The sequence below is a fragment of the Meleagris gallopavo genome, chromosome 5 (assembly GCF_905368555.1).
Source record: "Meleagris gallopavo chromosome 5, MGAL_WU_HG_1.1, whole genome shotgun sequence".
NCBI classification, from domain to species: domain Eukaryota; kingdom Metazoa; phylum Chordata; class Aves; order Galliformes; family Phasianidae; genus Meleagris; species Meleagris gallopavo.
The window spans coordinates 33820867-34087585 of NC_139408.1; the positions used below are offsets into that span (position 1 = coordinate 33820867).

Here is a 266719-nt window from a genome sequence, read left to right on the forward strand (position 1 = left end):
TTTCTAATTTTAATACTATATAAGTTCTCCATCATGTGAAACTTTAGACATGCAAGATATGAGTCCCAGCTCAAGAGAATATTTCAAAACACAGATTAATAAAAAAGTGACTCAATGAGTATACAAAAAAAGAAAATCAAAAACAGAACTTCTTTCTTTCTAGTCAATTTTCTGATTCGGAAACAGGAAAAAAAACACCAATGTAACAAAGAAAACCATTCAGTTGAGATCTTAAGTATTTAAACACACCCATAAACTTGTATTACTTTTTAACAGACATCTGCTTTATTTGTATACTCAATTCAGAAGTGAACTCTGTGGGAATTTATGGCAGAATATCCTTAATTGATCATTTTTTATCTCAGATTTCTGATTATACATGAGAATATGCAATCAGCACAAACAATCCAGTACATAAATATGGAAAAGCGTAGTTCACATAAGATAATTATAGAATTATTAATTAGGAAAGATACTGCAAAGCATTCTCCAACCAAAAAAAAGCTAACAATCAACCAACCTTTGCAATTTAGTGAGTCAGTGTGAGGGAAGGACCACCTTTTCAGTTTTCCTGATCAGTGTCAAGAAGCCCATTGCCTTCGGCATGATTAGATCAAAATCATACTTGCAAAGGTGTTAATGACAGCAGAGCCTATCCTACTTCTGGACTACTGGCACAGGACCACACCACATTGGCTTCACCTGCTCTCCCACCTCCGGCTGTGTGGTGCTGCTCTTCCGCTGCAGCTTCCGCCCTTCAGTTGTGCCACAACAACTGTTTGTGGGAGCACAGCGTTAGGCCGATCACTGAAAATAACCTTTCTGGAGAGTTATTTTTAACCTGGATCACTTCAGATCATGTCAGCATGGCCTCACAAACCATTGTGTGTGGGTGGTGGCGAACAGTAGTACAGGATAACAAAATGCCAGCTGCATGTTAGGGGAAAACACAGCATCCTTTAATCTGGCTTCGTCCCTAAAGGCAGAATATTGTGAAACTACATCCTTGTCTAACAATTATGTGTAAAATACATGATACAGAGTGAATGCAGGTCTTTCTGTCATACTCAATTAGAAAAACGGCATTTCAAAATGCTTAAAAGCCATAAAAATACTTTTCCTTTCTGCATCCCTGAAGCTGAATATACACACAGAGAAGATATTTTGTAATTTTAGGCAATCATTCTCCTCACTTTATCTTCTCGGTGCAGTTCACTGAATCAGACATCTAAATAATAAGTCAAACCCAACTGAGTTTCAGCAGCATTCATGAGAGGAATCTCCCCTAAGACACTCTTTGCGTGGCAGCTATCAACAGCAGAAGCACTTCCTTCCAGTGCTAGCAACACAGTAAATTCAAGATCATTTTTCTAATAATAAGCAGCACTGCTTGAATTAAAGAAAGGAAATGACAGTACATTTAAGATAAGAGTTAGAACATGCATACATATATACACAGAAAAGAAGCCCCTTTCACTTAGGAACAAAGAGGCATAGCTCGTAAAAATAGGAAAGTGAAGCTCTACTTGAGACTTGTTGATGTACATCCACCCACAGAGACTGAAGAAGTGTGCATGCACTTGCGTAAATGTATATGCACTGAATAACACTGAAGAAGGGAGATAAAACATTTTCCTAAGGAGCTCTCTCCATTACTTGACAGATGTGTGCTATTCCTCTTTCTCAGAAACAATTCCCTTCCCCAGACTCCTGGGAAATAGATGCCACGAGGAATGATTTTTAATAAGGAGAGTTTCATATAGGCCAGGGAACAGCAGTGGGGCAAAACCCTTGTCCTAGGAGCAGATTTTCTTTCATCTCTTCCATGCATTTTTCAATAGTCATAAGGCCTCTGAGTGTCTGTTTGAAGAATGACAGGCTGCAAAAACCAGCAGCAAGAACAAGTAGTTCAAATGGTGTTTCTGTACCCAAACAGAATGTCAGTATTAGCTACTATAATTTCTGATTTTATATTTCTTGTGTTGCTTTCACAACTCACCCTCTGAGACTGATGTGTGATTGACATTCCAGCCATCAATGACTTGGGATTTTTTTTTTTAATCCTGATTCGTTGCCATGTAGCTAAAAAACTAACAGTACTACATTTCAGTTAAGCCAATAAATACTGATCACATCTGCCTACTCCTTTTCATTACTCCTGGTTGAGCAAAAGTCTCAAGGCAGTTCAGGAGAACAGAGTAAGTTCAACATTTCAAATGATAAGTGTGCAGAAGAAAGAATAAATATCCTATGCACTCAGTCTTCTTTCACCTGCCTTTGATTTACCTCTGTATCTCACTTGCCATCTTTTTTCAACAGCATATTCTCTGCCTTTTTTCTGTTCTCTCTTCACAAGGTCTCACCTTCATGGCCAGCAGTTCTTCTGTTTTTCTTTCCAATCTCTTGGTAACATCTTGTTACCACAGCTATATCAGACACATAATACATACATAATACAATACATAAAAAATTGTATCTGCAACCAGATGGGGTTCTGGCAAAATTTTACAGTAACTAATTTATAATGCTAATATTTTCAAAAATTTGTTTGCCTTTGTTTCCATTGCATGCTGTTTGGTCTGCTATACTTAAAATTAATACACTGAAATCCTTCTGATAATATATTACATATTTGCCCTTACAGTTTCCAGATTTTATAAATTCATGTATATATGATGTATACAATTATCTATATACTTATATAAGTACATTCAGAGATTTCTTAAACACCTTCACAAAAAAAAGCGATGCATACGTATGCCTTTACATACTGTAATCTGCTGTTACTTGTATATCACCTGAACATCTGTAGATTCATCTTTCATTTTCCTGCCTGCTCCTTAACCCTCTATCAGATGATCTATTCATAGCATATGAAAACTGTCATCTGGATGATGCTATACCACCACCCTGACTTCAGATTTCACTGCAACAAGTTATCTCACACACTGAGCTGCCTTTTCCACAACTCCTATCTACAGTGGTGTGTGGAAGTAGTATTTACAAAAGTGGAAATCCATGCTTTGCTTCTCACCAGTTCAGGAGCCAGGTTATTCACGTTAGTCCAGAACACCAGGGTTACCTACAAGGGTGGTAGGAAACAACAGATGGTGTCATAGACCAGTAGCAGGACTTACTTATGGAGAGAATCACTTTCTTCCTCTGTCAGGTATCAGCCACAGTGGGGAGCGGTTCCCAAGTTAAAAGAAAGATTGTTTTTCCCATTTTCACTGAAGCACTTTTGAATAAGATTGTCATATTATAAGTTCATCTTCTGTATTAACTGAAGAGACTGCCAAAGGTGATTAGATTACAAATTATCAGATAAACTTGCAGTCCAAAATAAGGTGGTGATGAATATTCCTTGGAAAATATTAGCCATTAATTCCATTTCAATCATCAAAACTTCTATCTGCCAACAGTACGCATTCACATCACAACTAGCAAAGTTTTCTTTGACAGACTTTACAGAATTGGGCTTTTTTATTGCATTTGAAATATGTGGCAAAACTTAAGAGCATGAGATAAACTACATAAATATTCTATTTTGTTCAACAGCATGCAAAACAATCTCAGAAACAGTGATAGTTTCCTAGTGAGAAAACTAGCTAACTCTGCATTACATACATATCTACGAAATCATCCCAGTTTGGATTCTTACTTTCTTACGACAGTTGAACTACAAGATCACAAATAAAATTAAATTGAGAATTTCAACTAAATTAACAGTTGGTCTTAAATATAAACAAATCTTTAGCAATGTAGCTAATAATTATTCAAAATGAAAAGAAAGTGTTATCTCTAAGAATAAAGGACTAAACAAAGAACTTGGCAAATGAGGGACAACTGTAGCACAACATATTTTTTGGAGCTGCGGTTCTGAGGAGAGATTGTTTGTCAGGTTTTTTGGTTGATTTTTTTTTTTTTTTTTTCATGTGGGCTTCTTTCTCCTGGAAGCACGGAAAAAAACAGTTACACGTGTCTTTGCATATGCCAGATGTGACAATGAGATCAAACCCCACTTTGGAGAAAGAATTGCTTCACAGAGTGTTTGATTTTAGAAGAGCAAAAACTCACTGTCTCCAAACTCTGCCAGATACCAATAAATCCCGGCATTAGCATTACATTTCTGTTTGAAAGTTGGAATACAGTATTAATCCTAATAAACAGTCAAATCTACGACCCTTGCTAACAGAGCAGTGCTTACTGTCACGAACTTCAGATTATGGGTCTTTTACTGACACTTTCATTTTCTACCTACAAGGCGGAAGGTTTTTTTTCTTATATTTGAGATGTATTTCATCACCTTATGCATTATTAAAATCTGCTGATGAAGCAGAGCATTCACAGCGGTAGCTTTAATACATTTCATCAGTTCAGCTTACAGCATTTGCAAAATGATTAAACATTCCTTCAGAGATGTATCACAAAGTTAAACTGTAAATTTGGATATATATTTCTTGTGTTCTAATAACGTGTGTTTCAACAACAGCTTCCCTTAGGAAAACCTGTTTGTTTCTTTTTAAGTAATATGTATGTTTCTATTTACCACAATAGTTTATTCTTTACGTTTCTGCCAGACTGGAGAGTGGCAACAAAACACCGTTTTCTCTCCTGTCGTTAAATAAATAACAATCTACAAATAAAATTATCCAAATATCTTTGCAATTATACTCTCTCAAATACACAGAAGAAATGTTCATGTGTGATCTGTTTCATGGTGGTCTTTTTGAAACTGTTCTCCCTAGATTTTTCATGAACATACATTACATAGATGCATTTATATTGGCCTTAAGCTCTACACATGTATCAGACGATTTGTTTTCGGTCTACGCTGGCCTTAACCCAGGTCTAGAGGGTCTTACGAGGTGAAAAAATGTTTATAAAACTGAGGAACGGACCTCCTACTAATGTTCTTTTAAGAAATTGTAGGCATTTGATTCCTTTCAAATCAGAAACACTAAAAAAGCACATTTAAAAAAATCCTTCAGCATTGTTTTCCGGAAGACATTTAACTTGAATTTAGCAAATTAATGTTAATCAAACAGCTGTACTACAAATTAAAAGAAAAGAGAATGTAAAGTCATCTTCCTTTGTAAAAGCTAGAAGAATTTTATATTCACAAAAAATAAAAACAATCTCAGCAAGAAACACTTGCAATAAATCAACTTCTAAGGAATGTAGCAGCTCTTTGTGTGATACTGGGTGATATAAACAGAAAATCTGAACATGAAGTACCGCTCTTGGGAAGAAATTTGACAAAGCCATAATGCACTCACCTCGTTACAGGGAGATCAACTGTTGCTAATAAAAGCAGATGTCTTGGCAAGCCAAATCCATGTAGAAAAATGTGGGACTGCCATGCTTGTTACAGACAGCTGAAAAACAAAGAGTAGTTGGCTTTGTGGATGTTTGAGTCCCACGAGTGTTAACTACAGATTAATGTATTTGCATTGATTGTTAATCTCCTTGCTAACAATGCTTCAGTTTCCAAACTTATTCAAAGTTGCCAGTGGCTTAGGGCTGGCATCAGCTAGAGACCAGGGCTCAGTCAAGAACCATGGTGCTGACACCTGCCCAGAATGACACGCTCTCTCTCCACCTTTCAAACATGGCTGATCAAAGCCTTTCTTTCCAATTTCACTCGCCAGCACAGAAGCAGAGTGGTTTCCCCAGCATCAGCACAGTGCTGACCTGCCTCGCAGATGGAGTACGAAAGTCCCCAAATCACAAACCCTGCAGCCTCTGTCTGCATGGGGACACACAGGAGAAGTTCAGATTTTGACAGCAGAGCCCAAGCTTGCTTCCAAAAGAAGAGTGAAGGGACACGCACCAGGGAACATTAAGCCTTCCTCAGGGACTGCTTACTGAGTCGTGTCCTACGTCCTTCACACTGCATCCACATTTTTCTCTCCACTGCACATTTGTTCTCCTTTCATATTCATAGTTACATGTCCCTTTTGATATACATAAAGCTTTAGACAATTTTTATGTTCATGCTAACTCTCCACACTTTTGAAAAACAAAGTATTCCTCACTGATTTCCTTTTTCCACCTTAAGAAATACTGACTGCTTCCCACACGCTGAGTTTTTAGGCAGTACCTGCATTACTTTGGATTAGAGTCAGCTACTGTGCTGTATGTAAACATTTCTTACTAAACATCACAGATACAAGCAAACGTATCAAACTACAGAAACAGCTGAGGAACTTCAATTTTAAACAGAAGTGAGTTGTTCAGAAAACGAAACTGTAAAGAGATATTCTGCAAAGTAAGCTTAAATCCAGTGAGAAAAATCAGATTTTCTGACTTTCACTAAAAGTAGTATCTATAATTAAAAATCCAAGTATGTCAAGATCAGATGTTTCATTTCAGAAAAAACAGCTTGAACTGAAATTGACAGTTTCAAAATAAAATTATATATTTTCAACTCAAAATTCTGTTTATTTTTTCATTAAATATTTGATGTGAAAAAAAAAATAACTTGGGACTAAATGCAAATAAAATACTTCAAATTTTATTTCAAGTATGAACCAAGAATCCACCATTTACTCTAACTATAATACACTGATGTCAGAATTGTTACTATAAAGAGAAATTACATATCTCACAGTAGCACAAGTCATAATATATAGAAATAAATGTGTAATTCAGAGACTGCAAATACTGATCAAACTTGAGGTAATGAAAAAAGAACTTCAAATCCCACGCCACATCCACATTTGAAGAATTAGCTGGTCCTCCTGCCAAGCTGGAAGACACAAGAAAATATTTCCTCTCTTTTGATATCATGATCTGAATAAGATTCTAAGAGCCAACATAGACAACAGTGTCAAAAGGGAAATAAATCTCAATGAAACCAGAAGGAATTAAAACAAAAATCTGAGAACAAAGCGTACAAAGTTTAAGGCCTTGAAATACTTCTTTAAAGGGGACGGGTTGAAAAGATATTGAGGTAAACATTGTCATAACCCATATTAAAATTAAGATTCCTCAAACGTTCTGAACTCAGCAGTCAGATTGTAGTCTGATGTACATTTAATTCCTGTGGCAAAGAGTTACGGTAACACCTGTTTCTAAGAACCTCCCTAATTTCTGCAGTGCTTTTTATCTTCAGATAATTTATATTTCTTTCAAACTATTAATAGCTGACAGGAAAAAAAAAAAAGTTTTCACTTTTTGTGAAAATGAAAATATGTATTCATCATTCAGTACGCCTTTTATCAAATAAAAGAGGCACTGTTTATTCTACCCTTCAGTCTGATTTTTTGGAGGATAAAGTATTTCCTCTCTTTTGATTTCGTGATCTGAATGAGTTTGTAAGACCCACTTAGCAAGAGAGAATACAGTGTTAAGAGAAGGAGATAGAAGCCCTTGAAAACAGAAGGGACTAACCCAGACATCTCTGGTGGCTCACAGCTACCACTCACTCAGATGAGTTTTAAAGAAATTAATTCTTTACTCCAACCCTGTACTGAATACTCTTCATACAAGAAACCACTTCACTTAGTTGACCAAAAGTGGCATGAGTAGAAGCCATCTATCGTTTTCCTTCTCCTTGCAAAGTTTTGTTCTTTGCAAAGGAAGTCAGAGAGTCCAACCTTGCAGCAATGCATACGCTCTGCCACTCGGTCCTCACGTGCCCTTCTCGACAAAGAGCAGCCTCACAGACAGCAAACCAATGTCTGTTAGCCCAGCACAACACTGATCACAGAGCGTACAACCTGGAAAGCCTGCAATATTACCTGAGAGGACCTCAGAGTTTATATAGCTTTTCTATCAAACATTCCCCCGAATGTTTTTGCTGCCAAAGGCAGCCACGTATTTCGGCAACACAATCAGGCTGTGTCTATTTACAGCTTTAAGACACTACATTTCAAGGAAACCATCTCTCTACACATCCTTGTCAGCTGGTCTCTTTGTGCTTTGCCCTCCTATTTGTGGCTGCCCTGCAGTCACCTGCCCAAGCAGAGTGAGTGACAAACCTGAGGATGAGATACAGGTATGGAAGTGACTGTGTTTGTCTCCACATGTGAGATATGGCACATCAGTGCTGTGGCAGGGATTTCCCACGGTAAGAAAATGAACTCATATAACTCTATGGAAGAGAGAAAAGAAAAACCTTAAGCACTAGAAAAGCTATGTGGGAGAAAGATACAGCTTTTGCTGAAGACAAGTTGTAATTCAACTATAAAAAAACAGCAGACACTTCTACTTGTTTACTTGTTACTAGAATACTTAAATATTCTAAACAAAAGGTTCTAATAAGTGTTTTAACAACTGTTAAAATGTATTAAAACACATCTTATAGAAATTGATAAGTGCCTCTCTTAGCCAACTTTATGGATGATGAAGTATCATCCCAGTAATAACGTGGGTTTTTGTTTTTTGTTTTTTCTCTCAAAGAATAAAATATAGCTAGATTAGACTTTCATTAGTTTGCTATATTTAAAATCCCAAATGAAATACAAAAAAGTTACAAGCGATTTTTTATGACTCTGACTCCAGGCAATCCATTGATAATACACTTCTGCCTGTCAATATAGCCAGGCATTGTTCAGGCTTGGCAATGTGTACCTTTCTGGTACGGCAATAAGTGTATGCTACAGAGGTTCCTTGCATGCTACGCTACTTACAAATATTCCTTCTTTCTTTCTTTTTTTTTTTTTTTCATTTATCACGGCAATTAAGAGAAAAGGCAACAATTCAAAAGGTAGCAATTCAAATTCTAACCCATTTTTTCCATTCTGCCTCAAATATAAAGGGTTAAAGTGAACAAACTGAATTCACTGTACCTTCATTTTTCTTGATCAGTAAATATCTTTTTCCATTTAAGGATCATTACTGACAATGTGTGCCTACATAAATGTGCACGAAGGAAAGACAAAGAATGCATTTTTTAAGAATGGCTCCGGAGGGGGTGTGTGCAGTGCCCTGGATTACCCTCAAAATGTGCAGATGACCATTACCAAAGGAAGTGGAAGGAACAGCATGTTCACCAATTGCAGAGCCAGAAATAACAGAAGCCACACGTTCAACAACAGCCATATGACTACAGGCAGGCTCTGACTGGGCACTTCCCATTCAGGATTAACATAACGTTTATGTGAAGCAGAAAAATGCATCTCACTTACCCTAAGCTGTGCATTTCTCTAAGAAGAAATTTCCAAAATGGGAAGCAATACCTCTGGCTTCCTGATTGAACAGACAGACAAAACCCCAGACTAGAAGCACTAGCTGTTAAAGCGGGATTTGAAATGCATGGAGGTATGCCTTGGGTCTGATCCCAAAGATCAGCATCCTCAGCTCACAGCACAAGGAAAAGATCTGACTGGCAGTGCGCTCCTATTCACAACATCTTTGCTGCCCAAAGTGAAACAGAAGAGCAAAAGTGCAGCAGATGGTTGCGAGGCCCAACACTTATGGGTCCTCAGTGTTTGCACACACAAAAAAAATGTCTGCAAAATGCTAATCAAATACACCTCTTGGATAACAAAGGTCTTCAAGATATCTCAAGCAACACACGTAAGTATGAGCCGAGAGTCACCTACTACTTCCAAAACAAGCCTTGCAGTTTTATATGTTTTTAAAATTTATATATGAAATTCATTTAATCTTTTCTATTACTCTTATTTCGTCCCAAAGTAACTACAATACTAAAATCCACAGGAAAAACCTGCATTTTAACTTTATCTTATAAACTTGGGTCTCTTCAAAAGATAGAAAAGCATAGAGCAGGGGCTGGGCAGAGGGGAGTCCCAGACTGATTGCAGCAAGAGGTGGCTGACTGTTGCTCTGTCCCTGGTGAAAGAAGCTCCAAAAAGAGGGCACTTCAATTACTGCATGAAATTAAATGCCAATCTAAAGTGTATAAACTGTGAGTAGATGAGGGCTTGCTCCCTATCAGGAACTGCTGGCTAACTGCCCTGCTTGAGCCCTTCAAGGAGAGACTCGCATGCCAGGTGAGAGCACCAGAGAACAGCTCTGTGCTACTTCAAGATACGATTGCAGGCCGTTGCAGCAAGCCCTCCCGGCAGGACTAGGACTGTGCAATTCCAGGCAAGGTGCCCATCTCTGCACCCTGCTGCAGCCCTGTGGGCCTTGGCCCCCTGCTGTGCTCTGGCATGTGTCCACAGGTGTGAATAAAGACATTCTGACTCCAAAAAGAGGATGCAAAGTTTCTAGAATAGACCGACTCCTCAGCTGGATGGGTGATCTGGGCCAGGAGGCTGCCAAGGAGCAGTTCAGCAGCCTGACAGGAAAGCTGACACTGCCAGTGCTGAGTCCTGCCTCTAGTATCAAAGTTCTGCTGTGACAGAGATGCCTCTCTTTGCATCGGTCCCACCACTCAGTTATTTTCTTCATCTTGTTGCATCATTTTCATTTTCATTTTCATGCAGTTTTCCAGTGGACATGCTTCTATTCAGACTTACTGACAAAGCCATTAATTCAGGGGAAAAAAAAAAAATACAAATATGAAAGTAATATAAAGCAGCCTAACTAAGGTGATGGCGTGTATGAACAAATCAAGGCCAAGCAGGTCAGGAGAAAGGGCCCCAGGATGCAGTGTTTGCCAAAAGCCATGCACTGAGGTGCCCCAGAATGGTTGCTCTGCTGAGGCAGTCCATGCTCCTGCCACTGGCAGCCACCCCCAGCTGGGCAGACACCTGCACTGTGCCATGGCAGCGCTTTGCTTTTCCCCTGTCGGCACTCCTGCCAGCATCTCAGGGACCTTCCTGAGGCAGCACAGCTTGAAACCTCTTTACAGGAAAGACAGAGTTTCTCTGTGGTGCTGCACGACGGATAGCACAACAGATAGCACAGGCATCTCCCGTATTCCCCAGGTTAAAAGGAAGCCTCTCCCAGTTCCTCCTGCCTTTCCCTCACATCAAGTACAATGTGATGCAGCTACCTGCCCAAAGGCCAGGCTCCTGCTCCCGCGTTCCCCCAGCTTCGCTAAGCCTGGGGAGAAGATTGCAGTGCAGTGCTGAGTGAACGGAGGGGGCTGGGGAACAGGTGGCATCGGGAAGGGAACCAGAGGGTCATCGGGCGACCGCCACTGCTTTGAGGATGACGGGCCACTGGCCGTGCAACAGGCATCTTCTGTGAGGTGCCGATTGGCTTCCAAGAATATCTCTTAAATAACAGTAATAATTAAGCAACCCCCCTTCTTCGGAAAGCACCGATCACTGCTGTGCATGCAGACAGGGCTCCCGTCCCGAGGCAGTATTCGCGGCCCTTGGCAGCTCTCTAGTTCCCCACCGAAACAGGGAAAGGCCGACAGAAGCTCTGGACAGCCGGCCCTGCTGCTCGGATAACGCAGCTCTGAGATACACGCAGGAGGGGGGCACGGCAAGAGGGCAGCAACGACCGCGCTCCTGGGACACGGAGCTGTGGGCGGCGGGAGGGGGATCGTGTTCTCACTTCTTTTGAAATAAACTCCGAAAAACGTTTACCACTAACGTACCCGGTCACGCGTCCTATTTAGGTACGCGCAGGATATCCCTGAGCGGATGGAGGACATCTCGCCTATTGCTTTGGAAGCGCAGGAAGAAGCCCACCCGACGCGCGCGCTCCCACGCGAGCAGCTGCTGCAGAGCCGCGCGGCGCGGCCCGAGGAAGGCTGCAGCCGCCCCGCCCCGTCGCAGCGCCCGCGTGGAGCCCGCTGCCCGCCGCGCGCCCATCGCTGGGAAGTCTGCAAGCTTACTTCCATCTGAAGGCTTGTACCTAGGAGCAGCCGTCCCAGCAGAGTTAGACAGCGAATGCCGGCAACTAGCAAGGAACGCGATTGCAGGCATTTGTTGAAATAAGCGCGTTCCTTCCACTCTTTCCGATGCGCTCAGAGCAATCTGCCCATGTCACGCTCACGCCAGTTAACACTTTACAGCATATAAGCAGGTACGCATCGAATCCTACGACTAAGCGGGCTCTGAAATGTCTTTTTTGCCCGTTTGCTTTTTAATTTAAGCAACGTTTTGTTTAAACCCAAGGTGAACTGTACGCTGTCACTGCAGACCGAACACACCCCGTTCGGTACCGGCGGTCAGGGCGCTCCACCCGTTCGGGAGACGAAAGGGTCCGCAGCCCGCAGCTCCAGCCCGCAGCGACCAGCGCCGACGGGGCATCGCGCTGTGCCGGGCCGCTCCTCGACACCGGCCGAGCCCGGCTCAGTCTGGCTGCCCGCCGGGGGCTTCTGTTCCCCGCTAATTCCCGACGCTGTAACCGACAGCCGAGTCACTTCGTGAAACGTCAGAGTGACTCCATCTGAAATAAGGTGTTCAAAACACGCATGTGACAGGGACACGGAGAATTACGAGGGCCGGTTTTGAGGGGCAAACGGCGAAGGCAGGCTGGCGGTGGGCGAAGCAGGGAGCCGGGCAGAGGGGCGAGTCGCCCCGGCCGGGGCTTCGCGGCCGGCAGCAGCACCGGAGCGGCTTCCCGGCGGCTCCGAGGAGCGCGGTCACCAGTGCCGTCTGAGCGGACGGAGGCGGAATGGGACACGCGGCGGGGGCGGAACGGCAGCACCTGCCGGACCGGCGCGGGCTGCGCCCAGCGCTGGGGCCGCCCCGCCGGTGCCTGCTCCCTCCCTCGCTCCCACCCCGGCCGCCCTCGCCTGCCCAGTGCCCATGCGCCCCGGGAGAGGTTTAAGGCGTGCGCGGTGGCGGCTGCGACACAGCGCTGCCGAGGTGCCGCCCGGTGAGGACGTCGGCTGGGTTGCGCTGTGCCTCTTCGCGCCCGGGAGCGTGCTCTACCGCCATGCAGCTCGCCCCCCTTCTCTTCGGTGCGTACCGCGTCTGACGGGGCGACCCGGCCCGGCCCGGTGCGACCCGGCCCGACCCGCTCTCTATCTCTCCGTAGGCGTCTTTCTGCTCTGCGGCCCCGCGCGCGGGAGCGACAGCTCAGGTGAGCGTGCGGTCCTCTGCCCCGCACGGCGGCAGGACGCGTCTGCGGGGCTGGCTTTAAGAGCCGGCGTGTCCTTTAGGGTATGAGAGGCGCGAAGGCCGGGGGAGGAGAGTGCGAATGCAGAGGGGCACGGGAGGTGTCTGGAAGCGTTTCCGCTCTTGTCCCTTCTGGTCTGAATGTAGCGGTAACAAACGTGTTTGCCCGGGGGAGTGCCGTGTGTGTGTGTGTATGTGCGTGCCGCTGTGTGCAGCGGGGTGCCCGAGCACCGACAGCGCGAGGATCCGCAGCGCATCTCTGCCTGTGAAATCGATACGACTTTTGTGCGCCCGCACCGCCGTCAACGCGACCTGGAAAGCAAAGATCGAACTGAACGCACCTAGCGGTGCGGGAGCTGCTACGTGACCTGAGGGACTGCATCCCCGCCTCTGGAGAGCGGGTGTCCGAAGCCTGTCAAACCGAGGGAACCGCGAGCCGCAGGAAACGCCGCAAGAAGTGTCCGCGGTGCGAGCCGCGCGGTGGGCCCTTCTAGCGCTGACCGTCCAAGGGAGGGCGGGCAGGAGGCCCGGCAGCGCCCGCCCGGTCATCGCCCTGCCCGCGGCCGGTGAGTGACCTGCGACCCTCGCTCGGGGTTCCTTCAGCAGGAAGCGGTTATTATCGAGATAACAGCCGTTCGTCACAGGACTGCTGTGACTGAAGAATAAAACAACAAAACAGCGACAGAAAACCTACAGCAAGAAACCCCGGTTCCTTTTCTTGTTTTACAGGTGCATCACAGGTGAAATGTCAACGGGAAACAAATGAAAAGTTTTTTATAATGCTTTCTCCCATGGCTGGAGAAGAAACCTCTAATTAGAAGGTATCTGGGACCAACTAAAGTAATGTTAAGGGGACGATGGCAAATGTGACTGAGCGAGAAGCATGCATAGACTTTTATGGGGGGGAAAAAAAAGGTTAAAATTCTGACATTACTATGAATGTGAGAACATTGAGCTTCCTTGAATATCTGCCTTACTTAGGCTCGTAGCTACTCAGGGAGATCCTTTTTCATAGTCCGCTTTTAAGAAATACGCACAAATACAGCCAAGTACGACGACTGTGGCTGTCATACATGAGATGACTGTATAGGTGGGTGCACACTGACATATGGTAGTAAGTGAACTTAATTTGAACAGAAAAGTGCAAACCTCAGATTGAAATAAGTAATACAGCCCTGATGCTTTTTTAAATTGCATTGCTCCTTGTACCGAGATATGTACTGAACATTACACAAATCAGTATATAACCTATGAACACGCTTTCCAAAATGTAAGCAGGTGTATTTCTACCAACACGGTTTTCTTCTGCTACGGACAGGGCTGGTAGGAATATTCAATGCATGACATATAAATCCAGGTTTGTCTGAAGCCTCAAGACAAAAAAAAATCAAACAAACCTCCAAACCTTCCTGTTCTGAAGAGGAAATTCAGTCCTATATAAAACATACTTTAAAAAAAAAAAAAAAAAAGCCCCTATTTTATGGCCTGTAAAGATATCTTGGTCTTAGGAATCCCTGACACTTATAATAACCTACACAGATTATTTTTTCTCTTGCATGAAGTCTTATTTTCCAAAACAGTACATGGAAATTTCAAGGTTAGAACTCAAATCTCAGCACTGATTTCATTTTTCTAGAGTCTTAATGATTCCTGTCAAAAATGAAGTGAGAACTTCTTATAGGTGGGCATAAGACACTGCTATTCAGAGCAAATCAAAGTATGTGGGATGAGGCATAAAAACATCGACCTGATGGAAAGATTGAAAGCATGGTTACCAGTGTGTCAGCACAGAAGTGAGCCTTCACTTTTTCTTTTTCTTTTTTTTTTTTTAGGTCTACAGTGAAGGAAGACATTCATCCCTGCCTTTAAATATGGCTTGAAACGGGAAGAAATGCAGTTTTTGTTGTTTGGCTTTTTCTTTTCCTTTTTTTTTCTTGTGTGTACAGATTTTCTGTAGTACCTTAATGTAGTGTGTTTCCATAAGGCTTATGGGATGTGTCTTGACAGAGTGGGATTATGGTCAATTTTTACAGACTAACGTGTTATTTTCACGTGTACAGAGGTCTCTGCTTTCCATCGAAGCCCAGACTGGGTAGAGGTCTTGGACTGAGTCCTTTCTTGTTAACTGCAAGCTTATCCTTCCTCCTTCTAAAAAATGCATGGCTTTAGACCTTAAGCATTCATGAAATTGATTAGAGTATTGGGTCACATAAGTATCCAGAAAAATATTTCAAACACTGCTGCTCTTGCATTCTTAAATCACAGTGATTATGACACTTGGGTTTTATCTGTTACTGGTTCTACAAAGATAAATTACCTTGAATATGCTAACAAAAACAACCACTTTCTTAAATTTGAGTAGCAGTGCCTCACAAAACTTGGCAAGAATGATTACCGTGTAAGCTAGTAGAGAACTATTCTGTATGATCCAGTATTCAGGTATGATTAATGCACTCTAAGCTCATATTGGACTGCTTGTGATTTTACAAGATTCATTAAATAACAGGGAGAAACAAAATCACTGCAAAGCTGGTACCATTAATTTTAACTTTGGTACCGTCTACTTACTATCTTGATAGTGTTCTTGATAGTGTTCCTGACATTGCTAATGTTAGTTCCAAAATTATAGCTTAGGAAGCTGTATCTACACAGCAAAACAAAATAAACTGCTTTTTAATTAACAGCGTAAGCACTTAAAGTCAAAGTGTGTGTTACAAAACTTTCTTTGTTGATCCAACTGAGCTATTAGCTGTTAAAGGTCCTAGCTGCAGTATGTCAGCTCTTCACACAGCAGCAATTTGGTGTCTTCCCTCTGGAGTGCCTCTTACAAGGTACAGATGAGGATCTTTAGGCAGCCAGTACATAGAAAAAGTATTGGGCTTTAGTGTACATCTGTGTTTTCATAGCTAGAAAAACATAGCCAGATTTCTCCATGATCACCACCATCTTCAGAGCTATCAAAAATGTAAAATGTTAGTTTGACATGACTGTATTTACAGAGTGTCTGCTAGTGAGAGAAATGCAGATCTCCAAGCAATAAGGCATGTATTAATTAGACATATCCAATCGTATTCATATGTGCAGCCTGCCAAGGAACTCAGTCAGGGTAAGTACATTAGAAGTGGCAGGTATTATAAACTTCCTGTGGTGCTTAGCACTTTTGGAGGCTGGAAAAATGTTCCAGGGTACACAGCACAAGTTGTACTGCAAGACTGGATTACCTTTAATGCCCATCGCAGTGACTCCTCTAAGAGTATCCAGCTTTCTGGCTGCTGTTTGATGGCCTCGCTAGTTGTCACTTGATGGATATTATTCCATTATGAAATGATAAGGGAACTCAAATGCAGAGTAAATTGACTTCTTTCAGCCTAATACCAAATATCTTAGCACTTCTAACACTGGAAATGATGAGCTCCTAGGTATAAGCATGGTCATTCTGCTTGTTTTGCAGACTTTTGTTTTTAAGGCAAAGATGTGAGACTAAACGTGAGAGGATGTGGGTAGGCAAGACTGTGTAAGTCCTAAAAAAAATTTCTTTATTTTTAGAAAACTTGATAATAAGACTAAAGCACTTTAGTGGCTCATACTAAGTAGACATCTTCTATTAGTTTGAAAGGAGGAAATGAAAAAGCATTTCCTGCATTTATTTCCCCCTTCACCTGGACTACAAAGACATATTCAGCATATTTAAGTAACATCTTAGTGCTGACAAATAGCTGCTAAGGGTTTTTAGGAAGATGTGATTAGATAGCTTACTGTAATTTACATATAGAATTAATGAGGAGTAGGCATACTTAAAAAGCAAAACTACACATATGTTCTGTAAACACATTTGTTAAATTTATGCAGCAGAAGTGAACAGACACGCTTCACTGTGTACACTTCCAGCTGTAGATGTTCTGATTGTCAGCTTTAAAGTCAGTGAGATTAGCAGGAGGCACCACAGCACTGTGATCTTTTCCATCTGCTGATTAGGAACAGCACATGCTCCAGAAGCATTCTTTCAAATAACAGCAGCTTATTTTGGGGTCAGTAAACACCTTGGGTTAAGAGTGGAAAGGGTGGGCAGGGAAGCAGGCATGAGATGGAACACTAATCCATGAAACACACGTTCATGGTGTGTGCACCTAATTGTTAGCTAGGCTCTGTCAGCTCTCAATATCATAGAAAGGCTACAGAAGAGGTTCTTGCACCTACTAGTTCTTAGTGGTGGCAAGATGTGCTCTTGGGAATTTCAGAATATCCAGTCACGAGTTGAACTTGTGATGATGAACTGCTGTTGATCTAAGCTAAAACCCTAACTTGCTATGCTACCAGATTGTACCATTTAGCAGCAAGATGGTAGTTAAGCATACGAGATCATGACCTCTAAGTTTTCAAACGAAAAAGCTTCAATCCAGCAGGGAAAACTTAACACTGGTGTACACCTGTCTGCGTGTGTAGGTGTACGAACATGTAAGCACAGTAAAAGCCAAAGGATGATAATTTGGGGAGCAACTTTCAAGAAAAAAATAAGGCAGAATTCTTATATGAAAAATTCATGTGCTGAAAATCGATAAATAATTTCAGTCTCACTGGCTGAATCTTAGAATTATCTGCACAAATGTAATGATTTAATATTCATTGCAGTGAGCCGATAAGAATGTCTGAGATGCAGCTACTCTTGCTGGAGCAGAAAGATTGGTACTCCCTTTTTGCTTTTCTACTGGCTTCAGCAGGACTAATTGCAGAAGCTCAGGGAGATGCTACTTTCAACCTGTTCCATGAATGATACTGGACAGAGCTTCCCAGGCAGTTGACAGGTTGCCCACAGCTGGAGAGCACGATAAGGATGTCTGGGTTCTTTGGTTCCCGTCCTGGAGAGTGCCATTCCCTTCTGTGCCCACCAGCCCTCTAGGTTTTTTCCCTGGCCTTTGTCTCTGCAGTAAACTTGCACATGCTGTGAATTGCTGCTGTTTTCCTCTGTACTGTTCCCTGGATATTATTTTAATGTTTGGTGTTTCCTCTTCTTTTTTTTTTTTTTTTTAAAAAAAAGCTTTTCTGTACTTTTCTGCCTCTTCTTTTTCATAAATTAAGAACTGCATTATAGTTGTCACAGCTGCACTCTACTAAGTGCCCAAGAGACCTTTACAAACATACAGAAGCACAAGATGAGAGGCTGTACCTAATTTCAAATTCAAACAGTGCTCCATATTTGGCAACTGAGGGACTTGCTTCAGAACAATAACAACAAAAAAATAAGACTTTTCAGGTCACAAGTTTTTCTTTTTCTTTAGCCTCCACTGCTATCACATGCTTTACAAGAGGACTTGACCTTAGAAAGGAGACAGAAGATGTCCTTTGCCCAGCAAACTGTCCTCTGTGGCAATTCTACGTCTTTGGGGATGGAGTTTATGCCTCTCTTTCCAGTGTCTGTGGAGCTGCCATACACAGGTAAGTCAGATGACTGACTGTTAATCCATGCATTAAGTGAGTTTATATGCAATCTTGCTACATTTGTAAATGCTATCCTTTTGATGCCATCAGAATGAAGATTCTTATGGACTTTAGAAAGCTTCCTAATATTACTGGAATGTCATTAGAAAAACAGAGCATACCTGTGGGGGTAAAACTGGGTGGTTTGCAAGTGTTCTTGAAAACAACAAAACTAGCGACGCTGAAAAGCAGCAGTCAGGCTTTCCCTGTAAGGTAACGTGTGTTACTAGCAGACATAGATGGATACAATCTAAAAAAGTAACTAACAGGAGAATAAAAGCAAATTAAGTTTTTTACTTTAGTTTCTATGACATCTCTCCTGAAACTGTTAAAATCTGGTTAAGCAAACAGACCTAGGCATGATTTGGGTGAATGTGATCCATGTGGACTGTTTTTAGCATTTCATTTCTTTGCTGGTCACTGGAGAAACCTTTCCTGTTTGCTAGGCAGCAGCCTTAAACCTCTCCTTCCAGTGGCTGTGGTTTGACTGCTAAGGAAGCTCCATCTGCAAAATCTGGGGGTGTTTATTTCCCCCCCCCCTTCCCTGCAGCCCAAAGTTGGCTGCACTAGCTGCAGGAAAACAGCAAGTGCTGTGGCTCAGCTGCGGCATCTGCTTTACTCAAGTTTTTCACTTATTGTGCCTTAGTGGAATCTCTCATTAATTTAAGCAAGAGTTAGTAAAAGTGATTCTAATTCTAATAACTTTTTTTAGATCAGCACTAGGAAAATCAACATTTTTACAAAAGGAGGCACAAGAAATAAAAAATTCAGATTTTTTTCGTGTGCAATAACACAGAGACATCTGTACAGCATGTAGTTCTCTGCTGAAGTTTGTATCTTATAAACTGTGTGTTAACTTTCTCCAACTCAGAAGCAAAGGATTATGCGATATTTTTTTTTTCACAGCATACATCAACATATATTATACTCTCTGTGAAATATGCACTGTTTTAAAAAGAAAACAAAAAACTGTTTCTAACCACCCAAGTGTTCCAGCAGCAACAAAGGGATTAAAATGTATCTTCTAATCTGACTCTTTACATGCCAGTGTAAATGAACTAAGTCCAAGTCTTCTGAATTAATTGTAGTTTAGCACTCTAGAGGAGAGGAAAAAAAAAAAAAAAAAGGAATATAGGTGAAATATTCTTTAGAATATTTTCTATTCTCTTTTTCCTGAAGGACCTGCTTTAAGCTAGGTGCCATTAGTGCCATCAACCTTTCTCATTCAGCATAGAATTTTCTATCTATGAGCGTTTCCCTAAGTTATGAGAAGTGATAAATGCTGGTCCTAGTCAAAATGAATTGCTGGATGGAGGAGAAGAAATTGTTGTTCAGGTCTCTGCTAACTTCACCGCAGCCTACAAAAGCCAGTTAAAACATACCGAAGACTTGTTCCTTCCAGTTCTGTGTTGCAGTGGCTAAACTCCATCCTGGTGTCAAAGTAACTCAACAATATGTTGCTAATAGGTAATTACTTCTATCGCTGTATAATCATATATGTGTTTTGAGAATTTCAGAAATCTCTTCCAAATGATTGAAACAATCACATCTAGTTTAAACCTATGTGTGCCAAACACTGTGCTGTATGGCGAGTGCAACATGGCTCTGTGTGCCTGAAGTAATGTTGAGGACTGTGTATGTTTCGTGACTGCTGCTGATTTTGACAGAAAGCACAATCACACAGTTATCTTCTGTTCCCAGAAGCATCATTTTGGGGAGAAGTGCTTATTTAATTTTTTAAAACTGAAGAATGACTGTGAGAATGTGTTAGTTCCTCTTCCCAAACACACATGCCAGTTTGCATGTGCTGGGTCCTAACTGAGGCTCAATTCCTAAACTTTTACATGCACCAAATAATGCTTATTCCTATGAGTAGTTCTACTGTGACGTGACCATTACTGCAAGAAAAATACTACATTGTGCATTTTAAAGAATCCATCAGAATGTAGCTGTGAAGAATTCTGAATGCTAGATATGAATGAGCTTTCTGCTAGCTTTAGTTTGTTACATTTGGCTTTTTATCTTTTTTTCTCTCCTTATTTTACATGTAATTACTCTCAGGAAACAGAATATTTATTTAATCCTGTTCTTTTTCTGGGCAGAAGAATTTCTTTTTGTTGTCAGGGGGGAAGAATGGAGAACCTCCTACTAAGCTGACGCTATACAAGCATAAAGAACTGAGTTAAATCTACCACTGGGTGATTAATTGGATTAATAATCAGAAGGTCGAATTAAGGACTCGGTTCTCAGTTTGTGCAGCTCTGTTCTACTGCCAATTCTGCTAAATGGAGACCTAAATTAATGCAGTCTTTAGATGCTAAATAGGCATGCACATTTTTTATAACTAGCCACAGGCTGAGAGCACCTCTAAATAAACATCAAGTTCCCTCAATTCAAGTGAACAAAACCAAATTGGGTATTAGCAATATGGCTGTAAATCAACTACAAGCACTGAGGACCCTGAGCAGCTGTAGCATTTGCTACAAGGCTACTGATAGAAGGGTTATCTGGCTTCTGAGCACCAGTAGATCCCCTGGAAAACTTTGCTGTATAGGCTGCTTCTGCTGCTGAGCCTTCTTTCTTGCCAAAAGCAATATATGTGCAGAGCAGACAGAGTAAGCAGAACCTAGAGGGCCAGAGAATGCTGACATGAAACCCAAAACAGCTCCCTGTTGCTGAATTGATTGTAGTCAGGCAGCAGTAGGTGGCCGCAGCTTGGAGAAGGGAGTGGGGGAAGATGAACAATGTGGAAAGAGCTTGAGTTTCTGCTGGTAAAAGGGAGGAAAGATGATTTGGCTGTCTTGTCTGGTTTTTTTGCCTCCTGAAAATAACTCCTTTCATCCAAGGACCCTACAGGAAATGCAGCTGCTTATCACAGTTAGCGATGGTAATGGGAACTTCAGATCAAAATGCTTTGTGCGGCAGCTCTTTCTACCCTCCCTTGAGGTAGAAAAGCAGGTTGTGGACCCATAGACATTTATGATTAATGTGATTATTAGCATAAAACCATACTGTGAGATTCTGAGCAAACACTTAGCTTCTGGTCTGTAAGACTGAGTCTGCTCAGTATGTACTACTTCTAACAGTCCACTTCAGAGAATCATAGAATGACCTGGGTTGAAAAGGACCACCTGCTATGTGCAGGGTTGCCAACCACTAGACCAGGCTGCCCAGGACCATATGCAGCCTGGCCTTGAATGCCTCTTGCAGCATTTGCACCACTTGCAGCACTGCTACCCTTGTGCTCAGTGCCTTTCCTTAGAGTAGAACACCTCGTTAATGCTCAAATCTCTCTTATCACTATTAGACAGTAAGGAGAAATCTGAAGTGCTGTTTGCATTTGCCAATTTTTGAACCTGACTTTAAACTCAAGCATTCAGGAGAACTTTAATAAAGATCCTCTGTCTATATGATGTACATATAAAAGATAAAAAGGTATCTGAAACCACCATCGTAATTCTTTCACCGTACAAGAATAAAAATATATATAACCACAATTCCATATAGAAATGCAAATCATGTCTGAATGTATTTTAAGTAGGCCACAAGGAGATTTATGTGGAAATTCTGATACTGATACCCAGAGCTCATATTACCACAAATACATACAAGATTTTCTAAACTCCAGTCTTGATTATTTCACAGTGTTTTAAATCAGATCAGGTTGGGACCTCTCTTCAAGCAGGAAAGCAAACAGATAAGAAAAGTAAACACAAAGGCACACATTGCAGCATTTCAGTAGTCTTGAAACAGTTGTTTGTATTCCACAAGTGTACCTGCCCAAATGCTACAGATCATTAACTTTTTCCTTCTATTTAAACAAGCTCCACATTGAATTTGGCCCTGAAAAATAGAATCCATTCTCCCAGTAGCATATAAAAAAAATCTGAAAAAAAGTTCCAAAGCCTCCGACTGTCCCAACAATGCAACCTCTCTGCCTGCAATAACAAAGGAAGTTCTCTTTGGGCTTTTAACCCTGAAGTTTCTTAAGCACATAAATCTATTGTTCTCTTGGATGTTCATACATCCTATAAGTCTCAGTAGTGCTGACAGTCTCAGCACGTAAGTATCAGCAAGATTTTCAAACTAGTCTTGCATAACCACAGATCTGGCAGGCAATCTCAGAACGTGTTCATTAAGCCATGAAATGAAGCTCGATGAAAGAATAATGATAGTGGCCTTCTCTAAGGAGGTTTTGGGCTCAAATGTCTACTCAGTTTTAGAAAACTTCCTCAATGTTTTCTTTTCACTTCTACATTTATGTACTGACTGTTCTAGGGTGGCAGAGGGGGTATAATAGTCTTATAATACCAAAAGTGATTTTGTAAGATATTTTTAATCAGTAAGCCTTCTGGCCTTTTTAAATTAACCCATCATAACTGTGTATTTAAATGTGTCGTGGTATGCTTAAACTGACAAAGACAGGAAATAGCAAATCATATCTAAGTATTCCAGATTTTGAAGTTTCTACTTTATGTTTCTATCAGTGAAAATTACTCACTGTATAGCTTTTACTGTCAATATGCTATTTCCAAGTGTACAGAGAAAGGAACAGGAATATTACATTGACTGATTATGTATTCTATTTATTTTATTAAGTTCAAATGTCATATCTTAATTTTTACTACAGGTGAAAGTGAAGAAGAAGATACTTTAGGCTCCCTTCTTGTATATATCAGTAATCTGATGGTTGCCATCAATAATGTCTACAATTTCTGACTGCAGTCTGTGTGGATGCATAACACAGGATCTACCATAACAATTACTACTGCAAGCAGTGTTTTCCTCCAGTTTTTTTTAAATCATTTTGCAGTAAGCATGCCTCATTTTGTTTTGGATACCAATATTTAGGAGCCATAAAGAATGTAAATATATTTTTTGCTGTAGCTCTTTCATTAAGAATTAGTGCGTTCTGCTGCAGTGAGAACAGCTGGAATTTTAGAACTTCTTGGTATTTTTTTCTAAGCCTGTGTGATGGCCTGCAGAATAGCTTGCCTTAACATTCTTTTCAGTCCCTCGTAGTTAGTTTCAGCATGAACACAACCACTTGCCTAAATGGTATCTTTTTCAGGAGGCTACTGTTCAATATATAGTGTCCAATGATTATAAAGCTGTATTTTCTTGTAATTAAAATGTCTGATTTGTATTAACTTTTTTTCCTCTCTCAGAGGGGTGATCACCAATGCAGGAGGAGCTGTAAGAGTACAGACTCTCCCAGGACAGGAAAACTACCCAGCTGTAAATGCCAATGGGATCCAGTCTCAGGTGCTCTCCAGATGGGCTTCATCTTTCTCAGTGACTCGTAGGTGGATCACACTTACTACTTTGCAGTATTCCAGATATTAACAGAAGTCTAGGAAACTTTTTCAGTGTGCTTATATATACAAATAATGTGATTGGTATATGAAATGTAGCAAAAATTTTCACTTCTGACTAATTTCGTCTTCATTTTTTGACTATTTGCTTGAAATAAATCTGTTCCAGTTAGATTAGTCCCTCTAGATTATACAGAAAGTCTCTAGACTACTTCTAGTAAAATGCTGAAAATTCAGTATTCTTAAAGCACACAATTTCATCTAAATATGTTGAAATAGTGTTAATCTGTTCTTCTAATATTTTAGCAGGTACCAACAACCTGGTGCTTGAAGCAGTGGGACGATCAGTGTCAACAGCACGGCCTGCTACAGGTACCAGCCAAATCTCTCCAACACTGGAGGTCCCGTGTGTTAAGATGTGCTACAGGGCTTGAGTCCCTGACTAACGCGCTGAATTTTATAGGATGTATTTATAAAGAAGAAAGCATATGTGAAATTCATTTCTGTGTATATCTCAGCAGGAAAAGGAAGAATTGCTTATAATCAGACTGATTCTGATTTCAGTAGTGATTCATGTAAACGAAGAAACGCTTGAATGAATTTGGAAGTGATACAGGTGACATAAAGGAAGGAAAGAGTCTGTGAGCTCATGGGATATTCATTCCTATTAAATGACAGAGAAGATGGATTATGCATTCCTTTTTACAGAAATGCTTAACTACTAAGTGCTGTCAGAATTTATGAAGCAGAAATTTAGATGGTATGTGAATTTCTCTACAGAAAATACCACCAGTAAAAGGCTAGATCAGTTTTTATGAAGGCTAGTGGTATGTACATATTGGACTTGGATCTCATTTGTGAATAGCACATCTGCTTTACAGTTTAAGTCCCAGCTTGCTTCCAAAGCACAAAAACTGTCCCTATAGAGCAGATAGCTAACTGAGAAATAGTAGGACTTGGGATGCTGAGTGGTTTCTGTATAAGCGTTTCTGTATACATTTCAGTAATCAGCTAGGCAGGTGTAGAAAGGAAGGTTAAATTGTTTCATTTGAAAAATAATATTCTCAAAGGTGCAAAGAAATAGCACTGCAACTGTAACTATTGAACTGACTGAAGAATGATGCAGTCCCATGCCAATTTTCACTAAGGACAGACTGCAATGCAATTCTTAGAGTCTAAGCTTCTTCCCTACGTCTTGTTGTTCCTAAATGATCCATGCTGTATCCTTTATTAAAGGCAAAAGACCTAAGAAGCCCCTTGAGAAAAAGGCTGGAAACAAAGGTAGGAATTCACAGGTTTAACTTTTGAAAAACACAATCCTAACAGTTATTTGGTGCTAAGTAAGTCTAATTATTTTGAATGCTCACAGACTGTAAAGCTGACATTGCATTTCTCATTGATGGAAGTTACAACATCGGCCAACGTAGATTTAATCTGCAGAAAAACTTTGTTGGAAAAGTAGCAGTAATGTTGGGAATTGGAACGGAAGGGCCTCATGTTGGAGTTGTACAAGCCAGGTAATAGCAGACCTATACAAAATATAACCAAGAGACAATTAAGAGAAGTCAAGTAATGTATGTTTTGCAGAACAGTATTTGCTCAATAATGGCAAAAGAAAACAAGAGAAGATAAACTCAGCTTGGAGCGTTGTTTGTTGTGCTACACTGAGAGATGTCCATGTGAAGACATAACAAACCTGATCATCTTCTGCTTCTGTGTCACTTAGCTGTGTCAGTTTCAAATACACAAATTCATTTAGTTTAACACCTGGCATGATCACTTTTTTTTCTGCATACATTTTAAACCTAGTATTTTCTGCCGCTCAATAAGCTTAAGAAATGTGCTGTTCTTAATTTGTCCACTCTGATAAATAACTTCTCTGGCTACAGATTCAGTACATTATTATGTAAGGATTATTCTCTACATTTTTAATTACTATATATGAACAAGAACAAAATGATTCAAACTAAAATTTAGCTTGCTAATACCATGGAGGTATGAAAAGTTGACTACATAGTTCATTAATGTTTTATTTTTCTGCAGTGAGCATCCAAAAATTGAGTTCTATCTGAAAAACTTCACCGCTGCAAAAGAGGTTTTGTTTGCCATAAAGGAATTAGGGTTCAGAGGAGGCAATTCCAACACAGGTGAGTTCGTACCTCAGTGAAAATAAATGTTATTACTTTGCATAAGTGAAACATATTTCTATCTATACATATTTAAGAAAGTATTCTAAATGCTCCGTTTTCAATTCCATTTTCAGAAGTTCAGGTTGCTTACTGTATATTTTATTAGTGCAAATATGTGCTTAAACAGTAATCAGCTTTTCACTTCTAACAGAATGGTGGTGTGAGACAAATTCTTATCTAAAAGACTTTACATTTCTTTCCTATTGAATGGCAGTGGCTAATTAAGTAGTAAGTAGTTGTGGGTATTTGCCAAATAAGGAAGCTAAGCTTTCCAGATATGTTGTATTTTACAAGCTAAATTTAAGTAGCTTCTCAACTTTGTTCCTTGCAATTCATTTAGCAGGCACTAATATATCTGCTTACCATAAAACAAGACCTGTAGGGAGGGAAATTTGCTTTAACTTTTTATTTTAAATAGGCCATAGCTTACTCAAGCTTCATAATTACTCAAATATTTTGAGATGCTGTTTCCTTGGTTTGCTGAGTTACACCTGTAGTCATAGTTAAAATTCAGCATAGTTTTATCTAACTGGTACCAAAATGTTACTGTATTATTTCTTCACATTCTTTTTCTGTTCAAAACTAGGGAAAGCTCTGAAACACGCAGCTCAGAAATTCTTCTCTATGGAAAATGGAGCACGTAAAGGAATACCCAAAATCATTGTAGTGTTTCTAGATGGCTGGCCCTCAGATGATTTGGAAGAAGCTGGTATAGTGGCCAGAGAATTTGGAGTCAATGTGTTCATTGTGTCTGTAGCAAAACCCACAACAGAAGAATTGGGAATGGTCCAAGACATTGGTTTTATTGACAAAGTAAGAGAATATAATTATTCATTTTTCATTCATGGGTATGACTAGATAATGTACTTCATGCTGGAGTTCTAATGAGCTAAGTCTTACACATATAGTAAGAGATATTCTTCCAAATAATACAAGAGGAAAAAAAACTAAGAAATCACTAGGAAGCCTAAAGTAATCAGTAGTAGAGATTTGAATAAGACTATTAGTTTCTTCTTACTAAATTACATGCAACTGCTGGGTTATTTTCTTGTAAAGGGGCTGCACAAAGGTACCAAAATGCTGTTGCCAGCCTCCCATCTCAGAGCCTTGGCAAAGCTGTAGCTCTTGGACTTTGCACTGCACGAAGATTTTCACAGCAAAGGATTCTCCTATCTCAACCATAACTAAACTTGTTGAAGCAAAGAAGTACAGATATATCTCCTATCTTGAAATGACAGGGAGACCTATATTTCAGTGTGTGATCTGAGGAATTGTTTTGTTACTTTGGCTACAACAAGGACAGAAAAGATTGACAAATGCGTCCTACCAAGTTCGTATGCAAGACATTCATCTTGGATAAACAGTTTTCAATCTTGCTCTGTAGGAGTCAACAACAGAACTCAAACTCAGTTCTCACAAGAGCTTTCTAAGCACTAGTTCACTACTTCATGTTTCATAGGGAGGTTTTAAATATTTTATTTCAGCAGAAAGTTCATAACTTAACATGAACGAACAAAGCACTATGGCTCTGCAGCTTCCATGCACAAGACAGTTTGCTTCCGATCTCAGACAGGTCCAACTTGTGTGGACTTACAGACACAGACCAGAATGACTTTATGTGGCAGAGGCTTGTCCCCTTGCCTTCTGCATTTTGATTTGAGCAAGATTACTCATCACATTTGGAGAGCTGATTTTAAATGTAATCCCTTTCTCAATTGCCTTGCACTTGACATGTATATTATAGAAACCAAAGGAAAAACAAATTTTACTTCAAAATAACCTGGGCATTATATTTCTACTCAGATATGTGTCTGTACTTATGATGTATTACAGGCTTTTTTTTTTTTTTTTTAAGATTATGATGTTAAAATGGAAAATACAGAAACCTAATTTTCAGTGGGTAAGGAAAAAGGCAAAACTTCCACTCCTTTGGATAGTTAGCAGCCAGAGCTTAGTTCACTTCCCAAGAACATAATTAAAATTTCAAGTTTTTAATGTTCTCAGTAATAAAATGAAATTTTCTGAAATTTCTGATGGGAGCTGGGGGCAAGCTTGATTGTCTGTTTACTATCTACGGAACCTATTTTGGTATTTGCCTTTTGACTTTTTGTTTTCAAATAGGCTGTCTGTCGCAATAATGGCTTCTTCTCTTACCAAATGCCCAGCTGGTTTGGCACCACCAAATACGTAAAACCTCTTGTCCAAAAACTGTGTTCACATGAGCAAATGTTGTGTAGCAAGACATGCTATAACTCTGTCAACATAGGCTTCTTGATAGACGGTTCTAGCAGTGTTGGAGAGAGCAACTTCCGGCTCATGCTTGAATTCATCAGCAACGTTGCAAAGGCTTTTGAGATCTCTGATATTGGTTCCAAGATTGCAACTGTGCAGTTCACATATGATCAGCGTACTGAGTTCAGCTTCACAGACTACACCACAAAAGAAAAGGTCCTCTCTGCTATCCGGAACATTCGTTACATGAGCGGTGGCACCGCTACTGGTGATGCCATTTCTTTCACAACCAGAAACGTATTTGGGCCAGTGAAGGATGGAGCAAACAAAAATTTCCTTGTAATTCTGACTGACGGTCAGTCTTACGATGATGTTAGAGGACCTGCTGTTGCTGCACAAAAAGCAGGTAAGCAATCTTCATAGGCAGTGGGAATTGATTCATCCCATTTCTGCTGTATTGTCTGTGTCAACATTTTAAATGATGATCTAGAGAGTAAATAAAGTATCATACTTGTCTTAAGTTTATCAGAACAGGAGCTGTAAGGAACTGTTTTCCGATAGGATGAAAAGTGAGATTATCAAGCCAGGTGTAAGTAGACTCACTCATGGCAACTTTGTTTAAAATTTTTTTAAAAGTGCAGTCTTTTCTTCCTAATTAAGAGAGAAATGAAGAGATGAAAAATAAAGAGCCATATAGTGAAGCTCAAACCAGTGATAGCATCTAATATAGCATTACTTTTGTTCTCCATCGTATATGGGAGAAAAAAAAAAGTAATTTTGACCAAAAAGTCTCTTGGGCTTCTGATGCTTGAAAACACTAAGCATTACGTATGTGAAGGATCCAAATGTATTTTCAAAATTCTTCTAAACAGCAAGTCTTGAAACACAAGAATTCCTGTGTCACTGCTATGTTCGTATTGATCACTGAAAAACATCTATGATGCTTACTGGTAAGACACACTGGTATTTCTATCAGGATTCTTACTTAGACAAGTACTTAATTTCTGATATTCAGTGGCAAAAATCTAATCATCTTTGACAGACTACAGATATTGAAGCACTATTTCCTGTTCTAGATTATTTAATAGATGTAGAAATTGCTCGTTTTTCTGGCACCACAGACAAAATGATCTTATGTATTTTCTCTCTTTGCTACACTGTTACATTTTAGGAATAACGGTCTTCTCTGTCGGTGTTGCCTGGGCACCTCTGGATGATCTGAAAGACATGGCTTCTGAACCAAGGGAATCTCATACCTTCTTCACTAGGGAGTTCACTGGATTGGAGCAGATGGTTCCTGATGTTATTCGAGGCATCTGTAAAGATTTTTTGGACTCTAAGCAATAACACAAATCTGCTGTTGGATAGTTTCTGAAACTAGAAATTATGAGACTGGAATGGTCCCTCTTAAATACACAAACTTTATTACATATACTATCATCGTGTAAGGGATGGAGAAGGGCTACTTTCTGTAGTCAGCTGAGAGTCTTGTGAGCTTGTTAGAAGTTGTACTTGATATGGGAAAGCAGAATTTGGCCAACAGCTATTATTACTTCCAGTACATTTATAGTAGCCTGAGTTTTGAAGCTATGCATATTGTGCACTTATGACTATCAGTTATCAGCAGCAGAAACAATAGAGTTCTGATATTTTTGCTGTCACTTCCTAGGTGCCTTTTTGCAAGCTAAAAATAATATAATTTTAAATACACAATAACATCTTCTGTGAACCTTCCATAGCTTATGATTCTGTATCTTTTTAAGCCGTAAGTATTTTCAGTGCTTCAGTTGTGCAATACCCATGAGTGCCAGGCAGCTTAAAAAGATATACGGCGGATATTTCTCTACTTAAGATATAATCATAATGATTTACAGAGTCATTAAGACTGGAAATGGCTTCTGAGATCACCAAGTCCAACCCTAACCCATTCCCACCATGCCAACCATCCATCTTGGTATGGAGAACGATACTGCCATCTGGTTGGCAAAATTTACACCAAAAGGCATTTATTTACACCCATAGAACAGCATGGTTCTATGACATCTTCTGGCACAGAAGCGTTGAGAAGCATTTACAGCACAGCAGTTCTCTTTGTAGGTTTGAATCCTAAATATTACCATTTCCTACACCACTGAAGTCAACTGGGATATTCCCCATATATCTGCTTACCTGGATTTTCTCTAATACCTTATACTCTCTTGATTATTGGCTACAAAGTTCCAGATGGGAACCTTGGGCAAAGGGATTAAATTAGAATATACACTGGGGAATGAAATATCTTTGGATTTCAACTTGGGTGTTTTCAAACCTTGAAACATAACTGGTTTATATAGGATTACATGGTTAGAAAAGAAGAGAGTAGATGCAAGTGGGATGTGGTAGCTCGCAGAATAACAAGTTCCTAATGCTAGTAAAAAATGTTTTTGGAGATGTGTTTCTCTAAAGATGAAAGAAAAGTCTTCCTGAAAAATGGCCTTTATTTTATTATGAATTTAGAAATATATTGATATTTTTATACCTACATTCACATGGTTAAAAGTATGAAATGGCTTCCTGAGTTCTTCCAGATGCCAGGAGTGAATAAGAGACTTCAAGCATTCTTTAGAAAATAAAGGTTTTTTGCAAGTAAAATACAACGAAGAAGCAAACCAGCACTTTTCCCATCAATGCAGAATTTCCTTTTTTTTTTTTTCTTTTTCTTTTTTCTTCTTTTTTGGGGGGCTATTGATCGTTAAATTCTTGGTATGGAGTGGCACTGAAGGGATTATATTCATCAGGCTTTTGTCGTGTATTTTTAATATAACTTATGACTGACTATATATTACACTAAACATGAATGGCAAGGATGCTATGTATTTTTCTATTAATTGTTATCCTTAATGTTGTTATGTGTTTATAGAAGAAAGTATTCAGCTATTGCTGTATAAATTTATATCAACTTTGTGAAAAAGTTTAATTCATTTAGCTTAAATTTTTATAGAAATATATGTAATGCAAAGAACTGGGACTACAGGTATTTCAGTATCCTGTAATATAAAGGTCTTTTTACAATGAACCTCATGTAGTACAGCTTGAATAAGTTGTATGTCACATTTCCTGTCTAAATTATTTTAAATCCCCCAGTGAGGTGAAAAAGGAAAAAAAAAAAATCCTAAATCATCCTCAGACGCCAAGGATGTTTCTTACACAGATTATTTTGGGTTTTGTTACTGTTTTTTTAATTTGGATCAGGCAGTACCAAATTTTTAGTAGTTCTTTATATTAAATATGGTGCTAGTTGAATGATCTAAATATAAATCATGCAAACTGGCCAGCACAATCACATTTTTCCTCCCAATTTACTTCTACTGTTGCAAAGAAGATGGCAGCTTTACTGATGTCATTCCTTCATAGAGGAAAAAGATGGTCTGGATTTCCAGAAACCGCAGCACTAAACTGCCCAAATATTTCCATTTTACCATAATGGTGATGACATTATTTGTACCCTCACAGAGCCCAATTACACTGAGATAAGAAACAGCAGGTACAGAGAATACTACTTTAAACATGTAAAGTTTATACAGAAGCAAGTATTTGTAAGAACAACTCTGATCTGGAAGTAAGGTCTGTGAGACACAGTAAGGACTGAGAGCTAGTGCGATACAGAGACAGGGTGAAAAGGATGTGAACTGTGCTGTGAATAGGTCAGCTTGGAGGAATAACATGGTACAGAGTAACAGATACGGATTTGAAGCTTTCTTTTGGGTGAGAGGGAAAGTAAAGCCCTTGAGAGTTCAGCCTCATGCTGCTGGACCAAGCAGTAAAACAGAGTTGCAGCCACCATCACTCTTGCAAACTCTATTTGGGAACACTCCTGCAGGTATTAGGACTGCCATTCAGGAATGTGGCCTGCTAAAGAACAACTCTGTCCTCTGCTGAGAATGATCACAATCATAGAATGGCTTGTGTTGGAAGGGACCCCAAGGATCATGAGTTTCCAAGCCACCCTATCACAGGCAGGGCGACCAACCTCCAGATCTGGTACTAGACCAAGCTGGGAGGATATGAGACCATAGGATGAAAACTTATATGCCCTTTTCCCCCAGAGAGTACTGGGAATGCTCATTACTGTAAATGGCCTCAGACTGGCAACCCCACTGCTGAAAGCAGTATATTTGACAGCTACCCATCAAAAGTTAAGTTTCTGTCACTCAGAAAAGAGTAGAGGACTATAAGCTTATTGGCTTGGGTACCTATTGCAACTGAATTTTATATTACACAGTAGTTAACACATCCAAAATCACCTTTCCCAGCAGAGAGCCCAAAGCAACCTAAACGTATAAAATATTCACTTACTGTCCTGAAGGAACTGAAACTACTTCTAGTATCACAAAAACTTCCAGTAAGAGCTATAGCTCTCACACTCAGGAGCACAGGAATCTTTCACTACCAGAACACTAGGAAGTAGCATAATCTGTTCCTTATATTTCCTGGGTGTTTTTTTTTGTTTGTTTGTTTTCCACTCATAGTAAAAATAACTGAAAGAAGAACAGAACTTCCCCTGCTGTCAACAGAACCTTCCATCCTTCAAGGAAATGCTGAAAGCATTAACCCCAGGCTGAGATCCCAAACCAAGGGTTACATACACGGAGAATACGTTAGACATTCCACCTCTCACTATTCCCCGCATGCTATTTCAGCAGGGAAGCATACAGACTGTATCCATACCAAGCAGGTCCCCACTCAACATGCAGATCATTAACCATTGTTATCCCAAGCTTCTAGCACAGCCCTTGGCTCAGGATCTCTGAATCTCTGATTCCACTCCCAGAACAAGACATTGCAGATTTTATACCTCACACACCTTCTAAGCATTTAGATCCTCCCTTACTATGAACTGCCTTGTAGATACATCTTTTGACAGTGCAATGCTTTCTAGTCAGTACTCTCATCTGACAGAGGTTGTATATAGGAAAAAAGGAAGTAACTGAAGGTCAGCAGGCTGCAGAAGTCTTCATGCTATCAGGCACTTCTGATATTTATCCTCATGTCTAAAAGGACCACCTCGGAAGCTAACTTTTATTACTTTTGGTGAATCTATTAATACTTAAACAAAAGAACAAAAAAGACAAGAAAACAAAACAAAATACAAAAGGGAGATTGTCCTAACATTCTTAAGAAAGAACAATCACTTTGGAGGAATTTACTTTGGCTCTCAAACTCAATGCCAAGAAAGAGCTACACAGCAACTATCTAAAAACCATTTACATCAAAACTCAGTGACTACACCTCTCCGTATTTTCTGAAGTAACTGGAAGAGAGGGAATAGTTGAGGGCTCCTTTCTTTGCTTTGATTTTCAACCTATGAACTGGAGTAGTTTCAGCAGAACAGTATTTTCTCCCATAACTGTTTGTAGTCCTATTTGCATTTCACATTAGCGTTGCCACATGTCTTCTCTTCTATGAAGCATAGCTCCACACAACACAAATACTCTGTTTTCATCTCCTCTGTTCTGAAGAACATAAGTGATGACAACTTTTGATGTCTTGATTTTGGGCCACATTTTTAATGGGGCATCTTCTCAAGCTCTCTCAGTCACTGCTTTTAAATGCAGAGATTCTGGTTTGCTCAGCACTTCATTTCATTAGGCTTGTGGGTAAGCTAGCTCCAATAAGCAGCAAAGCCACAAAAATCACAGAAAATTTTTCTGTTGCACGCAAGTGCCATTGGAGGCCTGAGAACTCTGTCATAGAAGATCAGCTTATATCTTTAACAAACTGTCTGGAAGCTGGAGACTTTAGATCCCCAGCCTACTAACAGCAGTCCAAAGAAAATCATGCTGACTGGCTTTGGTTTGGACCTAGGACAGGAAACAAAGGATTTTCTTGAGAAACTGGAGTGTGTTTGAAAAGCTTGTGATCAGCTGTCATCCAAAAATAGACACCAAATAAACAGAAACCTTGACTGAATAGTTTGTAATCTAAGCAAGAGCATCTTCCAGTTATGTATGTATGTCAACTGCAGCACAAATTCTTTTACTCTTTGGCTTCCAGCAGGGATTCTGCCTGTGATTTCAGCTGAAGGAAGAATAGGTCCTGAAAATTTGTGGTCTATGATAAAATCCAGAAGTTTGATTTCTGCTTTGAAGCAAACTATCTGTTTTAAATTTAATCTCATTAGGATCATAATTTATTTTCCTTTCAAGTAATCAAGTTCAGTTAGTGAAGTATCTTCAATCATAAGTCATTTTTATTACTTAAAATATATGTATTGTTTTATTACTCTAACATTTATTTACATTTATCTGTGCCTGCATACAAACTAGTACAGCATCCTTCCTCTTTTCCGGGACAAGAGAAAGCTCTAGCCATCCCTAGATAGGGAATGATAACACAATGAAGGAAACAGCACTGCTTCAGCAGTCCACTTACGAATGGGTGGACAGTGCTGCTCCCTTGCTGTGGAGCAGCCTACCCTCAGACCCAGGGCACCCTCCTGGAAGCCGGCTGCTGTTGGCCTGAACCTCCCCAGCCTCAGGGTAGCAGTGAACTCACAGCTAAACCTTGCCCTGGACCAACCCCTAAGACAAAGCCATGAGAATTCTGCACAGTTGTTTTCACTAGCAAATACTAACTAAACTTTTTCAGCCTCTGCTGATGTCAGATACAGCCTTTATGACCTAGCAGCAATCAGAATATGGCAGAATATAAGCAGAGGGATAACAACTATTTTTCTGCCCTGGTGTACGTGATCAGATTACAATACGATAAACAATTCTCTGCCAAGGAATACAAGTAAAAGAAAGACAACATCAAGTCAAAAAATTGGCAAAGTTTGGGAAAGTAAAAATGAGAAAAAATACAATACTCATTTACCAATAACTTAAAAGTGAATACAGTTTTGACTTAAAATAAGCTTTTTAATGGTACAGTTTGATTGGGAACTTATCGTTATTTCTAAGTAATTTCAGCATTTCTCTGACACTTGCTCTTACGTATTTTAACAACATCGTACTTCTTCAGAAACGTAAGGGACAATAGCTTTATCTCATCTAAAGATTCTGACTGCAATGAACCACACAGTGCTGCCACACTGACTATGCAATTTGGGCTAATTAAGCCATGAGCTGGTTTAGAAGCAAGGCAGAACTCTTGCACTGCACACAGCAAAGACGCATTAGCAAAGGCTTTACTTAAAGTGAACTGATCTGCTCAGGTATAAATGTGGACCAGAGGGAGGTGCATATAAAACTAAAAGAAAACAGCCACAATTAGTTGCCTTTTCAAGCAAAAACAGCCACCAAAAAAGTTTCCAGCAGAATGTAGATATGCACCGTGGAAACAATCAGATGTCAGACAGATCACTGAATTATGAAAACTCATTCAGCCCTCTAAGAAAATCTTCTGCACAGCTACTGTTAGCATATCATCGTAACAGAATGCAACGCTTTTGTTTTGAATGGCAGTCACCTGGGCTATCAAAAGCAAAAGAGTAAAAGAACTAATGCACAAAACTCAAGTACAGCTCCTGTTTCATAAACAACTGCAAAAACAAAGTGATACCGAAAGCATTTGACAGGACTTGCTATCACTAAGATGCCATATCTTTCCCATTGGAAAGGAATAAACAAATCCAACACCTGCACATTAATCAAACAGCATCTCAACAAGAAAATCACCCATTCCAGGGTGCAAAGTAACAGCTGTAAAGACACCTGAAATTACAGGAAAAGAACTCTAAACCAACAGCAAAGCAGGACAGCCACATGGAAGCTGCCAGTAGCAAGCGTTATCCACACCACCCCTGAGGGAAAATGGCTCCGGATGCCAACGAAAGAAAGAGCACGAGGCCCGCAGCCAACCACCGGCCTTGACCAAACCCTCTTCAGAAGCTCACTGGGCAGCACCGGCTGCAGTCGCAGAAACACGGGGTGCGCACGCGGCGCTAGGGACCCCAAACCAGCAAGGCGGGCACCACCTCCCCTCCGTCCAGCCTCCCACTCCGCGCCGGCCTGCCCGGGCCAACTCACGGCTTGCTGCCGGCACCTAGCATCCCAGGCCCCGCTCAACGGTCGTCGCCATCGCCTACGGGCCGCCTCCGCCTCACGGCCGCTGCTCCGCTCTCACGAAGAGCACGTGAACGCGGTCGCTGCCGCCGGACCGGCTCGCGCGTGAAGTCGAGTAGCGCTTCCCGCCACGGCCCTGAAGCGCCGCTCCACACGGGCCCGGGCCCCCGTCTCGTTCCTTCATTTCTGATTTATTTATGCAGCACTGAAACGTAAACCCTATCCCAAGCGCCTCCAGCAACCGCAGGGCAGAAGCGCGCTTTGCAGATTATATACTCCCACCGACCCCTCGCGTTTCAGCACTACCCCCAGGCAGAGGAGCCCCGCTATCGCGGCGCCGACTGACACAGCCCGCGCACGGGTCTGGCTGGCACACAGCATGCACTGCGCTTCAGAATCAAGCCATACAGCTGGACGCTATCGGTTACCTCCTAGCTGTCATCAGTATCAAAATTAAGATGAACGGGAATTGGTAATAAGTTACAAGTTCTAGATCACATAGAAAACACACCTCACGGTGACAACTATTTAGTTTGATGTGCATGCAAAGCAAGGAAACCGAAACTACTGCTGAAGTACACCACAACTGTCACTGCAGCGACCGCAGCCAAGTCTCCCACAGCACTGAGGTTCAGAGATTCCTGGAAACGAGAGTCCTATAATTTAGGCTTCCTCGTACTGCTTTCTTGTGTATCATTAGGGAATTCTCCAGAGATATTAATTCCCATAAAAACAATAAATATTTAAAAACAAATACTTTGTTACTCTATGCACACTTAAGAGACTGGATGTCTTCTACGGGGGGTGGCAGGCATTCAAACATCAGATAAGAGGAGGACTAAAAAGAAAGGCATTATTTCTCACCAAGTCAGTTAGTATTTAGTTCTGTATTTGGTTTGTATTTGTAGTATTTGGTTAAAATCAGAAAACAAAGCAATGCATTTTGATGATTTTTTTTACTTTTACATTTTTAACTTGAACTTTAAAAAAAATACACTATTAATCTCTTACTAGTCTCTCACTCAGTTTCAGTAGAACTCGAAAATGTGTATTCTCCAAATAGAGAACATATTAAATATGGAACTCATACCATCATGCATGCTCACCTGATTTAAAAACAATCCCAGGGCCTCCTTTTCTTTTGATCTGAAATCTTAAGCCAGGACAGCACTCTGTCAGTTTTAAAATAAATCAGTTAGTGTGCAGTGAAAGACATACAGCCTGACAATGTGCCCTCAAGTCCAGAATTCCACACACACACACAAAAAAAATCTACCAATTACTAGCCAGTTAGAAAAATACTTTCATATCATTTCAAATTAGGGAAGGTTCTTAATCAGGGCTTGTTACAACTTTTTCAGATGTATTTCATACATACTTTTTATAAGCTGCAGAAAGCTCAGTGCTTAAAGGAGTTCCTACAATACAAAGCAAGATAGAGAGTAGGATTGTTCCAACAACTCCGTCCTAGATACCAAGCCCTAAATATTTTGGTATTTTTCCATCAGGTTTTTGAGTGTGCATCACTTGGGTCTCATTTCCAAAATAGAAGGAAATTTGTCCTTGCAGAGAAGCTGAGGCGTTTTTCCTAAATGGAAACATTTATTTCAGAACTATCAGTGTTTCCACCACCAATACAATAGTTATTCTATTCTAAAAATAAAAATAAAGGCTTTAGAACATTATACCCCACAGTAAATAAACTAAGACTGTATTAGAGATTATTGCCAATATTCACTAAAAGAAGCTTCACTACAGCATTTGACCTGCTATGCATTAGTGAATTAAGATGACTAAGATTTCAATTAAAGAAAATAAGCAAATTTTTGTTTTTACCATTTCAATTTTAATACAACTCAAAAAAAGTAACTGTTATGCATGGCAATGTTTATTAAACAATCACATTTCATTTAAGCATTAAAATGCAGCGGTCTGGAAAAGCTGCCAGAAACAATGTTTGGCTTCAGAAAAGGCAATTATGAAATTACTTCCAATAAAATTCAAATACTCTCTTGTCTGTTGATTAGTTGAATGCTTTAGACTGAAAGGAAAAAAAAGTGCAAATCAGCTGAATGTTACTTTCAAAAGTAAAGTCTTAGTGTCCTACAAGCAGTTACTGAAAGGCCTCACCTCAATCTTCATGATAATGGACAAAATTATCCAATTCCTATACAATTATTATTTACTGTAACACATTTCAAACAACATAACAGTATTACTAAAACAAAATTAATTTCAGAATATTACTGCAGTATTGTGTCTACCACGGGCACCTTTTCCCCTTGTTTTTAAAAAACTAATTTGTTTGACAGGAGATGGCATGAGATACATTCTTACTGCTGAACTGGAAACTTACATGGAACAATACAGCTAGAACCACTTATAGGAACATGTTCCAGCAAAAGGTGTTTTATTCCTAAACATACTACTTTTGCATGAAAATCTAAGTTTCATATTGCAGTTTTCTTTTCTACTGATAAACTATCAGGAAAGCAGCTCATCACAGAGATGCAAACTGATGACCTGTTGGACCAACCTTTTACAAAAACAACTGCCCTTTTGGGCATAATCTTTATTGAAGGACTTGTAAAGAAATAGCAAAGGTTAATGGGTAACATTTGACATACGGACAAATTGTGAGCATTTAGAAATGAATGAGTGTTTTATTTCCTTTAAATTCAACACAATCATTTCATGGCAGTTTGAAGTAAAAACAGTACCTCCCTGGTTGCTAAATCGCTTGAGAATCACTTCATGAGCAAAGATAGGCAAAAGCAGCATGATCATCTTATAAGGGCTCTAAAAATACATTAACAATTTTCAGCTTGTTCTTGTAAAAAGTTTTAAGAATACTGTGGAAACATGTTCTTATAGGTGGATGGTGCTGCTTGAAACAGTGTTGACATCCAGACAACTATTACAGTTTTCAAAAAGCAAAGGAGATTATAAGCATAACAAACAAGTGATCATTTTGCTAAAATTTAGACCTAATTTAGTAACTTGTAGAATGACACTTTCAAATTGTGCAACACAAAATAATGTAGCCAACAGTAACATACAGGTACACCATTTAATATTTATTATATGCATTTTATATACATTATTTTTCAACAGCTGTACTTCTGCTATGTGGTACAATCTTAAAAATTTGCTGATTCATAGTTTGTAAAACAAAAACCTTACAAAACTCATCAAAACTCGCAAACTGATCAGAAAAGTTTTGTGGAAGACTAGAAAAAATACTTTATTGTATTAATCATGCATTACACAAACAAAATGTTTAGTTACACCATAAACTGAAGCACATCCAAAAATAAAATAAAAGCAGGGAATAACTAGCCAAAACACAGCAGATTTATGAATCTTGAATCAACTACTTTTGTATTCTATTTGAAACGCAAAAAAAATTTTTCACTCCAAAAGTTCTGAAACAAGATTGGTTTTTGGAATCCACTCCACTTCAAATACTTAACCAAAGGAAAAAAAAATCTTGGTTTGCAACTTTAGAATCATGAAATGTCCCATTTTCTTATCTATTTTAGACTGTTCAAAGAGTGCCATAATAGATATACAGGGCCCTTTAACACACTACATAAAAGGATATAAAGACCAACAAAAAGTGAAATAAATAACAATAGGCCATTAGCAAGATGGGTAATCCTTGATAAATAAACTCGTAAATACAGTAAGATGTACAAAATATCACATAGTGATAGGATGCCAAGATTAATATTTTTTTTTTTTTTTAAGAGTTCATCGGGGGGTGTTAACCCCTCTGTGTTTCATTTAAACACATTTTACAGTCCTTTATTTATGAAGACAGTTATGCGATGATGAAGAATTAGCATCCTTATGCAAGGACTTAGCTGAGCTGTATTAGGCAAAAGAAGGGAAGAGTGTGGTTACACGGCAGCGGGTCAGTGAGTTCTCTGTGTTTTAGGGTTCTATAATGCAGAAAAACATTATCAATACAATCTTGAGCACTGTTGTGACAGGCTAAATATATAAAAAGACTTATAAAAACTAGAATTTTATCCAAACATTTTGTGCAACTAATGCTAAAATATTTTAAGTTAAATTTCCTTTTCTTTAAAGCAAAATAAAAGTTTAAAAGGGGAATCTGTGGCATTCAACTGATAAACAGAAGATTACTAAGAGATGAAAAGAAAGCTACTCTTGGAGCTCACTTCCCCCCACAAGAGCACCACATTCCTAACCCTAAGGCAGCACACAGAGTCCAAAATAAAAGTCTTTTGTAAGATCAGACTCCACGTTTGCTTAAAGACACCTAAAGAACAGACATACGCTCAGTTCATATCCAGTCAAGGCTACAAATACTGGTTTTCCTTTTTTACTTCTCCCCACCCCCCCAAATACAGTAATTACAGTTAAATGAATGAGCCTGACATTGTTCGAGATGTGGTGACTTTTCACCAACTGAAACCTGCCCCACTTAAGAGCCTTCACTCAGGCAGATCAGATGTAGTGTCTTATTGGTAACCTTATTGATGGCAGTGACGCGTTCCCTCTTTTTTGTCCAAACAGACCTGCTGTTATGATGCAGGTTTGTTCTGCTGTGTCACACAAATACTTTGGCAAGGGCATCAGCTCCTGCACTGGCAATATATGCTTTTGATGGATGAAATGCTACATCATAAATTGATTCATCCAGCTTTTTCCTATGAGCTGTTATTTCTTGCACACATGTCTTGCTGTCCAAATTCCATAATCTAATGGAACAATCATGGCCTGTTTGGAGAAAAAACAAAAAATGAGAAAAGACAAAATTAGATTTTTGTCAGATGCTTAAAAGCAACAGAAATACAAAATCCATAAAACATAAGAGGATTAAAAAAACCTTACTTCCAGACATTAAATAGATTCCATTAGGATCTACAGCTAAACTCGTGACAGCATCCAAGTGAGCAACCATAGAATGGATCATTTTACCTAAAAGCAAAATAAACAGTCAATTTCCTGAGAAGTACCATTTCTTTTAAAAAATATTCCCATTAGATGCAATACAGAATAACACTGATTTGAATATCTGAAAACTACAGTTCTATTAGAAATTATTAAGTTTCAACCACAGACTTGTACAAACATACGGGTAAATGGCAATTCTCAAAGGCATTCATATCCTAAGTACTGATGTATCTGGCATCTTCTCAAATAGCATAACAATAGTTTAGCTCCAGCAAACGTCCCTCACTTTGACAAAGTGTTGACAAAGCTTTGAAAAGAGACTCACTGAGTCATACCAAAGATCCATCTACCAGGACAACTAAGTGGTACTTTAGATGCAAGATACTCTCCAACTTCTAAAATTAACTGTTCAGTTACATTACAAACCAAAGCAGTTACCTGCACATCCAACTACACTTTGTGCCATTTCCCCTGAACTCTAACACTATATTTACCATTTCATGACAAGGAGTTGCAAAAATTTTAACTTCAAACAAAATGAAGAGTCATCTCTTTGTGATCTGAACACATCACCTTTTGGGGTTGTCAGTTGAACCTTAGTTCTTGTTTTGGAAAAGAGTAAGCTACCAAGTCCATTGTAAGACTGTAACCAACATGAAAGTATTCTGTCATCTTTGTCCAGTTCTCTTTTCCTGAAGAATCTTAGCCCAATTTGTCATTTCTCCTTGAAAAGCTACTGAAGATATCTAATCATACGCTCAACGATCCTCTGAAACACTCTTTTATATATATATCCTTTTTGAGCAATAGGAGACTAACACAAGGTACAAGTGTGTATGCATCAAGAATTCATACAATATACAAACTGATTTTTTTTGGTTATTTCTTTCCCTCACATTTATCCACACAGAATTTAATGTGCGTGTTCTCAAGCCTACAGAGATCTACATTTCTTCCTGGTCACCTTCCATTTCCAATCTTTAACCCAGTTATTTGACATGCCATATCTTCCTTGTTATTCTACAGTTTTGTTTCTTTTAAAGACTTGGCAATACATATGAATTTCAGAACAATCATTTCAACATATTTAACAACCATAAGTGAGAAGTGGGGGGGAAAAAAAAAGCCTTAACTTTCGGCCTGTAAAAGGAAAACAATAACAAAAAATAACACCTGCTCTCTATCTCCCAAGCAGACATTTTAAACAGGGGTTTTTGCACACATGTTTAGAAAAGTCAGTTTATGCTGATTTTTTTCTCCCAACTTAGTAGGATAACACAGAAAATGACTGCTGATTCAAAAACTGAAGTAGAATAGAACTTAAGCAGCAACTTAAGTATAACAAAAACTTCCACTGCTACAATGAATTAAGGGCTATTTCTTGCCATTGGTACAAAGTAATGACTTTTACAACAGGGAACTGAAAACATAACTGATACATGTCTGGACTTATAAGCATGGAAATGATGAAAACAGGAATAAAATAGTGAAAATATGCTATAAATCAACATCTTGTTAATTTAAAAGGATATTCTTGTCTGCCATAACCATCTCAGCATAAGAGAGTATTTCTGACTGCGGAAGTCCCAGCTGCAAGGGATGGCATAATTTCAAATAAAAATGCTAAAGTTTATCTTAGAACTACAGGAAGTCTTGGTCACTAGTATATTCTCTACAAATGGATTCTTCCTATATCCATTCAGATTTGCTTGGAACATGTTCATACATACAGATGAGGGTCTCTTTACCCTTACCCGTTTTGTTGTCAAAAAATTTGATGTGTCTATCTTCATGAGCTGTAATAGTAACAGGAAGTGTGGGATGACTTACTACCTTGTTAATGTGATTATTTGATTGTACACCTGAAAATAAGAAAAACATGAACATATATTCATTTGCCTTAAAGAAATGGCTAAAGCTAAAATGAGAATATTTAGCATTTTACCCTAGCTTATTGTATTAACTAATATTATGTAAAGAGCACCTTCAGAACAACATCAGTACATCTAATAACAACCAGCATCTTGTTTTATAGGAGATAGATTAAGCCAGGTATACTCCTGTCAACGTACTTTAAGGTTAAAGCTGCACAACTGGTTTATACATAAGAAAGATCCTTGAGATGGATGGCAAACAAATCAGGGGAAGTACTCTGGGGCAGCGTTAATGAAGTAGAAACAAATTACCCATATATTTAGAACACACTTCTTACACCTCCGTATAAAAAAAGATACATCTTGAAAACAAACAAACTAAAGTCAATCTAACCTACAAGATTCCAGCAGACATATTTTTATGTATTTCAGCTTAAAGAACCACTGAGTAGTTTAGAACCTCTTCAGAAGTTCTTAGAATACTCTCCATAATGCGCTTCCTGCCTTAAGGATCATCTCCTTCATTCTTGTTTTGTTAATTCCATTTGAGATTCTCTTGAAAATAGGAAAGGAATATCTCCAATTTGTGATAGTACCTCTCACTTTCAACATCAGCTTTGCACAAGCTACCCAGATTATAGCTTTGGCAGATTTTTATAATCTGTGCTGAAACCTTTCGATAAGCTACTTACTTTAAGTATAATTAAAGTATTATATTAGGAAAAGCAAATTCTTCCCTTGCGATACTTTTAGATGCGAATAATCAGAAACTGAATGTTTTCTTTATGAAACACTTCCATAGGTTCAAGAAAATAAAGTCAGAAAGCTCCTCTATTCAGAGTCTCATCAGCTATATACAATTATCAACAATGAGCTATGTCTTCCTAACACCTTATTTGTAGCAACAGAATTTCTAATATTACATGTTCCACTGACGCACAATCTGGAAAGATTCTACACTGAATCTTTTGCTTAAATCCCTTCTTAATTATCGTAAGCTTGTCTTTTTACTTCCCACAAGATAAAACTTTCATACAGGTACCTCATTCAAGTTAGACACTAAATAGAAAAGAGCTTTATTTACCAGATTCTACTTGGGATGAAAGCATTACCACTGACTGAGATGTTTCTAAATCATAGATGACTGTGCTGCCAGTGTTAAAAGATGCCACCATATGAGCAGGATCACAACCTATGAAGTCAACCGATGTAGGTATTCCATGCTCTAAAAAGTGAGGGAAAAAATGCCTTTAGAAACAACAGAACATCTTAAAATTCTTAATAATTTAAGTATTAAGCTTACTTTATACTCATACTTAATTTCCTCCCTTCAGAATAACACCACAGCATCAGGATTACCTTAATAAAAGAATTTCTCTTTAGTCCTGTTAACTAGCTTTGAAAAATGGACAAGCCAAGAACTCCATCAGATGTCTCATAACAAATTTTCAAAACCAAAATTTCCCAGCAAAAAACCTACCTTTCTCTCCATTGTAAGTGCAAATACAGGGCATTTTTTCTGGTGGGTTCCATAATCTAATAGTGCCATCTGCTGAACAAGATAGTAAGTGATTCTTTACACCACTGTAAGCAAGACCCCAGACTGCATCTGTGTGAGCAACTAGTGTGCCAGCTAGAACGTTTGGCTCTGGAAAGACAAAAGTTTAGGAACAGAATAAGCATTTATTGCATTGCAATATAATTCAGATTTCAAGTAAAACAGCTGTATGTCACATTTACTAAAATACTGATCATTTATCACATCTGTGTTCTTACAGATCTGTTAGTTATACTAATTTATTCTGTGAATATCAGTAGTAGGAAATCCTAGAAGTGTCAATTTATTCAATGCAAGTGCAAATTCTGAGCTAACTTGACTGCAGATAGAAAACTAAAGTCAAGACATGCGCTTCTGCCCTTTTTTATTCAAGTAATTTTCTAGCCTGTAGATAACTTATATTAGATTCTTAAGCAAAATGGTCCACTACACTGCACATGAATAATAAACACAATAGATAACACCCCACTGTCTAAAAGGATCATTTCAGAGAAATTTTAAACAGCCTGACATCCATGCTGCTAGCTAAAAGGACTAAGGCTTTCATGTTTAAGTAGCTTGTTAGCAAATCAAACTTGCAGGCTATTAACTCATTCAGTCATTTGTTGAAATTACATTAAAGAACAACCTACAACTGAATTTAAATTAGAGCATTTCATTTAAAAAAAAATGTTAGAATAATTGTTATTAACTATCAAGGAAAGCAAGAAAAGGGAAAAATCAGAACTAAGAAATTGTATTGTTTAAGTTGCAGGTACATTACACAGTAGATCATCCTACACAACCTCTGGCAGCTTTCTCAAAAAAATATCCATGTCCCCTTTTTCCAGAATGAAACACTTGTTATAACCTCCTCTCTGAGCGGTTTGCTTCCTTCATCTAGATTTACGATCTTAAAGATACTTTATTGCAGCCTTTTCTTTGTGCAAGATGTAAAAACATCTAAAAAAGATCAGCTTCTTATTCCTCAGTTATTTAAACTCTGATGAGTTATTCAAACTTTGATGCTTTTACAGTAACACTGCTTTTTTTTTTTCCCCCAATTTACTATACTCTGCTGACTCATACATGCTCTAAAAAAAAAAAACAAAACAAAACAAACTTCGGTACCCAAATATTGAAAAAAAGATTACTCCTGTTGCAAAACAAAGAAACATATCCGTATTTTACAGCTGCTTTTCATAGAGGGTTTTTTAATAAACCAGGTTTTGAGTAGAATAGAAATTAAAAGATAGGTGGAAAAGACTAAGTAAAAAATCTCTAAAACTTAATTTTGCATGAAATTTAAAACAAGTTGGTCTTGCAAACAAAAGCCTTACTAACAACCTTTAGGGAGGAAAAATAACAAGAGTGCTCTGGCTTTTAAAAATAATTTTGTTACTTCAGTAGACTATCTGAGGCCCACATAAATTATAAGATCACTTTATTGGTCTTTCTAAATTGACACAAGACAGCACTGCTTCCTCTCCACCTCACTGATACAGATTATGCAACCTGAGCGGTGTACCAGATCACTTACTACAGTGACACAAGGAAAAGAGCAAGAATAGAGAACAGTCTTGCCTTCATACCAATTCAAACTTCAGTAACACATGATACTGTTAATCCACACCAGCATCAAGGAGACAAATTAGTTTTCCATACACTTAACAGCAATTTAAGTCATTAGCTATGGGAAGCGAAATGCAAATACAAACAATATGCCTACGTGGCATTAAAATACCAAATTTTGGAAAACCAAAGTGAAATGTATGTCTCTTAGAAAGGGATATGACTGATTTCTTCATTATTTAAACTTTAAGATTTGCCACTCATTCTCTTGCATTTCTATAGAAAGCATGTCACTAATGCAAATGGAAATAAGCAATGAACATTAATTGCACACAAACAAGTTGAAAACACAATTCATTTGATAAATGGTATTGACATTGCACAAAAGGCTTAGAAAACATGTTACTGAGCAGAAAATTTATGTCCAAGACAACAGCTATCAGTTGTTTTTCTTTTAAAAGGTATTTACCATAGGTGTCATATGGGTCCACGTTAGGGCTAGGCATGTTCCACCACTGGATGGTTGCATCAATACCACCACTGAAACATTGTTCTCCATTAGAACTAATTGCCAATGACAATACAGGTCCACTATTGGGAGACAGAGAATAAGTAGTTTACTGATACTGCCAACAGTATAGTTAGAATTTTGCAATCTATTTAAAAAAAAAAAAAAAAAGGCAAAAAACAAAAAAATAGCCTGGATTAAATAAACAATTCTGTTAAAAATCTTAAGTCTCAGCAAGTTATACAAACCTATATTAAAATATTTACAACAACTTAACTATCAAAGCTTAAGCAATGCAGGAACACAATCTTACTTCAATAGAAACTAAACCTGCAAAGCATGAAGGATTTTTTTAATTATTATTTTCTAAAAGAACAGACAATCTATGCCTATCTAAAAACTAGCTGTGCTGAAAGAGGTTGTTCTAGCTCTCTGCCATTAATACTATAAACTTTCTCAGATGGACAGAAACCTATGCTCCAGAAAACTGGTTCAGAAAAATAACCCTAGGAGGGGTACTTCTTGGTTAAGGCTAGACTACTACTGGTTTAACTTCTTGAATCTGTTTGCAGTGACACTAGACAAGCTGTGTCCCAAAGGAAGCAGCACCTTTGGACATACCACTAAGTCAGGTTTAACTGTCTTGTAAAGCAATATCCCAAAGTTAGATGGCTGGTTCACAACAGGTCATGCTTAAGAAATGAAGTCTACTGGTCTTAAGTGCAGATAATTCCAAACTGGAATTGTATATTTAAAGCTGGTGAAAACAGATACTACTAGTTGAATCCACCTACATACTTGACACAAGGAACAGTGAACCTTGAGTCTGCATTAAGTCCTTTTTTTTCTTGATGACTGCAACTGTTTTTTTTCACCTCTCAAAATTATCTGGGGACTACTATGTTAGACTACTAGTATTCCATCATATATATATTTTCTTTAGATCTTACATATTAAAAGCCACAACCCAAGACACTGCTCAGGCAATTTCAGTGTCATCTTCTATATCTTCTTTCTTTTTGTTTTATCATGGACTCTGCCATAGGTGACAGGGATTCAGTATTTACCTGGTTTTAAAGAGTATAATCTTGTCTACACGATGTTTTATGAATCCAGGATAAAAAAAATTATCAGATAATTCTAATAAACACTTACATGTGGGCCCTAAATGTGTAGATAGGTTCTACATCTAAAGAGGCACTCCTGAAAGACGAAGAGGAAAAATTATTACACAAAATGAAGTCTCTACTGAAAAACTCCAAAAACGTTTAAGAGTTTTAAGAGAATCAATTTCAAAGACTTTTAAAACAAAACTGATACTTCATAAAAACCCATATACTTACTTTTTGGCAGGAACTGTTTTCTGCAAATTCCAAAGTTTTAGAGTATGGTCCTCAGAGGCTGTAACCAGCACAGGCTCTACAGGATGAAAAGCTAATGCCCGCACTCCATCAAAATGACTGCGTAGCGTATACTTAGGGTTCCATGTCTTTCGGAAGGCATCTTTATTAGCTGGCAGCTTAAAAAAGGAAAAGGCATAATTTACATTGCGTTTAAAAATATGTATAACAAGTATTTGTACTTTAGGAAAAGCTTGCTTTTCTCAATCCAGTTAATACATATTCAACCTTAAACATGCATTTCTCTATTGATCTATAGGCATTTGTAATTTCCTCTCCGGCAGGCAACTTAGTCTGCAATGTATTTTTTTCCTACTGTAGAAGTTTCTTTTGTTCTAGTGTGGAAAAGAGCATAATACTGAATATGCAAACAAGCTTTGATTTTCAAATTTTGGTTTTAATCCTTTTGTACGATACCTTAATTCTTCTTCCCTGAAAAAAAGATATCATTGCTTATCATACTCTCTGTAGCCAACGAAGAGATTACAACTTTCAAAAGCTCATTATCACTTAAAGACAATTAAAATAAACTTCAGGTCCCCAGATTTCTTCCTTAGATTAACATCTTGACTTAGAATGACAGGAACCATATGCACATCTTGAATAATCTTCATGATAAGGCACGTACAGAGAAATAGTTAAAGTATGAGGACTGCTCTGAATGTTACTTTTTACTGTATTGGCCGACTACATCAGAAGATGCTGGTTGTATGACAGCAGAGATTAAAACTTCCTGCCAATATTCCATTATATTTTGTTGCTGTGCAACAAACTGCAACAGAGGAGTCGTTTGATAAAATGACAACTGACACAGAAGTGTATATGAAACAAAGGTGGGTCACTGAATTCTTCCATGCAGAAAAAAATGCACTAACTGTTCATCACCAGTGAAAATGCATAGCTAATGGTGGTGACTATGTTGAAAAATATTGTTTTGCAGCTAATAATTTGCTCTATCATACAGTGTTACTGTGCTTTTTGTGTCTGTATAGTTCTCATGGAAGTATATGGAAGGCATTACTTTTGGAGTGATCTATGTACTTAAGAAGTGTATTAAACACCACTATATAAAGTGTTATGTGCAAGGCTCTAATGGATTTTAAGTATATTTGTGAGGCAACTTATTTATTGTGTGAAACAGGAGAAAAGCTACCTTATGTATCAGTGAGCACCCAATTCATTCTCTTCACAAAGAAAAATTAAAACCCACAAATTGTAAATGCTTAATATTAACCCTAGATACCTCAGAAAAGTTACCAGAAAACTTCTTCTAGTGAATGTAACAGACTAATTTAAAGCTCCAAATATAATTCATATTACTCAAAGTCAAGAGGACCTATAAAAAACTACATACCACTTATCCTGAAATGTCTACCCAAGGAGAAATAGACATGCACATACTTCTCACTTCCTCTCCAGTAATTATAAAGAGACTTTAGAAAATTAATTTTAGTTAGATAATTAAAATTAGCGAATGAAGAATCAATAGATACTCATTCTATACTCTCCCTTACACACTATCTACCCATGTACTTGTTAAGACAGTTCTCAACTACAGGCCTGAATCCCTTAGTACCCCCAAGATACTTCTAGAAACATTATGGAGAGATTAAACACTCTCATATCTAATAAAAATTTTAGTATCTGCCAGCAACGAAAACAAAAAAATCAAATAATAATGTAACAGTACACCACAATATCTCTATCCTGGACTGAATTATCAGTAGTCACTCAAACTATATTTGATTATATCCAAACAAAATAAATAGAAATGCTCAGACAATATAATTTACTGTTCTAAGTTATAGATGTGTAGACATCTGTTTTCCCTCAAAAAGGTATTTGAGTTTTTTTTGGCCTAAATGCAAATTATTCCAATATCAGACCAAGCAACATAAATCTCTTTTACTAGATGTGCAACATAACCTTTTTTTCAATATATCATGTAACAAATAAGTTTCATTACAAAGTATTTTACTTTCAATCTTCCTTCTCTGCAATGCACTGAGTATCTCAATATTTTTTGTTGATATTTAAGTTATTCAGAACTATACTTCAGTATACAACCTTTATACAAAGAATAATATCTTTGTATGAGGGAGCAGAGTGGAATTCTGGAGCTCTGTTTAATTACTGAAGTAATTTTCTAGCTAACAGAGTCACTTAATGTTGGAGGCTTGCAGAAATTAAAGCCCAGCATCTGAAACATCTGTGCTTAATTTTAGCACATCACACCCCAGATGAAAGAGAAGACCTTGATTCTTTCAATGTGGTGTGCATCCACACTACAATGATTTTTGTTACACTTGTGATTTTTCTTCACTTGATTTGTTTTCAAGAAAACTGGGAGGACTGAGAAAAACAACAAAAAGTTTATTAATTGTTGTTGTTAAAATGTCTATTGCAACAGTGATATCATTCTCAGTTCAGATACACTCACTAAAACACAAGGTACCAAACTGACAGAAATTTGGAAAAAGAAGCACTATTTAAGGCTTTTAAGGCTTCACTTTTTTAGAACAGATGTCAACATCTTGTTCTAAGAGAAGACCATGTACACTTTTTTATTTAACTACATTTCAAGGAAAACAGATTTTTGTTTAATTCTCTCTGTCCATCTTTCTAATGAACCTGGCCAAGAGAAAAAACTAACATACCTTTAAAAAGATCACTGTAACCTTCAAGGAAAAAACAAACAGTAACCTATTTCAAAAAAAGTGCACATCATAAAAACATTGTCAAGGAACTTGGAACGTATTTGCTGACTACAAAAGGACAAACGTGAGATACAAAACAGGACAGGGGCAAAATAAAAAAGTAAAAAATAAAACGTAGTGGCATGTATCAATATTTTGAAGTGGACAAGTCAGAAACCTCTCCAAAGAAAGGCATAGACACACAGATCCATTAAGTCTTAAATGCTCTACTGGTAAAAGCCAGATTCAGAATCATAGAATTGCTCGGGTTGGAAAAGATCTTAAAGATCATCGATTCCAACCATAACCTAACCATACTACCCTAACTAACAACTCTCTACTAAATCATGTCCCTGAGCACCACATCCAAACAGTTTTCAAACACATTTTAAACACATGGGGAGCCTATTCCAGTACTTCACAATCTTTTCAGTAAAGAAGTTTTTCCTAATATCCAAACTAAATTTACCCTGGTGCAACTTAAGGCCATTTCCCCTCTTCCTGTCACCTGCCAGTGAAAAGAGACCAGCCCTGCTCTTGCTGTAAGTACTTTTCAGATATTGGCAGAGAGCTAGGCTACAGTACCAAATATCTTCCGTAGCTTATTTATCTCTCCCATTAGCCCTCTCCCTATACCTTCAGTGGATGTTAATTAAAAAGATCAGCTAAGTTCTTAATCCCAGTCCCTGGATCAAAAAAAGTCACAGAGCATATGGTTAGAATAGTAGGTTCTACCACAAACAAAACTGCCATCCGAAATGCCAATCATTTGAAAAACAAAAGCAAGAAAAAAGACCTTTACCATAATCTCTTAAACCAAAAATTGAAAACAAGAACCCACAGAATCTTACGATGGTGGGAGGGCAGAGAAGGAAATGTTGAATAGATAAGAATAACAATTAGAATTAGAAACGCCTACTTTATAGCACATGGCAAGCAACTCAGTCATTCTGCCTTACAAACCACCAGAAAAATCGTACTGAAACAAATTTCACTGAGGATAATAAAAAAAGGCAAAAAACCCAAACAACCCACACCCAAACTAAACAAAATCAAGCATCAGGTAGAAAAGCTCTTCCTGGCCCCTGCATTCAAGAGAACCTCCTTATACCACAGTAAGGAGACCTGCATCCTTCTCTGTCTTCCCAATTTGCTATATACTTACAGCAAACAAAATTCAAAAAGCAGTAATTAATAACTGTAGTTGGAGTATTTTAATCCTTCATTTTTTTCTTGATAATATTGTGATTTCCAGATTAGATGCTCTGATAAATCAGGACTTCTGGACTTGCAGCCAAAAAACACCAAGATCCTGTGCAACTATCAAAAATATCCCAAGTGTAGTATTTAATAATATTACTTTCTCAGAGTACAAACACGCACTAAATATGAAGTACTAGATCCTAGAAGAGACATTACTTGAGATGACTGCTGTTGTAATCAATTCATGCACTAAATGTTTATCATACAGAAAAAATATTCAGCTACAATGAAAACTATTTAGATTTAAAATTTAATTCCCATCCTCTCTATACATAGCCTCCATTTGAAAAATAAGAATTTCAGGTAGGGACTTACTGGAAAAACAAGTGGCTTGCAGGGACAAGAGATTAAGTTGTCCTACAAGCACAATATCACAAGTACAGGCTAAGACACAGCCCTACTGTACTGCACACACACACTTATGGAAACAACTTCAGAAATAAAGAACTATCAAGGAACTTTTATCCTGGAGGAGCATCATGATGCAAGAGAACTATATACTATCTGAATTTCAGTCTCTTCAGATCCACAGCAGGACAGATTCCCTTTTTCTTACACAAAAACATTAAGAAAACCTTTCTACTTGTGTAACTTGATATTAAAGGTTTATCTTTTCAGGTACAGGAAGAAGTCAATGCACATTTTTCAGATATACTCATAAAGTCCCTAACAGCACTAGGAAAGGAAAACTAGAGAGGAAGCAGGGAAACTGAATGACATTTATAGTCAATCACGTCTCATTTTTATTCGTAAATAATCCAGTTGAAACAAACAAAAAATTCACATCCTTTGTCTCCTTGAACAGCCAGATATTTATGCATTGATAACACCACCCCAGACATCCCCCAAATTCAAGGGCCTTTAGCGAAAAAGTCTTGTTGAGAAAGTTTTGAAAATTCAACAACACTGAAGCACCTGTCAGTAAAATGAGAACAATACAAAAACAAACAAAAAACTAGTACCTTGATTTTGAGATTCTGAACTGCTTTGTTTTTATTCTTCCATGCAAATTAGCATTCAGTGAATATACAAGCAAGAACATTTAGAGGTTAACCAAGTCAGTAGAAGACTATGAAAGAAAGAACCCCAAGCTATTCAATTTCATAATCCACAGTGGAATCAGGTTAGGGGTGTTGTTTTAATACCAGTTCGGGATGTCTCAAATTTAAGCTGACTTAATCATATACACCTGTGAAGTTATTAAAAAGCCTCTTCTTCCATGTCCGCTTATTCACAGATTTAATTGTAAATTAAAAAAGAAAAAAGTGTTATGCACATGATTCTTAAGTCTGTCTGCCATACTTTTACATACAGTGATAAGGCAGATTCAGCTCAGTAGAAGGTAAAATTCATAGACAGAAAATGCAAAGAGCTGAAACTGAACTCTAATTTCAAGTTATCCGATTTCTCAGAAGCGCTACATCATTTGAAATGAAGCAGACAATCTGAACATTAACCTTTTCCATGAACAGAACAGGACAATGTATTATGTAAGTGTATGAAATTGGGCAAATATTTTAAGAAATATTTCCATTGAGTTTTTCCACTGCTTTCTATAAGGATGGACAAATAAAGTTTTCAATTTTCTATCAGGAAATCTAACTATGCAACCTAACACCTTGTAGTAAAGAATGTACTGGCATTTACTTTATGACAGCATTTAGTATTTACAAATACTTAAGGACAAGTATGACTACATAATTGGTGTGCAGCTTAAGTACTTTTAGACCCCATAAAAAAAATAAAACACCAAAAACTAACAAGATACTTTAAACACAGTACAATATGTAAGACTTACCTGGACTTTTCCATAACTACTCAAATATTACCAGCCAATTAAAAAAAATAAAGAAAGAGAAACCCTAGTGACAGTAGCTTAATTAACATGGTAAGTGACAATCTCAAATCTCCAGGTAACACTAGAAATACTCCCTAAAAGTTTACATCAGAAATAAACAGTAATATATAGTATATGCTATTAAAACCATGTAAAAAGAAAGAGTGGAGCAGAGCAATATGTTTCTGCAAATATTTGTGTTTTATACCATGTCTTCTCAATACTCCATTTCAGTGTAAAATTGCCATTTCAAGAAATTCATGTTAAGACGACAAACTGTATTCTAGGTCATTACACACACCCCCAGTTACAAAATGTGAATGAAATTACATTAGAAGAAAATAAACAAGTAATCTTAATTATGATTATCCAAAACACTTAGCACATTCAAAAGGTGCCCTCTCCTCCCACCAAATAATATTTGCTACTAAAAGCTCTGTTCTCTGCATCTGTAACATTGAGGGTAGAGGGACATGGTAGAGGAAAACTATCACTGATTAAATTAAACTCTATAAAGAATTTTAAATAAAATTGCACTTACATCATAACTATAGTCTGCATCATTTGTTACTGTCAAGTCTGCAAGGTCTCCAAGGCCCAGTACACTTAACAAAACATCATCAGAACCCATAATAAATGACTTGCCTCCTCCAGATGGAAACGTTATTGGCTCAGCTACAAAGAATAAAAGTTTCTTTAAGTATCAATACAATAATTTAAACGTTGATGAAAAACTGCATTATTCATCACTTACAAACAAAGCAGAATTTAAAACTGAACTAGTACACACCACGTACTACAAGTAAAATAAAAAGAGAACACATGCAACACATTAAAAACACAATTCTTCATCATGATTTCAATAATTTCATTTCAACTTAGTCTACAAAAATTTTACAATTTACAAATTACTATATGTGAGAAGGTAACAAGAACGAAGTGACTTGAATGATCATTTTTCAATATCAAATTTATGTCCTACATCTCCAAATAATACTTCACTCACTACACCATGTTGCTTGCCTTCTTGCCATTTGCAAATACGTCTCTATGCTCTGTACTAATCAAGTGTCTCTACCTGCACAATTAAGTATTTTTATCTCAGATCAAGGTCTCCTGCAAAACTTCTCTTCTACACCAAGTTACCAGATAATTTAAGAAAAGAAATAACATATTTGTGAATCTTCTCTACATGAATGTAATTTTAAATTCCTAAAATCAAAAATCAGCTACTATTTATCTCAATGAGCTGTGCCTTCTTCAAGTTAATATTCAACATTTTTGTTAATTGCCATTTAGAATAAATAAATACAAATAACCTATAAACCATTCATTCTGAACAAACATCTGAACAATAAAGTTTCAAACATTCACCCACATTCTTTATAATCAACAATACTGTTTACCTCCTTCTACAATATCCCCGAATACCAACTTGGTGGTGAGGAATATGACTGAAGGCTTAAAACTAATACTTGAGCATGCTATTAGAAGCTGCTTTTACTTATCAGTATTCTCTTTTGTGAAAAATATATAAATAAATAAATAAATGGGATGCTTGATAGGTAGAGTATTTTAGATCAACTTCAGGAAAATGGGAACTTCAGCTAAGTGTAAGCATTTCCAAAGCATATTAAATCTTATTTGACATCTTCAGAAATTAAATCTGCTTGAGTTTTAGATTTCACTGAGTTACAGTATCACTGAAATGGCACTTCTAATCTCAGAAATAAAGCTTTAACACACGCAATTTCTTTTTTATTGTCTAAACACCTGACTAAAATTAAAGGGAGATGCAATATTTCTATATAAAGCAAGAAATAACATCACAAACATTCTTTGGATTAACTTAAGACAGTGAAATCCCCAAACAATAATTAGTTTGTTTTGTTTTTGAGATATTCACGATTTCCTTGGTTTTCTTCTGACAGAAAAAAGGGAAAAAAAAAACCTAATACTTTATTTGGAATTTCCAAACCTGGCTCACCTTCAATGTTCTGACAGCCCAGACTAACAAATACCACTGTCCATTAAGGAGTCCAGATCTCCCAGGTTGTAGTAACAGAAATAAAGGTTCCCTGACCACAGGGGAAAGACAATGACATCCTCATTTTACACCTGAGGACGCTTTCCATCCTTGTTGTGATGCTGTGAGTCCTATTTGATCTAAGACATGCTCACATAGTTTAAGTGAGCTCTCAAGTCTATCCTCCTAATAGTGCACGAGATTAATGCTATCTGTGCTTGGTAGATAACCTTGCATGAGCTAAGCTCTACCACAGAAAATTGCACAGGAGAAGTCTATACATAAACCTATCAATTTCAACATTTCTTTATTTAAAACTTCCAAGTTAACATTATCCAAAATTTAGAAGCACATTTCTAATCACTAAAGCTATCAATATGTATATGTAGCATAACTACATTTTCATGAATTCTAAAAATAAGTTTGTGCAAATGTTTTTTTAAACATTTAATAGAAGACTGAAGAATGTTTGCAAGTTCTGCAGGTTTTCAATGTTGGTTGTTTTTTTTTTTTTTTTGTCTCTTTCTGATATATGCAGAGAAGTAATGCAATTAAATATGCATGAAGTTACAGCTACCAAAAATAAAGATTCACACCATGTATCAATAGGCATATGGAAAAAAAAATTGATTTTTTTTTTTTTTAATTAAAAAAAGGAGATCATTCCCACAGCTGTGGATTAGGTGTTCAAAAAAAAAACCAAACATAACTTTACACAATATACTGGATGTAGAATCAAGTTGTAGCTCAGAGTTATGCCGTACTTTCTACTTCTGAAGATCATGCACTACAGCAAAACGGAAAATTATTTTTTAAATGGCCGAGATTACAAAATGCTATTACAACATAACAATTTTCTCATATTTAAACCTGCACTTGAGTAGAAATAAAAACTTTAGAAATGTAGAATATATAGTCCCAGCCAATTGGAACCATAGTTAAAATTAGAACCACAGTTCTTACAGAACTATAGTTTCTTTTTGGATCCCCAAGCCCTCGCCAAGTTTAAAAAAGTGAGCTTAAAAACCACTTTGTTCTCTACATGAAAATAGCATTTCCAACCACTCAATTTATAACAGAACTGGAACACTTAATAGCAGAGTGTAGCATGAAGCTTAAGTACAGCCCCAAGAACATTACAGCTTGGTAACATTCATCAGCCTAGCATGCCCTAGCAAGAAAGACATACAATTGTTCCCTAAAACTGTCTTCAAAAGACATTAGCTTTGAAATCACAGCTGAGTAAAAAAAACTGAGCAAAGTTGACATATTATGATAATTAAGTATTTGAAATTTACAAAGGGCAGACCTAAAATAAATACAAAGTAAGCTTGTGTGCTTGTAACTACACCTTTTTATAATGGGTTGTGCAAAGATTTAGAAAGCTGCACAGTATTCTGCATAGAATTTGACCAAAACAGCAAAGCTTACACTACTATTCCAGTTTAAAAGTTTTGGAGAAACCACAGTTAACAGATTGTGATAATAATAAAAATGTAATAAAGATATTCATACTACTGCTTTTAATGAATAAAGTCCAGCAAACTGAACTGATAAACTACAATCATACAAGCACATAAATGGACAGAAATACAATTCTGAAGGCAGTTTACTTGAAAACAATTTGGACAATCTTTATTTGAAGTGTAGCACAATGTCTGTTCTACAGGAACCACACAAGTCAGCCCTTATCAAATTCAAATCTACAATCTATTTCTTCAGAAGGATTGCTTCGTACTATATTACTTGAGATACAATGCCTTTAAAACAGACATGAGATAACATGCCATTTAAAATACCTAGCACAAAACATTGCAGCAGTTACACAGTTACTGGAGAGATGCCAGACACCTCTATACCATCACACCACATTTATAGTTGATAGTACAAGGTACATGCACACTGATTTCTGCAACAGAAACTTCACCATTAGTTTTTTCAATTGCATTCTAGAAGTTAATTTGATACTTGTGGATCTTCAAATTGTAAATAAATAAATAAATAAATAAAAATGAAAAGGAAGGCTGGAAAACAAGGTGAAGTAATAGTTCAGGATAGAAACAAAAACAAACTTTACCCCCCACAAACTTTACACTTCTCTGCTTAGAACAAGACAGAAATTTACGGGTGGAGGAGGACAGACAACAGTAAGGATTAAGGAAAAACAAAAGAACCAATAAGCAGCATCAGTAATAATGCAAATTGTTTTGACTTCTGGGATAGCTAATACCATGCCAGGGCTTATGGTTCAAAGATCATCCTAGAAGAGCCAAATGTGAATTTAGTTGGGTACTTGGATTTTATTTTATTCTTTTTAAAGTAGACAATTTATATCACAGTATTGTATAAACTTGAGAAGTACTCCTTTAAAAGCCAAACCTTAAAACTGTAGATGGCAACAAGTTGAATAACAAAACTTTGGGCTATGTAGGTAATATTATACCACTAACCTCCATTGCATAAGATAATTCTGAAACTGGACCTAATACTTTGTACAGAAATGCTTACGACTACACATAAAATAGGAGAAGAGAATTTAAAAACAGTAGATCAACATTAAGCGTAAGGAAAAAGAGACAAGTTAGTCTCTTAAGTTAAATATTCACTTACAAATTTCACTCAAAAACACAAACTGTTGTCAAATACTAATACTCACCTTTTAACCCTCAATCAGTAACACCCTATTCATACAACATTTTGCTACACGGGGTCTGCAAACAGTGATTTAATACTGAATACTCTCGGAACACACAGCTGTACATGAAGTTGTTTAAAAATACTTAGGAAATAAATGTCCATTACAATAAGCCACAGCTACAGTCTCACAAAACCATTTGAGAAAACCTGCAAATAGTAATGATGTGGCAACCTGCAACTGCATTAAGCTTTATAGAGGGGAGAGTAAATGACAGTGTGTGCCTTCTACAAGAAATCTCCTGAAATACAATAAGTAGCTGAATTTTTTGTACCTTCCTCTGCTCTTGCACCTTCATGATCAGTCATTCTAGAAGAGGGTGACCTAGATTGATTAATGATTCCTGAAGGGATGTGGGGTATCTCATCATCGCCCAGATCTGCTATCATGTCTTGAAGTTTTGTCCTGTTGACTCCTGTAAATTAACGTCAGCAGCAAAAATTCATTTGATTGCTACCGCTTGACTTGACAGAAGTCTAAAAATCCATTAAACTAAGTAAACAAGAATAATTACTAATGGGACCTCCTTAAAATAAATACAGTGCTTTGCTTTTGTCTTTGTATATAAATACAATTGATCTTTTGGAAATCAAGGAGTTAACGCATTAAATCTAAAACTACATGCAAACAGTCTGAATTCACCAGATCAAAGAACAAATGTTTTGTATTCTGTTGATCTGTTTTATAATTTCCTGTAGGAAAGAAAAAAAATCATCATACAGCCCTTGTGAGAAGCCAAACATCAAAAGAACACAATTATAAAAATACACATGAATCGAACACTTTCTAATACAAAGCTAGCTATACTAAACAATTAAACATTGAAAAGATTGCAAATAAAAGATAAGCTCACAAATGAGGGGAATAAGTATAAATAAATCATAATTGCGAGGGGAAGGGGGTGCAACAAACAATTAACTTTCCCTGGTTTTGAATGGTATTTGACTTGTATAAAATATTTATTAAACACAAGATCACCACTGAATGAAATAGTAAATGCACATTATATTTATTAGATAAGACTGCTCCTAGAAGAATACTAAATTATATAGTAATAATAAGTAAAAGTAGAAGTAAAATATACTAAATTATGTGCATTAATTTCATAATATGGATACTAGCTAACAAAAATAGTAGGTTCTAATTAAAAGTATTTTAATTAAATTAACTTCTGCTTTCAACTTCCAGCTTCCATTTAAAAAAAAATCTTTAACAACAAAATTAAATCACAGCAATAGACTCCTACTAAAGAAAATTATCTACAATGACACTTTACTAGCTTTAATCAAAAGGAAGTCCTCACAGGTAGTGTTGGCAACTATATTTTAAGCAAACAAATATACTTATGCTATGTATTTCTCTTTAAAATCCACTACGAAGTTTTACTACTTTTAAATGGATATAGTACAGCATAAGTAATTTTCAAGCATATACGTTTTTGGTGAAGTATGCACTAGGCAGCATTTTATTACACTCTGAGTTGACGTGCCACTTTTAATAAAAGATACAAACCAAAACAAGGCCTTCATTTTATGAAGTTGTAAGAGGTAAACACTAGATTTACAGATCACTTCTCAAAAGCAAAACTGTTTAAGTAGTTAAATTCCAAAATACATTCATTGAAATCATGATAGATCAATTTTAAGATCTGTCTCTGACAAAAAATAGTTAAAAATCAACGTGACCAAAAATAAGCATCCATCAATTATTAAATTTTCTTGATGTAATGCAGAGAGGGACCATTTTCACACTAATAATTGCAAAGCATGTTCATTTTGACAAATATAAATTAGAATCCATATACTTTATTGTGGTTTCAATCTTTCATTCTTTCATGGAAGCCATAGTATTTCTATCATACATATGAAAGCTCCTACCCATAAGTTGTTGGAGAATAAAACTGGCTTCATAAAGTTTCCCATATGTAACATGCTTCTTGAGTGGCTAAGTCTCATTGCACTCATGTACTGATGAGTCTAGAAACGTATTATCTCAGCTGAAGAAGTGTGAAATACTTAAAATTTTCTTTCCTGGTTACAGTTCTAATCTTTATGTAGAATCATTTTCCAATAAACCCAGAAGTAAAGCAATATTATTATTACTTTAAGACGCGGATGGATAACAAGCAAGGATTAATACAGAGACCTACTTGAGTTTTGAAGGAGACAGTGAAAGCAGATAAACATTTCTTTCAAACAGAATTACTAATGGGAACACACAACATTCCTTTAAAAGCGTGAACAGAAAGGACTTCATTCCAGCTAGATAGGAAAGCATAGGAAGCAGCTATCAGTAGATTGGAGGGAAACAAAGTACGTCTTATAAACACTTATCACATACAAATGTTAAAATAACGTCCTTTATTGGGCAACTGAAATGAACTTCCAACTACAGTTTTAACTACGAACTACAGTTACACTGCATAACTACTATGTTCTACTGGATGACCTATTCCATCATGTCATCTAATCACTTTCTGGAGAGATCTGCAGACTGAGATGAACTGCACTTGGCTTGAAGAGGAAATGTCTAAAAAGATACTCCAAAGAGGTGAAGGATGTTGTTCCTCAGTAGTATGAGGAACGTCTCCTTTCCAACAACACTTTTTAGTAGTTTTTAGACAGCTGCTAGACTAACAAGGATAATATCTCATTTGAAACTAATTGCACTAATGCAGTTAGTTATTTGTTAATTGCAGTCAGCCAGTGAAATCTCATTTTTAAAAAAAAAAAGTAGTAAAATGGTTGGGTCTCAACTGCACAGACCACAAATCTGTTTTTGCATCTTTTCCAGCTGGTTGTCAGCCGGTCACCTATCTAAAGTGATCAGCAGAAGATATATTCTTGAAGATATTAAGAAGCAATCACTAGATCACATGATAAAAGTCATGACTGGTACCCTGAGATGTCTACTTGAAACCACTCTTCATTCTCCAGAAGACTCATTAGTCTTCTTGACATTGATAAAAATTTTATCCTCATCCAAACAGAAAGCACCTTCTGTAAATGCCTTCACCTCAAACATATGGGAATAAGAAGTCTGTCTCAGAGCATACTCAGAGGAAACTGACAGTAATCCAGGTCACTCTGCTACCCATTGCGACCTTGAACTAGCCAGTCGTTTTGTATATCATTAATAACAGGATAATCAGTCTTGTCTTGCAGTGCTTTTCAGCAAGTTTACTTACTTGTCCTGCAGGCATCAGCTCAGAACAGCCCTCAATCCAACATAAAAGAGGGAGAAACACTGATGTTTACAAAGAAGCAGCTGCTATTTCCAACAACTTTCCTGTAATTCATTCTAAAAAAATGTCGTTATTCTGTGATGGTCTTACAGACATAAGCAGTGTACAGATTTCTGCTTTTTAATTATTGTGCATTCATATCATTGTTGAAGTTCTCTAAATGTTAAAGATTTTTAAGGGTTAAAATGCACTGACTCTGCATAAGCAGCTACGTTTCAAGGCATCATCTGGCTTTGTTGTAGTCTTCAGAAAGAAAGAACACAATCAGTAAACACAGATCTATTAAGAACAAAACTTAGAACCTCATTTCATTCTCCAGAAGTCAAAAGTTAAAAAGGTCAACAAATACTCAGCACAGAGAAGCTGCAGTCTAAGAACTCAAACAGATTTCTACTAGCTCCAAGAAGTTGTAGTCTGAACTTTCTGTCTGCATCAACGCGTGACACACTGAAGATAGTAAAATCCAAATCGCTCCATAAGTACAGAGCAATTCATTTGAGGCACAAGAAAAGGAAAAGCAAAAATGAGTAAAGTGTCGGGGGAAAAAAAAAAAAAAGATCAGTAAAAGGATCTCAATTTTAACATACAACTTCAGATGTGAAGATTATATTCCTAACTGCTGAGAACGATTATTCTGAGTGGATTCTATCAAGAGACATTCATCTTCTCCACAATCATGCTGTGAAGAGTTGACAAATTATATCTAAAAAACAGTCAGTCTCTGATTTGCTTAAGCTTACTGATTTTCTTGAACCTGGGCAAGACATCTATGTCTTAAATTCAACCTATTAGTGGAAAAGATAAGCTTTCAAAAAAACAGTTTTGTGGAAATTACACATAACTCCTTATCTTTCACAATTAAGTCTAGAATATAACGAGACTGGTTTTAATGTTACAGATAGAAACAAAGCAAACCCAACTCCAGCACACATAACCAGCCAGACTTCGGGTTATTTTACTATTATTATTTTACTATTGTTGATACTATAAAGGCAATTAAAGCATTGGATATTTTTTGTTTGGTTTTGTTCCATTTTAAATTCCCTTAATAAGAAAGAATTCAACATAATATTTTAACATAGTATTTTGACTATTCTGACAGATTTAAAAACAATAAAGGAAAAAGAAAATCCTTATCAAGATGTGTCAGTGAAGAGAAGATTACCTAAGTTTAGGTGTTCCACTGTAAGATAACATGAAGAAACAACAGAAGTATCAAAATGAATAAAATGAACTTCAGTTTTGTTATTAACCCCTATGACAGGAATAACAGTTACCACACCTGCGTCAGGGTCATGAAGATCCTGACATGAGTTAAGCAGTCTAACTACAGATTATGATACAGTTACTGGATACATGTACACTGTATAATGTACAATGTACAATAAAGGAATCGATTAGAATGTCTGCCCTATTACTGTGCCCCCAAAAACACAGCAAGAGGTGATAATCAAAATATTTATTTGATCATAATGATCATATATAGTGCCACACATCTCAGATAATTCTGACACAAATCTGACAATGCACTTAAAAATGTTGAAGAGCAAAATAAGATGAATATGCAGTGTGAAGACTGTGAAAGATCTGGCATTTAAAGGAGAAACAAAGAGAATCTTCTACTTTTAGTCTCAATGTTAAAAAAGCTGACAAAAGAAGTCTACAGACAGAATAAAAATGATTTAAATAAACTTGTCCCACCATAACTGCATACTTTCACTGTGTGCATTTAGGCTACTCAATTAGGTCAGCAATTTAGGTGTCAATTTTTAACTAGAAACCGTGAATTTGAAAGTGTGAAATGCTTACTGACATATTAAATGATGCTTACTGACATCCAGATTACTACCATAAATTCTAAAAATTAATCCAAAATCTGGGCAAGAATCTTTGTACTCTTGTTGAAAATATTTGTCTATGTGCGTGAATGCATCTGTGCATAACAGTCATGCAAAACTGCTGAAAAACAACGTGCATCAAATGAATATTAGTTCATTATAACTAGCAAAATAATTTTAAACCTTAATGATTATAGAATCCTTTAATGAAGTGCTATATCTTAATTATCATCTGATTTAGTGCAAATTCACATAATTACCCAAATCCTAGATATTTTTTTACTTTTACTAAATATATCTAGAAACTTCAGCAGACAACTTAAATAAAAATTAAAAAGAAAAACACCTGCAATTAAAAGAGCTTCTCCAGAGACTAATTCAATGACATCATGTCCACTAAAAAACTCGCATAGCTGATATAAATCACAAAGGCATTTTGAGCAGGTACATAATGTTGAAAATTCAGTTTAACTTGCATAGTTCATGTAAGGGCAACAGGTCTGAAAACTGTTCAATAGTAAGGCATTAGCCAAAACCTAGAAACTGCACAGAAAAGCAAAAAGCACCACAAAATAAACGAAGCGGCAAAAAAGTTCATAATCACATTACAGGTCTTCTTTTCTTCCACTCTCACGTTGCCTTAGATTGCCAAAAGAAAAAAAAAACTGAAACCCATGAATGGCAATTATAGCTTGATTCAAGCTCATAATGCAAAAACAAAAAACCAAACAGCCAAAAAGAACAAAAAAAAATATCAAAAACACACCCCCAAAACACCCAAACAACAAAACAAACACTAAAACAACCAGCAGTCAAAACAGTACTATAGTATTTTAATTTAAGGACTGGAGAAAGCGTAAATCTTCTTTCAGAAAATCTTCTGGAGTAGAAATAACCCCCTAATGCCAATTGTTCATTATTTTTGCACTCCCATTAAAAAGCAAGTTACTTTTCTTCACCTATTTCACTTTCAACACATCTCATCGAGATAAGACTGGCTGTAGATAAAGGCTTTGATACATTCACATTCAGCAGGTAGAAAGTTAAAGTTGGTTGCCCCCATTACAGAAACGTTTAATGAAAAACCAAAACAAATAGAACTCATGAGGAAAAAAAAGTCTTCTATACAGATAGGCAAAAAAGCGTTGTATTACAAGATTCAGAATCTGCACTTACTCTTTACCCCTTTCTTCCCCTTTCGTTCCTTCTTGTACTGTTCCTTCAGTTTACTTATTAGTCCCTGGTCTACATCCCAAACCTCAGCAGTTGGGGACAGGTCATCTTTGTCTACATGCAGCATATTATTAAAAGAAAAAAAATCAGCAATTGGCAATGCAAGCTGTTGGCTATTTACTATAATAGCTGTATAAGAGCATCAATACAAGTTCTTAATAAATCTTTAAAAGGTGCAGTCTCAGTTTAAAGTTTACAAAATACAAAATCTTGTTTCATAGTTTTCCAATACACTGTTTAATATCAGTTACACATTTGAAAATTGTGTATTAATTTGTTACTAAAGAGCAAACAAATTAAGTTTCATAAGTAACTTTTCATGTTGCACACTTCAAAATACAGAAGAAGTCATTGGAGTTCAGAAAGTTTACTGCATCTTTAGAAAGACAGTGTTAAGAAATTATTCAGCCAGTTTTAAACAAGCAAATAAAAGTTTTCATGCTGTATTACTCATGAAAGTGCAAGCTGAGTAAGTCAGTGCCAGTTTATTCATGAAGTCCACCATGCATTCTCTCACACTCGTTCTACATGCATAAGAAAGAAGTCTTGGTCCTATGCATAACCAGAGAAACAAGTCATTTTAAATGAAGATTGATAAAAGTAATTCACGTAAGTGAATTGACATCCCACTGCATTTCAGGAGTTACAGCGGAAGAAACAAAAATGCCACATTCTACAGCCATTTCAGAAGCCAACTTTTTCCATCTGACAAATATTGGAAAATTATTTAATGTTCATGAGGAGTCTCAAAATTTCTCAACTGTCTCAAATCTTTCTGGAAAAGCTACAGTAGGAAATGGATAAACTAGTTTCCAAGACAAGGTAAAGGTAGCATTTGCAGAAGAACCTTGTCTGAGAAACAACTAAACATCAATCAAACTTGGTTTATGCACACAATGTTTTCAGATATAGAAATAATAAGTTATTCAGTTCCCAACTTATAACTATACCTACAATATCAGTGTCTCCATAAAACAGTAACTTCTGATATTACAGCCATTTGATTCATAGAAGTGCACAAGAGGAGCCATATACAGCAGAGAAAGAAACAAAAGCATTTAGGTAGCAGAACAGTATAACCAGTAGGAGTCAGTCTACACACAGATGTTTCATGATAAAACACAACAAAGAATGGGAATACGTTCTAGAATACAGACCAATCTGTAAAGAGATCATCATTCAGATAGGGCAGAAAATGAAAAAGAGAAAATTGATAGAGGCGACATACAGAAATGGTAATGGTGGGGGAAGGTAGGAGATAAAACGTAATGGGAAAATTTCAAGAATTGTCTGTAAGGACCCACGGAAAAGGAAACTGAAGAATTACATCTTACACAAAACTACTGTCACTAGCTACCAAATTGCAAACAGAAAAATCTCAACCTTTATGAATACAGGGTCAAAACAGTAACAGAAAATTACCATTTATTCAGGATACACAAGAGGCACAAAAAGATGACAGAAGGTTTGTGCAAAGAAATTAGGAAGGAAATTGATAAACAAGTAAACAACCCCTTGCCCCCCGACACACACACAAAAAGGAAATTCAGTGAGGAACAACAAATAACAGCCCAAAAAACATTAACAGAATGAAAATAAAGAAGTAGGTTGCAGCAGTACAAAGAAGGATTTGACAAAAATCAACTAAAAAGCAGAACATATGTAACAAAAATGTAATGCTGTTGCAAAAAAAAAAAAAAAAAAAAAAAGAAAAAAAAAAAGAAGCCAGAACATTCTTGCATGTAATTCTGGGATGCTTTAAGAGTTGCAAAGCATGAAATCAGGAGCACATAATTCAGTGACAACAAAATAGGAGTAACATATCCAGTCTGCAGGATACACTGAAATTTCAGGAGGCAATGAATTGGAAGAAACTGGGCTAATTCAGAAAACAGGATAAATAAGCCTGCAAACAAATATCCAGGAACAGTGAGTGGTATTGGCTACCGAAATGTAGTCAGAAATAAAAAACTGATTAAAATTATATCTCAGATGAAATAGGAAGGCTCTGAAATGAATTTCAAAGACTACTGGAAAACCTAACAATATTTTCCTCACTATGCCTACACTTACTTATCCTTCTTGGAACAAAGTCACATAACTGAAAGACTTCTAGAAGTCTCCCGTAGTAGTAAGCTTCCTCAAGTCACTCATAGTAGTTATAATCCACACTAAATTGGCACCAGGACCAGAGTGCCCAACAGCCAATATCACTCAGTAGAGGCTTTTTTTTTTCCCCTCTTAAGTTTCATTTTTTAAAAAATAACCCAAGAGAATTTCAATTCCAGTCCGTCTCCCGTATGGAATTCTGTGCATAGTCTGACTCGCATTGTTACATAAAAAGAATTTGTGTTTCACACAGAGGAAAAATTCAGTGATTAACATGTTAGACATGAAAATCATAACCAAAATAAGTAGACTACTTGATGTGCAACATCTGTAATGTGTAGCACATACTATGTAAGAGGTAATATTTGCTTTATTCCCTTTTGCCTAAGCAAAGAGACTTACATAAGCATCCTTTTCTTGATACTGTTTCACTACAAAGCATAAAATTCTAATTTGAAAATAACATTCATTTTTCAATGAAAAATGGCATACCTTGTTTAAAATGGCTTGAATTTGCTCCTCTTTCACTATTTTGAAGATAAACTGTTCTAGTGAAATCTCGTATAACAGAGACTTTATATCATAATATCTCAAAATAATTTAAGACTCAAAGCACATTAAATGAGGTATTTATAAATAGGAGGAATGCCTTCATAAGAACTATATTATAGAGAAAAAGGAAAATGTCCACATTCAGTGGCTGGCTGATTTGCAGAAATTTCTAATAGCACAAATGTAACCATCAAATTTAGTAATGAAAAGTTTTAGTGTATCTGGAGTAAGACCTACTGATACTACTTTGATGATTAACTATTGAAAGCAAAAATATGTGACACTTGATTCGATTATAAAGATGTATAAAGAAATATACGTAAAAAACATTGGTTCTTTGCATTTTTGTCAGAGTCTGAATTCTCACTAGAACAAGGAATGATAGGGATGCTAGGACAGGGAAGACTGAAGCAGGAAAAAAAACACTGAAAAGAAAATGGAGCTGAGCAATTATTTACATTATGAAAGAAAAGCAGCAATATGCATGTCTTTCCATATATCATACTGGTAAGACTGATTCAGAAACCAGAATTCTCTGCACTCGATATTTGAAAGGAAGATGCAAATTTAAAATCAGAACCTTGGCTTCAGGCTCTAAGAGAATTCTCATACTGAGAGCTCTGCCTGCTTGGCTATATAAAAAGACAACCAATAAATTAGTCAAATAACATTGTCTTTAAAGGTGAACAGCACTAGGCAACTAAAATGCTTCTAAAAGCAAGTAAATACTACTAAAATAAAGGTTACAACTTGTCTGCCTTCATCTTCCAACTAGAAACAAAACTGAGCTTGGAAATTAAAAAAAAAAAAAAAAAAAAAGAGTGATCAACTTTTTGATACTAATTCCAAACAAACAATTCCTAATCCTTGGTACCTTCAAAATTAATTTTTACAAGTGCACCAAAGAAATTAATTTAAGCTGAACACAAGTCTAAAGTTCCCTATCAGAAAAACAGAACAAAAATCAAAATTCAAAAGCCTATTGAATTCAAATACAAAAACATTCAGAATCCTGGTCCTATTCAAGCAATATATTCCTTGTATTGGATATTTTTTTTTTTTAATCAAAAGTAAAACATTTGGAAGTATAATTATATTTCTTTCAACTAAAATAGCATATAAATATGGATGTTTCAGCATTCTATACATTAATAGCTAACCACCAGCATCACAACCATCCGCACATCCACACAACCTGTGAAGGTACTGTACTGTCATGAACAAGTATTTCTCTATTTCTAAATTGTTTTATTAGCATCTTACCCCACTCTGTTCCATCTCCGGAACTTCGGGCTTCTCCAGCTCCCTCACCATCTTCAGCTGTCACTAAAAAATCAAATTCTTTCAAGGCTTCTTCAGTATCGGGATCATCTGTAAGGTCAGCAGCTAAACCTTCATTACCAATCTGCAATCAAGCAAAGAACATTTCTGCATTTTAACCACCAACCTTTATCTTCTCAAATGTTTGATTATAAGCATAATTGCTATCATTTATCAATGACTTTATTTTCAACATGAAGCATTTTCAAATCCACACGGAACTAGAGCTGCTTACAACAAGTAAAAATGAAAAGAGAGCAGCCCAGTCAACTAATCATTCCAAAGGAAAAGAATACTGACATATGAGGTTTAGCAACAAAAATAAACCCATATAGCCTAATTTTCAGTTTTAATAGGTATAAACTGGAAAATTTTACTGATTTTCTTGCAATATCAACAACTTTACTTTAGAGAAGCTTTAGAAACTGTTTTCTGCTGGTCTATAATTATTTTTTCCTTTTTGCTTTCCATGTATATTTCTGTGCTGAACATAAGTTTGGAAAACGTTCAGAAGTGTTTGAAACTAATCTTTTTAGTAGTTCTACCACGTCTTCACCTTAAGGAAAGAAACAATTCCCTACCAAGGAATCACCAAGTTTTCTTTCATTCTGCAAGTGAATAAAAATTTGATGTGGGGCTGGGTTTCTATGTGAGTTCCTCAATATTCTTATACTTCTGCAGAAAGACTTTTTTTAACTGAAGTAAATAATGCTTCAATTATTTATTTTTTTCTTATAAAATCTTTGTCAAGAGTCAAACAAGTGTGATCTCTTAGTTAGTGCTTAAAGATTTACTTATTATATAAGACTTTCTACTCCCTAGAACAAAGATTCAAAGAACATTTCGATCAACCTATTTACTAGATGTACAAGTTAATAACTAAAGATACAGTGTAAAACCCCTCCTAACAAGTCAAGCCGGACATTCAAACTTGCATACAGCTGAGCTAATGTTGAATGACAGCTGAGCTACTTATGAATATTAGAAAAGCAGCCATAGGCACTTCCATGCTACAGAATAGTATGGAAAATTGTCAGGATGACTGTCCTAAATCAACCTCTCTGCATAAAGAAATCACAGTGACAGAATTTTCTAGTGTGGAATAAAAGAAATGACATGATTTTGACTATCTAGGGAAAAAGGAAAAGATATTTCCCTTTTAAGATGGGGTTTGCACATGCAAAACAATATCTTAATTTTTTTTTTTACTTTGTGTTTCTTATTTATCCGGTGTTTCTCTTTTCCCTCTGCAATATCTTCTATCATGTCACTCTCCTCTTCCTCATCACTATCATCCGCATTTTCTAAGAAGTTAAATGTTTCAAGAACATCACCAGAGTTCCTACAAAAATAAAAACATTAACAAGGAGAGAGTTTTACTTACTCATGAGATTTTTTTGGAAGATTAATTAACATTAAATACAGTGGCTGTCTGACTTAACAGTTCAACAATTTTAAAACTAGCAAAAAAAAAACCAAGAAATGACTGTATGAAGTTTCTACAGCAGTATAATTCTTCATGTTGCACCAATCAGCAGAAACTTTCCTTAAAATAGCAATTCCAAAGCGGCATTGAAGCTGAATTTATGTCATATAACCCTATTATTTCTATGTGAGACTTATAATCAATTTCACTGAAGTTCATAATCATTTGTAGTCCACTATGCTCACAGTGTTCAGAGACTCAAGAGTTTGTGAACTGACCAGTACATTAAAATGACTATATAAACTTAAACTTCATGCATGTCTGACCTCTTCACTTACCTTTTGATTTCCTGTCCCTTTTGTTTTGATGAAGGAGATTCGCCCCCATTGAGGATCTGTTCTAAATTCTTTGTCTCTACTGAACCATTTGGTTCTGAATTGGAGAGCCCAAGCAAAGACCTTACCCGCTGGGAACGTACATCCAGTATCGTATCTGTATAACCTACTTCCTGAAGGTACCTGGTATAGATTAAGAGAAGAAAGAAGAAAGCACATTTGACAGAAAAAGGAAAGAAATCTATATTGACTCTTACAAATTAATGCTGCTATAATATACATTACAAAAGATAAGCTTCACCTCTAACCATCTTACATGGAAAAGCTCCATGTACACTGTTTAAAGATCAAGACTACAAACTCCTGCATCATGGTCCACTGTGTGCCCACCTCAGTTACTTTGAATCAAGAAGTATGCAAACACACAGATCCTGAAACCTCAGGAAAAAGCATGAATATACCAACATTCCAACAATGTTACTTACTGTCTTAGTAACTGCCTGCCTTGCTTCCAGGTCAGTTGGCTATTTTGAGGTACTGCAGGAACCTCCGTATCTTTGGTTTCTTCTGAAAGATAGCATCATCAGTGGTTACTGGTTTTTGGAAGGTTTTATTTGTGGCTTTGTTTGATTTTTAACATCAACTTTTCACAATGCACCAATGATATGAAAAGCAAATATTTACAAAGAACAATCTTTAAATTACTTGCAGCCTTATGCAGTAGTTTCTTTTAATTAAAGAGGGTTGTTTTTTTTTTTTTTCCCCTCTTATGCTTCAATTATCTGCTGGAGCACAAAGCAAATAGTTTAATAGAACAAAATCAGTTCTCCGCTTGGATAAAAGCAGCTGGAAAAAGTATTTATTTGGAGAAAACAAAGATGTCAAGTTTAACACAGAGTCCATGTGTTTACTGTCAATAACTAAAATCTTGAGCCCACTACATCTTTAATGCAGAGACTATAAAACAGAAATTTAGAGCTTAAGGATTAAACCCGCTAACTTCCATTGCTTTTAAACATATATTAGAAATCCCATCAAAAACATGAATCATGATCTCTAGTTTCAGCTCAGGGTAGAAGTACTCAAAATGTGGCAATTCTGAAGTAGAAATAAATGAAACGAGAGTGATCTGTGGACCATAATTTTAAGGCACATTGCAAAAATACTGCAAGCCAACACTGCAACTTTCCAAAGACCTTCATTACAGTAGAAGCCACATTTAGTTCTGCTTATTAAACAGTCCTTCCTCTATCTGCAATATTGTGAAAAGTGAACCATCACAATAAGCTTCATATCTACACTGCAAAATCCAATGCACTTTAGAGGCAATAAGGATAGACTTAAAAAAAAAAAAAAACACCACACTCTTAGGACATTTTTCCTTCATTTAAGATAAATTAAAACTCAGTATTTTTTTCCAAGCCAATTCAGTAGCTTTTTTTCTCCCGGCTCATTCTTCAAAAACTAGCACATTATAGCAGCAAACAACAGTATTTCTGATGCATTTTGTATACTTAAACTTTCCTTCTAGATGGACGTCAAAATGACATGAAACGTTGAATCTTTTATAACACTGATTTTAAAAGCAGTAAGAGAAGCAACAACTTAATAAGGAACTGTGCAACTACTTCAAACTTTCATTGATGTTCAGAGCTGTTTCAGAAGAAAAAAGGTCAATTCATTATGATTTAGAGATCAAAAATATTTACCCAGTATCAAATTTTTCCTAGATTTTTTTCCTCTGCAATGTAGTCAAGAGGGAAAAAAGAGAAAGTTGCAATAAACTGAGCAAATGTAGAACAGTACAAGGAAATTGTTCTAGAACAGGTACTATCATAAAAGTTACCTGATTCAAAAGTTGGCATTTTCAAGTCACCTTGGTTCAATTCTGTGCCATACTTCAATTTATGATACTTTGCCCTGAAAAAAATATGCAAAGATTTAACAAATTAGCACAGAATGCTTTTATCAGCTCAAATATTTTCCTACTCCCATTTAAAACAAGCATATTAACGGAACACCCCTTATTCCAAATACAACGTACAATAATTACAGTATCATACAATTAATTCTAATTTTTCCAAGAACACTATTTTGAGAAAGCCTTCTTATAATTATCAAACAACACAAAGGTGAGAATTGAGTATTTGCTCTGTTCTCCAAGATTTTTTATTTTTATTTTTTTTTAAAACACTTCAATTATTTATCATGGATCATTTCTTCAGCTGCACTACTGTCACAGCCTAAACAATCAAACTATGATTAATGAATGTCATATTCGGGATCCCTACTTATCTGCCACCTTCAACTCCCACTCTGCCTTTGCATGTTAGAGATTTTCTCCCTCTAAGGAACTACACTGTAATGCTATCTGCTCCCATCACATGTAATCTTACTGATTTTATCTCCCCCACTGACTTAAGGCTTAGCTTCCAATCCCTCCTCAATCCACCTATGCAAGTGTGCCCTCCTGCTTATCTCCCAGTCTCTCAATGCCTATCCTCTCCTTTTACATCAGTTTTTAAAAATCAGTCATAGTGAAACTTTTCCACAAAGGCACACATGAACTACCCCAATCACCTTCTCAACTAAGGATGCTTACCAAGAACCTTCAAAGTTCCCTTTATATCCAGGAAAATCATATGCACTATCCGCACCTATATCCTTTAATTCTCTAACCTTATCCTACATCACTAACAACTGCTTTTCCCTCTGCATAAATCCCCTGAAAATAAATTCTCAAGATTTCAGTAAAAAGAACTCTAGATGTTCCATGGTAGAGAAAGAATGCCAAAAGAAAGTCAACAGTCAGTCACATTTTAAAGAAGTCTCTAAAACACAGCAAACTTTACACTTCTAAGTTAAATATTTGACTGAATCACATCCAGTTTCTACCAATTTTAAAGACAGTCCCCACATATGAAGATATTAGAACTTCTTGGGAAAAGGTACATAATGAAACAAGCTGGACAAAAACAAGGATACATATAAAAAATTCCCTTTCGAATAGCCAATCCAATGCTAGAAGTTTTTTCAAAATTCAAGACAAAAATATCATCCCAAACGCTGCCTGACATGAGCGATGGTATAGAAAACTTCTAAATTACAAAAGTTTCCACCAAAATTGCAGGCAGTTAGGTGCAGTCTCATTAACAAACTGTCAGTAGATGGCACTATTGACCCTTTGTAACAAGAAAATTCTGCATTTTGTAGCAATTACACTGTAGCTGAATAATCTGGCTGAATGACAATTAAATACAAACACAAGTTTTTAAGTTACTTGAATGTATTTCACCCATCTACTAGTAAGACTGTATACACCAGGTACTCACTTCAACCTGAGACAAAGCTTTGTTACACCCTGTAAAAGGGCAGAGGCATTACAGATAAAAGTATACAGACTACAATTTATGAAGTACTGTAGTACACCTTGGGTAAAAAAAAATAATTAGAAAATGACACTAAGTAAGAAACTAAGTCAAATAAATTCATAAGTGAAGCTAAGAAAGCACTCTAGTTAAAAAGCCAACCTATTTTTTTTTTTCCAATTCACAGCCATTGCAAGTGATATTTGAGTTCCATTTTGTAACTATAATTTCAAAGCATAATCAAATTTCTGTTTTGACTGTTCCTTACAGAGTATAATGAAGTATTTGATCTAAAAAATATACCAATGACAAGCCACTACAAATAACATAAAATACTGCTGCATGTAATTTTATCTATTTGGTCTTTCACATCACATTTGATTCTCAGCTTCATTTTTTACAGGAAGAAATACTCCTCCATATTTTCCACATAACCTAGGCAAAATTATTATGTATTTTAAAAATCACTAAAAAGCTGCATTGTTGTTCATGAGTCAGTGACATTAATTCCCATCCCATACCACACAGTAATTTAATTTTGCAAGAGGAATCTTTTGAGTACTGACTTGCTATTCTTCTGAAGCTAGGTTTCCATGAATGGAGGAATTAAGAGAAGACAGAATGCCTCTAAGTGCATTCAATTGTTTGCTGCCACTTATCCATTGAATTCTACCACCAAATTGCAAGAACTGGAAGTAGCTCCAACCCAAAAAACACAAAGTGAAAATACAGGCATAGTTTTATCATCTCAGAAAGTATTATTAATTTATCACTACATGAATTACGATTGGAGTGGCTCAAAGCATGCATCAGAATAAGTCTGGCTATGTCTGCAGAGTGCCATAAAGACATATCTGCTAGCAACAAACAAAAAAATCCCAACTCATATACATAGCCTTTTAAGGTACCATACTGTTACAAAAATTCATAAGCTGACCCAAAACACTCAAAGACATTGAAGTAACAAAAATTTTCTTCTGCAAAATATTACACTTATTACATACTTGGAGAGAAATACCAGAAATACTAAACTACTCCACAGCTACTACCGCATTTTATTTAATCTTACAAACCAATGTCCTACTTCATGTTCTTCGTCTGAAAAACCATGATTTCATCATAATGAGCTTTTTTTTACTCCCTATAATTTAACATTTCTGCATGAAACTATTTGACAGCATGAGGAATTTAGCAATAGAAGGAAAAAGGTGAGGGAAGAAGTCAGGTATAATACTGAAAACTTCTCAACATTGAGATCAGAAATCCTCTTTTTTTTTTTGTCTTCAGGCTAGTTTCTTATCATTTGCTAGTCTCGCCTGCAGAACACCAAAGGCAAGAAAAAATTAACTCCTATCACCTTGAATTCTTCGTTCAGAGCAACAACAAAAGCTAACATATCATTCTTAGATGACATACTAAGAAATCAGTAGCTGCTTGCTCTCCTTAATCAAATCACAATACTTGCACAATTAGATCCCCTCAAACTACTGGGTGTTAGCAGCAAAAAGTATGAACTGCTTCCTCATTGCCTCCCACTCACTCACCAATCAAAGCCAGAGTTTCAGTTCGTGTTTTTAGCAATCTTCATGACAATTTTGCCTGGGGACTTAAGCAAAGATTTACCTTCTGAAAACTAAGCAGCATTGGGTTGTATCCAGCAGCTAAAATAAACTGTGTGTTTCTTCTGCTGTACATATGATTATGAATTTCTTCCTCATTAGATGAATTCTGGAATTTCATGGGAAGTCAAACTACAGAGGTAGTTTAATTTCAAGGGAAAGCATCAACGAGTCTTCAACAAAACCATTAGCTTCACATTCTGCCTTCACACTGCAGCTATAATTAACTATCTTTGATCTATCGAAGTAAATAGGCAATCCCCACAGCCTTACAGCGTATATTTGCAGCAAGTATATGTGCAGCACACAAAGAGTTTATCATTGCTAAAAAAAAAACAACAAACTGCTTTCCTTCTTCTGTTCAATGTTCCTTTAAATGAGAAGGACACCACCTGCTCATCACAGCTCTCATCTGACTGGAATTCAGAGTCATTTGCACACTGCTAGTATGATCCAACAATGTAACTCTTAGTCTTACACCAGTAGGAAACTTGAATTACTTTCCACCCCAACACCTCCCCAACAGAAGTGAATGAAGCAGCTCCTTGCAGACTATTACCTCACCAGAAAACACATGAGGTGATGCTATGATCTGCAATATAAACATACACCGTGTTCTGAAGTACACCTTTATACAAGATGTTTCACACACAGATATGCAGTTATCCTTGCCAACACACTAGTTTTTTGTAAGAAACTGACTAATCAGTTGTTTCTGTACTTCTTAGCTACTTACAATACTATTTATAATGTGAACTATGTTCTGTCTTGGACAACTAAGCAAAACTGTCATAGTAATACATAGTTAGGTCTCACCTGGACTCGTTTTCATTTACACTGGAAGGAACATTCCCCACAAATCTAAGTAAACAAAGGCTGACTACTCTTTTGCCAGACCCTTAAAAAGCTCACACAGTTGGATTTGGCTTCATTTTGAGAACAAGATAAAATTAAATTTAAGAATGTAGTCCATTACTGAAAATACAGGCATATGACAAGTCTGTCTGCCTAGCGCTTTTACAAAATACAGGCAAGTGACAAGACTGTCTGCCTAGTGCTTTTACAAAATAAAGCACTATCTTTGGTCAACTGAAACTGACAGCCAACAAGGTAGTATGAAGTTTTGAAGGTCATTAGCCTGCATGGAGTGAAATATATATTTAATATGAGCAGAAGGGGGATCATGTTTTTATACTATCTGATAGTGATGAGACAAGCAGTAATGACTTTAAACCACAAGAGGGGAAATTTAAGTTAGATGTTAGGCAGAAATTCTTTACTCAGAGGGCAGTGAGGCACTGGAACAAGTTACCTACAGAAGTGGTGGATGCCCCATCCCTGAAGGCATTCAAGGCAGGTCAGATTAGACTTTGAACAATCTGGTCTAGTCCCTGTTAGAGGATAGCAACTCTTTCCAACCCAAGTCATTCATGATCTGACAAATTTTTTATAACATCATGTTAATACTACAGAAAATACACTTACTGAGACTAGAAATTCTAGTGTTCACCACATGAAATAACAGTACTTATTCTTCAAACCAGAAAAGACAATCTATTTAATTTGAACTTTCCATGTTTAAGACATGAGACCAATTTGGAAACTGAGCAACTTCGTATGATAGCACCCACAAAAGATCATCAGAAAAAGTGAGACAAGAACACCACTGTTTAATTATCAGTAATTTTTTTTTCAGTAATTGTGACCAAAAACTCAGGCAGTTGGCACAATGTGATGATGATCCACCACAAAAACAGTGCATAAACAGTGCATATAAAGCAACTGTAGAATCACCTAGAAAAACCATTCACACAAAGTGGAAAAAGTGAAGAAACCTTTCTTCCTAGTCTGTTAAGTCTTACATATAAAAGTTTAAGAAATACATATACGTACCTTTCTTGTTTTAATGCATATTCTAACATTTTTATTCTTCTCACTAAATCTTTCTTCAAGTTTTCTTGACCCTTTCTTTCCCCTTGTAAAAATGCTATCCGAGCCTGAAAACACACACACAAAAAAAGAAAAAAACAATCATTTTATTTTATTCTGTTCCCAAAACAAAGCATTACAAGTCTGGCACAGAAGAAAAAAATAAAACAAAAGAGAAACTGTTTTGTAAGAATCACTTTAGTCAATTATTAATAACAGAGATATTTCTGCCCAGGAGACTGTATGTTGGTTTTGGCACATAAGAGTACTCCTTGTTTGCCTGTTTTCTTTTTTTTTTTTTTTTTTTTTTTTTTTTTTTTTTTTTGGTTGTTTTTTCTCTCTCATTGAAATACAGGTATAATGTAGTAAGAGACGGTACAAACAGGAATCATAATAAATGCATGTCATTGTCTTATGACATTGTTAGCACACGTTCTTTTATACATTTTCTTCTGAATAAGAAGCCATATTAAAAGATACATACTTTAAAGCCATTTAGTTTTAAATGTTATTATCTTGAACAAAACAAGAAAAAGAAATTAGCATAAGAACTCAAATACAGACTTAATAAATTAACTATACAAGAAGCAGATTTATTTCACAGATTCACCATAAACTGGCAATTGAAGATTGTCAAAAATTAGAATAACAGGGTTTATTCTTTTTTTAATGCCATCCTATATGAAGCCAAAGATCTTCCCACTGATAAGGAATGGAGGGATTCGAGCAAACCCAACAACTGTACATAACTGCAACTACGATAACCAAGTTTAAAAAAAATATGTAGAAGTGATTCTAATCCAATAGAAAGCAAACAGTCTTCTGAAGACAATTCTAACTAAACATAATTTGCATTCCACTAGCAGCAAATGACCAGACTGTTCCACAAACCCAACTTGTTAGGCTTGACTAATGAAAATGAGGATAAGACAACAGAATTCTTAGTAAATAATGCCCTAATATTAAAAAAAAAAAAAAAATTGAAATTAGTAATAAAAGCGATTAGAAAAATAAAAACTAGTATGTTACAAGCACATATGCTCAGCACCACTCTTCAAAGTTTGGAAACTACTGTATCCACGCAGACTCTACTAATAAAAATAATATCAGAAATAAATACTTCAAAAATCATCACCTAAGTATGGTCACTAAAGTTCTTATGCTCTTTAACTCAAGAGTATGTGATTCTTTTCCTAATTCAGATCTTCTGTAAGTGACAGTCTTCACACCTACCAATCTCCCTCCTTTGGATAGCATCCTTTTACAACCATGTGCCACACCTTAGTCACCAGGTGCAAATGCTGGGCCTTATTTCACCCTCTGCCGGCAAATAACTGAGAAGAAAATGCTATAGCTGCATCTGCCTCTTAAATGCTCACAAAGTATTTCCTTCTTCTGAAAATAATTCTGGATACATGGTCACACACAATCAAATGTTCATACTTACTTAAATTCTTACTTAAAATCACCTTTAAAAAGCCAAGAAAAAAGTCCTTAATAAACAACTGTATTTATACCACTCTTCACAAGGTCCAAAAGGTTTAACAGAAAGGTTGCCAGGAAAGAATACACTTTTTAGACAGTTTGTCACTTATGTCAGAAGTAGCGGATATCTTCTGGCAGACACAATTCTAGCTGTAGGGAACTTTCCTTTTTCCTCTCTCCACTGTAACTGTCACATGGTTAAAAAGTAATTGAAGTTATCTGTACAAAAGACCTTCAGAATACTGCTAGACATCAAGGCCCTCCATACAAAATAAAAATAAGATTAACTTACACAGATTTGCTATTAAGCTAGGCTAATTAACTTCTTTCCTCAAGTCCTCAATTGAGCAGTGAGGATTGCCAAAACTATCAGTTGACATTTTTGTGTAACATTAAGCCACAAGAATTAACATATGATTTCCCAACAGTGATTTTTTGGAGAATCAGTAAATCTCAGGTTAAATACAAAAGATGAAGTAAACAGATGTCTCCCACAGTTGTTAAGTTCCATACAAAAACAAACACTGAGAAAATGTTCTTTATGTAATACTGTTTTCAACCCTAAGGTATTCCTTTCCTTTGAAAGAATTCTCTGTAGAGTAGGAGCTGGTAAGATTTATGACTGTTAATGACTCATTAGCACCAAAACTGGGAAACAAAATGACCCAAAGGGTTTACTACTCACCTTCCCCCTTACAAGACAATTGTCTACATTGCTTTCAATCAATTTGTAAACCTCTAGGTTTACAAATCCACCTCCTCCAATTTCTGCTTCTCTTCTAGGGTGACATTACTGCTTTTGCAGACACACACTAAGCCTAATGAGGAGATCTTTATTTATTTTTTACTCAGTTCTGAATTACATCAGTTTCCTGACCCTACTCTGTAGGGCCATGGGAGTACTTAAGGCTGGCACAAGGGATACAAACAGGATACCAAAGTAACTGACCATCAAATAACAACAGGACCAGCTCACAGAAGTCCCAAACAAGTACAGAGACCAGGAAACTCAGAAGACAAGCCTCTCGCCTCTTGACCTACAGATTCAAATCAAAATCTAGAATAACATCATAATATCTATAAAACAATATTTCTGTATGCAAAAATATAATTTCCCTTGGCTTAAAAAAAAAAAAAAAACCAAACAGCTGAATTTAGTTACGTATCATTGCTAGATATCGTTGCTATCCTTCCCCCACATCCCCCATCCAGACAGGACTATGCTTCAAATTCTTCAATTATAAACCAAGTCAGAAGCTTATTTTTCAGGGCAGATTCTTCCTCTTTCACTAGACTGCCCATTTTCATATTTATTTTTCCATCTCTCTGGATCTGCTATTTTTCTACAAAAATCAGTAACACTTGCTAACTCTGAGATTCCTCTACACCTTGGTCCTCACCCATAAATAAGAGTACTATCACATGAATTTGCTGAGTTTTCTTATGAAAGTGAATTCAAAGAGCACGCTCCTAGAATACTCCATATCCCTTCCTCTGCTTAATCAAAACATAACACAACATTTTAAGCACCTTGCCAGCAAACTTCCGTGCAACTTGAATAAGTTAAAGTACCAGAATTTCACATTGAAGTTGATACATTAAAAATTTGAAGAAACATTTTCTGGGAGTAAAATTAAATTTTGTTTTGCTTTGTTTTTAAAGAAACTTGAATGGTCCTAAAAATTTTAAGAATTGTTGCTCTGCATTTCATATGCTACCCTTTAACCTGCATTTTATTGCTCTGGTCACACAGAAAAGCCTGACTGCAAGAGAATCTTCACCTCAACTAAACTTATTAAGAGGAAAGTTATTATACTGTTCTAGGCAGGTAAAATCACATATGCAAACTAAAGGTTATTTAATAAGTTATACATAGGCTTTCAATCTTACTATATTAATAAATTCAGATATACAATAATCAACCAAGAACTCAAACCTAATAAGACCTATCAAAGAAAAAAAGCAGCATGGAGTCTGAATTAAATGGCAAAGCAAGTAAGATTGATTAAAGAATTTATCTTATGTTTTCGAAATACTAACACTTCCGTACAATTCAGGCAAATGATTCTGGATTCAAATGATTTGGATTCTAATGGATTTGCCAATACAATGACACATTCTTATTTCAGCTGCAAACACTGATAACTCCCCCAAAGAGTATTTTGTTTTAAAAAATAAAAAAAACAACTGTATGTAAAGCAATAAGAAGAATTTCAGTATATCCATAGAAATCTGATGATGCTATCTTTGCGTTTTAACTATAATTAATACTTAAGCTGTTAAATAGACTTGGGCAAGGAAAAAAAAAGAGCTAAACTACTCTAAATAATTGTACAGCATTTATTTATTTGAATCAAGCTTTAAATTGCAAGTTAAAGTCTCTAGTAAGATTCTCACTCTAAAAAGCTGAGCAGTGAGACAGGCACCGCTGTTCATATCAGGACTGTGCATGTTTCAGTGGCATAGCACTTTAAAGTAAGTTTGTGCCCAGAAATTTTTAAAAAACACCTGTCATCTTCCCGAAAAAATATTGCATCTCACTTCACCCTACTGGCATTATATACTGCTCGGCAAAAGTTATCCATTCCACTTGAAGGAGTGGCAGCCCAGAGAAGGCTGCAATGGGAAAGTAGGCAGTATGCACTCCCAGAAGCACAGAAACAGTGAGAGATACAGGGTTAGGAAGAGATAAAAAGTAAATCACACAAACTCTCCATAGTTTACTTTTCTTCATGTTGCAGCTACTGACACACTGAGACAATATTTAAATCAATTTCAGGAGAGGTGAAGTCAATCTGATTGTTACCATCTACATACTTGTAACAGAATAACTCAAATGCTTGGTGCCACAGTGACAGCATCTGTGTCTGTGCATGCCAGCACTGCTCCCCACACCTGATAATTTTGGCAGGCACTTTATTTTAGCATCATAACTCCTGCACTAACCAATCTGCACTTTGCTTTGTACCTAAAATGTAAATCAACAAGAACATAAACAATCCGGGCAGAACCAAGGCCCAGTAATTTTTAGTTGACAGGTGTTAACAGTCAGAATTAATTCTTTCTTTAATTAATGGACAGTTAACAGAAATGCCTTCAGGCACTGGATTATCTAACTTAACAACAAACTCATTTTCACCTTCAAAAAATACCTTTCATTTTTAACCTTACAGTTACTCAATCTTCAACAATATCCATCCAGTTTTACCAAGAAACAACCACCTTTGCATACAAGCATCAATTCAAATGCCATCACTCAAATCTCTGTTAGCTATTGGACTATCCAAGAAGTAATATTTCTTACTACTCATGAACCCCTACTACTCCATGAAGAGTCTGAATATCACACGTGCTAAAAGAAGTGCAATGATCCATCAAACTTGTTTGAATAGAAGCTCCCAAGACTCTGAAGCAGGCATGTTTCTAAAAAGGGTTTGAGTGAGCAAACAAATGCAAACCAAATATATAAATGAAGCTCTCTTTACAATTAGGGCTGTTTGAATACATATGCATTCTTCCTTTGGTATGCATTTCCTGAAGATCAAGTCATGCAAAATAAACCCTATGTCTATTTTCATATCTTCAATTCATTTTGCATCACCTTTAGAAGAAATAGTACTTCTGATGTGACTTTTACAAACAAAAGTTAATAGTAAGATGCTAAGCAGTTTGACATATCAACACATGGTCTCTCTCAGTGAGACTACAGATAGCTTCAAGAATCTGTTACACATTTTAATCTGTCAAAATGAAGGTTATTAATGCCAACATTCAAACACAAAATACTTCCTACATTAGTCAGTGTTTCTTCGTCAAACTAACAAGGTTTCTCCACAATATTCACAACAGAAAATCAAAAATTACCAAAAAAAGCATAACCTGGCCAAAGCTGTGACATTACTGTACAGCAAGTATTTTGAAGACATTTACCAAAGACATCAATTTATTGATATGCCCTATGCAAAGTAATGCTAAAGTAATCCCTAACGATTTCTTTCACTCAACATCAGTCTCCCAGGTATTTTTCTGCCCAGACCTCAAAGCTCACTTGAATATATGCATTTATATTTATACACACGCAAGTCCACAACTTAGAATGCAGTGTGCAGCAGGTTAGACAATTACAAACAGATGGCCAAGCACAAACTGAAGCGCAAAGCAATCAGAGCAACTGTAAGAGAACTTCAAGGAAGTCTTAGAATTTACACAGCAAGGGTTCTTGCTGGTTTTCTTCTTGTTTTTTAATTTTTCAAAACCAGCTACCGAGAGGTGTATTCAACAACACCTCAAAAAACAAGCAGGCTGCTGTGCTTTGATACAGGCCACCAGTACTTTGGGTTTCTATTTTAGTTAATAAATAGAAAAGATACTGCCTTTCTGAGCAGAAACTACAGCAGTATTGAGTACATTTCACCTATTAGAGCACACACAGCACTTACTTTACTTCTAAGATTGCAATTTAATACTGTGAACACGCAAGATTTTACACAAAAATTAAGGAGTCAACAAAAAATCTATAAATTCTGTCTTCCAACAGGAAAGTAAAATCTTGGGGCTTCTCTGATAGGAAAACTGGAGCACCTAAAAAAGATTATTTTCAAACCAACACTGATACAAGCAGCATTACTTTAAAACTGAAGTCACTTAAAGCAATTCAGCATTTAGACAGTCCATATTTCAATCAGCTGCATTTGTACTGGATCACAACTCTGACAAAAGCATTTTTATTTTTAAATAAAAAGAAAGAAATCCCATAGTTCTATTGGTAGCTTAATCTAAGGGTCCAGTTCTGCATCTAAGTATGATGATTAAGTTTGTGTGTTCTTTCCATCAAAATTAATAACACTAGTTTAGATTACAGAGGAACGCATTTCTCAACTCATTTATACTTCTGTGATTACATATAGAAAAGATTCCTCAATAGATAGGTGTTAGCTTTCTCTTTTTCAAGTGGAGCACCAGGCTGTGTCACACCCCTTAAACTAAACAATTTTCTACTTCAAAATCAAAAAGCTTCTGAATATTTCTAACCCCCAGGGAGAGAAGAATTAGGCTACCCTTCAAGACTTCATTTTGACTAACCACCAAGACTGAATTCTAAATAGATCATTTGAAATGTTATTACATCAGCTTTTTTTTTTTTTTTGGTCAAATTTTCAGCATTCTTCTTGAAATTACTACAAAAGAATGGGACATTATATCGCAGTGTTGCCCTTGCCCATTCTGTACAGATCACAAGTCAGGAATCACTTCCCAATTTCCATATTTACATCTTCCATTTGTAAAGTAATAGATTATTCAGATATCTCTGAATTTTTTTTAGAAAAAGAACTCAATTGTTTTCGCGCAATTTCATCCTAGGATGCAGTTTCTCATTCTGTCACTATTATTTGTACTTTCCACGTATCTCCTAAAAGCATAAGTCCCATCTTACAAAAAAAAAAAAAAAAAAAAAAAAGGTACAAATCTCTGATCATTGCTGGCTAAAAAAAAAAAAAAAAATCTCATCCTGTTGAAAAACTCCAGGGCATTTTTTTTAATATATATCTAAGATAGAAACAGTGTTCTCTTTCCATGAAAGCTACCACTACAACTAGTAAGACTAATTATACACCGATGGTAACATCAAAAAAAAATATTTGCTAAAGTTAAAGACATCTATGCTGTCAACATCATTATACTGGTAGATTTTTAAAATGAAGTTACATTGTTAAGTTATGCTGTTAGTAATTAACTGCCACATTTAGAGATTCATTAGACAGCTAACACTAAATAAAACTAGGATTATGCTCTCTCTAACTCTCAGTTGTAGTACAAGAGTAAAACAAAGCTGCACATCTTGTAGTGTAGCAGGCACTTACTATCACCAGAGAGTGGAAAAGTGAGGGAAAATGCCAAGGTGGCAAGCATCCTCAAGGACACACACCTCCTTTTCCAAAACCAGGAATATCCACTTTTTACATTTAGAAATATGGAATGGGAAATTATCATCTACAACAGATCAAACACAGTGAGCTAAACTAACTTGTTCTAGCCATTAGCACTTACGCCACTGCTTATGAATGTATCCAGTAACACATTCCCTGGGAAGACTGAAAACAAAAAAACTCCGCAACTTCAGGTGTTAGAATACGAGAAGCCATCTACACATACACAAAAGGATACAATACTACCGAGACTGAAGAGCTTCGTAAAGTCAATAGCAATGTTGATTACATTTAAATCTTTTGCTGTCAAGTTAACGGGGAAAAATATTATGAAACAAAAAGTTAAAACGCTTCTATACAATATATATGTAGTGTAACACATTTTATGAGAGGTACCATAGAAAGTTGAGGAGGAATAGGTATTTTGCAGCTCATAAATGTTAATCCTACCTCATGGCACAAAACAGTGCCAATGCTTACTAATTTACACCACTTATCAGAGAGGGAGCAGCCAGTAGCTCTGCCTTCTGCCAACTCAACTGTATAAACCTCGCTAAAGCTATGAAACAGAACCAGTCTTGTAAAACTTGCAGATGTGTTTACATTTTCTCCTTGAATGCTTCCAAATGTTGAGTATGACTCATGAGTTTGGTCACTACAATTTCATTTATTTGAGATCACTGAACAAAACACGCATGTACCAAAAACCCAAACAAATAAATCACTCTTATCTTGGAAGTAAGCTTTTTCAGTTTAGCTACTCCTGAAGCATTAACAGTTCAAAAGAGTCTAGTCTGACTTACTAGGGCTTATTCTTTACTTTCTCATAGTGCATTATATGAAATATAAGCAAAAGCTGTGTGGTGGCAACCATAGCATCAAGCAACAGACTGTAGTATTACCCTGGGAAGATTTAATTTTGAGATTGTTTTACAGACAAAAATCACAGCTTTGAGTTGAGTACTGAAACTGAGCATTCTCTACCACATAACACTGACAAAGCTTTTTTTTTTTTTTTTTTTTTTTAAATAGTGCTGCATGACCATCAGTGTCAAATGTGCTACCAGTCAAGGAGCGAGCATAGTTCGGGAAAATACAAAACAACTTAGGGGAATGAAAGAAACTTTATCTCTCTTTTTTAAAATCTGTCACTTGCAGTAATCAGGAAGCACTTCATGTGTCTGAAATTCCTTAAGTTCATTCTCTACTTCAGAATCATTTGAATTAGCACTGGAGAACCACAGTGTAACAGATACAGCACAAACACAGACATAAACATGCACAAGTCCTTCAAAAAGGACAGGAATACACATATCCCTCAGTAACATTAAGTAGAATTTAACCCAGAAATATAATTTTATCCTCAATTTCTAACAACAGATTAATGCTAATCAGCTATTTCATAAAATATTACAATGGTAAACAAACAAAGGCCCTACAGACTGCCCAAACTCAAGGTGGAGATCCAGGAATGGTCCCAAAGAACAGCCAACTTCATAACTGGCTCTTAATACATGTTGGAGTTGCACAGATGCAGCAGGAGGTATCATTAAACAGCAAATGCCATTGAGCTACTACTTAGAATAATTCAAGAACAGCCGGAGTGCCAGAATCTAACCGATATGCAAACAAAGTTGTACACGTATCCTGAAGATTTGTTAAATCCCTTCTCATCAATTAGAAAAGACATCGTTATCACTTCCACTAGCTTCTTAAATGACAAAATTATGAAAATACAACCCTACCTCAACACATACTTTCAGCATGTAAGAAATAACTAGGTACCAGGTACTTCACAAATAAAATAAAAATCCTCAAGGTAAGATTTCTTACATGGCCATTAAATATGCAATGGCAGTGAAATTTTAATTCTCCCCCAAGAAGTCTTCTGTGCCTTGTCTAGAGCAAGGCTGTGTGTAAAAGAAAAAAAATCATCAGAGCAACTTAATGAAATTACAGTTACGTGCTCCACTGCCAAAGAAGTGTGATTTTAATCCAAATAGTTATAAAAGAGTAATGATCACATAGTAAAATAATTTCAGTATCCAGTGCTGACAGAATTACTTGGAAGCAGTATTCCAGGAAAAAAAACCTACTCAACTCCTATGCAGATTGACACCTTCAAGACCGCACAGCTATCCAGGTATTTCTTATTCTACTTCTGTATGGTTGCATAGATAGCTTAGTGTCCTAATTCTTCCGCTATGTTCACCTGTCTGTAAGTGGTGAATCTTGCAATAAGAATTATACAGAAAGTTATAGATTAATTCCTTAAAAAATATTATGGGAAGGATTAGACAAACAGAAAAGTAAAAACATTAGCATTTAAGCCTAAAAGAAAAAAAACAAACCAGAAGTACTTTAGAGCTACAAATGATATTCCAATTTCTTAATGAACAAAATGGAATATTAATAATATATCTATATTGGCAGGACAAAACCTTAATCCTGCTTATCTTGAACTATTTCAAGAGATCTCCTCATTTCAAACTTGTCTAAGTATCCTTCTCATGCTATATAGCAGTTACCTTTTAATTAAAAATCACACCATCTCTGTATAGCTAATTTATACACAAAAGGAAGCAGCTCTGAATGCTTTTCCTTTCGAAGTCTTGCCAAGGAGCCTATGAAGAAGGCAGGATGTACCCCCAGACACAGGCTTTCAGCTTCACACAAAGGGCACCTCAAGTTCTCCCAGGGGCTATCTGCCTCTAACTCTGAACAGCTTCCGGAAAGCCACACTTCTCTCTACCCAAAATACACAGAATTCTCAAGTCAATGGGTTAAAATGCAAAAGGGACTAGAACTCCACAACATACATGGCTGCTCTCACTATCAGCTTAGAGAAACGATTGACAAATGAAAGTTTCTAGTTTTTGAACTTATCTACACTACAGTGAAAAAATTGCATTATAAAACAAAGTTTAACTATTTGTACAGTAAAATGTATGAGTAAACAACCTGTATTTACATAAAGAGGTACTTCAGCACTTATGCTTCAGCAAATGCCTTAATGACTGGCACAAATAGAAGCCAGACATTTCCAAAGCACGTGTTACTTGCATACCTCACAGCATTTACAAGTACTCCCAAGTCAGAACGTGGATCGACTTTTTGCAACTTACTTCACTGCACTTTCCACTAGTGTTGTTTAAATATTTTTAAGGCGTGTTTTAATAGGTGAGTTTTACTTCAGATTTACTTCAGATCTGCTGGGATACAGCTGATAAACACACATGCAATTGAAATACACTGTGCATTTTGCTACAGTAGCATCTGTGTTTCCTATCATCTGCAACCTTTGTGCATTCAATCTCATTTAATGCTCTCAAATCTCCATCCGGACTGTTACTTAAGAAAAAAAAATTAAAACTGCACTGCAGGTGTATTTTAAAAACAATAAAAACAAAGCATATCAAGAGAGATTTTAGAGGTCAAAAGAATATAACAATGGCTCTCTCTGGTCATACCAACAGACCAGGATACCACTTTTAATCACAGCCAAACAGGCAGCTCCATGGGAATAGAAGAAAAACAGAAGCATCAGAAAATATTCCCAATCTCCAGTAACTTGTAATCCCAGAGCAGCTCATGCCAGCAGCAGCACCTTCAAGTACAGGCACCCTAGGACTTCTCTTCCACGACCTCATCTAAACACTTTTTGACCAAAGAACACTTCAGCAGCTACAAACTCACTCTGCACAAAGTGCTACTGATTCCAAAAAGCTGTCTTTTTTTTTTTTTAATACTTTTTTTTGATTTTGTACCACGCTTCCTTGATGTCAGCTGAGATGCAATGATTCTTTCTTCACAACGTGAAAATGATTATCATTCTGCAACCCTCATCACTTATTTCACTTCCAATTTACCATTAAGGAAAGGTGCTTGCAAAAAGCAAGGTGATGTCTACGCTATCTGAATAACCACTCCCTCAAGAACAAAATACTCCTAACATTTCCATTCTGTTGCTCAACTAAGTAATAAAAACAAAACCAAGTTCAATGCAGACAAGTGTTTCAGCAATTGCTCACTGCTATACTTTGTAAATGCTTTGAAAATTGCAGAAACACAGCACATACTCTGAAAACTCTCTCATCTAGTTCACCACATTTACACATTTATGTATGCTTACTTGTCTCCAATCATATCTAAAGGGCCTAATCATAAAACTCCGTTAATGATCTGAATTCTACATCCCAGAAAAAAGAAAAAAATCCACATTCAAGGATAACCTTTTCATTAAATGTATGTTAAAAATGCAAAACGTTAAATAATAGAATGCTCCTGTAATATCACTAAATAGTTGGGGAAAAAAAGCGTTTGTAAAATTAGATGAACTAGGAACCAATGTTACTGATGGTGTCATTTTATATTATGGAAAATGTAGTAACAAACATATCAATCTTTACACACTTGTGTTAGAAGAATAGAAGGATGCATGTTGAGCATACTGAAACTGGAATTGATTTTCTGAGATTTTCTGATATTCTGAGAATTGATGTTTCTTATTCTTGCTGTTAAAAACCACCTGGAAGTAGCATCTGCTAAGTTTCCCTCAATGCATCTTAGCATGATTTTAAAGTACAGATAGTACCATCTTCTAGTTCAGAAGATTGAAGAAAGTGCTCTTCCTAATTAACAACTAAGATCTGAATTCCATTTAAATGTCTCAGCCTTCAAGCTTACAAAGAAAGTGAAATTGACTGGTTTTCCTGGGTACCTGAAAAGTTGCAGGATGATCCTATGAAACTCCTCCTTGGCACAATATTATGCTACTCCCCATAAGTTTCTGTAGTGCAACTCCAAAGTGCTTTCCCTACAATTTTTGATTTTATCTTTTTTTATGCAACTATGAAGCCACCTACATATTCAGTACAAAACTCATTTTCTTTAGGAGGTAACACCCAATCACAATGGTTTGCTTTAACTCCTCTAAGCATGTTAGACATAAACATATTAGACAACATGAACTGCTTGTATCTCAGTATAACAGCAACCAACATGAAGGTCATTACACTCACAGATTGAAATTTCAGCTGTGATTGCACAATACTGTTATACTGAGAATCATCCTCTTTAGTTTGTAGAACAGATTCAGCTTATTCAAGAGCTCAACATATTAAGTGAGGCCAGATATTTCCTTGCTATGCAACAGTGAGGAAACACTAATAAAGTTACTGCGGCAGTCAGTACTGTAAGTGAAGGGAAAGTACACTACAGTTTAAATACTAAAATCCAAGTATTTGACTTCTCTATACTTGATGCTGACTGGGACGCAGATTTGGCAATAATTAGTGTTTGTCACTGACAAAGGTAGAATAGCCACATACCTAAACAGTTTGAGAAGACAGTGAAAAATTATTAACGTGTGAGATTCAGAATCTGACACACACGTGGACTAAAGTACGCTGGTACAGAACTTTTTCAGATCCAAAGGACTGAAGCTCAGTTATTATAGCTGCAGTATAAACCTCAAGATGATGAAGCAACTTGCAATTGCAATTAATTCTAAAGATGTGTCCCATACGCAAGTATTACAAGGGATCAAAAAGTTCACAAAAAGATCCAAGAACAAAAAACAAACAAAAGCTTATGGCAGACCTTATGCCTATCTGCCCTGCCCCCACTTGTAAAGAGGGGGCTCTTACTTGTCACCTGAACCATGCAAGAAAAACAAGGAGAGGTGGGAAAAATCACTCAGTGGTTCCCATAGGTTTCTATACTCTGGATAAAAATCTCATTCTTTGGAAAAATCTTAAGCTCAGAACAAGGAAATAAAATGACAAAATTTTGCTAAGTCATTTGGTTTTCCCCATACTTTTCATAAAGTATCATTTGCAAAGTTATCAAGTTAACTTAAGAAGGAACCTTTAATTACTAAAGAAAGAAGAAACTACCTGCACGGGCAAGAGCTACACCTAAGAAACGTAATTCTCATGCTTCTTGCTTCCATATTAATTACTACTATAGTGCTACCAAATTTTTTTTCCTATTCAACTCAGGAGGCTGCACTCAGATGAACAACAATCACAGTGGCTTCAAAGGGCAAAACAGTTGTTTGGGGTTCAAGATGTCAGGGCTCTATTAGTCACAGAATAAACTGGGACTTTATTACTTGAGTTGCAAGACCAAAAAGTAATTATATGCTATAAACATACATACACACACACACGAAAACCATAGGACTGGTTTCCATACACATCTTCCAAAAAATATTCTCAACACAGTTCCGTGTTGAACTTAATCACTATAAAAGTAGACATCTAACATGCAAAGGGAACACACTCTCCCTGCCTCATGCATCACTCCTAATCACATTTCTATCCTGGGCTTCTGAAGTTAGCCAAAAAAACAAACCAAAAAATTCTCCTCATGCAAACAAACTTGGCAGTGAGCATGCCTCCTGCTTCCCATGACCTAACACACACACACACACACACACACACACACACACACACACACAGAGTGCAGCAACACACACAAAGCCAGGGTCAGAACTAGGATGGCAGATTAAAAAATAAGCAAATGAAACATTGTGGCTGTGGATGACAAATGACAGTTACAAAAAAAAAAAAAAAAGCAGCAGACTTGGCAGAAACACATCACAGTATCTAGAGGCCACATGAGTTCACACCAGCACTTTCCAGTCAGATAGAGTTTTCAACATCTCAGAACTGAGCTTTACATTTATAGAATGAGGTACTTCACTGTGAAGTCACAAGCCTATACATAAAACAAGTACTTCAAGATGGCCTTGCTTGCTAATGAACACCACTAAGTGATCTATTTACCTATGAATACAGTACTACACTACTTTGACACTACAGAAAATATGAGAACCAGTCCATTACTTTTTACTGAAAATGCCCACCTATGTTCACCACACCGATTTTAGGAACAGCTGTTCTGTAAGGTTTAAAATAGTAAAACACACAGTAGGTGAAATAAATAGCAAAATCTTTGTCTTACTTCTTTTTTGGGGAAAAGAGTGTGATGTTTTGTTTTGCTTTGTTTTCTTTTATTCTATCTTAATTACAGCTGTAACAACAAGAACCCTGCAAATTAAACATTTAGTTTACAAGTTTAGTATAAGAGAGTTGAGAAATCCTGAATCATCCAGGCTTAGGTAGAGTTCTCTCTTCTTCAGTCTAAAGGTGTGTATATGTATACATATATCACAAACATTGGCTGCTGCTAAAGCATGTTATCACAACCTGCAGTTACAGTGCAATTTGATGGAATGCTGCTTCCAGACTGCAAGCATTCACCCAGTACATAAATCATAACAAGTAGTATTCTTTTTAAACAATTAGGCTGTTATGTTTTCATAGGATAAAAAAAACACGCACAACTCATGCACAAATGGCTCAGATTCGGCAGATTTCTGAATCTCAACGTAAGTTTGTGATGCATGGCTTTATTTTTACGTTCACACAATTACGAGAGATCTTTTCCATTATGAAAAGCAAGCATTTATGGTGAAAGACCTATACAGGAACTCAAACACTTGCTCCCTGCCCTCTAGAGTTGTTCGATTTTTGCTCCTGACACAAAGTTTGTGCTTGTAGGACAAGGATCATACTGCAGACCCATCAGCTCCTCACTATTCTTCAGCAGTTGCTTCTCCCACGTGAGGTCTCCCAAGAAACGAAAAAGAAGGAAAGAGAGCATGTGCTGGACCCGTCTCCAACGTGAATACCCGGTCAACTCCGTCGCTTGAAGATTTTCCCGATCCCGATCTTAGCTTTCTCCCACCTCGGCCGGCACCGCCGCCTCCCCGCTACCCCGAAGTGGCCGATCGCTCAGCTCCGGAGAAGTCGCAGCCTCCCATGCCCGCGGGCCGCGGCTTTCCCAAAGCAGCACCCAGGGCTGAGCAGGGCCCGGCTCGGAGAGCCCCCGAGTCATTGTGCGCGGGGAGAGTACCGCAGACGTCAGGGCGCTCCGGGCCCTGCCCCGCGCGACCGGACAGCGCGGTCAGCAGCCGCCCGCCCTCCTCCGGCGTTCCGCGGCCCCCGCGACGCAAACGCGGCCCCCGAAGCCCGCGGAGCCGGGTTGGCTCCGGAGCCAGCAGCCCAGGCGGGCGCCATGCTAAAAACCAAAATGGCTGCCCCAGGGAAGGGAGCCCAGCTCAGGCCGTGAGGGGCTGCGCCTCTGCCAGCCCCGCCGCCCGGCGACGTCGCTTTGCCCGCCGGACCTCGCGCAGGTACCGTCCCCGTCCCCGGCGACCGGCCCGGCATCAGAGACCCGCCGGCCCCACTTTCCCGGGCAGCCCCGCTCCCGCCGCCCGCGCGCGGCCCTGAGCCCCCCGAGCCGATCTCGGCCCCGCGCGGAGTCCGCCCCGGGCCCGTACCTGCAGCTCGGCCCGTTCCACCTCCCAGTGCGCCCGCTCCATCTCGAAGCGAGCCCACTCGTGCTGGATGTAGTGCAGGATCCCCGGGATGGTGTAGTGCTGCGGCCGGGACAGCTCGGCGGGGCCCGCCGCCTCCTGCCCACCCGGGGCCGCGGGGCCCTGCGGCTGCTGCTGCCCTCCGCCGCCGGCTCCGGCCCCCGCGCAGCTCCCGCCCGGCTGCAGGTTCACGTTACCCCCGCTCTGCGGCGGGGGCTGCTGCGGCCTCGGCGCGGCCGCCATCCCGCCGCCTCCTCCGGCTCCGGGGTGCTCGTCCATTGTCTGCGGGGAGCCCTCCTTCTCGTCCCGCGGCGGGGGCCTGGAACAGGGACCGGGGAGGGGGCGAGCGGCGCCGGCTGGGACGGGCGGGAGGAGGCGGGCCGGCTACGGGGAGGCGGGGGGCCGCGCCGAGCGGTATCCGGGTGTCAGAGCAGCGCCGAGCCGCCACCAGCCGCCATTACAGCCTCCCGGCCGTCGGCCCACCCACCCGCTGCCGGGCGGGGAGGGAAGGGGGAGCGGCGCGGCGCGCGAGGCCTGCCGGGAAGTCGCTCCCCTCTCCCCTCCGCTTCTTCGTCCCGGCCCGTCGAGACGGCGGAGCGCGCATGCGCTTGTGGGAGGTGAGCGCCGTACGCGGGGGCGGGGGAGCGGGGCTGCGCGGGGGGGGAATGCGTCCTTCCCGCCGTCGCTGCCGGTGCGGGCGCGTGGCGAGGCGGCGGGCGCTCTCGGGGGGGTTTGTAAGGCCTCTCCGGTTGCGCCTCGCGGGGCTGTGCTCAGGGCTGCCCGGGGGCGTTCGGTTTGCCTCACAAGTAGGCGATTCTAGACTTGGTTGGCTAAGCGTACTCTGGCGGTGCCCAATGTTAATTGTATTGTAACGAAGGTCGTCATCGTGGTGTTGTCTTTGAGGGATTTGTGCAATACTTTTCCTCCGTGATGGGAAGAACGAGCTCAGCAGTTACCTCACGAGGGTGCTTTCGCGGGTTACGGGCGCGTTGTTAGCAGCTGAGGCTCGGTGTGCCACGGCCGCCGAACCCGGGTTGGTGGCACAGCATGCATGTGGCAACACATCCTCTGCTGTACAGCACAGCTCCGAAGTGCAGCGCTTCCAAGTGACCACCACGTCCTGTTGGATCCGTAGGCCGCCTCTTCTCGAGTAACGGGGGGATTTGGTTTTGCTTCCCTAAAAATACGTGTATGCTGTATATATGGGCAGGAACATGGACAGTGTCCTTAATGGGCTCATTCTTGACAGTGCAGTCTTAAGAGCTGAAAAATAAATCCTGCTTGTCCCAGTGCTGGCGTTTCCTCTCTGCTGACCTCTCTTCAGGTGCATGTTGCTGTTTCAGTTGTTTTACCAGTTCCTATCCGACTTTTCTCCATTAAGTCATTTCCTATCATCATTTCCTCGATCTTCCCTTTTCCACACTGACCAGCCTGACTGAATCCAACTCTTCCACCTCAACAGATATTTTCATTGTCCCCTGATAGTATCAAATCAGTACCAAAAATTGCACCTTACCTCACAGCCAGCTTAGCCCTTTGTTTTATTCCAGCCCTTGAGATGTTCCTCACTGCTGAATATCTTGGAGCTGCTGCAGTTTAGCTTCATTACTATATTCAGAAAGCATTCTGACAACCACACTGCAAAGGAAAACTTTTTTACAGCTTCCTTCCTCCTTGGCTTCCCTGGGTTAGTAAGGTTGCTTTTCTTAAAATTCCTGATCTTGCAGTTAAATATGGTGATTTATTTCAAAGCCACATTGACAAAGTTGTTTCATTTCTAGGTGGATAATAATTTGAACACTAAGACCCAGAGTACAAAAATGGTTATTCTTATTGATATGACTTTTACTAAAGCCTTGTCCACAGTCAGAACAAAAATAGAACACAGATATCGATTGTATGAACTGTCTTCATTTGCTACATGGCTTTTCACAATGAATTCGTAGCTGGGAAGTTGAGCAGACCAGTGTGTACCTCAAAAATGTTTGCCCACCTGCTGTCCCCTACTTGCACTTCTACTGCTTGGCCATTTTTAATTCCAGATTAACCTATTTTGTTCTACATTTAGTACAGATAAAACACAATTAAAACCCGTGTCCAGAAAATCAACTCATTTATAGAGTTAGAGCAGTGAATTACTGACTTGCAGTTCTGTTTAATTCTTGTCAAAACAAATATATAAAAATACAGCCACGTGTTTCTTGTTTGCTAGATTCGATCTCTTAATTATGCTTTAACTCAGAGCTCTAAAGTGTTGGAGAACTTTGATGTAGCACAATAACTTCTACATCTGTGAATGTTGACTAGAGAGGTTTTAATTTGACAGACAGAAATCTAATTTGAATGAGAACTCTATTGCCTGAGGTCTCAAGCTGGGATTCTATTTCTTTTTTATAATCTGTGTGTCAGAGTACGTATGTACAGATATTGGTGAAATCTTGGACAAAATAAGCTACTGGAGATGCAGTTAAAATTGTTTAAGTGGGTTTTCTATTACTGCATATGAGATCTGCTAGGCTGGCCACACTGGAGATGCAAGACCTCCTTTTATCCACAGAACAGGTATTGCAGGCTTGGCCTCTCTAAGAGGTCTCAGCAAGTATCTGAAAAGACGCGTACAGGGTTGTGACTCACCAACAGGGACAGTCTGCACTACAGTGCCTCACGAGGTTACGCTGCTTAGTGAGCTGTCGTCCTGGAAGCACATCCTTCACAGCTTCCATTATGGTGTTTTGAAGCAAACTGGGTGGATTTGAGTTTGAGTACAAAGCTGGAGTTACCTATACAAACAGGCGAGGGAAATGAGCCTGCTTAGGGGCAGAAAAATCCAGAAGCATCTCACTTTGTGAGCGGGGGTTGTTAAATGTTCAGCTTGTCTATTGGTGTAGAATGAGTTAAAGATAGGGTGTAGGTCATCAACAGCTACATACTGCATCAGTCTGCTGCAGTGAGTCACCTACACCAATCATGATTCCAGTTTTTTCTCACAGATATTTATCTGCAAGAGATACTTTAATGAGGGTGAGATCTAATACAGTGTAACAATGCGTGTATATCACAGGAGTTACACTGTGTGGTTTATGTGTATGCCAAATTAGCCATACAGAAGAAATCTCTTGTGGAAGAAATAGACAAGCTGCTCTGCAGCCCACACTTTGGTACTTTGGAAGGAAAGACCACAATTTCAAAATGTTTTATGTCTTCTCTGTATGGTATTTTTGTGGGTTTGAGTTTTGTTTCTCAGAGTCTCCACGATGTTACAGAGCATTACAGGTACTCATAGATACAGAAGCAGATACTGTAGGCTATTCTGGACACGATTTCAAATGCATGGCTAACTGTGACAGGGAATGCTGGTCTTGACAGGCCATCGGGGATCTGGGTAGTCCCCTCCAGTCTTCTATTCTTGAGCCCATTTGTGATGCAGATAGTTGTCCACTGACCTGGAATGAGGCTGCCTATTCATTCCTGACAAACAGCCTTCAGATAGCAACATCTTTTCATTACTAAAATGAGCAAAATAATGGCAGCAGTATGAAAGGCTCACATCTTGTCACCAATTCTCTTGAAGCATTCGATTCTGTAAGCAGAAAGGCATAGTAATTCATGTTGGATTTGAGCATATATGCACGCACACATGCAGGCACGCACGTGAGAATGCACAGAAAAGCATGTAGGAGTTGCATTGGAAGAAACAGAACTATCTTTTTAAGTAGAGTGCTTGTCGGACATAAAAACTAGTTCCTGAAATATGTGGAACTTGATGGAGCAATGGGACATTCTCCACTCATCAACATGCACAGCTGTGCATTTGGTTATATATATATACATATATATATATAAAAGATAGATATATATATAATTTCACATGTAAATCAGATAGAAAATGTATTCCAGGATTTCTGCAGAAGATTGTGTGCTTTTACTGCCATTTGTGTGAGGAAAAAATGTTAGAAGCTGTGCTTGAGGCTGGCAACAAAATACTTAGAGAAATAACAGGTGATACTGCAGGCCTCTCCTCTGAAGATGTTGATCACCTACTCTAATACTGTGAATGATGTCTGTCTTTTAAGACAGGTGACACATTTGACTACTACTGTGGCTCTGCCTCTGTTACAGCATAATTCATATTTCTATAATGATTCTGGGTAAGAGCATTTGTAAGGATTAAAAAAAAATAATAATTTGAGTCTGAAGTATTTTTGCAGGTAAAATAGTACAGGCCTTATGAAAGAATAAGCATATACATTAGTCATAACACCAGGAAGGGATTAAGCACGTAGGAAGATTAGGTTAACAAGGATTAGGGGCAATCCTGCAATAGGATACATGTATATCAATTCATAAGGTTGTTTTTTTTTTTCTTTTTTTTTCTGTTAGATATTCCTTAGTCATAATTCAGAATACACCAGCTCTCTTCAAGGACAGGACAGATTCATCTCACTGGCACACTTTTCTTTTTTCATTCCTCTGAGTATTAAGGCATCTCTTCTTACTGCCCCTCTTTAATTAAGGCAGCAATACAAAATAGGAAAAAATAGAGCCATACACGAAATGCAGAAAAGATTATATAGGAGTTGCCTTCTAATTTTATCATAAATGTCAGACTGAAATGCCACCTGACAGTGAAGATTCCTTAATACACTTCCATCTGGGCCTTTTGTGTCTCAGTTGCCTCATTTGTTCTTTCTCAGAAACCGTTTCCACTCCCTGAAGAGTGCAAAGCTGGACAAGCAGCGTGCACTTCAGCAGTGCTTACTGACATTCCTGACTCATCCATCTGAGGAAACCAGAGAGTACTTCTCTTCTTGACATAAAGAGACTTCACTCTGTCTAGGAGGTGAGAAAACAGACCGCCAGTGTTGCAAGCAGACTCTATTGTCATCTGTATTGATTCTGGACTCTTGTTCCCTGTAGGTGCCCTACACAAGAGCAGATAAAAAAGAAATTTTCAGAGTAAGAGGGATAAAAGCTTTCTTGCAGATGTACGGTAGTGCAAAGGAAGAGCTCTCCCTGATAGCTGATGCATCCTCTGGTATTTTCTCTTATCTACTCTTCCATTTCAAATATATTACCTCTGTAAAGAGTTGTGTGTAGAGGACAGTAAAGGGAAGAAGATGATTAAAGTTGTCATCTCTAACTGTAAGTCACAATTAAAGCAATTTTTTTTTTTCCCCTAAGGGCAGTATGTCTGATAGAAAAGAATCCAGTCAAAGAATTTTTTTCAAAATATTTTTGGTGAAGATTTCTTTAAAGCAATATTGCTCCTCCCAGGCTGCTTTTCTGAAGTAGGTCTGTATGAAGCTGCGTATCAGTGACAGGATTTTTTCCTTTTATTGTTGACTGACTTTTGTGGATTTGGTGTATGATTTTTTTTTCAACATATGTCGTTTTAAAACATTTCTAACCAAATGGTAGTTTCTCAAGGATAAGAAATGCCCGTACAACATCTTCTAATCACTTTTGGTAAGAGTGATACATATTTCAGAATAAGTTTTATTTATTTAATTAGCTCTTACAGTTACAATCCTAGTGTTTCCTATGGTTTCATTTTCCTTACTGGCAATGCTTTTGAAATTGTAGATAACTCTATTCATAAGTTATCACTGTTCACTTCTTTAAGAAACAAATTCTCATTATCAAGTCCAATTAACGTAGATGCATTTAATATAGAAATCTAAACTTCTTTGTTTAGGGAGTAAACTACAGTATGATGTGATCATTTTCTTCAAATAGCAGCGATGTTAACAGAGATGGCTTTTCTTTCAGAAAATAACTATGTGGCCAATATTAATCAGAAGTAAGCAGTAATTGACATCAGCACAATATGTTGGGACTTTTCATATCTCTACCATATAAGATTTAGATTTTCTATTTTTTCCCTTTTCTCTAAGATACATGTTTTTTTACACAGATAGCTGCATTGTACTCTTCTCTTAGGAGTTCTGAGATATTAGGAAAGGGTATTTGCATTATAACTTCTAAAGCACCAGGCAAGAAGCAAGTCTTTAAAACCGGAATGAAGAAATAACTTCTGCAGCAGCTGCTGTTTTGCCAATGTGTGTGCTTCAAGAACACAAGGGCCAATAAGTCCTTGATCCAAGCAGGATCAGACGGAAAACATTACAATGACCATTTTCTAGTAGTGAAGAAAATAATCAAAAACCTCATTAAAAAAAAATAAAATATATATATATATATATGCAGCTTACCTTTTTCTGCCTGCTTTCAATAATATGAAAAAAATGCCTGCTTTTGTATGGTAAGCATATTCTGTGCTCTTTTTGATAGTCTTTTTCATTGTACTTTGTATTTGGCATATTTATACTCCATTTCTGTACTTCAGTAACATTGTATGGATTAATACTTATTTAGAGATTAAGCTATTTTGAGTGATTAACACTAACAGATTTCTCCTTAGAAATTTCTCCTAAGCCCCATGTGTAGTTTTTGTCAATTACAGAGCCTACACTTCCTTCCAGTGCCAGTCTGGGCTGGACACTTTCTCAGAAATCTTTTTTAACTCCCATGTTTTCTAATTTTTTTTTTTCCTTCTCTCTCCTCACAGAAGTACTCTTATAAATTCCTACATCAGTAATTCAAATTGACTGCTGAAATCAACAAAAAAAAAAATGATAAAATTTTTTCTTATGGTGAACAAACAAGGTCAAACTAGGCTCTCCAGGTATTATGAGCATATAGAAATTCATAAGCGGACAATGTTGGAAGCTGAAGTAATCAAAAACTGTCTCTCTCGTTCAAAGGATCAAGTAAGTTTTTTAATTCCCTAGTTGTTGTATTGCACATAAGTAATTCCAGAAACATATCAGTTTTCTTTGTAGGTCATAATTTCAATTTGAACCCACGAAGAACAAAAATGTTTCTGCATAGTGTTCATGTAGATGAACTGTTATTCTGTATTGAATAAATGTTTCTCTGGAGCTTATAATGATTTTGGAGTTTTCTGTATCACTGTCATAGAAGAGACTTCCTTTGCTTGAAAGAGTTCAGAAGTCCAGGAATAATTTATTTTTTCCTGTTATTGCTTCTCTACTAGTGATCTATAGATAGACCTTAGTCTTCTGCCAAGAAGGGTGGAGGTATAGCATGGACAGCTCCAATTTTAAACAAAAAACTTGTTAGAGAAGATTCCAAATCATGTACTACCTAAAACATGTTTTTTTTTTTTTTTTTTTAAACATATTTGTCAGCCATCTTGGGCCAAAAATTCATTTTTAAGCTTTTTTTTTTCTTTTTTCTTTTTCTTGTGCACAAAACTCAGAAAACTCAGCTTTTGGAATTTCTATTAGATTGCACTTGACACTTTCATGGCTCACATAACTGAGCTGTTGGTTAAGAAAAGTACCAAACTTAGCAAAAAAATTCAAGATCACTGACTTCCATTTAGTGAGAAATGTGACTATGAGTGCATTTTTTTTTTTTAATTTGTGTTCTGAATTCAGCTTATTTTTCATTAATTGTGTGTCCTGGAACAGTGGTCTTAACACATTTAATTCTAGAAAAAAAATCATACAAAAAAAACACATAAACTGCATATTCACAGAATTAACAGCAACTGAAGAAATTAACTTCCTCCATATGCTTGCAAGAGCACGTCTAAATAGAAACTTTACCAGAAGAATTAAAAGCATGCTGCCATTTCAAGGACTGAGCAGAATCTTACTTAGGGAAAGGTTATTTGTAAAGCTGTGTGTAACAGCACCATCTACTGGCTCCTGACTGACGATGAACACTGCAAGTGGATTTTTCCCTTGTGTTTGACTATCTAATACACTTAATATTTATAAGATTGACCATTCTTAAACATGAAAATGATCTTCAGTTCCCTCCTTTGTAAGTGCTTCTAATTGAAAATTTAGAAGAAATATTGACTGCCCTTGAATTACAACCCTGAACAAATGGTTTCAGTTCTACATGTTCCAGTTGATCCATATAAGAAGTGGTACTAAGTTTTCTGTCAATAGATGAAAGGTTTAATGTAAAAGTTACTCTCCTAAACTTCTATTAAATCAAAATTCCCTGTTGGACACTGGGAAAACCATTGGTTTTTATGTGCTTTACATGAAGGAAAGATTAATAATGTTTCAAGCTTAACTGGCAGCTACTAAGTTTGACAAGTTCTGCTTTTGCCTAGTGCTCTTTCGTTGAGTATAAGGACTTTAAGTTGGTATACCGACAGTATGCAGCCCTTTTCGTAGTCGTTGGAATCAATGAGACAGAGGTAAGAAATTATACGCAGTCTTTAAATGTAAGCTTGTAGTAATCATAGGCAAGAACTCAAGCTTTTTTTCCAGTATGGAATTTGCAGTATATTTTAGAGAGCTTCAATTAGACACGACAAAAAATATGTATTTCTTGTAAATAGAAGAGAAGGCTCCAAGGAGTCCTTATAGTGCCCTTCCAGTACCTGAAGGGGGCCTACAGGAAAGCTGGGGAGGGACTTTGTATAAGGGCAGGTAGCAACAAGACAAGGGGAAATGGCTTTAAACTGGAAGCCTAAACCGATAGATTTAGACTAAACATTAGGAAGAAATTCTTTTCTGTGATGGTGAAACACTGGAGAGAGGCTGTGGATGTCCCCTTCCTGGAAGCATTCAAAGCCAGGCTGGATGGATCTTTGAGCAGCCCAGTCTAGCAGGAGGAGTCTCTGCCTATAGCAGGGGAGTTGGAACTGGATGATCTTAAAGAACCTTCCAATCTGTTCTGTGATTCTATACATTTAAAATTGTGCGGTGAGGTTTGTTAACAAATATCAGCATTGCAGTCACTTCAGGTGTCTCTTGTGTAATGAATTCCCAGCTGCTCCCTGTTTTAAGCTTCCTTGGACAAAGGAAAAAAATCCATACTATTACCTAGAAAGATGCTATTTTATTTTTAAAACAAAAGGAAAAAAAAAAGTATCTGACTAAAAATTACTAAGTACTGTTACTTAATAAGCCTTGAAGACTGAGTCTGAGCTGAAGTGTTTACACTGATTTACAGTTCTTAGAAATTAATTTTAAGCTTACTCCTGAAGACATTAATTTGTTTTTAACTTATTTTCAGAATGAGATGGCAGTATATGAACTAATTCATAATTTTGTGGAGGTTCTGGACAAATACTTCAGCAGAGTGGTGAGTGAGACTTTGAATCTACTGTGATATATTTCTTCAAAGCTCCAGTGAATGTCTTTTCAGGGGAAAAAAAGAAATCTAGTTTTTTGTTTTTTTTTATATTCACATACCACTTTGAAAACAGCAGCATGATGTTACTACTGTTAAAAAAAAAAAAGAAAAAAATATTAAGAGTATTAGTTGATTTTTCAGAGAAGTAAAAGCATGGTAGAAAAGCATGTTCTTATAGGTTATACTCAAGAATTTCTTTAGGTCATTGCTCTCAAAATAGCCACTGATATTTTATATTTCAAAAGTGGGTTTTTTTTTGTTTTTTTGTTGTTTTTTTTTTCAAAGCAGTTTAGGACTATGTTCCTTCAATACTGAATTCGTGATGAGGACAGTATAAGCATTAAGCAGGGAGCTGGCATTACTCTCCCTGAAGAAAATCAGAGGGATAGAGCAAATGAAATCTCAAGAGCCAGAATGTTCTTGTGCACCCCATACTGTCATCATTCTACAGTGGCTATCTGGTACAACTACTTTTGTAACGATGTTTGGGGTTTTTTTGAAGATTCAAAGACAGAAATAGCTCCAGTTAAAATGACGCTTTCTCTTCTAGTGTTTTGTTTTCAGAAAGCTGGAAAAGGAGCATAATAACGATGGTTAGAACATGTGCTATTAATTACAGTTCCAGCACTATTTAATACAGAATTTATAATAATCTCATTTTAAACAAATTTGGGTTGAATAATACTTAAGCATAATTTTAGATTGGCTACATTAAAGTGTGGTGGATACAATTTCCTCTATCAGTCTGAGAGTATTACATTGCTAATTACAAGAGATCATCACACAGTGTTTATGGTGCTTATGTAGTAGATCCAAAGTAGACATGGCAGATCTTACTGTATGAATTCCAGGGCATGACTGAAAAAGTCTTCTAAACTCTTCACCATTTAAAGAGATTCCATGCCATTCCATTGTTCTATTTTCAACTGCATATAACATAATAAACGGTAGAACACTGAAGAAGGTGGCCATAATTCTAGTTAGGATTTCTCTGTAACCACAGAGCAAAAAATATTTTAAGTTTGTACTATTATGGATTAATGTTTAGGATTTGCATGATTTAAAAGGACCAAATTATGACGACAACAATGGAAAAGGAAATAACATCTGTTCTCTAGAGTGACACTTCATCTATTATTTTTTAAGTTTGTGAGCTTTAAATATTTTCACACTGTTTTTGTCTGATGCAGTTTACAGAGTTTGAATTAAAATATAAGAACAAATATTAACAGAATTAACTGCGAATACTATGATACATAATTCTGAATCACCTTCACTTCCATTATAGCTGCTCAGGAAGAACCATGCATACTGTTTAGAATACACACTCCAGTGTTTTCAACTGCTTTTTAATACTAAGTTCAAACTGATGAGACTTCTTAAAATACAGTTTTGTGATGAATAAAAATTTCTAACCGAAGGATGACAAGGTCACTCAGTGGAGACCTGCAGACCAGTCTGATTTAGAGCATCCTTGGACCACAGAAAAAGTTGTACTTCTGTCAGTGAAAACTGACTACAATTCCAGGGCTAGTCTGTGAATGGTGGAATCCGTATCAACAAATATAGTGAATTCCCTTAGTAGCAGACAAAGATATTCTGTGGGAACATTTTTCTTTCAGCAAAGACTGGGGAAGTTCAACTCTTAAGTGTGTGGGATCTGAGGCTGTGACTAATTGTTTCTAAATTTAAACATTTAGCTGAAGCACCCAAGTTAGATGTCTGGTCATCCTATGTTCCCTTACAGGGAGCAGAGACAAACAAGTATCTCTAGAAAGTGAGTCATGTCTCAAGTTTGCTGAGGCAACTGCTGAAGATACCCATCTCATCTGCTGACTGTAGAGAGACCACAAGGGCTGTTAGCTCAGACACCTCACTTAAATGAAGTTGGTTGGGCTGAAGCAATAGCTGTAAGTGGTACGGATCCAGTGCATAGAGTTGCTGTCTGTCCTAATATATCCTGCCACAGCTGCCACCACCATGGGTATACACTCATGTCTTTATAGAAATTATAAACTTTGCATTGCCATCTTGTTTTTGCAGAGGAAGAGAGAATATAGGGCTGAAGATGCCATAAGCAGAGGTGCTGTTTTTCTGTCTATTCTCTGGGACAGCACTGCATCTATTCTATTTATTACTTGTGAGTGACTTTAATGGGTTGTTTTTTTTCTTTTTTTTTTTCTTTTTTTTTCTTTTCTTTTTTTTTTTTTTTAAGTAAAATTTTCAGAAATTTAGCTTTTGTTAGAGGCAGGTAGCACATCAAATGCAAAGGAGCAGCACACTAAAGAACACAGAACTGTGCAGTCCATAGAATATTAATCAGCCTAATTTTTTTTAATCTCTATTTTGAAGACTTTATCATCTGAAGGGATATGTAATGTTCAATGACTATGAGATGAAAATCAGACTATAATTAATGTTTATCTCTCTTTCTTTCAGAGTGAATTAGATGTATCCTTTTTGCTATCAGAAAGCCATTTGTATATCTCTTTTTGGTGTATATTCCAGCTCATAATGGAACTAATAGCAGTCAATCATACACTTGAGTTTACCTTTGATGGAAATAGGTAACATTTGTGCTTTTTTTGTTTTGTGTGTGTTTGTTTTTTGGTTTTATTTTTAATTAAGTAGTGTTGTTAGGACAGTTGAATAAACAAGTTGTCTCAGTGATGCTTCTTCCTAATGTGTTAATATCACTATATAAGCCTCTCTTTCATGTATTAAATAAGTGGGTGGAATTTCAAGTAGCTCTAAAACCACAGCTTAGGTAGCATAGGAGCTACTTTCCTGGTGCGATTATCACAGATGATAAAAATGCAAGTGTTATCACAGTAGCTTTGTGGGGAACAACATGCTGCCAAGCATGAAAGTTTTACAAAATTACAAAAAGCTGACTTTTGTGTTGCTTGAACTGGTGAAGCAGTGCTTACTTTAAGACATAAGTAATATATAGAAGAAACATTTACATTCTCCTTGTGGGAGAAAGAAGGAGCATTCTCTAGAACCAAGTATTTGAAGAACGTTGCCTGGATCCAAAAAAGAACATTACATTCCATTGCAACTAGCTGCTGCTTCTAGGATAGTAAAAAAAGCTTTGATACAGTGAATACTTTATGTGAGTCAAGTGTATTCTTCTGTCCACCTTTAGAACACGGCACACATATATAATTAAAAAATTGAATTATGAATTTATATTGACAATTTTTAAGGAAACAAGTTAGTAAACAAAATAAGTGGATGAAATGGAAACTCACATGGGTTAGCTTAAAATTGTTCATTAAGTTTCTCTCTAGGGTCATGGTGTAAGGGAATGTGCTCACAGAAGATCAGCCACCTTGCAAACTTTCAGAGAATTTATCCCGGCGTATCAACTGCTGTAAGATAGGCTAGAAATTACCTGAAACAAACATCTGAAAAGATAAAATGACAATACATGGTATTTCCTGAATCTAGATTAAAAGAAGGAGGGAAAAAAAAAAAAAAAAAAAGCAGCAGCTTCAACTAACCTTTAGTTGAAGATGAATGATCCAGACAGAAATCAAAGTTCTTTAATACTGTATATTCAGTAGCAAAGCACATACGTACTCACGCTATAATCTACAAAGATTTTGTTTGTGCTCCTGGGTGTGTTACCTGATCACAAGGTGTTGGTTGTACTTTATAATGTCTTAAGCTTGTACACACCCTAAATTACTTGCCTGGAATATCCTGAGATATCTTAAAATGTCTCTATATGACTTGAATGTGCATTTTTCCCCTCCCTTTTTCCCCACTTTACTATTTGCCTCTGTTTCAGGGAAGGGGACACAGGATTATGTCACATTTATCTCCTTTTAGTATGCATGCCACATAAAAACTCCTAGTGAGACTAAAAAGTACTGTTAAGGTCTTTTGTAAGGGCAGCTCTTAGAGTTACCAATAGGCAGCAGAACATTTAAATACCAATTTTAGTAGGTGCCATTACCTTTACTGCCATGTTATCTAATGGCCAAAACTGTACTTACTATTCTTACAGGAAGCAGGACTATAAATGAAAGCTCTGGGTGATGTACATGTCAGTACAAACCATTTATAGCTTTTCCTGTTGCCAGCTGCTCAAACTGGCTTGCTCTGGTGTTTTTCAGCTGGGTGTGGATCTATGACTTCAGGGCTTTAAACCCTGAAATTTGGGGTGAATTGCCAAACAAGTGACAGGTGGAGAGGATGAATGTTGCTGAAAATCAGAGACATCTCTCACTGGGCAGGGCAGACAGACTTGAATGGCTAAGCAGTATTTTATGTCAAGATGTAACAGCAGAGAAGAGTCATAAGACTTACAGGAAGGGGAAAAACGCCAAGATTATTCACCGTGCAAGTCTGACTGTTTGCCAAGAACAGCATGATTAAGTGAGGTGTGAACACAACTGAAGAAGGAAGCCTATGTTTGGTTGAGAGGAGGGGGTGAGTGATGCCACTCTGAGGGAACTGTAGTGTTGTTATCACTGAAGTTAGTAGACTGCAAAAATTAAAAGCCAGCAGGAGTTGGCTTTATTGCTTGTTGAAACTTGAATGGAATGTTATCTAGCTTTGTGAACAGATCCTCCCTGCCATATGTGGGTCAGTGTCACAGTTGATCAAAACAGGAATAGAACAACTCTCCCTAATAATTCTCACATCACAGTAATAAGGAAGCTATAACTTCTCAGAATAAAACATTTGTGAGAAGATCAATCTGCCTGAAAAGTAGAATATAGGAAGAAAAATTTTTAAGTCTTTACTCTGCCAAGGAAAGCAAAAAAAGACCACAAAAACCTTAGGCTCTGGAACTGAAATTGTTCATGTTTTAAGGACAGTACTGTTCCTCAGTATTGAAAGGCTTGAGTCTGATATTTAGAAGCAACTTTGCCTACAGTCAAATTCAGAAAGAGGTCTGGAATTTAAATACAACCACCTAATTTAATTTTAGGTTAAGTTTGCCAAATTGGAAACTATTTGATGAAACAGGGACATAGTTAAAGCACGATCACTTTTTGAGACAGATGTTAAGTAACATTAAGGAAAGAGACACTGTTATGGATAAATTTCAGATAACATGAAGATATGCATTCAGTTTCAGATTATCTTCCTTTACTTGAATGTTAGATTGTAAATATCTTTCAGAAAGTGTGTAAATTAAATGCAAACCATTTACTTTTAGCCTTCTTCAAGATTTATTACTAGATTAATGCATTAACTTTTTGTATCACACTGCTCTTAAAAAGCTATTTTCAAGAAAACCAAATAATGTCAGCAATTCAGGGCAAGGAAAATTATACTTGAGAATCAGATTTTAAGAATTTAAGAATTCAAAAACTAGTTTGATTAGAAGAAATACAGAACATTGGCATCTTCACATTCAAATCATTATCGCTTGATAACATTTCATACTTATGCAATAAGTGGTTCTCAGGCCAACAGTAAAATTAATCACCAGCATCTACATTCAAGTTTATTTTTCTTTTACTTCTGTGTTGTAATACTGCAAGATGTAATTTCTCTAGTACCAACTTCTGATATCTCCAATACTGGCCCATGAAAAGCATTGGCTGACCTGTGTCCTTATAAATAGACACATAACTAGCACACTTTAATACCTACTTTTTATAGTTTTTCTTTTTTTAGATTTTTCTCTGAATTTATTTTAATGTAGTTCAAAATACACTTAACTTGTAACGTTTCTAGATCATGTTCAATTTGGATAGAGTGCACATCATATTGGATGAAATGGTGCTAAATGGCTGCATTGTGGAAACAAACCCCAACAGAATTCTTGCGCCGCTGTTTGTGCTTGACAAAGTGGCGGAGAGCTAGGAAGAAGCAAGACTGACTGAGGCATTTAACAAAAGATGGTGAAATCCTCAAAAGCATACCAACAAGCAATCCTCTGATTTTGCAAGACCGACTCATGCAATATTTAAATCAGCTGAAAAATATTTCCTGCTTCTCCTGTACCCTAAAAAAGACACAGAACCACAAAGTGGAAACTTTATTTTCAGACTTGTTAAGGACACAGCAGAAGCCTTTCTAGAACAAAGAAACGTTCCTCAAGAATTGTTTTTTCTTCCAAACAAAGAATAAAGCAATGGAAACTTACTTGTGACTGTGTAGGTATCGCTATGAATCATGTAGCATTCTGCCAGACCTAGAAAGACAGAAAATATGGAAAAACAATTTCAAACTAACTTTCAATGGCACTTCTTAAAACAACAATATGATTTTTTATTTTCATTCGTATGTACACTGCGTGTAAAAGCTCGGTAACTTCTATGACCATCTTTAAACTAGATTCAGCCTTAGTCAAAAAGCTGGTTGTCTTGACCACAGAGATCCTCTGATTTCGGTTACAAAATACGTGTAAATAACACAAGTGTAGATGTATGTAAGATTCCTGCATGCTGTGTTAAGTTATAACTAGAAGTTACACTTAAATATTGTAACATTAATAAACTAAGTAAAATCAAAAGGTTTGATATTTTATAATACACATTTGCTTCATAAATCACACAGTATCTTTTTTATTTTGGAACACCACTGTTAAGTGTTTTGTTTTCTCCCCTGTTATTCCCATCCATCATGATTAAAGTCTATAGAAGATGATCAAGAAGAATCATGTACATCTCTCAAAACACTTATGTAACAAATCAAGTCTGCAGTAGGAAGTAGCTTACAGTAACTTCTATTGACAAGGCATACAAAATATCCATTTGCATCCAAATGCTACATTCCTTAATTCACTGAATTCAGCAATCAGCAATTACTTTAATTTACCTTTCTTGAATGAAGTTATCAGGCTCCTTCTTCGTGACACCCAAGCTAGCGCTAGGTGCAACAGAAAGAGTACTGTGAGAGCACTGTGTTTGAACAGTGTTTGACAGCTGCAGAACTGTAAGCTGCAGAACTAAATTGTACAGAAAGCAAGGCATAGTGAAGTGTTGTGGAGAAGAAGCATTTACAGCTTACAACTTCCTACCAGCCAGGAAACTTCAGCATCCTGAGAAACAGGTGGCATTCGAATTCCTCAAACAGAAGACACACAGAGCATAGGCATTTCTTGCAAACTACCACACAAACTTCCAATTAAGGTTAGTATGTTGATCTGTAATTATACATGCAGTGCCAGCAGACCGCAGCCTAGTCCTGTATCGCAGCAGGTTGCCAATATAAATATTCCTTCCCAATTCAAGATAATGCTACAGTTAAATACATCTAAAACATACATACAGAACTATTTCCTTTAATTGACGATGAACATACTTAACAGTGATGAAAGCAGAAAACCCACAAAGTATCCATCCATAAAGAACTAACTATATGGGGAAAACTTGCCAGGTTCAGCATGAAATCCAAATTATAACACCTGATCCTTAGGGCTACTATTTGAGGCAGAATCTTTCAGCAAGCCTTTCCTCAGGGGTCCAAGCAAGAACAATTACCAAAGAGAGCTGGCACAGAACAAAACGTACCATGCAGACAGATAAAACTAAATTTTTCTTTTTTCTTTTCTGAAAAGTGAGCATTAAAATATGTTTAAAAGACACATTACCTTAAATGATATCTTATTTGCTTTGCCTTGCCATGAGCTGCTTTCCGCCAATAAACACCTCATGACAAAACCAAGAGAGGCGCTCCACCTCAAGTAAAGCAGAACCTGCCACACCATGGGACCCAGTTTTCATTCCAAAGTAATAAGGAATTAAAATCTCAGGCCATGGACCCACTGAAAAGCACCAAACCCTGCCATATGCAAAGTTATCACTGCCAGTTGCACTGTGTAATGTTAAGAGTTGAGTACAGAGATGAGTTAATGACATTAACTATTGCCATGTATTTCTTTTAAACCTTGACAAAAGTATGGCCTCTTGTTCAAAACACATACATGGATTTAGTAACAAGTAATATTAAGAAGGTATTCAGAGGAGACAGCTGTATATGTTGCAAACATTTTAATGATTACTGTTGAGCTTACACATTGGGTGTTTTGTTGTTTTTAAACTTCAAACTGCAACAAGTTAAATAAATGTTTATAATATACAAAGAAAATACAACCCAAAGTAAAACTTGCTTTAAGTGTGCCTTGCACTAGAAACCAGTGTTGTTTTTTTTTTTTTTTAATAGCTTTATTGTTGAACTGCACAAATACACTTAAGGATTTGATCTTCATAGCAGGGCATTTGAGAAATCAAAATATATTCCCACTTGAAAGAAAACAAAAGGTTGTGCATGATTATATGCAAAAACCCACTAAAATACTCCAATAGTGCAGGCACCATTAAAAAAGAAAAAGCTGGAGATGCCCATTAACTCTAAGTTTTAAGGAAGCAAGTTTCTGACCAGTTAGCTTAAAGCCAGCAAAACAGGGATCAGTGATGGCAACTGTAGTGTACAAGGTATTAAATGACAAACTTTACACAAATACACTGTTAGAAATTTGTATCAGTGAACACTGAAAATCTGATGATCTGTTCTTTGGAACAGTCAAACAGAACCACCTTAATTTCCAGTTGTGCAAGCCCTTGAAGCATCACACAGTGTTCTGTGCCAATTTCTTGCTGGCTGTGTAGTTACAAGGATTTATTCTGTCATTAGCAGCTAACAAAATTATTCCACATGTTCCTCACGAGTGAAAAAAGGCAAGTCTCGTCAGAGCACAGCGTGGAGATCATATTTTTCTGCACACAAACACAAGAGGCTTTGCTAGTATCAAAAAACACTTTCTCATGTCCAATATTGCAGTCAACAACTCAGTTGAGATGGAAGCCTTTCTCCATTGTAGCAGCTAGCAGACGCTCTCTCATAATCTCCTCAGAAGAATACTCAGGCAACTTCAGGTAATGCACACATGTATTCACAGATGGGTAACTGGCATCTGTAGCATCAACCTGAGGAAAACAAAGAACGTTCGCTACTGCAGTTGTTCACTTCATGTGCTTATGTAATATAAGAATACCAAAAAACAATGGCATCAGGAAAGCTACAGACCTAAAAATGTATCTACTTTGTATGTACATTAAATCCTTTCTAAGCAAACGAGATGTCAGAGAATGGACCTGAAACACAGAGTAGTACTGAAAGCTTGGCATAGCGACATGAATTAGAAAAGGAAAGAGAATTTAAAAAACAGCCAAACACAAAAAAAAAACCACCAATGATTTTTGTTAATGCAGCAAGGCCTACATTCAAATGCCAAACTAGCTGATTTGGAACGGTAACCTGAAGAAACCATACCTTGCGTACAACAGTAAGTCGGGGATGTAGGTTTGCCAGTCCTCCTGGTGGGAGTGTTGAGCAACCGGTGGTGAATTGGAGAAAAGCCTTTCTTTCATCTGAAGACATACCACACAGAACTCTCACAAATCGAAGGAATCCAGGGCTTAAAATAAATTAAAATGATCAGTTACGATAACGTTCTATGACAGATGTTCTGCTACCCTCCCCAATTTTTTCTTCAGACATGAATATCAGCATCTTTAGCAGTGCCTAAGTAGTCACTGCAAGATTCCAGTTTCTGTTCAGTAGTCAGTTAAGAATAAAACATCATAAATCATAAAAAAACTTTTTTACTCTTCCTGCTGAATACTACAAGGAAAACTGCAGGAGATTAATAACCAATTCTCCATACTTATCCTAGAGCATTATTTGGCCATCTTCTGTAGGAACAGCTAGAGAAGACAACAATTCAAATCTATTCTACAAAGAATCTGACTAAGCTTAAAACCTTTCACATACCACCTCTGCAGTATGAATCCACTTCCATTCATATATGAGTTTGTTTCTAATTTGCTGAAGACTTCATGCAAAAAAAAAAAAAAAAGAAAAAAAAAGTAACAGACTACAACAGATCTTCAGAGAATTCTCTGGATCCCACCACTTTTATCTGTGTCAGCCCAAAAAACAAGGACCAGAGGGCATGTATGAAGAAAGTATTACTTTCTGCAACATGCCCTCAGGTATCAGGCACTGCATTTCAGCTGTATCTTTGTATGCAGGGCAGGCTGCACTCAGCATCTCTGGCTTATACTAACATAGTTTCACACCTTGTTTCTATGTTACAGCTACTAAAAAAGATGAATAGCCAAAAACAAACAAACCACTAAGACCACCTCCCAGTAGCCAATCAGTGTATATTCTGACTGCACAGTACTTTTTGTTTCAACTACACTTGAAGAGGAAGAAATAAGAAATAAATGACAAATATCAACTATAGCCAACTGAAGTTGTAGCCACCAACAACAAAGACAGAAGTAAAAATTCTCAAGTGATACATTTTAATAGTGTGTATAAGTAAGCTGCTCCTATACTTCCACAAGTTTGACACTTAAATATTTTCTTTTTTATTTATTCTCATCATGAAAACACCAAGTGCCTTCTAATCTGTCTGTTGTGACACAATTATTTCATATAGGTTAAGGCAATTAGTTGCTCTTCAATCGCTGCCAATTCCCATTTTGCATCTTTACTTAAGGAACATTCTAGGTATTTTGTCAACCATGCATCTAAGTGATTTTTAAATCACTTTGAACTGGAGTACCTGTCCCGTGTATATCCCAGTTTAGGTTCTGTATAATTGATGATATCCTCTGCTGCCCAGGAAGGCGACTGATTTCCACAAAGAATCATCTGAACTTCTTCATGGCTGAAAGAACTCAGCTTCTCCATTGGGAAGACTCTATTGAAGCCATCTTTAATATATACAAGTTTTTGTTATGAACACACACCAAAAGAATGTTTAACGAAATTGCATCAGCACTTCACTTGTATTTCAATCAAGTAAACATCTACCACAACATTTTCTAAATTAACAAAACTGAATCTCTCCAAGGCTTGTAACGGTATACCTAATGCAAAGTGTTATGAAACAAATCTCTTATTTACCTGCTACATCCTCAAGTGTTTGTTTCTGAAAGCCATTCTACACCACTAATCCAAACCAAGACACCCTGAACATCACTAAGTCCACTTAAATATATATTCTGCCATAATTCAAATTACCTCTGAATGCCTCCATCTGTTTCTGTATACCAGTATGCATACAGAAGTCAAACATGAGATCCACATACTCCTCTGCATTATCCATTGTTACAGTCTGTAAAAACAATATATAAATACTCTGAGAATTCACAGTGCATTAGAATTACTGCTGAGATTTCTGAAAGTTGGTTGATTCCTTACCTCATCTTCACCACCTGGCTTGAGATCTACAGCTGTAAATCCATACACTTTGGATGACGGGCAAAACTGAAAATTTAAACTTCAAGACAGAAAAATTGTTAGTTGCTAACTGGAAACAAGTTTGCTATTACTTTTGTAAATACTCAAGATTAATGAACCCTCCCTTCTCCTCCATTTCAAAATACTGTGGATCATTTTGTATATACCTAAACAGTGGTACCACAATATAAAACTACGATTAATAATGGACTTTGCAAGTAATAGTTATTTCCTGTCTACAGTATGCATGTGTATTTGCTCACTACTTACTTGGTTTTGCTATAAAAAAATTCTTGCAGTTCTCTTTGAACTATCAGCGTCAAAACAACTTGAGCAGCTTAATTTAGTTTATGATCTCAAAGAGAATCATTTACATTAATTTCCAATACTAATAGTTATAGAGACACTTAACACACTTCGGCCCTTCAGGTGGTACTTGTGTTTGTTCTCACTCTCTCTTTCGTTACACTTAAGTTAACAAGACCATAAGCAATTACCGAACCCTAACTATATAACTCCTGTGGCAGAAGATGACTTTTATGAATAACTCACACTGTTGTTTGAAAAGAAATATTTTAGAACTATAAAAGATGACATCCTGACTCAAATTCACGCAGGTATGAGTAGTTTTGTATCTTCCAGCACTGCACTGATGTCTACTAATACATATCCACATTTCAGAAAAGCTCAAAGTGTTCTCTTTAAAAGCTCTTCAAAAAGTTTAATAAATTTTAATATTTGTCATAACAAATGGATTGAATTCACATTTTTGTAAAGGTCTTAGCAAGTATTTAGGTGTTCCTACAGTCACTGCGGCATCATGGTCCAGCCACATTTAAGTTAAAACATTAAAAAAAGCCTGAACAGGTAAGAAGGAAAATCCCTAAAACAAGAAGGAACTAGAATCTAGTTATAGACAGCAAAATAGATTTTGCTGTATCTCTAATGATTGCACCTTCCCCCTCACAACGATACTATTTAAAACAAAGAAATCTCAGTTCTTATTAGATGTGGTAATGCTCATCTCTAATACAATACTGTTTGTTTACTTATAAATATGAAAATTCTTACCCCAAATCCTCTATGCTAAGCGGCGGCCCAGAACCTGATGGATTCTTCAGCATTAATTCCTGTAGTTTTGTATTTTTTTCATCTTCTGACAGGCTCTTGTTGCTTAAAATTTGACGCCTTTTAATTGCAAGGTCCTTAATTTCTTTTAGAAACCTTGCTCTATGTGGATTTATTAATTCAAAATCTTCCCATGTTAGAATTCCATTAAACCAGGCAGGAGGTTTAGGCTTTGGTGGATCAAGAATAAATTCTGATTTGGAGTCTTCTTCCAGACTTCCTACTGACAGTGAATCATGCCCTTCTTCCGTAGAAGCCTCTGACTGACTTTCAGTACAGTGCAAGTCCCTGTCACTCCGTGATTCATATATCAACTTACTCATATTGCTTTTAATGTCTCCCATACACATGAGTTTAAAAAAAGGCTTAGAAATAGGTAAATCCACAAGTCTATTGTCTTGAATGCATTTAGCCAAGAAAATTCCAAGGAAATGAAAGAGTTTGGTTATCCTTTCAAGTTCATCACTATCTTGTGGGAATGGTGCTGTGAAGAGTCCACATGATCGCTGTACATAGTAACCAGGGGGTTTTAATCCACCACCAATATCAACCTGATTTAAGAGACAGAAAATAAACATTAATATTAAAAATTCATAAAAAATAACATTGATAAAGGTGAATTTAATCATATGACTGTGCTAGTTAACTTGCCATTACTGTACTTTCGTGTTATAAAGAAAAAAATGAGAAGGAGCTATGGAACACTGTGGTCATTCCTGATGATAATGAGTGGCTGCTCACTGATCAAATGCTCTTTCCTTCCTGGCTATCTAGCTCATTTTTCTCTTACATAAGTTTTGAACACTTAGAATTTAACATGCAAACAGAAACGGACCTGACGAGACTCATCATCTGGAAAATCGTCATCACAAAGCCAAGCTCCCAAATCTGTCCTCTGAAATTCTGCTGCTACCAATGCATAAAACTCCAAGGTAGGACCCAGGCCCGTTCCTTCCTCCCCTAAAAACTCAACCTATAAAAAACATAAAGGAATATTAACAATAAAAGAAATTTCTAGTGGAATGTTCAGTGTTGGTTATGCAACAGGATATTCCTTATCCTGGCCAGCGCATTAGAAATGGCTAAGCTCACTCTACTAGGCAGATATGCTTTACCTCTAGAACGGATTTTCTGTCTGCATGAATCTGCATGACATTTTCTGCCCATTCCATCAGCGATTCACCTCGTGGAACTTTCACCCTTTCATGCTTCAGGCGTCCCACTCTGAATTCTCCTGGATCATCACGTCGCACTGTGCTTGTGGTTCTTGTTCTTTCAACAGTGGCTTCGCGTCTGTTTTGTAGCCACACAATCGCTCTAGAAAAAAAACCCCACAAAAAAAGTTATTTCAAACTTGAAAGTATCCACAATTAAAAAGTTACTTGTTAAGTACTAATCACCTTTTTCAGAATTATCCAAAATGCAGAAGTATGGGCTGCTTTATATTTTATGAATTTAGCAAGCTAAATAATTTTATATTACTATGAAGGGTCAGACAATGTCTAATATAACAAATAGCAACAACAAAAACATTTAATATATATTTGAACAGTGGAATGAACAGAGGGCATCGTACTTGATATCACACACACAGAAAACCCTACAGTTTCTTTCTAATGGTAGCTGGTCATTACAGGTTGCACTATACTGCAGAACAGTTGTACATGAGCCCATTAATACTGACCAAGTTTTACAGCACAATTTACTTGCTTACATAATAATCAGAGAAGCATTAAACCAAAGCTTAAGTGCAGTCATTCACATATAAAATGACATTAAGTTATAATAATTAGAGTAATAATAACATAATGAAACTCTTACCTATATAGTTATGGGCAAGAGTACAAAAGAAAAAAGTTTACTTAAAAAAAAAAAAATTCCAACATATTAGTAGTGTTACAGGAATTATACGGGTCCTTTGTTCCTCCATAGCTCCTAAAGACCCATATCAATTAAGCAAGAACAACTGCCTCTAATAACAATACTTATATGAAGGCAAAGTTCAAAATTCTTGTATGGATTTTCATCTATGCAGCTATCTACAAATCTACCATCTGTTGGTTGTTTTGTTTGACATTTGCCCAGAGGTGGTGAACACCCTGTCCCAGGAGACTAGACTAGACCTGACTTTGTAGGTGTCCCTGCTCACTGCAGTGGAGCTGGACAAGATGACCTTTAAAGGTCCCTTCTAACTCAAACATTTCTACAATTTCTCTGCTAAACAAAAACAAGAACAAAAGTTATGTGCTTTGGTTTATATTTTCAAAAATAATTTAATTCACAGTTATTTTAAGAAAGCTTTTTTATTTTTGTTTTTTAGTTCATTATGCAATGAACTGCAGCCCAATTGAATTACTACTTGGTATAACTATCTACAGGAACCCAGCCACGTCTTCAGATAACATGCTGAAGAATTAAATTTCTTCAAATTCAGGAGAATATCAGACAAAAGATAAGCCACTCGTCATAAACTTCTAACACAATGAATAAGAAATATTAGAAGTGTCCCAAAGTTCCAAAGCTTCCCAGCATCCTCCCATTTTTCCCTGCTACCTGCCTAAAATGCTTAAAATCTGGAAAGCCAAGTTTATCTTGTTAGGATGAGGTTTTTTTTTGTGAGTTACTAATTCAAAAAGCTATTCTGAAAAATAAATAAAATAAAAGAAATCTGAGAGGTGGAGATTTTTTTTTTTCTTCCACTTGTTTGTTTACCTTGATGCTCCAAATGCTGTGCAGGTAAAGTATAACTGTCTAGTTTCAAATGGAATTAAGAAAGGACACTTGCTTGTTAGCTGCTCACACCAGTCTGGCAAAGCTCCACTTGCTAGTGCCAAGGGTTCCTGTAGTTTAATGGAAGAAACAAAAACAGAAAGTATTTCTATTACTAGGCTCAGGTTGTTCCAGTTCCAGCAAGTTTGTAACTAATGAACAGACATCTAATATACACAAGATAAAACAAGAATAGTTTTCACCTATTCTTGAGCAAGTTCCTTGTTTCTTAGCAAACTTTTTTTTTTTTTTTTTTTTTTCTTCTTTCTTAAATGCCACTAACAAGATGTTCCCTGAGTTTCTGGGGTTTGAGTGGACACAGGATGCTTTGGTGCATACACTAAGATCTGTACTAAATCCTCGGGATACCTACTGGTCAAAGTATTGTGGGGAAATCACAGTACGTAATTATCAAGATAACTATTTCTGAATTTTGCTCAAAAGTGGTCAAATACTTACTCAATTCTGGAAGACACTACAAAAAATTCAGTGGTAGTAGAGATGATCCATACTGAAATATTACTATAGTCTCTTCTAAAATACAAACGTAACAAAGACTGCCAGAATTATTTTATTACTACAAAGATATTTTGGTGCCTAAACACCCTTTATAAGACCATGAAAAACAAACATTCTTCAATAATTAGGTTGACTTAACTGTAACTAAAGAACCTCAAAAAACAAACAAGTAGAAGAACTAAGTGAATTTAGAACCTTCATTTTCTTTAATAAAGATTAAAAAAATATGTAGTCCTACTGAGGCATAATTCCATATTCCCAAATATTACCTGGGATGGTGAGGGTGGAAGATAAGACATCAAATAACCCCCCCTGCAAATCCTCTCCTGCCCTACAAATGGAGACTGGAGATTCCAGGATTGCAGCAATACTGTCAAGACAACCTATGCTCAGTTACCACATATTATAATACTCCTGCTCCTAATTGTGACTTTCAATTTAAAATAACTTCAAGTTTTTGCTAATGGATGAAGAACTACTCTAGCAAAAACAAAAAACTTGCAATTCTGATTTTCAGGAAGAAGTTTGATGTCTATAGAGTTAATTTGGGAAACCTGTCAAAGCAACTATTTGGAAGCACGTCATTAGGTTTCTTCATTATTTTGCAATGAAATCCACCAGCTCACTAGAACAAATACAGAAGTTTGACTTAGTCATACTAAGTTGACTAAATGTCAACCAAGATAGTTCAGAGAGTATCTAATATAAACAAAACATTTACAATAAGCTGATAAGCACTTTCTTCCACCTTCCAGAGGATTTCACAGTTGGTTAGACATAAACTAAACCACCATTTTATATATATCGAGGCCTGTGTTGGGGATCATAACTGCTATCACTTCAAAACAACTGTCTCAATTGGGATGAAAAAAAATTTATGCTTTCTAACCATAACAACCGTAACGTTCATTGCTATGTTTCTGTTCAGACAAGCCTGCTACTGCAGAATTTACTCATCCAAAATAAAAGAAAATAAATTTTGTATGAAACAATTCAAAAGGCAAGACAGCAAAAAAGCTAATACATTCAAACATTTTAAGTAAGAAAGAGTTTTACCTCGATCTGCTGCAGAATTTTTGTAGTAATTTTTTTGCTTGTGAATTCATCTGGTGGAAAGTTAAACTGAGGATGCTCATCTCCTTCTGAAATTAAGAGAAAAAAATTCATTTATTTTGTGTTCACTAAAACATTTGAGCAACTTTGCTTTATAACTCACATACCTTCTTGAGAAGTTCGCGCTGTGTAAGGGTCACTAGCAACTATATACAAAATGCGAAGTAACTGCAAAACATCTTCCACTCCACAGGAGTTCTGCCCACTGCCAGCTTTGGCTTGAGGTTGCTCTTTTGCCAAACTAAGGATATCAGAATTCTGAAGAGTAGAAATGGCCCCCTGGCTTAATCCAGATTTTGATCCATGTTCACAAAAATCCTAAGGGGAAAAAAACAATAATTAAAAAATGTTATGAATGAAAACTGCTATTACCATCCTTATGCTCGTGTACTCCAAGGTAATGATTTGAAAAATCAGAATGGTTAGTGTTTAACTTGAACATTTAGTTCAATTGTTGATAATTCAAATCACGGTCCAAACACACTTTAACACATCTATATTTAACAGAAGACCAAAAAAAAAAAAGCAAAACACAAACTTGCTATTGGCCTGTGAATATTCAAAACAAAGCACACAGCCATACATGAATAAAAAGATTGGATGCAGACATATACCTTGTATGCAGCTATGAGCTGGGAACAATTTCTGTTTTTCCTAATACTTTTATTAGTGCCGGTTAATTTCCAGTGGCGCAGGAAAGCTGAATCTGCATTCTTCTGCAGGTAGGTTATCAAGTCATTCTTTGGTAATTCATCAGTGCCAAGGTACTGCTCCACATGCTCTACTGACCAGCAACCCTACAACAGGAACCACCAAGTGTTGGTTTTTCCTGATTGTAAAGTCTTAAAGATTTCACCATGCATTATATATTTGAAAAGAACATGCATGAACAAATATACTCACAAATCCTCTAGCTAATTGAAAACTGTTAGTTTTTTTAATGTAGCATTTCATAAACTGCAATAAGACTTACTTTGCTGATGTTTAAACAGCCACAACAACATAAACAAAGGCAGGGAAGTCTTACCATTTTTCCACTTTCTTTTTCTTTATCAGAATCCTTCATTTCTCTGTACATGATTCTAGATATTAAAACAATGAATTAGTACTCCATACTCACAAGCATGTCCTCAAAATTGTGAAATTACACACTGAGTTATTAGACACAATGATACTTAAATAGCATAATAAAAAAAAAACTTCACTTCCTAGAACATCCAAAGCTCTTAAACTAGTACAAGCATTAATTTTCACAGTGTGAATAAATTAAAAGCTCTGCAAGATAGCTACATTTCTTTAAGTCAAGTCTGAGTACACAAGCCACTTTATTGTTCAAATTTCCCAACATGGCTTTAGGATCTTCATTACATGAGCTCAATGAAGCCTGAAATTTCAGGGTAGTTTACTGTGTATGTATAAATTTAGGAAACTTGCACATTTACAAATATTTCTACTATTTTTAGTTTTTTTTTTTTAAATACAAAACACTACTTTTGACACAAGGCACCACAGACAATAGTTGTGACACAAACACTGAAAAAATATTCAAAGTTAAAAAACTGCAACAACCATATTGCTGTTGCTTTCATATGCATTAATTTTCCAATTAGATAGAAATTATATTGGTATGATAAATGAGACATGCACAATTACAGTTTTAGAATTCCTATTATCATAAATCAAGTAAAGACAAGTTAGGATAGAGAGAATAGCTGAATTTGGAATGGACTCCATTTGTACTGTTGTACATGCTCTCAAGCCCTTTAAGCCTTCTAAGTATCTCAGATGCCCTTTGCTATAACTTGCTCTGGGTCCACATCTCTCATAGGCTCTCAGGAGCTTAGAAGTCTCTCACTAGCACTGAGGGGAAATATTTCTTTCTTCACACTGGTGCCAGTGTTCTTCCTAGCAAAGCCCAGGATGCTGATGACTTTTCTTTGCTGTAAGGGTGCATAGCTAGCTCATGTTCAACTTTATCTCTACCTGAACACTCATGCCCTTTTCTCCAAGCTACTTTCCAGTGAGATGGCTCCCAGTCAGCAGCAGTGCTGCATCCTAACCTATTGCCCTTCACATCCCTCCCATTTTTTTTTTTTTAATTATTTTTGAAGTAGTCATAGCACTACCTTCAAAACTGATATGAACATCTGAACAAAAAATGTAAGGAAAAAAAATCTAACTCTAGCATTGCTTCTTACAGAGGAGGGAGAGATCTTAACATTGTTTTACTTCTGTCTCGTAATCAGTCACACAGTGTTCTCTTCGCAGAATAACAAATTTGTGAGCTTACGTGTATGTTGGCTCCCAAATACGTCTAAGTTTGTCAGATTTCACATTGCCATTACAGGAAAGCTGTAACAATTTCTGTACGTAGTAAAATATTGTGGATCGAAAATTTGTTAGTGGCAGTTCTACTTCTCGAGTTGTTCCAAGACCTGAAACTTTCAATGTAAGTGCTAAGCGTGGTGAAGGCATACACTCAACCTCTTCCAAGAGTTCTGAATGAGGTGTACCTGCAAAAGAAAAATCATTTGACATGATGTTAACATAAAATACATAAAACATGATGAGCTGGCTTAAATATTAGTAAAGTAGTTTAATAAGGAACTGTAAAGATTTCCTGCATGCAGGCCAGCAAGTTTAGCAAGTACTGAATTAAAACTACGAGCTATTACTAAGTGCCATAATTATACCACTTCTCTATGTGAGTAAAGTTACAATCTGTTTTTGAAATCCATATTGATTCTTACACATCAGTAATATTCTCTTTAACATAATTATAGGACATGAATTATTTATTTACATGGTAACTTCCTTTTGTATTGACTCTTCAGTTCACCAAAATCAACAATGGTTCATTTCCACATAAGCCCAAAAACATGCACTCCTTTCTGTAATGAACACTGACTATGCCTACAGAGCTGAAGAAGAATGAACTAAGGAACAAGCCTATGCTATGCTGCTTGTCATACAGACTGCTCAGTGACTGCTAATTTTTCCATCACTTAGGCTTTGGAATGCTTCAGCAAGACCTCTCCAATCAAAGCTACTCTAGGCAGCTCAATACAGAGATTATTCCCTGTAGGTTGACTGAGACATAGCGAGAGACCTAACGCTAATGTGAGTTAGATTCAAGACTGTGACTATTTTCCACGGTGCTTAATTTACTTCTTTCTCAGTGCTTGCACATGCAGAAGCAAATGAAGCTCACATTCAAACAATAAAAAGCCACACAGACACAAAAGCATGTTGTACTGGCTAATAGTGATAGGATCCCCGGAGCCCAAAGGGCCTTATAAAGCCTGATTACATATCACAAAATACACCTTGTCAACATACCCGGTGGAGGGATTTCTAAATCAGTTGTTTGCTGAACATTTGTTCGACCAGGTCTTGGATCAAAAGCAGGAACCAGAGCAGAAAATTGCCGTTTCAATACATAATCATCATCCCATGTTCTTCTACGACCCCCTTTGGTCTCATACTCCTCTTCTTCCTAAAATAAAGGAAGTAAAAAGGAATTGTAATAATAAAAATTCTGTAACAGAGATACTTTCATCAAAAACATAAAAGTTAGTCACGGAATGCAGCAGTAACAAAGATGACAAAAGATAAAAAAAAAAAAAAGAAGTAACACTGTTAAGTGCCAGCTATTTAATTGGTCAAGCAGGAATCAAAAGAACTAAGCAAAACCACCAACATATAGAAACTTGCACTGATAGGCTAAATTTAGAATAGGTAACTTCACAATTTCTCGAAAGAATGAAAATTTTTGTCAAGCATCAAAATGACATAGGAAAATTTACCATCATGTAGGTCAGCAAATTTGGTGTAAACGTTTTGTGTATTGCACAAACTTTGGCGTATCAAAGACTCAAATCAATACTGTCAAAATAAATGCATTAACTTTTCTGAATACAGTAGGGTTTTTTGTAAATATATAAATACATTGCTCTATAATATGCATGCATTTTATCCATTGATGAAATCATATACCAAAGTACTGTAACTATTATGGCAGGAAGAAATCTGATTTTCAACAAGCCTTTGCAAATATTAACTACTTATGACCTTTCTAAAACAAGCCTTTAATCTGTTCAGCTATTCACTGAGAAGAATGACGTAGTATATGAAAGAGAACCCAAGAAAGGAAAATTTTCATTTGCAGATCTGGTTCTTGGAATCTTAAACGAAGTCTAACTTATCATTTCTACTTCTCCCCATGAAAAAATACCAACTTAATTTAAACAACTCTGCAAAGTGATCGACAATTATGCTTACAATTTCAGCATATTAAGAAGTGGAAGTTTCTGTAGTTTCATAAATATTTACGTTTGTGCAGCAAGTATTAAACTAACATTAGTGAAGGCCTATATTTTTCCTCTTTCAGTACTCATTCAGATCAACTTCAATGGTGATAGAAGACCAAGCATTCATCATAACACAGCATAACTAAATAAAGCACCAGAATTCATTATAATATAGGCAAGATCTGTGAGACTAATTTCCTGCTTTTCTTATTCTTTCTAGATATTCCACCTACCAGACTTAATTATTAAAATTTGCTTCACAGAGGCCTACAGGTAAACACATACTCAAACTGCATCACTAAAAAAAAACAACACAGGAGCCCATCCACAAAGTTACACCATTTCATCAGCCAGTGAAATGGTGATCTATCACTTCTGCTGTCAACTTGTTTCGAGGATGCTTTTTAAGATGTCAGTTCTGACCTACAACATCTCAGAGTGTGCTGATGTTCAAAAACATTTTTCTCTTGAAGAAATGTTGAAGGTGGTACAATTCATCAAATTTGCACAGGAAGGGGACTGCCCACTTCGCTATCCTTTCCAACAAGGCCTCACAATTTTACTGTACCCATGCAAATGCGTAAGAAAACAGCTTTTGTTCATACTCAGGATATACACAAGAACAGGAAAAAGGCACAATGAACTGCCTTCTGGAAGAGGTATTCTGTTTGCAGTGCTAGAGAAGTATAAGCTGATTTTATCTCTGGCATTTCATTTAGAGCCTTAATGGATTGGTACTCATAATCAAAGAGTCAAAGAATGGCAGAGGCTGGAAGGGACCTCTGACTCCTGCTGGATGAGCAGGGTCACCCAGTACAGGTGGCCCAAGATCATGTGTATCTGAGGTCTCTGAAGAAACGTAAGGAGGTAGACTTCACTACTTCTCCAGGCAATGTGTCAGTGCTCAGTCAGCTACACAGTAAAGAAAGAGATTCTTAAGCAATTCTCCAATTTAGTAGTCCTAAAACTTAATGCATATATTTTAATTAGAATCAGAATGATTGGAGTTGAAAGGGATGCTAAAGAGTATCTAGCTAAGACTCCATTTACCAAAAATATCTAGATTTTTAATGCATCTGTTAGCATAGATAAGGTAGATAACTGCACTTTACCATAACTTCCTCATATTCTTGATCTTCTTGGTTGTCGTCTTCATTTTCATCATCTTCTTCATCTGGTTCAGGTAGATCCTCATCATCATCTAACTCTGCCAACAGAGTACTAGCTCGACAGCTATCCAGAAAATCTATAACATATATATTTATATATTTATTTGCAAAATAATAATAATAATAAAAAAATCTCTTAAAGACAAATTATGAAAATGTAAAAACTTCAACATTGAGAAGACTGAAAAAACAATTCTCACAAACAAAAAGAGAGAATTAAACCACAGCTGATATAGTATATCTAAAAAATGAAGCCTATAATATAGTGTAATTAAGAATAACCAGAAATTGCTGTTTTTCATTTGCTTTTATCAGACATGTTATAATTCCATTCATTTTAAATTATGAATACTGTAAAAATTAGTACACCAGTTTATTTTGTCTGATTCTGTATTTTGTTTTAAAAGCAGGTTAATGACATAATTTCCACAACGAATATGTGGTTACATCTCAAATTATACTGGAAGGGACATTTTAAGAGCAATATTTTTGAAGATTTAGTTGTTACTGAATTTCTGTAACTAAAAGCTGAAGCTAATACAAAGATCAATTTCACCCACCTAGTACTAACACTTAAAAACCAGGATTTCCCCCAGATAAACAAAAAAAAGAAAAGAAATTCACAGTGATCCAAGACAAACTATGATAGGGAAATACTGCATTTTTCTATATACAAATAAACGGTCCAAATACCCTTTGAATTGTTGTTAAGTCCCCAACAGAAACTCCAGTGTAACTTCTGAAAATAATTGCTCAGTTGTTTCTATTTTAAGACTTGTAGCCTGATCAAAATATTGACACTTAAAAGAATAAATGGAGATGGTATATGTAGATATCTTACCCAATTCCAAGTGGCTCAATTCCAATGCCCTGCTAATCTGGCGCTAATTTGAACAGCCAGAACAGACTTCATGATAAGCAACAAAAAACACAATTTCTAATTGCTTATTTAACCAAGTTTTTACACAATTTGTGTCTCTTCTTCCAATAATCTCTCTCAATCCAATGAGCTTCGCATTAGAAATACTTTCCTGCATCTAGTTCAAGTTTTTCTTGACTTCATCAACTTAATTCCTCGATTTTATCATTCAGCCTAGTAAACTACAATCCTCTTTCACATAATTCATATCCTACAAACAACTTCCATCCGAATGCCTGAATTTAGCATATAAATTCCATACGACTTTGAATTTTGTTCCTCAAATCACAATTCTATTCTTTGCATCAATTTCATTTCTGTGTTCTTTCCAATTTCTTGCAATTTCTATGGACTGGAGACACTTGGTACTTCATACACAATTTTTAGTGTACAGCATGTCTAACAGTTGGATATTTTTCAGTGAATACTAGAATGTACGAGCATGTAGCATGTTAAATGAGAAAAAACACTGTGATTTTAAGTAGAGGCTTACATGCATACTGCATTAAAAACCAAAACATTTGATTAAGATAAAGTGCCCAAAATAAACCATACTATAAATAATCATCACTTTGATACAGAAATTACTGAATTAATGACCTGAAATCATAAGTAATACAATGCTAACAAAGTACTCAAGTACTGCTTTACAAAACTAGCACATGAATAACTCAACTTCCAAATACTAAACACAAAAAAATACAATCATAACGATGGGAAGAATGGAAAAATCATTAATGGGAAGTCTGTTTACATTCATTTAAAAATGAAACTTACCATATAAAGAATATTCTGCCTCCTGCCCTGTATCGCTCTCACTAGATGTTGATGTTAGGCTAGTAGTTAGAGTATTACTAAGCGACTGACCAACAGATAAAACTGTAGTTGCTGTAGCTACATTGCTGCTGCTAGTAACACTGGATGTAGACATGGTCACTGTTGATGTGGTACCAGTTGTAGTCAGATTAGGAAAACTTTGGGCACCCATAAGAGGAGACGCTATAGATAAAGATATGGTAAGATAAAATAAATGATTTGATGACTTGAAGAGCACAATTTACAAGCATGAGTCCTGTGTTGAAAAATATATTTTGGACTGAAAAATTATCTGATGTGGTATTTTACAATTAAGAATAACAGACTTAGTGGGAAGAGATTCCCAGTGCAGAAGTGCATGCTACAATGCAGATGCTCATATCTGAGCATATTCTCTTGTGTACAGATTCTCTTGTGTTAAAACAAATAAAATTATTAAATAAATCCCCAAATCCCCACTGTAAATCTGAAATTACATGAACATAAGAAAAGTATTCCTGAAATCTGTTACTCCAATATATTGGTTAAAGCCTTACATCTTATTTAAACATCTAACATCAATGAAATTATACAAAGAAAAGAATTTAACTAGATACAAATGAATTAAGAACAGAACATATGACAAATGCGAAACCTTTTTTGCATTTTCCTTTACATTCTTAAAGCAACTCTGACTTGTTATCTTTCACATAATTCTTAGTGCATATATTCATGATGAACTAGCAGTACTGTGAGAAACAGAATTTAGTAATTCATGTTGGATGATTCATATTAAACAAGCAACAACTAATAAGTTAGCTTACTGCACATTCAAATATAACATAGTAAATGCATTTTAGGTTAACGATTAAAACAAAATTCTATTCACCATAAACTCAATAGAAAGAATTTCAGATACTGTACAGATCTGAAACAGTAGAAATTAATCTTATGCATAATTATGTATTTATACACCAATCTTAAGAACATTTTCTTGCATTCTTATCTGCAAACACAGATGGTGAATCACATGTTTGCATATGAAAATCTGAGGGGTCATCTATACTTAAACTTAATGTGTACTTTTTTTCTGCCTTTTTTTTTTAAAATTTATCAAATATGAGTTCTACAGTTTCAAAAGTAAACATTTTTGTTATTGCAACTTATCTAAACTGAAGTGTTGCTAATAACTAAAACTAAAATAAAAGTATAATTTCAGACTACCGATGTTCGCAAAGATTACTACTGTTGAAAGACAGTACAGTGCAAGCCAGAACTCTTCCCTCAAGAGCATTTGATAGCTTTTCGATAAAAACAAACATCATATTTTTGTTGTTTTGTCAAATACTGTTGTAAGAACACAAATATGTAAATAAAATTTAAAAATGCAAACTAAAATCAGCAAAGGCAGGTATTGCACTTGATTTTTTTTGTTCTATATGTGGGCAGAAAGGAGCAAAATTTAGATTTAGTAAGTTATCAAACCATATACACATCTGTGTAAACAAGAAAGCATGGAATGTTTTTTTTCATTGATGTTAAGAACTTGACAGTCATTTGCTCAGTATACACATCTTTCATCCATTGTAATTAATAACAGTAAATTCCCTGCTCTTATAAGCAAGAGAAACTTAAGAAGCCACCGTCAATATTTCATTTGCTAGGATCTCAAGAACAAGAAGAAGTTGACTACCATTTAACTCCTGACAAATGTCAATGTTTCCAAATGCAATTACTACAGCAAATCCAAAGAGATTTAAATCACAAATCATGATTTGTAACACATTTGAATTTGCTCATCTGATTTTTAACCTGAGCTTTTTACAAAGCACCAATATAACTTTGGTGAGATTGCTCAAATTTAGAATCTAATCTTTGTGGGACACAAGTTCTGATTTACAGTTTCTATTTGTAGATAATTCCTACATGAAGGGTAGTTTAAAAGTTTTGATTTATTTTAATGTTAAGAATACTGAAAAAAAACAAACAAACAAACCAACCCCAAACTGTACTTACTTCCAACTTTAACATGGTCATTATACCAAACATGCTTGAAATCTGACCAATATGCTATTAATCACATAACTATTTCAGAATTAGAGGCACTGAGTATCTGCCTAAAATAACTGACAATCTGACTTGTTTTTTTTTTTTTTTTTTTTTTTTTTGCTATTTACATGTTTAATGCAGGCAACAAGTCTTTTTCTCTCCCAGTATCATAATATAAATGTATAGATGCATTTTAAAATCCTCCCTCAAGTTAAAAAAAAACAACAAAAAAAAAAACCAACACCCACTATCAACATTTTAAAAACCACTAAAAGAAAATAACACAGAAATTTTAGGAAAGCATAAAATCTTGACCAGGAAATACAGAGTGCTTTCTTGTGGTTAGGTAATTTTACTTCTCCTAACTCATCTAACTCTCCTAACTCACGAAACACTGAACATCATACCTAACATAAAAACTGGTTAAATAGCATCTCAGATGGGAGTGTTCTTAAAATTCAGAAGAGTGAACTCATAATAAATTTATAGTTTATCTGCTAATATGTTAATCCCACATATAATCTGAGTCAGAACATGAAAAAGTTGAAGCGTGTACATAATCCTATTTAAAATGACATTAACTACATATATCTGTAAAATTAACATGCCTAAGAGATTTGCTAAATCTAAGGCTTCATGACAAGGCATTTTTTAGACGACATGGACAGTATTAATGAACAGTAGATGACCAGCGTACTTCATAACAGGGAATTACAACAATTTCATCACTTTTTCTTTCTACTCTGCTCTTCATTCCTGAGTTTAGACAAATAACTGGAAATGAATTTGAAATGAAAGAATTTTAAATGAAACATGAAAAACCTGCATTTGCTCAGGTTAGTGATAAAAATCAAATAACAGAAACAGGAAGAGAGAATTTGAATATACAAATTCTACAGAACAGATGGGACAGAAAGAATATCCCACATGAGCTATCACTGCCACTCTTTTTGTTCTTCATCATGAAATAAACTTCAAATTCCAATTATTTTACATTTGATGATACCACAGTGCAATCTGATATCAAGGGGCCACAGAACACTCTCCCATTACCTACAACCTTGTGAGCTCTTCCTCAGTTCTGCAAACTCGCGCAAGAACAAGGCTGCTCTCTATGTATTTCTATTAGGCCAACACAATTCAAATTCCTTCACAGAAAACAAAAGAAACAACAAAAACTTAAAATACAAAAGTAAATATTTCTTACTTACTTGCAGTACTCATGACATTTCTTCCCAGAGTATTAGTATTGTTATCACTGCTACTTCGGCTTAAATTCATGTTGTTTGTGGCATTGGTACGCGCTATGTTTGCCACTCTTCGTACAAAAGACTCCAGGCTCGAAGTTTCTCGAGATGATAAATTAGGAACGCTTGCACTAGAGCTCATTGGTGCCCCAGCAGCCAATAGAGAGCTAACTGAAAGTCTGTTACTTGCTGAGGAGCTTAGAGGTCGTTGGGATGCTGCTTCTTTATTAGTCAGTTCAGAAACTGAACTAACATCAGGAGAGCTTACACTAACAATTCCCATGGAGATAGCACTGGACTCCCCAGGAGTACGTATCGAATTATCAGGACCTAACTTTCTTTCTGTATTTTCATTTCCCATGTCCGCTGTTAAGGTGCTGGTGCTTGCACTGGAAGATGACCCTACTTCAGCCTGAGGTACATTATCAGCGGAAGACAGAACAACAATTGGTTCATGGACGTCAGTGCCTGAAACTATATTTTGCTCCATTACACTTTCTGATCTCCGCTCCATTTTGGTCGAACCCAAGCTGATGTCGCTGCTACTGGCCACGCTACACACAGAACTGCTGCTTCCTTTTCTACTTGAGGAGCCTGCAGCAGCAGTCGTCTTGTCTGGACAGTTGTTTTTCACCAAGCTGCTCCATGACTGCGTTGTGCCTGAAACAGTGGATGAAACAGGTTTGGGTGATGCCGCTGAATCAGGGTCGTACCCTGGTGCAAGCTTGAGGTCAAACTTTCCTTCTGCGCCCATACGGTAAGAGTTAGAGCCACCAGCATCCCAGGTGACATCAATCCAGCCTGGAAAGGGACAGGAGTTTGTGAGATCCAGCAGAAAGCAGACAGGAGCGTCAGACAGTAGCTCCACAATGTGGGATCAGCTCCTCTCATAAGGGCTACACATCTGAATTGATAAAATTACTGAATAACCCTTAAAGCCAATTAAAAAGGAAGAATAGTTATGCAATTTGGCAATGTATTGTGAAAATTAAGGCAGCAAGCATGATCAGCTTCTATCTTCAGGATCCCAGAATCCAGCCAAAAGCAAAGTTCGCTTCAGGAATGAACCTGACCTACTAGGATCTCTCAAATTTTTCTTATTAGATTCTCTAACATCAGAAAAAATATCAGTAACTTGATTAATATCTGGTAAGAATCTGTAATTGCTGTATGAATAGTTTATGTTTTTCTTTGTTCAATACTTGATATACGAGCATTTTATTAAATTGGCTACTTTCAGATTTGATACTTTTTTCCCCATATAGTGAACGCAGGAGTTTAATGATACAACAGCTTTTTGGCTCAATAATTTAGAAACTCAGGCATTTCTTACTCACAGGAAAAGTCTCAGAGCAGATAAGGACTGCTTATTTCAGGCTTGCAAGAGGAATTCTTTTCAGAGAGTTAAAACATTATACTGGGATCAAAACAGCACTAAAAAGAGATGCTGTTCCTCTTTAACTCCTTCATTAAATGTTGTAAATTAAACATATTAAAGCTGTAATGATAAGGATAACATGTAAAATTTAGCTAACTAGAATAGAAATGGGGGAAAAAAAAAAATCTTTTTACTTGTCTGATACCTACTATAATCTCTGTCATCTAAAACACTTCTTTCAAGTTTCTCTTATTGTGCATTAACTTTACCAAATGTTATGCCGCTATTCTAATCTATTCCATCATCACTTTAGACTGAAATAGAAGATCACAGGCATTTTTCTGTTTAGAAATATCACCCCAAAGGAAGAACATTTAAAAAAACGGATAAAGCTTCCACAGAAGTACACATCTCATCCCCATGCGAGCAGGCTTGTATCACATTTTTCTTTTTCACTTCAGCTACACGACCTACATCTCAGTAGTTTCACACCACTGAAGCTCTGAGAGGCCAACTTGCCAAAGAAAAGCTTAAGTATCTTTCTACATTTTAGTGGTCTTTCTTACCAAACACAAAAAAAGTTCCACACAGTTAAACAGTATGATTTTTCCTCTTTATGTGTATCTGGATTAGGCATTCTGAAAAAGCACAATTAAATTACTGTTCCTTTTTTGTACAGTTCCTTCTATAATATTCATCACAGACAGTTCAAAATCTGTGCTATTTTTTAAAATATGTAGTATGTGTTTGTTCCTTTTAGTCCTGTCACTTCATTATTATGGCCCACAAACAACTCCAGATTTGTTTAAACATGTTAATAATTGCAGAAAAGCCAATGGGATATTAATTTCTAAACTCTATTTGCAAGACAACTGTGGCAGGACTAATATAGTAGGCTGACAGATTTTTCACACTTTGGCATCATTTCACAAATGAACCTCCATGTCACCTATGCTTAAATGGAAAAAGTTTACCAGAATGTAGGAAAAAAAAATATTAACTTAGTAATATACTATTCACAAATTAGATTTAACATCTTAAATAAAAAAAAAAGTAAGAGTGTAGCTATAAATCTGGATGATAGGATGGTTCCCTACAGGCTACACTGAATGGCTTTAAAAAGATTCAATTTTTCAAAACATTTCAGATGACTGTACCTTGGACACTACTCAAATTTTTAAGAAATGACAACTAAAAATCTGACTAAGAACAACTTAAAATGTTTCAGAAACAAAGTCAGTCTTATGTACACCAAAATAGGGGTAGAGGTGGGGGAAACTGGGAAAATACTCACAGCCCCTTCTGTTGATCTTTCAGTATCTCATCCTCTTGAGCAATGACTCCCCTGGCTGATGCAGGTTCCAATTTTGATCCCTCATTAATTTCATTTTTTTAAATCAAGAAAATAACAACTCAATCCCAATGAAGCTAGCAAGGTAGGAAAGGTACAGAACACAACAAAAGTGAAGAAAAATACTGCAAATGCTAAGCTAGAAGAAATGAAGAACGTAAATATAGATTTTGCAGCCACAAAGGTAGATTAATCAGTAAGCATCAACCAACCTGGCATATTTTTATTTTGTTGTAACGAATGTCAATATAATAAAAAAAAACAAAAACAAAAACAAAACAAACAACAAACAAACAAACAACAAAAAAACTAAAGGTCTGAAAATCTCATTTACAACAATGATTTCTTTACTGTGCATTAATACAGAATTTACAAATGGACCACTACTGTTCCAGTACTTAGCTACCTCCTCCCCAAAATTATCAACTTCCTCAGAACGCTAGAGTAGAAATACTATGATGTTACCAATTCCACATACAGATAGCAAATAAAATATCAAATAGTCATGCTACAGAGATTTACAAATTCAGACAATCTGTACTCACCGTTGTGCAATTCTCCTGTAACAGTGCCTTCACCCTGTGGGCTTCCATCCTGATCTCTCCACTTCCAATCAATTCCTCTGATTACTCGAGCTCCTGGAACCATGTATTTCAAAACTTGAGAACGGACCAGACGTCGCTGCCTTCTCAGATTTGCTTCAGCTTCTTTAGCAGCTTTTCCTTCAAGAAATATAAACTGGAATTAAATGACTGAAAAAGTATAGCAATATTGAATTGAAAATAATTTTGAGCTTGTTTTTAAGCAAGTTCCAATGCAAAAGTCAGCCTGATTTTTTTTTTTTTTTTTTTTTTTTTTTTTTTTACCTTAATTGTATACTTAATACCTTAATTGTATAATTGTATGTTATTAGTATTTTAAGGGAACAAAGAAGATATACGCATTACTTTTCTTACCCAACTGGTCTTCACATACTCCATTCACAGTGCCATAAAGTTCAAATCCAGACAGGGAGAGGTAGTGTGTTTGCCCACTGGCATTCTTTCCCATCTGTTTTATTCTAACATGCCTCCAACCTTGTTTCTCATCCTTTGGAGGATCTAAAGGCCATGTTGCTGTAGACCTTCAAATTTGTTAGAAAAAAATATGGGTACAGAGACAACTTATTTTTTTTTTTAAAAAGACATAACACTTCAGTATTAGTATCAAACAAATCATAACAGTGATCCTTTATGGATAAAAATCAGAAAGCTGCCAAGAACATAAGAAATAACAATAACAAAGTAACATTAGGACCAAATTCTGGATGAGTGCTGGTGTTACTATTTTCTTAAAAAAAAAAAAAAAAAATTACAAAAAGTGAATTTATAAAAATATAAATGACGTTACATGAACCATATACAGAACTTATGAATCACTATGTTCCAATCCATTCTTGGTAATCTAGGTCACTCCTTTATGTAACTACACACTGTACCTATGGCACGCATATAATTAGAACACAATCAAGTATGTTTTCAACTGAGCACAATTTCATAAAAGCTAGTAAAATGCACTGACATACCCTGGTTCGTTGAGACTACAGTCATCAACATGAGTATACAAAGTAGTCCAGTTCTGTCCATCCTTAGATACCTGGAAAACCCAATTTCTGAGAGCAGATCGTCCATAACCTCGAGCATGGCGTAATGTGTAAGCTGATGGTATAACCCAAAGGCCAAGATCTATGGCAAACCAAGCATTCTTATCATCATTAGTATGACAATTGAGAGCTGAACTGTCACGGCTTAGGATGTCTTCTAAACGGCCATAAGGCAGATTTCTTCCTTCTGAGGATGTAACCACTACTAACCCATAGGCTGCTGGATTTACCCACTCATATGCAGTTCTATATTGAAAAGAGAAATGTACTGTTCAATTATTACTTACATTAAAACATAGGTATCACTAACATTTGACAGTTTACTGTAAATTATCGATTACAGCAGAGTTTATTACAAACCAAAAAGTTAATATCACTTCAGATAATTTAAAAATTTCTTTAGAATGGTCCAAATACTTTACTTTGGTACAGTAGCTAATAAATATCCAACCATCTCCACCCCTTCATACAAACTAATTTTCAAGCTGCTTTCAGATACATTTTTCTATTATTCGAGAAAAGCCAAAAATAATTCTACTGATCAACAGTAAAAGCAAAGGTAACTCTCTTCTTAAAAAAAACAAAAGTAACAGACTTCACTTTGTTACAAATTTTCATTTTCCCCCCATTGGATGTTGTTTATTACATTGGAATTCAAAATATTCAGCTTAAAGAAACTCACTTCGCATTTGTCCCAATCCAGTAAATAATTCCATTTTCATCAAAATCATGTTGATGCCTGAATATAAATGTTTGGCCTTCACGTAGTTTTCGTACAAAAACAAATGAAGCCCTATCAAAGTCGTACCACTGCTTTGCAACCTACATATAAATACAAAAAAAAAAAAAAAAAATTAGGGATGAAAAATGCAATTATTCCTTTGAGCTGTGTGTATAGTATGTTGCTCACCATTTTCAGAAGATACTGTTCTAGAGATTCAACAGTTGCCAGTGGCTCCATCTTTAGCATTCTGCCAGTTCGATCTATCAAGGATGTCTCCCCTGAAGCACGTTCCAAACGAAACCTCAAACGTCTTGTCAGTATCTGAAAGAGTATCTAAACATTAATCTAGGCTTCACTGTTAAAGTTTTGTAGTTTTAAGAAAAGCAGTATATTTTACTACAGCAGTTCCAGTGGCTTATCAGATATATTTCTGTGCAATTTAAGAAATGCTATATTCTAATTTTGTGCTTTGAAAGGTAATCCCTTAGTGGTCCATTTTTGTCACTCCAACAATTCTTCAATAAGAGTCAACATATAAATCAACTAACTAGATAATCAAGTGAATATTTTCATATTTCCTGTCTGTTCACAGTTTTAATTTCCAAATTATAAGACCTATAGTAATAATAGAAAACTTGGAATACTGAGTTCAGCTCAGGGGTCTCCAAGCTTAAAAAGGACATGGATCTGTTGGAATGAGTCTACAGGAGGGCCATGAGGATGATCAGAAGGCTGGAGGACCCCTTTTGTGAAGAAAGGCTGAGAGAGCAGGAGTTGTTCAGCCTGGAGAAGACTCCAGGGAGATTTCATAGCAGCTTCCTAGGACCTAAAGGTAGTTTACAAGAAAGCTCCAAGAGGGACTCTTCATCAGGGAGTGCTGGAATGCAACAAGGGGTAATAGCTCTCAGTTCAAGCAGGGTACATATAAATTAGATATTAGGAAGGAATTCTCCACAAGGAGAATAGGAAGGCACTGGAAGAGGTTGCCCAGAGAAGCTGTTGATGTGACATCCCTGGAAGAGTTCAAGATCAGGAGCAACCTTATCTAGTGGAAGATGACTTTGTCCAAAGCAGGGAGGTTGGAATTATACAGTCTGTAAAGCGCTTTACAAGCCAACCCACTCAATGACTCTATGAAATTCATGTAACGTTTATACACACAAAAATATATTCCTTCAAATTGAAGCTTTCCTTTACAAGAATCTACTAATCACACAGCTGAGATAATACCGTACTGAGCATGCAGGTGACCTTTAAACTATTACAGCCCATCTTCAGGCATCATAAATGAGCTTGTTTTATAGTTGCCTTCAACAAACCCTTCTTTTTGGATACAATTACAATGTAGTTATGAAGATACTCATGGGGGAGCATATTCTTACATGAAAAGAACATTCAAGGACAACAACAACAAAAAAAACACTATCACTACTATTTCACAATATGAAAGTAAATCAAAGCAGAGGAAGATCCACACATTAGGGAAGGTATTCAAGCAATTAAATGCTAAGAACCTTGTTGTTATTTAGTTAACTTTATCCAATTTACAAGAGTGTATCTCAAACAATTTTCATGCATGTAATTCTTCCTGAAATCCACATAAAATATTCAGTTGTGTAACAATATACAATACTGTGTGATATCATTGTACATTTACCTGAAGATTGTAAGTAGATCCTGGTGTATCATACAAGTGAAGAGGTAGACGTTCAATAGATTCTAACACTGCTATTAATTTCCGAATTAATGCAACTGCTGGTCGACTGTGAAGGTGAACAGTTACTAGGTTATCACATATACAAGAAAAAAATCCACAATATTTCAGTGAATAGTGCCTACATGTAGCAAATATTTCAATACGCTATTTGTATTGGTGTAGCTTGAGCTGTTCACCTCTGGCGTCCAGTCTGGCTATAGCACAATAAGAAAAATACTACCTTGCAAACAGTAATGAACAAAAATGCAACCTTTATATTTGTCAACAGATGCACATTCATCAGTTGACTCTTGCAGAGAAACGTAATTAATTTTTCTTTTCTTCTAATTACTACATCAATACTTAGTATTAAATGCAGTTTTTTAAGACCAATTCTCTATTTAATCACAGAAATCACAAAATTGTAATGGAAAGAAATCGAATTTGCCTTCAAACTATTTTAAACATACATTTTTTAATCACAAATGCTTGTGTTTTTTTTTTTTTTTAAACCTACCTTTCATCATCTTCATTTTCACTGAACGCTGTTTTGAATACATTTATTCTTTCTACTAGTTGACTACAGTCTTGTTTCATATCTAAATCAACATTCTAAGAGAGAAAAAAATTATATATATTACATCTAATACAGTGCAACACATTCATTCTTTATATTGACATAATATCTGTAGGCTACTGAATTGTCTATTCAAAAACCTTTATCTCTAAAGTTAAACAATACCAGCCATTATAAATGATAACCGTTAAATGAAAGACATTTAGCAGCATGTTTGAACTGAAGCAATCTATATTGATAGTACATAATTAATGGGTCAGATCACTGATTGGTGCAATTCCAATTGATTTTCATCAAGACAAAAAAAAAACAAACATATTTATAATAGATCTTTAAATTATAGCCCATGCCTACACATTCTTTCAACAGCTTTTCTTCAGAGACTTATGTTCTGTAAACTCACATTATTTAAAACTGTAAGCAATGATTGAACTAATCCACTACTGCACATTTCATATGGAGAAATGGTATTCTCATCCTTCAAAAGTACAATTAAGTTTTCCAAAGCAGTCTTCATCAAATCTCTCCAAGTATTTTCTCCCTCAATACACTGAAAGACAAGAAGACAATTATGGTGAAATAAGGCAACAGTTTTTTCACCTGGGTGATTTGAGAAATAATATCCCAGTAATGCACATAACCACGCGCACTAAGAAAAAAAACTTCACCAAAACACTCACCCCACACACAAGATCCCACTATAAAAATACTGTTCAGATAGACACATTGTGCCTTTCTTTTACATAATTACATAGATGAATTCTAAATGTTGCTATGCGAAATCTACTACCATCACATATTATAGAATAAAGGAGATATGATTACCTGTCTGTTGGTATGAAGTTCCCATGCAGACTCTAACTGTGTTGCTATATTCCTCAGTGTTACAACTACTCCTCGAGGCATGCTTTCAACGGCTTTAAAATGATCATCATATAAATCTCTTGCCATGGTGCGTACCTACAAAAGGATTTTCATAATGTGAATGAGACCACTTTATTATTCAAAATTCCAGAAACAAACCTATCATACAACATAAGATGAAAAGGCTGTAGAAGGATAAATAACACAGGAAAACATAAGGAAATAAGCAGAACTGAAACTTATAGAAATTAAGCTTTAACAATCACCAAAACATTCCAACCAACTACACAACTTCCATCAGTTCAAAACAACTGGAACAAGCAATAGATGAATCATGCATTACATACACCAGTAACTTCAAAAAATAAAAATAAAAAAAATCCACAAAAGATAGTTACGTTGATTGCAACACCAGGAGAACTGGATTTCCTTACAATTTTAAAAAAATTGTTTTACTTTAAAAGAGTACAGCAAATGAAATGCTCTGGACTAAAGCAGCTGCAAAACTGCTTTGTTTTTAAGTTTGGTTTTCCAGCTGTCCCCTTCAAACTTAAATTGTGTATAGCTGAAATTAAAGAGTCTTAAACCTCTAAGAGAAAACTATATCTCATACACATAACAAAAAGTCAATTAAATTTTAAGTATAAAACTTAGAGATGTTTGCCAACCTTCTGTTTCGTCTTCTCCAGTTTAGATTTTAACTTCCTTCCTCTTTTGCCAGTCCAACCAGTCACAAATTCTGATCCTGCAATGTATTTTTAGAAATGTCACAATTTCCCAAAGGTGTGTAAAACAAAGAAACTACTTGATATATATGTGCTCCTACCTGTGCATCATACATACCTACGTACTTACCCAGAGAAGTTTCAGCTGTAAATGAATGCTTTGTTCCTCTGTTAGATTCAAACACAAAGCCTGGCAGATCTTCTTTTAGTATTGTAGCTTGCTGACCATCTGAATTGTGGATAGCAATTTCTCCTTCTTTTAAACAGGTAAGTGACCAATTTCCCACAGTAAGTTTAGTTGGCCCAGGTGCTGATAAAATTGGCTGACTTGCAGTAGATGGCTTTACTTGGCTTCGAGCTCTTTGCAGCTTCTCTAGGAATTCACTCCTACTTTCTAGTTAAAAAGAAACAAATATTTTTTGTTTCTTCTAACAATTGATTTCACCATCGTGTATCCCCCAAGAGCAAAATAACTGAGCACATTCAATGCAAAATTAAGTTTGAAATTAAAAGTTGTATTTTAAAATTCTTCCCACTATGTATTCCAGCAGTGATGCATTCCCAATCACATCAAAATGGACCACAACTCATTATACTAATATCAAAGAAATCCATGATAAGCTTCATTTTGTTAAAATAATTTAAATCTCATTGTTGCCAGCATGAACTAATCATATTTCTGAAACAGAAAACTAAATGAATCTTCCAACTGGAAAAGAGTAATCAACTACATTTAGAACAAGTGGAGAAAAAAAAAAACAAACATTGAAGCTGTGTTAAAAAAAAAATGGAAAAAATGTCACAAAAACTTTAGAGAACATGATGAGATAGATACATGTGTTAAAACTGAAATAACAGCTACTTGTTCAGATTAACTGTCACGTCAACAAAACAGAAAATATTTTTACAAGTTATATTAGAATTATAAATTATCTCCTTTGTAGAATTTCTACATTCACCACCTCTGAGAGAAATATGAACTAAATCTCATGGTACCAAACGAGAACTGATAAGAAGCAGATATTTTTATAGAGATAACAGATAAAGAAACAGGCTCATACCCTACTTTTTGGATGTGGAAGTCATCTAGCTTGAAACTATTCTGAACTACTCAATTTTTAAATTATATTTTGATATTGCCATAATCAAAAGAGTACATGCTACACTAGAAATGTTAGTTAACATAATTCCAGAATATCTGATGAAATCATAATTACATATGTAGCCCATAAATACATACAATTGCTGTTTTCTGTTTGCTGCAATGATTTACAAGCTATGTTTTTTAGATTTGCCATCTTTTTCTGCTGCTTAATACATTTTTAAAAAATCAGGTCTTCTGTATGCAAAAATAAATATGCATTACTGAGGCATATCACTCTTTAGTGCTTAAAATTTGTAGCATCCAAATTAAATTAAAATTCCAAATTGAATTAAAAAAATAAAAATCTGTTAATGAAGCTCTTACAAATTTCTGTTAAGTATACTTTTACCTATTTATTATATTGTACATCACACTGAAAGTGCAATGATTATGCATAGTTGGAAATAATTTTTGGGATCCTTTAGACAAAATTTTGAAACTCATTCAAAGAACTGCCACTGAATTTCAATTTTTGCATTGAATTTTTTTTTTTCCCTAAGAATTCAAACAAACAATTATTAAGCTAAGGTAGAGAGCAGTGGGGATAGACCTTCCACAAACATTTGAAGTATACACATTTCTCCACACTTCCCCCATCATGCAATACACACCAACAAATTCCATTAGTCAACCCACTATACTCCTGCAGCCAGTAAATTACCAGAAAGTATACCATGGGATTAATCAGCAGTGATTTAGGACAGCACAACATATTGTACAGTTCAAGAGTTAAAGAAACTATTCTGAATCAATGCTGTGTTGTAGGATTTTTAGTTAAATCTTAAACACTAGTTTTGTATCTCAGGAGAAAGAGGCTGCTGCACATGCTTAACAGGTTAAACATCAAGCAATGACACTGCAATGTCAGCACTCCTTAGTAGACGTCTGCTTGACAGAAAAAAATAGAAAAAAAGGCCTAATTTAGCCCTAGTTTAGCTACTTCTCTTCCATAATAACCATGCTAGAGATCTTGTTCAAAAATTTGGGATCTACTCAATAATTAAAGAAAATAACTTTTTTTTTTTTTTTTTAAAAAAGATTGATAGGAACAGGCCATATAATCTTAAATTGACAATTTAAGTTCTCTTCACTCCCATTCAATTATTCTTCTATAGAAACAGTAGAATTCCATCCCATTCCACTAGTTGGAAGGAAGCAAGCAGAAGTTTCATCCAGGAGATATGATGATTAAGAAACGAGTCTCATGGATTTTCTTAGAATTACGTTGTATGATAAATCAGTGTATCAACACAACTGTTTGCCTTGTTTAAAGAATTTGAGAATACACTTTGTCAAAAAAAAAATTCAGTGCTTTCCAATAGTATTATAATCTAGAAACACACTGTATCTCAGCTTGTCTTCACATTTAAAAATTGAGGAAAAATGACATTGACACTTAATTCTATCCTGAATCGTAATATAACATGTTCTGTTATTTCACTCTACAGCTTGTTGAAAACTTAATGTCATAAAGTACTTCACATCGATTGGTTCATAAATGTATGAACTGTTGCAAAAAAGATGAAAGAAGGGTTGTTTTTACATCCATAACAAGTTGTGTATTCTGTACAGAAAATTTAACAAAACTCTGTACATTGCCTGTGTATAAGGTCTGTCCCCTTATCGTCTCTCCAACAAACAATTAAGATACTGTAATTTGTTTCTCAGTCTTGATGAGAAACTTTCTGTTACTTTATCTCCAAACACATGCAATTTCATTCTGCTAGCTAGAAGCAAACAACAGATTGCCATTTCAACCTGCTTTTCCTCGGACAGCCACTACAAAGTGCTTTTAATGACTGGAGTGAAAAATTAAGTATGCATGAAGAAGAAACAGAACAAAACAAAGTTAATACACTTTCACTGGCAAGATGTTCACTTTACACAATTCAACAAGGAAGTCAAGTTACGGTCACATGCTATCTCATGAAAAGCATCACAGTTAACTGACCACCTTCCACCTGTTTATTTCCTTTACTATTTAGTAAGCCAATTCCTGCAAAACAAAATAACTCCAATCAAATCATATAAACAAATAAAATAATCTCAAAATTTAGATTTGAACTGAGAAAAAACTACCTGAACTATCAGATCCTCCCTCTGGGCTTCCGCTGGAGTACATTGTGGCCAGTTTTCCATCCAAGATAAATCTGAACCATCCATTACTACCATTAGACAGTTCCAGGGCTGCAGCATCACTCCAGATGTACAAGCAGTCCCTTCCCCTAATGATTGACCAGTCTCTCCAGTGATATGGTTTACCCTGCTGCAGTTCCTTAGCATCCTCCTGTGGTTCATCCTCCTGTTAAAAAAAAAAAAAAAGTTTTAAACACAAAACACAAACAAAAAACACCACAGAAAAACAAAACACAGAATGCAAGATTTCTTAAAAAGATTTAAGTGTAAAACAAATTAAACCCTTCTGCCTGTAAAATACATCTTTGAAAGCATTCATTAACAGAACTACTTTGAAAAAGTCCCCTTTCAGATGCCAATCAACTCAGTAACAGCAGTCTACTGACTGGGGTATCTACCTCTCTTCAAAACTCACTTTGTGAGAACAGAATGCTTAAGGCAGGAAGAGACCTCTGACAGAAATCTTGCCCAAACTCCTTGCTCATATACAGGGCCACCTAGAACCAGTTGTCTAGAAACATTTACAGATGGCATCAAAACTTAAGGCATAACAAATCTTAATTAAATGAAGAATACAAGTGTCTGAGCTGTCTCTAAATGACTATTGGAAATCAGCAAATAACTTCAACATGAATTTAAGCTATTCATCATGTAGAAAATTATTTTCATTTTTATGTTTTTAATATATTTCATACAAATATTTAAAACCACCCACAGTTATTTGATACATGCACATTGAAAAAGATGCACAGCAAATATCAGTGTCCACTTAACATAACTAAGTACGTACAAATACACTAAGAGGAAACTAAATTACAAAACAATAGCAACAACAACAAAACAATTCAAAAACTGGCATACAATAAGCATTAATTTAGTAACTTATCTAGCTACCTTCCACTGGACATTTTCATAGTACTGAAAATTGTATTAGAAGTGCTGGTTTTATAGAAACAAATGTAGCATTTCTGTACTTACTTTCTCAGGTTTAGACTCCTCTTCATTTTCATCATCAGATGAAGGTCCTGCCAGAGTTGACACCTTACTGATTACACCAAGTCTAGCCAGTTGGTCTAGAAAAAGGTCACCACCTTTATCCACCAAATCCCTAATGATTTGCAACGCTAACAAATGGCCATCATCATCATCCTGTAATAAATTAAAATGGGAAGGAAACAATAAGTGAGATCTCTTTACTTAATATCTTGTCAGGATGAACTTCATACCCTGTTATAAATGAGTGCTACGTGCTATGAACACTAAAACATTCACTATTAATAAGCATGTGGAATTGATGAGCATAATCTTTTTTTTTTTTTTTTTTTTTTTTTTTTAATAAAGTGGCTTTGAGAAATGTTACTTCTTCCTACCTCTTGATCAAGAACTGTAGCTGTTATCTCAACCAGTATTGTGGGCAGATTGTGGCCAGCATCAGAGTCACAAACCTCCTTCAGCAGCGCCTCAGAACAAAAATGTATCATTTTTCTAATGAGAGCAAGACTTGCTTTCCTTTAAAACAGATGACAGGAAAAAAAATTTTCACAAAGAAAGAAAGCAGTACTCAGGGCAACAAAAATGTTCAAGATAAAATTGCTTTTGCACTACATATATGCAAGTTTACAGAAACAGTTTTTTGAAATGAGTTCCAGTTCTGGAACAGATCGTTAAGTGCCAGATTAACTCCAAGAATAATCCACCTACTAATCTTCTTAATTCTACAATACTGTGACACTCTAACATACTCCAGCCTTTTCCATCCTTCTCTAGTCAAATCAGTTCCTCATTCTGCCTTCTTAGTGATGGCAGTTCTTTTCTGCATGCACCATCTGACACTTAGGTATCTATTTCAGTCTTCAGCCTGTCACACACTTTCAGCATTTCAGTTAGATCCCTAGAGTTCTGAAGTCTAAAATTACCATTAGACCATTCCACTTTCCATGTTAAAAAGTAAAATAAATTCAGAAATCAGTTACTTGTGTATGGTTTTAAACATATGATTAACCACATTTGAAAAGAAAACTTGAAAATATGAAAAGCTACAGTCTTCAACAGCAGTTAATTGCACTGCTTAACATCGCTTCTTTTTTCCTTTATTTAAAATGGCCTAATTTAAGCTGCCCCTAAGCACTTCATCCCTACAAGTACCTATACGCCAGGATCACAAGAAAGAGAGTAAGCAAATATTATGTTTAAAGCGTAAAAGGCTGAGAGGTTAAGGTGAGACATGGTTTATCACAAACACAGTATGCCACTCATAGTATTGCTTTTTAAGTATTGAATTAGATTGCTTTCTCTCAGTAACAAGCATCCTTCCCAGTTGACAAACACTTAAGCTATGAAGAAGCTTTCTACAATAACTTTTTCCAGCCTGAGCTCTCCCATGCATGTACCACTTCATTCGTTTTCCTCTCCTAAAAGAGTGCTTCCATTACAGCAGCTGTAACCAAATAGAGTATCCATAGTGCAAGTTACTATAAGAACACAGTATTCTGTCATAATGCTCCCTGTAGTCAAGAGTATGCCTTTCTCTCTCCCATTTTGACTGATCATATTCCTTTCAAGACACCACTTCCCCAGTAAGGAGGAAAGAAAGCTACTGAAGATACGATTTAAAAATAAGACTCAACGCTTTTCAAACCATCACTCCTATTTGAACAAAAGCATGTTAAAATACCACTTGCATTACTCCACCTTTCAGATGATAATTTTTACTAGAAAAAAAAAATTCAATCTACCTTCACATCTTTATCAGAGACTATTAAAAAATGAAAAAATATGCAGGAAAATTGATAATCCCGCTTATTACCTTATTGAAGGCAACATAGTTTGTTGAAATGTTTGTGCAAATACAGGCAATAATCTTTTCAAGTATATAGGTGCCATTTCTGGATCGCCTTTGGGTTCATTACATTCTTCCTCATCCTTGTTTGCATCTTTCTTTTTCTTCTCATCTCCTTTGTTAACAGGACACATCCAATCCCCTGGAAAATAAACAAACAAAAACACTCTTCACATAAAAGTAAACAGTTTTCTTTATTAAGATCTGGATGTCCAAACAGTAATATATGTTTCTAAAAAGTAAAATTTATACGTCAAGTCTTTGTAAAGAAAGTCATGAGGTAAAGTACCACCAAAGATCACTTATTAGAGTAGCTCAAACTACTTAAAATAAATACAAACAACTGCTTATGACTAAAGCGCTACAAGAGCCTCACAAGCGGGTAAAGTGCAGTTTACACGTAGAAAGGATGCCAGAGAAGCTACCAAGACTGACACGTCCTGAAACAGGGCAAACACCTGAAGATCAGTACCACTGGTATTGCTTATGTCCACTAAGTTTCTTCTGTAGCTCCCCTTCTCTCAAGAACATGTGAAATATTACATGCAAGGGTGGTCACAAAACACTATTTTCTCTCCCTCTCTTTTTTTTTTTTTTTTAAAGTAAAAATTCTAATAACTGAATTAAAAGTGTAAGGAATTAAAATCTGCACTCACCTGGAGACTGTAGAATGGCTACTACTTCACTGTGACCCCTTTCACGAGCTTTGTCTAAAGGAGTTTTCCCATCTTCATCTCTTAAATCAGGGTTTGCACCATGTCGCAAGAGAGTCTGAGAACATATATTATCAAATATTAAATAATATTAAGATTTCTTCTTCCAAAAATATGAATATATTTTTCCACACATTCTTCCAACACTTTTCTCATGCCTTCATGCAAATTAGAATACAATTTGCTCCTATATCTGTAAAACTGATAGCTACTTTTATTCATATTACTGACTTATCGTAACCAAAACTTTGTATTGCAATAAACACAGTAAAGAACAAGCAAATATTTGACAGTACACACATTAAACATGTGTGTCAAAGAATTTATATATAGAATAAAGCAAAAATTCAGTATATAAGGCTTCCTAATAGCGTCAGTTTAAATCTTACCTTTGCTACCTGAGGTCTTCCAAAACATGCTGCATAATGTAATGAGGATGACCTCTGCCCTCTGTTAACATCAGCACCCCTTTCACAGAGAAATTCTACCTATAGAACAAGAAAAATCAAATAAGTTTTTTCATGTCTTGCTTTGCAAAAATAACCTAAAAGTTTTAACATTCTCTGAAATCTATTTACCATTTCCTGAGTTCCAAAAGCTGAGGCCCAGTTTAAAAGAGTTTGTCCTACGTCATCCATAAAATTTACTTCAAAAGCTGAAAGACACAATTAAAAATAATTGAAATATAAAGTATTAAAAGATTAAGCTTCAGCACTGTTCCTTAAGCAAATGGTAGGTCTGAAAAAAATTAAGCATCTTCAATAAAAGCAATTATACTGTTAACTGCAATCCAGAAAAAAGGGAAAAGTAACATTGGAATTACTACTAACAGGAAATGTTGTGCATTTAACAAAATCAACTTGCATATACAATTTCAAGGTACCAGCTAAGTATTACAACACCACACATTATAAAAACAGAAAGATAAATAAAATATCTTATTTCCTTTTCAGACAACTCTTCCTTACCTCCTGTGTCAATAGCATCTATTAATGCATCGGTATCCTTACTGCGGATGCAGTCTATCAGCTGCCGATGAGAACGTTCACCAGAACTGTCCAGTCTTCGCAATCCTGGAATTCTGCCTGTAGATCCAGCACTGGATTTTGGCAGGGCTTTTCTCCCTTCGAACAGTAGCACCAAAAGAAGATCTACTAACCGCATGGTATCCAGTACACATCTCTCATCACCCTGCAACGCACTTTCTATAGAATCTGGAAGTTCAGATCTTAGGAGATCCTGGAAATAATTAAAAGTCTGAACAATAAAAAATATACAGGGCTTTAGAAAATACTATCAAAATTGGGTTTCATTTCCATATGAAATGTTTCAGTTTTTTTTCCTCCTCTTGATAAATAACCTATATGTGTGCATATATATATACACATACATTTCATAGCCTATAAATGTATACATAAAACAGCAACACAAGTCTTGCATATACTAAAGGAATATGTACAGGAAAAAGCCCTAAGAGAATAAGAAGCTGTAGTGTAAAATGATTTCTTACATGTGTTACTACTGGAGAGCCTCTACACAGGGTTGACAACAGGCTTACAATAGTTGACACCTGATTACTTAATTTAGAGTCTGCAGCTGTAGATGGTGCTCCAGTGCTAGTTCGGCCAGGTTTGCAAGCTGAAGATGGTCCTGATGCTGTCCCACCAGCAGCTGCCATGCGAGACAACAACTCCTCAGTTAATCCATGCTTAGCTAGTGGAGCTGGGTCAACTCCACGACGTGTGAATCTGTCAGCTAATGAAGCAAAACATCGCAGAGCTCCGTCTGAAACCTAAGAAAGAAGTGAAAAGATGAATAATCTGTCACTTAAGGTGCTAAAAGGATATTCCCAGAAACAAACAACAAAAAAAGCTCATTTCCCCAAGCTCACTTGGTATTTAATGAGTGGAGACAGTTCAAAGTCGGAACACAACAATGTTCTGAAATGCTCACTAAAGGACTGTACTGTTTTCTTACGCATTTCTCTCTTATAATTATACAGGAAAATTGTGTAAAAAATTCAGTATTGAATCTCCTTAAGTACATACACAACGACAGAACGAATACACAGCAACATTTAATTAGAAAATTTGGTTATTAAATACATTTAAAGATCTTTAAGCCCTCACGTAGTTATATATGTTGTTCTTACAAGAGATACAACTACTTATAATCCCCAATACAACTGTCTACTCTGACAACATAGTTCAAAAAAAAAAAAAAAAAACAATCAACCTGCAGTTTGGTATTTAGGCACTGAGTGCAAAACATTTTGGTTGTTTTGATGTTAGAAATTGTTGATTTTCTAATTAAGCTGCAAAAGGGAAAAAAACAAAAATAAATAAAATAAATATAAAAATAAATAAAATAAGAGATTTTTTACTTCAACTTTTAGACACTTACTGAATTTCAAATTTGTTCTTTCAAGGTACAAGGACAATTTTAAAAATATTTGAATTTCATATATTGATAAGATACTCTACTATGCTATAATTTCATAACATAATATTACGTTATATTAAACTGCTGCTTTCTTTTAATGGAAATGCCATGCAACAAGCCATTAGCCGAGATACCAATTCAGAGCTGCCAAAGCATTAATTTACTAAGTACTTGATAGCTAAAGTTGTATTTAAAAGGTCCACATGCTTCTCTTCAGTAAAATAAATTTTGCAATTGTCCCAAGCCTACAAAGAGGACTAATTGGCAGAAGTGGTTTACAACATTTAAATAACCCCCTGTCCATCTGACAGGGATACGTTGAGCTTTTTGTGAAAAAAAATAAAAAATAAAAAAATATATACACACACATACACATATACACACACACATATGTATACATATGTGTGTGTATGTATACATATGTGTGTGTATGTATACATATGTGTGTGTATGTATACATATGTGTGTGTATGTATACATATGTGTGTGTATGTATACATATGTGTATGTGTATGTATATATGTATGTGTATGTATATGTATGTATATATGTGTATGTGTATATACATATTTATATATATATAAAGCCTGAAATTCAGGTTCCTCACTAAAGTTTAAAAAATAAAAATGCAATCCGCAGTGACACTGTGGAAATAAGGCTTACTGATGATCCTCTTAACAGCACAGAAAAAAATACTTCTGGCCAACTGCCCAGGAAAAGGATCCAATTTCTCTTCATGCTTGTGTTGAAAACAGAGCAGGGAGGTTGCCTTGAATGTTTCTTATCTATACTGCACATCACACTAGAAATGTCTCTACTCATCATATCACGGACTTTGCATAGGCATATGAATGTGAGCTGCTTCTGGCATGTTTTGCTTTCTAAACATCAAGGTAACAAATCAGGCTCTCTGAAGTTTAATTAAAAACAAAAACAAAGAAACAAAACAAAACAAACAAAAAAAAAACCCAGTATCTATTCATCATCAAACTCTAAATTAATACAGTTCTTAGTCCCAAAAGTGACATCAATTTCTAGTGCAGCCCATTTTCAAATTGATTATCACATATAGAGGCCTTAAAGACAGTTGTTACACAGATTATGGAATTATTAGCCACTTAGCCAGACCATATTAAGTTAAAAATCATAAATCTTCACTAATTGAAGACTTGAAAAACAAATATTCTCATGACTAAATACAGCACTTGCTGGCATGGTCCCTGCATGCCAAACATTCTGATTTATCAGTACTTTTATAAGAGATTTTTTTCTTTATCTTACAATGGTGATTAGATATGTTCTCTGACATTTTGCTGCCATTCTTTGACAGCAAGGTGTATAAACAATTCCTTCTATCTTTACATAAATCATAATGTAAACAATTTACCAATTTCACCAGAACTGCTCTGTCAAAAATACACAAGCAAGGGTCAGCTTATTTAGTCCTGCACTATGGACATCAGTTAACAAAGCAATTGTACTGCAGAAGATATTTATACTTTTTCTCACAAATCATAAGTGAAGTAGGAAGGTTAAAAAAGCAAACATACATAAGCTGTTTTTGGGGCCTCATTCATCTGGTCTGAACTCTACTAATCAAGTGCAATTACTCACTGGCTACGCAGACTTGGTCACAAAGTGACCAAGAAGAAAAAAAAAAAGAAAATAAAAAAGAAAATGATCAGATGTTACTGGGCAAATCCAGAACAAAGATCAACATTTGTCATAAAAGCTTCCTTCACAGAAAGCATACAGCTCTCAAATTCACTTACTATCAAATGGACTTCTCTGAGCTTAAGCAAACTCATCTTTAAGCATTAAATACTAAAAGACAAAGTTTACAAAAGTTGGAATTCTTGCTCAGATCTCCAACATCTCCAAAAAAAAAAAATTTTTTTTTTTTTTGAAACATTTTAAATTGAGAAATAAAGACTGCAGTCTTATGGTCTAAACTTCAGAGTTAGCTTGCCTCAGATGATCAGTGATTAATGAAGTTTTATGTCTAAAAACCAAAGTAGCTTATTCATTTGCAACAGCCATCTGACGTGGTTATTTCAAAAAGATCTGAAAATACAATATAAGTGTAACACACAGTCAAAAAGACTTACCATGTCATACTTGGGAGTCTAACTAAACAAAAATAGGGAGTTGGGGTGGAGTAAAGACAGGAATAGGGACAAAGGAGGGGTAGAAACTGGGCCTGAGAAAGGCACTGACAAGAAACTTGGCCAGGATGCAGCAAAAATTTGACTAAACAGCTACTGCAAAGCATTAATGTGACATACACAAAAGAATGCTACCAGTGGGAAAATTAAAGGAATTATTTCCTAGATTTTACATTACCTCAGGTTTATAAAAGTGTTGTAGAAAAGTGATGTTGGGTCTATAGTAGTACCTTTAAGTGGCTTCCAGTACTATATTTTAACATGCACTGTGGATGTTTTTGTTGTTTCCCTCAGTCTGGCAACAGAAAAACAAACTAAACTTTCACCTTTTATTTATACTCAGTATAATACTGACTGAAGCACAGATATAGAACAACTAGTTCAGATGCTATTTCCAAGAAAAAGTCACCAGGACATTTCTAAATAAATTGTCAGAGGCAGGATAAGATCATATTCACACAATAGCACTTGCAGTTAAACACTAAGCAGTATTTATATTCTCTTGTCATCACAACTGTAAAAGAAAACTACCACAATATCCAAATATAACCACTACTATGTAAACACCTCGTTATGAAGACTATATAAAAATACAAAGCCATTCATTTATTAAACATAATGGATGTTAAATTCACAATTTATTGAGCCAACAGTTACATTACCTGATGGTCTTCATGTTTTAATAAACTAGACAGTGATTCCACACAGATCTCTAATGAAGAATCCTGAGGTTCCATTTTACCACACAGCCTGGATACTACAGCCATAGCAGAATGTAAAGTATCTTTATGAACAAGATGTCCGCTGTCACGAATAAATGTCAGGACACAGTTCAACCCTCCAGCCTCAAACACAGCTCCTGACTCACGGGTACAGATTAATTCCAACACCTAAAATGAAATGAAATATAATTACAGTACATAAAAATACAGTTAGCTGTGTATATACACCTACAGAACTGAAGTAGGTAAAACATCATAGGAAAACTTTCTCTTCAAAACCCATAAGGAGTCAAAACCTCCAGCACACTAACAGTTTTATTTTAAGATACAGGACCAAATACAAGAAAATCCCCCCTACGGTAGTTTTACTGTTGTTGTTTTTTTGTTTTTTCTTTAAGAAGTGTTCATAAGGAAGGCTAAATAAGATCATCTTTTTCTGAGAGATTATTAAGTTTCTGGTAACACACAACTGAGAGCTCTGAAACTTCCATAAATCCTGTTACATCCGTGATATTCTTTCAAGTAACCTGGAATAGCATAAATAGGAAATGCATGTGTAGTCTTAGTTTTAGTCCTTGATTACTACAGCCTATGTGCTATCACATAACAAGTTACACTATATGGAGATGATTTTGAGGGTCTGGTAAATTCTTCTGAAAACTTCACAAGGCTGCACAGAACTATGCCCCATACTATGAAAGAGACAACAAACAATTTAATTTTTTTTAACAATAGGTGAATTATAAAATTATCCCTCAGCATGCTAATCAACTTAGACAAGCAGGAATATTTTATTCTAGAATTTCTGGGTTTTTTTTTGTGTAGATAGATATATTCCTTTTTCAGACTGACAATAAAGCTAAGCAGCACAGCCAGCAGGTAAACTTTAACATACTACGCATGTCTTTGCTTCATTTTTTTTTCTTTTTGATGATATACAAGATTTGAATACAAGCAAATTGTTCTGGAATAGCATGTTCTCCAGATCACTCTTAAACAAGGTTCTACAGAAAACATACCTTCACGCACTGCTCAGCCAAATCTCTGCTGGTTCTGTTGTTAAGCTCAACAACTACTAAACGATTACAAAGTGCCTTGATAGCTCCATCAACTCCAACAATCCTACGGGTGCATTCTGCTGATACATCCAGATAATAGGTGATGGCACGAGCTGTTACTTCTAATACATTGTCTGGTGCACTTTCATCAAGAAAAATTTTGCACAGTGCTGGTAAAAAAGTTCGAGGAGGACATCTGAAGGGGAAAAAAAAAAGATTAATTAGTACACTGTGCTAGATCTTCTACATTAAGAGATTTCATACATCTCCACATTAAATGACTGATGCTTTTCATGCTGTTGTGAGATTCTAGATTAGTTTACAGCTGGTCCAAGACATTCAGATAAAATGCAGATATCTCACAGACACCCCAAAATTCAAATCAGCAACCTAAAAAGATGCCACAATAGAGGAGGAAACCCAGAAGAATAAAAAGATGGTTGAAATTCTACATGCATTAGGAAAAATATATCATCTTAGAAAGTTGTTTTTGAATTTAATCTTGCTTCACCAATCAATTTATTTTTTCTCAACAGAGCTTCAGGATTCATAATGAGATAACCAATTAACCATGAAATATTACATTCAATAATAAGAACTACAGATCTCAGGTACACTACATAATTTAATGCTTTGTCTGGCCTTTCTTCACGTTCTTAACATACCCACTTCCCTTCTTATCCTTTCTCACCTTCTCCCTTTTCTCCCCTAACCCTCACTTGAGCTATACTTAAGGCAAATTCTTTTCCAATATCATATAACCACTTAGCAATAAATGACCTAATATAATGATTGTTCAACTACAGAAATAAAATACTTCAAAGGTTACGATGGGGAATTAATTGAAGGGGCCACATACTGTGGTACTAGCCATAACAACTGGATACCTCATTCTAAGATGTAGGAAAAGAACAAGTACTGCAACTTCTTTTTAATATATTGGTCTGGAAAAGGAGTCCTAAAACTTGTCTAAACCCAGACAGAGCAAAAACAATAGCATGCATTTGGTCTGGAAAACAGGTGAAGCACTCATTGACTAATCATCCTGTACACTAACTCAGAAGTCACTCAATACCTCACCTGGTATGTACAGTGAGTGATTCACACACAAGGGCATCAAATTCTGAGACAGCAAAATGCTGATTGTTTCCTTAAAGATCCAACCATGCTATATTAAGTGATTAAATAACAATGTGCAACAAATCCAAAGCCTGATGATCCTTAGTGATGTGAATAAGTGAAGCTTTGATAGACATAAACATCACATTTAACACTTAGAATAACATGGTTTATGTGTTGGATACATTAATATAAGGTACAACAGAATTGTTTGGGTTGGAAAGGATCTTAAAGCCCAGTCACTTCCAATGTCCTACTGGACAGGCTTGGAACCCATAGATAGGTTGCTCAGGGCCCCATCTAACCTTGAATGCCTCCGGGGAAGGGGCATCCACACCTTCCCTGGGCAACATGTTCCAGTGCTTCACCACCCAATATCTAAGCTAAATGTTTCCTCTTTTATTTTAAAAACATTCCTGCTTGTCCTATCACACTCTGCCCCTGTATTGCTTGAAGATTTATGATTCAACAGTTTATAAAAAGACACTGCACAAATGTCAACTTGGATTTTTTGAAAATGGGAACTGAAAAGCTTGAAAGAACTCCACTTCTGTCCTTAAAACAGTTGTCTGAGAGAACTCAGATGACATAGGGAAAACATCAGGTGCCTATCATTTATACTGAATTATTTGTCAGCACATAAACGGCAGCAATGTTTTTCTTGTAAGAACACAGATTACTGACAAAAACTTCATTTCTTGGTTTGTTTATTTTTAATTACTTTTTGCTAAAACATCTAGCTAGGTAGCTAGGTAGTCAGGAGTCATACTTTTTCAGTTAGGAGGCAAACAACAACACTCTCAGTGCTAGAGCATCTGTCTTCTGATCTAAAGGAATGCTTCCCAGTCTTCCAATAAGGGTACTATGTTGTGTCATTGGGAATCAGAAAGAAACAGAAGCTTTGTCATATATTTAACCTGTGGAAATTACTTAGTTCTGGAAAGATAAAAAGCTTAGTGACTTAAGATAAAATTTGAAGACTACAGTAAAGCACATTAAATTCCTGTAAGAGCAGCAGTAACGCTATGAACTTCATGTTCCAAAAAAATTATCCCTTCTGAAAATAGCAACCAATCTAATTTTAACAAGAGCTTTCACAGAAAATTCCTGCAAGCTACTTCAGTCTCCGAACTCTGTGTACTTGGTGTTTCTTTTAACAGTTCCATTCCAATGCAATGCTCTGAACCAAATGTAAACAAATCTATCAAATCATCTACTTTATGTGCAATGAAAAATCTGTTCCGAAAAAAAAAAACAAAACTGAAAATCAGGATGGTTTATGAAGTATCAGTCATATAAGATGTATATAAAGGAAAAAAAAAAAAAGCTTTATTACAGCTCATATGAATTTAAAACTAGCAAAAGTACAAATTTCATTTTACTCAGATGTTGTTACTGGGAACATAGCAAAAATCAAACAAGACATTTTAGGACTCCAGGACAACAAATGCACATTTCTTCTCACTTCCTTAGCACAGGAAACATAGAGTTGTGTCATCTTCTCTCTCCTCATGTTTCTCTCGAACAATTTGGTTCAAGTTCTACACAGTACAGTAGGGCAAATGAAATCATTATCCCTAAAGTTACACCAGAGAATAAAACACGTGCAGAAGTCTGAAGTATTTCTGAGATGGGTCAAACAGACAGAATAATGCTTCACTGGCCCTGGGACTAACACTTTGGCCATTAAGACTACCATTAGTCGTTTTATTATTGTTTTCTTAACAGTGCCTTAAGAATCTGTAATATGCAACTACTCTGTATTTTTTAAATGAGGTCTTAGCTGGCAGCATATCAAGTTTTTCAAGTCCAAAAGATGACAGCAACACTGACAACAATTTTCAAAATAAACTGAGGTCATCATCTCCGTTCCCAGATAAAACACACAAAGATTTGACCAGTGCAATCCACAACATCTGAGATCCAATTTTCCTAGATAGTATCTCTAGGATATCCATTCACTGCTCTTTAACATTGTTCCAGACTAACCCATCGCTACATTTCGTTTCTTGCAGCACAGGCCTTTAACACTTGTTAACACCTGTAACTAATGCTACAGGTGGAAGAAAAAGAGAAGTGTACAAGGTTCTTCACTATTCACATGTAACAGCTTCTGAAGTCAGCTACTGACTTCTTATAATTCTATGAAAACAAAATTAACAACTTATATTTAGATGTATTTCTGAAATATGCCTTCAAGAAGATTTGTCCAAACCACTTGTAGTAGTCTTTCACTCTTTGGGTCATAATACCCCAAGATAAGACAAAAAGCATATCAAAATATAAATTATTTCCTTTGATTTAAACAATAGTTTGATGGTGCGGATTGCAATAAATAATATATTTCTATTCTAACCTTAACCAAGCAAACTAGGGTGAGCTTCTTGAGGACAAATATCATTGACTGACTTTCACTGACATCACATAAGCACGCCAGCAGGAATGTAAACACATGTACACGTCCTCTGTAAGTTTTAGATGTTGCCTTCTTCCTCCTGAACTTATTACAGTCTTGTGACAGTAGACATGTTAGATTAAATCTGAGTCTCCCTCATGGCTAGCTCAGAGACTTTCTCCTTACTACACTATCTGCACCTATCCAGAAAAGTTCCTAACAGTCTGCTTAGCACCTCCTCCTAATCTATTGCCTGTGACATGCAAGTTATAAATATTTGTCATGTTATAGCACAAGGGCTCTCATAGCAGATCAGTATTTCACTGCACTAAGCAAAGAACAGAGTGAACAGATTCCATCCATCCTTGAAAAGCTAACATCTAGTTGAACAACAGGACAGATACAGATGAGAATGCAAACTCATCACCCCACATTACTCAATCTTATCTCAGTATCACAGCAGTTTTGAGAACTATGATTTGTTTAATGTACCATATCTTTGCATTGGATTTCCATATTTTAGTTCCTCACATATTTTTAAAGCACATTACTACACATGTAGTGCCATCACCAGCATCTTCTGCTTTTAAGAGTAAGCCTCTACAGAAGGTTTTCTTTTAATCCAGCTTCTCCAAGAGAAATCAAAAGAATGAACTGCACTGCTCTCATTAGGCCCACAGTTGCTAGCTAAATTGCCACTCTGCACATGCATGCAAAAACAAGGTAAGGAAGATGTCCTGTTTTGCTTTACTCAGAGCAAAAATATTCAGAACAAGCAGAGGATATACAACATATGTGCCAAGTACTACTAGCCTTACTGAAGGCTGCAAAAGAACTCAGCCTGCTTTGAACTTGGTTCTGTAATGAAGTCCACTCACGCTTTACTAACTCCTGAAGTTTCTGCTATCCAGGGAAGTACCATCTGCCATTGACACAGAACCTAAGTGTTGTTAGTCCAAAACAGCACAACAGGGAACACATCCTCGGTTGTTTGAGCTACAGTAATCTCAAACATGTGGATAAAATAATTACAGCGTAACATTACACAGCTGTCACATTTTGAACAACTTCAGTCATTTCACTGTAGGTATGGTGTGGATAAGTGTTACAAATTTAAGTACTTCGGTGAGCTTTATAGTGATCTCCCTCTAATCCCAAAATCTGCATTAAGCTATTACATCGGTTTCTAATGGTTGCAACTACGAGAATCTGCCCTACATGCCTAAGGGATGAGAATATGCATGTATGAGTGGTCCAAGAGAAAGGACTGGAAGGGGGAAAGAGAGCAGCAGCAAGTAGGGAAATAAAAGGGATGCAACCCTGTCACATCCATACAAATGAAAAGTGCCCTTACATTCTGCAGCTCTGTTACTGGTTTCTGGTTATTGGCACCCAAGACCTAGCGGATGGTCTCTACGCATCAAAACATCCTAACAGGTTCCATGAGCAGTTTCTGAGCTTTGCCTCAATCAGATCTTGACTTCAGACAGACACATTGTTACTGAACTGTAAGCAAAGGCAGCACTTCCCATCTGGAAGTAATTCTATCAAGCAGGTCCTTAGAGGATAATTTTCTATTGATCAGCATTATAGGGTTTTTTGTTTGTTTGTTTAATGCAGAATTGGGTAAGAGAATACACTTAACCCCAGCAGAAACCAAACAGGAAGTCAGACAAGCCATGTATGTTAAGCTTTAAGTCTAAGATAAATCCTTTCTTCCTTAAGGATCCTGGCTTCCTTAGGCAGGCTAGTATAGAAGAAAGAGACCTGTTAAATATCTGCTATTGAAGATTAGGCCCATCAATTATGCAGAACCTAGTGCTGTTCCATCTAAGACCACGCTCAGAAGTGTCCTCTGATAGGTAGCAAAGCAAGGCATTCAGGAGTATCCGTATCACAGCAGCACTTGTTGGATTCACCTCTAGAAAGCACTGGAAGAATAATAAGACTGCTGAATACTCAGCAGCAGAGAAGTTGAGAGCATAATTATTGCATTAAATGGACAGATAGGACAGGACAGCAATCAACACAACTGTAACTATAGGTTCCAACTGATGATGCTTTGCAGATCTAAGAGAAAAGAACACAAACTTTTCATTATCACAGGCCTCAACTCCTAGTGGGAGAAAAATAAGCAAACACATCATTTCTAATCTTAAAGTATCCCAGTATCAAAACTGATTTCACCATGTTGCTTTTATAAAGGCTGTACAGAACCATAGAATCACCAAGGTTGGAAAAGACCTACAAGATCATCCAGTCCAATCGTCCACCAATCACCAACAGCTCTCACTAAACCACATCCCTCAACACAACATCTAAACATTCCTTGAATGCCTCCAGAGTCGGTGACTCCACCACCTTCCTGGGCAGCCCATTTCAGCATATGACCACTCTTTCAGAAAAGCAGTATTTCCTAATGTTGTATTTAAAGAGTGTGTGTGTGCACGTGTAGTAAAAGAATTGACAGAGCAGAAAAAAAGAAATTACCACAGCAAATAAATAAATTGCTGCTGCATCTTCAAAGTTGAAAAAGGTAACTCTGTTCAGAATGTCTGTCTGCAATGGAACAAACAAAAAGCAGTGTTTCCTTTAATATAGAAAAAAAACACTTTTGTAACAGTTTTCATTCTTTCAAATGAGAAAATAATGCCTAACAAAAGTTAATACGTAGCTTTAAAATTCAGAACTAAACATTATCAAAACAATGCAATCATACTGACAAGATGTCAAGAAAGGGTAGGAAAACGCACAGCACTGTATCAGCACAACTCCATACGCCAACGCCTATGCCTCAGTCTCTCCCCTGTCCTTCACAAACAGGAGCATCCATAAGAATGCACAATTCTCATACAACCACAGCAGGAAGCTCCTGCTAAGCCCTTAAACACAAATGAAGTGACTCAGCTCTTCTGCAGCTTGCCAGACTACAAAGATACACAGGAAGTAAAAAACAGTCACTGTAAATTAATTTCTGTAACTACTTTTCATATTTTAAGCACATCCAAAAGCTTTGCCTAGAACAGCAACAACACTGGTAGTTTAAAGGTTACTGCTGAGTTTAAACAAGAAACCAAGCCACTTCACTCCTCCAATCCAGTGGTTAACCTTGCTGCTTCCAGCATTACGGAGCGTTAGCCAATTCGAGTGACTGCTGTATTCAGTTGACACACAGTCCTCACCACCTGACAAAGCCTTTGGCTTCAGACTTCTGGTCCCAGACATGTGACTTGTGGCAGAAAACCAAGCTCAGCTGCCTGCCAGCACTTGTGCTCAGTCCTAACAGCACATAGTCTGCACACACTGTCTGGACTACCCAGAGGCACAGGATCATTTAAACAAAACATACTTTAAAAAACACATAAATTACTTATTTTCTGATCTTAGTCTAGCTAATATATCAAGTCATAACTAAAAAGTTAGGAATCACGTCCTGGAAAGCAACTCTGAAGAGAAATAACTAAGATGGTGCTTCATGTACAATGTTTTATAAACACCTGACTAAATTCTGGTATCAGTAAGAAAAGTGTACTACTGTAACCAGCACGGATGAAGCCAGGGTTGGAAAATATTTCTAGACTGAAGAGCTGGAGAGAAGAAATAAGATCAGTAGCTGACTATATCCTTGCATATGCAAGTATGTTCACAGTGACAACGCTACTGACTTGCAGTCCATGAGGAAAAGGGGCACCGAGCGCCCAGGCAGACAACAGCCAGCCCTTTTGGGAGCATGAACTCCATGAAGTGATTCTGTCAAACAGGATGCTCAATTCAGGAGTATCCAAGAGAAATAAAGGGATGTACAACATTACAAAGGATGTTGCATTTAGCTGACCTAGAATTCCTGTCTGGCACGTGTTACCATGAAGGTTCTCAAAATGATGAGACAAGGCTAGTTAATCTCCATAACACCCATGACAACAAGACCATAATTCCCATTTTACAAAGAGCAACCAGAAAGATAAATGTTTTAAAACTCTTTACCACTGCAAAAATAAACAAGAAAAATTCAAACCAAGCACCAACAAAAAACAGATAGCTTAAAAGTCAGAAATAACTCTAAACATTGTGCTGTAACATGACAGCTCCCTGAAAAATACAGCACATACCCCTACTATCTCTGTACTTACCATCCCAGAAAGGAAATCTGTGAGTGCTGAAGATCTCACTACACTGAAGTCTATCCACAGAGCGAGGAATTGCAGCACTGGCATTTCACTGCTGCCACATCCTCTGCCTTTGTTAGAAGGCAACAAATTAACAGGAATCACATGATTGTTGCCACTGTAAATCTTAAAATATTCCACTTATTGAGCGAGATAGTTGCATCAGCCCAAACCAGTAATTCACTAAGACCTTTTGCTTTGCTTGGTTTAAAACAACAAAAAATGGTAGCCTGTAGATGACAGCAATACTTATCCCCATTTACTTACGGTTGCACTCAAAAAAACAAAACAAAACAAAAAAAAAAGAACCCACAAACCACATATAGGAGTGACATAACTTTAAACAAATAAACCACCACCAAAAACATCTGGCAAACCTGTAAGGGACATACATCATGAATGACTTTTCAAACTCTCAGCCTGTCGGTTTTATCATGACTGTTAGGTCTGTGAAAGGGCACTTCACCATTGTCTAAATTACAAAGATGCTTCTAAAGCCAAAACAAAACTTCAAAAATAGGTCTAAAAAAATAGCACTTCAAATTCCTATCCCTTTCTCTACAAGAAAAATTGCTTTTCTGTCTGTATCTAATTTTGACTTACTGGGGTTATACAATTGTTGACTAAACAAAAATAGCACACGCAGTACTGAACCGCTCTCCCATTTTGTTATTTTCTCTCCGCTATGCAACACCAAGCAAATTTTTTTGTTGTTACAAGTTAAGCAGCCTAAAGCAAATTCAAGACAAACAAAGGAGTCTGTACTCGTAAGCCATCAGGCTGATGTAGAGCTGAACTTTTCCACAGTCTCACTAGGTCACATCAAATGAGACTTTTTCCATAAGAAGTTTATCTTACACTTGTTACTACACATTAACAAATCTGTGGCGGAAACGCACCTTATCTCTAGTGAGTACATACTTCATGAAAGAACAAGGTACCATGTATTGTAAATTAAAACTAACATATTCATCTTAAAAAAAAAAAAAAACACACCCCAAAACCTGAAAGGATTTGTTTTACGTGTTAGAACTCTGAACTCCAATCCCTTCTGTAATATTTGTTTATATTTGTTAAATAAGTTAATAACTCCTGACTTTTTTTGTTGACCAATTCAGAGGTGATTCAGGATAGAGCCAAAATGGAAGACGTCTTCTCCTTCCAAGCTCAGCGCTCCTCTGCACAGCCACACATATGCATTAATTGGCCCACTTATCTTTTCACAGAATAGGAAAGCTTTCACACAGGCTTTACTGATTGTTACACTACTGCCTTGTCTTATAAGTTTTTTTTTATTATTTAGAATTTAAGAAAATAATTGAATAACATCTTTCTCACTAGGTACTTACTCTTACAGACACAGAAAGCAGCATCACAAAACCTATATCTGAGGAATTTCCATTGTATTTCACCAAAATAAAGTGAAACAAAAAGGGAAGAAGAAAAGTTGCCACATGTTATTTGGAGAAGGCCTATAGTAATAATGGGGGATTGTAACTAATAGTCTCCACAGGTCATTAAAATCACCTTTAACAAGTCAAACAATACCGTTTCAATAATATTTATAGAAAACATATATTTGGAGCTCCTGTTGACGCAATAGAACACCGTTTAACTACCATTTGGGACTAACACTTAATCACAATGAGTTTTGCTGTTTCCACATTCAATGACTTTGCAAAACCACTTCTAGTCACTCACCAGGTTTCCACAGCTCACACTATTGGCTGCTGCTGCAGTGGAAATGTTAGCCATACCTCATGCAAAATGACTAATAGGGGCTGTGACTCATTATCACCAGCAGATGAATATGCCACCAATTGATTTTAATGCTAACACACAAGTAATGCTAAAAGCAATTTAATTAGATGTAATTTATAAAACCAGGGAATACTAAAGAAACACCAATTACTTGGTACTATTATCTGACACTGGATGCACACCCCACGTGCTGTGATACTGCCACAGTACTGCACAAAATACAGCATCACGCAGTTATGATTACTTTCATTTTTGTGATCTGGTCTGAAAGATTATCTTCAATATCCCCCATTTTTGCACACAAATTATTAATTTTAGAATACATCATTTCATTGAGAGCGTTTGCAAAGTAGCTCTATTACTTCTCTTCAATATTGCAGTACAATGTTCTGAATCCATCATTTTTTTTCTTTAAAATTTGTTTTAGTTATTTCAGTTTACGATCATTCCTGCTAAGTGAGACTGTATATAACGGCACATAAAAGACTGCAAAAATTTGTCTGGAAACAGTGCTATGCTTTCAAGGAAAAGGCACAGCGTTCATGTCAATATTTTTCATGTGCCTGTTTCACTCTGTCAGTCCTCACCATATGCAGCTTTTAATCACCAGATCTACTCCAGTAGAAGTATGAACTTTTTCTTATGTTGTAAAAGCAAGTAATTCCTTGTGTCAAAGATGACTGGTACTAAATAATTGAAGTCACTTTCACTGATGCCTGAAATAACTTTTACTTTATTCTCCAATAAATTAATAATTTCTAAATTTCACCTTTTGATTGTTGAATTCAACAGATGAAACATTTCCTTAAAAGTCTGTTAGTCAATGCCATGAACAGCAATAAACAGTTTAAAGATCTTGAAATAACGTCCGCACAGCATACAAAAGTTTGGGAACGCTCTCCTGGTTTAACAGAACAGAAAACACTGATGTCTACAGATTGGTTTTTTTATTACCAGAAAAATGTGTCTACATTCTAAATCATGCATAAGCTGAAACCATTTTGAAAACTAGTTACTGATAAACGTGTTTGGTAATAGCGCTGTCAGATAGTCCCTTTTACTCTTGCTTCTTTAAAAGCATTACTGAATAGCAACTTTAAAATAATCCTTGATGTTATTTTCATTACTCTCTTTCAGGATGTGACAATGTTGGCTTCTTGAACTCATTTGGAAAAGATTTAAAAAATACTTTTCAATTTCTTACAAGAAGCCTCAAAATAAAGAAAGTAACCTTGAAATGTAGGCTGTGATACAACCTAATGAAAAGCTCTCCACTGAAGAGTGTATACTTCTCTCTACTTCTCCCATATTTGCAGTCACACCGTTCCACCTTTACCAGTTATCAGCCACCTCTCTACTCTGCTTTTATGCACTGTAAGAGCAGAAAACCATCCAGCTTCCTTAGTGCACGTAATGAGCAGCAGCAAGTGATGATAAACGGGAGCAGTAGCTCTTCCTTGGAAAGGTGATGAACTACTACTAGCACACCGAACACCACAGAATCACCACAGTCAGTGCACTAACAGTTCCAATTAGAAGTAGCAGTTGAAACTTGGCTGTAAAAAATCACACAAACTGGCAGTCACACCCTGATAACACCTTTCCAACTCACATTTTATTCTCTTCAGTTTTCTGTTTGAGGGAAGTTTACAACAATAAAAAAATAAAATCAACTAATTAGAAGACCAGCAGAATTATAATGAAACTCAAAACAAAAAAAATGCTAAAAGATATTTTCAATGTTGTTTCTGTCACAGTTTAGAATTAACTTTAAAACCATAGCTCTGCGATATTAAAGCATTCATTCCATGTGCTATAAAACAAAAAAAAACCAAAAAACAACAAAACAAAAAAACATTTAGGACTACTGAATTCATTTATTTTGAAAGGAAAGTCGGCTCCAAAAAAAGATACAAAACCCACCACTACTTTATATTTTAAAAGCTGGCATTTTGTTGCTGATTTTCAAATATACAGAAGATATCTATTCAAATGTTTATTCCCATAATTGTATTTGTGTTCAAGATCAAATAGTTCAAGTAGAAAGTTTGCTTGAATTTGACTGAAAAAAATCATTCTGAATTATCAAATTCTCTTTTTTATAGAGGTAAATAAATAAGTCACTATTTCACTATTTCAGCTAATGCTGAAAGCATAGCATTATCCACAGGGACAGGTACAAAGTCCAATGCATCACTCTACTGTCTCTTTCAATTCCAAAATTTCACCCATGAGGCCTTCAAGGCCAAGCTCAGCCAATTTCAAGTTCTAAAGCAGCATACAAGACTTTGATCAGCATTCCACAAGTATCAGAAATCCTTGTTTTACGTACGATGCATGAATTTTCCACTTCTTGAAATAAAAACAGTCATGAAGGGCAAATGTCCTTCCCTAACAGTCTGAAAGCTGTTCTCTTCGATAGGGCTAGAATACTTACACACCTAAATGCTCCTAAACCTACACACCTACGAAGCAAGGTAAATGTGAAAGATGCCTGTCATACCATGAGAAGCAAAAAAAAAAAAAAAAAAAAAAGGAAAAAAAAGGAAAGTGAGACTGAGAACGAAAAGGTGGAAAGGAGGAGAGAAGCAAGAAGATCAATACATGAACGAGGGAAGAAAAAAAACTAACCAACAAAACAGATCACGAAAGACATTTCAGATTATGGAGCAGATTCAGGAAGATGATGGAAAGATTTCTAAAACAAACAAACAAAAAACCAATCCAAACAAAAAAGTAACAATACTGCTAATAAATACTAAAACTCCAATTCTTTTTACTGCCTCCTCTTTTCACACTACTCACAGGAAGTAGTGTAACAAAAACACAGCAACAGAAGTGGTTACATCAGCACTTTGAGACAAATAGAAGAAAGGAGTGAGAACAAGGACTGGATTCTTGGTGTACAGATGAGACAAGAAACAGAGCAGTGCAAAGACCAACCTTCTTCAAAGAAAGGCAAAGTATTTCTGTAAAAAGTAGATAATATCTGTGATTCTTTTTGGTCTGCAGAGCTCAAAAAAGCTCTTAAGAAAAGCGTTGCAAGTGCACAGTACATATATAGATAGATAGATAGATAGATACACACACACACATACACACACAAGAAGTGATCATGACTGTTTTAACTCATAGAAAGTTTTTTTCCTCTAGCAGCACTAGGTAAAATAAATTCTTCCACCCTGCAACTCTGAATACATTTATTTAAATTAAACAATCAAAACCATTAGTCAGAACAGGCACTGTGAATCATTCACATGGCACTACATTCGTAATTAGAAAACAGTACTTTACACATTAGCAGACACTTCATTTCATAACAGATACTCAGGTTTGGACTCTAAGACCATTTTCAAAACTGAAAGTTTTTCAAGTTTGAAATGTTAAATTTCAATAATGTTGAATGCCATGAATGCTTAAGGTTATATATGGCTATCAAAAGAGGAAAACAGCATACCACAAACGAAAGGCAGAACTACTTACGTTTCAAAACAGCGATCTACGTTGTCTGACATCAGAAGTAGCATGCATAGCTGTTCCAGTGCTATTAGCTGCATATCCCTTTCATCTCCCTGACCCATCTGCAGCCACTCCAGCAATGTGTCTGGGTCCACATCTGCCATGGCTTACCAAAAAAAAAAAAAAAAAACAAAACCAAAAAAAAACAAACAAACCAAAAAACAACCAACAAGAAAAAAAAAAAGCCGCCTCTGCTTAAATTTAAAAGTACCAAAAATATCCTTTAATTGTTCAAGTCAGATAAAGTTGAATGCGATTAACCCCTCTCTTCAGCAAGCCCAGGCTCCTGCAGCTTTCACCTGAAAAGAGAAAAAAAAGACAAAAAAACAATTATCTTCACAGCGTATTGCATTTGTTCTCCTCTAAAACATACAACATATTTTCAGGCTGACGTGAAGACAACTTCCAAATATCTGACCAGCAATCTTTTTTTTTTTTTTCTTTTTTTTTTTTTTCCTTTGTCAAGCTCTATGAGTCAACTGTAATATGTTTGCTCCACTTTCTTGGAAACAAATCTCTGAATCCAGTTGACAAGCAAGACTTAAAGCCTTCTCTTATAAGAAACTCAAAATTTAAAATATAAACAGAAAAATCATGCTTAACTATTTTGTATGTTCTCAGAGCTAATATAAAGACAAACACTGCTGTCGTGCCTCTTCCATTCCCTTTAATATCTCTTTTTCATAAGCCACCCAACTTTCTGGAAGATGGATTCTCTCTCCATTCAAGCATTCCAATACAAAAAGACACCAAAAGCATACTTCAAATGAAAATTACACAGCACAAAAAAAAAATTGAGATGAACGACTAAAGATGAAAAATCTTCACAAAACTTTTTTGAATGCTTCATCCTTTAAAACAGCTCTGAAACATAATAAAAAGAAGCTTCTTTAAGCCAAAGGAGAAAAAAGATAATTTCAGGATCACTTCTGTTTTTAAGTTTCTTTTTTAACTAAAAAAAGCATACGCAAGTCACATTTTTTTAAGCACAGTGAATAATTAAAATAATTCATGTACTTATAAGGAAAACAACATTATTTGTTGGCCCAATGCCACGGTTGTACATGCGAGCTGGAGACCAAAAAAAGTCCCTTAAAAATGCTAGGAAGTATTTCTGATCTGTAAGCAAGCATGACCACAGTGTTTAATAAAAATTAGAACAAATTTATGGTTATGAACCAACTTCAAACTAAATACAATAGAAAGATTTTTAGTATAGCTTATTAAGAAGAAAAAAAAAAAAAGCAGGGTAAGTTCACCAAACACATGGGAAAGCACAGAATACTGGACAGGGTGCTTGCATATGTGGGAGAGGGAGGAAGAGGCCTGATCTGGACAAAGTCTGCTGACTTGTTTACTTGCTACTAATGAGTTAGTAGTTAAAACATAACTCCACCAAGGGCAGACAAGAATTTACAGAGCCAGATATTGGTGTTACACAGAGAAGGGACGTGGAAGCAGCAGTGCTGCTTCACAACAGCTTAAAATCCCAAGATGTGACAAAAATAAAGTAGAATAATATGACTTTTTACCACTTAAAGCCATAAAGACATTACAGATAACTCAAAAACTGCTTGCCGCTACAAATATTTTGGTTTTGCTCCAATCTCGCTGAATTGCAAACTGTAAAAAGTAATTCATGTTACTAAATCCGTTTTCTATACTGAAAAGGCTGCCGACAATACCAAGCAGTTTACAGACCGTATTTCTCATTCTAGACTAAATAAAATAACAACTGAGATCGCGTTGTAGTTATAGCACTCTCCTTAAGGCGATTAAATGATTAACCTCAAACGGGGGGCTGGGGGCGTTAGGGCACGGGAGGAGGGAGGGAAGAAAGAGCGAAGGCAGCAGAAACGAGACACACAGGAGAGGCAGCGAGAGCGGGCTAAGTCTAGCGCAGCACCTGCCGTCCGCGCACTCGGCGAGGCCGGGGGCAGACGGCAGCGAAGAGCCGAGCAGCAAGCGGGGCAACGCCGGGCTCCCGGGAGGACGACCACAGCAAGGGGCCGGGCCGCGGCGGCCCTCACCCACACCCGGCGGCGGCCCGGGCCCGCGCGCACCCCCATCGGCCCCGGCCCAGCACGAGGGGATTTTCGCGGCCTCTCGCTCCGTAGCGGCCCTCACACCGCCTCCTTACGCCGCCTCCTCGCGCGGCCCGAGGGGCTCCGGGCGGCACCGCCCCGCTGTCTCCCGCAGGAAGCCCGGATGGGACTCGCCGCCTCTCGGCCGCGGCTTCGGCTTCGGCCTCGGCCCCCGCTCTCCCCGGCCTGCCCGACACCGAACCGCTGGGCCGGGCGGCGACGCTCGAGTTCTCGGCGAGCCGCAGGCCTCGCGGGGTGAGCCGGCCCGGCGGCTCGCGAAAGACGCCGATAAAGGTTTCTCCGCGCCTCTCCCGCCCCCGTCGCTCACCTCGGCTTCGCGGAGCCCCTTCGCCAGAGCCGACCTCTCCTCAGCGCCGTGGGGAGGCGGAGGAAGAGGCGAAGCGGCGGCGACGGCCCGAGCCCCGGAGCAGACGGCGGCCAGCGGCATCCATGGCGCTCCGCCCGGTACGGGATTGGTGGGAGGAGGGGGAGCCGCGCCGCGGCCGCGGGGAGGAGCCGGCGCCGGGCGCGCTGCCGCTAGGGGCGCTGCGAGAGCGGCCCGCGTCTCCCGCCGCCCCCTAAAGCGGCGAAGCGGGGGAACGGCTTCAGGCCGGCACGGCCTCCGCCGCCTCGTACGGTCGCGTCAGCGCCCCGCTCTTCCGCCTGCACGGCCGCCCCTGGGCTGCGCTGCGGCGCCTCTTCGAGGCCGGCGGCCTCTTGAAGCTGGAAGGTCGGGGCCTTCGCGCCTTCCCTTTGGCTGCGCTCCGCTGTGACGCGCCGTGCCCGGCCTCGGCTGAGCTCCGCGCTCCTGAAGGAAGCCCCAGACTCGGCTTCCTACCGCGCCAAGACCTCCTCGGCGGGGTGCCGGCCTCGGCATCTGGGCCTGGCCTCCCCAGGGCCCGGCTGCCTTCGGCAGCGAGGAGCGGGCTGGGGGACCTGCCGTGCCCGTACGGCCTGCCGCGGGGAGCCTCGCCCTGCTGCTCTGTCGGCCTGCGTAGGGATTTTCATTTTACGCTTACGGAATGATTCAACTCGCGCCATTTTTTTTTCTGTTTTTCTCCTAAATACGAATTTACATTTCGCCTTGCAGTACATCCATTAGGAGTGGCAGGCTTGAGCGAGTGTAAGTGTAGCAGTAACGGTCCCTAGGATCTCAAGTTGTGACTTGCCCTTTATCTTGTAGTGAGTTGGAGGTATTGCAGCTGTAGTGTTTGGATGCTGGCAGTTCTCAGAAAATTCCCTGTGATGCTTGCTGTGCTAAGGTGCGCAGTTATTTTGCATATTGCCAGAAAATGAAGGACTAAAAGTGCAAAGGAAATTTAAAACGATTTCCATCTCTGTATCCTCAAGTGTGTTTTTCTAAGGAATTTAAGCCTATTAATGTAAGTACAGTAAATAAGATTATTGTATGTCATTCCTACCTACATCATAGACATTTCCTGTAATTAAACAAACTACACACTGAACAAAAAGGCAGTAACAGGCATGCTCTGTTAAGACTTGCCAAAAGCAGATATTTTTGTTGTTTGGTGTTGTGAAAACAGGCCCAGAAAGTTTTATCTTTAATACTTTTTTTTTCTCAGTATAGGAAACAATAGTTCCCTTGTTCCTGTTTCTGTTTCACTAAGACAATTCAGTATCTTCCTGTACTGTGCCTCTTAACTGCCACTTGTTCCAGTCCTGATGAGGTTTAGAAGTGTCTCCTTCATGTATGCTCGTCCTTCAGAGGTGAACGAGACTTAAAGGCTTGAAGTTAAGGACATGAGACACTGGGACAACTGAGTCTGCAGTCTTTAAATTTAGAAGCTTGATCTTCTTTCACTTTCACTGGTACAGAAGTGGCAGCTGAATTAGGCCAAACTTGTGAGAACTGCATCTGTTACATGACCTTACTACTCCTGTCGCACGATAGTTTGCTTTTTATTGTGAAGAAAACAGGTTTCAATTAAAGCAACGTTATGAATTTCGCCAGAAGACCAAAGTCAAATGGTATTTTTCAGTTGTAATTACTGAGAACTAAAATCAAACGTCTCTTGTTGCAGGCTGCACTTCCTGCTTTGTGGTAGATACAGGATTATCCATGCAGAAGATGAGGATATCAAATTAGAGACCAACCATGGAGCAAAGTCAAAAATACAATATTGTGCACGCAGGAACAGAAATGATGTGTTTAAAATACTTTTTAATGAGAGTATGGTGCTTAAAAATACTGGCAATAGCTTTTAATGCTGTACATCTTCATTCCTAAATGTCTAAAATACTTGCACGACCTGTTGCATTAATTTCCCCATGTGATATATATATATGTGTGTGTGTGTGTGTGTGTGTGTATATGTATGTATATATAATATTAAAGAAGGTCCATTGCAGCTTTAGGTATGGATTAGGATTTTTTTTTTCATTGTGATTCATTTGTAATATATAAGAATTTATTAATGTTCTGTCTTTCACATGAGGAGATTTCTCCTCCCTTTGAATTAAATCTGAAAAAGTAAATAAATAAATAAATAACAAGAACTGCTCAGTACATAATTTCAGCTCCATAGATTATTATTTTTTATATGTGTTCAAGGTCTGATTTACACTTTCAGTGTCATGTACTGTTTGGACATTCCAAATAATTTCAGCAGTTGTCAGAGGATCCTCCATTTGGATTTACTACACAAAGCACTGCCTGTCAGCAGCTGTTTTAAACTTCCTCTTCATACAGCACCTGTATAGATTAGAACTGCCACTTCAGAAATGACTGTTCTATGTTATTTAATGTGAGGAAAATCATAGCAAATAAGACTACAGTTAGCTGGTAAGAAGGAATTAATAACTGCCTAAGTCATTTTTATGGAATAATTTGTTTTCATAGTAATTTGAACCAAGTTCAAAAACCAAGATTTGCAGTTCATTTGGTTAGTGCTAGGCCGAAGCATGTTGGGTGAGAAGGATTTTTACATAGTCAGACATGGAACAGAAATAAGGCCATATACTGAAGTGACAACTAATGGAGCTGATATGTCATAACTTCTTTGAAGATTACTGTGAAATTTGTGTGAAACCTGCAAAAACAGCTGCTGTTCACCATACGTGTACAATGTACGCATTACTCATTCTGTTAAAAAATAACCTCAATTCTACTATGAGCTGACACACACATGTATGACCTTGCCCAAGCCCCTGAGTCACTGCATGTCTCTGTTTCCTTGTTTATTTAAAGCAACAACAACAAGACAAAAAGAACCAACAACAAAAAAACATACCCAGATCGTAATGCTGGCTGGTGTCAGAAATATCTTAACATGGAACACTGAGTTGCTTAGACATGCTACCATAGTAAGTCTTAAATACTGTAAAAGAAAATCCCTCAGTGTTTGAGCAGACCACGTGTGTAAATGAGTGAGGATGCTTTTGTGAAATGGTAACAAGGACACAGGGAGTCAAGCTTTGTAGAGCATGACAGCGACCGTCGGTTTTGCTGTAAACTTACCTGAAAATCCTGAAAATTAAAACTTCTCTTAAAAAGGAAATTGTCAGTGCAGTTGCTAGCATAATACTATATTGTAGACCCACAGACTCCAAAGAAGGATGTCATGGAAGGGTAGCAAAGATCAGGGATTGGACAATTTCTTATGCAGAAAGATTCTGATGTGTGTTATGAAGAACAGCCAATTTAAGACAGTTACTTCGTAAGAAGACACCTTGGGTATTCTCAGAATGTTTTGGTTCTGTTTGGAAAGAAGTTACATGGCTAGAAAAATATCAGAATGGAAAAATATTATCTTTATTTTACTTGAAGCTCAAAAAAATATTTATTAGTGCTTTTTTTTTTTAATTCAGGCTGGTGTTTTCTATAAAGAGTTAACTGGTTGCAGAAGGAAATGTCTGTTGTAAGTAATGCTGATGTCACAGTGTGGTAGTAAGGATTGTAAACTTGGGCTGGGAATGATTAGTGTTTTGTTATAGAAAATATAAAACTCTTGCCAAAATTAAAGTGAAGTACACCTACAATTAAAACAGAACAAGACATCTTAAATTCCTGTATATTTTTAATTGATATAGAAGGTAGAGCCTAATATAATTTCTGTTTTTGTTAACCTTGCTGCCTAACTTTGTGCACATGCCAAGCTGACATTTCCAAAAATATCACTCCTCTAGGGTAAATAGATCAATGTACCATAAACAGACCCTGAACACCTCCACAAATGTAATTGATTCGTTTATGCTAAAGGCCAGCCAAATAAAACAGGATATTTGCAGATTATTTATCCTTTTGCTTTAACAATTTTTCTCTGCCACTCACACAGCAGTGTAGTAGGAAACACTGAAGGATCCTACTACTCCTGAGACAACATGTGAGTAATTCCATACTACACATTTTGTTTTCTTAATGAATGTCATACTTTTAAAAAGTTAATAAATGCTGACTACACTTTTCAAAACAAGGAGGCCGGAAATTACCAAGGGCAGAAACTTGTTTGCTGTAACAAGCAAGATTTAGTTTTATAGAATTTGGTTGCTTAAACTAATTTACTTCTTAAGCATATTGTTAAAAATATTTTCTTCTAGAAAACTTAGGTGGTTTTTTGGGGGGAGAGAGGGTGTTTGTTTTTTTGTAAGTAAAATGCAATTGGTGAAAGCTTTTTATTTTAATTTTCCTATATTATCATTTTCCCTTCATAGCTACTTCACTGCTGTACTGGTGAGCACAAACATAGTGTCAGCGTCTTGACTTTCCAAAAGCAAGTACTGAATTTTGCAACAATGGCAATCACAGAACAATTGTATGTGAGCTGTAAAGCATGGTGTGTTTACTTTGTGCAGTCTTATGCAATCCGCTGTAACAAGCACTGTGTGAGAGGCTGCCTGTTTGGTAGTTCAAATGTTGCAATTACACATGTCGATGTGGTGAGCGTGTTACTAATGTTGACGTGATAAATGTATGAGTGACATACTGGTGTTTATGAAAGCACACAGCTGAGTCATTACTCTTTTTGTTAGACTCTTCCTCAGTTTCAACTTCCAGGGATGTTCTTATTGTCAGAATTGAGTGAATTAACATACAAAAGAACATAGATTTTAGAAAAGTGCAGATACTCCAGTATTACCTTCTCTTTCTTTTTGTGAAACGATTCAAAAACATATGAAGTATAGTGCTTTTTTTCCTAAGTTAACTCATCTTTGTGGATGTATTTATTTATTAAGTATAAATTCACTGTTTTATTGTTCAAGGCTAGGTAGTAAGAAGTGGTGAACTTCATACTGCTTAATTCCTTTTATCTTAGTTTACATATATCACTTACATACAATAGAAAGTAACTCCTTGTCACAGCTTGCCATCACTCATGTCCCTTGCACCTCTGATTGCAAAAAGGAAAGGGAGGCAGAAATTAGACAGCAGTTCTGTATCTCAGGGTATAACTGTACCCCATCTACCAGTAACATATGCAATGCCAATAAATCTAAATCCAAGACAAATGCAAGCAAAGATCAGCACCTCAGGTCATAGTATTTCTAAAAATTCTTAATGGCAAGTGCTAGGTTATTACATTCTGAATCAGAAAATTGAGATTTGAGATTTGTTCCTTCTAGTTTTATTCCGTTGTTATGTAACTAAAGCATGCATGTAACCCTACCAAGCTTTGATGTGACTCCCAAAGTATGAATGAAATATTACAAATTAACTTCAGTGATCTGTGTTGGGGAGAAGATGCACAATGAGAATGAAGGGTCTTAATTACCAAATGGTTATTTTATATTTGTGGATTAAAAGCCCAAAGCTATGTGGAGTTTTATTGGCAAGAGTGCAATTTTTACAGACTTAAAACCTTTCTAATACCTTTTACTTTTCTTATAATTAAATTATGCCTCATTCACCTCTGAAAAATGTTTTGACATGCAAAAAGGAGAAACAAGCTTGAATTCTTAAAACCTGAATTAGTAGATTACTTACTAAACTGTAAGAGCTGCATTCTTGATTCAAACCAGGAAAAGATAACTCATTATTATGTTGGAACATGGCAAAGTTCAATACTAGAATTGTGCTATGGCACTTGAGACAGACAACATAAAAATTGTGTAATTTACTAAAAAGGAAAAATTGCTTTCCCTTATAATCTTGTGGAAAAATTAGAAAGTACTGTAGTTTCATGATGGTTTATTCTTTTGGAAATGTGATGTGTACTCCTCAATTAAACCTCAGATTGGCTGGTCTACTGGAAAGCTGCCATTCCATACAGCTTAAATCTTTGTCAGAAGTGAAGAAATTACCTAGTTTAGAATTGTAGTAGAAAGGTGAAAATAGATCTCTGCAGGCCTTCAAGTCCTATTCCTGTACTTATGTTCCCCAAGGAATGTATTACAGGTAGTAGACTGTGTATCTGATTTTCTCTTAACTCAGTTTTTTTTTTAATAAATACAGATCAAATTGTATCTGTTTTGGAATTTGGCCTTCACTGCAACCTTTGGACTTGTTCACAAGTGACAAATGTATTAAATAGAACTGACTAAAAATGGGAGCATGAGTTTGCAAAGAGAGACAAAAGAATGTCAACTTAGGATGACCAGCACGTTGAAGGAGATGATTCAGAGGGCTGGGGCACCCCTCCTGTGAGGCTGGGGGCCAGGTTGTTTGGGGTTTTGGGCATCCTGGTCTAGTGGGAGGTAAGATTTTTCTCAGTGACCTGTTTTCAATGACTCTTATTTTCTTATGGTAAGACACCAGCACTGATTTATTAGGCAAGCATTTTGTACATGCTTTTACTATTTTTTCTATGTTATAGAGTTAGGGTGTTGTTGTTGTTTTCCTATAAAATATTAGCTTGTTAGGGTTTTGCTGTTCATATAAATTTCTGTGTAAACATTTGTCACAGTGAACACAGGTAACTTATTAAAATAACTAAGTACTATGTGTCTGAGCCTGCAATGAAGCAAGAGTGTTTTCTACCCAGTTTCTTCATACAGTGCCAGCCTTAAAAACAGCAGACCAAATTATTGTAAAGAAATACAGTTCTACTTGATATCAATAAGGTTTGGGCCAACTTATTTATTAGAAATATTTGCCTAATTTTTGAAGTAGTTTCTCATGTATATAATTATAGCTCTTAATCAAAATGATTAGTCTGTGTCCCAGTCACTGCTCAGCCTAGGGCTGCTGAATTTTGTGCTACCGATTCCCAGGTATTCACTAGTGGAGAATCTACATCATCGGTAGGAATTTTTATTATCAAAATGATAGAAAGGCCTCTGCTGAAGTTTAAGCCTTCCTGCTTATGCATGTATGATAAAAGATGTATCCACACAGAGTTCTGTAAACAGAAAATGTATGATTTGACATTTAACCCATCAGAGAAGGGGTTAAAAGCAGATCTGAGAGTAACATAGTCCACTCTAATAAGGTGTTTAGTATTTTAACTCTGAAGTCCCAGATCCCCACTTCCACATGTTAGTAATCTCCCAGTTATACTCAACAAACTTTTCATTGTGCAAAGAAAGCCAAGAGAAATGAAGAAGTTAATCTGCATCTGCAGTGAAATAGAGGGTAGATATAAGCCAGCTTGCGTCTCACGGCCCAGGGATGATTCACCAAGACACTGAGGATATACCCAGAGGGAAAGATTCGCTACCTGTGCTGGAAAGAAGGGGAGCACAGCTAAGAAGGAACTAGCCTTTCCAGTTTACACCATGTCAGAGATTCTTTCCATATTGGGAAACTGAGATAACAAATCAAAGCCAGAATCCAGTCCAGTCTCACAGGCAGGGCTGGTGCCTCTACCAAGCAAGACTGCCCAGCCTGTAGCATTAGTAGTAATTCTATGGGAAAGCAATAAGCAATGTTTTCAAAAAACTGGTTATGTGCTACAGAGGTCACATGCAAATATACTTGCCGGTTATCTCACACAGGTGGTCTCAGGAAGCAGTTTTAAGACAGATATTTAGAGGTAAATCATGTTCTTCATCACAATATTGTACACTACCAATACATGAAATTCAAGATGAAATCAGTAGATGTTTTTACATGTAACTGGGTGCAGAAGTTAGCCCCTAAGTGTGCTTGAAAGTCAGAGATTTCTCTTGGTGTCAGGTAAGAAAGATGAGACTTCTGTATTCAGCATTAGGCAAATCATGTATACTTCAGCAAGAAATATACTATAGCAACAGGATATCATGTTTTAAATAATAAAGATGATGACAGACTTCAAGATTGAAGCCCTATCTGCTTTTCCTCTCTACCTTGATTAACAGTGATAGTAAGAAACAGGATCCTGGGACTGATACCTCCATGTCTCCTAAAATGGCTAGAAGATGCAAGCATCAAAACATTCATAACTATATAAAGTGATACACAACTTTTCTATAAATGGAATGTCTGTCTCTTTACTGTCTTCTAGTAGTAATCTATATCCATTGTGGGGTTATTTGCAGGACAACAATCCCTGTGACCTCGATCTATTTCTATAAAGGGCCACAAAGCTGTCACTTTGCTGGTAAGTTAGACATTTTCAGCTGGGTGTGCTAGTTGGGAAATGGACAGTGGCACAGCAATATTCAGTCTTTGCAAAAAGCATTTTCTTATATCTCCATGATTTGGTTTCTATTTCTCCTCTCATCCAAAAGGGACGCTTGCACACTTATTTGTGCTTTTGAAAATCAGTTCCTCTCTCAGGCCCCACTTTGTGCAAACTAACAGTTTAAATCTCTTCAGAAGAGGGGAGTAGGAACAAGTCACAGTTAAAGACTAGAGATATTTACCCTCTCTTCCCTGCCCTCAAGGAACTGAGGTGCTGCCAGCAATTAGAGATAGTTGTCAGTTCCCCTGGGATTACAATAAGCAGGAACCAGTAAGTGCACTCTGTTCTCATTTACCTGCCCCAGAAAAGCTCATTTGCCACTGAACAATAGCAAGCACTTCACATTTCTCTTTGAATTTTTTCTGATCTCTGAAAATCATCCAAAATGCAAAGAGTAACTACTGTTTGAGGTTAAAATCCTAATCTAGGAACAGTGGCAAAATTTTGCAACTCACGTAACTCCTCCTAAGTAGTTTCAAAATCTTTTAGTGAAAACACAAAGTATGTGTGTTTGGATGTTGTAACCAATACTCAGAAGACAATGAGAACAAGATTGAGTGTCTGCTGTTGCAGTTGGTAAATTACATAATTTTCAAACTTCTCTTCCTGCTTTGCATACTATTTAATCATTTTCATATTTCTGTGCAAGCAGCACAGCTTTCTGATTGTCTGTATTCTGGCTGTTTTTGTAGTTTGCTTAGAAACCATAGAGAATATGATCAATTTACAGCTGCTTATATATGTTGTCAACAGGTATAGATTCTCAGTATTACATGTATGTAAGTTTCCATTACTTCTTATAATAATGTCATTAAGTTGCCTCATCCTGCACTGCACAGTACAAAGTGTTTCGCTTTGATTTACAGGGCTGATCGACAGTCTATTTATTTCCTGATTATGAATAATGGACACAGCAAAACAGAACAAATAAAATTGTGGAAACTTTACAAATCTGAATAGTTTCATATGTAAAGTATGTATAGGATTCTAGTCAGCTATGAAGCTGTGAAATAGTAGACTCATAAACACTGGGATTATGGGATTTTAACGTGGCTCATACCTCCTAGGTGAGTAAATCAGAAATGTGATTCATAAAAAAAACCAATAATCAGTTGAAATTGAATAATCATTTTAATATGAGACCACAAAAAGCTTTGCGGCATCTTAAATCTATAGGGTAAACTAGCCCTACAGGAACACTCACCTGTTTTGGTACAGTGGGAAACAAGAATATGTTGGACTGATTGTCAGATTTCAGGTGATTGCTTGTCTGACAGTCCTTCCTGAGAATTTAAGTTGTGTCCTTTTGTGAGAATGAGTAGGAGAGTTTCTGACTTGCTGTTACATCAGCAGGTGGGTGGCATGTATCTCACACAGGCCATTTTGAAGCAATGACTTTACCAAGTAACTGATTTAATTACTATTTTCTTTCTCTACTAAGATGTCTTAGTAGCGTCTGTTCTTTTGTTCTGCTTTGCCCTTCCTTCCTCTCTGTCCTGTTCTTTACCTTCAGCATTCATTTGATTTGAAAAAGAATCCCTCAAGAATATTGTTGCTTCCTCTGCAACCTTTGTAATGGTGTCTGCTGCTGCTTTTCCCAGTGGCTTGCCTCTGGCCTCCCACCTTCATGGGAGACTGTCTTGTTTCAGTTGTCTGGGGCATGTTGCCCTCAGCACTTCTCCTGAGCAGAAGTCACTGGCTGAGTCACAGCTGGGTGTTGGCTGGCTGAAGGTAAGGAACATAACCAGTAATGATCTCTAGCAGTAAGTTCTATGTAGTTCTGAGATATTAGCCTGAACAGAAACTGGATTTTAAATGCTTGCTTCAGTTTGTACTTGGCAAACAAGGTAAGTTCCTGTTCCCTATTCACTTTCTCCCTCACAGAAGCTTTGCAGTAAACAGTCCCATCTTTCATATCTGCTTCAGTAGTCTCTCTGCTCTATAGTTTGTAAGTCCAACATCCTCTCCACTTATGCGTTGATCAGAAAAGCTTCAGGAGTGTTTTTGAATCACCACTTCTTATCCTGAATCATTTAAGTTAATGGTTCTGAATGTTGTTGCAAGTACACAAAACTGAGCAGGACTCTGAGCAAATAAGTAAATACACACGGAATGACGGCTTCAACAAACACTGCTCTGGAAGACATAAAGGACAAAAAGACATGTTTACATTATAGTGAAGACCGCTTTGAAGGCAAGCTCAGGTCTATGCATCTACTGAGCTTATCTCACAAAGTCTAATTGAATTTGACTACCAAGTCTTGGCATGGATACAGGCTGCTGGCATTTACTGAGCACCATTCATGCATCTTCTGTTCATGAGCTGTGGGAGCTGTGTGTTGCAATGTGATCCCAGACCAGGCAACTGTTGTGAACAGATACTTAAAGAAACCTTCTGGTAAGGCTGGTTTCAATTGCCAACTTGGAATAAAGATTTTTCACTCATACCTTCCTCAAGCTCAGCTGCCTTCAGCTGTAGAAGACTGCTTTGGTATCTCCTACCAATGCCTACCTATGCCTACTGATCATCTTTCTTCTTTGCACCTACAAAAGATATGTGCATGGCCTTTCTGCCATCTCTCCAAACTGATGTGTAAAAATCAGGATAGAAGCCTCTGACATTCTGAGGTCCATGTGTATCTATTCTTTATTTTGTATTTTTTAGAGGGGACCTAGAACGAAATATCACTTGCAGCTAAAGATCACACAATTTTATTTCTATCTGTCTCCAAACAGCTTGAAAATTCTTGTTATTCCCAGGCTTGTTGGCCTCACAGTGGAGCAAGAAAGAATATGGAATAAAAAAAGTCAGCATAGCTTCCCACTGCCCACAAGAGACAGTAGTATTGTTTATAGACAGTTATGCCTCAGGCAGAACTGGTCACAGTACAAATTAAATCAAAATAGAGATTCAGCAATTTGTCTGTTTTAGAATGATGGCTACAGTAGTAAACAAAAACCAGGCGAGCACATCTGTTTTCACAAGTAGTGAGCTGTAGCTAGACTGAGTTTTGTCTCATATTCAGCCTGAAAAAACATTTTCTCTTATCTCTGTTCATCTCCCAGTGACATCCTTGATCGCTTGCTTACCATATTTGATGAACTATCATAAAAGAAAAACTGAGATTTCCTACAGACTTTTTTTTTTAATTTCTCTAACTATATTTCAAGTAAATTCAGTGACAGAAGTTTGATCCCATTATGACTGTACCTGTTACCTGTAAAACACACATAGAGCTTTGACAATTATTTTTCTTTGTTGTTTGCCATGAACCTTGCATAAAAGGATTAAGGTTAAGAGCATTTGCCTTTGTAATACTAGGTTGTATTTTCAAATGTACAAAACTTCTATTTTAAGTATTAATCAAAATGGTTTCCAGAATCCCTAAGGCCCTAATGCCTGTACTGACACAGGAAACATCTTACACTAAATTTTCTATTTTTGTTTTTCCAGAAAAAAAGATGCTGAGGAATGAGGCACATGGCAATAAATAAATAAAAAACTTACAAAAATACCATAAACAAAATCTTCTCCAGAGAACGTTACAAAATAAATAGTTCCCAAACGTAGCAGCTAGGCATCTTAGCAATTTGAAAATGCATTTCATTGGCAGTGAGATAGTTCACATTAATTTTAACGCATGAATTTTAACGTTGGCTTAAAAAAATCCAATTTTAGGCTAGACAATTGTGATTCATAAAATGTGGTAACTTACAATAGGATTTTTTTTTTTTAAACAATTTCTGTTACTACATTTAGCTTCCTACCACCAAATTTCAGAAAAAACTTGTCACCTGCAAACTTGACCTATAGAAACAGAAGGTTTTTCTGTGCAGTAAATGAATAGTTTAGCACAAATAGTAATATGCCTACAGAGAACATGATCTACTAAGTCTGGTACTCATCATTGTGATTTGTTTCCTTCTGTGAGTGCTGCCATTCACTAAGCAGCTCGAACACAGGCGCAGAGGACAGAGATTTGATGCCTCCATCTGCCTTCTGGAGTCTGATTCTGCAGTTAAAAAGGAGTGCACCTAGCAGAAAGATTAGGGATGAAGCTTTAGAGGACGCTGTATCAAGCAACCCTGCAGGCTGAATACAGCAAATCAGAGACTTAGTGCTGGGCTTAAAAATGCTGCCTGTTTCAGTGGATTGCCACAGACATCTTTCAAACTGAACACAGCCACATCCTGGCTGTGCAATGCCTTTATATGGTTTTGACTAATTCCGTTTTGTTGCAGGCAACAGAAAGTTGTTTGCAAATGATTACTGCATATCACACATATTGCATTCTGTGATGTAATATTTATGTATACTCAATGTTGGGCATAAGCAGGATCTTTTGTTGCACAAAAGCATTTGACTTTGAAGAAACAGTGCGAACAGAAAATGAACATGCGTGCAGGCCACAACTTTTGCTGCACAGAATAATTACTGGATGGAAGTTTACTGGTGCCTATAGAAAGATGGCAAAAAAAAAAAAAAAAAAAAAAAGCCAGCAAATGATCAGCAAAGAGGCATGAGCCAGGAAGCTGAAATAGTAAAAGTGAGACTTGTTCATGGTTTAAGCATAAGGTTGGCTCTTTATTTTTATTTCTCTCTTTAAACATAAGAACTTCAGAGCTAAGCAATGCTTAGAAGAGAAGAGTAGAATTAAAGCCAAAACTACTTTGTGGTCTTTCTTGCCTTTTCAGGGAAAAAAAAAAAAAAAAAAAAAAAAAAAAGATAGGTACTTAGTAAATTGACAAGACTGCATCAAGGATATCTGATATCCAACTGAAACAAGGTTCTAACATTTATTAATAAAATCTTAAGTAAAATTAATCATGTGAGCATTCAACTTGTTATTTTAAGTGCACATAATAAAGCACAGCTCAGGGCAGAGGTACTTTTACTATTTATGTGGATAAATTATCTGCATGGATTAAACCCATGCATATAATCCTACTTTGCAGATTACAGAAAAGCACTGATAACATTAACATTTGGCAGCAGTTCTCTTCAATGAATCTTGCTTTTGTTTCTGCATTCACAATATGCAGATATGTTCAAAATGGAGCTTTGCCATATATCATTACATGACTTGACCAAGAAACATCACAATTATGGCTCTTGGCAGTCTGACTAAAAAATATCAGCTCCTGCAGTGAGATTCCTTAAGACATTCAGGACAAAGCTCTTCTAGCTTTCAAAAGTGTAGCTTGGTGCTTTTGCAACTTGAGCGTGCTTCTTAAAAGCAAATTAGGATTTTATCAGATTTTATTAATGATATTTTAAAAAAATTAGTGTAAGTCAAAAAGGTGGCTGCTGTTATTACACGACACAACTCAAAAAAGTAACCACATACAGCTACTGTAGCAGGTAACATTCTCAGCAATACACTTGGCCTCTTCCACAGTCAGCAGAACACTTGAGTTGCTTAAGTCTGAAGTCTGTGATTTTTCCAGAAGTGGCCAGGAGAAAAACCACAAACAGAAAAACCTCTGTACCAAGTCAGCTGTAAAGGGAAAGAAGTGACTGAAGAGATCAAGATCAGTAACTGACAAACTTCATACTTCTCTTTCAACACAGCCAGCGCTATTTTGCAGATTTGACTGCAATGAAGATGTGGAACAAACATCTGGTTCTCCAGGGAAGGCATCTCAGCCATCTTCTCATAGATCACCTATACCAGCATTTGGCACAGAATAGGTATGTACATATATAATGCATATCTCCCTGATCCCCCTTACTTACCATTGTGCAGAACAGAGGAAGACCTACCATGTGGTCACAAACTTTGGTGCATCTGGCTATGATCTGCCTTTCTAGTTTCCATGCAGCAGCGTACAAACATTTCTTTCTGTTATGGAAGTCCTTAGAGTTCCTCTGCTATTGAGTAAAATGACTAAGACAAATCTTAAATGAAGAAAATTAGCTTTATTTATGTAAATTAGAAAAATGAATTGTTAGAGCTTTGGTCAAATGGTTAATTCTGTACAATTTACAATTATATTTATATACAAAACTTTTAATAAAATACAGTACATCACACTTTTCCTGAGTCACAGTGTGTTTCTCAGTTCCCTCTCCTTTTTATTTTTTTAAAAAGTAATTAGAATCAAGAGGGAAATACTATCCTCAGTTTAATAGTGTTTGTTTTAGACAATACTGGTATTAAGAAAAAAAAATCAATACTATACGTAGAAAATACTTTATAGCCATTGCAATTTTTAATAGTTATTTCTCTATATTAAAATATGTTCCTTAATAAAAATGTTAATTAAATACTTCTTATTATGAGTTTGTTGTACTTCATTTGACACAAGACAAGCTGACTTCAGATACATCCAGCTCTCATTGCAGGGATGCATAGATAGTGATGCGTGTATATATTTGATCAGTTAAAGATCAGGAACCACACATCCAGGTAGAACAGATGTCTGAATTGAGGCACAGTATATTAAAGTTGCTGTCCCATCATGGACAAGATATTAGAGCTTCAATTGCCTGGCTAATGCAGTACAGAATTAACACAAGTATACATCCTGAAAAGTGAGACTACGCCAAGCAGCAAGGCACCAAGCCTGCAAATGCTAACAGATGCACAACAGCCCCACACAGTGTAAAGCACTACTGAGTCCTCAGTGAAGAAGCACTGTTGTATTTAACAGCATTTGTTAAACATTGGCCAGCTCAAGAAGTTATTAAGATTACATCTATTAATGTTACCTTTACTGATTTTTTTGAGATCAACAATAATTTATTGTAAGGTTTAAAAGGATATTTAATCTGCTTACTTAATAATTCAGTGTGTTAAATTAGTAATTAAGATACATTACCACCTGCAAGTAAATTTATATCCCAGTTGCATCCAAAAATTGATTTGGGTAACTTATTTTTGACAAACATCGATTTAAAACAAAATTAATTTTACTGTTTGGCTAATTGTGGGGCGCTCTTAAATACATCTATTGTAAAGTTCACTAAAGACTTTTAATATAGGTACATATCTTTCTGGTACTTTAATCCAGAAACACAGATTAGATTATTTCTGATAGTCCTATTCATATTGTTTAGAGAAATCTGCTAAACTAACAGGCAGTCACCTAGAGTTTTGTTTTCTCTTAAAAGATTTCTGTAATTTTTCAATGCAAACTGAAAAACATGAGAACAACTCACAAAAATCCTCTGTTTAGAAATTAAAAGGAGTATTTTTTGCTGTTGATATCAAAGTGCAAATAGGAGACTTCAAAGAAAGTTGGTCTTCAGCTGAATGCTCGAACTTTTCCCAGGATTCTTTGCAAATTTAGCAGTCTTCACTTTGATGCTTTCTTGATTGCCCTTTACAGCTGACTCGAGCCTGGCCTTCATGGTCGGAGAGGAAGCCATTAATTTTTTAAAAACTGATGAGTATTGCGGACCAATTTGCATCAGATTTTGCAAAGCAAACTCATGCAGATTTTTTGCTGTGTTTGTAGCAGAACCCAGGGCATTTTCATCCAAAAGAAAGGAAATAAGGATGGGAAGAAGGCAGGTCACCAAATGAGCACCTGTAAGCATTGAAAACAGGACTTAAAACATACACTTTTTAAAAACTGCCTCACATTGCAAATTGAAGCATTTCATGAACAAAGCTAACATATAACACAAACTGTAAAACAGCTAATGTTACTTGAAATATATATTATAAAGAACCAACATTCTAACAATTCTGTTAGCGATTATTGTCAAGGAGTCAACTCCCAGATATCCTTTTGTTCCAATTTATTACCTGTGACAACTTTAAGTGTGTGTAATGTTTTGGACACAAATAAGGGAAGCAACTTACGGTGCTCTTCCTCAGCAGCAGCTGTAAGAGCTGTTACCACCTTGATTCCCTCCTGAACAACCTGAAGTTCTGCAGCATTTTCAGGTTTTGATTTTTCTGTTTCTTGCAATTTTCCCACTATGGATGATGCTAAGGAGTGAATATAAGGATATGACACAGTTTTGTTTGGATGCTGAAAGATGGAGTGCAGTAGCTGGTAACATTTATACTGTACCTAAAGGGAAAAATCAAATTCACAGTTACAAAGCGTTATACCTTAAAATACAAGCCAGAGTGTTTTAAAACTCACAGTTTGTTGGATAAAATTTCAGGGAGGGAAAAAAATCTGCCTCACAGTGTGAAAAGAAATCAGTTTTCAGAGTGCTAACACATAGTAATTCATAGAAGTATTATAACTTGTAACCAAATTAATAACAACAACTAGATCATGCATCCTCTTTCTTTTCACTGAATCCTACATCTCCCCAGACTTTTGAGTTAAGGAAAAAATATTCTTTTTGTGTTAAGATTATGTGTTAGCACTGTGTCACTGTGAATGTGTGAAGCTCTGGGTCTGATGCAGAAAGAGAAAATAAAAATGAAATAGAAGGGTTAACAATACAGAATATCCTGCATATAGAATAAAAAATGGCAAAATGCACTGCTGGACATGGTTTTGTTAACATGTTCAAACCACTCCAAAATACAGCAGATGTAGGTAGGACAGAATTAACTGGAGTCAAAATGTGAAGCAACTGAACAGGAAATAAGCTAAAATGCCTTTAATATGCTACTGATATTCTTACAATTTCACTAGTACTTACAGCAGGATCTTTTGACTCAAGTGTTACTTTAAACTTGTCAATACAACGCTTTTGAAGGCACTCTATGGTAGTAACTTCTGGGTTGGTGGACATAATGAACACTGTGATGGCGGTAAGCAGGCTCACTTCATCGAGTTCTCGGAGAAGACCGTCTGCTATCAATAAAGCAAATGGTCTGTTAGATTTGCACTAGGAAGTAATTCTACGAATTCAAACGTTACAGAGAGGTGGAATAGAAATGTCTAAGTCTCTCTGGGAATCTCTTTTTTCAAATATATGACACTCTGATGCATTGCTATGGTTTGTACCATTACAAACGCCAAGGCCAAAATCATAATTCAGGAGTGGTGACATGCATATTTAGAAATACCAGCATGCTCCTACTCCATTTTTTCTTTGTAGGCAGTGCAATAAATATCTTTGAAAAGCTGCTATGACATGTTGGAATACAAAAACCTATTTTGACAATTATATACAATTTGCATGAAAAAACATACATCCTTTTTGGTACGACTGAGGCTTCTGTTCAAACAAATTAATAACAGCGCTACAAACAAAAGTTCCAATAACAGCTACAGCTTTGAGATTAAACAGAAGGAATGGCAAAAGCCAAAATTCAAAATGGGTAAGCTAAAGAAACAGTACACAGAAGACTAGCATAGGGACAAAAAAGTTTTGATCGCCTTTCTTAAATTCTTGTTTTAATTCACTTTGCTGCCAATACAGACATTAGTTTTTGTAAAGAAATCCTATGTAGTACAACTGACTTTTATGCTTACACTGAAGTTACAACTTCTGTTTATTCCATCACACAGTGTAACTACATTGCAGCATTGTGTAATACAGGTGTACAGCTGCAGTTCCACATTTATCCTTTACAGATTGTGACTTCTCATGTCAACTGTAGAGACAGGATGGCACTATAGTTTCAGCAATACTTACCTGCGGGCTACTGATTAGACTTTACTTACATAAGACATGCATAAATTTAATCTAAACAAAATGAACTCGTCCTTACCTTGATCCCAACAGTCGAGTACAGTGACCAAAGCACTGCGCAGAAAATCTGTCCATGCAGTCCGACTCTTCTCTGCTCGAGCCATTGGTGAAGACAGAAGTCCTTTAAGAGCTTGTAGAGATGCAGCAACTGGCAATGGTAGCTGGCCATCTTGCTCTTTGACTGCAGTTTCTTTAAGTACGCCAATAATTAGGTACAAAATAGTAGGAAGAACTGAAACACTTCCTGTAAAACAATGCATATTAATTGTAGTGAAAAGTTCAGGGAGATTTGATATTAAAGAAAGAAAGACACATAATGGGCTACAGCCCAAAAAAAGAATCATATTGTACTCTAGAACAATAGCAAGAACTATTAACTATTCCATTTGAAATACACTAGCCCCTATAAAGAATTCTGTAATAGAGCACAAATGTAAGAAAAAAGAAATTCAAAGAACTGGTAAAGGCAATAGTTTGCATAGAGAATAACAGATACCTAAGGTGTGAAAGGAGGAGTGCAACAGAAATGGCTTATCAGCACGCTGTAGCAGCACTGAAAGATCATACGTATGAATACAATATTGTTGGGGAAAAAAAGACCTCCTCTTAAAAGCTGGTGAGCATTCAAAATGAATCATGGGGTAAAAGTCTATTAATATGAAGAACCAACCATAACTACTTAAGAGCAGGTTGCTAATGTTCAAATGATAGCTTTGAGTGAAATTTAACATGATATGTTTGCCTTTTAAATTTAATTTATGTCTATATTATAAGTTCCGGAACAGAAGATTAAAGTAGGATAGAAGCATGCATCTACTGTACACTCCTCTGTACAAAAGAAATCCATTAATTGCACTGCAACAACACAAGAGAAAAAGAAAAAAGGCTCTTTCAATTGCTTTGGTAACTTCTGTTACCTGACAGTCAGAAAAAAAAAAAATTAGAACAGGAAATTGTCACAAGCAAATCATGAACCTTGCTGCCATATTTATCCAGTTGAGTAAAGTAGGTAGTAACCAGGCTGCTCAGAAGAGCCCAATAATCTTTCATTTAATCTTTCCTTGTGATGAAATAGCATACCTTCAGGAGAACAGATTGCAGGAACATCAGAGAGAATTAGTAATGCTGCTGATACCAGCCTACTTCCATCTTCTGATAGTAACAGATGTTTTCCTGATTGAACTGCAGGGCTACAAGTTAATTTAGGGTTGAGCTGGGGGAGCTGTCTGACAAGAATACAAACACACAACTCCAGTGTTGCAAAGACCAAGGACTTCCCAGGCACCAGTCCTCCTGTATCTTTGCCTTCTCCAAATTCAGGTAGTGTTTCTTTTTCTGCAGCACCATCATCAACTACAACAGAAATAAAAAATATGGCAGAAATCTGGAAACCGTTGTTTCCAAAAAGTTTACATTTTAAGACTGTTTCATCATCAAACGACAATCCTGAGTTGTATATATGTGTGTGCATATGTATTCAGCTTCTACTGGCAAACATCCATCCTTCTGAATAAGCAGTCTGTGCTTTGATTGTGGAAAGGCATAAGTGGATGCAATAGATTTAGACTTCAAATATGCTGAGGTACCATGCCAACATAATGTTATTTTGTTGTTTTTCTCATTAACTTTAGAAAGCTATCATCAGAGAAACTATGGAGTCCAGCTCGTAACAGCTGTGTGTGTGCATGCAGTCTCTCTATTGCTGTATCACAGAATCACAGAATGGCCAGGGTTGGAAGGGACCTCAAGGATCATGGATCTCCAAACCCCCCTGCCACATGCAGGGCCACCAACCTCCCCATTCAATACTAGACCAGGCAGCACAGGGCCCCATCCACTCTGGCCTTGAATACTTCCTGGGATGGGGCATCCACAACCTCTCTGGGCAGCCTGTTCCAGCACCTCACCACTCTCTCTGTAAAGAATTTCCTCCAGACATCCAACCTAAATCTTCCCTCCCTCAACTTAAAACCATTTCCCCTTGTCCTGCAGTTATCAACCTTTTCAAAGAGTTGATTCCCCTCCTGTTTGTAGGTTCCCTTTAGGTATTGAAAGGCTGCAATGAGGTCACCCTGCAGCCTTCTCTTCTCCAGGCTGAACAAGCCCAGCTCTCTCAGCCTGTCCTCACAGGCAAGGTGCTCCAGTCCCCTGATCATCTTCGTGGCTCTCCTCTGGACCCTCTCCAACAGCCCCCTATCTTTCTTGTCTGGGGGCTCCAGACCTGGACGCAGTACTCCAGATGGGGCCTCACAAGAGCAGAGTAGAGGGGGGCAATCACCCACCTGTCCCTGCTGGCCACCCCTCTACTGCAACTGATCCCCTTTTCTCCATTAATTCTTCCTCTCTGTCACCACATAAGGTTATGTCAACCACATCTGCAGTTTCTCAAATTTTTCTCCTCAGTTCATGCCTCTAGTCCACAGGCACCTGTTATCAAGTCTCTCTGATTTCTGAAGTCAGGCACCTGGGCTGACTTAAGTGAACCAGGATTAGTCACTAAGTGTGAAGAACATCAATTAAGATACATGTTGGAATACCAACTCCAAGAATCCTACTTTCCAAGAAAGAATCGCCATACCCTTAAGAATATATATTCAGCATCTTGTGCCTTACTGTACCTTCTGCACTTCTCCGCTTTTCCTTCACGTGTTCCTGAGCTGCAAAAAGAACCAGACGAACAACTTCAAGGGCAGCAAGCTGAATATCAGGTGATTCCCTGGTCAGTATCAGTCGATGCAAAACATTCAGCAGCTCTACAGCCAACTCCTACAGCAAGAAAAATGCTTAATGTATACCTATTTTGATGCAGAAATTTTAGAAACAGACATTCTTTACCAAATGATTAATAACAATTACAGCGAACAGTATTACTCTTATTGATTTGATTTCTCTAAGGAATACAACAGTACTCTTGACACAATCACAGGAACTGGCACTTTATTAAAGCTCTATAGCCTCTAACAGCAGAATTCAATTCTTTCTTAACTTATGACAATAGGAATACTATCTTGGATTGGGCCAACAATCCCTCCTGAACATTTCCTTGGAGACAGCATCAATAGTTAGCAGAACTTAGACACAGCCACAGACACCAACTGTACTGTGATAGAGAATTGTGTGGCACAAAAGGTGGTATAAAGCTTAATTCAAAGAGTAGAGATACTGCTCAAAGTTATGCTTTAAATCTGGCTTGTCTGTAAGGTCATCATGCTCAAAATTAGCACTTAACTCTTTTCAAAAACTTCCTTCATTTTTAGGAATAGCACCTGCTTCTGGTCTGTCAGTCAGCCTTATAACCTGGATATAATCTCTGTCTCAAACTTATGCTTAGAACCTTACATCCAATGTTTTGTTTTATAGATTGTATGAAGGATTAGTCTACAAGATGTTACTTTCACCATTTTCAAAACAAAAACTACAATTTATGCATCTAACATATCTCATTACTACTGCTCCAGAAGCTTTTTTTCCTTTGGCCATTACAGTCACGTCTAGCTTAAAAAATAATCCCATAGTCATTCTCAAGTATGAAGCTTGGATTATACCACTCTCTCTTCTTGAAACATTCTTGTCATTTTACCTTTTTATTTTGATGAATGTTGTTTAGATGCAAAAAAGTTATTCTATATAAAAAGTTCAACAGTCAGAACTAATAAAAGAAAGAGGAAGACAGCTTTGCAGATATAAGCAGATATGACATTTGTTTCTTAAGAATAAACCACATTTATCTAAACGTTTACAGCATCATACCACTTATTCTTTGAAAAGAAAAGGTAATTTCAGGAAGACTGGCCCAGTCTTGTCCAGTACCAAGTCTGTATGGATGTGAGTGACCTAAACGATAAGGAGCTTCTTCCTAAATCCTTTAAAGTTAGCTTGGGATTTTGATCAATAACACATTACCTGATCACCACCTATTTTAGATCTTGGCCACGGAACATCAAAGAGAGCCTGTAGGGCATGTAAGCAGGCAATAATGTTCTCCATTGCTGCATCTGATCGAGGAGAGCAGAGAAATTCCACACTAATTCCTGTAAGGATCAAAAAAAAAAAAAAAAAAAAAAAAAAAAAAAAAAAAAATAAAATTTTTAAAAATAATCTAATAGTACGATAAGTACAAAATAGCATCTGCACTTTATATTTAGTGGATTCATTTCCTACTGTTAATATTTTGAGGAACGAACTCTCATAAATAAATTAGAACAATTTCCAAGTAAAACATTGCACTCTAGATCTGATGAATAGGCAGTATCCTGGCTTCAGCTGGGACAGAATGTATTTTTCCTTGATAGCGGCTGGTATATGTTTTAGATTTAGGAGACAAACAATGTTGATAGCACACAAGCGTTTTAGTTGTTGCTGAGCAGTGCAGAACAGAGCCAAGGAGATTTCAGTTTCTCAGATTTTCATGCTGTCCTTGGGAGGCACAAATTGCAGTGAGAGGACACAACCAGGACAGCTGAACCAACCTGGTCAAAGGGATATTCCATATCATACAGCATAATGTGGAAAAAAAAAAAAAAAAAAAAAAACCTGAAGTGGGCCAGAGAAGCAACTGCTGTTTCAGGACTGGCTAGTCATTGGTCAGCAGGTGTAGAGCAATTGTTTGTATATCATTAGTTTTGTGTATAACATTCCTATTATTTTTATTATTATTATTCCTTTATTATTTTTTTGACTTAGTATTTTCTTTTATATCAACATGTGGGCTCTATTTCGTTGTCTTCTTTTTTTCTCCTCCCCAGTTCTCTCCCTCATCCCATGGGAGGGAGGAGAGGTGAATGAGCAAATGACCGTAGTGCTCAGCTAACTGCCGTTTTAAACCACAACAGGCATAACACATACATATAATATTTGCCCAACTGAATTCATTTATGTAATTAAAAAGAATAACAGAAGTTAACAATAGTTCATAAACTCCAAGGCTGAGGCTTTTTCTTCTCATCTTACAGAAATGCTAACGATTACAACCACCACAGCTGTATCACCAGCTACAAGTAAATTACATGGACCTAAGCCACACATTCCAGACCACATAACATTGGTCACTTCTTTCTGAGGTTTCAGGACTCTTTAGATAACATTCTGTGACACTGGAGATAAACTTCATATAAATTGTGATCCATGTTCTCAACTCAGTTTTACAGCTGTAATTGCAAAGTATGTGATGACTGATGTCATGGTTTTATGATTTTTGTCACTGGTATTCCACATCACAACATGATATCCCAGTAGAGCACGGGGAGTTAACGAGTTAATGCTCCAGTTTCGTGAACTGTTGATTTTTCTAGGTACTTGGCTCTCAGAAGAGAAAAATCACATATCCCCAAGGACTTCCACTGTTCTGTTTCCATTTTCTGTTCAGAGGAGAAAACCGCTCACAATTCACGAGTCTGCCCTTCTTTTACAACTCGTCACTGCAGTACGTGCTCCCTAGCCATCTTACCTTCAGCATTAGAGTAAGGCCTTTGGTTTTGGACACACTCAGTGTTCCAAGATCTGCCTGTACTAAGTCTACAAGACCACTGGCTGTTACATCTCTGTAGCTTTCTTCTGCAGAGTTCATAGTTTTCAAGGAGTGATTGTGCAAATCACTTTGATTTTTTTGCTTTTCAATTGCAACTATGTAAACCTTTCATTTGATTTATTAGCTTCAATTCCAATTATATTGTATTATATTGTGTTATCTTGTGATCTGATATCATACTTACTAGTATGTAACTAGTCAACTAGTTTTTTCTCCCTTAGCTTGTTGCTGTTGTTTGTTTTTAGGCCTATTTCCCTACTTTTTCCCATTTCTCCCCTTCTCCCTCTCCTAGAGCATGGGTCTCTGGGTCCCATAAACTGTTGACAACTGATGTACACTTAAGAACTGCTGTGCTATAGAAGGTGTCTGTGTTAAAGTTTGTTCACACAATTTGAAATTACGTGTTTATGAGCACAGCGGGAAGCAGTTGCTTTGGAGTTTGTGGTAGTTAACTGTGAGCTAAACATTTGGGAAAATAGATTATGTCACTAGGACTTAAAATTCACTTGACTATATTTTTCTAAGAAACGATCACAATTCAACAATGCAGTGAAGTGTAAATAATAAAATATTTTTTGCAAACAGCTTTATCGATTAAATTGATAAACATTCTTGGTGTTACAAAATCAAGACAGATTATACACTTACCCAAAATAAGATGAAACCTGTCAGTATTCACATCCTCAGGAGATTTTACTGAGGGCTTGGTAGAAGAATCTTGACACATTGTAGTTGGGGTGACTGGTCTAGAGAGATTAGCAACTCCTTCATCTGGATCCGCAACAATGAAACCTGTGCTAGTCAGCCATAATGCTGTAGCATAAAGTATCAGTGCCCAAGAGTTGTAGTAATGAGGTCTGGCATTTTCTATCGTTTCTGCCGTATAGAATGCACCACCTACAAAAAGAAAAGTTAAGCTTCAAGGATATATTTTATTTCCAATTACAATAATTTCTCATTCATCAAAAATTGGGATTCTTCTTATTGAAATACTTACCGTATTTCAATATTTTATGACTTTTTTTTTTTTCTTTCAAATGTGGAATACTGAAATTTAGGCTAAAAATGGAAATTTATTTTGATTTATTTGAATGGAATGGAACACAATTACCTTTTCCTTCTTTCAACCATAAAAATATCCAACCAACACAGATACTGAACAAACTACTTTTCACATCACTGAAAGCTCTTTCCTCATAAGCAAACTTTATTTATATTTAGTACACAAGTATGTGTATTCTCTATACGATGTTATCTTATTGAAATCTTACACAAGTCAGATAGGACATCAGTGATAGCAAGTGAGCTATGAAAAGAAAATTTATTCACCTCCTTACCTTCAGCAGGCAGTTGTGATGCATATTCTGAAGGCAAATTTAAGAGAGCAAAATCCTGAAGTGCAGCAAGCCAGAGTTTGCTCAGTGTTCCAAGATCTGCCTGTACTAAGTCTACAAGACCACTGGCTGAAGATGTTACATCTCTGTAGCTTTCTTCTGCAGAGTTCATAGTTTTCAAGGAGTGATTGTGCAAATCACTTTGATTTTTTTGCTTTTCAATTGCAACTATGTAAACCTGTTCAAATAGTTGGAGAAATATTTACAAAATTAATACTTGGAAAACTACCAAGATGCTTGCTCAACAGTCAGTCATTTCCTAGAATCTGTCCCTGCTTCAAGTCTAGTAGGTGTAGATTACTTGATTACAGGTCACAAAAACTTATCCCCAATTTATTTTGTAGTAGTTTCTCATACGTCAAATCCAGTAGAAAGCTGAAGGGTTTACTTTGGAGATTTCTTGTGGCTGTTATGTATAGACAAGAAAAATCTACACACCTTCACTTTGAAAATTTGACATAATCCCAGAATTGCAGGGGTTGGAAGGGACCTCTGGAGATCACCAAGTCCAACTCCCTGGTAAAGTAGGTTCCCAACAGTAGGTTGCACAGAAAGCCTCCAGGCGGGTAGTGAATTTCACCAGAGAAGGAGACTCCACAACCTCTCCAGGCAGCCCATTCCAGTGCTACCACCTTTAAAGTAGGTAAGCTTTTTTATAATGCTCAGATTGGAACTTCCCGTGTTTCAGTTTATGCCCATTAACTCTTACAACATCACAACTAACACTAACTTAACATTTAGTCTGAATTTTGCCTGAGCCTCTGACCAGTGAAACAATTATTGTTCTATGCCTGTAAAAAACTCTTCTCTTTGTAATCATTTTAAATTGATAATGGCACCTTATCTTCTCCTCAATAGATAAAAGAAGTTGATCCACTTAAAACTCTAGTGTAAACATATTTTCAAGAATTTTATCCTCATTTGCTAGCTTTTCTCTGATGGCACCCCTTTTTTGCTAACATATCCTTTCTCCAGTATAGACACCAGAAACTGTATGTGTTTCTATAAATTGTCAAATAAATGCCATCTATTGCCCGCTCTCTTCAAAACACCCCTCTGCTTACACAAATACCATATCAACCACATGTGATCGTATTTAGGTGGTTATCTATTCCCTCCATCAAGTTCATCATCAGTGCTTTCTCAGACATCTTTTAGAGGTTATATACACTGTCACATTTTTATTTTTAAATACCTAACCTTGCATTTACATATACTAAAGCAGGCATTAATGTGAGCTGACTTTAAGGCAGCTAGCCAAGACAGTACTGAACTGACATTGTTGAAAGAGCTACCTGTATAAAATTGAATAGCAAATGAAAAAAATAACTATTTACAACTACCATACCATAACAATTTATACCACATCAATTTAAAATTAACAACGAAACATCAGAAGATGTAAGAATTCTATGAATCTGTGATTCTATGAAATACAGTATAATAATATGTGTATATAATTACATAGTAGTGCCATTGTCAAGCTTACCAAGTGTCTCGTTCATTACTTTTATTTTTCAGCCTTGGCTAAGGCTGGTGTTTATGCACTATTTAGAGATATATTTAGAGATAGCAAAGCATAGCAAAGAACAAACTTCTATTTAATGAAGCATGTAAGAAATCTTTGAAACGATTCTGTCTGAAAGGTTCTAATCTGCCTACCAGAAATCAAGACTACTGTTACAGAGTTATTACACTAACCTCTGCCCAGGCCTTAAGCACAGCCAATATCTCCATAGTTGAGGTGCTTTCATTATACTGTTGACTTTGTATCTCTTTCCCAGCTTGCACTTTGACCAAAGAGGATACAAGCAACTGGTGAACCCTTCGAAGATCATTGAGATCACTTACTACACCACTTGCTATCCAGGCACTGCACACCTAGCATTGTAAAAGTTAGTTAGAAACAAGACAAACACCACTGGATACTCATTTTTCCCCCATTTGTAAAATGATGTCAAATTTTTTTCATTTCGATTGAGATATAATTATCTCTCAGATTATAATCAGTATTAAATTGTATTAAAGTTCAGCATACATAAGTAACAAAAGCCAAAAACAGTAGGAGGGGTTAATTAAATAACTGAAGTGTAGCTGCTACAAAAGTTTCCCAAAACATTCTAAAGTGCATTAAAAATCTGGGATGCTATAATATACAGGTAACCTGTGTGACATTATTTTGTGTTGAGAATTTGAGACTACGTGATTTAATGTTTCCCTTTTCTTGTGTGATGTATCAAGCAAAAAGAAAATTTCAGAGGGTCTATTACCTAAGACTTCTGACTTTCAACACTTGCCTGACATGCTTTTGCTGTGACATCAGGAGGAGTTTCTGGAGCAAAGGCAGGCCTAAGTGCTGCTCCAACCTAAAAAGAAATTATACAACATTTAATACATATGAAACAGCTAAGAAAAGAATAATTTTCCATAGCCAAGCTTTGCTGCAATTTTCTTTATAAAACATAATTCCCTGTTTCAATTTTCACTTTTTTGGTGAGATTGAAGAGCAAAGAGACAATTGCATTCATACTTTTTATTTTGTTTGATTTGCTTACGTGGAAAGCACAGTTCTCTTCGAAAGGAGTCCTCAAAGTGGTTTCTTTTCTATGCACAGTCAAAAATTGAAATAGAAACCTCTTCCTTCCTGAGCTCTTAACTTGATGAATAGTTCTCAAAAGAAAAAATACTGCTCCAAACCACTAATGACTTGCAAGACATCTAGTGACATTTCCTCACTCAAAAAAAAAAAAAAAAAAAACAAAAAAACCCCCCCCAAAAAACCCAAAAAAACAAACAAACAAAAAAACAAAAAAAAAACCAAAAACAGCTGAAGTTGGTCACTTTCCCAAAGTGAAAGAAGAGAACATAAACTCCATTTATCTAATAAAGAACACAGTAGGTTACAGAGATTTCACCTACTGTCATTGATAAGCTATTTTCTCTAAAGGCTAGTGAAAATTTCAATTGCTGATTTAGATGATAATGGAACATTCAGACTTAAGCCAGATGCTTTCTGGAATGAAATTACAAAGTATAATAGATTATGTAAACTATGTCAAGTGCAATGGCACAATCCTCCCATCCTCACTGATACCATTAGCCTCTGCAATGATTTATATACATGTACATACATAAAATAAGTAAGTACTACTATAAATGTCTCTATAATTTATGAAACTAAACTCTAGAATTCATCTCTGAGTAAATTCAGGCTTTCAATTCCGTTATGTCATTTTTAGAGTCTCTTAGTGGGTGAATTAATTCCTACAGAAAAATTTTAGTGATAATGGTCTACATCATTTTATGGACACACTGAAAGAGTTCTGTTTTGAGTTGACATTGAAAATGAAATGTCAGTGTGTGGTTTATCAAAAGCCAAGTGATAAATCAAATGAAATTTTTGCAAAAAGCCTGCTGAAGATAAATACACTTAGCTGTTGATGTGTATTAGTAGATGATGTATTAGTAGATTAGATGTATCAGCATATTACAGGTACACGAATTATGAGTGTTCATTCCAAGTTTATGAAAATAAGTGAAAAATAGTTGTTTTTAATTACAGGTAATGACAGTTTCTTAAGATCCTCTAAAACTCAGAATTCATTTAAGGAAATTCAGAACAAAACTTCAGGAAATCACTCATTAAATCTGGATAAATACTCCACTACCCATCTATTCTTAGTTATTATTATGGAAAGCATTAGACAATAGCAACGGTGCTTACATTGGCTTGATATTGCTCCAGAATTAGATGTCCTGGAAACTCTGGTTCTGGAACAGTTGCAAACTTCCTAACAACAATTTGCAATGTTTGAAGCCCAGAAAGACGAAGTTGATCACTATGATCTGTGGCAGCCATAAAAGCCATTCGGATCAAGTCAGCTAAATGTAATACTAAAAAGTCATCTGAAATAAGAAACAAAAACTTGTTTCAAAACATTTAAATATAGACATAACGTATTCCATAATATTGCTCCCCACATTTTCCAAATCCATATTTTACAACACATCAAAGTTTAACTTAAGGCATTTTACACATACAACAACTTTACTTGGATGCCTCATGCTAGCTGAATTAGGCAACTTTCCTTTTCAGTTTAAAGTTGTAGTGTGTAAGCACGTATGAGACAGATTTTCTAGTTGGTTGGTTTTTTTTTGTTTGTTTGTTTTTTGTTTTTTTTTTTGTTTTTTTTTGTTTTGTTTTGTTTTGTTTTGTTTTAAAGGAAAACGCTTCAAAAAAAACACAGAGAGGTACTGAAAATTGACCTTTTTTTTTTTTTTTTTTTTCATATTTCCAGGTAGCCAAGTTGCATCATGGCAGACTGGTGCCAGCTATCACTTCTGATTGTCAATGCTTATGCAGAAACAATAGCTCCATACACATTTGCCACAGTGCTATAACCAGAAAAATGAGTACAGATGCTGCAGTAACACGTCAATATTTTGACTAATTGAAGTGGTTCTACACCTTAATAAATGTAGGCTTCTAATCGCAGTACAAACAAAACATTTTTGATGAATCTGATTAAGATGCAAAAAATGAATACTTAGTTTAAGCATATTTTGCATTCTCTGAGATTCTTTCAGTGCCTCAGATGTACCTCTTGAATCACGTTGTTTCCTTTCCTGAGCCAAAGTTATGTCAAAGTGGGCACTGCCTGCATTTTCGCACTGGTTTATAATTTTACAAACACATTCTGCAGCAAAAACTCTGGTGGACCACCGCGGATTACTGAAAGGATGGAACCTCTCGTCACTTTCAGATGTTAATATGGATGCATCATCCACTTTGGCAGTTTCTTCCTCTTGAGTGGTATCTATTGATGCTACTGTATTGAAATCTGTTGTTAAGACACAGGAAAAAAAGTGACAAAGAATAGTTAATTTTATTTAGCTAAAAATTACAGAAGGATTTATAAGAGAATCTCTTTAAAGTCTGTCTCCAGCCTCCACCAACTCACTATGAATCTCTTTAATTTCATTGTCTGGAAGTCAATGCTAGAATTAAAAATAAAGGCACTAAGGCTGTCTGCACATCTTTAATATTACCTGTTGGAAAGTAAGATCAATATGGTGAAAGTAAACAAAGAACTGCAGGAAAGAAGTGAAGGAAAAAAATATTATTTTAAAATAAATGACACATATGAAGCTCATGCCCTTTCAAATGCAAAGAAGTTTCTCTATCATAGATCGAGAGAGAGCAACAGAGAAAGAGAGCAGAAAAAAATCTTTTCATAATATTCAGCACAGTAATGAATTCCATCTGTTTGGAAAGTTCATTAACGATAGGATCTCTGTCATTCCTATCATCCACAGAATAGATGGTCTGTGTATTTTTCTTCTAGGCACTTGCACAGGATTCGCAAGCTCAGATGTATTATGCTTCCCTTCCTGTTACGGAAATAAGTTAACACTAGGACAATAATGTAGCTAGAATATCATCACTGAAGACATACTAAAATGCTTACAGAAACATCTTCAATAGTGAAAAGGCAATACAAATGGAAGAAGTCATACTCTGAAAGAACTAAGTTACCTTTAACTTCACACTATACCCTTGACCAGTGTTTCATTATTGAGGATGATACATTCATGAACATTCAAGAAGAATATTTTTCTTCAGTGACATAACGTACTGTTGCTGCCTTTATTTTTATTGTATTCTGAACTAGAGTCAATTAGTACTTACCAGCTGAGGCAGCAAGAACATCTTTACAAAGCTTCAGCCAAAAAGAGAGTTTCTCAACTGCCATTGAAGTAAGCATATGACTCAGAGTCTCTTTGATATCTCGACACAATCTTTGATCCAATTCTTTGTCCAGCAAGCCCAACAATGCCCCCTCCAGGCCTATTTCTCTGATGTTAATATCTGCAAAGAACAATGTGAGATCAATGTTGTACATCCCAAAACTAAGTAATGACCACAGAAACCCTACTCAAGGTTGCACACAGAGTAGCTTGACAACAAGCCTTTAATTATTAAATATTTTTGAAATAATAATCTATATTGCTTTAATGCCATGTCTAAGCCATCTGGGTACAAAACCAACTTTGAACTTTAACAGATGATATTACCAATAGGAAAAGTTATCCGATAGAAAATGACAAGAATCCTATTCCAAATTTTGCAGCACAGCATCTGAGCTCCTGAAAAAGAATGTCTACCAAGTTCAGAAATCTGCATTTTTGTTATTATGCATCTTCTGAAAATTTGCAAACCAGTGTGAATTGAAAGCCAAAGTGAAATAATTTATCACCCCATATTCTCATAGAAGGGTACATAAAGATGATCACTTTCAGACCTTTTAGCAAAACAAACAAACAAACAAAAAAGGGCTCCAAAACCCCAAGGTAGTAAAAAATTCTAGGGACACCTGATGATCATTACTTAACTAATTCTCAGAACTTTCATCAAAAATTCTTGTATAACTTCGCAAAGTGGCAGATTTTTACTTTAGGAAGAGATTTATATACAAAAATAAAACTAATTATGAAAACCGTGTAAGGTGCGTAAGGACTACAAAGGCAGGTGTTGGAGATGCAGGAATATGTAGCTATGGGGTAGTCAGGCTTCAATTTTTTTGAACTGCATTTTCCTCTTCTAGATTAGTGACCCTTACTATCTACAATATATGGAAAACAAAAGTATATTCATTTTGTCACTCACAAGGGTTTGGATGCTTCCAAAATATATAGAAAACTGAAGCAAACAATCTTTGGGGTTCAAGACTTCAACAGAATATAGCAAAGTTTTCATAACCATAGTAGAATGTGTTTAAAATTCATTATGAGTGTGTCAAGCTCTTCAGTACAGTACCTGGAGTAAAGTCTTCTCTGCTCTCTTTAACTAATGCAACAGCGTATTCTGATACCTCAGCAGCCTCTCTTTGCACAAGCTGACGCAAGCAAGCTACTGCTGCACGTCTCAATAACAAGTATGAGCTAGAGAGATTCACCTGAAACATGCAAAAAAGAAACAATGAGATGGCTAATAAGCTTTTACAGTCATACCTCTGTAAGGCCAGTGATTTCTGAATAATTACAGTTGTGAAAATATGTGAAATCAGTAAGCAGGGAACTGGTGCTAATTTTGCTCAGCTGCCTTTTTATTCTTTTTTAATCTCGAATGAAAGATTTTGTAACTTCTACAATGAATTATAATATATTGATATTTTAAATACTTTCTCTCTAAATGTAATTTAGAAGAAAGTTTTGGGCCAGATTAAATTCTCACTGATATCAGTAGAAAGATCCCATTAACTTCAATGACAGCTGAATTACGGCCTCAATGTACAAATGATCATAAAGTATACATAATGGGTTGGAAATCTCAGTGCGAGAGAAATATACTTAAATCATCTTCCTGAGTAACTGGGGATACTCCAGTGTAAACAAGGGTGAGCCAATTGACTAGACCTTAGTAAATTTGAACTCCATGCATACAAGGATGTTTATAAGAAAGAACAAAATACATGGCTGCAAAATCCATCACAAAAAAAATATTATACTGTCAAATTACATTAAATTATTCTAGAAAAGGTAAGAGGAAGGATAGGAGTTACTGGTGAATGCATCATACTGAGACAAATCAGCTGTCCTGAGCAGTTTCTAGGAAAAGCACTTTATATCTTTTTTTTTTTTTTTTTTTTTTTTTAACATCACCAGCATAGTGTTTGTTTGCTACTTAATACTAAAAAATACATGAGAATAGGTTCATTAATACAGGAACAAGAGAAACCTCTTAAACAATCGAAACAAAAACAACCACTAGAAAAAAAAAAATCCATAGCCTCAATGTTTTTTGTCAGAGTAGAGCATTTTGACTCTTTAATTTGCTTGCATTCAGCTTTAAGATCATTCTGAAGGGGATGCCAAAGATTAATGAACCAACTATGTGGTCACGCATTGGCTACACCAATATTTAAGGAACTTAGTTAGAAGCAAGGTTCTAATTTAACCTTGGGTTACCACTAAAAAAAAACAAAACAAAACGTAATGAATTCCAGCTAATCAATTGTGCATCCTTGTGGAAATTGTGCAAAACTGCAACTGTGCAAAAATCGTCACAATCCTTTAACTAAAACTGACAGAGATGAGTGTCTGCTGCAGAGAAACCTTGCAGTATGGTCATGCTGCTCATTGTCAGCAACAGGTCAACATATGTTAGTCAAAGTAACTAACATACATACATTAGTTAAAAATAACAACTTCAGAACATAGTACAAGAGTAAGTGGTACAAAAATTTCAGCTTTGTTTCATGCATGCACTTAAATCTACAACACTCCAAATAATATATTCAACACACATGTAGATAGACCTGCATACTTCTTCTAAAAGAAAAGTAACCTGACTCTGTAAGCATTTCTGCAAAATACTTCAACTGAAACAGTAAAAACAAAAAATGAGGCTTTTAATGGAACATTTATGCAAGCAGGCTACACATTCTACTGCCAGTTGGACATGCACAATTTGCATGCTCATTTTAAAAGGGAAAAAAAGAGGATTTGACTCAAGCCCAGAACAAAGCAAGATGCACATTTTTCATCTCTCTCATTCTCCCACGTTCTGAGTAGAAGACATGACTAAACAAGACACAGCAATGCAAGCACCACATACAAATTTAAATGAACAAATTGTTTCCTTTCCACACTGAACACGTTAAGATTAAAATGGTGCCTAACTCAGCACATAAACAAAATATAAGTGTGTGATTTGCAGAAAGTTAGGAAGGTTAGGATGACAATCCTATGTCAACTGACATGCTGAAAGGAATTACATTAAAATGGTTAAAAGGAAAAGAGAAATGATGAAATATAAAAACAACACTGCAAACTGCTCAGTTCAGGATTAACAAGGCACAGAGACCTACCAACACAGAATTATCCAACAAGATTTCCTGCACAAAAACAAATGACAAACCAGTCATGACAAAACCAAAAATATAAATATCAGTGATACCAACTACACGAGGAGATCGTTAAATGTAAAATCAATATATACTAAAGTTCAGAACGTTATGTCAAACATGCCAAAAATCTATTTTGCTTGGTTCAGTTATATTTTACATTGAAAACTGTAAATCACAAGCCAGTTGCCCTTAAAATTAGTATTTAAAGGGACCAGAACTATGACAACGTAATGACCTATCAATGTTTTCAAAATATCTTTATCATCTAACAGCTGAAAATTAATGTTCAGTACATCATAAACTTCCACAGACAAAGTCTCTGGAAGTCTGTATTTAAAAGAAATTGTTAGAGCTAATGGTAGGCATGATGAAAAGCATATCATTTCTACTCTGTTAGATGCAAAGACCCATGGAAAAAGATCAAATTGACAAACAAGGGACATTTGAAGAAGCTGTCGAAGGGCTGCTAATAATGACAGACATGTACACAAACAAACACACAACAAGAAGAAAAAAAAAGAACTGGTGAAGTCTTTGCCTGACTCATGTTTTGTCAGTGCTAAAATAGTCACAAACTAAATAGCCTAAATACTTTGGAGTCCTAGAGATGTCTTGCTCTAGGGGATGGGAACACAGGTGGAGGAGGTAGCTTGCAGCTGCCACATCAGTTATGTTGACAAGCCTAATGCAAGCAAGTTTGAAATAAATTTTCTGGAAATCATAGGGGAAGAGGATAGAGAAGCAAGTTTAAAGATCATTTATCTGACCACAGATTCTTTACTTTTCTTATTTTTCTGTCTTAAATAAATAATAGTGAATATCCACAGTATCTCATATCTAGCTTTAATTCTTGATTTCAAAGACTCCAAATGTAGAGTAGCGGCGTCACACCTTGTTCATAACATGTAAAAATTTGCACTTACAGATAATGACTTGCCAAAAGTCACCCTGCATGCCAAATACAGTCAAAGGCAGATCTCAGGGCCAATTCAATGATTTGCTCTGCTTCCCTACCTAGATGGTGATGCAGCAAGTGGAAACTCCATGGGAAAGATGGTGAGTTTTGCAAATGTGTAAGTTTGCTTGTGCAACTACCTTCTCACAGATCTGTAAAGCACATACTCAAACATTTCCTGTTTCTAACAGGAAGTCTCATTCATGAGTGAACTGTCAGAATCAGCAACACTGGTTTCAGAAAGACTTATTCATGACCTCCTCTTTATTTGGAGCTACTTGTTATCAGTTAAAGAGGTTTTACTGAACATGGAAGCAGACTGCAAACTCCATGCACAATCCAATGATCCTAAATGCTAACACATCCTCTATCCAAGAGAATGAATCATGTGATTTGTTATGACTCTATCAGTTTAAAAACAAACAAACAAAACCCTGCACTTTACCCAGAAAAAAATATAGCTGTTTTAAGTTAGAAGAAAGAATACTTCAGATGAGGTCCAGTTCTTCTGTAACCAGTAAATTTCATGCTTAAGACAATGTGAGTCTAAAAGAATTTGTCCTTCCAAGTGTTTCCAGCCTCCCACGATCATGTTTATCATGTTTGCATTCAGGCAAAATTAAGATAAATAGAAAGTGTCTGAATTTTATACAAAGCCAATATATGGCCTATATGGCTACTATTGATATACAAATGCTACTCAGGGGGAAATGCAAATAAGAATGGTGATGGACAACATAAATTTTAAAAAAACAAACAACAAACAACAAAGCAACAATCATTTTATTGTCTTTTCTGTTTTTTTTTTTGTTGTTGTTCACCTTTGATTTACAGGGATATTAGACAGAGTTTTATTCACAAACAAACCAGCAAAAAACCCTAGATCCTAAAAAGACACAATTAACTAATAGCTATTGGAAAAATATCGTTATTTTCTTGATAGAACTAAGTGTTTGGGAACAGCAGCTATTAAAAACAAATACTTTTGGGTAATTAAATAAATAGCTGAAAATAAAAAAAAAACAAACACCTCTTCAATAAAATAATGCTTAATTTTATTTATCTTATTTGTCTTAAAGAGTTATACTAACTACTAAGAAGTTAACACTCTAAATAATTAGTTCTACAGAAACTACAAAATAGAGAAATCTACAGTTTTTCACCATCATTAAAAATAATTACTGAGAACTGTTTTGGTTGATTAGTACACACACTGAGGATTTCTTTCCCCCCTCACAAAAGACATAAATGCAGCAGAGAAAAAACAATGGCCAGCATAAAATAGCCGGTAAAAATCCAGTGCAAAAATGGATGGCATTTTCTGCCAGATAGTTGGATTCAATAAGAACACGCTTTCAAAGTAGTTCAGAAGAACAAGATTTCTACAGAATGTGTGCTCATTAAGATGGAGCAGAAACTGAGTATATAATTAAAAACATAGAGAATACATGCCTATAGTGGATATGAAACATCCCACCATCACATAACGATCAGTTACACCAGTTAAGAAAACTTCTGCATTTTTAAAGCATTTCTGAACACAAGATTTTAAAATACATCGTATTGATAGTATCGTATTGATATGGATGAGTAAACATGTACTCACACATAGGCAGCTTACAAGGCTGGACAAATTGACATGCCGAGGAGCAAACATGTGAAGCTGCTGAAGGCAAGAGATGGCTTGAGCCTGAACAAGGCAGTCAGGATTATCTTGCATCACTGCACAGCCCAAGAGACAGGAAGTTCTTAAGGCTGAAAATGTAGCACTGCTACCTATATTCAAAAAAAAAAACAACTTAATTTTGTTCATTTGTTCTTTAAAAACATCAACTTCTCTTTCAAAAGATGATAACTCATCTGTTTTCCCAAGCCACCCATAACTCATCCTTTTGAAGAACATTTTCTATATCTGTTATACTCTGATATCACTGCCCTGAGGGATATCAGACTCAGGAAATTTCAGTGTTCAGGTAAGTAAATCTTTTACTTGCACCAGTAAAATATGCACCACTTGCACCACTAGCCAGCCAAATTTTACATATCTGCATCACAGCTAAGACAGACTGGCTCCAAACTCTTTGAATATCTTCCATTTGAGCTTTGAATACCTTCTATTTTCATGCTAAATGTAAGAATTATCAGCCAAGACACAGCTTGGAGAGCCATTCCAAACCAAGGAAAAGATGTCAAAAGGAAACATTGTTTTTGGAAGAACAGTAGCCATCTTGATTGGATGAGCTCATGGCCTATGGAATACTATCTCGCAAGAAAGAAAAAACTCAATATTTGCATATTGGATTTTAATTATACATTTGAATAATATTTAATAATTTTGTTGCTAAACCAAAAAAGGTTGACAATATTGTACACTGCTCACCTTGCAACTCAGGGCCCAGTGTGGTAATAAGTGCATTTAAACAACGACCAAGGCTTTGGTGAACTTCAGTGTATGTAGGAGGCACAGTCAACAGCAACATGAGAACAAGAGATAAGGTAGGTTCCACATGCACATAGTACAAGGGGCCAGCTAAATCTACTATCAGTGACAGAGAGTGTAGTGCCCATGCCTATAAAATAAAAGAAGCAATCATGTAACATAAATATGATAAACAAAATCTTTTAAAAATTTGATAGTTCAAAGAAATTCAATTTATAAATGTAACAGAAGTCGTACTTTTAGGTTTCAAAGAGGCAAACTGAGAGGTGTTAGAAAGAACTTTCAATAATCACACGTTCAATTTTGAATATATATATAAGGGTTTTTTGTTTGTTTGTTTGTTTGTTTTTTTAGGAACTCTGTTATGCAGTGAAAGAACTGTTTTAAAATTGTCCTTGCTTATTAAAAAAGAAATTAATAGTAAATTAATTTATTAGTATTATTCCTCAGATACATTGTTTGTAAAACATTTTATAGTCCCATGTACAAGAACAATAGTTACCAAAGTTAATATAACAGAGCAGTTGAAACAACATTTTGGCTACTGGTGCAAAGTAATTGAGACCAAATCTGTTTCACATCAACACACAGTGCTACTTTAAGTAAACATATTGTAGACGAGGTTACAAAAATTCTTTAAGATTTATAGAAACACATAGAATATGCATTATGTCTCTTAAAAGTATTCTGATAGAAAGCAGTTTTAGGCACAGAGAAATCATTCTGAATTAATCTTCAGAACATCTTGCCTTACTCAAAGAACTATACTGACTAAGTTGTATAGCATTCAGGCTTCAAAACCCTTATTGTATTAAACTATTATGTAGCTATTTACTACACATGCCTTCATGGAAAAATTTTGTGAGGCACGTATTGTAGCAGACAAAAACAAGAACAGAAAACAAAAGCAGGTGCCATCTAGTTAAGGTCAAGATATGGTGACTATGAAATTAATCTACTCCTGAAACATCAGATCTTATTTATAAAGACAGTTTAGCTTAGCCTTATCACTCTCACTGATCATCAAAATAAGAACCTCTCTTATCTCATTCTAGGTCTTGTTTGGAAGGTAGACTTTGAGCATGGGCTATTTTCACTGCTTTTACTACTCCACTCATCACCTGTGAGATGCATCTAACAGGTTGTGAAATGTAAGAAAGAACATTTATGCTAAAATATAAATCAGTTAATTTGTAACATAACATTTTTAGATAAGTGATGAGTACCTGTACATCAGGAGAAGTACTGTCCTGAGATAAAGTATAAAGGATTCCAACACATGCATTCAGGTGCTGAGTAGAACCTATTCCTCCTAGGTATCTATACAGACACCCCAGTGCCAAAGCATGGCCTGTTCTTGATACCACATCTCTAGCAGATTTTAGCCTATTAATTACAAGGAAAGAAAGCTGTCAATGTGATCACCAAGACTAATATTACATAAGCACAAATACTTGATTAGACATTGTTACACTGACAAAACTGTAAGTTAATCATCTATCATCTGAAAGGAGTACCAAAAACATTTTAGACATACTTAACTAATTTTGCTAGGACTACAGGCCATTAAACTTATCTGAAAGTCTATGTGCTTACTTAAGACTATTATCTTAAAGAACAGAAAATCTAAGAGCTGCATACAGAAATCAAACAGTGCTTTTTCTTGTTACTTCAAAAATGAACATCAAGGAAAGCAGCTTCTGCAACTTTTCTTCAAATTATTATCACAGTATTTCTTAAGTGTTTTTATAAACTCAAACAAAAATTTACTGTACTTCTTTGAACTTACTTGTCAAAACTAACTTGTGCTAATCCACCAGTAAAGGCACTGTCAGAAACCACCTGAGCCAACCTGGCCCAACTCTCTGCAGCAGCACACCTTAGAAGAGGATTATTGCTTTCCAACGCACTCAGAACCAATGTCAGCGCAGATCTTCTAACTTCTTCTGGACCTAAACTTCCCTTGCAGTTAGCCAAGTGCTAAAAATAGATAGTAGGTATATCAAACTTCAGTACAGTAATCAGAATGTTTTTCTGTCAGTTACGCAAAAAATTACAAGGTCTGAAGAAGGAATTTCATTTTCTTTCCATCTTATTTGTAGAGTTCCTCAATTTTTATTTGCTCTTCAAGAATTAGAATCCTAATTGAATTTCAGTCAAAAAAAAAAAAAAAAATTGCAAACAATGGATCAGTTGTCTGAATTGCATATTAAATTTGCCAGAAATATAATATTGCACTACTAAAGCTCTTGTCTGCCATGAAAACATTTTTAGTTTGAAAAAAACCTAAAAAGGAAAGAATGAAAACTGTACATGAATAGAGGAAAATGCATACAAAGTATCAGGGAAAGGCAAAAAATGACAGTCTTTTGTTTAAAAAAAAAATTTATCTTTTTTTTTTCTCTACAGTAAGAAATCTGAGAGAAATAGTGATAAAGACAGGAATGACAGAAACACAATTTCCCATCTCTTTCTTTTTTGAATTACAATAGCAAAGACTGTAGTATACTACAAATTTTTATCATTATCCTTTAATCTTAAAAAAATAGAAAAATAACTATGACGCTGAAGCACTTACAGAATACGTTACAAATACAAATATTGCCACAAAAAATAGCAGGACTGGTTAACTTGATGATGAATCAAAATAAGAACGTCTACATAGACACATTTGAATGAAAGGAAGCAGTGTTTCAGAAATGGAGAGGAAGGGAAAGAGAGAGAAACAAAGGAGATTTACCTTTAAAGACGTAGAAAAGGCTGATACAACATTTAATTGCACTATTTGCTGTCGTGATCCTTTTGTTTGCTTTATAGAATTCAACAACTGTTCTAACACTTGGAGCCTTAAACAAAAACAGAAAAAAAACTCAGAGAACTTTTAAAAAAGAAGAAAACTAATCCAGCTTATCTTATTGAGAAATCAAGTAGCTGTCGACTAAAACATGATTACAGTAACCTACTTCTGGATGTGTCTTTTCATCACAAGCAACTTCAAACAAAACACTTAATAATTTTCTCACCCTAATGATTTTATTAATGTGGTTCATGGAATTCACTTTCATAACTGACTCAGAATTGTTTTCTACTGTTTGATCTCAAGTACTCTGACCACGTTTCAGCATTCCCCAAATCTCTCAACAGTTGAAGTTACTACATTACCTGTGAGTTTCTGCTATATGGCAAAATATAACTCCAAAAAGACCAGCTGCTGCACCGATTACAGACAACGTGGGAGGTAGCGGTTTAGGTACTGAATCACGTTTTGCAAGTTTCTCATATATCGAGTAAGGGTCGAATTCCAGGCTACCTCCAGCTACACTGTTACCTAAAAGGAGCTGTAAGAGGGATACAAGTGATCAAGCCATAAGCTGCACTGACCTAAAGAAGTAGAACCGAATGAAAACACAATACTACCAGTATACAATATACCAGTACACTAGAAGTACCTGCTCTTCGATAAATTGGTGGTCAGTCTCCTGCAGTAAGGGGCCAAGTAAAAGGAGATCATCCTCATGACAAAGAGGTGGAAGCAAGAACGTAGAGGCATCAATCTGGCTATCTGGTATAGTTAAGTCCACCACTAACTCTTTCAGAACAGCATGGAAACTTCCTTTAAATGAAAAGTATTTTTAAAATTTTCTTAATTACTTGCAATGCGAAATTTTGTGAGCATGAAGGTATTAATGCTGAAAATTACATCTGTTAATTTAGCATTATGATTTTAAGGCTATTATTTATTTATTATTAAAAAAAAACAACAACAACAACAAAAAACCCACCGCCCCCCTTCCCCCCAAAAAATCTTTTAAACTCTAGATTAAGCTCTAGATTATAACACTCTTGGCTAGGATCTCTAGGATCTTGCTCTATCACAAGATTCAGGCTTTACAAGTCATGCTGCAAAACAGAAAATTCAATAGGTAGACTATATGCAGAAATCTCAAACCAAAGAACTGCTAAATCTGCTCAACCTCAAATATTTGTATGCTATAAAATGTTGATCTCCTTTAACAAAAGGAAAAAAGAACAAACTTACTCTGAGGCATGGAGTTGTCACATCTGGTATTTTAAGCTTAAATTCAGAAACAAATCTTACACAGTGTATACATAAGTATAGTGTACACACAGCAATTGTTACATTCAGACCTAGAACCTGACAACAGCTTTAAGACAGAAATCAGAGATTCATCCTTCTGAGAATTCATGGAGCATTTACCACTAGATGGAGCAGATTATCTGAGGAAGGACTCCCTCCATGATACAGAGGATGCAATCAATTAAATGACTGGCTGGCACATCTCTCTGTCCTGATGAAACACCCTTGCACTTCATAATTATCAAACGCTCTGGTTCCTTATTTCAGTCCAATAAGTGATGAACTATTCAGATGACAATTTTAAAATGACAAAAAACAATGTTTTAGTTGATCTATTATTAGTCACTGTACTGGAAAATTAGATTTTAAATATGGTAAATTATGTTCTACTAAAGAACAGTGAATCTGTCCTCAGATTTTCTTCACATTTTTCTTTAAAAGCAAACATTTCATCATCAATTTGAAAAGGATAAGTTTAATGTATCCGTCTGGACATGGTCCTGGGTAACCCGCTCTAGATTTCCCTGCTTGAGCAGGAGTTAGAACAGATGACCTCCGCATGTCCCTTACAAACTCAGCCATTCTGTGAGCCTGTTAAGTTGAATTATTTCAATGAATCACATTCGATTAGCTAATGTTGAAATTATATTTCTTGGATTAAGAATTAAGGAAGTAAAACAGGTATCAAAGGAAGTCCATTCCCCAAATAATTAAAAAGTCACAATGTTGTCTACCTTCAAGTTTCAACTAAAAGCAACACAAAAGTCTTTATTTCTAAAAGAAGGGAAAAAAGGATCACAAACACTAGCTTTTCAAGATCACTGTGACTTCGTTACAGTTTCATGAAATATAAACAGAAGGAATAAAATGTGTTACAAAAGGTTAAACTAAATCTCGCTAGCTGAATGTATGTTGAACAAAAATTTAAAACATGCACCTATAATGTTTCTAAGGGTGTTCTTTGTAAGAATACATACCTTCATACATTTTTGGAGGCAATACTGCCAGTAATTCATAAAGTTTATGTCTGTAAACCGTTGATGATGTTTTTAAAGAATTTCCGTAAGACTTAGAGATTGAAGAAAGCCTTAAAACATAAAAGGTGCATTAGAGATGTTAAAGACTTCAAGGATTACTAAGTCTGGTTCTGTTTGTACCAGAACCTACTAAATAATTTCTGTATGTGTTCTAAATACCATTTTGATTTGCAGTAGCAACAGCAGAAGCTAAACTATTTCACATCATCTGAGAGAACCTTTCAGTTAACATTTCCTGTCTTTTCTTTTAAATTTAATAACAGAGAAATAAATAAAGTTTTCTATTGTCCTTGATTGCACCTGTATTTATTACAGTTAATTTTTGCAGATATGTCTGCAAGGTGGAGTACAGCAAGGTAGAGTTTAGCACATTAAATCACTACTTATTCTGAGATAAGGCAAAAGTTAAATTATGAAATCCTTTCCAGCTTAGCTGTCAATCTAAGTATAAAAAATAACCATCTATAAATCTTTTTGTCCCAGTGTATTGTGTATTATTGTATTAAAAAAGAATGACCACGTATACAAACGAATGTGCAAGTTTGATTTTAAAAAATGAAGCAGAAAAAAGGCATTAATTTAATAAAAGGATATAATAACTTCTTCCTTAGTTTCTCTATACAATTCTGGAATCTGCAATACACATTACTACGGCAGCTAAAGTTGCGACACTGCTAAATCCTACACTCTAATTTTTGTGCTTTGAAAATAAAGTTCTTTAGAAAGTGCACTAAATGAAATGCAAGAGAATTCCCCTGTAGCTTTTCAAAATCAGAACTGCATTTAACAGTTTCATACACTTACTGTGTCAGTAAATCAACAGCACCTGGGAGAGGAGGAAGAAGTCTCTGAAGAACTTCATCTGTAAGAAGACCAGCACAGTGGGAAACGAAGCTTTTGATTGCTAAAAAAGGAAATTGAATTTAATTAAAGTGACATACACAGGAAAAAAAAAAAACAATTACCTCACTTAAAATTTTAAAATTTCCATTTTTAGAAGCATTAAAAAAAATGAAAGGCATTTTGAATAGTAACTTAAGAAATTGATAAATCACAAATGAAAAAAAACACATTCACAAACACACTGTTTTTGTGTCTCAGCTCGGACATTTGCACCAAAGCATTTTTTACTTTTTGGTATGAATTGAATTGTGGAACAAAACTCAACTTCATGACAATTCCATGATAATAACAGCAACAAAGAAAAAAAAGATATGGGAGAAGCATCATTATTAGATTACCTATGGCTTACATTGCTACTTTTCTCTTTAAATTTCACTTAATTACTACGTTTTAAGGAACGGCTTACATATACTGAAGTATTTTTTATTATTTACAGAAAATTAAATTTGAATTACTTTTTCAAGAGGTACCCAGAAAATATACAGCATAAAAGACCTATTTCCACAATAATAGAATAGTAAAATGTTAATTTTATTTTACAAGTAACCTAAGTAATTAATGTTGAATTCCACACTTCCTGACAAATTTTAACAGTAAAAGAAAGTGGATTGCTACACTATGGAACATGCTTCTGCTTTGCAAAAGACTCTATAGTATACCAGAATTTATGACTGCAACGCATTAAGTACTTCAAGAGCAGTGAAACAGTATCTTAGAAACCCAAATTCCCAATATTTCATAATGAAGAAAATGCAGCCTACCAGATAGCAGCCAAATTGTAATTTTTACCTGAGTCTTCCCATTCTTGCAAATTTGCTAGACTGATGCACTTAATCTATTTTACTGTAAGTCAGCTATTAGGAAGCAAAACTGGTCGTTCACTAAATATAATAATGTGGAGACAAGAGAACGTATCCTGGTTCCTCAGATGTTACTGTGATATACATGCTAAGGAAGAGAGGCATTGCTTATATCATTCACAGCCTGGTCAACTGAACTGAAGAATGTGAGCAAAACCCCTCTACCAGCAATATTTTTTTTGTTTGTTTATACAATTATGAAATACACACAGAATCATAGAATCACCAAGGTTGGAAAAGACCTCCAAAATTATCCAAGCCCAACCATCCACCTATCACCAATATTTTCCACTAAACCATGCTCCTCAGTACATCTTGGCATTTCTTAAACATCTCCAGTGACGGTGAGACTCCACCATCTCCCTGGGCAGCCTGTTCCAGCACTTGATCAGTCTTTAGGAGAAGTTTTCCCTGATGTCTAACCTGAATCTCCCCTGGCACAACCTGAGGCCATTCCCATTTGTCCTGTCACTAGCTACATGGGAGAAGAGGCCAACCCCACCTCACCACAACTTCCCTTCAGGTAGTTGTAGAGAGAATACACAGATATGCATAGGTAAATACACACACGCATATTACATATACACACACATATACATATATGTACATACGCACACACAAGCTTGTAATGTTGGGGGACAAATATATCCTCTACCACCCAGTGGGAAAAAAAAGAAAGCAATATGGAGTATCTTTGATCTTTCAGAAGGAAAAGCAAATTACGAGTCTAACTACGAAGAACTGTACATTCAACTTACCACAGAGAGCACCAGCACGGCCTTCCAGAGTTACCTGCCATGTAAATGAATCTCCTCGCGTCTTCTCTGTTTCTAGGTCTTTAGGAGATGATGGAAAGACACACTTCCACAGCAAAAGTATTCGTGGAAGGTGGTACTGGACAACTGCAGGACCTGTTGGCATGACAGCTGTCAATACCTATGTGAAGACTCAAAGATATCCAAGAGTTCTCCTTGGTTCTTTTTACTATGCTCACAAAATCATTACAGCTGCAAACACATCTTTATGCTATTTTCCCAACCTACTCATACTTCATAGATGGGAAATTTACCTGATATTCCACGTTCATACATGACTTCATACCAACTGATACATTTATAGTAGGTCATCACCTATGACTTCTGTCTTACCGAGCACAGACTGTGTGGATCACCAGCATAAAAGAGATGTGATATGCAATAGCAATGTTCAGAAAAGCTAACATTTGCTACAGGTTAATGTACAAGGTGTGTTTTCTTTAATCCAAGAGACTCCCAGGAGTGTTAGGCAGAAATAATAGCTGAAAACAAGTGACTGAAAAAACATGAATAAAACTGACAACAGACACTAGAGCCAATAACCTGATCACTAATCAGAAAGTACAGTAACATATAGAGAGAATTAAACTGTTCTATCCCAGCCAAAGTTAATACGATATTTTAAAAAATAAAGTCACTGTAAATATTCATAATCACAAGGACATTTGATTAACTTTTAAGCTCGTCTTCTAAATTTAATTAATTGCAGTCCCACCCACTCTCTGCCTTCCAAACATTGTTTCCAGTAATCTAATAATAAATTTCAAACAAACAGCCTTTTTACATAGAAGAGCTTAGTTAAGTAAAATTGTATACAGCTTTTACCTAATGTCATGAGGGCTGCTATTAACAGCCATCCAGCCTGCGTTCGTTGCATTGAAAGGTGACTGTTCTGAGAAGCGGAACACAACAAATCTTCTGCTACAGTCATGATTACCTTCAAAGTTAAAGAGAGGGAAAAAAAAGAGCATCAGCATCCTAGAAACTATCAGATATTTTTTCCAATTGCATTTGCTGCAATACTTAACCATATTTCCCTATTCCCAAATGGAACATCATCTTCCTCTCACACTTAGGCTTATGAAGCTGCAATGACTGACAGCACTACTAGTCTATGATGGCTTCAACAGGTGCTGTGGAGGGCCAGGTATGTTACTTAGCCTCTTTTTGTCCCTTCTTCTACCAATAGCGAAATAAGAACTGACAACTCTGATACAAATATGCATAGGAAGGATAAAAGCGTTCTGATATTCTACTTATGCCACTATGTAGTGAAAGCAAAGAGAGACATATGATTTAGAGCTCAGAAGTAGTATCGAGAGGAGTAACATGTCTTTTTTTTTTTTTTTTTTTTTTTTAATATGTCCTACCATTTTTGCTGACAGTACTCAATTCAACAAATAGTATGAATAAACAAGCAGGAAAGCAGGGCATGCCAAGACATAAATCAATCCTGTCTCAGCTTCTCCACAATAACTGCATGTGATCTCTGACATGCAAAACACAAGGTGATAATCTGCACCTGTTAAAAGAACACAAGCTACCTAGAATTTGCATGGAAGATCATACATACGTCCACGGACAACTGCCCACAGTATGGCAAAAGCTTGTAAAAGTATTCTGCAATTGGTTGGCCTCATATTATGTCTTACATGCATATTTCTTAAGTGTTAAAAAGTATTTCTTTCTTACTGCATTATATTTGATTGCCAAAACAAATTGTTTACAAAGTAGTATTACTAATAAGAAACCATTACCAATAGTCATTACCCATATTATCATTAAAAGCCACAGTACAGACAATAGCTCTCTATAATTTATTTGCACATTTACAAAGCCATGAAAATTTGCACATGAAAATTTGGCTTCATGAGTATTTTCAATTTGCAGATTCATGCAGAATTTCATTAGATATTAACATACTGTAAAATATTACTTTCCTCAATAGTGCTATTGGCTGCAAATGAATAAGTTTAATAGATTTATAGTATTTGTTTCTAGTTAAAAAACCATCCTTGCTAAATCATACCAATAAAAATGACTAATTTACTATATTCAAATTACCTGATAAAGAAGCATTCTAGAGAGGATTTCTAATGATTTCTAATTTCTAATAATTTCTAATATTTTTTCTCTTCATGTACTAATACATATTTCTGAAGGATTTTTTTTTTTTGAAGTACCAGCATAAGTACAGAATGTTATGTATAAACCCACTAATTATTTCCTTGCTTTGAAGAGGTTCTACCTGTAGTTCTAACCACTCTATCAAAGGTAAAATTTAAAACAGTTTCTGTCCAGGTCACTACTGTCTACATTTGGCATCTCCTTTTCAAAACTGCTCTGTTTAACACTGCTCTCTTTCAGCTCCTCAGAAGAATTAGTCTGGAATCTGGCAGTGCTCCTAGAAAATAATGGAGAAGGGCTTCTGTTAGCTCTTCTGTTCTCCCTCCCTGCCAGCTTAGTACAAAATACACTGTTTCTCCCACACTTTGCTTTGCTTTCCCATACCTCCTATTGGCACTGTTTGATTCTATTCTACTTCTCTAAAAGAAAGCTTTGTAAATTAGTAAGTTTCCCCATCAAATAGATACTGTTTAGGTATATAGTATTGAATAGTACTTTTCTGTACAAGTAGGCAAACAACCTCATTTTGTTCCTTCCCCTTGAAAGAGAAAGCCCCTGGTGATTCTATCACTAGGAAAAGTTTTAAAAGCTAAAGAAAATGGACTTTTTTTTAAATTTAATATAAGTTGTTTCATCAGCAGTTAATACACTGAATGTTGTGAACTTTAGCTAGCGATGTCTGCTAGGGAGTGGTGTGGAATTGCCAGAGCTCTGCAGCAGTGGGCAGGTGGCCTGGAATCACTGCAAGAGTGATGTTGTGCTATTATATTAAAGCACTCCTTTCATTTCACAGAGGTGTAATAATACAAAATCCACAGCCCTTTCATCAAAGCGTGCCACTCCTGAAAACATCCCAATCAGAGCCAATGGACGTTACAAGAAGCGAGAAGGTAAGTTTCTGCATTTTGCAGAAAATTAGCATGTACTGCTGATATTTGTGCTGCACCATGTTTTTCCAACTGTGAGCAACTCTGTGGATACAATAGTCATTGAGGTGGAAACAGCTTCTTTTCCCAGCCTTCATTTCTCTATCTGGATATGCCCCAAACTTCAGAGCACAGTATATCCTATCCATGCCAACAGAGAGAATAGCAAAACTATCTTAGACTACGCAAGAAACTGATTTCTGTTAAATCCTATGAAGGAATAAGAAAATGTATATCAGTCAGACTTGATTAAAAATGGTTGGACTTAACTAAGCATTTTCCAAGATAAAACAGAATTATTGTTATGGTGTAATGCCTGACTAAAATGAACACTGCAGGGTCATTGTTGAGACTGGAAAATATTGCTTTGGCTTAAACTATGTTTGAATGAGCTTTCTTTCAGGAAATTTACTTCTAACATTGTAGCATGCAGTAAGACTTGTCTGTTTACTTAAATTTTTTATTAAAAGAAATATCTCTTCCTTTGGCAAAGTCTGCTACATTTCAGCACTTCTTCAGCTGACCATTTTCTTGGATAAAAGAGGAAGAAAAATGACATCTTTCTATTTTAGCCCAACTACAGAATTACAGAAGATTTTATCCTTTGAAAATAATTTTGTTATAAATTCTGAAAAACTTAACTCCACTCGAAAAATGTTTTCCTCGAGTAAACTGCTTTTTTGGAGCTGTTAAATTTAAGTCCTCATAGCTCCAGAGAATTGACCTCTATTAGGGTAGAAATACTAACAATCTTCTCCACTACAAAAAGATATCAGTATGAATGGTTAATAAAAATCACTAATGAACTTTCCCCCAAAATCCAAAATCCTGGCACATCTGAGAAAAACACTTTTTCATGATTATGCTTTGAAATCTCCTTCTTGCAGAAAGAAAATACTACATCAGTATCTTGGGTTTTGTGATCATGTGATGAAGAACACATGCAAATATTGCTGCAAAAAAACATCAAATATTTGCCTTTAATTCAGATCATACCTTCCCTTTTCCATGTGGAATTCCCAGAGGACAGTGTTTTACTGCACCCAGCAAAGCAGCAATAGCAAAACTGAAGCCAGTTACTGCTTCTGGGGAGGATTTCAATGCATTCAGACGTTCAATGCAACGATTCAACAGTAGAGACACGTAGGAGGGCAATGCTATTGCAATACAGCGTAAACACCAAGCTGCTGTGAGTCTAACTGGAATGCTGGGATGAAGGATGACAGAAATTACTGCGTCCAGAACCCCTGAAAAATAAAATGCATAAATACATTTAAGAAGCTGGCAAACAGATGATCTCTAAGACGATGTCAACAAGCAAAATGTATAAGGAATCATCAAGTATCTAATTTCTGTACTTCTCTTTTAAAAGTATTAGTGATTTTATCACAAAATATATTTGTCGTCAAATTTAAAACCTACAATTCTTTAAAGAAAATACTACCCCAAGAAGTAAGAGAGTGAAAAAACCCTAAAATATCATCTGGTTATTCACCAATGTGAATTAAAAACTCTGTAATCATTCTCAAGGAATCAGAAACACATTCAAGGAAAAAAGACACCTACATGAACCTATCCAGAAGAAAACATTCTTACTGCAAGCAAGAAAAGTAGATGAAGACTCTCATCTTGATCAAACTGACTCAGTTTAAATACAATTCTTAATGAAGTTAAATTTAATACTAATCTTTTTTCCTATCTTTTATTTTTAAATGAACATAATAGCGCAGACGAGATCATTTGAACCTCCTAGGTCAAGGCCCGAAAATTTCACATGGCATGCAAAAAGTTAACTTCTTCCTTTTTGTTAGAAGAAGAAACGGAAAGTCCAGAATTAAAGAGGACCGGGTGAAGAGACTGCATGCTACAAACTGCACATATTGACTATTTCCCATGCCAACGAATTTTAAAGAGTTAACAGTCCAGCCAGAAGCAATCATAGAAGATCACAGTAAAAATAGGAATATATTTTATACTCTCGTACATGAAAAAATTCAGGGCACATACCTGTACTGGAGTCCTGTAATAATGGTGCTGCTGTAGTTCCTAAACCATGGATGAGACTTCCAAGTTCTTGAAGCGCGCACACAAGTACATGCTGACTTGCTGTTACATCTGTTGTACTAATTCGTGTCTCCAAGTTACTGTCACTCACTGTAGCATCTGATAACATAACATAGGAAGAACTCCATGAAATTGCCACCATAAATGAAACAAAGCGATCAGATAAAGGGTTTTGCTATGGTAGTTTGTCTGTATTACTAAACAAACTTTTATCATTACCATTTTAATCATTGATCAAATTGTTTTCATAAAGGTTTACCTTTATTAAGGCAAGTGTATTTCTATCGCTTAAATGTCTGTGAGGGCAGTTGGAAAGACAAAATGGAAAAAAAAAAAAAAAACCACCACCAAACTGCTGATCTGAACGTGGCTAGTAAGAAGCATGCTATTTCCAGCTTTCCCAAAGATGACTTTAAGAGGTCATGTTTTGACAAGGAATGAATATAACCTGTCAGATTATACACATAGTAGGAAAAAAATCACAGGAAAGAAAGAAAGAGCACAACAGTGAATTAGGCACAAGAAGGGGGAGAATGAGGATACACACAGTAGTAGGGATGAAATAAAAATGGAAAGAAAAAAGTTTACTTGTTTTGTTTCTTAATTTCATCTTTTGTGACACAAATTATCGTGTCAGTTTAGACATTTATCATTTAGATACGTAAACAGAACACAGTATGCAGGAGCACAGTATTCTCTTTCATCCTCTCAACAAGGATGATGGTGGGAGATCAGCAGTTTACCGGGAAGCTATGTACCTGACTACCTGTTTTCTTCAGGAGAAATATCCTTTTTACAATTAGGAACAAACTATCAGTAGTGTCATATGTACTGAACAGGAAAGCAGAACGTGGCTAGATGCGTATCAACTGTCAACTGTCATTTTACAATACTGCCTGCATTTCAATCCTGCACAGATTCATTATACTGTTATATTTGTAAGTGGTTAGAGTGATTTTGCTAGGGAGTAAGTAGCTAAAGTAAAAAAAGAAATAATAATTATTATCTACACACATACTAACAAAAAAAAAAGAAACAGCCCATGTAAAAAAACAAAACACACTACCAAAAGCTTTCCAAATTATTATGGTAATAAATCAGCACTAGATGTTATTTTTCTGCAGTTTCTGGATTAGACAACCACTTAAAGAAAAAACAGAGGCCCAAATGGATAATCTTGTTAGATCCATACCCACAACTTTCTTCAGTTTCCAGATGGCCTGACAAATCTCCTTGGCAGCTGCAATTTGAGCTTTTTCCCCAAGAAGGCCTCCTACTGTAGCCCGAAGGATAAATGAAACACAGCAGCGACAGCCGATAGCATCCATCTGATTCTGAATAGCCTTAGGGTGAGACTGAGAAACAAGATCTAGAATATGAGAAAGGAAGGCAGAGAAGTTCCTTTCAAGCCACTGTCCTCCTAATGTAGAGACAAATACCACATACGCCTGGAAAAGATTTGAAAAGAAGTCATATTTTAGAGGAAAATCATCTGGAAAACTGCTATCAGCTATCCCACGTATATAATTATTTATGCCTCTGTGCAATGCCAGAAATACAAAATCACTGAACTGAGTTCATAAATCTGGTACATTCTCACCTGCAGGTAGCAGGGCAAAAATGTAGCCCTAAAAAATATTCTAGCAATAACACAGCTTAGTTTGACTGTAAGTTAATTCAAGTTGCTTGCCTACTTTATTTCATTCCAGAGTGTGAGAAATGGCAGTTTACCCTGCACAGGCACTTGTTATGTAAAACACTGCGTTTGGTCTCACTGAATAACAGTTCCTAGCTATTTAACATTCTGCACACGGAACACAAATTTAATGTATGAATGCTTTTTAAGAACTACTATGTTACAATACTGTAACCCATAACCCTGAGAGAATTTTGTTATTATAGGCTTGGAATTAGGGAACATTTGCAGCCCCCGAGCACTGCTCTTGATCTCAATGAATTTTCATTGTTTGCTTTGCAGTGGAGGTACCATAAAAAGACGGTGGACATCACAACAAAGAGAAAGAATGCAGTGTCACTTTACAAATCTAATTACCAGAACACCATTTATTTTGCTACAAAATACACTCCCTTATAAATGCCTTCTATATGCATGCGCTAGGTTTTTTAATGAATAGATGTGTTACCACCAAGAAAAGTGAATGCCATAAAATGATTATATGCAACTGAATATGCAATAGTCCTCAAAAGAAAGTTCACATATACTACCCAAATCAACAAACTTCTCTATTTACTTCTTATATACTGCCACTTGTGTACAACAATAATGACTAAACTATTTACACAAAAGAAAGTGATGTAATGCAGATGGAGAAACAAGAAAATCCTATTAGCAATTAATAGCTCTTAACAAATATTACTTAGGCTTAATAATGTACCAGTACATTACCACTGTTTTACAGATTCGAAAATGGAGGAATTTAACAGAATAGGGTAGCAAAGACTCATACTGCCATGGCTACATCTTGAACTTGACCATATCTTGAATAAATACAAATTATTCTTCCATATATAAGAAGCCATCTTCAGAATTTTTCTTATAGATTTTAAAAATTATAATAAACTGTAATTCAAACAACAAGCAATACATTTTATAAACAAAAGCATTTCCTTCTTACAGGCATTGGTATACACAAAACTGTGTTTCTTACAGAAACATCACTGATTTTACTGTGGTAGCACAACTAGAGCATACCATCTAGAACTGGTATGCATTAGCATAGAAATGCATGAAAAATGGAAACAATTTTTTTTTTTTTTAAGAAAGTACACGTAGTCAAAATACTCAAGTGAAATACCTATTCCTGGGAAAAAAAAATATATATATATCAGTCAAATGACTGCATATATAGAAAACCCTTGGTGTCCGGCATGCATTTTCTAGGAAAATATTTTTCCCTGGCTTTTCTGTCATTCTGCCAGAAGTTCACATTCCCACCTAGCATGAGCTGAACATGAAGACAACCTGTCTAATTTAGAGATTGCTTTTTGCACTACAGTAGTTGAAATGCTTAAAAATCCTCTTACTGGCAAGTACTGACATAACAAATACTTGTGCAGACTGTAACATTAAAATAATCACTACTGTTGGACATGTAAATGTTCATCAATACCAACAACATTTGAATATGTAGGTCTTCACATGTATACGCTGACTAAGATAACATTAACTGCAAGAAGCACTTAGCTTATCACAAAAATTTACACTTTTTACCAGTATGCACTGCACATTCTGACTTCAGCTCTTCTCAGTTAAAGTTCTATCCTTTAACTAAGCATTTTGGAACACAACAAAACCAGTCAGCAAATATTTGCTTTGTGTCAGTAAACTGTTTCTCTTATTATTCAAAGCAGAACTCGTTCTTTCAAAATGGGACTGAGAATGGTCCTATATTAGGAAACCACTCCATGTTTAAAAAATTATTGAACTTCCCCCTCTAAATTTTAGGCACAAGACAGTATGTTACTAATAAGAAACAATTTGATGAAAGCAATTACTTATATCACTTAAAGATTTCACTAGTAACATACACTTCATTTTGAAAGTTTCAAACTACCATATAAACAATAAGCAACAACAGAAATCTTCTTTCCAGCACAATTCAAGGCGAAAATTTTTATTTTTAAATTGTATATATTTTGTCACAAACAAGGATGAAATAAGGGATATATAAAAATAAAACAGTTGTAGGAATATTCAGCAATCTTAGAACAACATAAATAACGTAACACAAACCTGTGTGACTCCAGCCCTAACATCTCTGCTGACTGAGCTGGTCCCTTTCAGCATATCACCACTGGCTCGTAGAAATCCATAACTTCCACGCAGAAATCCAGTTCCTAAGAGCTCCATTACTTCTTCCAAAGAGATTCTGCGGGAGTTATGCTTGGTTGATACTAAAAATAGATATAATTGTTTAGAGGAATAGCTCTGTAGAACTTCCTCGTATTTCAGAGGTAAAGCTCTGACTCCAATCACTTTAGAAAAAATGGATTTACACAAACCAATAACACAATCAAATCCAAATACGATTTTATATACAAACACACATGTACACATACACACGCATATGCACGTATGCTCTCTGTATGGTATTTACCATCAAAACTAGACCTTCTCCATAGATCATTCTGTATAGCCTACTCCTACTATCTTAAGCTTCATGAAAGCCCTGACCAACTCATCCACCTCACCAAAGATAACTTTCTCTTCCAGACTCAAGACTGGACAGATTACCTTCCTGTTACGCTTAGCCAGATATGGACATTGCAAAAGGTACTTTTAAAAACAAAAACCTTCTCAACTTACTACTAATTCCCCAAAATAATGAGAGTAATAGAATGTGTTTGCAATCCGCTGGAAAGAAGGTATCTCTAATTTCTATTCTGTTTCATTCCCCGGCAGAAAATTCATTTAAAATATATGCTGGGAATTGTGCATGTGCAAACTTCACATGATTACTGCACTGTGTGTGAACTAAGCAATCTAAAATTTTTGTGTTTTTCACTCTATTTCTCATATTTTGATGAGATAGAGAATAAGAAGACATAAGAAGACTTTAGATAATAAAGCAGTAATAATAATAAAGTAGTAATAATAATAATTGATAACCAATTGGTTATCACGTTCAAAGCAGAAATTTTGTAACTATGTATGTCCTCATGTTTTACTCCCTCTTCGTTCCCTAGCCCCTCTCAGCCTTAACCCAGCTTCCGTCTCATGCAGGTCTAACTTGTTTTTAATCTAAGGAGTCACTACTAAAAATAACCACCAAAACAGCTGGATGAGCTTCTTGTGTTACTGAAGTGTTAAGGTTATATAACTACATTGTTTGCAAAAAGAAGAGTTTTATAAAGAGGACAGAGAAGGGTTTTTTTTCCCCCCTACTTTAATATAAAAATACCAGTTTTAATTGTTTTCTTCTAAAGATTTTTTTTTTCTAAAAAATCTCTATGGAATTCAAGATTTCAAGAATCTTCAAAGTAAGCAGATAACCTCAAGAATTTTGAAAAAGCAGTAAGCTGGACTCAATGACTTCATTTTGTCATTTTCTGCTTATCACACTCAAAGTCTTGATGTCATTAAAAGAAGAATCACACTCACTCTGCATCATGTTATATTTCACACAGATTATAGTTGGAAGTTTAGCTTTGGGCTCCTAAAACTGGACTAAAAAATCCCACTCTGAATGATACCAAAGATTTGAGATGCTAAATTTGTGCTAGGACGCCTATCAGCAAAAACTGTTATACGTGCTCTGTTAAGAGAACTGTGCGTTCATTCCTGCTTCAGATCATGTCTGTACCACTATACAATCCAGAAATGGTACTGACGATTTTGGAAAAACAGTTTAAAAAGCTATTTCAGTTTGACAGACAGATACTCCATCACATCTTAGTGTTCCTTACACATTGCAAAATTACAAGAATATTCTTGTAACAGGGAAACTAGTTATACTAAACATTTTTTCTTGTTTATTATTACTGTCAGTGAGTGTAGAGTATGTAGTTGTGCAACACAAGAAAAATATTACAATATTACATGAGAAAAAATTGTTATGAGAATAAAAGTTAACAAAAAGATCAAACCACAGATACAAACAACTTGATGAAGTTTACATGGTGTTTTTACTTCAGGTTTCAGAACTTCAGAGTTTCTGAACATCTGATAAGATTTTTTACAGATGACAAATCATCAAAGTGCACACCTTACCTGTTGCCTGCTTAGATGTTAAAGCTCTAGCCAGTACTGTGCCTAAAAGTTTTGAAACTGCTAAATGTACATCATAATTAGAACCTTCAAAGGATTTAAAACACAAAGTCACAACGCTATCCAGATCCGTACTCCACATAAATACTGCTTCATTCTGAAGTTCAAGAAGACACTAGGCAAAAAAGAGAAAAGGAAGGTAAAAATGCCTCAGGTTAATGTTTTGTTACGGAAAAGCATTCAGTACAGATTTTAGCTTGCAGCATAAGACTAAGTTCTCCCTAATAAAATAAGCGTGTTGCTTCATACTAAAATTACTTGATTTTTTGCTGCCAGGGCAATATCAAATAAATACAGACAAGGAAAAATTGTATTTACTGATATGTTTATCGTCCATTAAATGAAAGTTTTGTTAAGGGAATGTACTAAATAGCAAATAGTAAGAGCACTTTACCTTTGCAGCAGCGCAACGGACTGCCATGGATCGATCTGTCAAACATGATCGGGCAGCTTTGTAAATATCTCTATGACAAGGGATAGCAGCAGCTCCTAAACCCTTTAACATATTTTGTAAACTAAGCATGATTTCATAACGACCTTGAGACTGAAAAATGAAAAAGAAGAAACATTACAGTTCCATAGTCCTAAACTCCTTGGAAATAGAAAATGATGCCTACCAAAACAAGTAAACAAATGTATGAGATTTTTTTCACCGTTAGAAATCTGTTTATGCTGAAACGAGTTAGAGAACTCGTTCTATAACATTATAACCAAGTAAAAATAAAAGATTCTGCATTCTGTGGAAAGGTACTCATGGACAATTCAATATTCAAAAAATGAAACGAGCTGGAGTAAAAATGTTCTCATTAGAAAAGGCAATGAAATTTTCTATATTAACAAGTTCTTTCATGAAACCAGCATGAGAATAATTACAATCCAATTATGATCATAATCCATTGGTAATTCTTTGGAATATAGATATTGAATTTTATCCTACGACTCACCACAATTTTTGCATACACTGGTATCATGCAATTTCTCCTATTCATTGGTCTATCAACAGTAAACATCCTATTATTTTTCCAATCATTTTTTAAACATGCTGTTCCAATACCTCTGCATTCTTCATTGCTTTAAGCACATTCCCAACGGTGTCAGTAAAACTGTTTCCCAAAATTCTTCCCAATTTTTTGTATAAATAGCCCAAGCATACCACCGCAGCACTAAAACAAAAGCAAATCCAAAAACGCATGAAAATGGATGCAACAACAGATGAAAGGGATTAAAAAGACTAATGTAATCAATTGGCAAGTAACAAAATAACTAAATAGAATGTTTCAAAAGTGTAAGTGGATTATCAAAAGGAAAAAAAAAAAGAAAAGATGAGTGTGGAATACACACTCACACTACAGCACTGCAGGAGAACTGAGGGTAAAAGGGCTGGGAAAATAAACCTCTAATACAATTGAAAAATAAACCTCTTTAAAATCGAAAAACATTTTTAATGGTCCATTCTTAAGCCTTACCAATGAATTTCTAACAAGAGCGGCCTGCATCACAGTCTTGACACTATGCTACTGTATATGCAGCTAGAAGCAGACAAGGAGGAGTTTGTTTACAACATGATGGAGATTGCAAATTATCAAATACTTAAAATTCTGGCATGTATGTACAGTCATATGTACTGTGGAAACACTCTGGAGGGAATAAAAAAAGTCTAAATCCATGTTCTTGTCATTATACACAGGTTCTGAATTTAGCTTCCAGGAGAAATAACTTGACAACTGGAGTCTGTGTGCTCTGCATGCTCATAGGCAATTCCCTAGCAAAAGCAAAAATTGCTTAATATCAATGGAAAAAAAAAAATAAAGATAGTTGCTCAATTAAAGAATGCACTCCTTTCGATGACTACTTAAGGCAAAGACTTTGATTTTGTATTGATCCATCCATGAGTAAATTTTTTTTGTCGAATACAAGGAAAAAATACCTGATTTCTTTAATCACCTTTCTGCTCTTTGGCCAGATCTATGTAATGCACAGTGACACAGCTCAGCATCACCATCAAGAAAACATTTTTTTACTTATTCCCCAGTTGAATTTAAGTATTACACATGGAGTTTTAAAATCTCATACTGAACATATTTTTAATTGGAAAAATGCATTGAATAATAACTGTCATTTCCTAAATGACACGAGTAAGCATCTTTATTCTCTTATCAAAACAAAAATTCTATTTTTTTTTTTAAAACGACATTTTTCATTACTGCTTTTACTTGTACTGGCACATGCTAACAGTTTGGGTTTTAGTTTTGTCTGTGCTGTGGCTGGGCATAAAACTATAATTGCAGCACCTTATTACTACATTGATCGCTTGATGGTCCTAGATAACTCCTTCAGCTAGTTTTAAGACTAAATAAAATATATTTCAAGCTGTCATTGATGTAAAGAATGTTTAGTAAACATACATAAGAAAAATATCTCCAGGACTGCCTTATTACACCCTGAAATAACCTGCAAATACTCTTATGTGTTTAGTAAGACCATCATTTGCTTAAGCATGATATAAAAGAGTCCATCAGTGTTGCACAGTAATTTGGCAATATTTGTTGACATGTAACATCTAGTTACCTAAAGATAAGAATACAGCCTTTTCTGCTTTATATGAAAGCTGGAAGTTCCTCTGACTGTCTTTCAGGATTGTATTGTAATTCTAGTTATCTAAAATTTTTCCCACAAATATTTCTTCACTAAATCAAACCATATAAGCTACTGATTCTATCAATTTGCAGAAGTTTCCAAGGAAGCCTCTGTGGAAGGGAAAGGAAGTTTCAAAGGACGCCCAAGTTTTGTGGGAAAAATTTCTACCCATGTCTTTTCATCCTTAGCAGCACATCACACAGAGTTTTTAAATGGTTTTAAATATGACTGTGAAGAGGAAAGGGACCTGAGGATGTTGGTCGATGTTTGGCTGAACATGAGCTGCCAGTGTGCCCTGGTGGCCAAGAAGACGGCATCCTAGCCTGCATTAGAAATAGTGTGGCCAGCAGGAGCAGGGAGGTGATCATCCCCCTGTACTCAGAACTGGTGAGGCCGCATCTTGAGTACCGCATTCAGTTTTGGGTCCCTCACTACAAGAAAGACATTGAGGCCCTGGAGTGTGTCCAGAGAAGGGCAACAAAACTGGTGAGGGGTCTAGAGCACAAGTCTTATGAGGAGCAGCTGAGGGAGTTGGGATTGTTTAGTCTGGAGAAGAGGAGGCTCAGGGGAGACCTCATTGCACTCTACAACTTCCTGAAGAGATGTTGTGATGAGGAGGGGTTTGGCCTCTTCTCCCAGGCAACAAACAGGACCCGGGGAAATGGCCACAAGTTGTACCAGAGGAGGTTTAGGTTAGACATAAAGAAAAACTTCTCTCAGAGAGTGGTCAGGCACTGGAATGGCCTGCCCAGGTAGGTGGAGGAGTCGCCACCCCTGGCAGAGTTCAAGAGGCGTCTGGATGAGGAGCTGCAAGATATGGTTTAGTAGCTTATGGTAGCAATGGTAATGGGAGGAAGGTTGGACTAGATGAGCTTGTAGGTCCTTTCTAACCTTGTGATTCTATGAGATAAACTTCAGTTGTTCTCTTAACAACTGTACTTGGGAGAGGTAGCAACAATAAATGTAAAAGTAAGATTTTAAAAGTAGTAAATTAACGAGATCAGCAATGAAAGTTTCCTGATCAGCCAACTATTTTTTACAATGCTTACGGATTAACAACAATACTAGTGAATATTTTCAAAACTTTGGAATTTAAAGTCACACTACATGACATATTTGTCTTTAGTAGAAGATGATGGCTATTCTCTTTTAAAATTGCTGGCCTAAAACATCTTCCACCCATATGAAAGAAGAGAAGTGGTAAATTATGAGATAAACCAGCAAGTCATTGGAAACTGTCATTAGAGGAGTCTCCAGGAGAATCAGAATTTGCTAACAATGATTGAAAGTGAGCTACCAGACAATGTGAGCATGTATGCCAAATTGACAAGGACAAATGGCAAACATAGACAAAACTCCCATCAAGATTTAAAAAAAACAAAGTAAGCATTAAAAAAAAAAACAAACACAAAAGCAGCCTTTCTTCACTGGACACCAAGTAGTCCAGTAGTCCACTTAATTGCTGCACAAGATAAAGCTTTTATTCCAATTGCTTTTCCATAGCCTAGTGTCTCAGCATCAATACTGCAAGAAATCTCCTTTTTGAATCCATGATTTATTCATGCCTTTTTCTTCACATCATCCTTCTTTCATTCTCCTCACCACTGTTTTCATGCCAACCAGGATTCTTAATGTTGCCTCTTCTCTCTTTCTCCTCCAGCTACTTTTCACCTTCTTACTCTCGATCTCCACCATTTCTGTCTTTGTCACTTTTGCCTTGCTGCCAATGGACTCCAGCATCCCTCCTTGCTATGCTGACATCATTTCACTTCCTCCAAAGCAACTGTCTTGCAGCCAAAGCAAGAAAAACTAGTAGAGTTCTGTGCCATACTAAACTCTCCTATAAGGTTAATAAAAAATTTCACTGTTGAAGAACAGTACTATAGTAGTAATTTACTTTGCAGGACTAAAACTCCTTAAGCTGAGCTTATTCTAAACTCTTAAGACAGTACAAGAGGTCAACTGAAATCTCATCAGGAAACAAAAAACAATATAGCACTGGAAAAGACAACAGATTCCTCGTAAAAATCTGTTTTCAGGAAACATCATTTGAAAAGGATTGTCAGAAACACAATTAGCAACTCAAACAAAAGGGGAATAACCAATTCTGATCTGCTTTGTATACTGTATAATTAATAACGCACAACGATGTTTCCCTATCTCTACTTCTATTTTATTTATTTTTTTTACTACAGTGGAGGACATACAGTGTACCAGAAAAAAATTATTCCTAATATTTCTATATCTTAAGGTTTGGTTTTGCGTCCTGTAAAAATATTTCATATTCCTCTGTTCTTTAGGCCATCTTCAGGCATTTAATTACAAATATTTCATATGCTTTTAAGTAACTACATTCAGTTCAACTCTTTAAGAAATTTGCTCAGTCGCTGTATTTTGTACTTGGAGCCGTATTCATCTGTTTTGCTGCTCTTCTCAGTAGTACTACTACCACCTTCTTGTTTTCTAAACACCTGCCCACTCCTACTCTGTCATCCATTGCTGCTATTCTTTGGCCTGATTTTCAATTGCCTGGTTGGAAATCACCAACTGCCGTCTATCATTTAGGTTCCTGCTGCCCATGTACAGTCTTCAATACTAATATGTTCTCTCTTTCATTATCTGTCCTGTGGCAGTGAACTCAGATTTATCATGTCAGGTAAACGCTTTTTCTTTTACTAGCTTTAAAGTAAGCAATGTATTAAAAGCTTTCTTAAACTCTTTTCTAACAGGTAATGTTTGAGTTGCTTCCATATAACGATATGTACTGCAAGCTGGTTTTGTCTTCTCATACTCAAAAACCAAAAAGCAAAAACTGTCCTCAGTTTCTTCCATTACCTTAAAGCATACTATGGTCATTTATAACTTTAAATGGTATCACATGCATACAGATTTAACATGTCTACATTTCTAAATAAGTTAATTCAGCTTCGCTTTCAGATCACTTAGTGCATTTTTTTTTCCAGTGGATCCAGTAAACATGAAACATTTTGGTAAGCCAAATTTTAATCTAACGCATACAATCCTTACTGACTCCTATCAACCACCACATTACCATTGTGTTGAATGCTTCAAAAGTAAAGTGATTTAAACATGTTTAATGTGATTGTTTTTATGCTGTATTTATATGAATTGCAACAAGAAAAAATTTTAAATAAGGATGAAAAATATATTTTAAGATATCAAACTCTGAAGGGTAATTCATGTTATAAAGTACTGACCTGACTTTATTCACAACCTGCAGCTGAACTTACCCAAAACTTTCCAGGGAAGACACAAAGAGATATATAAAAAGCTACACAAATCCTTAACCATTCATAATTCTGCCTCGAATATTAAATGACTAAGATATAATTCTTACAGCGCCTAGAGGGAAGGAAATAACTAGAATTTGCTTTCAGTTTTCAAAGGAATTCAGTTCCTCTTTTAGTACTCAGTCTGAAAAGTTCAGAGATTTTCGGAGAAAAAAAAAGTCACTTTTTACATATGGCACACCCATAATAATTATTCTAATCAAGGAGTCTCTCAAAGTCTGTGTTTTAAGGCACGGAGCTTGTTTGAACAACAGGCAAAAATGAGGGAGCATGCCCTCCCCTACATTCACGTCTTATCATGCGTCATCACGCTTGTCTCTGTTATTACCGGATTTGAAGTCTGAAGTTCAATGAAAAATTACTTACAGTTTCGTAGGCAGATAACTTGGTGAATCATCTTTACTCCGAATGAGTTCATTACATTTTTCAATTGTTTGATAAACAGAAAAAGTGTCTCCAGTGCTATAAAGTACAGCTAAATTCTTGGCAACAAGACGCCTGGTAGGAGGTCCTGGTGAATTGTTTAATAAAGAAGTCAGTTGTTCAACCAGTTTCTTCTGGTTTTCTTTTATATCAATCTGAAATAAAACCAGTAGTAGTTAAATTTAAACACCTGTCCAGTCCCCCTCCTCCTCCCCCCCCCCCCTTTATTTAAGCATTAGCAGCTGAGGGAGTAGTACCTCCCCGGATAGAGATTACACTCCTCTTGAGTTGTCACCATTTTTTGGAAGGGGTAAGCCAAATTTCCTTCCTTGTTACCTGCTATTGTTCCATAATATCCTATTAGAAGGCACAGCTGTCCTTCTTGTGCCATACAGTACCTGTGACCATGTGCCCTCCCCCCCTGTCGCCCCAACTTCTTCCCACACTCTCTCCTTTGGCCTGGACTTGCATAGAAGGCCTTGCACAGGAAGACAATGAGTAACAGCATTGATAATACTGTTGTTAAGACAGATTAGCCACCACAGATCTGTCCCAAAGAGGGGGGCTGAAAGAACTGGTAACAGACACAAGGTTCAACAGCTGACAGTGCATACACTTGGGGAAAAAAAAAAAAAAAAAAAAAAAAAAAAAAAGACTGAGTCAATTATTTTAATCCATAAATAGTGAGCAACCCAAGAACTCCTTTTGCTCTTCTGCATGTCATCTGGCTGCACAACAAGATCTCTGTTTGAATAGGGATATATCTTAAGATTACATTTGCACAGAGATCTTTTACACCTTGACATCAAGATACCTCGCTGATATAGATCCTCAGTAAGTGACTAATAGTTTGTTTTAAGCTTTCTTAACTTCACTAAGATTCAATCTTAGATTGACTGCGTACAAATAACCCCTCAGATGTAAATAATTGACCAAATCCAGGGGCTAGGAGAAGATCCAGCCATGCCAGGGCTCCTTACCTCTATGGTGCAAGTGGGTCGACTCTGAACCTCATGACTTAATGGGAGGGTATCCTATATGTGTCTACCATACCCGCTATGCAGTAGCAAATTAAGTATATCCTACCATCTCAAATCTTGTTAATGCACTGTCTTATTTGCAATTAAGATTTATTAAGTCAGTTTTATATCAATAAATATACATTTCTGCTTCTTTTTTATGAATGTACTGTAGTAGTTTCCATCTGCAACAGTAAGTAAAAAAAACAAGAAAAGCAAAGGAAATGGAATAAAACTTGTTTTTAAGAAAAAAAAAAAAAAAAAAAACAAAACAACACGCTTTTCTTTAAATCACATTATACTTACCCTGCTAGTAACTGGTAAAAGCTTTTCCAAAAACTGTAACCATTCAAAAATGAACTCTGCTTTTTGATGTTCATCAAGCTGGTTATACTCTTCTTCATTGAGTAGTAAACTGTGAGCTAACTCCATTCCTTGAAATTTTCCTCGAATTTCTCCTCATCAAACACCAAAGACTTGAAAGAAAAAAACAACCAACAAACTGCCAGAATTATGTTAATTAATCAGGGTTGGGTTTTTTTTTCCCCATTAATATTTGATGACCGAGTCAGAAGTTTGAACACCTAAACAGAAAAACAGAAAGGTTACAAGAGAATCACTATTACATCCAATATTTCAAAATACTTTTTAAAAGAATACTTTAAAATTTTCAAAAACACCACAGTCATTTTGTTTAGGCGGTTACAGTAATATTCAGTGTTTTTGGAAACGAGGTAAATACGATATTGATATAATGTGCCAAGTAAATGTAGTTTAGAATACATCAGAGTTCTCACTGAACTATTTTAATTCATCGTGTTTCACATGAAGTGAGCTTATCTACTACCTGACCAAATATATGCCTGAAAACAACGATCAACCAGCCTCAAATAGCATGGATTTTGTGATCTAGAATTAAGTGCAAGATGGAAGTAACCTAAATCTAAGAATTCACATTGATTATATCCACAGACTTAAACATTAACATCTTTTTCAAACACTTGATCTAGTCTCAGTGCCAAGCGAGGCACAAAGAAAAACCAACCTCCAATGAAATCTCTTTCTTTTTTTCTTAAACTGAAAAAAAGCGTTTCAAGAACAAATTCAGCTGGCGTTGTTTAATTTTACTTATTTCAGACTATTATATGAAATCCCATATTGTAGATAGCCATAGCTAGAAGCAAGTTAAGACAAAAAAAAAATAAATGCATCTAATTACACCTTTTCCCCCCACAATTAAAATCCACGTAGTGTCAAACAACAGAATATAGTATTCCGTAGGCTTTGCAAACAAAGACAGTCAAGGAGATTCTGGTAAAATGTCAGCCATGTTGTTAACTCCCAAACAAAATATCCTTTCCAGAGTTCACTGAACTACTGAGCATGCATTTTTTCCTATGTGGTAACAATATTACAGTGTAAAATGATCTAACAGTCTAGCGGGCAATACAAAACAATTCTAAATAATTCAGCACTCAGGCTGTCATCAAACGCACAGTAAAAGGTTACCTTCACTACATTCTAAACATCTCAATATAAAATTTGCTCACAAAGAAACTTACTGTAATGAACTGACATTTTTAAATTTACCTGAAATACCAGGCTGCTTGACAGGACATCGCAGTATAAAATGATAAGTAGAGATAAATATACATATTTGAACTGCCCAGGTAAGCAGATGTTCACAATTTACTACTTATCATACTCCTCAGAGTATGAACACTCTGAGAACTTAACTCTAAAGTCACTTTTTTTTGTGTGACATACAAAATCTGTAGGATTATGTATTTCATTGAATATTTGAGTACAGTTTCGTCACTGCTCAGCACTGAAGTTACAAGGTGTCAGTGCTTCTAAAACACCTACGGCCACAGTAATCATTTCAACGCAGATACAGAGAAGAAGTTTGATAACATTTGCCCTTCAAGTGAATAGACAGCAGATAACTGTCAGATACTGGACCGTAATTTACCTTGCATATGATGTCTTCTCATTGTAAAACCTCTTTCCACTCTAGGTTCTTGGATAAAAGATGTCAAGAACTCTACTTCCTAGAAAAAGAGTTAACATAAAGATCAATTTCAAAAAAGCGCACTGGATAAAAGTGTCTAACAAAATAACAATTTCAATGTCTAAAAAAAAAAAAAAAAAAAAAGCATATGTGCAAAATATTTGTTATTTTAAGCTGGAGTTATTATAATCATGACAATATTCATATCTATACCAGTAAACAGCAGAGATGGCAAAGGTGCTTCATCTGTTCTGAAAAAGCCACACGCAAAACTATAGATACAAGACATGAACATAATTAACCCATCCTAAGTTCCAGAAATAATTTTAATACAGTTATCAGTGAACAAAAACATTTTTTAAACCTCTCACTTTAAGTCTAGCAGGATACGAAATACAGTTTGCATACTATTTTAAATACAATCACTTTCCAATCAGTCTTTAGGAGACTCGAATTGAAGACAGATTAAAGGTACATATGCATTTCAAAGTACTCTAAACTTCTTTCAGTGGCGGTTAGGAAACAGCTGGTGCTGCACTTAGTTCCCTGCAGTAAAAGCAAAGATTCAAATGATCACTAACATTTTCATTGCTTTTTTTCTTTCTCAATACAGAAAGAAAATACAGTTTAACTTCATTGGATATTGCAAAGCAAAGTCAACAGTTAAACAAGGAGAAAACAAAATAGCTGTTACTATGCAGGATTGCACCTAACCAAACATCCAGGGTGTCCTGACCAGTGCATAAACTTCAAAGCTGTACCATAAAGAGGCCAGCCAGCAGACTGAAGGGCCTGGAACTTGTTACATCACACCTGGGCTAGTGCCTCCAGCCTGGGGCTCCCCAGAAGAAGAAAGTCAGTGGGCTGGAGCCATGGTATCCACCAGCCAGACATGTCTAGCTTGGTAAAGAGAAGTGTCAAGGGAACCCAACAGCAGCCTTCACAAGAGAAGGTTACCAAGAAAACGGCAGATTCTTTGCCTATTGAGGTCTGCGGGAAGGAACAATACAAGAAATAAATAGCACAAATTGAAACAAGGAAGGTTCCAACTGCGTAGAAAAAAAGGTTTTCTCTCTAAGGATTATCAACCAGTGGAACAGGTGCTGAGAGGTTGTAGAATTTTTGCTCTCAGACTGAGACTAGACTAAACAAAGTCCTAAGCAACCCAGCCTGAGTTCACCCTTATTGGAGCAAAAGGTCACACAAAAGAGCTCCCCAGGTGCTTTTCAACCTGGACAAGTCCAGGCTCTGTCAGCTATGCTGCTCACAACTCCACTGCCAACATACAAGCACTTCCTTTTAATATTAGTCAAAGCTTATATTGTCCCACTGAAGTTATTCTGAATTTTTTTTTGTTAGTATTTGTGTAAATAATTAAAAAGAAAAATACTGTAGTGTAGTTGCTGATCTTTGTAATGAATGCCAGCTAACATAGCTAGGAACGCTAGCATTTCTGAAAGAAAGACTGCATCACTTCTCAGTTACAGAAGTTGATTGTTAATTATGGAAGATTTAGTTTTTCAGAAACAGAACAGCAGAGCAAACACTTGCAGACCTGATCCTCCCAGTGCTGACCAACATGAAACCTTTGGTTCCACAAAGGTATGCATAAAGCACTATATTCCCTACCCTCTTCAAAAACACATCCCCAAACCCACGCTCATAGCGTTGTAAACCTGCACACCAGATTCAGAAGTAATAACAAGAAAAGAGCACAGGCATACAACCTTCTGAGAAGAAAGATGAGAATGCAGGGATTCAACATTTACTACTACGCATTGATTTCGTTGTCACACTGGAGAACAACGCAGAAGGCATGGTGTATATAGATCTATGCAAAACAGAATACAAGCACAGAATATGGAGAAGAGCTGGGATTAATTAACATTAAATATATCCTTGTTATGCATGCAAGATGTTACTAGGCCATTTCTACGCAGAGAAAGAAACATCAAATCTAAACATTTGCAGCCCTGACACAGGTGCAACTATGCTTTAATTAGAGGCAATGCATTGTCACGTGGTGGGCCACTCCAACACAATAAAGTATTACACCAGCCAGTGCTCGTATTATTGTCTGGAACATCCTCTCACACCAGTGAATCAAAGCAAGTACTATCTAAGAATGCAAAGCAGCACTGACATTTAGATGAAATTCATGTTTTAAAATGTTGAGCTATTTGATAGTTCCCTGACACTCTTCTTTCCCCCTAGTGCTTTTATTTTGATACTTCTTGATCTGAAACAGAAATGTGGAAAAATAAACCTGAAATTTCACTGAATGAAACATGTACCAACAGAATCAGACTATCTTGAGCAAACTATCTTCAGCAAACAACACTTGAATGAGAATACACACAGAAGTCCTTTACATCTGCAACACAGTGAAGAAAAGAAAGGGCTGTATAACTCATCTTTGTAGTTATATTTTTCTCATTTCAAAAGTATTACAGTAATTATGCCTTATATGGGATATAAAACAAAGATCATTAACCTGTGGATTCACTCTTTTTCCAAACATTAGTCCAGCAGAGAAGAAACAGTTCTTAAAAAAAATGACCACTGTTGATTATTACCAGTAACGTGTAAAAATAAATAATACGTAACAGTAAAAAAGTAAAAAGGAACAACTACCAGTATTTTCTTAACAGCTGCCACTGGGCTGACTATACAATCAATGTCATTTTCATCATACCACTGAGAAACAGAACTGAAGCACAGTCATTAGCTTCATGTTGTCCTTAGCATCATGTTGCGATGCGAGTACTGTTTTAACTGACTTCATGTAACTTTTTTTTCCACCTCATAAAGCAGGCTTTGTTGTCACCTATCTCACAAGTAAACTGGTATGTTTAAGAGAGAGTCTTCCAGCCTGACACATTTAGTTACAGTCATTAGCAGTTCAGATCAATTTTACTCCTGCAGCGCTGTTTTAAAAGTTTAATGGGATGATCATTACCCATGCATTTGAGCCAAGCACATGACAAGACAATCAATGCTTAGGCTTATTTTAACTACTTTCACATACCTGCTTAGAGTGCCTTCAAAACAAACAGAATTTTTGCCTGGCTCTGGAAACTTAGGAGGATGTTTATTTTATAAGGTGGGTTTTGGCCACACAGCAAACACTTGCCATTTTTAGTGAAAAACAGCCCATAGTGAAAGTCCAGTAGTTAAAGTGTATTTTTTATGCTAAGAGGCAAACATAAGCAAGAATAGAGATCTCAAGAAAGCAAAAAAAGTGCAGGAAAAAAACCTTATAGTAACTTCAAATAGGGGATCCGGAGGAGTTATCTTTAGCTGTAACTTAGCTAGGAGTTATTGTACATACATAAATAATCTAATCTTAATAAACAACAGTGATACAATTGTAACAGCTCGATAAGAAATAAACTCTGATTATTTCAGGGCCAGAAACTAAAATCCCAGCTCAAATAAGCTTGGACTTCGAGCACTCAACATACTACAAAGGTGGAAAAACTCAAATCTGACATAAAGATACTTATTATTACTCAAAAGACAGAGCAGTCTTTGTTTACTTAGTTACTTCTATAAAACGTTACCAACAAACATACAGAAAAAGTCTGCCTCACAGAGAACGAAAAGCTAAATCAGCTTCAATGTAAATACCTTAATACCCCAGTGTGCTTTGTGTGGCATCATCCACTACCTTAAGCCAACTTCAGTCTTTTCTCTACACACAGAAGCCTTTTTTTTTTTTTCCTCTCTCTACAGAGCAATGGCAGGTACCAGCCGTGCCCTAGCATACATTTACCCCTCTCTACACATCTTATGTACAGCAGTGCTAATCAATTTCACGTACCCTTTCACTGCTTACTTTCGTACAATTTCAAGGAAAACATACAAATAATTTTAGGGCATTTCAGCATCAAAAGCATCTGCATAATGAATGGATTAGCCTTTGGAGAGGAGAACAGTTAAGTGATATGAAACTATAAATGTATACGAACATGTGCTTGAATTAATCAGTCATTAAGCAATGTGGACAAAATTACTCCTTGGTATCAAATAGATTTGATAGCTTCCCATTCAAAACGAGTAACCTGCCATAAGTATACAGCATTCTTGCATTCTTTGCAAGATGTTTTGCAATGTTAGGTTATATTGATCAGCAGCAGGAAATCTGAAGCTAAGCTTACAAAAGATGTGATTAAATTTGATGTCAAAAAGCAATTTACAAGGAAAGGCCACAAAACATGAAATTAGCACAACCCAGTGCACACAGAAAACCAGGTCACAGAGGAGGAGATCCAAGATTCTAAGACTCTTCTATCTAGTAGAACTGTAAATATTAATATCTGTTTTTAAGTGTACTACCATGCACGTGGAAAACACGCACCAGAAGTTACATCTCACAGCTGAGTACTTGTATGTTATCACACCTATTCTGTGTTATGAAGAGATTCAGTTCCAGTCACAAATGAAGTTATTTCCTGCTTCAATAAAAACATGTATGCATTTGCATCACATGCTTATCGAAAATGACAATAAGCAATGAAGAATCTTAACAATGAGTTGGACTAACAACACGAAAAATAACAGATCATTACACAACCATCCATTTGCTCTAATTACTGATGAAAATTTCAGACTGGGAAAACCTCCAGTCATGTTGTACTTTTGTATGTAATTATTCAGCTTAGAAACATGATTCTGAAATCAGAGATGTTGAAACAAGATGTCTCTCTTTCAGGCTCACTGGTTAACTGTGTTCTGGAAGAAGCATTTTGCCCCAGGAAAATGATGTCTCTCTTCTATCAATGAATATTTGGCAGCATTTACACAAGTACTTACTAAAGTTGTCATTCAAGCGCATCTTCCTATATTGCAGATTCCAAGCAAGTTTTGTCATTTCCACATTATATTTGATACTGTGCTAGTGAACAAATATCACTTCCATTCATGTTGCAAAACAAAAAGGTCTTGTTTTGTCGTCTTGTGAACAAAAATGCTCATACAAAGTACATGTTTACTGCCATAGGAACCATTCAAAACTACTGGTTTTCTAGCCAGACTTAGCAAAATGCTTGTCAAATGTTCTTGATTTCCAAATTTCAGAGAAACCACCCACTATCTGAAAAAGCAATAAAGCTTAAATGCAATAAAAACCTAAACAAAATCTAGCATAATCCTAGGGGCATGCTGTTCTAAAAAATATTCACACAAAGAATGTGACCACCCACAACCTCCAAACATAACAGTGGCATTGATAAGAATTACAACACAGTATACATTTGCTGAAGTGTGAAATAAGTGACAAGACAATTCTTCTCGGAATGCTGAATAATTTCTGTGATGTTTTGAGGACAATGCTTGATGTGACTAGAGCAAAAACATGCCCTGAAAAATATGCCTGGAAATATAATCACTGCTTCAGTAATGCAAAGTATTTGAGACGTTCTTGAAAACACAGGTACTGAAAAACATTCATTTGCCATGTTAAAAAGTACTTATAATTTACTTCCATGCTTATTATAATCACTTTTCTCTCTATCTCCACTTAACACAAACTGTTCCAGGAAACAAAGAGCTACATTCAGTTATTGAGAAATGTCAACCAGCCACTTCCTGAACCCCACTGCCAGTGCTACCAGCCCACTCATTCCCAGCACCCACAACTAGTGCAGTTCATTTCTGAAAGCGTACATCAAAAGTGAAATTAAGCTCCACTACAAGGATCTGAGAACATTACTTTATTAACACGCAACCTTGCAAATTGTAAGGGCTTATCTGCAGGTTTGAAAACTGATGGGATAGCAAGGCAAGTGCATAAAAACCAGAAAAGTATAAACACTGACCTAAATCCTAAAAATAATTTCAAAACATCTGAGCATCGCTTTTTTCTTGACAATGCTGCAGATGATACTGTACCTAATACAGCCAAGATACATCCAACTGAATGTGCCAATGTGTTTTTCTGTCACAACAAGGGAAGTTGGATGAAATTGAATTCTTTGTTAAAACATTAAATTGAATTTTAATAAGTGAAGGTTGATTTCAGCTACCCATTTTCCCTTAAAAGTATAGTTTTGCTGAACATGTCCTGAAATCCTAGAAAAAGTGTATTGTTTTCCCCCAAAATCACGATGGATGTAGCAGTACTGGGTTATTTATTGCTACAACCAGCTTTCAACTACACCAAAGTGCAGCAGCACAAAAATTTAGCAGCAGAAGCCCTCACAGTTGCAGACTCTGCTGGAATCTTGTTTGGCAGATAGAGCCCACTCTCAGGGCATAAATTAGACAGAGATGACTGAATTGGTTCATTCTCCAGGTATTTTAAATGTCTCTTCCTCAAAGAATACTCCAAAACAGCGCAGAAAAAAAGAAGCGTAACTTACAGAGATTTCATACCTTTCTGCTTGCAGTACAGATATCCTTCATGCCTTTTTAAAGTTCTGCTCCCTTACAAACCAAATAGAACAAACACCCCACGCACTGAAAACACTCCTGTGAGGCATTGCTAACGAGCCACTTCACTCCATCAGCATGTTCTGCTTTTTAAAAGATGATCATCCTGCACTGGCTAACAAAGTTTTAGGCACGTTCGATACAATGCAATGAACTAGCCAGTTACTCATGTGTTTCACCAGCAGTGAACCAAATTCTGTGTTCAAGAACACGTTTTCTATTTATCATTACTTAATGTAATGGTAAACTGCTTCCCCTCCTCCTTTTCATTGTATCAAAACCATTAGGAAATGGAGCAAAAAGAAAAAAGCACCAAACATCCTTCAGCACACAGCCAGAAGTAATCTATCCCCTGTGTCACAGCTGTTATTTCATACATGAGTTGAGTACAGTACATACCGTGTGGGAACATATCATACAGTAAAACACCAAGACACACAATGCAGCCTGATTGAGTATTTCTGGCAAATAAGATTAAAATAAAAGTTGAATAGAAGTCACAGCAACAGCTACACACATTTACTTCTATACAAATTAGCTCAAACTTAAACAGGCATTACAAACGGTGAATCAAATCTTCTGAAAAATATCCAAGTATAGAAGCCCAAAGCTGAACTCATTTTTACATGCCTTTCTTCTGTCCCATTACTGTCTCTCTGTACCTCAATAACCTTTACCTGCATTTTAACCTAAGATATCAGCAGTCTCTCCTCCCCTCATTCCAAAATGCCTGCACTCACGCATCTCTTTAGATTTTATTTCCCTGTACAGAGCTTTATCCATTGTGCTGAGCACTGTTGTCCTATCTGGGTACCCAGGAGTTCAAAACATAAATGTCAGCCACCATATTTGCGCACACTGGAGTCCCCAATACCACCACTCTCTCCCCAGAATACTGTCAGATAAAAAGATCTGTTAAAAATAAAATTAGCCCATCAGACCATGCATAGTCACTGCAAGGGAATGCCAAACGGGTCCCTGCAGTCTCCAGATCTCTACGGACCCACACCAGAAACATCACCAGCCTTACCCTCCAACTTCGACCCTGATATTCGGACAGCGAGGAGGGCACTGCCTTCCTCCCGCTTCTGCTGCCACCGAGGAGCGTACCTTCCCTCCCCGCTCTGCCTGCCGGCTCCCCGAGGAGGCCCCGCCTGGGCTCAAGCTCCGTCCGGCGCCCCGCGCTCTGCGCCCGTCGTGCGGGCAGCCCCAGCGCCGCCTGACGGACTCCCCGGGCTGCTGACAGGGAGCCCGGAAGCCACCCGGTCACCGCGGGGATCCGTTTTCGAATCCGCTCGACCGTCTCGCTGGTCAACGTAGACGGCCGCGCGGCGATACAGCGCTTTCCACACGCAGAGCCCCGGCAGCCCCTCACGAGCTCTCGGCTCCCTTCGGCGTTTCCGCCTGCCGAGCCCCGTCTCCTCGTCCAACCTCCTTCAGCCCCTGGCGGCAGCTCCGAGCACCTCTCTGGGCGTCTTCTCCCGCCCTGCGGGGACCGCCTTTTAGGGTCACCCGGCAGCTCTGCGCCCGCACTGCAGGCGGCTGCCGAGGCCCCCCGAGATCCTTCCTCGCTTCCAGACGGAAGGAGGGAGCTCGCGCAAAGCCTCACGCCCCTCTTCCCACGGGAAGGGTCGCCAGAAGGCTGCCTCTTCCCTCCCCGCGACTATGGACGGAGAGAGACGGAGAGAGACGGAGCAGGGAGACCCACCGCGCTACTCGAGCCCCGCCCTGCGCCCGCCTGGCCGGGTAGGACCACCGCCCCTCTCCCGCGGTACCTGGCGGCGAGGTCCGGCCGCGAGCCTCCCGCGCCGCTCTGCGGGGCGCTGCGGGGCTCGGCTCCGCCCTCCCTCGTCCGGCGTGGGGGGGCGGCGGGGGCCTGCACCCGAGCCGCTGCCGCCCGCCGGCGCGGGAGGGAGTTGCCGCTGCTCAGGATTGTGCAATCGGGGCCGGAGACATCGAGCGCCCGCTGCGGCCGGCCCGGGCCTCGGGGGGATGGGACGGGAGCTGGGTGTGGGCGGGCGCCGCTAAAAGAAATCCCTGAGGTGAAGCGGGCATAGCCGGGGGGCGCTGCCGGCAGGGTAAACCTCGCGGTGCCGGGAGTCGGGCTTTCCCTGGGGCGGAGAGCTGGCAGCCGGCCTGGTGCCAGGGGAGCCAGCTAGCGGCCGGTTTACTGAGGAGCGGCCTCCCTCATTGACAGCTCTCATAACCGAGTTCACTGGTTATGTGAGAATTTCTGCCGAAGGAACGTTCTGGTCTGCATTCTGTCTTCAGAGCTGAAGGTTTGGCATACTAAAAGGAAAACATGTGTTTCAGCCATTTTTTAATTTTAAAGGAGTCTTATTCTGGCATTGTCACTGATGCTCTACCATGTCAGGAGATATATATATAATCGCATTCTGCCAGCCAACTAGGAGAGGAAACTAGCAAGCAGGCATGAGGTCTGGTTTCTGCTGGCAGCATTTAGTTTGGTGGTATTAAGGTGTTCTGGTTTTAATCCTGCTACTTCAGCTACTGCTGTACAAAGCTGATGAAGAAAATAACGCCTTAACAGCTGATTTTGACTGGATAACAGATATTAAAGACAAGCTTTTGTCTTAGCATTCCCACAGAGGAACACTGGTTAGGTCTGTGGGGCAGGGAGCAAAGATTCCTTTCTACAAGCTGGATTCTTTGAAGTAGTGCAAACCATTGTCAGGAGGAAGTAGTGCCTGACATACGTAAGCATAGGAGTCAAAATCGTTCCCAGCCCTTACATAAGCTTGTAAGTTCATCCTCAAATGTGAAGGCTGCTCCCATTTTATTATGTTGGCCCATGACGTCAGAGGTGGGTGTTGGTGGTATGGCAGTAAAGGCCGAAGCTTCCCTACCAATATACCATTAGATTTATTGTCACGAGACAGAAGGAAGCACAGGGGCAATCTGACAAAATGGTGTCTGACACAGAAGTGTGTATGTGAAACTGAATTCCCTTGTGCAGAAAAAAAATGGCACTCACTGACCTTCACTAAACATTTATGGAGACGAAACAGTGGATGTGTTGGACTAGATGATCTTACAGGTCGTTTCCAACCTTGTGATTCTATGATTCTATGTGAGCACAATGGCAGTAGTGCATTTCAGCAGAGGTGACAGTGGGTCAACTCCACTGGCACAGATTTTTAGGAAGGTGACATGCAGGCTCTTGTTCATAGCTGGCAAAAATGCATAGCTAATGGTGACTGTTGAAAGTGTTTTGTAGCTGAGAATTTGTTTTATCACATTGTTCTCTTCGCAGCTCAATGGAAATAATTAGGAGGCATTACTTTCAGAACAATTTATGTATATATATCACTAAGGAATATTTAATAAAATCTTCTCAGAGAATTGCCTGACTGTATTCTACAGATTTAAAAACATCAGGCTGCACTGCCATATAAGGACACTGGTTTCATTTTTACTGAATTGACTATTGTACAGAAACATGAGCAGAGGCAGTGACCTTTTACCAGAAAGCTCTGCCAGTATATGTGGTAATGAAGAATTATATATAAATGTCTCACCTCTGAAAGTGTTTCCACAGCATATTTCACAGAGATCAACTCTACAAACTCCTGCTGGCGTAAAGGTGTAATTTCCGATACTCTTTGTATCAGAAATAACGTACACCCTCCTTGCCCTCCCCCCCAAAAGAATTATTTGCTCAGTTAACCTAATTTTGATGAGCAAATGAGTTGCTGCTGCTCAACAGAGCGCAGTCTGCCACTGGACTTGTAAAAAGGTCAAGCAAACTATTTGTATTCAAAGGCTGTTGGTGCTGTGGTGTGTTCAATAATAAAGTCCTGTAAAAACAAAAGGTACTTTCTGATGTTCTTGGGGTAGCAGAAGGACCTGGAAATATATGTGAAGGGTCAATTACATTTAGGTAATAAACAATAGAAATACTTAGAATACTTTTTAGAAAATTATTCCTGTTATTACTACTATTATTCACTCTGCTGTGACAGGCAGAGGACCCGCTCACTATTCAGTATTTCATAATACTAAATATTACATGGCATAGGGCAAGACAAAGCACCTCTCAGAGAAATACAATGTTGCACATTTTTTCGAAGAGTCATTCCTTCTAGACCTCAATATACATGATGTCAGCTCTAAGTAATGATGTTTTAATGCCAAACTGACACAAGTCCGTGGGAGCAATGAGGAACAGTGGAGTGAGGTGCTACTTTCTAAGTACATGAGCTTTCAGACTGCTTTGTGCCAGCAGTGCTTTATGAGGATAAGAATCTAAGCTTATTGGTTTTATAGCTAACCTTGATTCTTTAATATGATTTTCCCCTCCTAAATTGGTCAACAAGAGTGCTAACAATGCATTGATTCAAATTAGCATCTACTTCAGCAGTAATACATGCCATTTTTATCTTTACCCTTTTCAAATCTGAAATAGTTATGCATTTATTGTTTTCTGTTCTGAAACAGACAAAAATAGGATAATGACATGTATTCTCCGTATATTAATTCAGTCCCCCCATCTCTCCATTAGACCTGAGTTTCAACAAAAAATATTTAATAAAATAAGCAAATAATTGGCAAATAAGTGCAACATATAAAACTACTGATCAGCCTTCTCATTAGTTAGTCTATTTTGGTAAAGTGGGTTGAATGATTTAGTGCGTGAATTAGTTCTGCCAAACAATTTCAGTTATGGTATCTCTTCAGTCACATATGCCTCTAAGCAAACCTTTTGTTTGTTTGTTTCTTACAGCTTGATGACTCTACAGCATCATAAAAGAATGCATTCCTCTGATTTCAGTGGGATCATGTAAGTGTGAGTAAGAATCACAGGACTAGGAGCATAATCAGATGAAATATCACCCAGTAATTATATAGCAAACAATACCAAATTACACTATATTTTAAAATCTTTGTAAGGAATATCTTAGATTAATTTTAAGCTTAGACTTTTTTTTTATATTAAATAACACAATCTAGCTACTTCTTTAAGTACAGAGTCAGACTGTTAAGGTTTGATTCCACAAACAGTTCCACCATCAGCAACAGGCAGTTTACAATTGGCTTTAATCTGAATAAAAGCAAGATAACGTGCTTATTTCTAGAACTGATGTAGCCTTTAGTATCCATGGTTGTTTAGTATTGTTCCCTCAGTTGACACAGTAACTGTGCTATGCTTTTAATCCCCAAAGTGAAATACTTACTTCCCTCAAGTAAAGGCTTTCTGGAGACAGGTAAAATATAATACATTGTAAGTGTCCCAGCTTTTGCAAAGTCTCAGTTATAAACCTTCAGTTTCTCTGTATATTTTTGGTTTTGGTCATTGGTCTTTTTTTTTTTTTTTTTTTTTTTTTTAACAGATTGTATATTTAAAATGATATGTAGTTTAACTTAATGCTTATATTCTCAACATAGTTTATTTTTCTACTAGCATAAAATTCACATAAATCTTAATTCCTGTCAAGCAATTACAGAGTCCTGGTGTTATTTTTAATCCTAAAATGTAAATAATAGTAACATACAGGTCTAGAAAACATTACATATAGTTACCAAAGTGAGATAAGGAAGAAAAAAATGTCCTGTCCAACCATGACACATAGATCCCAAACAGTTCAACATGTGAATAAAAGATCAGTTTTCATTAGTAAAAATGAATAACGTGTATTTTTAAGTACACTTTAAATACCTAAAAAATCCTGGATAAAATATTGTGACAAGAATTAGCAGCACATTAATATATTCTAAATATGATTTGCCAGCTGATTATTAAGGGCTCCCAGAACTCTTTTGCTTTTATTGTTAATCCAAAAACTATCGTGCAATTTCATTTCTAACTAAGCATATTTAAATAATCTAACTCTTCACTCACATTTTTAATGCATATTAATGTAATAGGGCATGTATTGCATTACTTAAATAATACAATTACAGTGAACAGAAAACAATCTTAAATTCACTGTAACAACACTCACGTGTGAGCTAAAACAATGTGACAGGAAAGTCATTTATCTGCATTTCCATGCTGCGTAAGCAATTCCTATTTTTGAAATAGCATAGAGTTATTTGTGTGATACCAGTTTGCTGAGGTACTCAGTGTGCTCTGTGGACATTAGCTCAAAACACATTTGTAAGGGAGAAGCTAAGGTACATGGTAAAGAAAGACAAACTTATGTAGCTTTAACAATATGGAAAGATGTAAGCACATACTGCATTCCCAAACAAAATCAGGAACAGAGATGGACTTTTTGCCTTTACTAGAAGAGGAGAAAAGCAGTGTTTTTAAACATCTTTTTTGTCTCCATTTTCACTCTGTCTTATACACAGAAAAAGTGGAGCAGAAAATTGCTTTGCCCAAAGCCACACACTGACAGTGGACAGTGCTGACTTAAATAGAAAATGTGCAGCACAGTCATATTACTCAGGCTACTCTGACTGCTGCTTTGTTCTCTTGTCCACCTATACCATTTACTTTTCAACTGCAGTTGCAAAACACTTCTAATAGCAGAATTCTTGGCATTACATCACACTGTACGGACCCCCAAATTCTGAGTTCCTTTCAAGGAACTTGAAGAGAGTAGAAAGAAATAGGAGACACATAGCATTGAGTGACATTCTCAAATTACAGATGCTCATTTACCAAATTATACCAAACAAAGATTTTCAAAAACTGTATTTCCAAACATTGATGAACATCTCCACAACCATTCTGTTCTCCAGAGCAGAGTTGGTCAATTCAGGGACACATGTTTAAGGCATTCAGGTAAAATGCTAAAGACTACTCAAAGAAAAAGAAGGGTCTATTTATTGTACTTTGGTGAAGACAAGCTTATTGTGGAATAAGTTTCAGAGAGAGTAAGTATAGATGTTTATGACCTTGCAATTCTGGACTAATATTTTTATGTTGTATAGTGTATGTAACAATAGAGATGAAGATTTACAGAAAAGGCATGGAAAGGAAGCAGGAATACTGCTGACTCAAAAACAAACTATTGCACTCCTACTCATTAGTTTTATGAGAGCACAGTCCATAGTTCATGCACACTCACCTTATCCATGCTGAATATGCACATTGCAAACAAGGTCAAAAAAACGTGTCAAAATAGTTCGTCTATGATGATAGAATTGGAGGCCACAGTAGAATAGTATAATGATTACTCATTTCATTGTTTAATTCAAGGAAGTGTGGAATGTTAAACATCATAGAGAATTGATATTTTCTAAGTATAGAATAGCATAGTTATTTGAGCTTTTGCATAGTCATAGAATAAAAGCTAAAGCAATGCCATGTCATCTGTTTAAATCATATACTCATGTCAGAAAGTAGTTAGCATTTGGCTTAAAAATAATTTTAATCAATTTCTCCATCAGTAGAGTCCATCACATTATTCAGAAATAGCTTCTTTTAGTAAATGGATCATGAATCAATAGTAGACATAAATAAAGCAGTACAAAGGACACATCATTCAGCAAGCTGCCAATTGCTGTGGCAGAAATCAGTGTCCCAGGAGAGATACAATAAATCAGAAACTGGCAGACAATACATAAAGATGCCACCTTATAACAGAAACTCAAGATTTCTGTCATCTCCTAAGAACTACTGAAATACAGAAACATTTATATACTTTATATGAGACATCAGTTCAAAATGGAATTTGGTCTGAAGTCTGTTATTCACTAAATATTTTCGAGTTAAATCCTCTCAGGGTTTGTGGAGTTCTTGAAATATAGAGAATGAATTGTGAGGCTGCTAAAGATCTTTCTGGAGACAGAAAAAAAGATATTGTTCTGCAGACTTTGTATTTTAGCTCAAAGGATCAATTCTTGAGAGAAACTGTATAAATGTAATTCCTGTACAGTCAGTGAAAAGTGTTGTTACTCAGCACCTTTTAGGATTTGGCCTAGAAGGAGAAATAGAATCAGTTTTCTCAAGCAGACAAATCATTACAAAATAGTATTAGTTATTCATATCCAAACAATTTTATTTAAGTATCTCTAAGAAGAAAACTCACGACTCATTTTATCTGTTAAGTATTAGTAAATAAGTATCTTCTTTGGGACCTAGCTAATATTTCTAGCCTATTTATGTGAGAAGGTATTTTCAACTATTAGAATCCCAATTGTCAAGAATTCAATGTCCTTAAGTATTTCATAGTTACTAACCGCATATCATGTTAATGTGAAAAATACTACTACTCTTACCAAAAGTATTAGTTTTGTACCTAAAGAATGTGATCCTCATGGTATAGTTTGCAAATTATATTTTATTAAAAATATATAAGTTATATTTTATTAAAAATAAAGTTGATAGAATATTTGTAAATATCAGAATTTAAGATTGCACAGGCTGGCATGAACACTAAACATGAAGTTTTACATCTTTTCCAGGATAATTTATCTTTTAAAAGTTGAATCCTGGATACTTACTGCAAACCATGTAATTGTCTAATTTCACTTTTAAACCTTCAAAATTACTGACTTGATAAAACTATTACGCAGCAACAAAGGAGAAACTTGATTCAGATTGAACATCCTTGAATCAGTTTTCAATTTGCCACATTGTAATGTTCTGTTCTCACTGCCTTACAACACAGATTTTCCCACTGCATCTTCTTAATGCTGTCTATTAGTAATGTTGATCATAGTACTGTATAGGAGGTCAGTTGGAACTGAGACCCAAATGTGCTAACCCTGAACATAAGAAATAAAAGCTAGTCTCTGCTTCAGATCCAGTATATAAAGAAGCAAAAGGAAATAATACAGGCAGAGAGAACAATGAGATAGCAGTATACATCATACAATTTCTGTTTTGTCTACATTTTAGTATTCCAGTCCTTTCCCTGAGGCCCTGTTAGAAAAGAATTGTATAGACAACAAGACAAAGGTAACAAGGACATAGAACAAATTATAGCAAGCAGCCCATCAAAACACATCTGAGGACATTCTGAGTGCAAACTTCCACAAGGCAATACAGCGGTACTGCTTTAACTTCAGTTTCTGGATCTCACTACTATTTCTTCTCACAGCATCTCTGTAGGGTATGGTTCAGTCCTAGTACCACCTAGAAGTCCTACCTCTATACATGCTGGATGAGAAGGCCTTTGTTACTTAGTAGCCACCATCTGAGAGGCTAAAAATTCAATGAATTTTTGCTTTCAGAATCTTTATGATCTAGATAGCGCTTAATATATGGAAAACAGACGATAACTAAGTGTCTGACCCAAGAAATCAGGTAAAATAATTACACCTACAGCATTCCTCCAGGCTCTCTTAGTGGTGCCCAGAGACAAGAGAGAGAGCAATGGGCACAAACTGGAACACAGCATGTGAGAATAAAATCTTAACTTTGAGAGTGACAGAGCACTGGAACAGGCTGCCCAGAGAGGTTGTGCAGTCCTCTCTGGAGATATTCAAAATCCACCCAGATGCTTTCTTATACAACCTGCTTTAGCAGGGAGATAAGACTAGATGATCTTCAGAGGTCTCTTCCAACCTCGTGATTCTTTTTATTCCATAATCTTCACTTTCTCAGATGTACTCTACTACAACTTATGTAATATTTGTGTAATTATTTTGAAGTAACAATTGTATGCATTACCCTACTACTAAAATTCAGGCAAAAAACCATCCAAATGAGACATTAATTGGATCAATCTCAATATTTTAAGAATACTTCAGATGCTCATTATTGCAAAGCAGTCTAAGGCATTCTTCTATTTAATGAGATTAATAACACCAGCACAGATGAGTGCATGTCCTTCTTATACTGTTCTTCCCAAACTATTTAAATATATTAATGCTTAGAAAAGGAAAAAAGACAATAGTTACAGCCAGTATTGTATCTGTGATAGCATTTATTTTTTCAGAATTCAACTAGATGAGTGTAAGGTCCATTTGTATCCAGTTTTAACACCTGTCTGTTTCCATACGTGCCATGCTTAACAAGAACACCTGCTTCCATGCATTTGGCATTGGCAGCCAGCTCCTTTTCACACAAAGTCACAAACTGAGAATAAAGTTCCATTCCCTTTTCTTTTTCAATGTTTGCATGGTACTGCATCTTTCTTCCCTTCAGTTTACCACCCAGCGTAGCTTGTGGTATGATGAGCACATTGCCTGGTAAATCAAGGACAGATACGTACTCTCCATTTTCATTTTCACTTAATTTAACATTCAACAGCACATTGACTGCAAATAAAATAAAAATTAATGTAACTACAGTAAGTCAAACAGGACCTAATATAACATTATAAAACTATATTCAAGATTCTACAAGATACTTCGAGATAGGACGTCACTCAAGTAAAAGAACTAACTGTTACTAAAACAAAACACAGACAGTCATTAAATACTATTATCCAGTTAAGATTTCAGAGTATTGTGAAGAACGCAAAGTATATTTATATCGATGTAGTATGTCTGAAGTGTTACTGTGGGTGGGACAATGGTTTTCTCTTTGAAATCCTACAGCTTATTCTAGTTGGAGCTCCCCAAAGGAACCCAGGGTCTAACCAGTGACCCTATAGTAATTACCTGACACTCAGGCAACAGTTACACAAGAGCATACATCATATGAGATAAGGCCATCTTCAATACACTTGAAGACATTTCTGTCCTGACTTTCTTTTCTTTATGGTTGGAGTAGATGGCAGCAGTATCCAACAATGATCCAGCTGAAGCCCTAGGCTCAGCAGTATGTGAGCACCCTTCAGTCTTCCTCCTAAAGACAAGCAGGTGTCAGCCTGCCTTGAGAGGGAATGTAAGCAGGTAGGTCAGAGATGCAATTTGGTCTATTAAATGCAATGTGTAAACTTACAGATAGAAATGTTGTGTTTGATAACATTTTCTAGTGTTTCTATAACAATCAAATGCTTCCCCCAAAATTTCCTCCAACTCCTTGAAAGCTGGGAGAATACTAGTCATCTCCCTAAACCCATAAAAAGCACACTAACTTAAATAGTATCAAAACATATTAAGAACAAAAATATTCCATAAAACAGACACTTGGGAAGATGGCAGAGGATAAGTCTTCTAATAGCAAACAGAACTTTCTTTTTCTGGCCTGTTCCAGCTGCCACAGAGCTGAAAAGGTGATTATTCTCAAGTCTCATAAAACTCTCACAAGCATAAGATTTTCATATCATGCTGTTTTAAACACACCCAAAGATTTCATCTTAATTTAGCACCACAGGAAGACTATGCCCTTGAAGAACAAGAGCTATTCTCAGCATTTTCAATAACACCTGTGCTTGCACATTGCTAGACCTTTCTGCTTGTCCCAGCATGCAGCTTGAAATAGACTATTGTTACATGACCTTTTGTGAAAATACCACTATCAGCAACCCACAGAAACGGGGCACTTTTATGTGGAACACACATCACTGAATTCCCCAAGTGATCCACTGCTAGTGATAAAGAGACACAAGAAATTAAATAAAAGTAAAAAAAACCTAACAAAACAAAGCAAGCAGCAATCCAACCAAGCACAACAACAAAAGTTAAAACTACTCTAGAAGGAGGCAGACAGAAGTCACTAGAGTTTGACCTTATTCAGAGCATCAGTTCCACTTGAATGTAAATGTTAGAAGTGCATGTGGAAAAGAGCAAGTAAACTACAGATATTGTTGTTACCACTTCTGATTCAGAAAAAGTAACAATATGTAGTATGAGATGGGAAGGATACTGGTTAGTTATCCACACAACTCCCTCTACTGGCTATAATTTTAAACATCCAGCACATGTAGGGAGATAAAATTAAAATACTTCTTAAGTAAAGCCATGAATTATCTGCAAACCATCTTCTCTAAGTTCAATTCTGTTGCTGTCTAAAGATGTTGCTTGATACTTGTAATATGTCCATTAATAGGTGCAGCACTTTGTTTCCTAGAGTGTTTTCATCATGAACTTTCAACGTGAACAGATCTTGTAACAGGTGAATCATGAACTGACAGAAGAGATAAGGACAGCTGTCAAATGAAACATAACTAATCAAGCTGTTCTTTCAGCCACCTGATTAGTTGGGAATGATGCTATTTGATGGTTTTTTGCCTTCTCATCTAATAGTTGCTGTCTTCTCTGCCACTACCACTTAATACTTTTTGAAACAATACAAGAATTCATATGGATTATACCATACCAATTTTTGGAATAAGATTCTCATCAGCACCTTTGAAGAAGCATATGTAGATAACAAGCCCTCTCTGGATCTACAAAAGATTAGAGAAAACAATATCAATCTTTCTCACTGTCCATCATGCAGGTTTATCCTTAAAACTGATACAGAAAGTGACAAAACAATGACAAAGTTCCTAAGATTAGTTTTACTTATTTCCTATAGCTTCAGATTTTAAATTTACTTATAGAAGTTTATGAGATATGAACTTATCACTTGCACAATGCTGCTACCGTGCAATTTAGCCAATTTGTTAGCTGCATGTGAAGCTACACTTAGTTGTAATATACCATGTACAGTATTACTGTTATTACAGATAAAATAATTTACAATATGAAACATGACTTTATTTACAACTATGAAATATGTCAAATACCATGGGATTTGTCAATGAACTGAATTATATTTTGATGTTAAAAATAAGCTAGCAAAGGATAATTCTAACAAAACAATTAAACATTTAGATGTGACAACTAATTTAAATATGATGACCAACAATTACGAAGTTGTTCAGAATACTATGAAGTTAGCAAAAATATTATTCATCAGTTCAACCTTTCCATCAGTGAACTTTCTGACAAAATGTGTCTTCTCCCTTGAATTGTGTAGGGTGCCACTTCTTCAGCAATTTAAGAGACCACTAGAAAGAACTGTCTCTTTGAGGAAAGTATTAGGTCTGCAGTAATAAGAAAGCATAAAGCAATTCCTCTGTAGCTTTTTTTTCTTTCTGGCTTAGATCACAAAGAATACATGTGCAACAACCTGTGCTTTATTAAGAAACTAAAGCTATTTGGCTACGCAACCAACAAGAATGCTGTTTCATGTTCAAGTGTATGTCAATGATTTAACCTCTTTGGGAAAAAACAGAAGGCATACACAGCTTGACAATAAAAAAATCCTACCCTCTCACTGCTGTTTTTCAAGAATAATTATCCTTATATTCCTGTTAGAAGGAAAATTAACGTCAGCACAGAGAAAATACAAAATGCTACCAAAGAGATGCTAATTAGATTGGAGCAGGAAGGATTCATTACTTTCAACGTTATAAAAACAAAAAGATAAGAAATATGATTATTTCTTAAAATAAACAACAACAAAAAACCCAAAACCACAACCCTTTGTCTTTTTCTTTCCTTTTTTACTCATTCTTTATAAGATAGAAGCTTTTAGTAAAGAAAACAACTATATACATGAGATTTCACCCTTTTGTTATTGTGGAGACTGAACAAAACACTTAATGCAATGACTAAGGAGAGCTATACCTTTGTAATTATTTTTCTAGTTACTAATTTATGGAAAAAGAGAATGCTCTTTACAGCCAAAATGTCACATGCTGAGATTCTTTCAGAAGCTATAAACTGCTCCTTACAAAACTCATTTTGATCATCACAAAATATTACGCAGGTTTCCATTCCCAAATGATTGTCATATTTCATAAACACTGTAATAAGTTTGATGCCCTAAACCTTAAATGGCATTTCAAACTCTCTATTCAAATGACAGAAAGAAATAAAAGCTGCTAAAGGATAGACAGTCTTACTTGCTAATATTAGTTCCAGAACCAGACTAGCATCAGGATGTTAATAAAGATGTACACATACCTATTAATAAAAAATTATTAAGTAGGTCAAACACATTTACACTGCATGTATACAAACACTAACTTAGAAAGAAACAATTACACTATATTGCACACCTCCAGATAACTACTCCAAACCCCAAACCTGAGACTTCTAAAAGTTTTTTTTTAATATTTTCGTATATGGAAGTAACAATATTCTGCAGAAAGCTCATTTAAAAAGACAAGAAAGGAAATAAAGTAAAAAAAAAAAAAAAAAATGTAAAATTTAAGACTCTAAGACCAGATAGCTAAAAATGATTGTTATTAACTACCACATTAACTAACATTATTTTTCAGCCTCTCTCATGATTTGATGTTTAATTTGGAATACACTTTTTCCATTACAAAATTTGATACATATTAGCTTCAGGCTCACAGGAAGAACTTCACCAAAGAGAAATCTCTAAACAGAGACCCTTCCCCAGTGGCAGTCAGCCCTTAAATGGGGTCTAAGAGAGTTGCAGCCAGGCTCCACCCCTTCCAGTCACACAGGTGAATTGCCTTCACCTGTGCTTCCATGGCTGACCGGGTCCTTTCCCCACGTGCTCAATCAGTGGTTCAGGCCATGACTCAACAGTTACCATACAGTGTCTCACAGCAATTAAATACGAAATGAAAAGATCTGAATTCAGAGGCAAGTTAATGCTGAGTGAGAATGTTTCTATTTATATTATATGCTTATTATCTTCTAGAATGTTTAGAAATTATGTTATGGAAACTATCCAGCGTTCACAAGTTGAAACTCGTGGTTTCAACTGTGATTGAGAACTATATTTGAACACCTATTTACAACACATTCAATCAGGTTTCAGCCTCAACCTGCTATATGTTACTTTTTTTTTTTTTTTCCAATTTTCTTAACTGAGTGGGAGACTTAAAACTGAATTTAAGGAGCTACCCTAATAGTAATGCATGTCAGTCTTCAGGTCTTACACAGGTATTCTAGGTGTCCTAACTGTTCAGACCTACATTTAGCCTAGGAGACATCAAGTAAAATAACACAAATAAGGAAGTTACAAACGCAACATGCTGACAAGCAAACAGTCACTGGAAAGAACTTACGTAGTGAAAAGCAGGTAGCTGTGCTGTGTGGATTTCTTGTTATCAGTAAAAAGCCTACACAAATAAAGCAGCGAATCAAGTTACTCTGCAACACTGGCTTTTATTGTACAACTGTCCTAAGTAATAATCAGAGCAGGCAAACCTGAAGTACCCAGGCCCTCAGGCCATGCAGCAAGCCTTAGCCCCGCTGCCTCTAAACACTGCTTTTTAGCTCTTCTGCAGGATAAACAACTAAGTCCTCCCCCTACCCTCTTTACAAAATACATTCATCTGAACTATGCAGGATTCCATTAGAAAAACCTAAATATATTCCACAAAATGTTATCTCAGCATGTTTTTTTTTTTTTTTCCTGAAAAATGTAATGCAACTGATAATGAAAAGAGAGATGCTTTGTAAACCGTAGGAAGCAAGTCTGTGGAACTAACTTACATGAATTATTCTTTGACATCTTCATTCAGGCTCACTGAACAGTGAGAAGTGTTATTCATGTTTCACCCATTCTGCTGTATCAAAGAGAAATTCCATAATCTACCATGGGTCACAGAACAACCTGTACCAGGTATTTTTTTACCCCATTTGGTATCTTAACCAGAAGATAAATCAAGGGAAATAAGGTATGGGAGCAACAGTTTTCATTGCATTAAGTGTAGATACTTACACTTTTTAGATGAATATTCATTTTATATTTCTTTTCTCCTATAGTTTGAAATACCCAATCTCATTGTATTTACTCCTAGATTTAAACAGAATTTTTTTCCTCCAAATATTTTGCATATACAGAAACTTTTAATGGATCCTATCTCGCCAACATTTCTGCATAAACAAGACCTAGTAATCCTCAAAAGGTCATAAAGTTACAGTTGTGAAAACATAATGAAGAGTAGTGACTCATATAAAAAGTACACTTCTAGTCTTTTTCCTGATAAAGAACATCCACTCCAGAGTTCCCAAAGTACCTGCAGGGGTCTCTTAAAGCTCGGAAGCTCTTCAAAGCCGCCTACATAATGCACTATTTATGGCTCACTAGAATTTTCTCAAGGTGAGGACCTACTTTCTAGCTGCTACAGGTCACAACACACACACTGATTTACATAAATAATAGTTTATTAGGCCTATATTTATTTTTCGTTGGTACACTTATACAGAGTAGCGTTGTCCTACAAGAAAGCATCAGAAGCAATGATGCCTATTAATGACCTCTAATGAAAGCCACTAAAGACTAAAGAAACAATGAAATTTCTACAGGGGTTTTTGTTTGTTTGGTTGTTGTTGTTTTTTGCCGCAGGATGACTAGCTCTGTTACAACAGATTTCTCTTTAGAAGCCCTGATATCAGGAAAGATTCGTAAGGACCAGTTAAGTTTCATGTCTGAAAAATATTTGCTGCTCACATTGGACAAACCTCATGGTGATTTCCTCAGTGTTATCTACTACTTCTACAACAATTTTGGTTAAGATATTTAAATCTTCAAGTAAGAGATTTACACAGCATAACTACCTTCTAACAGATTGACTCATTATATGTAAAAACCAAAACACGTGCTTCTGTTTGGGTAGTTTAACAGACAGCCAGCACCTGTGGCACCTCTGTGAAAGCGTATTTAGGAGAGGGCAGAAAGCCCCAAAGAGAGAACATAGGAGGAGTAGAAGGTATGTTGTGGAGAAGCTGCTATTTTACAGGGTCTATAGCCTGGGAGGCTAGAAAAGAAGAAGCAGGAGATAAGCTGTGTGTGGATTACAGTTGCCTGTACCCCAGTCTTGGCAGTGTGATCTGGGGTGACAGCATAGGGGTAGGAGTGCAGATCATGGCCAGTGCTTGAAGTTCAGCCTGCCAAAGAAGGAGGACTATCTTTCCCATGCATTTAGGTATTTTTTTCCTTTCAGTATCCAAACTAAGTAAACATTTAATTCAGAATAAATTAACATAAATTCTCCAAGTGAAAGCTATTTTGCCCGTGAAGGTAGCTGGCAGTGATCTTCCTCCACTCTGACCCGCCGCTTCTCCCACTCACCCCGCAGGGAGGAGCAGCAGCAGCTGTGTGCCTATCGCCCAGGTAAGCTGAAAAAAAACACTGAAAACTCTTAAAGAATGAATGTAAGCGGGAACTAATTACAGATTTTGTAGACACTAAAAGGCAGATATAGTGAAGCCTGACGGAAGTTACCACGAGGATCACGTATCGGACTTCCCGCGTGCGGTAAGAATCAGCGGGCAGTGCCGTCCCTTTGCTGTACCATCCGCAAAGCCAGACGGACCGCAGCCCCAGGCTCTGTCCTGCGCCCCCAGCCATGCCCGCCCCGTCGCTACGGGAGGGGACGAGACCGCGCCGAGCGGGGCGGCCGCGCTGGACGTTACCTCTTCCCACTCAGCCTCCGCACCGCGCTCGGGCGGCTTCACCTGCAGCCGAGCGAACAGGCACTGCTGCAGTAAGGCCCGAGCCAGCACCGGCCGCGCCGCCGCCATGGGACAGAGAGCACGCGGGAGGGAGCGGAGCACGGGCGGGGCGGCGGCGGGGTCACGGTGCAGTGCGTGTTGCGTTTCCGGGTTAGCGGGACTCAGCGCTGCAGTGAGGTGCTCAGGCGTCTCGGCTGGCCGTTACAAAGCCTAGCGCCTGGGTATTGGCTCATTGGCGTGTGTGAGGACCTTTGGTTCGGCAGTGGTCTCTGAGGAGAGGCAGGTAGCCACGTGCGAAGGCTGTAGCTTTAAGACAGAAAGCGTTTTAACAGCTCGTACTTAAAAAACCCCGACTGCTACTTGAAAGCTGGTAGGTTGGTTGGCTTGTTTGGATGAGAAAAATGCTGCTTAGCTTATTTTCTAGTGGGGAAGTGTTACATGCTGTGGAATAGCGTACTGTTTTGTTTCTGCATGAAAGCTAAAGCCCAATAATGAGCAGTGAAAGGACTTCTCGTTGCTGCATTACAAACTGGCGGTACTTGGATTCTGCTTACTGAGGTTTCACATCAGAGGGTTTTTTCTTAGTGACACTATTTGGAAGCAGAGGGAAAAACAAATAACACAGTTAAACAAAGGACACTTGCATAGCCAGGGATCAGACTTAAGATCTGAAGAGAAGTTGAAGTATTGCAGCTGTTGCTTCTGTGATCACTCAGGTTTCTGACTCTGTGTCCTGACTCAGTGAGTAGATGACTTTTGCCCTCCTCACTCCTGTGAGTTCTGACAGAGGTAGCATGGGCTGGTGCAGAACTCAGCTTCTCAGAGCTCCTGTGAAAGACCTAAGATTTCATTTTCAGAACTACATTTGAAAAAAAAAAAAAAAGACAGATCAGCATAGTAAGAAGCTAAATTTTATTATTTGGCCATAGTCATCAAACAAGCTTAGTGCAGTTAACCGTTGCACAGCAAGGGGCAATATATTCTCATTAATAGCCATTGTTGCACAGAAGTTGTAATAAAATATGCTCTTTTGCATTAGTGTTCTGTGAGGTTGCTCTTTCAAAAGCAAACCTTTATAAAAATGATGAAATCACACTAGGTGGCTAGTGCATAAACTAGCTCATTTCTGTTAGCTGTAGGGTATTGTTAAGTATGAGCTATTTTTATTTAAACTTAACTGATTTTATTTAAAATACCTTCTGTTCATTTATTCTAAAGCTCTATCCCCAGACTCATTAAGAAGAACTTAATGAGATAGAAATCCATTTTAAATTAGTTTCTTCGTATACATTTGTGATATAAATTTATTGTTAAGGAAAATGAATATTACTACAGCCTCTGAGCAAATTAGTAGAATACAAATAGATATCAGCATGTATGGATGTTAATTATTCTTTGTTGTGATACCGTTGTTTACACCAGAATTTGATGTATTCATATGGCATATGGTTGTGAACCAGTACATTGAACAAGTAGTACAGGATCATTATTTGTATTATTCCCGATGTAGTTATATTGCTTTTTCCTTGGAAAAACAAAACATATGTTATTGTAGCATATGTTCCATTTCTTGAATTTTGTTGGGCCATAGATGAAAGATCTCTTTTGTAAGTCAAAGAATGTTTGGCTAAATTTTAGCCATTTGAATTTGTAATTGGTTTTTGTTTTATTTTTTCTATGAGAGACCCTTTAGATTTCTAAGGAATGTATTCATGTATAAAATACATTGATATTTTTAACAGTTATTATATTAAAGGTGTTTTTCTACATGCTTTGGACTTTGTAGCTGTCCCAGAATATTTACTGTATCTTCTCTGCTTCTTGATCCTGCAGCAAAGAGTAGGTATTTGGAGATTGACTGTATCCAGAAGGCCCTCTTTTTTTTGTTTTCACATCAGTTCTTTTTAAGAGAGGTAGATGGCAGCATGAATCACTTCTCGCAAACATAAACGTACATGCATTTTTCCTTCAATTTGAATGGTCATATATATTTCATGTGCATTTAATGGAGTGTCACCTTTTGTGGAGGGAGGTGGGTGCTGGGCCTCTGCCTCTGCTGGTACTGAGGTTTCTCTTGTTTATCAGAGGATAAAATGGTCTTTCAGAACCAAAATGATTTCAGATTGTCTTGAAGTCTTCCTTAGGGATTTTTTTTGTTAGCAGTAACTTTGGTGTTGTATGTCACTTAGCAGGGGCCACAGTTGACTGTAATATTGAAGGGACAAGATGCATCTAAGAAGTCTGTAGTGTCTGAAACATTGATCTAAGGTTTTTCAAGCAGCTGTCACATCAACAAAGTGCCCCTGGGTAGTGTCATCTGTCTTGAAGAGAAACAATACAAAGCTGCAGCCTAGCACTTAGATAGCAAAGATACAAAATAGGTTGATACAGTGGGTTATATTTTCTCTTGTGGGACAGATGTAGCTGAAAGGGTGTAGAGCATTGATGGAGGAATTATATTTGAACATTACATTTTCTGTATTGTCCAGTGTGGAACTCTCTTCCCATGTGTACACGGGGGGGGGGAAAAAGGTAAGGAAAACTAGCAGACCCTATATAGGGAGAGTATTTACTCAAAGCATTTGGGAACATTTAGTAAATAATCACAGCTGGGTACCACTGTTGCCTGGAATGCTGTGATAGAGCTGATGGACTCTGCTGTGACGGCTAGTACAGTTGCTGCTCCATCATCAGGGATGACCAGGAAAATGGAATTTGCTGCAATGAAATGGCAGGTCTTCATCATAGGCAATACAAAGTATTTTGTGTTATTTTCTGTAAAATTGTTTAACTTGTAAAGCGCATTTTTAATTGACCACGCTGAAACAGCAAATCAATCCCTATGAGAAGAAAAAGAAATAGATGTGTAAATCTTTAGTTTGAGAGAGTTAAAATGGCATGATAGCACAGAATGAAAAGGGATTATTTTGTTTTTAAAGTGATGATTACAGTCTTCTGAGCTGAGTCAAGTTGCTTTCTGTTCTCTCCCTTGCTTCTAGTTTGTTTATTTTATGGTTTTGAGTTGTCTAGCCTACCTAGGCTATCCATGAGGAGGTATGACTCTTTATGTTTGAAGTGTTGTTTGTTTTTTAGTAACCTTTTCTCAGTCTAGTTCAACTAAGGTTTTTTCCCAACAGCTTCAGAATTGCTAGGTTAATACTGAATTAATACATTTAGCTGAAAGTTCAAAATTTTCCACTACCTAAATACAGTCATTGCAATGTCTGTTATTTAGCACTAATTTGTCTCATACTTAAATCATCTTCAAGACGCTAAGGTCAAGAATATGTCTCCCTTCCAAACCAGAGGTATTTAAAAGTGTAGAATGGGGAGGCAGCATGAAGACATACCTTACCACTTGTCAAGCATCAGAAACCATGTGGAATAAGTGTTTTCACTTGAAGACCCGAAGTGTTGCATAATGCTGGCGTAAAAAGCTACTGGAAGTAGCTCTTTGAGGGGAAAATGTGAGGTGAAAATGTGGTCTGCTTGCTTAGCATAATTGCCTTAAAGAAGCAGGAACACTATTAATTAGTTTATTTCTCTACAAGTTCCACACATGTTCATCTGCTGGTGACTTCTAACTACTGTACTGTTCCCTGCTTGAGTGTCTACTGTACCAGCTGCTTGTCTCTGCATGACTGACAGATGTTAGTTTTAAAATAAATTCTGTTGATTCCACTGGAGCAGGATACAGAGCAGTAACAGTAACCTACTTAGGGTATGTACCATAGGGTCTAATTATAACACTTCATACTGGTTAGAAGCAATGCAGTACCCTTTTTTTTTTAATACTAGCGGTGTACTTTTTGGAAATTTGATTTCTTTCATTTTTAGTGAAAAAGTTTGGTAGTGTGAGTACACTAGACAAAAAAATGCATGAGCATCTTGTAGGTGTTGGAACTCTAATTTTCCATACTTTCAGTAGATGCTGTATGCGAAGATCTCAGTTGGCACAAAGCCTCATGTTATTACTAAAAAATGTACATGAATTGAGATGCTGCTCTTTCCATTCCTTTGACACACACCATGAAGGGTCATTTATTATTCACTATGTACCTGAAGGCCTTCTTGCTTCTAGTCACTGTCAAGTGTGCAGGAATAATCAGGCTGCATGTCTTTTTTTGCATTTATATAGATGGCTTTCAAATGAAACTTTCTGCAGCTTCAGGCCAAAAGTTTTCTCCTTTAGCCAGAGCTCCTGTCATTTTTTCTTTCCTCAGGCATACTGACCTTAGCAAGTTGGGAAGACATGCACACAAATGATAGGTCATTAGGAAATTCTCTGAATAGCAAACCTCTGAAGTCAGCCCAAGTTCTATTTGCTATACATCATGATAAAACTGGAAAGTCAAAGGAGGCACAAATTATATACTCAGTCCGTAATTTATCAGTTGCTGAAGCTGTTTTTTCCCCCAAACTCAACCTCTTTTGCAACATAGTTCAACAAGATTGCCAAAGCTCAGTAAACTGAGTAGGGCTGACAAATTTTTGGCAATTAATTCTCTACAGTGTAAGATCATGCTGCCACAACAAAAACAGGCGTTTCTTTTTGCCATAACATAGCATCACAGTAATGTTGGTCTATATGCTTGTTTTGAAATTGTATTTTGAGAACTCATCCCATTAAAAGAACAAAATGTAGCTGCAGCAACTGTAGGACTTCTATCTATAGTCAGTCCTTTGTTAATGATTTGTTTCTGTTAATGCAATACTGTATATAATCTGTTCATGATTTTAGCCAACAGAAGAAGCAGATTATCTTGTTTCCCCTCAAGTCTTGTGGGGGGGGAGGGGAAAGAGGATGTTTAATGCAGTGAGGAAAAGAATAGAGGACTGTAAATTCTAATGAATATTCATTGGGTTAAGATAGTATACCACGTGTCAAGAAATAATGTGACTTGCTATGACTTAACATATCTCAAAGAACTTCCAGTGTAACCAGGTGTTAATATTTAATTTTAATGCTTTCTTAAAGCATTGACTTTTTTCAGTGCATGTTTCTGAACTAATTGGGAGCGAGATGATTTCTTTACAATGATACATGATACCTCAAAAGCACTGCAATGATAAAAGGGATATTTTTCATATAATCTTTGATTTTTTTTTTTTCAGCTGCTGAAGAGTCATGCTAAATCGCTGCTACAAGGTGGAAAACAAACTATCTTCAATATTAGATGTTCTAACAGGATGAAAAAAATTTTATTTGTTAATTTTTTAGAAGTGCTTTTTTTCCCTACAGATAACCCTCCAGCAGTTTCAAAAATTGTAAGTATATGAATAAGTGGGTAAAACAATTAGTTGATAACTTGGAATATTTTAGTATCAGTTAAAGATATTTAATTCTCCCCTGGATACTCTGTTACTTACAGGGCAAAAAATAATAGTTTTCAAAGTGACAGTTTAAGTGAGATTCATGTCTGCATTAAAACAACTTTGTTTTGGTGCCCAAGGTAAAATGTGTTTTAGCTACTGTTGAAGAAAATACATCTATTATGCTTTAAAGCTTAAAGAATGACTCAGCTCAACTTCCGGTAAACGTCTAAGCTACATCTAGGAAGTTGATTAATTGCAAGAAATATCCTTGGATGCTAATTCATCTCTGCTTTTAATGGTTTCTTATCATACTTCTGGCCATGTTTAACTTGCATCTAAAAAATTAGTAATTAGATAATCTTCCAGAGTTTGCTCTACTAAAGGGGAAAAAAAAATCTGGTGTTGTTTTTTGCATTTATATGGTAGGCTTCTTATGATAGGATTTAAATTCCTCATTACCACAGCAGCTTTTCTCTTCACTAGTCTACTACGATTGGTCTAAATTAATCTTGTATGTGGGAGGTCTGCAGGATTTGAGATGGAGTTTCACCATGTCCAGTTCTACTGAATCAGCAACATCTTGTCTCTAAGACAAATGTTATGTTAGCAATATTCTTAGATATGAGAAGAAAAAAACAGAAAGATGTTCTATTCCAAAAGGTCAGATTGCATAATATAATTCAAAATATACTATTAGAGGATATTGCTTGCTACATTTTGAAAGCAACTCAAATAAACGAAGTCTAAGTATTGGACAGAATGTTAGATGTGTTAGGGACAGTGATAACATCTGTAATAATAGACATTTTAGTGGTCTGCATGCTCTGCCATTGGATCCATATGTAGATACCCATGTATGAGACATTAAAAATGCAAAATTTAGTTTAAAATTTAGTAAAAGTTCTGATTAGTGCTGGAAAACTGTCATGCAGAGTGAATATGAATATGCACCTAGTTTAAGCGCCTAAGTAAAGAAATAGAATTCTGTAATTGACATTGCTATCCTTTATCTGTTATCCATGACTGCAGATATGACCATGACTCAGTAGGTGACAGAGCCAGTGAAAGTTCCTTTCCCAAAATGGCTTTTTGAAGTCCTAAGTGTGAGCTAATAAGTAAGTCAAGCAGTAAATTAAACAATCACGCAGTGTCAGAAAAACAACTTTGTATTTTCCTGTAATAGTTATATTTCCTCATTTACATTTTTGATTAAATTGGTATTATAAAGGGTACAGTCCAGTCCTTTAGTGGCAGTAATTAGAAGAACATAAATTACATTTATTTCTGTGAGAGTTGATTTTTAGATCTTAGTGTTGATACTTATTGGCCAAGAGCATTCATGCATGATTCACTAGAAAACTGTCAACATCTGAGGCAATTATACAGGTACTTTGTTGTAGGAAGCTGTTAACTGAATCCCTCTTTTCTTCATGTTCAGAAAGGTGGGATGGAAAAGAAAACAAAAGTTTATTTTCTCAACCAGGAGGAACTTGCTCAGCTTCTTGTCTGTGTTAGACTTCAAAGGTACTCCAGTCTAGGCTATATTTTTCTTGGCCTATGCTTTATATAAAGGAGAAGATGGTTATAAACATGCCCATCTTCCTCTGTTCTGTCTAGAGAAACATGCTGTTTGGCATTAGATGTTAGCATAAATAAAAATCTGAGACACTTAGGCACTTTTTTCCTTTTTTCACTTTGGTGTAGAAGATCAGAGATCAAGAACTTTAGATTAAACTCATGGATCTGCCTCTGGCCTCATCTAAAACAATGAAGAAGAGTTGCTTTCCTTCACAGTGGTCGGTTAACTGGAGAAATAAACATTCCAATAATCTGCTGTTTTGCCTTCACAGTTTTGGACTGCCATGGTTTTATATGTAGTACTTGTAAAAAGTGCTCTTGGATCACATTTATTTTCATTTGAGGTTGATCAGCATGCAAGGATCAATCTGGAAGATGCTGCTGCTGGCACAATTGTGTAAGTGGTCCATATACACCCAAAAAACATCAGTTTCCTTTGGTGATATCTTCAGTGATTAGCACTGCTAATGCACTAGAAATTACAAGAGAAGTATTTCATGGCCACAGAGCAAAAGTGAATTGGTTTGGAATGTGAGACAGATTTTTAAAATAATTAGGAAATACAAAACCTGCTAGATGTTGGTGTTGTTTCTCAATTAGTCTCACTGTTCAAATTAGATTAATTTGCTATACAAAACTCATTTATGCTCCAGGTTCTGATGCTAACAAAAATGCTTCCTGTAAAACGTAAGTTCATTACTGAGCAAATGAATGAAGGACAGAATTAAAAATGATTTCACAAATTGAAATTGTGCCTGAATGCCATTATTGCTCAAGCCAGTGCTGTCATATGGTTTAGTGAAGCTTTTATGGCAGTGAAGATGTTAATTCTGCATCTGCATGATGTCAAACGCAAAAAAAAATTCCTTCCACCACTGGAATTACAATTTACGTGCTGTTGGAAGAGAAGGTATTTCCACCCTTCAGTGGTTGTAGCACATACGGCAAAGAATAGGAAAGTTTTAAAGAAAAAAAAAATCAAAGCTTATAAGTACAGAAAGACCATTAATTGGAGTGAGTTAGTTACATTCATACAAATAAATATATTGTGTACCTAAGAAAATTATTATGTACCTCTGTTACTGAAGGGTGTATTCAACAAAACAAATCTCTTTCTGCATTACTTGCTTAAGACTGGAAAAACTGCTGTATCAGCTGTCTTCACTGTGATGTGACTGCTACTATAGTACATGATATTAACCTGAAGAACTTGATGATTGACTTCAGAAGAATCGAGCAAAAGTTTAAAAAAAGATTCTCTTATGGACTGTGAAGGTCTGTACAAGTCATAGCATCCACACAAAAGCAATATACAAACTAAATTGGGTTCAATCCTGCCAGGCCTTGGTCCTCATTTAAGTTCTCTGCTTTAGTCCTGTTTCACTAATTTCTCAGTTTAAGGTCTAGAAAAGTGTTTGCATACAATGAAGCTACTTTTGTGGTCTTAATGGAAATATTAATATACATTATAAAGAGAAATGTGTGTTACTACTGTGTCTTCTGTGATTTCTTGTTTTTGTTAATCTGTTACAGTTTCAAGTATTGCCATGTATTATGATGTTTTGTGTGACACCACAGATAAACCTCTCTTGTTTTATACAGATTTTTACAATCCCTTGGGCCAAATGAACTTTGCAACAAAAGGGGCAGAAATGCCTCACCATCAGGGGTGCAGGCCTTTAATATCCAAGCCTGGCAGGAAGATGAAGCAAGAATTGAAATTGTAATGAATGAAACAAGGGCAATAGCGTGAGACAAAAGGATGTCACTGCTATCTCTAGATCTGTCTGTGACAGGGGACATGAGGACCACCAGCCCAAAAAAGGGGAGGGGAGAGGAAGGGAACAAAAAGGGTAAGGAAGAAAAAAAAAAAGTGGCAGCAGTGATCTCAGAAGGGAAATGAATTTACTAATTATAATAGCAAAAATGCAAGTTAATTGGTAGTGATGCTATTAAGTAAAATGAGAGAGTTTCTGATAACTGCAGTTTTTACTCTGATCTACCAGGGAGCAAACAGACAGTCTGTGACTTTCCCACTGACTGGAAAATGGAAACAGAATAGCAAAATTTTCTGGGAGCTGTAGGACATCTCTTCTGAGACTCCCACTGCGCTGTGTGATGTAATGATGTGGAATAATGATAACAAAAATCATAATAATGATAACAAAGTAATAAAGGAGCATCCTCAAACATTCCAAGACTGGACAAGATCCCATAGTTTGCTATTAAATAAATTACCAAACTATGGAGTTGCTGTAATTTCTATGAGGAGCACAGCAAGAATCACACAAAGAACCCATGTTGGTAGTTGGGGGTTTTTTCTTTTTTTTTTTTTTTTTTTTAACAGCTTGATCCAGTTGCCTTATCAACCCCAAGGGAAAATGCTAGAGCATTGGCAAATGACAAAAAGGCAGCTGAGCTGCAGCTTGGTCTTAGAGCTTCTGAAGGGAGGAGGTGACAGCCATCCTGAGGGTTGAGCCAAAAGCCACTGGTAATGAGATCAGAAATGGGCTCAGAAATGAAAGCAGAGCAGCAAGGGTTTCTGCACCAGCATCTGCTGGATGACAGCACAAGTAGACATAGGGAATTGCCATTTATTTCAAACTAGGCTTAGCTTTACAACAGTGCTTGACAACAACTGCTCTGACTTAAGGTAGCGTGGTAAAAAGGGAGTGAAATAACCACAGGTGCCCTACTTGATCTACCATACTTTTGGGCTTGGATGGAAGCAGATTTAAAAGGGAATTGAGAGGACTGCTTTTCCTGGCTTCTCCAGAAGTTCAGCAACTTCCACAACTCTTTTTTTAGGGCCTTGTAGTTTATGTGGAGAATTATATAATCATTTAATATATTCATCTATATTTCATAATTATACAGTACCATGTGAGCTTTGTTAACTTGCCTTAAACTTACTTACCTTAGGCTTCCTTTCTTTATGAGCCATGGCATTATCCCTATGTGGACAAAAATAAAAAAACATTTTAGCCTTCTTCATCTTAAACGTGCTACAGCAAACTTCTGCTACAAAGGTCCTAGAGCTGAAACGACCCCAAAGCTGTGAGGAACATTTTACAGTTTGTGTTTACAACTGAAGTGCTATTAGCCTGTCTTTAATGTAATTGTTTGCCTAGTTTGTGACCAAAATGAATGGTCCATGTGAGTTCAGAGTTTGCAGTATGCCCTTAGCCTCCTGTATTATTAATACTAGGCAGGCATCCAGAAATGGTAATGGAGGAACAGGGCTTCTTCAGCACTGAAAGGGTTGCAGTCTTGGTAATACACTCTCAACTGCTTATTCCCTATTGCACAAAATCAACCTAATTACCTAATAAGTCATTTTTCACACATTAATTTGTTTTTAAAATTTGGAGTCATTTGTCAGCAAAGCTCTCCTAGATAGACCTGCATGCCTTTCATTGATTTTGGGTGGAGGAAAAATACATGCAAATACAAGACAACCTAATTTCAGACACAAATCAATTACATTTTTATCATTCGAGTGTTAAGGCTGTCTACTAATTTGAAGTCTTTAAAATGCTTTCTTACACTTCAAGAAAAGGTTATAACTTGCAAAAACATTAAATATTGTGGTTTTTATTTTATTGAACAATTGAAAAATCCATTATTTGCTGAAAAGCACAGATTGCCCATGATTTCCATCCAGCAGTAAGATCTTTGTTAATTTTTGGATGCATTTTCCTAGACTCATGTTTTAGAGGTATGCGTGGACTGTAAGGATGTCATGCACAGAAGTTACACTACTACGTTCAATTGTTAAAATTTAAATAAG

General features: G+C 36.6%; 6 protein-coding genes and 1 long non-coding RNA gene across 29 annotated transcripts; 3 read left to right on the forward strand and 4 right to left on the reverse strand.

Moving 5' to 3' along the window:
• Nucleotides 1-12604: 12604 nt before the first annotated feature.
• On the forward strand, nucleotides 12605-31105 carry COCH (cochlin). Of its 2 annotated transcripts, none has more exons than XM_085225148.1 (11): nucleotides 12605-12781; nucleotides 12859-12903; nucleotides 18215-18371; nucleotides 23582-23715; nucleotides 24035-24100; nucleotides 24965-25009; nucleotides 25098-25245; nucleotides 25772-25875; nucleotides 26504-26730; nucleotides 28039-28555; nucleotides 29321-31105. In XM_085225148.1, exons 1-11 carry the CDS (start codon nucleotides 12757-12759, stop codon nucleotides 29494-29496), a joined length of 1644 nt encoding a protein of 547 aa, XP_085081274.1. In that variant the 5' UTR covers nucleotides 12605-12756; the 3' UTR covers nucleotides 29497-31105. The 2 variants fall into 2 exon arrangements, with proteins under 2 accessions (XP_085081274.1, XP_085081275.1); XM_085225149.1 differs by having other exon boundaries at nucleotides 24038-24100.
• On the forward strand, nucleotides 12910-18208 carry LOC146544309 (uncharacterized). The gene is made up of 3 exons (XR_014883620.1): nucleotides 12910-13504; nucleotides 13668-13759; nucleotides 14771-18208. It is a non-coding gene; the product is annotated as an uncharacterized LOC146544309 (long non-coding RNA).
• Nucleotides 31106-39250: 8145 nt separating the features above from the next.
• On the reverse strand, nucleotides 39251-93814 carry STRN3 (striatin 3). 6 transcript variants are annotated; one of them, XM_085225163.1, is made up of 19 exons: nucleotides 93264-93814; nucleotides 77466-77569; nucleotides 72432-72505; nucleotides 71071-71152; nucleotides 70589-70768; nucleotides 70034-70166; nucleotides 68768-68909; nucleotides 64787-64897; nucleotides 58803-58943; nucleotides 54349-54482; nucleotides 47955-48130; nucleotides 47767-47814; nucleotides 46573-46694; nucleotides 44475-44642; nucleotides 44079-44219; nucleotides 42875-42982; nucleotides 41058-41144; nucleotides 40742-40943; nucleotides 39251-40138 (listed from the first exon to the last, which is right to left on the reverse strand). In XM_085225163.1, exons 1-18 carry the CDS (start codon nucleotides 93576-93578, stop codon nucleotides 40774-40776), a joined length of 2436 nt encoding a protein of 811 aa, XP_085081289.1. In that variant the 5' UTR covers nucleotides 93579-93814; the 3' UTR covers nucleotides 39251-40138; nucleotides 40742-40773. The 6 variants fall into 6 exon arrangements, with proteins under 6 accessions (XP_085081289.1, XP_085081290.1, XP_085081288.1 ...); XM_085225164.1 differs by having other exon boundaries at nucleotides 39251-40943; nucleotides 71071-71149; XM_085225162.1 differs by having other exon boundaries at nucleotides 39251-40943; nucleotides 93264-93813.
• Nucleotides 92594-110650, forward strand: AP4S1 (adaptor related protein complex 4 subunit sigma 1). 3 transcript variants are annotated; one of them, XM_085225169.1, is made up of 7 exons: nucleotides 92594-93116; nucleotides 97994-98139; nucleotides 99868-100069; nucleotides 101455-101541; nucleotides 102366-102434; nucleotides 104925-104936; nucleotides 108186-110650. In XM_085225169.1, exons 3-7 carry the CDS (start codon nucleotides 99932-99934, stop codon nucleotides 108312-108314), a joined length of 435 nt encoding a protein of 144 aa, XP_085081295.1. In that variant the 5' UTR covers nucleotides 92594-93116; nucleotides 97994-98139; nucleotides 99868-99931; the 3' UTR covers nucleotides 108315-110650. The 3 variants fall into 3 exon arrangements, with proteins under 3 accessions (XP_085081295.1, XP_085081294.1, XP_010709946.1); XM_085225168.1 differs by lacking the exons at nucleotides 92594-93116; nucleotides 97994-98139 and adding an exon at nucleotides 98448-98765 and having other exon boundaries at nucleotides 104925-105052; XM_010711644.4 differs by lacking the exons at nucleotides 92594-93116; nucleotides 97994-98139 and having other exon boundaries at nucleotides 98772-100069; nucleotides 104925-105052.
• Nucleotides 110432-167415, reverse strand: HECTD1 (HECT domain E3 ubiquitin protein ligase 1). Of its 9 annotated transcripts, none has more exons than XM_085225152.1 (43): nucleotides 167278-167415; nucleotides 164830-165164; nucleotides 151867-152101; nucleotides 150788-151015; nucleotides 147029-147310; nucleotides 146487-146757; nucleotides 146097-146173; nucleotides 145908-146006; nucleotides 145462-145576; nucleotides 144773-144947; nucleotides 143337-143475; nucleotides 142945-143115; nucleotides 141910-142132; nucleotides 141782-141826; nucleotides 138805-139080; nucleotides 138630-138706; nucleotides 137923-138057; nucleotides 137501-137647; nucleotides 137038-137132; nucleotides 136482-136587; nucleotides 135011-135145; nucleotides 134783-134922; nucleotides 134023-134346; nucleotides 133415-133581; nucleotides 133004-133180; nucleotides 129694-130530; nucleotides 126416-126637; nucleotides 124663-124796; nucleotides 122580-122736; nucleotides 121531-121753; nucleotides 120268-120322; nucleotides 119855-120037; nucleotides 119348-119558; nucleotides 119184-119269; nucleotides 117552-117679; nucleotides 115955-116156; nucleotides 115675-115812; nucleotides 114783-115390; nucleotides 113673-113751; nucleotides 113493-113586; nucleotides 113032-113182; nucleotides 111729-111873; nucleotides 110432-111382 (listed from the first exon to the last, which is right to left on the reverse strand). In XM_085225152.1, exons 2-43 carry the CDS (start codon nucleotides 164967-164969, stop codon nucleotides 111245-111247), a joined length of 7770 nt encoding a protein of 2589 aa, XP_085081278.1. In that variant the 5' UTR covers nucleotides 164970-165164; nucleotides 167278-167415; the 3' UTR covers nucleotides 110432-111244. The 9 variants fall into 9 exon arrangements, with proteins under 9 accessions (XP_085081278.1, XP_085081277.1, XP_085081282.1 ...); XM_085225151.1 differs by having other exon boundaries at nucleotides 138817-139080; nucleotides 146487-146775; XM_085225156.1 differs by having other exon boundaries at nucleotides 129694-130389; nucleotides 146487-146775.
• A 13992-nt stretch (nucleotides 167416-181407) lies between these two features.
• On the reverse strand, nucleotides 181408-240848 carry HEATR5A (HEAT repeat containing 5A). Of its 6 annotated transcripts, none has more exons than XM_085225160.1 (38): nucleotides 240573-240848; nucleotides 232327-232405; nucleotides 230661-230938; nucleotides 229279-229490; nucleotides 224019-224127; nucleotides 223359-223508; nucleotides 222908-223079; nucleotides 220931-221091; nucleotides 218369-218624; nucleotides 217120-217275; nucleotides 216109-216359; nucleotides 212885-212996; nucleotides 212003-212155; nucleotides 210286-210385; nucleotides 209422-209531; nucleotides 207795-207958; nucleotides 207508-207683; nucleotides 207086-207191; nucleotides 206135-206325; nucleotides 205572-205731; nucleotides 204286-204475; nucleotides 203512-203681; nucleotides 200912-200938; nucleotides 198859-198997; nucleotides 197731-197910; nucleotides 196643-196882; nucleotides 195766-195947; nucleotides 194339-194407; nucleotides 193743-193922; nucleotides 191985-192219; nucleotides 191296-191544; nucleotides 189024-189151; nucleotides 187739-187886; nucleotides 186201-186473; nucleotides 185140-185364; nucleotides 184122-184273; nucleotides 183319-183532; nucleotides 181408-183040 (listed from the first exon to the last, which is right to left on the reverse strand). In XM_085225160.1, exons 3-38 carry the CDS (start codon nucleotides 230784-230786, stop codon nucleotides 182739-182741), a joined length of 6168 nt encoding a protein of 2055 aa, XP_085081286.1. In that variant the 5' UTR covers nucleotides 230787-230938; nucleotides 232327-232405; nucleotides 240573-240848; the 3' UTR covers nucleotides 181408-182738. The 6 variants fall into 6 exon arrangements, with proteins under 6 accessions (XP_085081286.1, XP_085081285.1, XP_010709958.1 ...); XM_085225159.1 differs by having other exon boundaries at nucleotides 184122-184276; nucleotides 240573-240847; XM_010711656.4 differs by lacking the exon at nucleotides 240573-240848 and adding an exon at nucleotides 239908-240470 and having other exon boundaries at nucleotides 184122-184276.
• Nucleotides 240849-248621: 7773 nt separating this feature from the next.
• Nucleotides 248622-256178, reverse strand: DTD2 (D-aminoacyl-tRNA deacylase 2). 2 transcript variants are annotated; one of them, XM_010711660.4, is made up of 3 exons: nucleotides 255997-256178; nucleotides 250922-250991; nucleotides 248622-248901 (listed from the first exon to the last, which is right to left on the reverse strand). In XM_010711660.4, exons 1-3 carry the CDS (start codon nucleotides 256102-256104, stop codon nucleotides 248648-248650), a joined length of 432 nt encoding a protein of 143 aa, XP_010709962.1. In that variant the 5' UTR covers nucleotides 256105-256178; the 3' UTR covers nucleotides 248622-248647. The 2 variants fall into 2 exon arrangements, with proteins under 2 accessions (XP_010709962.1, XP_003206612.1); XM_003206564.5 differs by having other exon boundaries at nucleotides 248622-248973; nucleotides 255997-256172.
• Between the last annotated feature and the right edge of the window lie 10541 nt (nucleotides 256179-266719).

Bases quoted from the DNA above. Each gene is read 5' to 3' on its own strand.
- DTD2 (XM_003206564.5), bottom strand. From the start codon at position 256,104: ATGGCGGCGGCGCGGCCGGTGCTGGCTCGGGCCTTACTGCAGCAGTGC. The intron at 250,992-255,996 runs GTAACGTCCAGC...AATCTTTTGTAG, and splicing joins CGGAGGCTGAGTGGGAAGAG to ATCCAGAGAGGGCTTGTTAT. The intron at 248,974-250,921 runs GTATGGTATAAT...TTTTATTTGCAG, and splicing joins GAATCTTATTCCAAAAATTG to TCAATGTGCTGTTGAATGTT.
- STRN3 (XM_085225163.1), bottom strand. From the start codon at position 93,578: ATGGACGAGCACCCCGGAGCCGGAGGAGGCGGCGGGATGGCGGCCGCG. The intron at 58,944-64,786 runs GTAAGTGCAGAT...GTTAATTTACAG, and splicing joins GGGGAAGAAAGGGGTAAAGA to GAGTCAACAGGACAAAACTT. The intron at 47,815-47,954 runs GTAAGTATATGG...TTCGTCTTTCAG, and splicing joins AAAACAGTTCCTGCCAAAAA to GAGTGCCTCTTTAGATGTAG.
- COCH (XM_085225148.1), top strand. From the start codon at position 12,757: ATGCAGCTCGCCCCCCTTCTCTTCG. The intron at 25,246-25,771 runs GTAATAGCAGAC...ATTTTTCTGCAG, and splicing joins GTTGGAGTTGTACAAGCCAG to TGAGCATCCAAAAATTGAGT. The intron at 28,556-29,320 runs GTAAGCAATCTT...GTTACATTTTAG, and splicing joins TGTTGCTGCACAAAAAGCAG to GAATAACGGTCTTCTCTGTC.
- HEATR5A (XM_085225159.1), bottom strand. From the start codon at position 230,786: ATGGAGTTAGCTCACAGTTTACTACTCAATGAAGAAGAGTATAACCAG. The intron at 189,152-191,295 runs GTAAGTGTATAA...TGATCCTTACAG, and splicing joins CAGGTTTCATCTTATTTTGG to GAATTAGTGTGGAATTTCTC. The intron at 186,474-187,738 runs GTACAGTAAGGC...TTTCTGTTGTAG, and splicing joins AAAGCGGAGAAGTGCAGAAG to TTGATGATGGTGCTGCAGAA.
- HECTD1 (XM_085225150.1), bottom strand. From the start codon at position 164,969: ATGGCAGATGTGGACCCAGACACATTGCTGGAGTGGCTGCAGATGGGT. The intron at 117,680-119,183 runs GTAAAACTCTTT...ATTAAACTACAG, and splicing joins AAATTCTGCAGCAGATCGAG to GAACCCTTGGCACTAGCAAG. The intron at 115,813-115,954 runs GTAAAGCATATC...TGTTTTTTATAG, and splicing joins ACAGAAAATCCGTTCTAGAG to GTTGAGTTTTTAGGGGAGGA.
- AP4S1 (XM_085225168.1), top strand. From the start codon at position 99,932: ATGATAAAATTTTTTCTTATGGTGAACAAACAAGGTCAAACTAGGCTC. The intron at 100,070-101,454 runs GTAAGTTTTTTA...GCTTTTGCCTAG, and splicing joins TCTCTCGTTCAAAGGATCAA to TGCTCTTTCGTTGAGTATAA. The intron at 102,435-104,924 runs GTGAGTGAGACT...TCTTTCTTTCAG, and splicing joins ACAAATACTTCAGCAGAGTG to AGTGAATTAGATGTATCCTT.